This window comes from Limanda limanda, chromosome 22 (genome assembly GCF_963576545.1).
Source record: "Limanda limanda chromosome 22, fLimLim1.1, whole genome shotgun sequence".
NCBI lineage: Eukaryota > Metazoa > Chordata > Actinopteri > Pleuronectiformes > Pleuronectidae > Limanda > Limanda limanda.
Genome location: NC_083657.1, coordinates 9,421,434 through 9,709,791, shown reverse-complemented (window position 1 = coordinate 9,709,791; position 288,358 = coordinate 9,421,434). Strand labels below are relative to the sequence as shown.

General features: G+C 43.6%; 1 protein-coding gene across 4 annotated transcripts; it reads right to left on the bottom strand.

The window, feature by feature from the left end:
- Positions 1 to 89,160: 89,160 nt before the first annotated feature.
- LOC132995867 (receptor-type tyrosine-protein phosphatase delta-like) lies at positions 89,161 to 215,111 on the bottom strand. 4 transcript variants are annotated; one of them, XM_061066096.1, is made up of 34 exons: positions 214,697 to 215,111; positions 179,692 to 179,877; positions 154,494 to 154,639; positions 151,949 to 152,090; positions 134,378 to 134,566; positions 130,317 to 130,427; positions 125,958 to 126,227; positions 124,225 to 124,806; positions 123,644 to 123,789; positions 123,062 to 123,206; positions 121,176 to 121,481; positions 120,125 to 120,318; positions 119,751 to 119,777; positions 119,254 to 119,371; positions 118,340 to 118,927; positions 117,786 to 117,886; positions 117,434 to 117,690; positions 116,446 to 116,539; positions 114,652 to 114,861; positions 113,546 to 113,706; positions 110,455 to 110,567; positions 108,328 to 108,369; positions 107,667 to 107,764; positions 104,791 to 104,914; positions 101,623 to 101,798; positions 99,882 to 100,001; positions 99,639 to 99,793; positions 93,719 to 94,004; positions 92,721 to 92,899; positions 92,217 to 92,343; positions 91,875 to 92,000; positions 90,668 to 90,822; positions 90,299 to 90,434; positions 89,161 to 89,936 (listed from the first exon to the last, which is right to left on the bottom strand). In XM_061066096.1, the coding sequence occupies exons 2-34, from the start codon at positions 179,792 to 179,794 to the stop codon at positions 89,868 to 89,870; spliced, it is 5,796 nt and encodes a 1,931-aa protein (XP_060922079.1). In that variant the 5' UTR covers positions 179,795 to 179,877; positions 214,697 to 215,111; the 3' UTR covers positions 89,161 to 89,867. The 4 variants fall into 4 exon arrangements, with proteins under 4 accessions (XP_060922079.1, XP_060922080.1, XP_060922081.1 ...); XM_061066097.1 differs by having other exon boundaries at positions 117,786 to 117,883; XM_061066098.1 differs by lacking the exon at positions 108,328 to 108,369.
- Positions 215,112 to 288,358: the final 73,247 nt, after the last annotated feature.

Below are 288,358 nucleotides of genomic sequence, written 5' to 3'. Positions count from 1 at the left end.
ACATGCTTGAAAAAGAGGAAATGTGCATCGTACATCATCAAATCCCATTTGCGTAAAATAGTGGAAATGTTTCATTATTACATTTCTTTTATCAATAATTCAGCCAAGCTACATATTACACATGTGTAGCAATATGCTGGTTGGTTTGGTTCAGTGAAAACAAGCTGAGGTGCACCCCCGTTATTGTCATAGATTGTATGAAGTCCGTGGGAAAGTTTGAAAACTCGTCATCAAAATATTTCTTCCAAATGTAGCTAAGTTTATAGATAATACAGCAGTAACACCTGTTTTTGTGTCACTGCTTTGTTGTATCTGTATTTATATGGTTTCAGTATCGCATTATAAGCATAAAGCACAAGACAAGACTAAATATTAATACAAAGAACATATCCACCAACAACTGTCACCAAACCATGATTATTACTCACCATGGCTTAAGTTATTTGACTTTAACTTAATTGTGACCAGGTAATGATTTTGTTTGAAAGCAAGGATCCAATTACTCACCTTATATCTATATATATGTTGTTTTTAAAAAGTTTTGAAATATCATCCTGTTACATTATGAACGACCAACTTTTCATGCTGAGATAGCACATGTGCTATTCACCAGTAAAAGTAGCCGACTGTTAAAACTGTTTAAAGCTTTATTTAATCTCCACTGACCTGATGTTCCTTCATAGGTACATTCAGATATTCCTCTTTATACGTCCCTGCACTGTTTCAATTATAGCCCCCTATTTTCCACTTCACCTCGGGAGCAGGGGACGACTCCATTATGCGTCCCCTCACACAAAGGAACCTCCATCTTCCTCCAGACTTTCAATATGTCTTAAGCCATGATGGCCTACACATCCTATTTCCTTTCTGCTCAGAAAATGAGGATGATAAAAGTGCGGAGGAAATCCTTTGCCTTTTTTCCATTATTTATTTTTCACAATACGCACTCATTACTTATTATCTCCGGTACTGGCAGTTATTATATATATTTTTGAATAAACAAGAGATAACTGAAATCCCCCATCTCTGCCTGCAACCTTGGCCCAGACCTGGAGCTTTAGATAATGAATGCAATTAAGGGCTTGCTGCATTAAACCTGCTGGTAAACAGTGGGTTTATAGAGCTGGACTTATTTTCTGTTTTTTAGGGGCAGAGGAAGGGGGAGATAGGAGACTCTATCCAATAGGGAGAAGATACGTTGACAGAGTTCCCACACACAACAGTTAAAGGAAGTTTTAGTAAAGGGAAGTTACTTTCAAAATAAAAGACAAATGCATTGTATTTCTTTATTTCTACCCACGTTTATTCGCTTTAAAACCATCTGTTTCTCTTTTTTTCTGCATTTCCTGTACTATATTATACTTGAGTGTTATGAAATATCCAAATAAGTTTTTTAGAAATGCTGAGAAACTATGAATACTCCTTAAATCGGCACAGACTGTGTGCCTGAAATCTTATTCTAGGAAAGTTGGGAACAGTTCACTGGTTTGCACCTACAGTGGAGAAAGTATTGCATTAAATTTTGATGTGGCCTGTATCGGGATTGAGGCCGAACTGTCAGCGTGAAGCCCCCCCGAAGGGATCTATTCCCTCTCCAACACTGTGCGGCCACTGACGGTGCGCCACAAATCTTTAGTGTGTGACATGCCTCCTGCATTCTTGACAGCAAATAACTTAACTTCTGTGTGAACATTTTCAGAGGAAGACAAACAACACACCGGTTTAAGCCTCGGGCGAGACAGACCAAGCTAAACCAACACAGTCTGAGAGCAGCGGGAGAGCAAAGTTTGTGTTTCTGAGATTGCAGCGCCGCTTTTCGGAAAGGTGCGTGAAGTAGATACGGTTGACATGTGACGGCGGCGGCACACTGCGAGTATTTTATCTGCCCTGGATAGAAGCAGTCCTGTAGCGATTTTCTAATCTGTTTCCATTCTATAATTTCCTGAGTGCATCAACAAGGTCTCAGAGGAGTTTGCACTTGTAAATCACAGGATGGAAATATTCCAGAAGAGTCCAGCAGTGATGCAACAGTACGTTCACATGCATGACAGATATAGAGGCTACTTCTTTTGTCTTCATTCCTGCAAGATACTGGAGATGATTTACACCATAACACAACCCTTAAGCAATACTTTGTTTTGCTGTATTTGGGATTTTCACAACTTATTTGCATAGTAACGTTGTCTGTGAATCAATAATAGTAAATGGTAAAAATGGTCTAGAAAGTTAAAAGAACTGTCCTGTAAGGGATAATTAGTCAGCGCTACATTATGACTTTACTCGGAAGCCAATCCCCTGAGCAGTCCGACATTCTTAAATCAAGAGCTGGTACATATGAATTTAAAGGTTCAGTGTGTAAGATATATAATAGATATAAAATAATCACAGTGATGTTTTCACTCGTTTGTTTTGTTTAAATTGTAGGAATTGTGGATTTTCAGACCCCAGAATTGGCCCTTTATATTTAAATACTTTATATTTACATCAAGAGAGGGTCCTTTCTACAGAAGCAGCCATGTTTTTGACAGCTGAACATCACCTGGGAGCCGTTTGCTCGACACTGATGCAGAGAAGGATAGAGGAGAAGTTTTACAGGAACTATAATAGTTGTTGAGAATTGTTGGACCCATAAACTCCAGTGGAGGAGGGAACTCTGCCCTCGCACATTTGTCTGAAGGAACGATACGAAGTGCTTGTATAAAATGGATTTGATGTAGACATTTTTTTATGTGCCCCGCAGCACAAGACGTCAACATTGAGGCTTTGCAGTTTTTCAAACGAGGCCAATAGAGTTGGCAGTCAGGGTAAAAAGTCTCTTCAAAGTTCACTTTATACATTTTGGTGTGTGCATTGATATATTTATTGATATGTGATATTTATGAATTCAACTCCAGTATACCCGTATTTTGGGAAATGATCAGACAGGATCTGGAAATGATATTACTACAGTTTCCACTCTGTAAGGTGACGTACAAAACAAAGAAGCGAAACCGAGCTACGATGGTATATGTGTACATAATCTAAAATCCACACGCATCCTCGCATGGAAGCTAATGTTCCTAATAGTCGCGATAGCTCTGAAAACCTTGTAAATAAATCCAGCGCTCTCAAACATCCCTGAATGGTAAACTGTGTGAAAGCATCTGCATGCGAGCGCACACACACACACACAAGCCTGTTTGCCGAAGGGCAGCCTGACAAAGATCCGCAGGTGGGCCAAATGAAAGCCATATTATTGGCGGCCGAAAAAAACACAATCAAATTAAAGCAAATGACACCTTTTCAGAAAGCCAGTGAGGGGTCTGTCAGCCTGATGGAATCCTCATTTCTCTGGACCATTTGGCAGCGAGTCGCACCCCTCTCTCTCCGTCGTTCTGCCTTAATGGCCGAGCTGACAGTGACATGATATTCCACATAAAAGGAGCCGAGAGGAGCGAGACGGAGCGCAGAGAACTTGCATTAGCGTGATCAGAAGTTGTGTTGCTTCAAGGCCTTGACAGGGTTGCCCATTACCGCTCATCTGTTTCCCCCCACAGTTTATATTGTGCTAATGCCGTGTGCTGCTGGTTGGCCTGGTTTGAGTGTGTTAAAGAGTTTTTGTGTCATAACAATTGAAGCTAGGGACACCGCGCTAAAGATTATCAAATGCAAGCAGAAGAATGTGTGTGACTCCCTAAAACATTCATAGGCAAACCCACTTATAGTGTTATTTTTTGTCCAGGCGTAGCTCATTGAAATGCAGAGTTGCATATTTCGATGCCCATACGTTGTGATGTATAAAAACATGCAAATTTGTGTGTATCCAAGTGTACTAGATGCTCCGTCAACACCCTGGCTCCTCCCCTCGGCCTTGTTCCGTGGGCACAACTTCAGTGGGCTGATTATAGCCGTCAATCACCGCTGTCTCCCAACTGTTTTTTAAAAATTTTTTTTACCCAGCAGCCCCTTTGTGCCCTTGCCCGCCGCCGCCCACGCTGCTCCGAGCCAGATTAGCTACAGCCAGGCGCAACGAGTCGAGCTGCATATGAGATACAGAGGGGGAAGAAATAGGAGAGAGGGGGGGTTCAAGAGCTGTTGATCAAGTCCCTGCTCGCTCTGATGGAGATGGTTGTCTCGCTCCCGCTGATGATGTTCTGTTGAGCAAATGAACGCGAGGTGCAGAGCAGCCTCAGCTGTAAAGACACAGACCTGGAAAAATGCTTTTATGATATAAGAACAAACAATTCTCCCTCTCATCATTCACCTGGATCAGTTTCAATCACACACGCTGGAAGGATCTTTTTCTGCCACAGCTTTAATTTCACTGGCTTATCTGTCAAAAATTAAAAAGTTAAAGTGAAAGAAGATCTGTTGTTCAGTTAGGTAAAGACCACAATAACTTAAAATCAGCATTAATTAAACTCTTGGACCACCTCTGATTGATTGAACATCCTATGCACTCGCAGTGTATAGGTTTCTTCAGGTATGAGACTATGTTTTCCAGCTCAAATGGCTTCTCCTCCTCCTCCTCCTCCTCCTCCTCACTCTGCTGCACTGGCTGGTTATTGCATTTTCTACACCTGGGGGGCAGTGTTGTCTTTCCTTGTCTCAAATCCCAACTGCTGCTGGAGCTATATATACAGTACAAGCATGTGGCTGTATTTCCTTTTCCCTGTTACCAGCTCTGGTTGCCGCTCGCTGTTAGGGTGAGAGGGGAAACGGTCACCCCCCCGATGGATTTTTGAAGAGGTGGGAGGACGGGCTTCACACCCCACTGCGGTGAGACGGGACAGGTGAAGAGGAAAGGGCAAAATACATGCGTGTAGAGGATGTTCACCCAATTTGTGCTCCTGTCTCAAAGCATTAGAATGACGTCATTTCTTTAAAGGCTGAGATGAGCCTTGAGCAGATGGAGCTCTTGTTAAATTTTAACTTAAAAACAACCTGTAAAAACTTTAGAAAGGAATTGTAAAAATAGGACCTTGAAGTTGGGGGAATAAGGGGTCGCCATAATTATACACAACTTCCCGAAAAGTTAAAAAACAAAGACCATATTTTTGTGCATTTGTGATTTTAACACGCCGTAGAGAGAGCGAGAGAGAGAGTGAGGCGAAGTTTGGAGAACTCTTCGCCATCTTTAATCATAGCAGCAAACCATTAAGACTGCTGGAACAGAACTGATCTGAAAACAGCAGCTTGCTATCTGCGCCCTGCAGTGGCTCCACTGTGGATACCACCACACGATAAACACCTTTCACTATCGGAGCTCAGCACAGTGCGGCACTCAGAGAAAGTTGGACTCTGGACGAAAGTTGTTGGACGTATTCAGTAACTAACTCAAATGTGGACTGTGTATTCATAAATGTATTCATGCAACCTAGATACGTTCTTTTTACTATCTAGTAGGATTACGCCCCTATGTTATTGGCCTAAGTACACCCAGCATTATCCAAGTAGGGTTTTTATGTGATCACGGGTGTTTCATTAGAGAGAAGACAGCGCAAATGCAATTGGTTTTACTTTCCCCACCAAGGAGACGTTTTACTCTTTGACCCTTGTAGCTCACAGCAGGCATCTGGGCCGTGTGCAAATGAATAGAGGCGAATGTCTGTGATGTGTTGGTTACCTGCTGGGCGAACAACTTCCACCATCAGCATTTCTACGCTGCTCCACTTGTACCCACTGTGAAATTAACTATGCATTCAATTTCTATCACAAGAAAACGATCCCCGGAGTCCAGGTTCTTTTTTCTTTCTTCCAAGCGCAGAAACCTGCAAAGGTGTGCAAAGAAGAAGCAAGTATATAAATTGGAAGGTGTTTTTACAATATATCAGACGCTTTTGTTGGATTTTATTTTATTATGAACATTTTAAACACACAGCCAACTTGTGCTTTCCCTCCTCGGGGTGGCATCAAACTTTTTAATCCTTGCCTGTGTTGCCTCCAACCAAGTCAACTAGGTCTCCTGCACCGTGCATGGTTCAAAGCTTTTTATACATACGGTTACACACAAGTGTAGGATTGTGTCAGAAAACGTGTCAACTATACCATAACACACATAGAGGAGGGATAATCTGTTTTACACATGAAAACCAGAATTAGTTCACGTGCTTTTACCTAAATCAAACAAATTAAATAATCTGACATGTTTCCTTACGATTTGAAATAAAGTTAAAACACCAGGAAACTGTAATGCTCAAATAACAAATTACAAATTGACCTTTAGTAATGGAAAATTCAAATTAAAATATATACATTTTGGATCTGCTACAAATGCTTCCTGTAGGACCTTAGAATTAGCTTCTTTGCCTACATTTTTAATACAGTTTTAATATAGTATTCAACCATCTTCTCCGGTCTTGATACAGTTGTGTGCATGACTGCAAATGCATTGCAATGATCAAAACTCGTGTTTACGCCGTTTATGCTCCTTTAATGCATCTGCAGGGTAATGAAGAATCCAGGGTCGAGCCCCTTAATGGTGAAACATTAGATTTTCCCAGATGCACCTACAGAAGTTTAGCTGTGAGCTATGTGCTGTTGCAATAAGTGCCATCGCTTTGTTCTCCAGCTTTTCTTACATTTCTCTCCGTCTTTATGCCGGTGCATGTGTGTTTGTGTGTGTGTGTTTTTCTTTCTTTCTCTCCGTCCCTCTCCCAGGCTCTGGTGAACACAAACAGCTTTTGCCAAGGGATTTGTGGATGTGTATGAATCGAGACTGAGACTTTGGAGCACTGGGCGTGCCTTTTGTTAATAGAATACGCATGGCTGGGTCTCCCTGGGGCTGTTAGTGATGAGAGGAGAATGAAAATGTTAATGTTTGTGGAGCTGTCGCGGATTCTAAAAGACCTCTTCACTTTACTTGTACGCGGCCCACAAAGAGACCTTAAGAGGAGGACTGAATGGCGTTGATGACAGAAGACCTATATTTCATGGCGCGTTTAATTGGTCAAACGGCAAATCTCAAACACAAAGTGAAGTCCCGACCAGAAGTTGAAAAACCCTCTAAATGAACATTACGCGTCTCATTTTCTACAAATGCAGGATGACCACTTTGCTCCGTGGAGCCAAAGGATTGGTCGGTGCAGATGCTCCTTTTCAGCGGCGCCATTTCACACTCAGTTACCCACAACTTGGAGCCGGCCGGGCTTCACTGGAGCAGCTGAGGCATGAGCGCGCTTGGTTTTGGGAATTTCCCCAGTTGTTTCTGAGCAAAGAGACCACATATCCCGGTTAATCTTTTTTTCACCAAGTTACTCACGGTGGTCAACCGTCCCCTCTTTCCTTGTCTTTAGCTCCTAATTGAGCTTGCAAGCACACACAGTGGACTTTCAGAAACCTTCTCTCTGTGTTTATGGTGCAAATAAGCTTCAATAATCAAAAGCGGCTTGTGTAGATACGCAAGCAGAGTTGGGTTCCTCAATATTTGTTACCGCCTGTAAATAAACATGTCGCCAGGCAGATATTATTACCTTTGACCTCCATCGCTGTGTAGTGTGGTGAACAGAGTGCCCACTGTTGAATGACCACATCAAACTGTCAGAAACCCAAAATAAGAACAAGGCCAAAGCCGAGGGTTGTTTTTACTGGGATGGATGTGACCACTTTTACTTGTTTCTGGCAGAAATTATTGTACACTTCCCTTTATTGTATTTACTTGCTCGGGGTAGTAGAGACTGACAAGGGAGAGACACATGATACACACTTCAGGGGCCGCGTCCTTTCGGAGGACACGGTATATGCCCACCATGAAGAAGGGGGTCGTGCAGACCACAAGGCTCAAACTAAAATTCATCCTGTCTGGTCTATGGAGGGCTTCGGAGATTGGCGTCAACAGCTTGTCCTAGCCTATTGCCGTCGCCTAGCAACAGAGCTACAGTCGGACATCAACAAACATTTTCAATGACCCTCGTTTTAAAAAAAGATGGGTACCGTTAGCTGGACGGTTGAGTTGAAGCATGATGGTGTGAGAGCGTAAAGCATCAGACGTCTTTGAAAGAACTGTTTCTCACCAAAGCTTAATGACTGCTGTGTTAGGTTGGATCCACATGTTGGAGACTTTGTTTTTTTAGGGATAATAAGACACATTTATGGGCTTTTCAAGGAGCATCTGAAATGGGACAGTCTTAGTCGCTCTGTTGTGATGCAATCGGTCTTCGAATGCAGCCTCCAGAAGGATGGAGGCCCTTAATTGAGACCCGGCGTTAGAGAAAGCAGAGGATCCAATATGATTCCGGAGGCGGAAGCTAACCACTAGATAATCTCTTTATGTAGTCGACTGGAATAAATTGACAAACACGTAATATAATAACGTTGTATTCTGATGCTCCCCACACGTGTCCTTTCCAAAGGACAAGACACCTTCACTTAATCCTCCCTGTGAATAATCCCAGGCCCAAATTGGAGTCAAGAAGTACTCCGAACTCCCTCTTTCCTCCAGCGAGTGTCAGAGGCGGTTCATATCGGTGCGGCAGAAACAGGATAAAGTATTTCAGAAAATATCAATCTCGACAGTCTATAGATCAGAGAGGGAGGGGGGAGGGGGTGGACTTGGATGTGTGTTCGCCAGAGTAAACGGCGGTGTCACCGAGGACGTTTTTCCACGCTCCCTTCTCTTCTCACCTCAATCCATTACTGCCGGACAGGTTTTTCTATCAGCGAGTGTCCTGAGATGTGGCAGTATTGTTTTAAGCATTCTGATTTATTTGAAGCAGCTCTTGTTTTTCCTCTCTCCCAACAATCCGCTTGTTCCATGGTAGATCTGTCCGTTGTGCCTGCAGATAAAATCTATTTTTTTGTCGTGTAGATAGCAAGTTGACATTTTACCAAAGTTGAAATAACTTTCATGTTGTCTTTTCATTAATTTAAAGCCAAATCCGGACTATACTGGTTATGCATAACTAGTTACAAAAGGGCATAGTTTGAGATCTTATCCCCCTTAAAAATTGATGAACAAATAAACACAGCCCCAAGTTTGACCGCTGAAAAGTAAAATAACAAAAGGTAACAAAACCTCTCATAATCTCTCATATACACTTATGTGTAACATTATATTAGAAGAAAATGTCAATTATAGTGCAGTTTTAGTCATAAGGCGACCATTTGGCAAGAATATGACAAGAATAGAAAAGAACTCGGAGATGATGATGTGTTATTACTATTTCAGATATATTCTGTATATTCCTGTGTAAACCTATAATCCATATAACATAGTTTATATTTACATGTTTTATCTTGAACGTATGATTTGGCGTAAAATGTCGTAAGCAACCAAAAAAGTAGCTAAAATACGTGTTAAAGTTTGTAGTACAGATTAGCAGCCGTGGTCTGTGAGTGAAGTCACGCCAGTAAAAAAAAACGTGTCAGCCGGTAACTTCCCCCCTAACATTTTAAAAGGCCGCCCCGTGAAAGTGTTTTTGTTTCAGGAACACACTCTGTGTTTGTCTGCGGGCCACGGAGCAGCCGAGCCGTGAGCTGCCAGATAAATCTGACCTGCGACCACATGCGCCACGGCAGCTTCCAAACCCCAGAAGCTCGCTCGCCAAGCCGACCACAGGAACAGCTCAACTCCTCTCTAATGACGGGACTGACCTGTTATTTATCATACATGCGAGCGGTTCCCACGATCCAGACCAAGCGCTTGTACGTACATGTTCCATGTGTGGGGTACATGTGAGGCGTTTGGGTTTTAGGTTTCTATTTTTCTGCGTGCGCCTTTGTCCATGCTGCACTTTTGTCAAGTGGTTGGATGAATCCATAATTGCAGTCGCTCCCGAGCTCTGTGTTTTGACATGAAAGGCCGATTCACATGATGTGTGTTCTTTGTGTGAAGATCCCCCCCCCCCCCCCCCCCCCCACTGTTGATCTGGAGAAGAAGATGAGGTGGTATCACACAGGCCAACCACTCCGAGTGATCAATATGGGATGGTGCTGTATGATAACAAAAACTGTTATGAAGCATTTATTCAAGAGGATTAAAAAAATAACTGAAATACAATCATTTCAGTCATTTTTTTTTCCAGCTCTGGGCATTTTCCATGTTATTTTTAAAAGAGTAATAACATCGGAGAGAATAATGCCAAGTTCTAAACAATAGTCCCACTTCTGTAGAGTACATGAACTTTCATATTTGACGTTTACACACGAGCAACACATCAGGAGATTGCCCGGCTCAGAAGTGGTCACGAAACGGGAAACTTGTCTGCGGCTTTGTGTTTGTTTGATTCGCTCGATCTAAGTTTATGAGACTCATATTTTAACACATTGAAAAACATTTTGGGTGCACGCAGTTCACACAAACACGAGACGTGACACGCACAACCAGTCAACCAGTTCATCAGGGTCAACGTGACCTGAAGGATTCAGATTTACGCTCTGACATCATGGATTAATAACTAATTGAATGTGATCATCAGTTTGTGTGAAGAGCGACGAGGACACACACACACACACACACACACACACACACACACACACACACACACACACACACTCTAATAATCGTAATTGTGGTAAAAGTTAGAAATAATGATATTGATCTGTTGTCATATCGCCCAGCCCTATTCTACATGCACAACTTTTTTTCATCTTCAGATATTTGTAATCTTACAGTTTTGTACCCTCTAGTCTTCGAAACTTCGTCATCCTGCCCACTTGTTTTTCCATGAAACTTCTCACCAGTGGCAATAGGCGGGTCAGTGTCTTTCCCAACACGCAGATTGGCAGCAAAGCTGGAGATTGAACGCCCAAACTTTAAATCCAATGAACTTCTCCGATGATGATGGACTCCAGCTGAGTTTAAAACTTTCTGTGGACATTCTGGTCCATTTTTTCCGCCACAAAAATTTATAGCAAACCCAGAGAGAGACCCTCATCACTTTTAAGTGATGGAGTAAATCATAATTTTCCCTTTTCGTTGAGCTCACGCACTAAAGTAAATGTTTTCTTCACGTAGTTGCACAAACAATAAATCTGTAGTGGTGGCTGATTTTATGTTCCCTCTCTTTTCTCTCACTCACGCTCTCATATATTTACACACAAGCACACAGGCACACAAACACACACACAGACTGTAATCCTCTTAAACTGCATCTTAAGCAACCATTTGTCACCCTGCTGTTGCATCTTGGGTAGATTGCAGCCCTACAGGAGGAGGAGGACGGTGACAGAGAGATAGCAAACACAGTCACGTCGAGCCACCTTTCGCAAACGGCCACTGTTCAGAGTCATTAAAAAGGATCCAATAGTGCAGAGCTCATAACGTCTCCCCACGCATCCGTCTTACTAAGCATCCGTGTTTGCACTGTAGAATCTCTTTAAGGTATTGATATCTGCAGGGCTGAGGTGTACCTAGCCCCGGAATACAGTTATCATCATTGTTCCTCTAGTAAAGGACGTAATCATCGGTCCACAAGAATGATTAGTGTTAATAAAATCCTTATGCGATTGTCTGTTGTAGCAGCCGCGGCTGCTTGACCTTGGGCGCTGCTGGTTCACATAAATGGAAATCAGGACAGAACAGATTTCTGTGGCCACAACGAGCAGGAGTTGAGAATGATTAACCTCACAATTTTCACATTAAAACTTTCATAATAAATCAGGATCACTTGAAAAAATAATATAAAATACTGTATACTGAAGCATATCAACCATTGAATGCATCGTCATGGACTTTTGTGTCTACAAGGTGAATCCTTTTGTTGATCCCTGACTTTTCAACTTTAATGTCTTATTAATTATTTTCTCCCATTGTGGTATTTTTAATGTTTAATGTATTTTTGATGTTCCATTTTTCAAAATAAAAGACAAACCAAATGTATGCCTGTTATGGATTCTGAGAGCCTCACTGAAAACTTTGAATAGGTTCAAAGTTCAGGTGAAAAGTAAAATGGAAAGATGCACTTGTAGTCACACTGAGAAAGTGTTACACAGCAGAATAACTTCACTTGAAATGCATTCACCAAACTGACTTGGTTATCACCACTGTTGATGCTCTCCACAGAAAGAAAAGCGCTTTTTTCCCCGTTCAATGTCAAGTCTGTTTTTTATTTAATCATCTAACAACTTTCCTGATAAGAGCGAATATTCTTAAGCAACAGCAGACCGAGTTGTGACTTCACTCAATTTATATGTAAATGCAATATTTCCTGTGTAATGAGCTTATTGTATTATGTCAGCATTGGCTGCTTTTGTTTTGTGACATTCAGAATGGCAACTACAATCAGTATCATTACCTTGTTTTCATTTTCTCGAGATTTGCATCGTGCACACTGCGTCGGCCTGAAAACCGTGACGAGAACGTTAAGACGCTAAACAGCAGAACGTATGTGAGCATGAAGAAGGACACGTTTGTCAGCGAGAATGTCAGGTTTAAACATTTATTCACACATGTGTAGTTTAATAAACGGGACTGATTGAATGTTGTTTTTGTAATAAGTAGATGACAATTGGTAAAGTAAGACCTTTGTCTTTTTGTATTTCGGCAACTATAATACATAGGCTGTGAATTAAGATGGACGACATGACAGTATACATCCATATTAGTGGATGGGACATGGACTAAACTAACAGAGTACACATTAAATACATATTTCATTCATTTTAGGTCGTTCTTATCACACAGATGTTTGTTCAAGTGCACGTTTTTCCAGTGAAATTGGATTACATTTTTTAGTTGATGTTATAAAAAGGGGATGAAACGACACGATGGACAATTGACTCGTGATTGGACGAGCTTGTGTGTCGGTTAGACCTCGATAATGGGGCAAAATCCCAGTATGTGTTAAAGTACATACAGGTTTATATGTGAGTTTTATTATATTTTTCTCTCAGTCTATCGGTTGATATGTTAGGAGCATAAGTCCTGTGATACATTTACTGTAAGTGGTGCTGTATCCTCTGGTATTTAATTATACATTATGTCGTGTTAACTGAGGCAATAGTGGAAATGTTTTTAAACCAGCAGCCTGGTAACAGCTTTATGTTACCATCGCTGTGTCTGCGTTCTGCTTGCCAACACAGAAAGTGCACGGATAATTCCACCGAGCTGCTGTCATTTCATGTGGTTGTTTTCTCACTTTGCACCAAAGTTAAAATGGGGATTGGGCCGTGTCAGCAAAATGCCCCCTAAACATTGGCTATTCAACGACTTGGTAAATAACACCGATGCAACTGAAATCCTCAAGTAGTGTTTTGTTTCGGTCCAGAAAGCATTCAGGGGTCAGATTCAATTTCAGTGGACAGCTCAGGTTTTTGCTTTTCAAATTCACTTTGGTTCTGTCTCTGAAGGCACCAAAGGCCTTTATATGTTTTGTGCTGCCAGTGGGACGTGCAGTGACGAGGTAAGAGCGATTGAGTCGTCCGTGTCCGTTCAGCTTGCATTCATTCATTTTCAAATCATAGTCAATCAAGTTAATCAAGTGTGCATTGTCAAAAGCAACTGTTATTTTGGTTGCTGTGGCTCAGGAGGTAGAGAGGGTCGTCCACCAACCAGACGGCCGGCGGTTCGATCCCAGTCTCTCCCATTCTGCGTGCCGAAAGTGTCCTTGGGCGAGATACTGAATCCCACATTGCCCCTCACGGCTGTGCTGGCACCGTGTGATGTAGGGATGTCGGGATTAACCGGTTTTACAAGAACCGTAGTTTCATAGCGCCAAAGTTTCATCACCGTAATAATTGTAAAAACTATGATATATAACTATGGTGTCCTGCATCTCTCTTTCTCTCTCCCTCTCCTATTAGATAGAGAGAGAGCAGGAGGAATCACTTAGAGATTCACGGCAGACACATCACGCATAAAGAGAGAGAGAGACTCTCTGTGTAAATATACACAAGTACATTTAATTTCAAACTTGTCAGTATGGATCAAATTTAGTTTGCATTGACACCGATGCCGGTCCACACTTGGGTCTTAGATCATTTCAGTCGCTCTTGATACTGTGTGCAGAATATCTTTCCAGGTAGGATGAGCTGGTGAAAGCAAGAGGTGGCTGACAAGTGGTGCACAGAAAGCCATACCCGTGAAAGCCCAGATGTGTATGTATGATGTGTCTGCCGTGAATCTCAAAATGATTCCTCCTGCTCTGATCTTCACTTTTGCCGACCTGGCCCCTTCATCCAATGATAAATTACCAGAAACAAAGCAGCTTTCCCCATCCACTTCGTGAGAGATGCTTGGGAGCCGTGCACAACTCGTGTGAGCGAATCCGGAGCATTCTGTCAGAGCCGAGCTCCATTTCCACCCCAAAAACCACTTTGTGAAACTTTGAACCCAACCACTCCAGAAGCTGTGATTCACTCCTTCCCCGAGCTGTTGCTGTTGTAACTCCAGTCACGAAAAACAATAAACATCCCCGACAGAACCTGGCATGTTGGGTTACACAATGCAAACAAGACCGGTTTACAGAGAGTCATTTAGTTTGTTTTCAGCAGCAGTCACTCAGAGGTCCGCTTCTATTCCTGCCAACATTAGTGTCAACAATTGGTCCTGGTTTGAGAAGGGCATTTAGAGATTTATCTCGTGGAAACTTTGGTGTGGCATTTAAGAGAGCATCGCCAAGAGAGAGAGAGGGGGGGGGGAAATAGCACTTGAGAGTGAGGCAGGGAGGGAGGTGGACCGACAGACCTGGTCAACAAACCCTTCGTTGCCTCCTCACCTGACACAATGTCAAGATACCGACAAAATAGGGGGAAGGCGGGTGGATGGGAGGGGCTGGAGGGATGGCAGTCGGAGGGGAAGGAGAGGAAGCCCGGACCAGGCCCTGATAACGCAGAGCTGTCGGGCTCAGGAGAGGAGTGGGAGACATTAGCCAAATCCGGACGGATCACAAGCCTCTGGATGCAATCCAGTTTTGCGGGGCTGCGATAAGGAGGCTGATTATGTGTCACCCATCAGTTCGCCCGCCTCCCGCCGCCGTCTCCCCGGCCATAAATCCACTCATGACAAGCTCGGCTCTTTTGGCAATCACCCCCCCCCTCTCTCTACCTCCTCCGCCTCTCGCCTCCCCTCCGCTCACTTCTGTCTGCACTCTCCTCTCCGTGGTTCTGCCGCAGAGAGAGAGGGAGAGGAAGTGAAGAAGGGGATTAAGCAAGTCTGTAAGGGACTGCAAGGATTGGGTGCCGAGTAATAGAGATTTAATTGATAGATCCTTTCTGGGAGAGTCAGTCTTCTTGATGGGTTCGAGTGGAGCGCGGTGCGTTGATAAGGATTTATTCAAGGCGACTTAAAAGTGAAGCAATTTGAAGAAAAAAAAAATGTCGGGATCAGTTAAATTACCTACTGTCAGATTTACTGACAGATTATGGATTATCAGGTCAAAAATGAAATATTGGCATGCTTATATTTTATATAATTTTCCATCTCTAATGATAACTCTTGACTTAGTTAGCATTATCTTATTAATGTTTCCCGGGAAATGACTTGGAAAGTGTTGGGCTTGTGCTATTGCCTGCACCGTCTTGCAAAGCTTCCAGTGGCACCATAATATTTTTCTTACACATGCACGCTACGTTTTCCTTTTAATAGTCACTTCAAAGTGGCATCCTCAAATTATGGCCAGTTAAATGCCTTTAGCACTTATTAATTACATTAGGCAAGTAAATTGGGCAGCCGAGGTTTGATTTATTGCCCAGCTAACTGGTTTTGTCACTCTGGGAATATGCAGATGGGGGCGGAAGGGAGGATGTTCACCAAGAGGAAGATGGAGAGAGACAGCGTGGCCAAACTCGGCCTGACCCTTACACACATCACCAACCTGCATCTGAAGTACCAGAGTCTGCTTGACCCGCTCGTGATGAAGATGATGATCACGGTGTCGAGATGAATATAAGAGGAGACTAAAGAATAACATGTAATTTGACACTCATGGGTCGGTCACTTAATGGCTCCTCTTAAATAATTTTCAAAGGTCTCTCAATGCTGAGTTCTGGACAGCTTGGGACGTCTAATGACAAATATTTGCAGGAAATTAGCTCAAGAGCTTTATAATATTAGTTTGTACCACAGATTAGCAGCAAACTACATGCAATCAATAAAAAAAATCGAAAGCCAGTTAAAATCAGGGGCACAAATCGGTGATGACGCCGTAAAAATAGTATCAGCATTAGCATTTAATCAGAAATAACTTTTTCATTAATAGTTCTGCTCATTTAAATGCAAAGTGAAGTGTTTCAACAATAACTTAGGAGCTTGCATCCACCAGGTAGTGTGGTTTGAGGTAATAACTACAATTTTTGCACTTCAGTATTTGTATTAATACGTAAACACCAGCTTAAAATTCATTATTAGACTGGGTGACACATTTGTGCAGTTTATATATTATCAAAGAGCAGGATTCACCCAACTTTTACAACTTTTCTGTCGTAGCTGCTCCTTCCAGCACGTAGCTGACGGATGAGCTGGTGCTGTCGGCAGTAAAGTTGTCCGAGGTGTCCCTGAAGTCACAGCCCTGTCTGTACAGGGCTCATTCTGTCCTTCACTCAAGCAGAGTTATACCTCATTGATTGCATTTGATTAACCTGTTGATTCAGCAGACAAGGTTCACCAACAGGAGAATGAGTTTAGATCACTCAGGCTTTTGATCACAGAGTTTGGTATTTAGCTGCAACATGCTTCTTCACCACTAGATGCCACTAAATTCTCCACCCTGCATCTTTAACTGGTGCCGTGTGCTGTATGTAAAACATGCCGACTGTGGACAACACAGTAGAAAATAAAACGTATCTACATGTTTGTAGAACAGGTGGTTTAATAAAGTCCTTATTGACCTTTACTGTTTATTGCACTTAAACTTGAGTGTAGTTGTCGTCAACTTGATTAATCGTCACTTCTTTTGGTTTACTGCCTCCGCACTCTGCTTTTACTGTGTTAGAGAGAGAGTGTGTGTGTGTGTGTGCATTTAGCAGTGGGCGTACAAGGCTTTGTATTAAAATATGACCAATTATACTTAAAGACCACAGGGAATTAAAAAAATAAAGGTCTCTCTGATATACAAACCTGCCTAAAAAAAAACACCAATATACTTCCTGCAGTCGAGGTAAATGCAGGCCTCGGATCACTATTTGTGGAAATACAGTAATAAAGAAGCCTCCTGGATTTTAATGAGCAGTCAGCTGTGTTACCTGCTGCCGGCCGCTTATGGAGAGCTCTGAAAATGCTTCACACATTCAGTCAATTTGTCGAGTTATCAGGTGGTCGTTCCTTGCCGGTGGCGCTCAGAAAGTCAGAGCACGTTTATAGTCACTAAAGACTGAGAAAAGGAAGCTGATGTGATTAGGTGCTGCCTGTCCGACTGCTGACCCATTCATCCTGTGTTTGTGGGGAGTAGTTCAACGTGAATCCAGCTTCGGACAAAACTGTGCTAAACATTTCAAATTAAAAAGCGGAGGAATTGGCCTCTACAGTCATGGGTAACAATCTCCAACCTCATTATAAGAGGATTGCAGCTCTGGAGTGTCGATATATCAATTTATCCGTTGATCTATTTTGCAGTCTTTCAAATAACAAAGTCTTTAAAATGGTAATAGTGAAAAATGCTTCTCCCGGAGCCCTCCTGGTCAAAAACCTGAATAAACACTGCAAGCTGCCCCTTTAAATTTGCCATACTATCGTGTTCGATGGATTCTCGCAGCCGTTCTCAAATTTCCTTTGATAAATAGCCATCAAGCCCTGCTCGTACCCATTTCTCTCTTCAAATGCTGCCTTATGTGCAGCCTCGAGTCATTGCTGCCCCGTCTAATAACTCTTCCCATGTTTAAGCAAAGCGTGTGCCTAATAGACTGCTCTCAAATCACACATTGGGGGATGCTGGAGTGAGCTGAATGTCACAGCGCATTTATCTCCTTCTTGCCCCCCGACTACACTGGGACCATTATTTAACCTAAGAGAGGTCAAATCCTCCCTGTAAGGCTGGAACAGACCATGAATTAAGTTAAATAATGTATTCATCCATTAAAGTAGCCATTGGCCGCTCTAAAAGCTCTTGAAGCTCTCCCATCCGACATTTCTCTACGGGTGTCACAGACCAAATCGGCTGATGGTGGGAGTGCCTGACTGCATGTGACTTCCTCACCTGCCGGGGGAGGGGATTGAAGGGCAAGAGGAGGATAGGGGGCTGGGACGCTGCTCGGTCAGCACTTGGCGTGCGATGAGGGGAGTAATGAGCCTTGGAGAGAGATCTTCCTCTCCTTCCCTCTGGAGTTTGTGCCTCCATTTTTATGTTTGAGAGAGTTCATCCACTTATGCTGTATCTCTTGATTTCTTCTGCACTGTTTGTGTTCCACTCGCTGTCAGTTGTAATAACTGTGGATTATACGTAGACCAAACCAAAAAGAATAAAACAGGACAAACACTACTCTGAACATTAAAAAGCTCTCAGCATTTTCCAATAACCCTAAAATGAGTATCATTTCAGAAAGACACTCTTTGGCAGGAAGCCTGAACCTGAAAAAAAGGAGCGTGACTTTAATAATATATATTCCATGAGACTACAGATATTGTGAGTGGTGACGGCAACAGGAAAACAAGTTGACCGGAGTTGAGTTCAAACAGCACGAGTTGATGTGACAAGGAGAAACGAAAGCAGCCTGAAAAAGTGAGGAGTCACAAAGTGAGGCTTGTCTCATTGTTCCTTTATCAACGTTTAACTGAATTCGGTCGTTAGAAATTCAACAGGAGTCCAACATAATCTATGTCAAACATACTTTTGCATTTTGGCTTCTCAGTGGAAGAATTATGCTGCAGGCTATAGCTGTTTGCAGCCAACTGGACAGCTAAATTTGGATTTACCCAACAATGGGAACCGCGATCCACAGCTGTGTGACCATATTGCATAGAAGACACGGCAAGACATGGCTTATTTTATATTCCTCCAACCATCTGTGATGTATAAATACAGCTCGAGTTCTCTATCAGACAATCAGACAACCTAGAACTTGTTTATAAAGACAAATGAAAACATGGCCCAGTATGTAGTGACTTTAAAAACTACAAGTAGGAGCCTATGCAGGGAGTTTAAATTGATTAACAGTTGCTTTTTTTGTGAGAGTTGAGTTAATGTATTGAAAATGTGGTATTATTTGCTATATTTTTCTATTGATAGTTAATAATTAACAAAGTTGCACCTGAGTTGCACTCTTCCTTACAAGTAAAGAAACATTGAATTCTTCTTGGTTGGATTACAAGCAGGAATTGAACCATTGTATTAAAGCTTTGTCAATTCTGACCTTACACGATAGGTGTTGCTGCTGTTAAACATATAGCAACGCTGCTGGAAAAAGGCAAAGAAGAAGAAACACAAACATAACAGTTTTGGCACTAGCTTGTTTACGTGAGAATTTTTTTCTGTAGTTTACTGCAGAACACCTCCTCTGGGCAATCTCCCTCCATGAGCCACCTGGGAACCTCTCTGCTCCCTTATTAATGAGGGGTCATATATGTACATATGTCTGTAGGGATGGACCTGTTCAGACTTGCTCCACCTCGATCCATGTTGCGCTATGGATGTGCATAAACTAAGCTTAAGCATTCAGAATGAATCTTGGAGCTCCATCCACCACAAGCCCAAATTTGATTATGTCCGTCCATTCATCTCCAATTTGACACCAGGTCCTCAGAAAATCCTTTGTTCCAGCTTTGAGTGATTCCGAACATGACAGCCAGTGATTCATGGGATCTTCTTTGTCCCGTTTAGTGTGATGGATTGTATGAGCGTCCTATGCAGGGATATTATGAGTCAGTATCTTTATCAGTGACCTATGAAGGTCCAGCCTGATCTCTGCTTGTGCAACGATGATGTGTGCATGATTTGATTCACATGCAATTAGAGAGAGGTGCGTGTGTGTGTGTAGAGGTGGACGTGAATCGATAACATCTCCGGGAGAATCAATCATAAACGGTGGCTGAACAGAGGAGAATGTAAAGATTTATCGACGGCTTTGCGACAGCACTACTCTTTACACGCACAGTAAAAGAACCTGGTTATGTGCTTAGTGTCAACACTGCAAGCCGGAGTGGGAAGGAGGAAATAAAAAAATGCAGTAAATGCAATATTGGCATATGTACATCAGCGCCCCCAAATGCATTGTTGGCTCTGAATCTTCCGCGACAGAGCAAGATCTGGCAACCTTCCATCCCACAAATGGCCCTATTATTTTTTTGCTCTGCAGCCTCCGGTTACTCTGAATAAGCAGAATTTATCTACGTCAAGCAGCCTCGTCTGTGTTGTTCCCCATTTCACCTCTTCACTGGCTGTGACTCCAGCTCCACTGCCACCCACATGAACAGATATTCCACCAGCACCTCGACAGCTCAGTCTCTTTAAAACTTTACCTCCTTTTACCTCCACCCGAAGCTTTGTCTTACACTCAGTGTTAGACATTTATCTTGTTAAACATTTTGTTTTGTATAAACCTTGATGGGAAACACTGGGATATTTAACCCGGGGCTTTTTATTCTTGGCTTTATTTTAAACATGAATCTTTGCCTCAGCGGTATAATGTCATTACAAATATGTCTGCCTTACTAGTGTTGTGACAGTATGGCTGTGTTTTATTAGTCCTGAAAAACAGTTTTAGATAGGTATTGACTGTGCACATCATTATAACAAAATCCACATTGCAATCACATCATTGGAAAGGTGCCTGTGACACATCTTAGTACAGCCATATACAGATCAATAATCTTAGAGATAATCCTCAATATAAACTGCAGGTCTTGGAAAATGTCATTGAATGATATAGTTAAACATTTGTAAGTTATCAAGACATTAGACTTTTCGTCTTTGTGAAAATAGCATACCAGCTTATTATAGAGGATATACACTGTCAAAACCTACATGGAAAATTTTGAATTGACTGGGAAAATACTGGGAAACAGATATATTATCATAATAGGCAACGGCTGGATTTTCCTGTGGCTAACACGCACGTCCGTCAAAGGACACGTGTTCAGTAGCGAGGCAACACAGCTTGTTTTGCTGGACTTGAAGCCATTACTTTGATTTCAGAGACAAAACAGAGCTTCCCCACTGTAACGAAGTAATGAAGCAGAGCACCGCAAGAGAAATGTTAAAGCGCTGTGGATTCGAAGCAGACCAAACAACAAGAAGCAGCCTCCGTTCAAGCACAGTTTCAAAATAAGTGCTAAATGGCGTTATTTGGTCTTCATCGCTGTCTTTTAACCACCGCAGCACCGTAAAAGTGCAATTACAGTCGCCATTTGTGTGAATGTGCTATCTGGCTGCGTTTTTTTCCTGCATGGCTCAGTAGTTTCTCTGTGCAGACTGACCCAAAAGAAGCACCATTGCTGGGTAATCACAAAGCTTTTATATCGTTATCCTTTGTTAGGGCATGTACGCCTTGAGTTGAGTGCCCCCCCCCCTCCCCAGTTTTTTTTACCAATGCAGTGTTTGTGACAGAATAGGCGGATCGAAGCTAATGTCTCTGCCAGAAGCACAATCTGAGTGATGTTCCACTCAAAATGTTTATATTTTTCAAAGCAAGAAAAGTATTTTCCCCTGGCCCCGGTTGGGTTCATATCTAACCATTATATGAAGAAGAGGGAAAAACCAGTCGGCGTGGCCAGCCACCGATCGCAACTATCATGCATTTGTGAGTCATTCGTTCTTCCTCCCACAGAGTTGAGCCGAGGTGAAGACGAGTGAGGTCAGATGAGTCCGGTTGTGCGCTCAAAAAAAGGGAAAGAAACAAACAAATTAAACATGAGATCTGTTCTCTCTGTTCTACTGTCTTTGAATTTCCCTTTCATCTCTCTTCAAATATCTGCACTAACAAACACACACAACCACACACACACGACTTTCACTCATATATATTGAGATGATAAGAATAGAGACTTGGGGATCGTTAATTTTTCACAAATCCGGATGCATGTTCAAATGCATTTCAATGCCTGTATCAAAGTCTTCTAGTTAAACTTTCATTACATTTAAAACAAGGTTTATTTTCCCCTCTGCTCTAGAGGGCTGGCTCTCACTCAGACATTTGTACTGCATTTGCAGCTGTACATTTGCAGCAGTTGTTCCAGTATCTAGAAAACAGACACTGAAAATCACTCAAGTCCCCTCCGCACTTTGAAACTTTAATAACTCTGAAATATGACTATTACAGCTTTCATATTTTATTGTGTTTTTCATCCTTTTTGTGAGGCACTTTGTAACTAATGAGCTTACCATTGTAAAATCGAGTGTAGGAGAAAGCTCTTGACGTTAGACTGAAATACAGGACAGTGCATCAACTTTTGTGTAGTCTCCACAAGATGACATCTGCTCCTAACAAATTTAATATGGGTCCTTGAGCTATGCAAATAAATCGGAGCTCCTTGTGAACCCATAGGAACTCAGACGGAAAAATAAATGAAAGCAAAACAAGAAACAGGACAAGGAGCTGAATTGCTGATGGAACCCAGGGCAGCCTCTCAAAGAGGCCAGAGTGTTCACGACTTCTCAGCCTTTTAAAAACCAGGGTTATAACTTAAAAAACACAATTTTCTTGCTGTGAGACAAGACGAGTCACTTTTTGACACTTTTCAAATTATCTGTTTCATTAGACCTTCAAAACTTTTTTAAAACTAATCTCCTAACAGTGAATCTGTGTAACTTTAAGTCTGGTGCATCTTCCCTGGTTGCTGTGCTCATTCGGTGGAAGCGTGGATGGCTCCATTTGTCACGAGCGGTGAGGGAATGGAGCCCGATGAGGAGTCAGGGTGCTTCTCTCGGAGCACAGATCCCTGGGGTGTCGGCGGTGGTATTGATGTCTCCCAGCTCCACCTTTCTGCTGCACCTGTGGCCGACTGTCATCAGTGCCATCATCTCAACCGCCTTTCTCATCAGGCCTGGGAATTTCCCTCAGCCCCTTTCACTTTCCAGTTCATTCCGCTCCTCCGTACTCCTCCTCACTCCTTTTGTCACTTTAAGAGTGAGATAAAACCTGCGAGACAACAAGGAAGCTTGACAGGAAATGCAGGGGAGTCTGCCTTGGGGGGCGGCTATTAAAGCTTAAAGACGGGCTAGAGACCGAGGAGACAAGCGGGCATCAACATCAAACTTGTACAATTATCTCTCTTTCTCATCAGAAGTGCTGCTTTATTTCACATTTGGCCAAAGGTGATGGACGCAAATAAAGTAAAACCCTCCAACTTTTTTTTATGACTCCTTTTTTTTATGACCACTCTCCGCAGGTCATTGTGATGTTAAAGAACCACAGTGTATACATTCTGGTCCCTCCAGGTTAAAGAAACACTTTATTTCACCTTTATCTACAGCAGGGCCGCAGTCTGGAATGTCTGGCCTCAAAGCAACCTCAGCTCAGAGCAGTTGAAAAGATGGAAAGGAGCCATTTGTCCCTGTTTGACTGAACCAGAAACTATTTGGTCTGTATTTCTATGCTTAAAGGCTCCATTATCCACATTAAGAAGTGCTTGTCAGATCGTCAGGCTCCCAGTTTAAGGTATAATGACCAATAAAAGAGCAGATGCTTGTGATATTTCAATGAACCAATTGTGCTCTTACATCTGTAATAACTTAATGTTGGTTCCACTCTATTCCAGGAGGAATTGGCTCATTGTGTGTTGTTTGTTTTAGACTCTGAGGGTTTTCCCTTGGCTTCTCACAGACTTTTGTATCATTGTCATCACAATATTTTTGAAAGGCAACACAAGATGTTGTTTTTCACGGCACACACAGACATTGCCAAGAGGAAAAGTGAAACAAATGAGCGATATGTACTGAAGTTAGTCAAATAACATTATATAACACAATTTGTTTGCTTGGTTGTCTTGTCACACACATCTCATTTTTCCACTGGCCTGTAGTCATCCAACTGCTTTACTGTTTCAACTCTATTCTTCTATCGCTCTTCTTACATTGTTGTGTTCCTTATGAAGACCCGTTTGTCACCATGACATCAATGTCTCTCTTTCCTCCGCACCACCTGTCCTTGAATATTGACGGCCAATACCAAAATCTAACTTTCTCAGGACTCCTCTCTTTCTTTGCCAAGTTCTCACTGAGCGAGTTAAGAAGGATTTTTTTCAAAAGACTTTAGGAAAACTGACAATTAGCGTCCCGCGGAGCAGACCATAAATAATCTGAGAATTCCTCTCTTTCTCCCTTTCCTCAAACCCCAGCCTCATACGGTATTACTTGACCCTAGCGGCCATGGGACCGGGAATTCCATATGGCTGCACTTGCCATAATGAATAGCTCTTGTTTACGTTGGAACATTTCACAACTTGGAACAGCCTTTCTCGTCGAACCCACTCATTGCACCCTCGGGCTGTGGGCTTATGCTAAATCTGCGAACTTTATTGGAATCAGAAATATGATTCACCGGGAGATTCTACAAATGCCTCGATAACAGTGGGAAAGGACGATGTGATCTTGGCCACAAGTGCAAGTCAGGTCTGCGATCCGTTCACATTACATTAGTTAGCACCGTCTCCATCTGAAACGTAAGGTCCTGAATAAAACATGCAGCTCTGCAAGGGAGCGAAGTGCAATATTGAGGTGGATGTGCATTTGGCAAGTGCAGGGTGAAATTTCCCGTAGCCCCACACATGTCAAGAGAGGGTAAGAGTTCACATGATTTGAGTTGGCAGTCATGATGGGATATGGGCAGGAGCTCTGCTGGTTTTTCCTCTTGACGAACTGAGCCATATGCTGCAATATCGGTAGCAATACATCCCAGACACTCCTGCTAGATGCAAACATATACGACAGCATTCTGCAGGGAGGGTGAATAGAATAGTAGGATAGAGAGGGTCTTTAAATGCCACTGGCAAATGTGGCTGAATCCACGCACCTATATAAAGACTGCAGTGAATTCTGTGTGGATTATTAGCTGGAGGATCCTGCTGCGGCAGCCCACCTCCATAGGGTGAGTTTGAGGCCTATCTTTGGATGCCACCCCGGAGACTACATTGTTTCTGTTTTCCTGAGAGCTAATGATATGCCTAAGCTATGCAAATTTCCCTCGCTGTTTTTAATTGTGGCGTTCGGAAAGAAGCCCACCTGATGTTCCTCCTCCACTTAGCTATAAAAAGATAAAAATTCACTACAATAAGCATGACTCACTTTCATAAGAGCAAATCATTATTTCTCAACTCAATAGGATGTGGAACTTTTATTGGCCTTTATTTTCTTGACTCTTTTTGTGCTTTAATGCTAACACAAGCGTTCAAAGGTTTCAGAAAATGGACGCTGACATTAAAGCACAATTAGTCCAAAGTTTGTCCAAAAACTGTTGCAGAAGTTACCACAAATGTGGGGAACTGCAAGGTTGCTTGGGCTTCAATTGTTTGTGTTCTTTGTTGAGATTTACAGGATATTTCCCGTTCTGGTGACTCCCCTTTGTAACATAGGAGGTTATTTAGCAGATTTAAACTGCTTAATGTAAATAGTAGTGTAAAAACGGGACACTCTGAAACTTTAAACCTTAAGTATACATCTAAACTATTTGTTTGTAACTGGCTCTGAGTACTACGTCTATTGTTGATAACGTCTTTGCATGCTGATCTCTTCTTTATTGGCCCCGTGGAAAGTATCATCTTCCAGAAGCAATGTAACCTTTTATTGTGGAGCTCCACAGTATCAGACAGTTATCGTAAAAATTCAGAAATCTTTATAGTCGTAGCGCACCTTGGTGAAATAATGGCTCGGAGAACAGGTTGAAATAACACAGTACGGTTTAAAAGCAAGTGGCAACCAAAACTGCCACCACGTAAAGAAAACAACATTGTAATAAACTTGTACTGCGAAAACTTTCCAACTACCTTTCGCATAACTTTTGACATCTAACCGATAGATGCAGTACTTAAGGTAAGCACTCTTGCCACGGTTTGAAAGTGGTGTGGATGTGTACAGTCACACAATGTGAGAATAAAAGCAATCTGATGTGAAGCCGGCAGCCTGCTGCCAGAGCAACGTACTCGGGCTGTCACCTTTTATTCCAAATGTGAACATTCATTCCAACATGGGGCGAGAGGGAGTTCATATTTGTACTGCAATAATCCCAGTCTGAAGTAGTTTGCCACGTGATCCAGCAGAGGGAGCTTTTTATAAGCTTGACCGAGTGACCTTTGTCCTCTTGACCTGTGGTTTAACAAAAAAATATTCAATAGGATTCATTGCATCTCAAGTCAGATTCCCTTGAACTTAATGTTTGGAAAATATCTATCTAAACCACTAACTTTTCTGCTGTGCTTTGATAAATAGAGACTTGGCAATGTAACAAATAGCAAATGAGAAAACAAATTTAACCATAAATGCAAATTATCCTATTGATTCACAATTTACAGAGAGACTTCTATTGCATATTTAAGATATACAAGTCCACAGCTGTAGGTTTGGTTGGCTGAATTAGGAAATAATTTCAATTGTGACTGTAAAATAGAAGAAATTGGTATGAAAATGACTATTAAAAAGACAGGGTTTCATCTCTGCAGCATTTTACAGGTTCACCTGGTCTTAAAAGTTCTGCTTTCGTGGTTCAAAACTGTGTTTGAATGTCAGTATGTTAAATAATGCCGAGGTTGAGAGGAGGCTGTCAGGAACCTGTCTAAAAGTTCTCTCCACACAGTAGCACTTTCCCCCTCCACATCCAAACTACTTTAAAACAGTATTCATAATTCAAGTGTTATAGGAAACCATTGAAGCACTGTTGTGACCCAGGTTATATATATATATTTTAAAGTGGGTTTAAAGTGTCAGAGACTCTCTTCCTAGGAAAAATAAAAAATGTACCGAGTAGGTTGGCAGTGTCCGAAATGCCAGCAATGTTTAACAAGCTATTGTCATCTTTTGTTGTGAGGTTGCCTCTAGTGGCTGTAGTTGTTATGGCCTGAGAGATCAAGGAAGTTGTCCTCCGATTGATACTTTTTCAATACTTGGGTACTGATTAGATACCTATTTTTCAATCCTTAATTGTTTAATCAATTTAACAACGACATCGGAAAAACCTGAATCATAGACACGATATCCTGGATGTTGTAATTAAGGTTGTTGGCCAATAGCAATACAGCAAACTCCAAATATACTTTGTTTTCAACACACACTCCAATTGTTTGTGGTGACAACAAATTCTTTCTACATTAACAATGCTACAAAACATCAAATTTCCACTTGTACTTTTCCCCTTTACAGGTCACACCGCCATAAACTCCTCCCCGCCCTCTGATTCACTGTTGTTCTGGATGTCATGGATTCTCTATCTATATCCTATAATTACCGTTTCTATGGAGAAAATGTTTGAATGTTAGTTTTTGTGTATATGTAATTTAAGTGGCTGTCATGGATCATTTGTGGCAGTTTGGGGCTTTCCACAATAACCACAACAGTTTATATGAGTTTATTCATGTTGAATTCTTGGAAGAATCATAACAAATCTGTCAGCAGTGGCCAGAATGTTGACGTGAGTCACTGGTGTCTGCAAGATGCAGTACATACAGTTACACACACAGACACACAAACACACGTGTACGGATAAAGTAATGTTGCGTGCTGAAATCTCGGGTCTGCACAGCTTTTCCCCCCCAAATTTGAATTTTCTCAACTCAAAACAGATCATTCATTGCTTGATTCCGCACCATTTGTAACAACATGCTACTTTAAGATGACCTTCTCTCCAGTCCTCTGAACTGATGCTTTAATGATGCATGAAATGTGCAGATTAGCAGTGTTAGTTTTATTTCAATGCTCCGTGCCCCCCCACAGACATTCAAAATTGGTCATAGGCGCCTCAATGTCATATTCATGAGACTGGAGCTGTCTATTCAAAGAGGACCTTTTATCCTCTTCACATGGGAACAGGTCAGCAAATGTCAACTCCAGCGATTCATATTTCATGTCAGAATTGAAATGTCCCAGCCGTCCATCACACCAGCTCTAATAAGGTGTCACAGAGAAAAAAAAAATATATATATATATATATATATATATATATATATTTGACAAAATTGAAATCATTTGTGTCGGTTAAATTTGTGTCATTTAATTGTCTAAGGAAATATGTGTCTCCACACCTGACCTCCTAGGGGTGGGCACAGACGCGCACATAATTTTTGCTCATTTACGTAATTAATAATTCAACAATGAAAAGTGCCTTCAGGCAAATATCAACAATTACAAAGAGAAAATGAATTCTGAGTTGAGCCAGAAATAATATTTTCCTTAGGATTAAAACGAGGTGAGCTGTTACGCGGAAGCCGCCTGTGATCGTATCTTTAACATTTCATTGGGGCCACAAGGGATCATTTTGTTAGGGTCTCCTGCTCTTCTTGGGAATTTTAATTTTTTTTTATACTTTACGTGTTATGCTATTGGTGTGTTTTGATTGGACTTTTTAATGAGCTTTAACTCGAGCCCTGAGCGAGAGCTTTGAAAAGGATTTGGAGCCTGTGATCTTTCTTTTGCGTCCTCCATAGAAAACCCTGTGTGAGGCTGCCCCTAAAAGGTCTCCCTGGGCCTTCTGACAAAGAGCAAACATGTGGCCTGTTGGTTTTATCAATGTCTAATGTGGGAGGGAAACATCACAAAGCTTGTAAGTCGCCCTGGGAGGCAGAGATGTTTTAATTTCAGTAGTGATGAATGGATAGATAGATGAAACCAAACCAGACCTCTGTTATTTAGATGACTGATATTCATATTAAAGGTCCAGTGTGTCAGATTAGGGTGAAAGGGATCTATTGGCAACCACAGAGTTCTCTTTATTGTTTGAAAGGGAAGGGTGAGGTGTCGGGATATTCAGCTGCAACATTCAACTTCACCACTAGGTGTCACTTAATTCTACACACTGGACCTTTAAGTGCTTTGCCTGTTAATATTTGTCAATATGTAAATTTCCATAAACTCAACTTCCACTGTGGGCAGCTGGATGCGGACGTGACCCTGTGAGAGTGAGAGACGTGTCTCCTGCTGCCGGTGTATTGGCACCTGCTTAATGGATGTGTAGTAAATGACCCTCCAGTGTTTGTCAGCATTAACAGCGTTCCTCTCTGCTGAGAGTAATGCCAGCGAACTGCCCGGGTGACAGCCTGCAGTGATTTGTCGCATTGCAAACACACAGCGTCATGACACTCCAATAATGGACCTGTGTGTTTTACTCAACAAATGGCACAATGACTGCCAAGGTGGAAGAAATTGACTTCATTTTTATTCAAGCGGGGGCTGTCCGGGGCCGCGCAACAGGGCCGGGAGAGTGCAAGTGTGCCACCATCAACAAAAGATGGATCCATATTGATGACGAATTAATGGAGAGGAATGGAACAGTGCTGGAGTGTGTGCACCTGAAGGGCCTTACTCCTCTGAGCAGCTGCCAATACCGGCTCAATAAGACGCAGAGAGGACACGGGCCTGGAAGTTGAGTTATTGCTCATAGTTTTAGAAGTTCTGCGATGGCCTCAGGTCCCCTGACAGATTTGTTTTAAGCTTTTAGACGTGGCACAGTATGATAAAGCAATTTTACAGTCGTTATTACAGCAGTGCGGGCAGAGCAATAGCAGATGAATGCTTTGAGGGATAGTCTGGGTTTCAGCTTTTACCTTGCATCCTTATGCAGAATTAGGTGCATTGACGCGTGTTGTTTGTTTCCCTCCAAGCACGTGCAGCCACACCAACGGAACCGGCAGCATTATTAACAAGCTAATCACGTTTGTTTTGATGAGAGCCGCCTGACCTAACCAATTGTGAGCCCTGGAAACGATGCCCGTGCGTCTATAAAGCCTGATAATCGTGCCGCAGATGGACTCGTAAAAGATGGCAGGGGGCCCGTGTTGTTCTCACAGCGAAGCTTCATCAGTGAAACAGAGTGGAAACTTTGTCGACATCAGCGGGTCTCCGTCATGTGAATCTAACGGATCGTCAGGAAGGGCACGCGGGCCGTCCTTGGTGCCACTCTCGCCGACGTCTGCTCCTGTCATCATGTCACACATCCTCCTTTTGCACAGGCACGGTTGCCTGTGGCAACAGGGCCGTCTTTGTAGACTTGGGGGGGGGGGGGGGCACTGAAAACCGCAAAGTTATTTAATTAAATAATCACAGCGATGATTAACAGCCTGTGAAATGAACAAGTAAGAGGGTGAGTCGCAGAAAGGAAAGGTGCCTTTCACATGTCGCTCCGCTCTTTAACAGAATCAGATGTAGGAGCAGATTTTAACGCGTGCAAATCCAAGACGGGTCGCAAACATTGGGCCGGTTTCAATTTTCATCCTTTATTTGTTTTTCCGATTACAAATCATTTCAATCATAGTTGTGTTCAAACCAAACCAAAACGCATATTAACCTTTATTCTGAAGTACAGCCTTTGAAGAGCGACTGCTTGAAGGCACACAGCTTATCTATAAATAATTAAGGCAACACAAGTTATCGCACATACATAAGGCGTCTGTATTTTCAGCTCGCGTTGTAATAACTAAGACTTTGTGCACAGTAAAAGCTTCACACAGCTGTGAATGACTCAAAAAACCCTGTTCATTGAAGGGTAGTTGACCATGAGAGCTCCCATTTAGTAATCTGCTTTTTTTCCTCAAGGGCACCTTTTATTCTGGCACAAGCCAAATATATGAAATATGTGACTGCAAGTCTGCAGTTTTCATGTTCTCATGTAAATTCTCTACCTGTGTTTTACAAGATGTTCCCACTCACACAACCTCAGCATCAAACAGTGTTTGAGGTTTAGCAAAACTTGGATTCGGGGAAAAGAAACAAACGCCACAGCTGAAGGAGAAAAAGCCAAAAAAACTAAAACAGATGTGAACTGATGTAATTTTTAAATACCAGTGCCTGGCAACACAAAACATACACTGGTACTAATGTTTTTTAAACCACAAAGGTTTGTTAGCCAGGACAATTAATTCCACTCTATCTAAACTAATGTGTTTGGTTTCCTTCAATAAGTGTTTCCCCCTCATCTCCAGTGATGCAGGATTTTTAGGTTAGTGATATAACTTTAGATTCATTCCTGGATTCTCAGGGTTACGGCCCTTGGTTGACTTCTTATATCGCCATGGTAACTGGCAGTGTGTTATTATTCAGGAAAACAGATCACATGGATTAAAGCCCTGTCCACTGACCAGTACGTTCTCTTGAACACTGGCATCAGGATTTGAAGAAGATCTTGTGGAGCTTGGATCTTGGGGAGGGTCTCTTACACCTGCACGGATCAGCAAACCCCCATTTAACTTCCTGTATCATGTTTAATTGAAAAGCGAGATGTATATTCTCCAAGGAGGGAGTGACCTGCACTGTATGTTGACAGTGAGACAAGTCAGATTTGTATGCATTGCCTCGCAGTTAATCTTATATATGATGTGGGAGGAGGCCAGTACTCTGTACACTCTGCATCAGAACTGGTTATCCTCAGCACACAAGCCTGAACCCACAGCATGTTGCTTTTTTTTAATAGAAACCAGCAGCTGTCGGCCATGTTGAGGACTGAGGTGAGCCTGGCAAACCTACAAGTTTCCAATTTTATTACACTATTATCTGGCCATGATTTGCTATTTATTTAAATATCTAGTTAAAGTTGTTCTCATGTCAGTTTTAATCTGTTTTGCTCCGCTCACAGCCGTGTAGCGGTAACGATGTGAACCCTCATGATGTATTGGTGATGTTGCTATTTGCACATTCATGAAATAAAAGGCAAATGGCTAAATAGATGTCAACATCTGTGGTGTTCTTCCAAAAAGAGCTGCAGAGTTTAAAGTGTTTGCACAAGCAGTTCAAGACACCCTTTCCTTATCTTTGAATTCCCTTAAAAAATCTAAACCCTTTTCGGTGTCGTCAGCTCTTACTGACAACATATTGTACAGTTTGGGCTCCGCGGTCCAACTGTTTCTCGTAAACAAATAAAGCCACAGAAACGAGGCTTTCTGGGACTGCAGTGAAGCTCGGGGGTTCTCGCCCGGCCAGTAATTTGTATTTGACAACTCAAGCAGGCAGTCACTAGTGTACTTTGTGTACACACATTGTCGGAGGGAAACTATTGGTCGGCTGAATGCTTGGTCTCGGAAGCCAGATGGTTTGCGAGCGCCGAGAACATTGTGCTTATGTGCCCTCTGCGGAGGCGAGATAGCGAAAGTGCGGGGAAAACGAAGGACAGGAGGAAAAGGGTAAGACGAGGGAAAGAGAGTGAATTAAATGAGGTCGTGGAGCAACATACGAACTGTGGCGGAGGCATAAAAGAAGGATCAGGCAGGAGAACAAAAGTCAAGTTAACAAGGTGGGAGGAAAAGAAAATGATAAAAAACCAAGGACCAATAGCTCACATTATCAGCCATTTAAAAAATCTATAGTACTTATTACCGCTGAAAGGCAAAAGTTCTCTTGTGCAACTCAACTACTTACTATGCAAATGTATTGTGTGAAGTAAATTAAATCTAAAAGCATATAAAGCCTCTATTATCCACAAAAAGTAGATACTATATTACAGCCATGTCATTTAAATCCTATGATGAGGTGTTTTGTACGCTAGAAATAAATATAGTATGTTTTTTACTTTACCTGATCATAGGACTATGACCCAAAGTATACAGTATATAAAATGCCCGGTGCAGCTTTGTAACAAGTCTCTGAATGACCTTGGAGAATCCCACGTTAAAGCCCTGACATAAACCCCACAGACGACTGTGGAGAGACCTGATCAGAGAGGGTTACTGATGTTCCACATCCAAATGTGATGGAGCTCGGAGGATCTTCCTGGAAGATTGGGATCAACTTCCCAAATCCAAGGCTGTATATCTTGCAGAGGCCTGTACAAGAGGACTTGAAGCTGTTATTGCTGTCAAAAGGGGCAGAGTACTTTTGTAAATATGAGATTTCAGTCATAAAAGGTTGTAAATACCGAGAAGAGTAATAACGCATCAACCAAAAATACGATCGTGCCATCCTTTGATTGTGGAGAACCAAATAAAAGTAATAAAGCTTTAGTTTAAGCTGTGCTAAAAAAGACAACATTTTTCACCACTAACTGGAATGTACTGTTATCAGTTTATCAGCTTAGCAGTGAGAGTCTTTTTTGGACATTAATTTCACCTATAAATAAACACCTTAGCGTGCAGGCAATTAGACCTGTTTCTTGTTATTCGCCCAAAGATACAGATATTAATTTCACATTTCAGAGGGCATCGACAATGTCTCTGAGCAAGCCGGTCCACTTTAACAAGCTCTGAGAGGGGGAGACAGTGCAGTATCTGATGTTCTTTAGTGCCTTAAATTAGTTTTATTTTATGAAGCTTTTTTAACAAACTATTCCTCCTCATTCCTTTTTTTACTCAAATGTTTTTACGGCTGCTTCTTTTCAAGGATGCATTCTGGAAACATAGTTTTTCATAGAAAACTATTTTGTCGGTGGCCCTTGTGCCTTTGATTGGCTTCATTCAGAAACTTTTACACACATCCAGATAGGATGATTATAGAGGTCATAAAATGATACCGCTTTAAAAGAAGTGCAAATTTTGCCAAACGGGAATATGATTCACTCTGGGTCCTATTGCAAAAGGTAATTCAACAGTAATAATTCCTTTTTTCCAGGCATTTAAATCTCATGTCCTTCCTGTCAAATCCTCACCGACTCATTATTCTTCCGGCTCTCATACCTGGCTGCCGCCCGTCCCATCATCATCTCTTTTCTTTAATAGCAATCCACATGATTAATTGGATCTATTTTTGTTTTACATCGCCGGTGACACGGCATGGCCGCTTATCAGTCGCCCGTCATTAGGTGGTGGGGTTTGACAATGGGTCCGCTGGCTTAGGTCGACGTGACTTATCAAGATAATATATGGCCTCCGGGTTTGAGGTTCAGAATCTTTCCCCGCCGGTGATATTTCTTCATTTTTGCAGTCGCTGTCGGTCTATCAGTTTTGTGGGTTTCTGCTCGTTACTATCACGCCATCCCGCTAGCTGGAACAAAGCTTTCAAAACCTTATCATGACATGTTTGACTGCATTAAGTTTGGTTATATGTACACGTTTGACTATTCAAATACTTATACAGGCCTAGTTTAGACTAAAAGGCTTTGGAAAAACTTGCTTTACATTAACTTCCCCTTTTAACAGGCGAGCCATTTTCATCGTATTTGAAGGATTAAAGCCGGGACACTTGAGCCTTGAGCTTTTTCACCTGCGATGAATAAACCTGACGGCAGGTTTCAGGTTCCACCCTCCCTGTGAACCGATTGGCAGAGAAGTCGTCCCCACACGAGCTCGAAGACCTCACGACGAGCCAAGGTACAAACTGTCTGCGAGATAAGCCAGACGTGACATGCCAGGGAAGGTGGGGAAGCTGGTGATAATGCCGTCGGCAGCAGCCTGGGTCAGCTCGGTGCCAGGGTGGAGGTCTGCAGGACTGGCATCCCTCACGCTCGGCGGAGAGATGCCAGGCTCCTGTGAGACGAGCGGCGCGTGCCCAGTGTCACTTTCCCACTTTCAGCGAGGGCTGGCTGATGTCACGCAACCTAACAAAGTCGGAGGCAGCAATTGGTTAAAGATCATTTCTTGCCATCCCACCTGTTTTCCATTTAGCTCTGCGCTGAGGGCGTGAGATTAGAGAGGGTGCAGCTGCATCAGGCTCCCTTATGTTTCCCTGCAAATCGGAGTCCTCCAGCCTCACAGGAGCCATCAAATCCAAACAAACTTTCCCTATTTATTTCCCCGGCGCTTCCCTCGAACAACCTGCACACGTGACGGCGTGAGACCTGTCGTGTAACGGGTGAAAAATGACTGAGTATTCACCTCGCACTTGCCAGATCGCATAATGCGGCGAGGGTTTTTTTTTTTCCTCCGAGAGCTTTCACACGAGGGTTGTGCGCCGCACAAGGTGTGTTTACCAGACCGCGAGTAATTCGAATGGATGGTGTGCTGCATGGCGGAGCTCAAGTGAGCAGGACTTCATTTTGTGAGCCATTTCACCACATCACTCACCATTATTCTTTACATCGCCCGCATGCGTGCTCACGTGACGGGTGCCTTTCAAGAAGCCGGGCTGTGCACACACGCTGAGTTGCTCCTGATGACAATACAACCATCCATTTTTCTTCTGTTTGATTTTAAGTCCTTCTTTTTCTTCTCTTCCCCACAAACATAATAACACAGATCCCGATTTGAAGCCTCATTACTGTAATAATATGATTCCATGTCACGTTTGATGAGACTTCAATTATGATTTTTTTTTTTTTTCTTCCTGTATCACGTTGAATGTGGCGCTTTCTACTGCTAGAGGCTGCTAGTCAAAATTAAACTGCAGGGAACAGTTCCATAATGAATCTGATCTGAATATTGGGGGGGTGTTTTGTATTAAAGGGTCATATGATACATACTGGTCTCCATCTACAGCGCCCCCTCCTCTGTTCCATGTAAAGATTGAGCCACAAACAAGATACAAGCTGGAGGGTCAGGAAGTGGGGGCAGGAAACCACACAGATTATACATTATGCATTGAGATCTTCCAGGCGTCTCGCTGTGAGCAGCCGAAAAAAACATCGGAGCAGAATTTCATTCACAGGCGCGTTTCTGCCGGATCCAGGATCTGCTTCTCTCTCGGTGGCGGTCGGTTGGGTAATGAGACAGATGGGCAACACAGATTGCTGACATTAGCCTGCTCTTGCTCTAGATCATGATTCCTCATCAAGCTAATCATTTATCAGAAGAGTCCATCTTGTTGTTGTTTTTTTTCGGAGGGGGTTAGAAGGCAAGCTGTTGGAGCCTTGGCGGCTTCAAGTGTCGACCGTGTGGTGGAATGACAAAACATTTGAGGTGTTTCACAAATACTGCATTGACTGAACATAGAGGGGATAGAGAAAGGTGACTTTTTATGAAATGTCTGCTCCTGCTTGTTATCTATGAATAAGTGCACTGTTGCAGGTCTTTACTTGACTTGACAAACACCATTCTTCCCAGAGTCCACAGATGACAATGCTTACATGAACCCTACTTGCCAAGCGTATAAGCTCTACCTTAAATATTTGCAGCCACATTAAGCTTGAACAATTTTTCAGTCATATCAGAAGGGACTTGGTTATTGGAGCTCGAGTAACTCGGGCAAGTGTAGGCGATTGGCTATTTACTGTTTGGAGTATGGATTATATGGCAAGATATCACAAAGTTACTTAAAGTTATTATTATTATTATTATATTTAAATATTCAGGTGTCTCCTTGGACTCAAAGTAGGTTATGTGTTTCCATCACCTACACTTGATGCTGCACAGCCAGTCAAAGCACATTTTGTCATTCATGACATGTCACAATGGCATAAGCACAGGATACATTTTAATCAGTAGGAGAGTGAATATATCAATTATAAAATAAAGCCACATATGGTGGATTCTGGGTCCAAGTCCTTTTTGCGATCAGCTCAATTTGCCTAAATTAAAACAAAGATCAGCAACGAGCAGGTTCCAGACTTCACAGTGATTCGCAAAGTCACTTCAGCGAGTTTGATTCAGTATAAAGAGGATATGAGACCAATCAGACACTTCATCAACACAAACCGGCTGCATTTCGATATTGGCGTATTTAGAGTTATGCACATGATTGGGGACAGTGATTTAAATCCGGATTGCTCAAGGGCATCTTGCAAATATATGATTGACCATGTTAATCAATATACCCCTTCCCCAGCATCCACACCTGACTGGGTTAAATTATGTCCACTTGGTTTGGCAGGACATGATTTTAGTATATGTGTAGTGCACCCTTAAAAAATGTGTAAAAATGTCAATCATCAAACACGTTTATGGTCCATTAGGCTTTTTCGTGGAGTATTTTGATTTGTATTTGGGAGTCACATTTTAATTTGCCTATTTACCATCTGGTCGATCGGGCTCATATATCTCGGGAAGCACACGCATATCATTTTGTTGCTGGTCCAAGTTCGGTGTTTGTAGCTCATTCCAGCAATTGGTGCCAAATAGGCAGGAAAAAAAACTACAATATTCATGACCTCAAACCCTTTAAAAAACAGGTGTATGATTTTTGTCATTAACGAAGCCGTGATACTGAACAATCTATTTTCCGAGTGCTTTGACTTCTCCTAGCTAGACGCTTGCACACATCTGATCTCTTTACTGCATCCACTGAATCCGAACTGAATACACCACAGAGCAAAATCTTCATATTTCTTGCGATACACCATTAGGCCTGACATATTGGCCTGCGCCGTGCCACCCATCTGTTCACAGCTGGGCACGGTGGCTACAGCCAGCGCCGGCCATAATCAGTGCCACAGGGGTAGAGGACTGGGAAAGAAGGGCACCGCTTTAATGAGAGGCATCCACACAGCCTCCGCTCCTCTGCAGAAATATAACCGGAACCAGACCAGCGTTTCCCCCTCTGAGTTTCCCATCTCCTTTCATGACCTAGTGGGAGATGAATGGCTTCATTTTCTTTCGCCCCTCGGTGGAAAGGGGGCATCTTGTCCACTCATTGCCCCTCTCGCCGACTGATGTTGGGTGAATAGGGAGAAACGCTCGCCGGTCACATGCCAGCGAGTAGAAAGAGATGGCTTTTTCATGTGTCAACAGAAAGACACACGAGCAAAGCGGGCGCAGCAGAAAGGCCTCGCAGGCAAATTGGATTTGAGTAATGACTCACCCTGTCACGGCGGACAGAGACTTGAAACGAGCGCCGGGGCCAAGACTGTGCCGCGCCGTGGCAAACTACAGCAGAGTAGTCAGGGGAGTCAAAACAAAGCTTTGGCTATTTAGGTTGGTAATAGTCTGAATGTCTGGAGCGACAGGGTTGGCGGTAAATGGCTTTTCGGGGATTAATTAGTCAATGGAATGATGCAATTGCTCCGTGATTCCATGAATGTTCAAAAGCAAGTGTTTGGAGGTAATGTGGTCAAAAGTAACGCCAGTGCACGGAAACTCAACGTGTGCTTCTGTGTTTCTGAACAAATAATCACTTCTACATGATGGCAAACTAAACATAGACTTGTTTTGGTTGTTCAAAGCTTTTCCGTCGATTTTAAATATCAATCGATGTCATCGGGGCCTCGGGGGGGAGCGAGCAGCGGATCCTGGCGGCGTGAGAACGAAAAACAAACAGAATATAGGATTAAAGAGACTCGCCGGCTTAATGTCACGCTGAATAGACTGACTTGTGCATCACAGGAGAAGATAACTGGGAGCAAACAAAGATGAACCGCAGATCATTGTGTCGGCTCAGAGATGTATTGTCAAAGCTTAGTCGTGGTTAAATGAATGTAGAGTCTATGAAATGCAATTGTGTGTGTGTGTGGTTTTTCTCTGAGTTTTGACTGTGAAAACCATATTTGTTTGGCGTCAACGCTCCTAACAGTTGAACCCCCGACAACCAAATTGCATTTATTCCATTGCCGCGACTTCTCTTGACATCGGATCATCCGGAGCGACACTCTGATTGGTGGTTCGGCGCTGGAGCAGGCGACTGACAGTGTAATAGACCAATCACAGATGCCCACTCCCTTCAGCTGATCCAATTTATTACAAACCGTGAAGTTTGATATCAAATCAATGTGAATTCAGCCCCGAGTTGTGTGCCGGTAAACGTGGGTGCTTGGCATTCTCAGCGAGTGCCTCAGCCCCGGAGCGCCCGCGGAACTGGAGCCTGTGAATCTGTGTATAACCATGTCGCCGTTTTTAACCACCACCGTGGGTTACCCAACACGAGACAGGCCGATTACTGGCACTGTTCTTTATCGACCTTGTTTACAAAAAAGCACTTTTAACACAAACACAACACAGGCTTTTTTCTGCTCAGCTTCCCCAGACACTATTTCATTCTCTCTTAACATAAAACCGTGACCGTCTCCTCATTGTGTGTGTGTGTGTCTCAGGTCCAGCACATTACTGCATTTAAAAGAGAGGGAGTGATTGGCCGACAGGTAACTGCTGCACTAATCAACTCACCTCGCACCGGTCTCGTCAGCCACCCTCTGAAACCACATTAAACCAAATTAGTTTAGCCTGGACGTCGGCCAAGGTGATTCCATGAAATCACTACCTCGATTTCGTGGGAAGCTCCAAGCCTGCAGGGGGGCTGAGTATACGCCAGAATGTAAATTACGTCATTTTATCACAAAAGGAATCCTGAAATACACTGAAAAGCAACTGACTGATGCTAAAGCAGCCGTTTTTAATGAGAAAACCAGCTCCTGTCAGATTTTCCTTAGCCAAGGGTTTATTATCTGAAACATGCCAGCTTGCAGTTTCCGATGATTACCAACACTTCACCAGGGGGCCCCCGCAGTAAACATTTCACCCTCTAAACAGGTCTAAGGGCAGAACTCTCCACATTTGCATGATCTCCCATTGTTCACTCAAATTAAAGACCCTGACCTAACCTCCACCCCGACCCTGTTTCTCTCAAGTAGCAGCGGCTGAGAGCTGATGAAGTGGTGGCTATTTTCACCTAGCGGAGAGAAAATGGGGAAACCTCCTCAGATGCTATCACCGACTGTGTTATTAAGTGCACTGGCTCTCCAGAGGAAAGATTAATTTTCAGAGGAGTCAGGGACTTGTATAACTAATAGGAATTCAGACATGCCCTGGAATGATGTTGTGGCATTTAAAGACATGAGGAGAGCTACCAGTCCTCTCACCTCTGTCATGAAAACAAATACTGTGCAGCTTGATCTTTAATTCTTTTTAGATATTGTGAGCATGGCCTCTTGTTAGCACATTCCAGACAGGAACCGCAGAAAAAATATTCAGAAATTTGGGTCTGGACATTTTCTGAAATGTCCCTTTCACACGTTAGGAACGTCGTCTCATCCCAAAACTCGTAATCTCTCCAAATTTACATATTTGTCGATGAATTTAACATCATCACCATGCTCACTTTGAATTTTTCGGCCATTTCCATATTTTAGTGTCACATTTTTGTCGGGGGGCTGGCAGGTAACGCTATGGAAAATGTCCAGATTAACTGACTCACTTGCAGCCCCTCTGGGAAATTCCAGGAATGTGTCCGGACTTCAGTGCATTCCTGAAAGCAGTACACGGAATACACACGAGTACTTTGCTTTTAGGAAATTAGGAAATTGTGAGCCAACGATGAAAGGGAGTCACACTGAGCTTCCTCCCGTTTTAGAGTAAATACAGAGCTGGTGACTCAGGAATATGCTTCATTCTCAGCATTGATAAGTCATAATCGCCACCGACAACACAAAGGAGAAAGCCCCTTACTCCATCTCTCCTCTTCTGTCTCTTGCAACCAGGCTTCTAATCCACTTATGGTCACACTATGCTTAAGGAATCTGGCCTGAAAAACGGCCTTTGTTATTGTTTTGTGCTCTTTTGGAACAAAGTTGGCTCCGAATGTCTTTAATACACAGTTGGATGAATCATTTTTGTCCTGTAATGTGAACATTATCAGTCTAGTATTCAATCAAACATATGTTTACCAGTTTTTAAAATCCTCTGCACTAAAAACCCAAGTCACGTTTCCTGTTAACATATGTTTGAGATAAATAAGACCAGAAACACCTCTATAGTGAGTTTGCATAATTCATGTTCCAGATGTTATGATGTATTTCTAGATACTTAGGCCACAGTCAGAATCAATAACTCAATATATACATGTGTAACAGTTAAATACGCTACTCAAAGCACCTTTACACATTATGATAGTATAAGTTTGACTAAAAAAATCTAAATATTATGAATACATCAATAAAACAATGTAGAGTTGCAGACCAGTTGGAGGCAGCATTTCCTGGTGATGACAGTGTTTTCTTTCATACATCGCTTGTTTGTGGTTTATGATATTTGTGGAATCGAATGTTGCCTTTAAGTACTTCCCTGAGGTGATGCAGCACCATATGGTCCAACATTTCACCAGAGGATTGTGAATTATCTTAGCTTGAAGCAGGCACAGGGGGGGGTGGAGGCTGTTGGAACACGGCATGTCACACACACGCGCCAACACCAAAGGGCATTGTAGCACAAGACAGAAAAAAAGAATTACCTGGAAAGATTGATATTTTGTTTTATTTCATGCTGAAGTTAGGCTGGACGCGGCTGTGAAATCCATGTGGCCGCATCCAGGACAGTTTAAAAAAATCAATAAAATAGATTTGTCTTTACATGAAAACCTCCGATCTGACAAACTTTATAACTGCTACCTGCATCCGGTGCTGGTTGATATGAATTTCAACATCTGGGCCATTTCCCTTCACTTATTATTTTAAGAGGGATGTCTTATCGCCCTGTTCCCACTGGGTAATTGCAGCTCTTTATCTGAGAATAAAAATCCACCTGCCTCTCTTTTTTTAGCACTTGATTCCCCTTCATAGAAAGTGTGTTTATGGGTAATAATCATATATAAATAGACACAACGCTATAACTTTGAAGTATGCAGGGATTTTGCTCGAGTAGGTGGATTTCCTCTTCACAGGATGCAGGTAGAGTTAATAATAAGGAGAGAGGGTACAATGGTGCACTAGTAAAGATGCTGTCATACTATTTTTCTCCCTACTGAACGTGTGATGGTGTTATTTTAACCTCAAGTAGAATTACTCTGTGGTTTCTTTGACACAGAATGAAGTGTGACGACCTCATGTTTCCATTGGATTTGATGATTTATCAAACTGTCATTACTGGCAAATCAAATCTGGCCAGTTTGTTGTAAATTATGTAGTGTAATAATATTAAGGCCTGTTGGGATCCGATATGCTTCCCCTTTTGGTGCCTTATAGAGAAAGATGAGACATTTCATCCATAGGACTCTGCCTGTGTTTTAAATTCAAGAGAAGGCCATTTCAAACAATTATAAATTATGAGCTGTGTGGCTGGTCACATTTAACCACTTTCTATAAAAATATGCAATAACAAAATGACTCTGATCTGATTTGCAATTTCTCAAAAGATTAACCATTATACTTTGCCGACAGAAAAATACATGTGTAGAATATATAATTTTTAATAATGAATGGGACAAAAGGAGCTGCTTATTGGACCAGTGCTAACTGAGTGAATACAAGTGGCCAGTTTCATTTTTAATAGCCATTAAGTAATTTTTGGTAGATTTAACTTATATAGTGGGGGCTCTGAAATGATACGTTACTGTTCTTAATATAAGGCAGTGTAATTAATCAATTCTGTGATTGTAGTTTTAAAATAATTAAAAAGGTTTTGAATATTTTCTGAAGACGAGAGTTGCAAGTTTTTTTTGCGTTTGTGTAACTTGAAGTGATTGCGTGCACATGTCAAGGAGAGTGAGTCATTTTTCAAAAAAGCACACACACAGATAACAAGAAGCGTTTAACGTGGGAATAAACTGTAAGTAAAAACTTACTGCGCCTCTTCCTATCTGTATTTTCTTTTCCTTTAGTATAAAATGTCTGTCTGCTCAAAGCCGAATGTTAGCTAATTATTTTTGTTATCTTCCACTATGGCTAGCGGCCCTATCAGACTTATATGCATGCAGTGCAGATAAGGGCTTATTGGCAGAGAGGAGCGGACGATTTTTAATCATAAATACAGACGGCGCTGCTCATCAAAGTAGCACTGTCTGTAGTCTGTCTAATCTGGTCTGTCCAAACTCACCCCACTTCCTGTGTTTCACCAACATGATTTGATTTCTTCCACACCCCCACCCTCGCTCTCTCTCTCCTCTCTGCTGCGCTATTTACATGTTTGTGTGTCATTAACTGGCCCAGGCGCTTGTAACATGGTAACTCCCCAGTAAGAAATATCATAATGTGTAATCTGGTTCCAGTTTAAGGACACACTCACAAATGCTTTGTATGTGGCTGCTATTTAATCTTGGCAAGCACAGCAAAAACAAATGGCCTCGTACCTCGTGGATAGTGAAAGGAATCTAGCGGTTAATTATTTCTCAAGGGCTTTCAAGCCGAAGTTTAAAAAATAATTCCGATTTGTTTAATCCAGGCTTTCTTGTTGTGTCTGAGGTCAGAGTAGCAGAAGATGCAAAAAAGGAAACTTAGGATAATAACAAGAAAGTTTTAACTCTCTCTGAATAATACAGTAATCACACTAACAGAACAGGACACTTCAATACCAGCTAAAGACCTATTTGTTTTTTACAAGGCTCGATGGTATTTGTCATAAAAATATTTACAGACACTCAACAATTCATTTCAGAGCTAAAACATGGGCTGGTCAACTTCCTGTTTGCCTTCACCAGCTGGAGGATGGAAAACGTAGCACAATCCCAGTTCCATATAGAGCTGTAAAGTATTTTTAACGATAAGAATTATAGTTAAAGTAATACTAATGATAATTGTGGCCGTTGAAATTCTCATTGATTTCACAAAATTTCAGTTTTTGGTGTTTTAAATGATACAAAACCCCCCTGATGCACTTTAAAATTGATTGTTGATTCTTAGGCTTACATTTCACGTTTGTTCAGAAAGCTAAATAATCACTATAATTCCAACATATTTCCTAAGTAACTTAATCAAAGTCATAAATTAAGAGTTAATATCACCTCTCTAAAGAATCAAATATGCGACATATAGTTTATAATAAACACAAATAATGGTTCTAACAACCTGAATGTTATCAACAGGAGGGAAAGCTCCCTCTTCATTATTGGACTTCTTAGCTCAAATTTACATTGTCGACAGAACATTGACTCTGGTTCAAAGATATTATTTCTCAGTTGAGCCATTAAAAATGAATTTACCCTATTTTATTCCATTTCTCTTCATTTCTCTTATGTTTATAGCTGCTTTGTCCTGTCCCTGCAGGGCACGGGGCTGCAAACTTAATGAGCGTTTCATATTGAAATATCTGCTCAACGCAGGCAGTGTTCAGAGTCGGGTCTTTTGAGTCGGTCACATGCAGGAGTTGTTATGTTGCTCTTGTTTGTGCAAAACCACCATAACATGTAAACACAGTGGTTTACTGCTGTTTCTGTAAATTACTGATGTACAGAAAAATGGGAGTAGGCTTTAAGATCTATTATAATGTTTGTTTGTTAGCTCATGTTTGAGGTGGAAATGCAAATACTTGTGTATACTTTATATAACTTCTCACAACATACTGTTACAGTTCTTAATGTGATACGCCTGTATTTGGGAAGGGTTAAAGGAGCATGCAGAACAATTTTAATGTAGCTTTGGCTCAGTTCATCCACAGATGTACTTTAACCCCTTATTATAAGTATAGATACAATCAAGACAGTGAATTTGTATTGTTTATTAAAATGTTATGGATGTGTTGTGTAGTTTGGGATCATGTTGTGTACAGTAAACACATATTGGATATGTGAAGTTTTGGATTATTTGTAGTTTTTTAAATATATTTAATTCTTTCTTGCATATTTGTTTGGTGGATCTCCGGTTCTATGATCTTTCTGTGCCGGACGTCAAACCATATAACAGCCGGCTGGAATCTGCTTTGTCTATGGGCGCTGATGGTTAACACATTGTAAGCTTAAACATCTCAGAGTCAGAATGTGTCTGTGTGCCGACGCCAACGTTAGAAAGAACAGCGCTGAGGATGCAGTCGCCACGTAATTGTTGTCTCCGCAGCTGTCATCGCTGCTCTTCACCGTGGTTCTCGCAGCACGCCGCCTTTTATAGTCGGGCTCCCGTCTCGTTTCCATCACGGTTCTGAGCCGACTCTTCTTATTGGCAATTAGTTTGTTGGCAAGCGAGAGCGATGTAAAGAAATCGTCCGTGATGACATTCCTCCCGTCGCCTGTGAAACGTGACGCATCACGGCGCCGTCTTTGATGAGCAGAGCAGGATCTTTGTTTTTAAGGAAAATGTTTTTCAGAGTGGCGTCCAACAATTTGATGGCAAATTGGTTTTCTGCTCAAGGTACAGTGAGTGGATTGACATCAACATGTCATTTGGCAAAACTGTTCAACGGCTGCTGTGTTTCTTTTTGGACTTGAAACATCCAATGGACCTCTGAACAGTTTGTTCCTATTGATTCTCCTGTCGTTTCAACAATGTGATTTAACTGTCATCACCATGTGACGTTGTCAACATGTTTTGAGCAGTGGCTTTTTTTTTCATACCGCCATTATGACAGGCTGCAAATGAACACAATACAGACCCATGAAATTCACACACAAGTTTGTTTTAATAAAGTGTAGTGGTGGAGTGTTTGGCTTTAACATTAAAACTGCTGCTTCTCCAGGTCAGATAACCCACAAATACTATTTTTGTATTTTTTAATATTGAAATCCACATTTATGTCCCTGATACACACGTATTCAACTGAGAGAATGCAATTCTGGCTCTACAGTAGCAAAATGTACCATTTTCTATTTGTATACATTACATATATTACAATCATCAAACATAAAACTATTTCATAACCTAGTCCTTATTTGGTTTTAATTACATACTACATATGACTCCCCTAAATATGCCATCTTTTTACATTCACAAATTTACATTCTCCCTATTTCACAATGTTGAAGAAAGAGATAAAGGATCCGCCCCTTTGTCCGTATCCGCAGCAAAATGTTATGGATTATTCTTTCCATCCTTTCTCTAGGTTTCAAGAAAAACTGTACAGTAGTATTTTTGCTTAATGTTCCTCAGACAAACTAGCAATGAAAACACAACTATAGCCGTTGCAGTTTAAGGTCAGGTCACTCGTTCATTGTTCACATCTTCCTTATCAGTTTATGTGTCACACAGGTTTCGCACCTCGCTACGTTTTCCTCTTGGACGGAGCTCCTGTTCTTTAACTTTGACCCGAGTCCTGACCCAGGTGGTTTCCAGGTTCCCCCCCGCTGATAAAGCAGAATGATTGAGGAGGAAGAATAACATTTGAAAGGATCCTCTCACAGCAGCTGGGAATTGGATGTATGACCTGCGATTTTTTTTGTTCATATCAATTATGTATCAATAATGTTCAATAATTGACGCTGCCTAGGGGGAGAAGCCATTATCTATTCCAAAAACCACATGTCTTGGTTTTTATTATGTCTACTTAGAGAATTATCTTTGTGCTGGCGAGTCAAATATTTGGCAAATGGGGGATTATGGAGGCACAGTGAGCAGATTTGATAAAGAAATAGGATTGCATTTTTTAGAAATAATTGTAATTTCCTGGGCTTGAATGCATTGTTATGTTTATGAGGGTCAACTTGGGCATGTGTTGGATAATTATTCACTTCACCAATGATTTTAAAAAATAGCTTAACAGGGAGAAAATTATCATACATTGAATGTGCTGTTGTCAGAAGAAGAATAATCTCTGTGTGGATCAGCACTGTCACACATTCCCCCCCTTGACTGAAGCCTGATTTGACTTGCAGGAATTTTAACGACAATCTTATATATTAAAGCACTTTGACAAAAAAGGAGTTTTACTGTTGTTCACGCTCAAATTAAAGAGATGTGTTTTTTTGTTTTTTTAGGGAACCTGTTGTAGCTCTGCATCTTCAGGCAGAAAGTATGAACTATGATGGTAGTGATAGCGCATGAACTCCTGCTCACCTTTCTGCTTGTCACTAAAAACCTATTCATTGGCAGTGGCTGCAGATAGCACACACACACAAACACACACACAGACCCACACACACTCATCTGTGGCTCCCGCGGATCCGCTGGAATTGGTAATGACGCGATCCATCTCTAACCCATTTCCAATTCAGCTCTGGGAAATGAGATAGGATGGTAATGGAATCTCATTGATCTGAGTTTGCTCTCATGTTTATGGTCCATAAGTGTGGAAGTCATTTCTAATGTTCTTTCTCACATTGGAGCTTTGTGCCCGCTGCCACATTTGTGGCATGTCGGCCCCGTTCGGGCTTTGGAATTTGTGGCAAACTGGATTCATATAAATAATAGTTTTCTAATTAACATTCAGCCACAGGTAAAATGCAAATTGTGTCCTCAAGCGCAGGAGTTGACTCACAAATAACAGGTAATTCTGTGGTGTGATACCAATGATGTGTTATATTTTGTGTTATACATGTAAAAAGTGAGGAAGTCCATTGTTAAACCCTAATAGATACATTTTGAGCAGTGCATAGTGTTGACTTTTGAAAGTTTTCAAAAAATAATGAGAGAGCTGCATTTATAGAAAAAAGCCCAAAGTGAACTTTTGGATCCCTGTGATTTGTCAGTCTGTCTGTTTGGCCACGAGCAGTCAGTCAAGGGGATGACACTGGTGACTGATGCTTCCTCTGACGAGCAGTAACTCCGTCTGAAAGCATTGACCGACTTACCAAGACGACAATTTCCTGCATTTTTCCTCCACATCTCTCGGACACAGGCCCCTGCACCAGTATGCAGATTATTTTTTACCCAAGTTTTTGTACTTTTTAACTTGAGCAGATGGGACAGATGTGTGTCTTCTTACTTGTTTTGATTAATTGGGCAGATGGAAAGCACTGATTAGCATTTTTAGCATTATTTAGCATTGACATGTATTTGATATCAGATACGTACACCATGTAAACACACATTTCTGCAAACTGCATACTATTTCACCCATTCACAGGTATAGGCACTCTACATTTTCAAATGTATATCATTATTCGTTGCAAAATTACCCAACTTATTTCAAAATGCAATCTCAGAATTGAATTTAGTTTTTCTCGGATAGTTCCTTTTCAAATATCAATGCTTTTCTTCCACCAAGATTCAGGAAAATTGGTCAAGTCGTTTTTTCCTGTAATCCTGCAAACGGACACACATTTGCTGAAAACCTAACCACCTTGTAAGAAATTAGCTACACACATTTATACAGTGCCCTTACCTCATCTACCTTAACCTCTACTTCGCTGCAAAATGATGACAGAATGAAACGCGACGGCACGTTGAGTAATCCCAGCGACTCCTTTGCATACTCCTCGTCTTCATTTCCTCGGCGAGCGATTGGGCTGACTGTGCAGGACCCCGGCAATATGGCTTCCCCATTACATCACAAAGTATCAAGTCAAGTGTGAAATTAACTGATGCAGTGATACGTCCAGATTTGCGTGAAAGCAGCCGGTCCATGCGTGGACAGTATGGACGGCATAGTCTATTGTTTGAATCCAATTAAGCGGAAAAAAAGGTGTAGGTGATGTAAAACGACCATGGAAACAATGTTGGTTTAAAGGCAGGACTCTGACAGTGGAAATGTGTGTGCACCAAAGTCCCTGTCTCATTTGTCTTTTGTACAGTTTATGGAAAATGCCAGTTGGAAGCGTGTCCCGTTCTCTATTGTGGAACCGGGAGCTGGAGTCGGCGTGTTTGTACACAGATTTCATTGTTTACTCCACTGTGGCCACCTTTTGGCTGTTTAGTTTGGTAATGTTTGGCCGAGAGCGTTATATATTCTTTCCAAACCCGGCGCAGCAATAACAGCATGGCGACACTTTGCAAAAACCTGCATCGAAGCAGCTCTTTCTCCAGAGAGCTGCTTTAAACACGGCAAAGCCTGAATGGTTGACAATTGGTTTGTTACGACAAATCAGCTCTGCAAGTCGCAGTGTGTTAAAATAGACGTAATCTGCCTGGCTGTGTGTGCCTGCCACACGCACACACACACACACACACACACACACACACACACACACACACACACACACACACACACACACACACACACAGACACACAGACACACACACAGGGGCACAGCATCCTTTGATCCTTTGCCTGTACTTTTCTTTTTACAAATTTTGTGTTGTTGCTGCCAGCCAGTCAACTTTAGATGAGCGGTTCTAACAAAACATTAAAAAGAGGAAACCAGAGTCTTTTTAAGATGGCTGCACAAGGTCAAGGTACAGATTCCCCCCCGGAAAACGAGCTGCATCCCTCAAAACCTCGGCTGCAGGATCGTCTCAAGCATTTTTTGGACGGAGACCCGGGTTCTGCAAATTAGAAATTGCTTATCACAGCGGTACAACAGCTCTGCTCGGTCACTTGAAGCGAGAGCATCCCGGCGAGCGCTTTCAGACGACGAGACAGCGGTGTTTTCTTTTCTTATTTCATCCTCATTCAAGCCTGATGTATGAGGATTATTAACAGGTGGAGGAAGTGATGTGTGCACCGCTGCTGTTATGGCAACGCAACGGAAAAATGTATTTTACCTTCATCACATTACATTCCTTGCTAATGCATCAGTGATGAAATGAATCCACGTTATATCAATTACAATTCAAAACTCTGCAGTGACAATACAGGTTCTTTAGTTCAATAAAGGGGTCGCTGTGACAGTGTTTAAATTAATCTCCACCCTTTTGGCCATTTCTTATATAATTACACCTGGATGGAGCATGGAGGTTTATGCAGTAAATCCTCCCTCCGTCAGGATCACGGTGTTCAGATCTGTTTAATCTGTTAAGGAGGATGCAGATTTATTTCAGTGGTCATTTAGGAGGCTGTAATTTGGGGGTTTTTGTACTGGGAGACAAGATATAAGGAGCACCATTCTATATTATTAATACCACAAATTACAGCCTCCACAATGACCATTAGAATGGATCCACACCTGTGCAATCCTCATGAAGGAGGCTTTATTGCAGGCCTGTTGTGTTGTTCTGCAATAGTCAAGGTGTGGGTTACTTAATAAATTGGCAATAATACTAATTTAACAGCAGTTATCATAAATTAAACTGTTGGTTCCAATCTGTGTATCATCACTGTTTGAACATATTCTGCATATTTCACCAATATGTGATATTGCCATGCCATTTTACTCACTTTATTTGTGCATTAAAAAATGAACCACTCATTCATACTCATTGATAAGCTCTGTGTTTTGTATAGACAATAGTTGAAGCAATGCAAGTCTAACCTGTGCTTTGTACGAACCCTAACCCAATGCCATGCGCCTTCTGGTTGGTGACCCACATCAGTGCATAATCAGAATCAATATAAACACGCGGGCAACAATAACACATTGAAATCAACACCACCGACCCCCCTCCGCCCCCTCGTCGTTTATTTAGACCTAATTTATTAAACCACTAAGACGCCCAGATTGTTCATATCTAAGCAGCGTTGCCCCAGTCCCGTGGAGTGAGTTAACTGTGTGAGCGTATTGATCCCGTTGTGTTGAGGAGCTAAAGGTTAATGTGTTGTCTATCGATCAGAATAAAGCCTTTTACTTAACTCCACAGACACTGGGTTCGATAAAGCCCCGCGGCCGCTGTTTGCACCTTTGGCTCGTTTAAGCTTTAACTGCCTTTTTGGATCCAGTACATGGCCCGGGGGGGGGCTACTGCTAACTTCATACATCACATTCATGCATCACATTTCTAGGTACAAATGTATTCAGATACTTTACATAAAAAGCGGTGCTTTTATAGATTGATGCCCATCTATTGCAATTTAATTAAAAAACATGTGAAAAGAAATGGAAATCGTGAAGCTGCAGATTTTCATTAGGTCTCTTTCTTTGTGCCATGAGTTAATTTGTTTTACCCAGTGGCAAAGACCTTGACATTGAGACTAATCATTGTTGAAGTCAGCCGTCACCAGCCGTCTTTTTTATTTGAGTCAGGATGCTTGGATGTTATTATTATTGATGTATTCAGAGATGTATCTTTCCTCATAGTTCCTCAGCAAAGGCACACACACCACTGCTAGGTTGCCTGAGGACACGACACAAGCACTATCAGCTGTAAATACACAACAATGCACTACATCTGATATTGCGCTGATGTGTGATGCTCAACCTGATCCTTGAATCACCCAAGTTGCATATTGCATTTCTAATATTCCCTCAGTGTTGCGTTAGAGGATATATAATGTCAATAATATGTAAAGTGATTTCCTAGCTGTTGTGAAATATGAAATTGACCAAACCAAAACATGAAGCTGCAAGTTAATCAGTACAAAAAAATAAAAGTCACAGAAAACCGTCATGAATCCTACATTCAGATTGAGTTCTGTGTGGGCCTCTCTTCCCTATTACAGAAATGAATAGTTTCAATATCTGTGCAATGGCGTGTTAAGAACGAGGAATATCATTAACAGGGGAAAAAAAGGCTATTAAAACATTTTATTTCTCCGAAGGCTCGGAAGTGAATCCCGCCGCCGAGCAGAACTACTTTTGTTTACAGACGTCATGGCGTATTCACACAACAACAATTGATCGTAATTGAGATTATCATATTAAGTACTTGCAGATATGATTTCATTAGGAAGTGTCTTGGATGAAAGAACAATTAAATCTCTGTTGAATACGGAAACGGAAATGCATATTTGATGCCAGTCCCCCCCCGACCTGCATGGTAAAGAGTGAACATTGAAGACTCACAACAACCAACAGCTACTTCCCACTGCACCATTTTAATAAATACCCTAATAACCAGAAAGATAGAGAAGCTTATTTAAATATAGCTGCCGAACCAAATATGTAACATTTCTCCTTTCAGAAACGGTACGACAATTCAAGATTGTGATGGTTAACTTTGGATGACCTTAGAAAAGTTTGTTGTGGTAAATTATGATGAAAAGAGTGAAGCATAACACACATAACGGACTATTTTATTCTATAGTTACATTCTATTTGTGGCAAAGAATGGAATGAAAGGTTAAATGGATAACTGTGAACTCAGCTAATGCTCATATGCACCTTCCAGTCCAATGGATCAATAGCAAATCACAAATCGTCTTTCCACATTCTGGTATCTGATTTATCATCCTTGACAATGCATAGGATCTGTTTTCTGTCTCATACTAGCATGTGTACAGGTCAAATATAAAATAAAAACACATTCAAATTGTTTTAGCAATTTACAAGAAGCTCTAAATAATTTTTTCCAAACAGATATAGTCAGACTTGGAAAGATTTAAATTCCGACAAGCGATGTTGTTACCTTGCATTGTACCTCGGTGTAATTCCTACCAGGGGCAGTGTCTGGTCTGACATGAAGGGGGTTCAATAAAGAGAATTATGAAGGAACCCTTCTAATTTCCTGACCTGTTTCCAGACAAAAAAACATAATACTTCCAAAAATCTTCAGCTAAGGCTGTGGGGATATGTAAAGGAGATATCCATCTCAGCTTTAAGTCATGCGGCTCTAATTCAGATCATGTTCCCCTCTTCATTTAGATGATAGAGATATTGGCATGCCGTGTAGTACATATACCTTTGCTGCATCCCATAATACCCCCTGATTAACCTCTGGTGCTCCGTTTCCTGAGAGTTTCTCTTTAAGGAATTCTCTAAATTTAGTGTCACAGGTCAGTTAGCAGTCATATCAATAATTCTTTGGGGTTAAACGTGCAGATTCTATCTATAAAGACAGTTACAGCGGAAGTCTCTCTGCAGCCATGCCTCAACATTAAATCAGTTCTGTAACTTGACTCGTGAACTGTTGAGGAGAAAGCTAAACTCTTTCTTTTGGATGCAATCCCCTCCATGGATCAGGGCCAAATCCAAATTCACTGCCAGTATCTGATATTGCCGTGACTCTGCTTGACACAGTGTCTTAAATGGAGGGAACTTATCTTACTGGGAAGAGACATCGCTGTGAAAGTCTCTGCTCTTCTCTCTTCGTAGGAAGTGAGTGAAAGGAAAATAATTTGACTGTATAACCTCAGATAAATATTTATGAAGGACTCGCTGTTGTTGCAGGGTTTCTTTCAACTGCAGGGATAAAGACCATATCTGAAAAAGTGGCAAAATGTTTATGAATTAAAATAACCGCCGCTCCACTCCCTCTACCTGTCGGTTTAAGACCTAAATAAGATAATATACTTTGAATATGAAGTAATCGAGTATTCTGATCTTAATCATAATATGTAGGCTTGTATACGTCTTAATTGCATGTACAACTACTATTGTAAAGAAGTAGTGGGACATAATTATGTTTATTTGAAACTCATGTAAACATCGTAGTTAGATTTATGTAGCGGGGGGGCATAGCGAAGTTTGTCACCTTGTTGATTTGAAGGTGAGCAACCCGTCGCCTGCGGTTCTTTATCCAGCTCTTCTGTGTGGCTGCTCCTTTAATGGGAGGCAGCAGCAGGTATTGTTGCATTGTCACTAATTTAATACAGCACTGATGTGGTTGAACAGTAAACAGTGAGGCTGAGATACAATCTGGATTACATGTAGTTTCCTGTGTATCCTTCCACAACCTGAATCCTGCGTGGAAACATCTGCACATTAATGGAAAGTGTGATTTTTTTTTTGTTTTACTTCCTGACAATCTTAGGGATTATGACCTCAAAGATCACATAGAATAAATCTCTAAAATCTGTTGTGAGTGAAGTGCAAGTGTTTTATCTCCTCAACGCTTTGTTTTGGCGTAAGCAGATTATCGGGTCATATGAAGAACGTAATTGGTTGAATCTTTAAATCGCTCTCTGTTATTTTGCCGGGCGTGGGAGTGGAATGGTAAACCGAGAGCATCGGTAAACCAGAATACATTATCGCCCCGAGTAGGTGGTGAAAACCCCTCGTCTCTCATGTTATTATGAGACAGAGGAGAAAAAAAAAAACACCTGTTGCTGAAATCAGCCAGGCTTGCAATTTAATTTTATCAGCCCACAAACAATCACTCATTAGGCTGCCGGAATGACGATGAGAGCCAGTCGGCTGTGAAGCTCCGCGTTCTCGGGCCCAACGCAGAACAAGAGAGCTCTTTCTGCATGTGGGGGGTGGGGTGGGGGGGGACCTGCTCAGCTGAATCATCCTTGGCAGGGGGACCCTTGTGGCGGCAACACTGCTTATTCACAGCTAATGTCATGGTTCCTAATCTTTTTAATACTTAGTGGGGGGAGAGAAAAAAAAAAAAATGAAGCAAATGTATGTCCAACACCGGAAATTTCCAAATTAATTAAGTAAGCACTTACCATTTAATCAAATAAACAAGCATTTGAAATTAACTCGGCGGGCCAGCGGCTTTGCAGAGGGATACCATATAAATGCTGGGCTCACCATTATAAAGCCCCTCCCTCGCCACAGTTGGGATTTGCCTCTGGCTGATTGGCAGATGTTTAACAACTGGGGACCGGAGTTCTAATCTAATATAGTCGAGCTCAAGACAGTGTGAATAACAAAGAGGAGAGCTGTTTAGCGCTGTGGCGTCACATTCACGCGTTCATCCGACAATCATCCATCCATCACCGCTGACGTCACAACCGCCTGTTTGATGAGCTCTCAAGGTCTCGTAAGCTTTCTCCTGTGTTCATCTTCCCAAAAAGAAACGAGAAAACATCCGGACAAACTTAACAGCGCAGCATGTCTTTCCTGGAGGGACTTTAAATTACAGCACGACTAATAAGCATGTTAGAGAACGAGTAGGTTGTGTTTCCTGCTGGAAGCACAGCAGGGGGTGTGGCCACCCATTTTTTCTAGTATCCACACAGGCCAGTGGTGAATATCAATAGGTATAGTCTATCAAAAAAACGATGATGTTAATATCAAATCAAATATACTTTATTGTCCCCATGGGGAAATATTTATTGGGCCCAAGTGTTACAACAGCTGCAATAAAAAAAAATATGGTGTAAGATAATATAAAAATATTGCACCTGCCTTGAAAACCCTTAAAAAGATAGAACACTAAAAGGATAGAATGCATTAAAGAGGCAAAACTAAAACTGGCATTAAAACCAAAAAAACAGATTGTGAAATGTGCAAAGGTTATTGGGATACATGGCCGAATCAACATTAGCTTAATTCTGCATTTCTCTTGCCTCTTTCCCTTTCGTCTTTATTTTTACGTCTGTATTCGCAAATACTTGTTTGCTTTTATCCAAATCTTCTTCCTGTGTCTATTGTTTCAAATTAAAAGCATTCTGCACAGTTGTGCAACTGTAGCCCCTGACACTGCTGGGGCTGTCCTCGTTTTTGCAGTGGTGGTTCATCAATATAAAATGTAAATAGTGGGTAATTGGAGTGTTATTAATTCTCGGATAAGTGAAGAAATATAACCTGTGTTTCCAATTTGGTTAGAATTACTGATCAGTGCGTGCAATATTAAAACCATCAAACTTCCGCCACACAAATAAATCCCTTCTGAATGGGGATTTATTGTCATCCACAGTTTGACAGCGTCGCCCTGTCTCCGAGTCCTATCTTCCTGCTCTAGTCTCACAAAAAGGCAGCTGCAAGTCCTTTGATTCCCCCGAGAAACACGGGCGCACACAAACACTAAAGATGCGCCTGTCACTTCCCTTTTAGTAACTTGTGGCAGCAGAAATAAATACACGGGGCGCTCTGTAATCTCAGCAAGTTATCTGTCTCCCACACACACATAGACACACACAGACACACAACCCCGTCCTGAAATCAGTCTGAGCTACTTTGTCAGCAGAGACTGGAGCCACTGCCTGGGATTAGATTGAGCAACAGAATGTAAACTCAATATTATGGTTGAATTTAGATAAAAGCGATAGGTCATGTCAGCAGCAGCAGCTATGAAAAGCACATTTGCTCAACAGTGCTACGTCAGATTTTTCCGATGGTGGTAAGAATCTTTAGAATTCCAGATAGTCGTATTCGAAAATATCTGTATACATGAATTTAGAAATTGTAAGATATTTATGTTCTCCTAAATTTGAATCAGTATCATTTATTGAGTTTAAAATGTGTTATGTTAAGACAAATTATGTTTGGTTGTGAATACCTTTTAAGTTGGTGATTATTTCTAGTGTTAATGTTTAAAAAGAAAAAAATATTTATATAAAAATATAAGATTAAAGTTAAGGTTAGTGGTTGTTTTTTGTCCTTTCATAAAAAATATTTGAAAAGGGCAAATTTCTGTAACCACGTTTTTCCCGATATGGATTCAGTAGTAATAATCTTTTAACGATTCACACAATTATTATATCTTGATCAGAAAAACATCATCTGGATGGATTTTTGTTTTTCTTTCTGCTTATTGACATTTCTCCTCAGAAGCAAGATAATATTATTATAACAATAAGTACAAGTTCAGGGTTTAATGTCCCTATTTTGCAGTCATGAACCTCTGAATTCAAGAACCTCCATCAAATCCAGCCTGTGAAGCACACCAGTCCCAACAATCACCGTCCGTCTTCCAAAAATCCATTGTGTTTTCAATCGTCCCGGCCGATCATCACAAAAGAGCCCGGCTACACTTCGGCTGTGTGGTGGTAAATTGAAAGTGTAATTTCTAACAATACGGGGGCCCGGCAGTAGAGATGCAATTGCCTTGCGTGGATTTCTGAGCAAATGTGAAATAAAAATGGATGTTCCATTCCAAAAATAAATAATACGGGAATAATAGTGGGCAAACAACATTGGCCTGAGGTTAGGGGAGGCCTCATTGGGCACAGCCATTTGGAGAAGGGGACACTCAAACTATTTGCTGTGTTGTGGCTGGTCCCTACTTTTGACAGCTATCTCATCTTAAAATTAATTGGAAAATAATGTACAGTTGAGTCAGTGAAGTTATTAAGTTATTTTTTACTTGACAGCTTTGGATTATATCACACCTAGAAATGAATTCTGTTTAAAGAACTGAGAGTTGCTTCATGTTAAAAACAAAACTCTTTCTAAACTTGAGCAGTGATGTCATTTACCTCTCGAGCAAAGGAATATACTTATTTGCTATACACAGACATATCTTGTATATCTTGTTTTTGTACGTTTACACAGCATTATTTTATTTCTTGAATCTAAATACCGTTTTCTTAGTTTCACCACCAAACACCATGGGTTATGAAGATTTTCTGGGCAAAATCATATAGAATATTCACCAGTCATTAACACACAAAATGTGGTCTTTGCTGATTTCTCCACCGAATGCTTTTGTCAAAACCTAATGGCTTCCTAATTAATAAATAGCAGTCACATTCTCCCTAAAATGACGCTTTGTTTCTTTGTGCCACATTCTCTCACAGTAGTATTTGCCAGATTAAATGCGGTGTGTGTTTGTGTATATACATGCATTATTGATCATCTATATGCTGTGATTTATAACATACTAACTGAGCCTAATGCAATAAAAATGTAGTGAGAACCATTGAGCACAACAGGATAAGTAATGGGGAGCGGAACTGATGAGGCTCTTGCGGATTCTGCAGCGTTTTCTCCAACAGGCCAAACATCCATCTTTACAATTCCCCTTCGACCTGTTTTACATTTGTTACTTTAAGACGAAATCTCTGCCGTACACTGGTTTCTGCAACTGGCTCCACACAAACTGCATGTGCACATGTACACATATGTTGGTGTGCATATGTATGTATATATAGGAAATCAATAAGCTTGGCAGGAGGCAAAGACTATTAATATATATATATATATAATAGGTCAAAAGCAAAACTATTGAGAGCTGTATTACCAAAACATCATATTTTAAAAGAAAAACACCTCTAAGTATTAGTTGCTGGCATTTGTTGCATCCATTCAATTGTATCATGTTTAAAACGTGCATATGCAAAGCTCATGAAAATATATGTTGTGACTCATAAAGTGCGTTAATACTCTATTCAATTGACCTTATAGTTTCCCTGTGGTTAAGTGGCACTTAAAAGTGATTTATGCAAAATATTATGTAAAATGTGTATCATTCCATGTTCATGCATGTTGTTGCCCTTTGAATAAGCACATATGCTTGACTAACAAACGAAATGATCATCAAAATATTATCACATCTCACAGACCAGACCTGACCCATGGACATGAGTGGAACACTGTCAAGTCTTTGATTATAGTGGCTGTATTGTACATGTAATGATATGTAGAGACATATACACTCTGGTGCAATTTCCTGCTTTTCCTTCCTGGAGATCAAGACATTGTGGGAGAGAAACATACGAATGAAACCTCAGGCTTAGTCTCCAGCCACTCGGGGCCATAATAATAACACAGCACTATATGTATGTAATCTTTAATATTCTCATCATAAGATCTTAATGTAATAATAAACCTCCGGGGAATTCCACTGTTCATATAAAGACACCGGCAGGTAAAGCGTTTTAATGCACAGTGTGGGAAACAGGAAGTGAACCCCTGCAATGACCTGAAGTCATATGTTTGGATTTATCCCACAGATTGAAATCTCTGTGCGAGAAGCGAGGGGCGAACCATGTTACAGGAAATGGAGCATGTATACAATTATTGTCGAGAATCACCAGATAGCAATAACATTATAATAGTGCTTAAGTGCTTGAAGCCTCCGTCATAGCCTGGATTCATGTTAAAGTGCTTTTATTATTATTTTTCGATGGTGCTTGACAGACACAGGCTTCTTTGTATATGTGGGTATATGTGACCGATCTATTTATCAGCTTATACTCTTATTTCAACATCTCTATATTTGGTTGTTTTTGTGGTATTTATATTTATATATCAATTCCATATATATTTCGGCATTGGCACCCAAAAATTCAAATCCTCATTTATTGTATTTTTTTTTTTATTTAAGAGATAGACTCCTTCCTATGGGTAGCATGTAGGATCTGAAATCCTGTACATTAATGTAAGTGCATGCAGAATGATGTACGGAGGGTGTGACATTCTGTTGCTGTAATCTCCCTTCAATGCAAAGCCACAGTAGATCGAAGGACGGTGACATTAAGGCAAAACCCGACGTGTTTAGATCGCCTCGTTAAACCTACCTCGATAAAACAGTGAATTCTCTTCCCCCCCTCCCGTAACAAAGCGGCTCGATACATTCCAGGGAGTTTCCCTGCGAGCGCTTTTCCTTCAGCTGCCAAAAACCCTGAGTCGGTAGATTGAAAAACATTTTGAAGATTGATAAAGTGCAGTTATTTCCCGGCGCGATGACCCTTCTCAAAAGAACATCTCGGGGTGTCACTCTCAATTAACATTTGTCCTCCTGACGCCGGGGACAACTTGTCACCCCGGGGAGAAAAAGTTGGTAAAGAAAGAAAATGGCTCTGTCCTCACTTACCCCCCCACCACCCCCCAAGGATCAAAAACTCCACAGACAATTTTTATTTTTTCCCAGAGCAAACATGCAACGCTTCCCTCTCTCTCTCTCTCTCTCTCTCTCTGTCCTTTGCCAGCTTCGCCCTGAGGCTGCCAGGAGGGGAGCCATTGATTATTTAGCTCGCTGGATGGACTTTGTGATGTTCGGAGTGAACACGTAGCACCGGGAAGACTCCGACGAGAAAGATACATGTTTACCTCTCGGGCGTGATCCATTAAATATGGTGCTTTGATGGTGTCTGCTCCCCCTCCAGTCAATCACAGCACTCCAGAGGATGATTTAGAAAGCTTTACATTTGGCTTTATTAATATCTCAACGCGGTTAGGAAGACATTTGTTTTCCTGATGTTTGTGTACAACACTGCCCGACACGCCGTATTACGAGCCGCGAGTCTGACAAGCGCCGAGAGCTTCAGTGCTTTGCCGCCGAGGAGCGGGTGGAAACCCTGTTATTACTCTGGAGAAAGTGTATGTTTTTGAGCTCTTTCTGCTCTCAGCTTGTTGCGCGAGGAAGACTAATTGATCTCCGCAGATGGCAGACAAGGCAATTGGTCATAAAGCCCGGCCACTTTGCTGTTTTCTCACAACCCCGCTATCGCTTTCCTCGCAAAAGTGTCATCAGCAACAGCCAGGGAGAGAGAAACCCGGGACATAATTTGAGGCCATACATCTTGGCGGACGGCTACTTTTGTCATCTTAAGTGCATGGACTTCCAAGAAGAAAAGCGCCCGATAGCCGGTTGTGAAGTTCTGACTGTGAACATCCCTCTTAGAGCCCGGGTGAAAATGCGAAAGTGAAGAAGACGAGGGTGCGTGCGCGGGGATTCAGAAATCGTTTCGACCCCTCAAGGAATCGACGCGGCACACTTTTTTAGAATTGACCCATCGCTTAAATCGCAAGAACATAATGTCGCCCCTTTGTGTTTGTTGAAGAGCCGCGGTGCAGCAGCAGGCATTTGTTGTTTGAAGCAGAGGGAAGAAGAGTACCGAGCAAGAATTTTGTTTAATTAGTATTTTCTCTCCGATAGCATCAGCAGCGTGTGTCGGGGAGTCAGCTGACATGTTATCAACGTTTCCCACGAGAACTTCATTTCATACCTTCATACTGCTGATAAGAGTTTGAGTTTCAAAGATGATTGAATGATGAATGGGAGCATATCACATACACATGCTCCCAGTATTCATATTAGTATGCATTGCTCAAGTGCAGAGGAATTAACAACACTCGCCGCCCCAGCACCGACACTTCACATGCGTGTTGTTCACTGCTGCCTTGCTCTAAGGGCTCCGGGTTATCACTCACAGACATGTAATTGAGATGATGACCAGGTGGAGACGTCTTGTTTACAACATGTTTCACTTGCCTCATCATGTCCATGTGGAAAGACGTCAATCTGCTGTCACACAAAATACTCCTGAAAAACTGAAAGGATGCCTGAGAACGTTCTTGTACCTTAGTTTTAAACAGTCTTTGAGCGTACCCTGTTAGTGGAGGATTGATGAAGGGCTTTCCCCTCATTATTATCCTATCAAATGGGATCGTAGACGTCCACATTTAGTGGAAAATCCACATTTTGACTGTTCTGTCCTGCGTTCATTCTGTCCGACCTTGCAATGCAATCATATCTCTCATTACTCTTTCATGAAAGCGTTTCCAAGAACCGAATTCCTTCCGCACAGACCTCTGGAACAATATGACTTAAGGCCATAATTTGTAGGTTGTGGTTTCTAACTGCTCTGGCGCTGTGTGAGACTGTTCAAATGAAATCTGTTTGCCGTCTGAGGTAAGGACTTGGCTTTTTAACAGGGGGGAAAAAAGATACTACATGTTTTATCGATCCATTCGCCGAGAGACGTGTTTGGGTTCCCAGCTTTTCTTTCCTCAAACATTTCATCTAGAAATATTAAAGAACCCCACCACAAAATATCCTCTGTTAAAACTGTCTTTATTTATATAAACAGTGGATGACATAGCTTTATACGGTATATTTGAAAGAAGTTGCTCTTAGGAGTTGCCTGCAGAGACTTATATCTTTCTGCAGCCTGTTTTTTAAGACCTGTGCTGAAATGTTTGGGCTCAGTCTCGCCGCTCTCATCAACCCATGTTTCCAGCAGCACCAGGCAGCAGTTTCCAGAATATAAGAATGTACTCCACCGCCTGGGCTACGACTGCTCTGCTGCTAAAGAGACACTTATTTTCTCAAAGAGTTGTTGAGACCTAGAAAGAGAGTAAATGTGGGATGTGGATTTGTATGGTTGGTAAAAACACAGCTCCAAACAAAACCCGTTGTTGCTTCGGCTTGATGTACGCCGTCCTTCGGAGGACACGGTATCTGCAGTCAACTATGGAGGCAGATGAAGGTCTGGTCTACAGAAGATTTTGTGTCTCTCTGAGCTCTTGCTGTCACATAACTAGCTTGCTTGCTTTGCCACAGATGCCCAATGAATCCTGGGTTAGGTCGGCCTGAGAAAGAGCTGTTACAACCCTTGTTGCTCGTTGTCGGAAAGTCACATTTATCGGCCCAATTCGAAAGGGCCTTCAAAATTGGACATCGCTGCTGTGATGCTCATCAAATGCAGCCTCCGACATACGCGACCCCTTATACGTCAATGTTTGGTTTACAAATTGTTATGCTGCCCTCAAGCGGCGGGAAAATCAATGAATGCAGTTTTAAGTAATGTTTTTTGTGCATGGAGAGAGGGACTGGATTTTTCTTTTGATTGCGGCGGATGCAGTCGGCCCCACTGAGAAAATAAAAAGCATCAGTCGGTGCATTATTAGAGATATTCATGACAGGAACAAAACCCCGGTGTTTCACTACGACAATATTCTATTAAAGAGAGGAGCCCGTGTTTCGCAAATTCATCTTCCGCTCTCTGTGAGGGAAAGAAGTAATACAGCATTTGCATTTCTTTCTTTCTCCTTCCATATGTTCAAAGCCCACTTTCAAGCCCGAGCTCTGAAAAGGCGCTCAGCTGTTGAAACGTCGGCTACAATTCCGAGCGGCGGTCCCCTGTGCTGTTGAACTCAGATAATTCAGTCATTGCATTCTGCTCTCTCTCATCCTTTCCCCCTCTCTCCATCCCTCTCTCCCCCTCACCCTTGCCATCTCTCCCTTTCTTCCAGCGCGGCCTCAGAGGGTTCTGCAATTACGTTTCGGGGGCGCTCGGCGAAAAAAGGGATCCAGTGGAATAAATCGCTCCACAACAGCTGCAGTGAAATGGCGCTAATTGCCGATTGATTTGAAACAGAGGCGGCAGATATCTGCAATGCAGAGCCGCATCTGCCGCCGCTCCTCATCATTCCCCTCGCTGATTACCTATTGTTCAGGCTGTTTACTTTGTGGCGATGAGTGGTAAATGGCAGGTTAAGGAAGCTAAAGGGGGCCAGACACCAAATTGGGTCCCCATCAGAAAGAGACGGAGTGTTAAAATTAGACGTAATTAGCGCACCCTTTAGGCAGATTCTCCCAAAAGCTCATTGGAAGTGGCAGAGATGAAAATTAGCCACAGAGATACACACTTTATATACAAAAACAGTGATTAAGCCGCCGGTGGTGCACAGAGAGGCTGCAGCCTGTCCTGATTGAGAGCAAATCAATCGCTGAACAACTTATCGCACTTTAGAGGAGGCTAGCGTTTATCGGGGGGGTTTGCATCGAGCACTGAAAAAAGAAAACACTGCAAAGTTGAAAGTTTTGCCAGTGAAATCAGATCGAGGAGCATTACTTCCTTTTGAATGACATTTTTTTTCTGTCTTTAAAAGTACCACACTCTAGTGTATAACACAACAGGGGAACCGACTACGACAGGTGACAGATCCATCCAGTTCTGTATCTGAAACAAACAGCCTTTGACATGGATGCGAGCCCACCCCCCCCCCCCCCTCTGATTAATAGTATACGACGATCACGTGATGCTTCAGGCTTGTCGGGCGTCACTCTGCATGCTGAGCAGCTGTTTGCTGTTTGCTCGTCTACTCGACAAACATCGCTGTCAAATAATTTATTTAAATGTGCGTTTTTCAGTAAGTGCGTTTTGACAACACGGATGTCACTTCTCCCCCACCCCCCGTAGTTTTATAATGAAGTGTCCCAGGCACAGGCTAAATTGCAGACGTCGGAATCTGTCAAATCATATAAATATGGTCGGTGTTATCCAAACCAGTATATATTTCAAGTTCTACCTATAACCGTAAAAAGCAGCTTCAAATGCTAAAATATATATAACACTAAAATGTTGTCGAGATGAAATAGAAAAAACTTTCTTGGAGCATAGCTGATTATAATTTGGCTTTTTTTTAAAGTACCCTGAAAACAGGTTTATAAGCTTTTGCAGTTATGACATCCCATAATAAACCTGCAACAGCTTCACAACGAAAGACAGGAACATTTACCTTAAAACATAAAGCTCACTGTAATGAGCGTTTTCCTTATTGTTTCACGCTGCTGCAGCCCTATTGTCCAATATTCTCTTTCCAGAACAAAATAAAGAAACTTTTTACTTATGGGATCTTATGGATTATGCTCTACTTGTAGTTGAGCATTTAGCTTTGTGTTTGTAACCCTAACCAACTGTTAAAGAGAATAAAAAGCCCAGTTTAATCATGATTTCAACTTATGCATTAACGCATTTACGACGAGCGTGCACATTTTCAAGTCTGCCCAGTTTCCCGTCTCATGTGAAATTGAGTGTGGAGGAGAAAACCCCCCCCCCCCAACGAGTGTAATGTGGGTTTAGCCGTAGAAATAATGTGAGTCGAAATATACACGTTTCCCTTTTGGATCACTGACAGCACGCGCGTCCTCCACTTGATTTATTTTAAACATATGAAGCATGAAGCGCCGACGGAGCACGATCAGTAACTACTGACGCTCCGCACAATGTTTTTCTGCGTGACATTGAATAGATTAGATCTCGTGCTTAACAGTCGGGGCTGAGACAACACCGGTAATAGATTCGGTTCATCTGCAGCTGATTGGCAAACGCCATCAGTCTCAGAGTGTTGATTATACATTACCATTTATTATATTGAACTTCCATCACGACAAATGTGCTTTATTAAGTGAGCTCATAACGGAGTGTGTTGTGGATCCCGGCCCCCCCGCTGCGCAGATTGTCTTTTCGCAGCAGGTGGACTTCCATTTGCCGCAAACTCGTGGAATTGACATCATTATACCTCGATTTAGTGATTCATGTTCGTTTGGAGGCGGCGAGATATCCCATTTCCAGAGAATTGGGTACAGTCTCCCCCGAAAGGTTTTTAGTAATCTTTTTATGATTCACATTCTCGTCAGAATCTAAAGTGTAATGTTGCCTCTGCTGGGATTTAGACGAGGGAGGATTTCAAGTTATGTCTGCTTGGAATAGAAAAAAAAACAACAACTAGTTTATCCCTTAAGTAAATGCAAAGCAACAAAAAAAACCTGCGTTGGCGCTCGTCAACTTGACAGACTGTAGGTACACAGCCCACACCGGCTTCAAAAATAACACAACTCGTGCAACTGAGGTAGACAATTAGCTGAAATTATGATCATTATAACCCAGGGTGTTCCCTCTTTCTCCTGGTGAGCGGTTTCATGTTGTGGGCAGTGGCGATTAACCTTTAAACCAAAGTGCCTGCCACAATATCCAAAGACATAAACATAGAAGATACTAACACTACTTTATCACCAGTATCAGCCGACACCCGTGGCATGATACTGATGATATGAAAAACAGTCAAATTAAATTTATAAGAATAATTCAACAATTGAGTTGAGGTCCAATTATCCATGTGGAAATGGCGAGTTTGGATTTTATGACAGCAAATCTTTTTTATTCTAGGACCTTCTGAATGTTACTATGACAAGTAATAATCTACCAATATAATTATTAATACATTTTTATTTTATTTTACATTTTTGTGCAGATAATAAACAAGGTTAGCTGTAGAAGTGCTTTTAAGCTGGCAGAATTACAGAATGGAGCTAGTGAGTTTATAGTCTTTCTGCTAAGCTAACTTCATGTTTCTCAATCCTCTAGTTTCACTTTAAGCAAGAAAACAAATGAGCATATATTCTTTAATGATATCTTCTCTATTCCTAAAGTTTTAAAATATTGTATTGACTGTTGCTGTGGCAACCTCGTGACGATGATGAGTCAGAGATCAAGAAATAATCCAACACTTAACCTCCTGTTAAAGCCACAATTTTAACACTAAACGTTTTATTAAACGATCACTAGTCACATTTTGATTGGCAGGTTCCTTCTTTTCAACTCCGCATCCTCAACAGTATCTTCAGTGTTTTCGATAACCCAGAGTAGCAGCGTCTTTGTTTCAATGTGCCACCCTGGCACGCAATGATTCATTTCATCCCTGTTGCCAAAGCAGTTCCGGATCCAAGTTTGATCCCACACTGCTTCTCCCATTACGTAAGTGTGTCCCCACCACTGGCCAAGTCCGAGGACATTGTGGTCAGCCGGTAATAGCTCCTCATATAACCAAAGTGCTATGATGTCAACGTAATGACATTGTTTGTACAGTAACCACGATTTGGAAAGCTGCACTGTTAGGTCAGTCCTTCCTATTTATGGGCTTTTCTATGTGAGAAAATGAACGATGGCACGCTATTTCCTTTATTCTGCCAAATGTGTCCTGCTGCTGTGGATTCAATAGCTTTACCCACACACCCTCAACCTGTCATCGTGAATGACCTCACAGTGAATTTCTTCCAAAGTTCATCTCTCACAAATCCACTAATTTTAGACCACCCACCAAGCGTACAAACAGGCACCCACAAAACCCCTGAAATGTTCACAAGACGTGATGCAACACAACTGCAGAGCCGAACACAAGAAATGTGGGAATTTATTCACACAATAGGCCCAAGGCCTAAGTTTCACCCTTTACAATCTCGAGTCTGACACTCTTATGGCTCACGAGAGGCAGAGCCACTGAACTGGCGCACTGCTTATGAGAAAAAGACAAACGTCCTGTGGAGAGCATTGAGACTGGAGCTCCTGTTTTCATTACTTTGGTTTATCGGCTCAATAGTCACCTCCATTCTCACAGTGCTAAATGTCCCCTTGATTTGCTCTTCTTGTGCCTGCACCTGAAACAATTCATTAAAAATGAATGAGAAGGAAGCAAAACACTGAGGGGCTGGGAGATGAGAGGGAGCAGTCGGCAGGAAAGAGACCAACAACTGCCGCGTAGATATAAGTAAAGATTATATGACGAAGCAAATGAAAATCATTTTTGAAGATCATACATCTAAATCTATCATTTTGCGATATATACATTTACTTAGTTATTCTTTTGTGTCATTATTCCCTGTGTCACCACCTTCTCCCACGATGCAGAAATGAAGCCAAAAGATCCCGGATCTATTTAATATGTATTTTGAGTTTTTATGGTAGCTGCTTTTAGACATGCACTGAACTCCGAAGATTCTCTGAAGAAGGTGCATGTCACACAAATGTCCGCGTAAAATGCTTCTGATTATCTGCCAACTTTCAGCATGTGGCCCCAGAGTATAAAGTCCGCAGAAAATCGGGAGAATCCGATGTGGGAGTGTTGATGACGCTTCTAACAACAGACAGGCCGATATCTCCCGGTAAAAATGCGGTATCATACACGAAGAAGAGATATAAGAGTCGACACCAGTGTCTGTGTGCATCTGAATGGATTTACACAGGAGTTATACCTCAAGCAGTGTTGAGTTGGTTCAAATCGGTGGATTCAAAAAGTCATACATCCCCGTTTGAGTTTCCGTGTGGAACCGAAGTGTGTCTCACATGAGGGCACATGCTAGTTTTCAATCTCGCAGCTGTTTCTTTCACTCAATGACTAATTTTCTCTGAAAAGTGAATAAAGCGTGACATCATTTCTCCAGTTCGTTCACAGCTTCCTCTTTGGTCAAAGGACCCTATACTTAATAGTTCCGTAATGAGCGTTTGATTCTGAGGTACCATTAAAACATCACTGTGGGTGTTTTGAGAATTAGCTGTCACACACCGTGTAAGTGCTATACCACACTGCTGGAATATTGAGTTTTACGAGCGTTATTCCAGAACAGCTATGATTCATGGAAGAAAATCATACAATTATGAGTGTTTTCTTACTTTGAAGTCGGCTTTTCCGTGTTGTTGTGCTTCTGAACCCGATGCAGCGGAACGACTTTAGTTCTGAGACAGCCTCTTGTTGATTTTGAGTAATGCTTTCCTCTCGATGCCCTTTGACTCGGTTCCCATGGAGAAACCTTGCAAATACCGCCAGAGCAAGCACGCAACGACCACGAGCGCAAAGGGATGAAGCATATTCATCGTGGGTTAACTTTAAATATGCAGCATGAGAAACCCCACGGCCATTTTAGTGTCAATAAGTCAGCTGGAGCCAAACAAGCTCGACAGGAATACGCCTGAAATGTCGTTTTTATCAACAATGCGTTCCCGGCTCCATTAGATCTATTTTCGTTTTGTTTATCTTTCCCCATTTGCATCATTATGAGAGGGGGGGGGGGATCTATAGTAGAGTTTGAATAGCTCCATAATGAGGTGGAGGAATCAATCATCCCTTCAGAGTAGGCCCGCTGCAGCAGCGAGAGTATAAATTCACCCTCGTAATTTCCACACTTTTAGGTCCCCACGTCCTTCTGAGCGTCTCTGGAGTTTGCAGCAGCCCCATGTGTGATACTCCGCTGTGAGTTGGCCCCCGGTTGATTTAGGGCCCGCTTTATTCCCTCCCGGGTTGGTAGGTAATGGTAGAGATATCCAACTTCCTCCCTTCCTCGCCTGTGCTATAAAAACGCTGTAATTGCCGTGTTAATTTTGGGCCCAAACACAAAGGGATGTTCCGCCAATCCGTCCAGCCATCAATCTACCTATCATCTCCACGCTCGGTGTTTGGCGTGTGTGGACCGTGATTACATATGCCACATAATTGGGCGTAATTAAAAGGAAGCATAAGTACTGTAATTAATGTCAGTTGTCAGGCGCTAAAAGGCGGGCAGAGGAGACTATTTCCCCGTGGCTTGAGAAAAGAAGACCTTTGGAATCAGGCGGCATCTGATTGATGCGACCCGACGACGCTGCACACACTAATGATGCATTGAAAATCATTTTTCACATCAGCTGTAGATAGGCGGCCATGATGAATTATTTACTGCTGGGTGTTGATTGTGGGTGAAACCGGCGGAATGACTGTGTTTTTGTCCAAATCATAGCTTTGCGACTGTAATTAAGCACTCACAGCTCTGGTTTGCTCCCCGTGATGAGGCAGTGTGCACGGCGCTGGAGTAGGAACGATACTTTATTCAGTATACAGCAGAGAGAGCGGGGGGGATGGTGTATTTGTTGTTAGATTATCCAAAAGACCCAAAATTCAAGGAATGGATAGAACAAATCTCTTCCTTCTGTCATAAACAGGAAATCTTTGCATGTACAGCTAACTATCTCACAATTTGGTGCATATCCAAGTAAAAAGGTTGATTCAATGAATCTAAATATAATGTTTGGACCTTGGTGGATTTATGCATCTGTATTTCGTATATTTACTTTTTATTCTAAGCATCCTAAAAGATTTGGATGATTTAGAAGAATATGTGTTACCTTATCAAACTCAACTGTTTCCCAGGCTTTACTGGTTCTCCAGGGAAAGTGAAGTCAAACTGTTTAAATGTTCATTTTTCCAGTATGTTTGCTTTTGAGTTATTTATGTGATGTTGTAAAAATGCGGTGAAACGTTTTGATTGTCACCTGAGACCGACTCGCCCACGGTCATGTCTGTGTTTTCAGCACAGCTTCACGATCGCCCCGGCACAGACTCCAAGTCCAGATGACATCACCAGGGCAAGATGGCAGCAGCTGCATCTGGTAGGTCGTGGCTGCTTTCGTGCACGGTGGGAGGAAGTGGAGCTCAGTCTTCCATATACAGTCTATGAATCATGTATCATTTTTTGGAGACGCTGCTGAAAGATTTGCTTTGGTTTTACAGTGGTAGATATTTACTTTTAAAATCATCACTCTCCTGATTGTTGACGTTATCAACGTCTACTTTGGCAAGGTTTACAAGGAAAGGTTATAAAAGGTGATGAAATGAACCCTACACATTGCAGATGTTCTACTATATCAACAATGGCTTGTTAAGTCACTCAAATATTGAAATTGTGTATATTCAATGCCGCAGAAATATAATGTACTGGTCGTTTTTGTAATCATGACCTGCAGGAAATAAGAATAGGAAAGGATGACAATAAAAAGTAGGGAACAGGCAGCAGGGAATATTTGTAATGCTTTCATCACTTCAAAACTCTGTTTGACCTTTTTTCATATGAGGTGTGAATCAGCATTGATGATTCTGGGATAACCGAGAATCCGAAGGCCCTAGATCTCCTCGCAGCTATGAATGAGATAATATTATTGATGTGTGCTTCCCAGCTTACCAGATTTAACGTCGGCAATAATATTTTGATACTTCAGGCCAGTCGAGATTAAACCAAATACAGGATTCAAAGTTGAACAACATGACTTTAGTTTCAACTTCACCTCTTGACGGGTGTTGTTGTGCTCAGATGGAGAGTAGGAGAGAAAGAGCAGAACCCTCCAGTGCAGACATACCTCTGTGGAAGAGCCCGGTTTTATGGCTTCACGTATGAAATGTACAGCTCCTCGCATGCGGCACCAGCTCCCTGAGGAGCCGAAGCTGCACCAGAAGAATATTTGGAACACACATCAGAATGATACTTTGAGTGACCTCTCCCACACTCGGGTTTATTTCCCCAAGCCACCTGCCTCCTCCAGTGTGGGAACACAATGCTGCACGGTGCTTTCCGCCGTCCCACGAACCGACCACAGCAGTAAATCACTTGATGACCTAATGCTCGATGAGAAGAGGCAACATCCCCTTTTTCAACGATACCACATGGGATCTATTTCCTCTCAACATTAATAATACTCCGGAGCATTAAGGCATGCAGCAAAAGTAGATGTATTCTTCCCGAGGCTGATTCAACTTGTAAGCATTTCCTCTCCCGAGCCTCCCCCCCCCACCTCCCCAGTCCTGAGGCAAAGCATGATTACCCGATTTTAATGAGATTTTTAATGTGATTTTTTTTTTTTTTCTTTCTATCCCTGCAAGACAATACAGCTCCCTCTCCCTCTCTCTTGTGTTCATACAGTGGTTAATGTTTGCAGTCCGGCCATATGTAAAGACAACACATGTCGATGTGCTTGCTTCCACGCTTCTTGCATTTTGATTGGGCGGGCCGCCGAGCTGCTGCTTCACTTTACGTTTGAACCACGTCGATGCGTTTCGCTCATATTGGGTTCCTACAGCACATCATAGTCCAAAACACATGTGGGCTGAGCTGGTTTCACACCATACAGACTACGTTTGTCAGTTTTTCCATAAATCAAGGTTGTAACAAATTTGACATGACACACAATTTGTCTGGAACATGCTAGCGTCCTCCATTTCTGTGCGCTACGGCGTAGCTTCAACGCAGAAGCATGAATTGGCCTAAAGGATAAACATGTCATCATTAATATTTGGTACAATTAATGTATTCATTTTCTACTTTAGAGTGTAAAGCAGGTGATGCACTGGAAGATTTTCCTTTCCTCCGTGCACACTCACTATTAGTCTCTCTGCTGTTTATCTTGATTCCGGTGATTTCCAACAACCCAGTAATCCTCACTCCTGCAAATTGGAACTCCACAAACTACTTATTTCAACGTTCGAATCCACCTGATTATGCCAGAAATGAGACGTTATCTTCACTCCCTCGGCCTGAGGTTGCAAAGGAAGAATGCCAACGCAACACCAAGGTCGTGTAGCCCTGTCCTCGTGTTTCACCCTCAGGAGTCTGCTCGGTGGGAAAGATTCTCTCCGGTGCAGCTAAAGTGGAGAAGCCTGCTTGTATTAGACATAATAAAATGTACACACTGAGGGATAAACGTCTCAGGTTTATTGATCGCACCTAATGAAGGTGAAAATAAAGACATTTTGTTGCAAACTATCCAACAATCCTCTTTTGTTGTAGTCATGCAAAGTACTGAAGTCTTGTTTGGTCTCTCAGGCCAAGGATTCAGGTTTGCTTCTTGCAAATCATACGACATATTTTTTTTTCTGTTTTAGTTTTTGTTTGAAAAGGATTCAAACAAATCTACTTTCTTTCATGCACTTGAAAGCTGTGACCAAGCCTGTGGCACCACTCTGGAAACCAAGACCTTTGTAATCCACGGGCTGCCACGTCTGTTAGGACAGTGGTCTTTGAACCGGACCACCATGTTTCTGTGATTCTCAGCCCTGTGCGGCGGTGTCTGTTGGGCTGCCAGGAATTTGTTTGCTTTGCTCCGTCCTGGGTTCGCACTTGCCCCCCACTTTTCGCTTCCCTCTTTTCTTCCCCCGGCCCTCATTCCTGGACGGTGGGGTCACGGTGTTCTTAAGCATGTCATCCCAAATAACCGTGAGAGATGACAGACCCTTGGCTTCCTGCGCGCATGCTTTCTTTTATATTTGGACAATATCTTGACATCATAGGGCAAACTGCCTGGTTTCCACTCTGAAATGATTCTCCCTTTCACTTCACCTTTACTAGTTCCCACTGCGGAGGCGCCAGCTGTTCTCTGCCCCTTTTATTTTATTTTGTTGTTGAATGAAACCCAGGACTTCCTGTATTCCTTTTCAGAATGATGGTGACCATATGCTTGGACAAACAACCAGTGCAATAAAAGTCACGGGATTTGAATTTATTCTCTCGAGATACTTCATCAATCAACTCTAAAGTGGTTGTGTAGAGCAGGTGCTAAAATTACGCCACAGCAGACCACGTCATGGTGAGCCTGAATAAACAAACACGGAATTCACTGTGGGCTCATCGGGAGGAAATTCAATGTTTATGACAAAAGCTCTGAGCATAAAAAAACTCCCATTTCAAGATCAGTTTTATCTCATCTAATTTATATTCATCTGAATTGAGGAGCCGGGTTGAGAATGCCTTCACAAAAATCAATACAGAGTCGTTGAGCCAAAAAGAAAAACACCGTTCAACGCAGGATCAATTCTTCTCAAATACAAATGTGGGGACAGTAATTAGGATTTCTAAAAATAAGCAAGTAAAAATAAGTTGCCGGACGGACTCAAAGCTAAAAATAACATTAATTTAATCCACATTTAGTTGAAACAAGTTTTACCTGGGGACTTCGTGTGACGCAGGATTCGGGCCTTCATGTCTGTGTTTGTATGACGGGATATTTCTTTATATATATATATATCTTAAGCTTATTGATGATCAGAACGTAACATGATATGAAACACAGTGATTTCCAAGAAGTTACACCGAGCTCTTTCTGGTAACTACGCTTTTCTCGGCCCGTTCTTCGGAGTGTAATGTTCCCGAAACCTAAACCCAAGCTGTGATACAAAAGACCGTCATTATAGAACAGGGGTCATGTCTTCTATTGCTTTTTTTCTTTAAGGGTGGACTTAAGCAAAAAAACAAATTGCTGCCAAGAAAGAGAAAAGAGAAGATAATGCAGCCGGGAGAAAATGGGATGAGTGAGGAGATGGTGGAGAGAGATTTGAGCAGCACAGGCAGTGACGAGGATGCCCATTAGGTCCGCTGGTGCAACGGAAGCCAGCGTCCGTGCTTGCGTGCTCACGTGCACGTCAGCGTTTTAAATGATCACGACACTTTTAGCGAGCCGGCCCTTTGTTACAGTTTTCTGTGACTTCACTCAACTCGCTGCAAGAGCTGAGGCCATTGTAACAGAACAAAATTTTGCAGAGTAGACATTTTAAAACGGATACAATAGGATAGAGTGAGACTGAATTATAATATTTTAAAAAAGATCCTCAGCAAAGTTATTTCTTTTTGGAGATGTTTCTAAAAGTTTGAGAAAGTCAGGGAAGAAGGGAACGGACTGGGAAGACAGCTGACATGTCACACAGAGGACGGGTTTCCTTCTCTGGGGCTATAGGAAGACACCAGAGCAAATGAACAAAGAAATATCCATTTTATTCTTCAAAACTAAAGATCTCCCTCTCACTGTTTCTAGTCCCTTTACCTCCACTCTTCGCTCCTATAGAAGAAACGGCCTTGTGTTAGTGCAGTAAGCTGTTTAGCAGATGATTATTGAATATCAGAAAGCTTCACAGAAAGCAGGTTTAGGTGCATGTGGGTTTTTTCAGCGCTGTCCCATAGAGACGGTGAGGCGAGGAGAGGTTTCTCCGCCACGGAGGATTTCCGGGAGCTGTCATTGTCGCTCTGAGACAGCTCTGGATTTATCAGCGGGCTGTCAGTGGAATTAATACAGATAAGGTGGAAAAATATGACAAAAGTTTGAAAGTCTGCAGTCGAAAGGGAGCCCTCTCTCTCTCCCCCCTCCGCCTCGTTATATTAAAGAATAAGGCCAAAATGGGGAAAATATATCTCTAATGGGCTGCATTTGGAGGCTTAGAGAGCTTGGACGACACCCAAAGCCAATTATATCTCAGCTCAGTCCAAACCTAATCGGCACCCCGAGGTCTTTTGGCTTTTTTTTCTTTTTACACTTAATATTATAACACAGTGGTAAAACTGTTTGTCCTGACACATTCCCCCCCCCCTGTTTCCCTCCTTCCCTCGTGAAGGAAGGGGGCCACTCGAACGTCGGACTATTTTGTCTTTGTTTCTGTCATGTTAACAACTCCAGGCTCTTCAGGGTTTAATGGCCGCAATAAAGCGACTGTCAAGTTAAGGGGCGAAAGCGTTTCCATTCACACACTAAAGCCGGTGTCTCGTTTCCCCAAGATTATTGCTCGGGCCATAATTTGCAGTCTGAAATTACACTCGCAATTCCAATATTTGCCAGGCGCCCTTTGAAACATTTATTTCCGACTTCCTAGAAAGAGGAAATATGTTCGACGTATTAAGATTTTATTTTAATTGGGAGTCGTCCAATTGCTGCCTGATCGCCGCGCGGATGATTAGTGCAATATTTGAACACAGCTTACAGCTAAGAGAGCAGACTGTCAGTATTTCTCCTGGGGGGAGTTTTGGTGTTTTTGCTAAGCACATAATCCAAACATCCATTTTTAAGTTCCTTGGTTGTTCTAGCTTAATGAGATTGTTGTCTATAACCTCAAGCCTTTTTTTGCCTTCACTATTTACATTCGAGCATATGAAAAGACCACATCCCTTCTATGTTAAATTGTGAATTATTTTCTATATAAACCCATCCCATTTTGATATTTAAAACATGCTAAGACTTAATCATCTTCTTTCTTGAGGCTAGTCTCCGATAAATATAGAGGGAGACATGTTGTGTACTTTTTAAGGGCAGCTACACTGCACTGCAGAGGAGCAGCTTATTTAAAAATGAAATAGTCACCCTGTACTCCAGATGTGACACATGTCATCGGGTATCCACTAAAAAACGTTTTTACAGCCCGGGCATTACGCACTCTGACTGTTCCTGCGCTTCTTTGCATACTCCTGGAAACATTTAACCGCCTCGTCTGCTCTGGGAGGAACATAATCCAATATTTGGCTGCACTTGCTACTGTAATCTTCACAGTGTTGCGCTAAGAAGACATGACATCACTTTCAAGTTCACATTGTTGGCAATAATTCAGCTCCCATGCGAGGCCATCTGATAGCTCGCCGGGCGTCTGCATGTTGACACAAAGACACGCGTTGCTCCTTCTTTTGGCACAAACACACATAACTTTAATATACATCTACTTATAAATACTTTTAAAGGCAGGATAATGTCTTTCTTAAGCAAAGCAACGGACACATTTTCCTCAAAGAAAGCATTCCTTAATCCATATTATATATCTCTCAGCCCTCGGATGGCGTGTTCCGAGGAGGAGGAACTGCCCCCAAAAAAAAAAAAAATCTATAAAATCAAATCCTATTAAAGTGCAATAAACAAGAAGACAGTAATCCGTCCCACGCGCGCCTCTGCCAACTCTTAGCCGGGCTCTCTCCCTAAGACACTGGCTCCAGTTGCACGGAGTATTTACCAGTTACTCGCCCACGCGTCCTCATCAGTGTAAATTAACTGTAATGTAGGTGTGAAGTGAGCTTGAGGCTCTCAGACAGGCCGAGTGCTCGGTTTTAAATACGTCATAATCGGGGGTTTTCATTTGCTTTATCATGAACTTTTCCTATGGAGCCTGAAATTTGATGAAAAACTTATTTCTCCATTTTTGACAAGTATGTTTTGATATTTTAAATGATTATTGAAAGGTTTTGGAAATATACATTAAGCCGCCCATGCTTGTGTTCATCATAAACTTGAGCATAAGGTGATATATAAGTAAGTGCTGGATTTTCTCTGACAGGAGGGTGAGCTGCTGGCGTGAGGTGCACAAAGACCCACAGAGGTCTTTACCTTGACAGCCGCCCTTCTCCGTGAAATCACCGTCGCTGCGGCAACACTACGGCAGCGTTTCCCGCTGACCTCATCGCCAGGATCGAGTGACTCAGCACTATTTAGCTGCAAGGTGATCCTCCAGCGGGATAACCCCGGAGTGGACATGAGGAACGCTACCAATCCCATCTCATGTGCATTAGGTTAATTGACTTCATGAAGAGAAACCATTACTGAGTGTATACCCACCATTCAGTTAAAGGTTCTATTCTGCTTCGTAGGGACAAACAACTAAATATGTCATTTCCAAATGATTATGAAAGATAAATAAGCTCTAGATCATACATCTAATGTTATTGGTGCCAAAGCTAATACACTATATGATGTAATTCTCCGAATTCATAGTGATTTCATGATGACATCATTTCTAGTAATATCAAATTTGAAGCCAACCATGTTCTGATTTGTCCTGCCACTGTTTCCTAATGCCCCAAAGTATATATATATTAAGGTCAACATATTTTTGTAGACCTTGACCTTTGACCTTCTCAAGTTGAATGAAAAATACTTCCATGCAAGTTATTTTGCATCCGCAGAAACAACACCCTATATCATAAAATGATATAAAGAGCTGGATTTCTATATTTTGCTGCGCTACCTGTTTCTTCCTACATATTTAGTTTTATATTCTGGCCACTTATCTATACAAGCACAGATGATACAAGAAATGCTTCACATTCCAGAGCCCGTCTGCAGGTGTCAGATAATTGCATCTGTCATCTTCTCGTCCACTGCTTCACACACACCATCTTCTCTTGGCACTTAGATTGCTGTTATTGGTGATGGCGTTCACTCACCTCATTGAATGTAAAGGCACGACGCCACGACTCCATTAAGACGCCCCCCCCCCTGAGATGTGACAATCGACAACTATTCAGCTCCAAACTCTGACTGCAGCAAATTGACATGTTGTTAGTGCCCAGCCGGCGACCGGGGTAAAACGCCTCGTATTAATTTGTCACCGCTAAGTGCACACATGCGAAATGAACCATTAGCGTTGTCCACTTTGGTTTCCTTTCGGACTGGAGCTGCTTGGCCGGCGTGTGGTGGCTTTTAATTTGTCGGCGCTCTGTGTATAAATAGTTTTTTCCGGACACGCTGTGAACACGTTGAGTGAAACCTGTCCAGAGCAGTTGTTTCTTGTTCCATGCCTTGACGAGGGAATAATAGCTTTTATGTGTATTCTCAAAATGGGGGAAATGTTCTCTTGCAGCGTTGTGGCCCGAGCGCCGCTTGCATCATTTGATTTCTCCTCTCTTAGGTTCGCTCACGTTAATTCCCGGTTACCACTGTCACAGTGACACATTTCAATTACACTGACAACTGCACTGATGGAAACAGGAAGAGGGAGAGAGAGCCAGAAATATGGGAGCTGTCCAACTCAACCCACACTGACGTAACGTCAAGTGCGGAGACGACTAACGTTTGTTCAGAAGTGTGCACGTAAATTAAATCAATCAAAGCTACCGCTGATTTTAATTGTGAATTCTTAATGTGAGGGCCCAATGTAAAGTGATTATGTCGCCAACAGCCTCCACCTTGCTGGCTCAGCATCATAAATATACAGGATGGTGGGTTTTACAATTAGCATTACCACGGGGTCATCGGGGGGCACACACACACACACGCACACACACACACACACACACACACACACACACACACACACTCAAACAAGGCCTGCAATGAAAGCCACATTCCTCATCACCACTGAGATGAGTGAAGTTTCTGCTCTACCCAGACATTAACCCGCATGCATCTACAATTTTCTCAGGCTGACACTTCAATTAGGCTAATCCCGGCTGCACACAGAACGCTCCGCTCCCCCCCCCCCCTCTATGAACCGACGTTGCTGGAGACGTGCCATGTTCCTCTGCGCCTCTTAGCTCGCTCCGCATCACAAGCGGAGGAGCTTTCCTGGCTGACGGAGGAGAGAGTCCAGAACGATCGGTTCCACTCGCGGGCGGAAACACAGAAGAGAAAAAAACGCAGGGAGGCAGAGAGATAAAGCGTGAGAGGGAGGAAGAGAAGATGATGGGGGCGCTCAAAAGAGGCACAAAAAAAGGAGAGAGAGAGAAAGTGGTCCTGCTGTGTGTTTCCTGCGTTCATATATTCCACAGGCACACAGAAGACATGGGAGAAGCTGCTGATGTAATAAACAACACAGTGGTGTTCCTGCAGAGGTGTCCACTGTCTTTGTCGGGGGTCTTAATTGCTTCGGTTGTGGTGAGACACTTGAGAGGGGGCTGAGACGGAAAGACGGGCAAACTTTTCAGAATGTTATCAAATGCGCTGCTTGAAATTTACGTTGATTGTGGAGTTAAAGTTGATAAACATAGAAATAAAAATTGTGAAATTTGTTATTTTTGAAAGAGACAAAACATTAACTACTATTATTGATGAAAATAGCTTAATTTATTTTGATACAAGGGAGAAATAGAGTTATACATCTGATTTTCGTCCAAAAACCAGCAGCACTTGCACTTACTTACAGAATTAACGTATAGTCAGCTTAGTGTTGGAAAGTGAGCATTTTTTTCCTATGACAGCTGATTGCATGACAATCAAACTCAACTCAGCGTCTGGATTTTTCTGTGAACTTTCTCTGATTTGACTGATATGCAACATACAGTATTCAGGTGGTTACGGGTGTGATGTTACGGATGCTAACAAGCGATGGCCTGAGAAAATGTCACGGCGGGACTCGCAAAAAAACAAATAAAACGTCCGTCCGATTTAGGCTGATTTCTGTCACGTCTAGGTACGGTATATATTTTAAGACAGCGGGAAAATGAGGGACAGTTTTCAGGAGGGAACAAATTGGCGAGCAGTGCTGTGCCATCGTCTTGAGCGTTTGTGTCGAAAAATAGAATTTAGGTCAAGTTGCAGAAGTTCAGGAGAAGTCAATATATTCCACCATTTTTTCCCTTTTGCCACAACACAGCCTCTGTATGGAGCCGTGGTTTGTGTGATGCTCAACACGACACAGTAATCACAACCTCACACTGATTCTCAAATGTTTAAAACAATGGAGGGCTGTTCTGGTTTTCTTTCACATGTCACTGCAAACTCTCAAGTGACCGAACCTGTCAGCGCTACACGGACACTCCGCCCCCTTCCTCTCTTTTCCTCTCACCCTCTCAGACGGTCCCCCCCCCCTTGGCGGTACACTAGGACATCTCGTCCACCTGTGGGAATTCCGTGGTTAATCTCTGCTGGTTAAATGCTCTTGTACGGCCCTGAGCAGTGGCAGTCAACCATCCACTGGTTTCTGCTCCCCCTGCTCTCCGGGGGAATCCGCTCGGCTCTGTTTTAATGTATTAATAAAAAAAAAAAAAAGAATGGCTTATTTCAACGTAACACAGCCAGTTTAATATTCCTCATCTGAATTGATAGTGTGATGGGAAGTGATTGTATCGGAAGAAGAGAGATGTAGCTGGAGGAAGAGAGAATACGTGATTTTCTTTCCAGTGTAACTCCATTCTCCTTGTTTCATTTCATTAAACAGGACATTTTCACGTCGCTCAAAACAATCCAGCAGGATTCCTCTCACTCATTATCATGCGCTCAATACGATCCCACTTCTCAGGTCGCAATACATTGATCATCCCCCCTGTCCACACACACAAAAACCACAGGCTTTGTAGATGAAGGTCCCAGCTAAATGTTTTTTAAATGATAACACTTTCTGCGCTCGAGTGGCCTCAGGTGGGAATCCCCGCCTGGCAGAGAAAATGGAATCTGCCACCTGCTGCGCTGAAGGCCGGCAACCCTCCGCCGCGGCCTTCAGCGGAGGACACGCTTCAACAACCTCCCTGGTGCAGCGGCAAAATAACTATTACCACTGGGATAACACTCGCAACCGATGAAAAGGTTTACCTAGCGCTGCTCTGGAATCAGCGTGTCGGATTCGGTGCTTTTATCTCCACATTTAGGAGCTCAATTGGAAAATATATTAGTATGTTCTGATCAAAGATTTAATCAAATTCACCTAAAAACTGTTGAATATTTCTCTCATCACAGTTTTTCTACCTTTTCAACCTTCAGATTATTCCTGATAAAGTTTTAGGAGCTGTGCATTCACTTAAGGTTTGCATTTTTAATGGAAACTGTTTAGTTGGAAGGGATCAATCGGAAGAAATTGAATAATATAATCCTAGTGATGTTTCCAATAGTGTTTCATTTAAATTGTACGAATTGTTTTCTTTTTTTACCCTAGAATGGGCCCTTTATATTTAAATACTCTATATTTGAGTCCGCCATGTTTTTTTTACAGTAGCACAGGCTGGACAAACTAAATACCTTTTGAGTTTTTATGTTCTGGAATCAGCGCTTCCGATTCGATGCTCAATCGGAAAATATATTAGTATGTTCTGATCAAAGATTTAATCAAATACACCAAAAAACTGTTGATTATTCCTCTTATCACATTTGTTCAACCTTTTCAAGCTTCAGATTATTCCTGATAAAGTTTTGTCTCGTGTCAAAAAAGCGAATTTATCGTGAAAAAGACACCGTGAAGAAGACACACGACGTGAAAGGCTCGCTCTGTACGAGGATCCCCCTATATGGAAAAAAAATAAATATATATATAGTTAATTTGAGCAGAACTGTCTTCGCTATCTGCTGAAATTATACACACCCTGACAGTGAGATGACTCCCAGCTGGCGGGGGAGAAAAGAAAAAGGGGGTTGAAAAAAAAAAAAGAAAAGAAAGAAAACACATTTAATTTCATGACAGCTCCTTTTAATTACACCCCCCCTTCCCCTCCTTCTCACCGGCCACCCCCACAACCCCTTCTACAGCGTCGCATTAAAGTTTGAACTCACACTTCCACCACGTCCCCCCCCCCCCATTATATGCAGGAAGCTGAAATTTTTCCCATTACAGTGAGTTAGTCACAGCCACTTTCAGTTAGCGGAGCTGCCATACGCGGACGAGTTTTATCATCAGAATGTATTATGTAAGATTGACTGCAGGGCGGAGTGCAAGAGAAGAGAGAGAAGGGAGGGGGAAGAAAAAAAGAAGAAGAAGAAGAAACTCCTGCTATCAGCTCCTGCGTCTAAAATGGAAGAATCCTGGTGCGGGGGGGGTGGGTGGAGGTTGGTCAGGGGGGCCGGAGCCATTCAAATGGGCCAAGAGTGCTGATGCATCCGATTGGTAATGGGTAATGGGTTTGTTTGTGGCCCGAGCCCCCCCCCTCTCTCCTGTCTCGGAGGAATATCGGGGGGGCTTAGCTCCATTCACTTTCTGCTGCCCTGGCCATTTATTTTGATTAGGGGAATGAAGTCCTCCACAGAGCCAGACCCGGAATAATTGACACCGTGTCCTCTGAGGTCACAAAAAAAATATACCCTTAGTACTTATCCACCCCCCACCCTCACCCCCCCCCCCCCCCCCCCGGTGAAGTGGCAGCATATGAAAAGATTGCGGCTGAGCACTGGACTGAAGGTGCGTTATTGCTTTAGGTTGCAACAAAAAACCTGTCGGGGAGCTTTTACATTAAATTTCCTGTTTCTTTTTCTTTTTCTCCCTCTCTCAGCCTTGACAGGATAATTGATGTGTGCTGTGAACTTCCAATTGGCTTCAACTCGCACATTTATTGTATATTTTTTTTCTTTTGGTGTCAGTCAGGTCTGAAAGGTCACCGGAAGGGGTGTCGTTTGTTATTTCTTCTTAGGTCGTATTAGGAAATGGATTCACTCGGAGTTCATTGACATTTAAGAGCCGTGCATTCACTTAAGGTTTGCAGTTTTAATGGAAAACATTTTAAATCAATTGGAAAGCGATGAATACTTTGTTTCTGACCGTGTCCATGTTGAGATGTGTCCGAGGTTCAGTGTGATTAGTTGGAAGGGATCAATTGGAAGAAATTGAATCCGATTGATGTTTCCACTTTCGTGTTTCATTTAATTTGTACGAATTGTTTTCTTTTTTACCCTAGAATGGGCCCCTTTATATTGAAATGCTTTATATCTGAATGGGGAGTCTCTACAAAGGCCGCCATGTTTTTTTTACAGTAGCCCAGACTGGACAAACTTAACACCTTTTGAGTTTTTATGACAACTGAAGCTTTACTGGCTATACTATCACATCATTCCATTCCTGTATCTGTAAATATATTCTCCGTATGTGATTTATGTATATATGTCAGTGAGGTGTTTAAGTGTTAACTGTGTAAACTACTGGATGATCTGAATTTCCCTCGGGATTAATAAAGTATCTATCTATCTATCTATCTATCTATCTATCTATCTATCTATCTATCTATCTATCTATCTATCTATCTATCTATCTATCTATCTATCTATCTATCTATCTATCTATCTATCTATCTATCTATCTATCTATCTATCTATCTATCTATCTATCTATCTATCTATCTATCTATCTATCTATCTATCTATCTATCTATCTATCTATCTATCTATCTATCTATCTATCTATCTATCTATCTATCTATCTATCTATCTATCTATCTATCTATCTATCTATCTATCTATCTATCTATCTATCTATCTATCTATCTATCTATCTATCTATCTATCTATCTATCTATCTATCTATCTATCTATCTATCTATCTATCTATCTATCTATCTATCTATCTATCTATCTATCTATCTATCTATCTATCTATCTATCTATCTATCTATCTATCTATCTATCTATCACAGGTTCTTTCATGTTTGTGGGAAATTGGCCAGATGCTGATTCGCAAAAATTAACCTTCAGCGGTTTCTCCATCGGCGAATGTCGACTAACGCTGGATTCCTCGCTCGCCCGCCCCGACTCTCCCTTTCGTCTCTCCAGTCAACCTTTTCGCTGAAGTCGTCTCCGTCCCATCCCTCTCTATTTTCACCAATTATTATCTTTCCCCGGTTTTCTTTAGCGCTCACTTGACGAAAGCCTCTCTTAACCTGTTTTTCACAGAGCCGTCGGTAATGGGCCCTTCAGAGACCAAATATATAATCACGCCGCTCACCGCCTTCTTTTGAGAGGCGGCCGTGTTTGTCTCCGTCTCCCTCGCCGCGCAACTTAAGGTCAAACCTTTTTCCTCTCGCTTCTGAAGGAGCTCTAACGCGATGTGCAGCGTCGGCCGCGGTGTCGGCTCTTATCTGGGTTCGTCATCTTTGAACTGCGAGTCAGCTCGATAGAGGATCCCCGTGCGCATCATCATCATCGGCCTGCTTCGGGGGGGGAGGCGCCGTCTTCCTGCTGCACAACAGCCTTCGCACATATTCTGCCGGTATAAGACCCTAGGGTTGTGGTTGCTCGCAGGACCATAGCTGTCCATTTAATTTGCTGCACACAGTCGCTCCACTTGTTCTGCGCCGAGCCTTTAGTGCAGTCAAGCCGAGATTCCAGGAAGTGCAATGTCTCTTTACACAGCTGCACAGCTCTCAGGTTTAATATTAGCTTTGCCGGCAGCCAGCTGTGACTGTGAATTGGTGACAGGGGGGTGAGCTCTGGCCTGAGCAAGTGTATGAAATCACTGCTAAGGTCTTTCCACTTGACATTGTAAACTCCGGACTGCCTCAATATGGTATATGTTCACGATCGAAATGAATTGGCTTCAGTTTACTCAGCAATTGAGGTATTTTCTTTTGCGCTGCACCTGGAAATGTCAGTGTGAGGCAAGCGTTTGAATCTCGGTCCAAATTACAGGTCACAGACGGAAACTGTGTTTCTTTTTATATTCAATGTCATCGTTCTGTGGAGTTATTTCTGAGGTCTGGAAGGAGCTTGGTTTAAAATGCAGTGGAAAAGCGTAAAGAAGAAACCAGGCCCTCTGCTCTTATCTTACAAATTGAAAACAAGTTGCATCAAAGGACGGTAAACAGGAAACAACATCGTTTAAAGTGCACATGTGGTTAATGAAATGTTTGTCTTGAAAGTGTTTGAGTCGGAAAGGAGCTGCAGCAAACTAGCAATACAAAAATAATCAAATCATGATTCTGATCTTAGTTATTTCAGATTCAAAAAATAAATTGATCATTTTGTATTATAAGCGGAAAAACCTTCAGCGTGCACCTCTTGAGTCAGTTCGCTGTGGCTTTCAAGGTGTTGTTGTGAAATGCGTCAACTTTTCACCTTCACATTTTTTACAATCTTTTCTTCCAGTATTCATATTTAAGTGAGTTTTTCTCTGGACCAGTAAAACCTTGGTCGTGCCATTGGCTGCAACACAAGCCCAAAGAATGATTGATCCACCCCTGTGCTGAGCAGTTGAAGAAATCCTGCACCTTTCTCCTCCAGACATTCCTTTGCTCTTACAGCCAAAAAAGTTATATTTTGACTTGTTTCCAAAATGCATCAAGCTTGCTTAAAAGTTCCTTTGCGACCTTTTGAATTTTGTTGCAAAGACGCCAATAACTTTTCCCTCTGATGTCTCTTCCATGAAGGTTATTTGTTCAGGTGACACTGTAGCACGACTCCAGAGTCTACTAACGTCTCCTTTTTTCATCCAGACCTTAACTTTCATTTCTCAATTCCATCGTGAACTAAGAATCCACTTCCTGAACAGGCCTTGCACAAGCTTAACTTCTACATACATAATAGATTAGTCTTTCTTCAAGTGTTGAAAATAATGTTTCAGCTTAAACTTCATTCAGAGTTCTGGAGATCAGTTCATCTTCAGTTATATATTATTTACCTGTTCATGTAATTATGGAGATAGGTGCATGCCTAAGAGTTTCATTAGTAAATTTGTCACAACCTAATCCATGAGTTGCTAATGAGCTACATGATGGTCAATGCAAGAATGTGGCAATAAAACCCCAGTGAGAGGTGGAGGCTGTGAGGGTCGGGCTCCTGGATCAAAGTAACCTGCCACCGTAATTAAATCCTTTGAATACACAGTCATGTAATCATTTTGTTTTTTCTCCTGGAGAATTAGGTAGAGAAGGTTTTTCTACTTTGTAAATTAAGCGAATAAAAATGAGCGTTTCATTCTTGAATCCCACTAATGACAGCAAAGCCACACAGCTCAAGAAAGAAGAAGAAGAAGAAGACTCTTCTTCTCCTTTTGCCAAGTAATTCCTGTGTTTTCACACACAAATGGAGCAGAGGGCTGCCGCAGCTGCAGCGCCCTGGGTCGGGAGCCTTGCTCAAGGGCATCTCAGCTGTGCATGTATTGTGACATGTCTTTCCTTGCCAGGGAATCAAACCTGTCTCTCTAACCTCGAGGCCACTGGGCCTCCCTGGCTGTCATCTGGACACATTTTTATCAAATTTATACAAAGTAGCAGAGTCGAGGAGCGGAGGAAGTTGCTGCTGTTAAAGGGCGGAACAAGGATAAATGAGAAATGACTCGTGCACAGTGTTGTGACAGGCTGGATGGTTTCATAACACGGCGAAAAAACTGCTGAGAGAAGAAGACAGAACATCTGCTCGACACGTCTGAACCTCGGTCTCCGGTCAAAAATAAAATCTGATGACAGTGGGAGTTCTTTTATTTTGTTGCGTTCTTGAGCAGGCGCGAAAGCTAACGTCCGCACTGGCACTCGAGACAGTTCCAGATTTGTTTTGGCCGACTTCTGTCAAATTGTCACATCCGGTATGAAGCAGTAATTGCTCTTGCTCCGCAGCAAGCTGTATGGGTTCTACATGTCACATACGATTCTGAGAAAACGTCCAACTACAGTATAACATACACAGCTTGTTTTGCAGATACTCAACATTTGAGCGAGCTTGCATGTTCACTTCGAGGTGCAATACGAGAACAACACAAAACTCCCCCCATAAATGCTGCCTGCATCCCCTCTTCAGATCCCGCAGCGTGTCATTGCTTTTGACATATTGTCTCTACTACAGCGTTTTGTATCTTATATTTATTACATTTCAACACCTCTGTGTGATCTGCCGTTGTGCGCCGACATTTTGCGAAACGCTCCCTGGCAGACTCGGGAATAATGTCTCTCCAGCTCCGTGTCATACCTGGCTACATCTGTCATTTGTTATCGTGTGGAGTAATGTTTTCGCATCGGCTGCGCGGATGGCTTCCTGAATTTTGAATAACTTCTCCAGGCATTCGGTTATTGACTTCCAACGTGGTCCCCAGCTGCCGTGCAGTTTAATACTGTTTACAAAAACATTTTTTTTCCCTTCATGCACTCCCCTTTGCTTTGGGTTAGTGCCACAGTGCTGTACTTGGAATATGGAATTATGGGCTGTTGTTGTCGGAGTAACACACAGCCAGATTTTGAGTAGACCAACAGTGTGGTAGCATTTCTTACATCAGCATTGACCTCGGAAAAGGACTCAGAATGAATATATCATGCCAGCTAAAGTAATATGAATAATTAAGACTATTTAGCCCTGTCCCACAGTAAAGGTCAAACAGTCTTTCGAGTTCCTTGCAAGTAGCTTTAATATTTATGTAAAGGAATTAGTCATGCAAGGCCTTTAATTCATTTATTTGTGCTGATCATTTGACATATTTGTTCAGACACTGTTTTCTAAATGTATTATTATGTAAACTACTGTTTGCCAATGTTACTTGAGTGTTGAAAGTCCTTCAGCAGCAAAATCTCAAGTGTCAGCAATATTTAATATGCATATCACATGCATGTAAACTGGTTGTAGAATATGAATCAGGCAACAGCTACACACCCAAAGTGCAAGTGGCGCTAAAGACCTTTGCAGCCTTTGCCGTGCTGCCTTAAAGAAAAGCATATGTCTTCCTGCAGACGCATGTTGGATGAGCTAATAAACTGGAAGTGACACTTTTGGCACATTTTGAATTTGTATCACATTGCTTCAAAGCTAATAAGTGTTATTTAGCAGAACTAAGGATTTGTACACAACCAGAGAAGATGGATCTATCCTCTGGTTTTTATCCGAACCAGTGCAATGTCTCTCATTTGATTTAATACTCTATGAGTCGCCCTGTATGGACACCATGCTTAAGGTCAATAGTTGTACACATCTCACTCTCTGACCTTAAGAGCAGGAGTGTGACTGCATGTGGTAAAGCTGAACTGTGGTTTTCATCTTGAGACACAGCCCCTCACAACCTTGTCGCTAAGAACACAACACGGCTTTCGAAAAAACATCGCACTTCATCCGTCAGAGGTTTTTCCCGATGATTCATCGCAGCCGACACCAGTGACAGAAAAAACCAGAGCAATGGAAATCTATTTAAATGCGGCAAGGCTCAACCCCCCCCCCACCCCTCCCTCCCTCCTTTCACGAGAGCGCTGGGGATAATGTGTTGGACCCAGACCAGTAGGGGGTAAAATAGCTTCATCAGTCTTTTCCAGTCAAAGTGAGGTGGAGGGAAACAAGTGAAACGCCGATGCATAACACTGACATTTTTTAATAGAATTCATTTATAACAAATGGAACTTGTGTCAGCAAAGAACTGATTTTTCATACACTTCTTTCTCCACCAATGTAACCTAAGTAAGAAAATAAAAAGCACTCCTTTCATTCAGAAAAAGAAACATTTTACGCTTACAACTAATCAGAGGTAATTGTATGATCTTTTTAACAAGCCATTTTTTTTTTTTTTTTTTCTTTACAATTTCAGTATTGAATTTTTCCAGTCTATGCATCCAGACGAGAGATAGATAGAGAGAGAGCAGAGAACACAACGTTTATTTCTGTTAATGACACTCCAAGCTTGGATGGCGAAGCCACAAGAACAGATGGTTGTGGGACAGATTCTTCTGAGATCATCTGCTGGAGTAACCATGGCATCAGGACGGATGCTCTTTTTCGCCACAAACTTTTATTATTATCTTTTTTTTTTGTCTTTTTCAAGAGTTTGATGACCTTTTTTGTGTTATTTACATACACACAAAGTGAACGTTTAAGGAGACTTTTTTTTATAGATGGGTTCAAGTAATATATTATTGGGTTTCAGAATCAATAGGGCGGTGCATAGTACAAAGATAGAGAAAGTGCAAATCTTCCTACCAGGCCAGCTTTGGCCATTCTGCAATGTTTCACCATGCATACGAAAAGAAAGAAAAAAACTGAGATGAGAAAAATAAACATGTTTTACGAGACTTGAACGTAATGTAACATTAGTCGGCGTGAGGTTAAATAATAGAACTTTTATATGGCAAAATCAGGACAGAAATAATCGGTTAAGCAGTCGACGGACATAACGCAGCTGCTCGAGTTAACAAGGGAAAGAAAGCACCTGGAATGCACATCCACAAAGCCATCAAAGAGGTTACAGAGAAGTTAACATGGAAACAAACCTAAAACCCTTCGTCTCTGACTGTGTCAACAAAAAGAAAACTAACACGACACCTCGGATTGTCAGAATAACAGAACCGATACTTTGCAGTTTGTATTTCTCTATAAATGCTCTTTGTAGTGACACACACACATGAAAGTCTACAATTCAAACCTAAGGCATGACGAAGAAACCCTTCAGTGATGACCTGTGCATTAGGCATTCTTTTGTTTAACTTCTACATATTATGAACGACTTTAGTGTTGTAGAATCTGATCCTCACCACAACAGGTAGAAAGCTTGTTAATTCGAAGCAGGGCCTTGATACGCGCGTACTGACGGACGTCGTCCTGTTCAGATCTGAGACCAGTTTCCTGTCAGCTGCATGTTAGAACATTTGAATAACATGTAGCTATTGTGTGTTCTTGACCGTTTTTCTGTCGAGGTCAGCGATATATATATATGTATATATATAAACTCTTTTATTCTAATTCACACAGCCACAATAAGGCCACTGAAAATGAAAAATATGAGCTTTGAAATGTTCTTATTTGCATATATAATCTCATCGTGTGACAAATGAATACTAAAGGTAAATAAACTATACAGTTTTACATTTACACTAAATGCCTAGATTAGTCAAAGGATACATTTAACATGTTAAATGAAACATTATAAAAAACAGGCATAAATATAAGGCACTCTAAATGCAAAATGAAAAACCAAAAAAAATGTCGTTGCGGTCGAGAGATGTGTTGAAAGAACCACGAGAAAAGTGACGTCTTTGTACTTTGCCCTATTGTGTGGTGCGAGCGGCCACGTGACACCTCTGTCTCCTAATCTACAGACCGCATGTGAGAGTTTGAACAGTTGCACCAGCGATGCTCTGACTGGCACCGGACATTCCCGCTCCCGGACTTTCACTTTGCAGGGGGCGGTGGTGGCGGGGGGGGAGGAGGACAACAATGTCATGAGTGAAAAACATATCCACATAAAAACCCCTATCTAAAAAACACACAAATTTATTGCACAAGAAAAGATGCACTGAATCAGAATACAATTTTTGTCCTACTGATGTGCATTCCAGTGAAAAAATCTCTTCATTTCCCCCTTAGCACTCTGTTTGACTCGTTCATAGACTTTCCATATTTCATATACTTTTTTTTTTTAACTCTTTATCCATATATTTAGAATGTTATATTTATAATGTAATACATATCTCACATATATTTGGCAATCTGTAGCATATATCTATATATATATCTTCTTGTCCAATTCCAATCAGGCTCTCTCTTATCATCCTTCGAACATGGAAGAACTGAGATAATCGGTAGCAGCAAACTTCATACTTTGCTCATCCCTGTTGATTCCACAAAGCCCCAATTTATCTGATGGGAGTAATTTAGTTACCATGTCATGTGATCGTGGATAATAACAAAAAAAAAGAAAAGCAAACAGAAAATCCAGGACCAAAAAATAACTCTCGAACAAAGTTATATTTTGGCGGAGTGAATTCCGTTCTGTGCACTCAGTGCAACGAAATGAGGGGAGAAGAAAAACAAAAGAACATAGAAAGCAAAAATAAAACAAAAAAATAGCACATACGTCAGAACAGTTCTACGGCTTAAAAAAAAGAACATCCGAACGTTTTAACGTGAATAAATTTGTGTAAAAAAAAAGGAAATTCACACAGTTCCAAAAAAAAGAGCACATCAGCTGTATAATAAAGTACTAAAAAACTAAATCAATAATAATTTTCCTTTATTTCATAGATCATTCAAGGTCCGCCCCCCCACCCCCCCTTCCAGAATTTAGACGATGAACATTGTGACAGGAGAAGGAGTATTAATTCATTATTACTTTAAGTGTGTCCCGCTGTCGTGGACCAAGCATTGTCTTCTTTTTCGATGGGTTGTCTTTGTGTGTACTTGATTGTGAAACAGATTTTTTTGTATTTTTACAATGTGCATCGAGTTTTATCCCCCCCCCCCACCGTGATTCTGTGTGCCTCCAGTGCCTCTCGTTATCGGTTCATAATCACTGATGCATTTCTGACGATGTCATTATTGTTCATATACTTTTTTTTTGTTGTGTTGGTTTTCATTCAGTTTTTATGAGCTCCCCCCTCCCGCCCCACGCCTCCGTCCCAAAAATATGAATCCTTGAAGCAAAAGAAAGAAAGAAAGAAAAAAAAAAAAGGTAATTCCGTATGAAGCTTCATCAGTCAGGATTCCCTCCCTTTGTCTCAAGGTGAGGTCTTTCGTGGGGGGGGCTTTGGGGGGGTGGGGGAAATACTTGGTCCTCCAGGAATCATCTTTTTCATTTTTTGACGAGTCATGTCGCACATCCAACACGTAATGAGTTGTTAGCAAGGAGTTAAGGAGTTCTTTCTCAAGCAGGAATTTATGGCTCAGAAGAGAGGCTCGCTGGGTTTTTTCGTTCCAAAGGGCCCTCTGCTTTTTTTTTTCATTAATTTTTTTCTTCCTCCGATAACTGGGTCTTTTACGTTGCATAGTGATCAAAGCTCCCCAGGTACTCCAAGCCAGCTCTGTAGCAGAACTGGTATTGATCCTGAAAACCGAAAAAAAAAGAGAAAGGGAGAAGTCTTTAATACGCAGGCTGCACAATCTTGATTCTGGATCTCATCATTCTGGTGCTTTAATCATGACTTTTACAAAAGATACTCGAGCCCCATGAATCTTCTTAGCAGCTTCTTTCATCGATCCGAGGCAGTATTTTACTTTGAAGTAGCAAATAAGTTATTTTAAGCACTTTCGTACAAAAACAAAGAAAGAATAAGTAGTTACCAGTTGTTATAAAACAGTTAGTGTAGATTGTCTTCGCTTTCAAATTAGTCACAAACCAAACGAATCATAGGTCTTAACAGATGCTCTGCATGTGTAGTAGAAAAAGGGAGAAAGAACACGTCTCACCTCTGTCTGCACCATCGCTGGTCTCTGTGTCCGCAACATTTTCACTGTCTGAAAAATATCTACTACGCCCTCGTATCTCATTCTTTCCAAGACGATGCTGAGGGTGATGAAAACTCCGGTTCTGCCAACACCCGCGCTGTGCAGGAGACAAGCACGATACAGCAAAGGTCAAGTTGAGGCCAGAGAAACAGACTCAGATGTTTCACTTACTTAAAATAGCCTGTTCAATGTAAAAACTGTACATCTGTGAGTGAATGTGACGCATGACGTCTGTTGTAATCTATGTTTCTAATGCTGGGGAAAGAAAGTTCGGTTTTTAAACATTTTATTTATTTAATACAAAATGTGTTTACCGGTTTGATCACTCACCTACAGTGGACCGAAATAGGCCCGTCTTGGCCGAACTGCTCTTTTGTTTTATGTACTTGGCCGATGAAATCGATGAAGCCCTCTCCTGATTTTGGCACTCCTTGTTCGGGCCAGTCCGTGAACTGGAACTGCCTTACCGTCCGAGACTGTCCGTCCTGAGCAAAGAGAAAAACACAAATTCTTGCGTCACTTAAAAAACACAGGAAAATTAGCGTCAAAGAAACGGATCAAGCGAAACTCGGAAGTTATTAACTCGCAGGCAGCCAAACGAGGATTCACACCATTGTCGTTTTTATAACACCAGGCTGCATTCTTGAAATCTGGTGCCGAGCTTAAAGCATTAGAGGGAATCTTTTGATATTAGAGATGCCTGTCACTTTACCTGAATATATTTAACACAAACGCTAAAGATGCTATTTGCTTTGATGTGCTCCCCTCGACAGGGTGCTTGGAGAATCGACTTTGAGGGTGTGCATTACTTAAGTGATATTGTATCCCCTTGATAAGGAAAGCAATCCCATTGACGAGACACTGTAACACGCACTACAAAGGGAGCCGGCGCTATTTATCTGTGTAAGCCTTTGATGGAATTAAGAACTCTCTGGCAGCTCCCTGCTGCCGGCGTCACGTTTGTGTTCTTTGCACATTGACATGTGTCGCAAGTTCTACAAATATATACTTATGCTGATGTTACACTTAAGGCCACAGCTCGGTGTAAACAAATATTTGATACAAAGCCAAATTTGTCATCGACTGCTGCAGCTAAATCGAGTGTAATGTTAAATCCAAAGTGTTTCACATCACGGGGAGGTGTCAATATATATTTAAAATTTGATTATATAAGCAGATTGTAGAAAATATATATACTTTAATGTTTGCTGGTGTTATTAATTGTAATGAATTAAAAGGAACTGAGCAAAGAAGGAATGCGCAAATAATTCGACAACACTAACGGCAGAGAGTTCACAAACCAACTCGGGTGCAGAGAGAGCGATTTTCGGTTTGAGAAATCTAAAAAGTCCCGTTTGGAAACGTTAAATTGTGGAACCTTGCTATGAATTTGTATATAAGCTGCTGTTGGCAAATGGTAAATCTTTTAAAATACATGTTTATGCCTCTACTACACATTATACGTAAAACAAAGGAAAGTGTGATCAAATGTAAAATTGTTGTATATTTGTTTTCCAATTTTAACACCGCCACTTACCCTGGCATCAGTCACTTTGAACTCTCTCAGGATGTACTGGGGCATGTTGTACTCGGCCATGGGGTCCACCACAAAGTACTGGTATCTGGCCGACCTTTCCGCTGGCCAGTACTGGTGGCACTTTTCCTGCGGGGATTTAAAAAAAAAAAAATGGAATACTACAATGAGCCAAAACATTCTCTTCACACACACACTCTTCATTGTGTTCATTCCCAGAAATGTTGTCACTGTCTTGTCATGACTGAATGACTGTGTGGTGTTTCACACATAAGGCTTGTTTGGTAACGTTTGCCTCTGTGTTCTGTCGCCCGACAAAGCAGGATAAAAAAAGTGTTTGCCTACCCTGCCCATTTCTCGAAGCTTGGTTAGCATTACGACGATAGTGGAGTTGTGTTCCCAGAGCATTCTCCAGAAGTCCTCTGTGGTCTCTGCCAATGGTCCTTGCGTGGCAATGTAGGCTTTCTGTTGCCTGAGGAGGAGCATCCATCACAAGAGCAGAAAGTGAGATGACGCAGCGTTGGGGTACAGATGCAATACAGGATCACATTAACCATGTTAGAAATTAAAGAAATCCACTGATAAATAGATAGATATATAGATAGATGGATGGATGGATACTTTATTAATCCCGAGCACAAAATACAATATATTAAGTAAAATGTGATTGAAAGACACAAGTAACCAAGGCAAAGTATTGAAGCCAAATATAAAGATGGAAAGATAAATAAATGTATAATGTATACAAAGTTGTACATTAGACTAAAGATAAACATATAGGCAGTAATGGGTGACAGCCTGGTTATTGCGTTGAAGTCCAATGGGTGTCAAGAGTATCTGAGCACTTACCGGTACCCATCAATGAAACTGGCATTGATGTAGTCGGAGCCCTCGACTCCCCGGATGGGCTGGAGACACACCCGCGTGGACTCGTATGGCATTATGTTGACAAGGCGGTTCTTGAACTTGTTGCACGGGAGGTTGGCACTGATGAATCGTGACGTGTGGGCTTTCGTGTTGGCTAAACGCTGCGTGGGAGGGAGAGAAACAGGGAAGTCACTCTGAGTGTTCCGGAGCCAGGGGAAGGAAGAACCGGCAGTCCTCTGTGACCGACCGCCCTGATACCAAAGATAGGTTGTACACGATAAAGATCTGAAGAATACAAGGTGTAATAAGCTGTGCCTAGCGTGCGATGGGATCTCCACTCTTAATAGCTCACGGTGCACTGTGGATAATTGCTATTTCACGTAACTATACAGCTTGCCTTCCCCCCTCAACTAAAGAAAGAAGATGCATGTTGCGATGAAAAGACAGGGAAATGGATACCCCAGAGAGCCAGGAGTGGACAGCAGTGCCGTTTAATCTAACCTGCTTATCATCTCTTCATGGAATCAACATCTATCACGGAGCAAGGGAGAATGTGCGTGACGAGAAAGGGAATGCAGCGCCACAGCCTGCGGAGGGCTGGACCGGGCTGAGCCTCTCATTGTAAATGCAGAAAATATTGCTCGAGTCCCTCTGGAAACTGTTCTGCGGTGGGGGGGAAACCTGTGTTTGGCGTTTTTCATGTAAGCCGAGAGCCCGGTTGCTCAAGGAGAGGGGGGAAACAGAAAGGGGGAATTCACCCTACGTTGCGTTATACAAGTGACTCAACCGAAGGGAGCAAAGCGGAAACCACAGGCCCCATGCTGTCTACTGGGGCCTAATGGGAAGTGGAAACGAGTTCAGGAGCTGCACCAAAGTGTGACATCAGGGGCCTGTGTGTGACTTTGGCCACAGGAGGCCAGCTTCTCATGGAAAGTTACACATTTACATCAGGTGTTCGGTGTCGAAACAGATTCTTGTACCTTGAACTCCAGTTCCATGCCGGTGACATTCTCCCCTCCCTCTATCTGCGTCAGTTTCTGGATGTACGCGTAGAGGTTTCTGGCGGGCACCTCGGTGGTGCCGCAGTTGACGGCCTCCTGGAGGGCGTCGTGTATGAAGACGTACTGGTCCTCCGTCTGCACCATGTAGTTGCGCTGGGCACGCATTAGCGTTACGTGTCCGTAGATGTCCACGGTCTTCTCGTGCTTGATGCGCTCCATCATGGCGTCGATCACGATGAAGCAACCCGTGCGTCCCACCCCAGCGCTGTAATGAAAAACAAGATCGAGTCAGTTCATTCGATGTAGCAACACAAATGGTTATTGAACTGCGTGTATATGGCGCCTTTCTAGTCTTAGAGCGCTTTACTCTGCAAGTCAAATTCTCCCATTCAACTTTTCTATCACACATCATTCACATTCTACTGGTACAGCCATTAGGGGCAATTTGGGGTTGACTGTCTGCCCGAGGACACATGCGGACTGGATTAGCCGGCCCGACCGCAGAGAGGGGATCAAACCACCGACCGTCTGGTTTGTGGACAACCCATTCCACCACCTAAGCCAAAGCCGACAGCCCAGCGGATGGAAAGGTGTCCTTTCAGTGAAAAATGTCCAGGGCTGTTCTAATTTCTCATAGTGATGAGGCAGAATGGTAAACGCTCCTTGCCAAGTTCGCCGCCATAGGATGGGCCATTTGGCCGGGGGTGTAATTAAATCTGAAGTGGCTCTGTGTGGAGGAGAGGGCTTGGCAGTCACAGCGTTCAGCCGGCTCACTGCTGGCTTTGCAATCTCGCCTCTTCCCCCTCTGGACCCCACCTGTGCTCTCCAGCCCATCAGGACTAATCACTTACGCAACGGCAACATTTAACCTTTATCTCATCATGTCCTGAAAAGTGCCACTGCAACAAATGCGGGCACAGTCGCAATTTTGAGAGTAGGAGTTTTTTTCCGAGGGCTTTGTGAACTTCTGAGAAGTGAAGCCGACTTCAATTAACGCCATTATATCAGCGCTGGGCGCCTAAATGACATAAGAGCTTTAGAAGAGGCTGCTGAAAGGCAGGTCCCCTTCATTAGGATTCACATCGGCACATTTTTACATTAGTGAGAAAAATGCACAAGTGAAAAAGCACTCTGACAAAGAGGGAGAGGGGGTGGGGGGGGTGTTTTACTGTTTCTCTTTGACCTCTCCTTGCAGGCCAGCTTGAGACATGCTGTATGAATGTAACCCTCCTTCGCAGACTGCTGACAATTCAAAAACGCTGCACATTACACGTTCTAATAGCACGAGCCTCGGCACAGATGTTTCCCGATTTATTAACCGGGGGGGCGACAGGGCGGCGTTAAATCTTTGTCCGTTAACTCTCCTCCCGCAAAACAAGGCTTCGACAAGACTACTCCTTGCACCCGGCACTTCAAAGTAAATAGGTTATTCAATCCATTAAGCTGACATGCCTACGAGGTGTGAGCCGTGCTTTCGTGCCTTCCTCCTTCTGATGAAGCATTTGTTTTTCATTTGCACCGAGGCAGTTGGGAAAGGAAGTTGAGAAGGGAAAACTCAAGAGGGAGCAAAGTTAGTCCCTCGGGGCCAAGTCTGGTTAATGAACCATGCTGCACTGGAACTGTGCTGCAGATGGAATAAAGACACGTACGGGAGCCATTGGCTTTAACAAATGGTTTGATGATCGTGTTCAAAATGGCTGACATTGGCTGAATGAAGCTCGGGCTCTTTTTTGTTATTCTTTATCTGCAAGCGGCTCCTCACGTCTCCGGGTTCAATTACAAAATGTGCATGTGAGTGAAAGACGGAATCGGGCTGCAAAGAAATGCGAAAATTGTCCCGGGGACGTTTGAAAGAATGAATCACTTCCAGGTCTGAGAACACCGCAGCCCCTGGGCGGGGATGCAGAAAAGTAGAAGAGATTTCTCCCTTTACCCCAGCTGCTTTCAATCTGAAAACATTTTATGGTACAGACCTGAACGTGGGGAGAGTGATGACCTGTGAGAGAGTAAGTGACAGGGTGACAGCGCTGAGCTCGAGAGACGGAGACGGAGGGAAGATGAGGAATGGGTGAGAGAGGTGAGGAGGAGGAAGGTCGAATTGTGCACATAAAGAGAGAGAGAGATGCGGCGAGTTGTCTGGAAATTGTGTGTTTCCGAAAGAGTGAGATGCAGGAGCGTGTATTGACCAGAATTTGTTCCTAAGCATGAAACCGGGGAAATGGTAGAAACGTGTCATATTCCTTTATGGACATGTGATGTGATGTGTGTGTGTGTGTGTGTGTGTGTCTGTGTGTGTCTGTGTGTGTGTGAGGTGGTGCAGAAAGCCGCCGGTGCATTTGGCAGTTGAAGGGGAGCTGGCGGACTGACTGCACTAATGACCTGACACTGCCTTTTCAGCCAGTCAGGACCAGCTGCTTTGGACATCGGCACACATTAAGTGTCAGACTAATATGCTTTCCAGGAGTTTGGGGAATAGGGGGGGGCGACAGAAGGGGGGGGTAAAAGGGGCAGCGTTAAAAAATACAGCTGCAACGAGTCCCGCGAAGATAAAGCACGAGCAGCAGTGAAAGCAATTACATGTGTATTGTTACCAAAATCGCTTGCTGTCAGCCGAGCCGTCACCGTTTCCCCACTCTGCTCATTGAGCACAGACGTGACCTCAAACTCGCCAGGATCCCTCGCCGAGCCAATAGTCTCTCTGCGTGCGTGAGTACGTCTCGAAACGTTGAAAGTAAATCAAAACAGCGTGAGGAGGAGGAGGAGGTTTGGTTTGGTTTGGTTTTCAAACGTGCTTTTTCTTGCATTCGCACACCGAGTGAACTCTGCAGCTTCGGCCAGTTTTCCTCACAAAGCGGTGAGCGGTGTCGTCTGATGACAGAGAGGTGGGGTTTAAAATGCAAATTACATAGTTATAGGTCTAGGATAAGTTATAGTATAATAATAATAATAATAATATATAGATTAGTCATAGGTATAGTTCGGTTGTGCTTATATTTTTTCCCGGGAAAGAGAAAACGTGATGGATGCATTTTCTATGTAGGCTGCTTTAACCAAGGCACATGTTAACGAGGAGAGATTGCATCGATGATGTAATGATAATACAAGGCAGCATGTGTGCATAGTTTACTGAAGTTGGCAAATACACACCAGCCAAAGGGCAAATATGTACAGTGCAAAGGAAATGACGTGAATAAAACATGCGCCAGAGTTGTGATTTAGATTATAGCAATTTTAAGTTACAGCAGGGGACACTGACATTGCAATGACCTTTTTTTTTCTCATATCTGTCATCAAAGGGTTGTAGATTTAAAAATGTATTATGAAACGCCAGTATTTTGCTGTAGTTTAAGTCACTTTTGCAGTTTCTCGATAAGTATTTGATTTTTCTCATTTGAATGTGATAAATGAAATAAGATATGGCTCTATCTAAGTATCTGATTATCCCGTTTTAGTCAGGAAACAATAAAAAGAAGCATGATGAATTAACACGTTTCTATTTAGTAGCTTTCTCATTTAATTCTGCCAGTTAAAACTAACAGTAAGCCCATAAGCCACCACAGAATACAAAACACATCCAGAGATCTTGATTGCTTATTTCTATGTCTTTATGGTTTTTACATAAGACGTGTAGATATGTGGTAAGCAAATTTGTTGCACCAACTAATTTATCATCGTTCCAGAGACTGCACCATGATTTTAATTATATTTTTCTTCCTTTTAGCTTTTGTTTAGTTCTTTCTGCATGTGCGTAAACAGCTAGAGCAAAGTAAAGTAGATTTCTTCCATACAAAATATATTTATCTCCGAAATATCTGCTCGTCGTTTAACATTCACAACATTCTTTCGCAAAAGGAAGTGCATTTAAAAAAGACGGCTCTATTTTAAAATCGTGGTCGGACATGAAGAGAGGAAACTGCCTCTTTGAGGATTTGCAGCTTGGAAGCGACGCTATCTGATAGCGAGCCAGAGGAATTAAAACCTCCCATCTGCAGAGTGACATTAATTCCTGCATTCTGCTTCATTGTAAAAGTCGGGATTTTCAATTTGAAGCCATTCGGCAACTAGCTCTAATTAACTTCAGCATGTGGTAATTCTAATTCTCCAGTAATCCCCCCCCCCCCCCTCCCTTCCCTTTCCCTTTTTTGTCACTTTCTTACACAAGTTTGTATCTGTTACACTCGCTATCACTGTTTCTTCGTTTCTGCTGTCTTTTCTTTTTTCTTCCTTCGCCCTTTCAGTCACTTGCTTTCTCTGGGCCGACTCTCTGAAGCCGTCCTGACTTGTGAGCAGCCAGAAGTCTGCCTCATATCTTTGTGCCGTCTCTGTAGGGAGGCTGGCCGCTTATGTCGCGGAGGGAAGCGGGGGCTGGCATGAAAGTGAAAGTTGTGTGTTTCAGATTCAGTCGCCCGAAGGGATAAAACCTCGGACTTGTGGGGCCTCTGATGTGCGACATGTTAGCCGATGGAGAGGGGGGGCGGCGACGGGTCGGCGTGTGTTTCTGTGTCAGCGTGTGAAAGGAGATGTTTAAGGTTTTTGCCGGGGGCGGTGACACCGGCGCTCGTTGAGCTGTGATGTTGGAAACACTGCTTCAGATTTATGGGGCCTTTTGCTGATAGTGAGCTGAATTGTTTTTCGGGCGTCAGTGAACGATAGTTTACTTCCTATTGAATTCAGGGTATGTGAGCGTGTGGCAATCTTTTTAATACACACTAATGATCCACAATTTGAATTGTACACACACACTGACTCAGCTCCCTCTCTTCCTCTCTCTCTCTCTCCCAGACGTCAAAAACAAACAGAACTTTTAAACTTCCACTAATGGAGAGCCGGAGGATCCAGAGAGAAGCAGTAAATTACTGACAGAGCTGGTAAAAATAAATAATATAATTTTTTTTATTTATGCCCAAACATGTATAAGAAGACCCGGACTGTTTGATACTTTGTCTTTTGGATTTATTGATCACCCCTGGACCTTGAATTTGGGTAATTGTTCAATGTTTTGTATTTGTCTTTTGTTTTACCTCCCTGTACTAAAAGATGGAAATGATCTATAAATAAAGAGTTAAAAAAAAAAAAAAAAAAAGAAGACCCGGACTGGGTGTCTTATGTGCGCTCTGGCCCGGGCAGTGGAGTTGTCCGTGGTCCCAGTCTCTGTGGAGCAGTCTTATGCTCTCCTGTAACTTTCACCAGCCCCCAAAACCATTTGCGGTGATGCCAGTAATGAGCTCAATCAAGCGGTAGGCATCACATGACCACAGCCCTCCTTCAAAGTACAGTTTTCACCCATTCACACACAGCATCTATGTGCAGTACACATATACATCACTCATACACGACCAGCACAGCCATTAATCTGGGGTTCAGTATCTTCGTGGAGTGGGGAGACGGGGATCGAACCGCTAACGGAAGACATTGCATCAAAACATATTGCATCAAAACCAAAATAGGTTTTTCAAATCGGAGTTAAACTCTGGCACCAGCTCCTCATCCACCAGGCAGCTGGCCCACGTTGAATTGTTTCTCGAATCCGTCACACATTAAAAATGCCTTATGATGGAGGCGTGATGCAATTCTGTCGATCAGCAGCTTGGACAGAGTGTAATTTTCTGAAATGCCAAACACTCCATTATTTGTTTGAAAGTTTAAACACACACACAAAAAAAAACAGTAGACCGCCCACTGTTCTATCGAATACTCTCTTAATACACTTAACTCTGAATCATATCTCATCTCATCCCAGAATTCTTCATTATCACACAGATGACTCAGACATCAACCTCTAAATAGCCCGGAATATATTCTGCTTTTCATATGTATTCATATATTCATTACAGCAAATGGGGAGAAAAAAATCAATTTCATGCTTCAGGATGTTTTCACGGAACCGCGTTTTTCTTACCTGCAGTGAACCACCATGGGCCCTGCATCTGGAGGATTGCAGGCTTTCACCCGTCTCAGGAAGGCCAGGAACGGGGTGGGGTGCTCCGGTACCCCGTGGTCCGGCCAAGCTGTGAACTGGAACTGCCTCACCTCTCTCTTCTCACTGGAGCCATTCTGAATGTGGACACGGGAAGAGAAGGTTAGTAACCGCAGGGTTGCCCGTGTGGCTTCGGAGGATAACGGCATTCGAACGCCCGCTTACTTTAAAAAGTGCAAGTGTCCTGACACAGTACGTAGCCAGCTCTACTGTGTCTAACAGGGTCACTTGGATGAGGCCGTAGGTTTCCGTCGCTCGTGTGGGCCAGTACTGGTCACACTTCACCTGTAACAGACAGAAACATCCCATCAAACAAGGGCCAGTCGGAATAAACCAGGTCTCTATCCACTGTGGTTCCAACAAATTAGCCCAGATGCATTTCTGTAATTTTTTTTAAAACCTCTTTACATTGTACAAATAATCTTTGAACTTCCAGTATTCACAATCCAATATAGGCAAATAATGGTGAAATTAACGCACAAATCCCCTCATTGCTGCCGACTGATTTCATAATCAATGAAATGGCCGGAGATATTTGTACAAAGGCGACGGCGCAATCAATTGTCCTGACACATTATGCAATTACAAAGGTAACCGCAGTTTCCAATCATATTACCGCCTCGGCTTTATTGCTACTCGCGTGCGCGGCTTTGTTTCCCATTGAGCGACCAATAAAACACGCTTCCATTACGGCTTTACTGCTTCGCCGACAAAGGGAAGTACTGTTGGTGTTGGAGGGGAAGTAAGTGTTTCAGGTCGATTGTTATTCTTTATTTTGTCATTTGAACTGATGGGGTTAAAGCAGAATGTTTAACACTGCTCAACCGGACAGTAGGGTACTACTGAGTGTAGCATTCTGTATATTTTACACTGATTTAGTTTCCATAGTAACAGTTAAAAAACTGATGCAATAATTTGGACACCATGATTAATTACAGTTATAACTTTCTGATAAATCTGAAAACGCTGTAGATGATGTGTCGCTTGAAGCCTTTAGGGCAGAGCCAAGAATCTCCACTCTCACAAAGCACCTACGGCGTGGCCCCCCCCCCCGTTTTTAATTGAGGCCGCATTCATTTTATAGTTCCTGTAAAATTGTACTACAGCCAAAGGAGCTTATTTGCTTTGCATATTGTATGGATACACGGAGTGAAAGCCCGCTCCCTGAATTGAGTCAGCACTCCAGTTAACACTGTGCCAAGCTCTTAGAAAAAGGCATACAAGTGTGAAGGTCAGTAGCTTATGACGCCTATGAAAGCTTTCATGTGCTCAGTGAAACGGTTTTAAGATGTGCCGGGGAGGGAGGAAGTGTCTTTTGACCGTGCAAGCCGTAAAAAAACCAGAGTAGTGAATGCGGGCGACTGGACAAGGTAGCTTTTCAGATTCTTCCAGTCTCTTTTGTCGTTGACGGTAGACCGGGCTCTCAGGGAGGCTTGGCTAATGAAGTAAGTCACGATTCTGTCTCGACTGTGCGGCTCGGCGTGTGATAGTGTGCGGTTGTAAAGAGACGATTGAGGAATTTAAGTGGGGAGCAGAGAGCAACCTGGCTCCTCCTGGAGAGTAAATATGAAGAGGAGGAGTACAACACGCTGCACGGTTTAAATGGAAAATAGCAGATAAGGAGGGACAGGGGTGTCAAGCAGATTGTGCGACCGATAAAGGTTGAGAGGGAGTTGGACGACTGCATTGCAAAAATTTCAATGTCAAACGAGGAATGGAAAAACTATTAAATTGGCCTTAAAAACTGCATATTTGAAAGAAATAGCTTGACTTTGCTCTCATGGCCAAAATATTAATAAATCAATTCCTTCTGAGTTGAGACCTGTCTTTTCAGTTGAATACAACTCGTTTAATTTAGTGCAGTGCACCACGGAATACCACGCCTTTCTGTATATCCATCTCTTACCCTGGACCTCTCCTCCAGTTTGGTCATCATTACGATGATGGCGCTCCGCTGCTCCCAGATCATCCTCCAGAAGTCCCCGAATGTCTCCGGCAGAGACCCCTGGGTGGCGATGTAGGCGTTCTGCTTCCTGTAGCCGTCGATGTAGTTGGCGTTGATGTAGTCACTTCCTGGGATCCCTAGGAAGAAGAGTACAGTTAATTATTACGGGTAAAAAATAGATTATACATGAGATTTCAGTGTCTTAAAGAAAATGGTAAATAGTGGCATTTGTTGCTTCCTAAATCAGTTCCTATTCTTGATTTTCCCTTTTTCGGTAACATCAGATAAAACCATTTCTGTTTCCTGTCAGCAGAGCCACGTTTTCCGCTCGGTACGAAATCGGAAAAAAGCAACACAAAGCAGTGGAGTCGGGCCCCAGAGTTTCCAGTCCACAAGGATTTGTATTATTCTATCAACAACACATTTAAATCCACCGTTTTTGTGTCCCTCTGCCGTATCTGCAAGCGACTTACAGATAAAGCTTTGGCCCGTTCAAGTCTCTCACCTCACACGGAGAAAAACAGACCAACAAAAAAAATCTAGCAAAACAATCCCCCCCCACAACCCACCCTCCTCATGCCCGCTCACTCCTCCTTCCCTTTGCGTTTATTAAATGAAAGGCGCAGCAGCCTTTTTTCGAATCCCGGGGAAAGAGACAGAGCTGACAGCTAGTCAATGCTTTAGGACTGGCAGTTTAGGGGCTCCGTGCACACATGGTCGACCAAGATAAGTCTCATCTGCATGGACGCCACGTCCCAGAGAATCCCCTCACTCCAACTGCTCCCCCCCTCCCTCCTTCCCCACACTGCCTTTTACTCGCAGGTAACTTATTCAGCATAAAAAAAAAGGCAAAGGAAATGGAATGTGAACACATTCAAAAACCCACCCACATCATTTCATTTTTCTCTGCTCTTCCCCCACCCGCTCTTTTTTGCAGTTGAAGACGTCCACACAGCCAGGCGGCGGCTGTACATGTCCATGATGGACAAGGGATAAATACAATTAAACCCAGTGTGTTTTTGGAATTGAAAAGGGGAAAAGCAAAAAGAGACATTACTGCGGTTTAATGAGAACGAGGCAAGTTGCATTTGCAAATGGCTTTTTGCCTTTTTATGCTTTCTGTCACTCAGGATTTGTATGAATTCTTCCATTTTCTCCGTCAGTACGCTCATCAAGAAATAAACAGGGCGACATTGTTTTTCGGTACACAGTCATCAGCCTGAAAAGCAAAGGACTCTCAAAGGAATTACAGAGAGAATTTAGGATTGCAATATTGTAGTTGTGACTGGGATGAGTCGCAGTCGTAGCGGCACCAGTGTTCGCACATTCATTTACATTTGCAAGCAGATGATCACACACATTTTTCACATTCCTTCACCGTCTCCCTCCCGAACAGATTAATAAAGTTGTCACATTAGATCTTGATTAGGTTTCTTTAAAATAAAGTGACCTCTTTGTTAAACAGGGTGTAAGTGACTCAAGCGCAGCTCTTGTCATTGGATAGGATCAGACTTGTAAATTTGGATTGTAATTGAACTCGTGACAGCTTCCGCACTAAATATAGAACAATGGAGAGAACGGGTCGCTTTAATCTTCCAAAAATAACATGGACGATTTTGATGGGGAACATGGAATTTTTGCGGAAACAATGCTGACACAAACTAATATATACTAATTGATAGTACAAAGTGAACACTTTAGCCACATGAAGGGTAGACCAACTTTGCAGGATTAACTTTAGATACCAGTTTAATCCCGCTAAGCCCGTGTTGTGTGTGGTCAGGCAACTTGGCGAGAGGTTCCTCGTCAGTCGTCTAAAGTGCAGCGATATCGCCGCCATTAAAGTCCGCGAACGTCCCTCCGGCATCCGGGCGCACTGTATCCCGAAGATCCCGCTGATCCGTCCCCTTGCATCAATAAAATTTCCGAAAGTAGCCTCCTTCAAATTCCGATGTCAAATCCCAAATCCCTTTTTTATTCAAAGAACTCAATCAAAGTAAACAATGGACGCGTCGCTTGCCAAAAGGCTTTGTTTAAGCTCAGAAGGAGAAGAGGAAGTCCCTCATGTCCCCTTGGCTGAGAACTACTCACTTGCTGCGGCACAAAGGCTCCAATGTGGTTGTGCAGATGTGTGTATGCGCCCCGGCTGGTGACGTTCCGTCAACACTCGAGCAGTGTGTTGTTTCCCAGACACTTCAAAAAACAGGGCTCTCTAAGTCCAACTATCTGTTTTTTGTCACACCATCCACATGCGAATCCCTTTATTTCCCCGTGTCCTCAGTGGGAGCGGCTCAACGCAAATGGTTAATTAGTAGCTGTTTGTGTGTGTGTGCCATTGTGTTGCTGTGTAATTGCGTTAATTTAATAAACTGGTGGAGGAGCCAGTGCTTAACTGGCCATTTTAAAAAGGTTGTTAATTCCTTAGAAGCTGTCCTGAATGAGCCCAAGACTCCAAGTGGACGAGTTGAAGTCAGGTTCAGGAGGAGTTTATGTGAAATTCTGAAAATAGAAACGTGTTTCTAGATGTACAGTCGGGCCCTGATGTCCGAGGACTGCAACCCTATCTTAAATACATCTTATCAATATGATGCTATTATCAACGCCTTTGTCAATTGGGCCAGTTTGGGTTTTTCTATCTTTATTTTCTATATATTTATATTTACAGATTTTTTTAACAAATACACACCCGCACCAGTAATATCTAGAGCGAATAATAATACGCTACACTGGGTTCTGTATTCCTTGTGCGCTCGCTCCTCTGGTTTCCATGAATACATTTGCTCAAGTAACAAACCGTGGCTTTACACAAACTGTAAGCACAGGGTATTGAAAAAAGATTCACCTGACATGAAGTTAAAGAAATGGAAGCTGCTAAAACTTATTTCCATCTCCCACTGTAGGCGACGGGTTTATCTGATTGCTTGGCTCAGCATTTCAAAAGGGAATTGTCATATATTTCTCAAGTCTTTCTTTTCCGAGCACCTTAGGCACGAGAGAAAAGTAGAAATCTGACGTGCTTGTGTAGGCATATAGTTTAAAAGGGCATTGTGGTTGTGCTCCTGAGGTCTTGTCTTGTCTGTGGGATCGATGCAGAGGCTGGGAGGGAAGGTGTGCAGGTGGGTGGCATACCGTCGATAGCGGAGAGCAGGACTCGGGAATGGTCGTACGCGATCACGTTGGCATATCTGTTCTTTGGCTTGTTCACCTCCAGGTTGGAGTGCTCCCACGTGAACTGCTGACCGGGGTCGATGGACTGCAAGGCAAGAAAAAGTGTTGTTATGACACAAACATAGTGGAATGGACGAACGCTTCACAATAAAGTTTCATCTCAACCGTCTCAGAGGGAGTCAGTTCTTAAAAGTGAAAGATCTAATGATTCAAGTCTTCTTCTGTCGCACAATCTACTTTTACAGGTATTTGCACTGATCGCACTTGTGCTAGAGAGTGCAAGCGATGAATACAAATTCCATGTTAATGCAATGCATAATATTGATTTTTAGTGCTGCCGTTAAACCCCCCCATGTGTACAAAACAGTGATAAAGAAAGGTTGAGAAATATTGACAAAATGGCTTTGTCTCTAGCCCTTCAACTGAGATTTTTACCTTGCATGCATAGAAGGTTCCCCTCAAGGTTAAGTATGTAAAGTTAAAGACCTTTTCAAAGCTTAATGTGTTTTCAGAATATGAGAAGAATAAATTCACATAGAATCACATAATCATCCTCGGCTTAGACGCAGTTTTCCAATATCAAGCTTTTTAATGCTCCATTTTTTAAAGAGAATTGTTTATCGTCAATGCAATCACATATTTCATAAAACATCGATATAAGAAATCAAGAAATTACTGCACTTCAGGCTAAATACTCAGATGCAATTAAATAATCAAAGGGGTCCACTCCCTACTTAATGTAGAGGCTTTTTAAATCCTTGTTATCATGAAATATGTCATGTTGTTGACATGGAAGTCAAAAGGAAATCCTAATTGCTTGACCTCTGACCTATAAGCTTCTCTAAAGTTTGCTCTTTTATCATCAAATCTTTAACTTTAGTTTTTTGAGTTTTTTCGCTGGATGAATGATGTAAACTGTGTTTTTTGCCTCGTGAATAACTGGTGCATGTAACTGATTGGATTTACAAAAAGATACATCTGAATGGGTCGCGGAGGAAAAGCTTGCGTTCCATCAGCTTTGCACATTTGATTAGTAGAACTTTATGGCCAATACCAGAATACCCCACTTGAGACTAGTTTAACAGAACTCGCACCCCGAGTCCTCCCTCATCTTTGTAAAGCAGAGATTGTTAACAGCCCCTCATCACCAATAAATGAGCGATCAAATATAATGTCACAAAGGGACAATATAAAAACATATAAGAAATAATTCCATTTCATATTGTAGGGGAAACATTATGATTGCCTTTTAAATTACGCTAAGATACTTTCATGTTTTAATCTCTATACTTAAAGCAGAAGAAACCAAAGTGAAATTAACAGACACATTAGGACTCATCTCAATATGGAAATTATCTTATATGAACAAGAAATGCATGGAGATTAGCTTCATGTTTTGCTTTCAGAACGATTTACTGATGGCAAACTTTAGACCACCACAACAGCCGCGGCAGAGAAAGACTTTGTTTATCTGCAGAAAGCCCACGAGCAGAGGCCTGATATTTTATCAAAATCTGTTGAAACAGTCGGCTGCGACGTCGCCCGTAATCAAAATCGTCATTTTTATTGTGCTTGCAAAATTGCTTTCCACTGCTCTCGAATGAGCAAGATGAAATTGGAAGTCAGTGTATTTAAGCCGCAGTAATGATGGGGCCGGCTTGGCAGGCAGCCACATGGTGACCTCATAGATCCTGGAGCCGTTGCCGGGGCCCGCGGAGAGGAGCGGGCAAAGAAAGGGAGACTGTTCCCATGCATGTCCCCCAACGCCACAGAAAGGACCTCTTGTTTGCAAAAGGTGTTTCAGGCTCCGCACGTTAATATTTGCCGATTTCTCCATCAGACTTTTAGATTTTGCGAGCTCTATTTACACGATGCACATCTATCACATTTTCAAAATTCCCTGCAGTGCCCGTACTTCGCAGAGTGAGACTTCAGCTAAAGTGTAGATATAAATGATCCGGTCGTGTCGGTAATCCGGAGCCCTTTGAAACATCCAGGTCTCGGAGTGCATGAGTCACATCTCTCAACTTAGCAGTAAAGCGTGAGGGTTCTCAAGGATAAACACCCTGAATATCCGTCTGTATATAGTGCACTGCTCGTGTGTTGTTGACTTTATCCCGACACCCTCATACTGCAAGGTGTAGGGTTGCCTCTGGGTACCGATCACAGACTTTTTAGTGCGATTATTCAAGGTTATTGCACATGCTAAAAATGTAACAGCACAGGTAACATTAACAGGAATGGTACAATTTGCAGAAGTGATGGATTTAGACGGAATGAGCACTTTGCAAACCTCAAAAGAGATCACAGCTGATAAATAAAGATTCTTGTTTTTAAATAGTAAAAATGGCCTCATTCAGAAATGCTATCTTTGTGTTGGTTTAGTGTAGCTAATAACATAAATGATATTCTGTCGTCCTTTTGACTGTCTTAGCAAGTTAGCAGGGACCTAGTGATGGAAGTGGACACATTATTAACGTTATTAATTAAACCTACTTCATGCTGAGACACATCAAATCGTTACCGGCCAAATTTAAACCTGTGAGCTATTCTGATGCCGATATTTTCCTCATGAATATAGCTCCTAATCCCCCGACCGGGCGCCCGTCCACCAAACCCAGTTGTCACATTGTTGTCATGATTGAACTGCTGTGCGGTTGGCATGGCTATGCACTGGTAGGATTAAGCCCTCCAGGAAAATATCGTTAAATGCGAGACTGTGGTCTTTGCCCACCACACGATTTGAAATCGGCGTTCATGTGAGCACCTGGGGCTTGATGATGTATATGACTGTACCGGTGTTTTGTCGTCTTCATGCCGCAACGCTTTATGCTCACCTCATACTCCTGTGAAAACTTGAGGTTGTCGTTGGCTTTCAGGCGCTCCTGATGATCCACCAGGTCCATTACAGGGATCGGAGGGTGGCACGCCATGCCTGTCAATAAGATGGACAGAGGGTCAGTCACGGGCCTTGTAAGAGGCCATTACCCAAGCACCAGCCAACAGGGAATCATTAGATAAGCAGCATGTGTGTTTAACAGGGGGGGCGGGGGGGTGGGAGAGTGGGTATTGTTAGGCTAGGTTGTTCACTCAAAGCAGTGGCCATGCTCATAAAGAGTGTATGGACACAGAAGCCAATGGGAGTCATCGAGCACACTTTCCCCCACTGGGACTCTCCCTACTGGGAGAGAAGGAGGTTATTGGCACAGAAAGCTGGTGTTTGGTTAGCGTGGCAGGAAGATGGAAAAAAACAACATCCCCAAAAAAACAAAACGAAAAAGACATTCAAAATGTTAAGAGCCAGATGACGTCTGCTTTGAGTGATGAGATGTGTTCAGGCTGTCATTTCAAACTCCTCCTCCTCCTGTGATGACGTAGCATTGCACCAGATGGATTAGATGAGGATGGGAAAACAAGACTAGGATGGAAAAGATAGGGAATTAAAGCTAAAAAAGAAAAACCCAAATCATGTCAAATGCATAATCGAGACCAACTAACTTGACAAATGGAGGTTACTGGGGTGACTGGGCGCACCTGAACCTGCGGAGGAAACGGCGGTGTGATCAAATATATTACAGACCTCAGGGCAACATGATTCAAATGTGGAAATTTAAAACGTGACAAGATGAAGCTGGGTGATTGTGCGCGGTACTCTAAACGGGACATTTATTAGTAACACAAACATGATCATGCTTGAAGCTTGACAAAAGCCACGAGCGTATTTCATAGACACGAGAAAGCAAACAGGGGATAAATATCTCAGCAGCACAAACCAAAGTCGAGCACCAGTAGGATATTATTTGATATACGTTATAGCCTCAGGGTGCTGACCGGGTGATATACTACTTGCACAGTCTGCATCATAGTGTTTCTCAGCCTGCAGTTAACTTGACTTTGACGATGTAAACTTGACATTTGATATTTAATAATGTCAAGTTTAAATAAAGTCAGGTAAAGCCACATGTTATTTATAGGAACTACACACATTTATAGATTAACTAAATGCTACAACATAATCACAACTCATTTGTGTTGGGTAAATTCAATGTACTTTATGTATGATGTATCATTTAATTAAGTCAGTTTCATATGTAGCATATAGTAATAATTCCATCTGTAGTCTTTTTCCCTATGTATTCAACCTAGTTTTGTGGGACCGGTTCAAACAACTAATTTAAGTCAAAATGATTGTTTCATTTCTTTAAGTGTAGATGAGGGAAAAGTTCCAAAGTGCAAAAGATGCCTTTTCGTGCACGTTGTTGGAATCGAGCCCACGGCTAAAGATCTGCGACTCCAGAATCCAGGTGCCATTTCGACACACAACAGTCGGTCGATGGTCTCCCTCTCTCCGACAATGAGGTGCTGTTTCATTTTGGATGCACACACACAAGTGGGCATTAGCTAATGGAAGCCGTTCGTCACTCTCCCTCCCACTCTCGCATCTCTATCTGAAAAGACTGCAGAGGGTGTCGCCATCCCCAGCCCTCTACTCAAAATCCATTTCCACCACGGGGGGACAATGAAAGGACCATTTCCAACACGCCGTCGCATCAAGCATCCTTAAGATGGAAACGCCATCGAGGGGTAAAGAGGTGCAAGGAAGGGCAGAGAGAGAGAGAGAGAGGTGTTCTAAATGTAGACGTGCTTCAGGACTTGAGAGGAATTTGTCACGTGGCGGTGAGAAAAAAAATGTTTGGTTCTTTTTTTCCGTTCCACGCAGATAGCCGAGCTCTCAGAGAAGCTGTTGGGGGAACAAAATGATGGCTTGAGAGGCGAGTGCAATAGTGGGAGGATGGTTGAGATCACTCTGAGCCAAAAGGAAAAACACCCCTCTGCCAGGATGAAACAGCCAGTAATGGTCCTGACATCGCTGAAGAGCTTTCATAAATATGCATAATCTTTTTTTTTTTCAAACATGAGCCTGCGGAGATAATTCATCCTCCTTTCATACGAGCTGACCTGAAAAATATGGCTTTGATTTTTACAACATTATTGGCAGTCCCCGGAACACCTGTCCCGACGCCGCCGGTGCCAGAGGAACTCAAACGGCCGAGATGCTCGCCACCTTTCCAGGTGATAAATGGACTGTGGCTCCCCGGTCGAGGAACGACAACGGGAAATAGCCGAGGCGTGACCGCTGACCGCCACTCACCTCAGCACTAAAGGTCAGAGCGAGTAAACACCAGCGTTTTTCAGCCCGTCTCCACTTTCTTTACAACCGCCCCCAATGCTGCAGCGCGGGACGTCCAGCAGCAGGACGTTCCTCTGACTAAGCATGACATGTCTGGATGACCTGGATAACCCCGGTGCAGGGGGAGATGACAGGTGTCACCGAACTGTCAGGCTTGCATTCCTGCCTCTTCATTTTCCCCCACTGATAAGGGCCTCCGGGGAGGACACTGTCAGTTTTGACCCTCCGTGCCTTCTCTAAGCACCTGTCCGCTCTCTGCAAATTGCTTGCTTGTATACCGCCCATCTCACAGCAAAGATGACATGGGACCCTGCGAGAACGTTATTGTATTAAGGGGACAAGGGACGCTATGTGGCTAAATGTGAAAACAAACCTCAAAAGCAGGCAGGGCAGTAGCATCGGCAACAGTCTCCGGACGGTTTGAATCTACTCACCGGGTGTTTGGAAGTTGAGACGCCGCAGCTCCACGGGATCAGTGGGATGATGCAGCGGCATTTCCTTGCTGTTGGGGAGACTTCCTTTCCTAGCTTCCGATTCTGCTCTTTTTCTGCAGGAGAAACAGCAAATTGTCATTATTTTTGGTATTTTCTTTTCCTGCTTAGCGCACAAAACACAGAATAACCGCAAAGCGTGCCTTGTGGTCTCACTGGATGATGAAGGCAGATGTATAATTAGGATGGTGAAAGGACTACATCCTTACAGCTACGTGGGGGGGTTGGACTAAATAGCATCATTACTGTGCAGTATAACACAATCCACTATAGTAGCTATTAACTCCTTCCTGTGTGAAGCCTGTATTGTTCACTTTTCATTGTAGGTGTCAGCCTCTGCAGTAATTCTGAAGCTGTAGTTATAGTTATTATAACATTATAATGTAAACGGCTCCCGTTTTATTATTAAAAAAAATACTTTACATGTAGCACAGGAACCTAATTCATTTAAGTGCCATTGTACTTGTATTATATTGTTGAGTATTCTTCTTATTTTTCAGTATTTGTCTGCATTATTTTTGTTTCTGTGATTGTTTGTCTCTCCTACACTTATTTCAATTTCATGAACTGTGAAAATTCATAAGAATCAATACAGCACTGGTAGTTGTACTGGTAATTACAGCATATAAATAGTATACATGTTAGAGGAATTTAAAGTTTATTAGTAGGAAAAGTCAACCCGTTTGAACTTTGCCATTGCCATAGAAACAATGTTGATGCCAATCGTGAGCAGCGTGTTTGAACATATGTTCATTTTGAATAAGAACATCTCCGATTTCACAAATAATCTAAACTCCAGTGGACGACCAATTTCCATATGTTTAGATATGATATGTACAAGTCTAGGAATAAAGGGAAAAGGGGGGTTTAAAAAGGGATTAGCTCTCCTGCTTCTTTCTCACTCTTACCTGTCTGGTTTGCTGCTCCGTTGGTCAGCAAGGAAAGAAATATCGACACAACATTAGGCGGTAAGACCTTAAGCTTTAATGGAGAAATTCCAGAAACTTTCTTTAGAAAAACAAAACGATACCAATCATATCTCAGCTTTGCTTTGTGTACAAGATTAGTGACGCTTCACTTCTCCAGATTATACTCAATTATGCAGCCTTGGGGCGCTTTGTTTCAAACACTCCAGTTTCCCAGGTGCATCCAAGATTTGTACATTGTATCTCCGCTATTTCAAGCAGTTTCAGCTGATTGCTTCTTGTTCAAGCATAAAAAGTCATCTCTTGACTTCTAATTGCTGTGTCGGCCTTTTCCTGCAAATAAGCCTCTTGCGTTCTGACTTTTATTAAAATCAAGAATTACGCATATTTAGGATTTATGCATGTTAGTACAAAAGCATAACTTTAAATGAACATGTAAATATATAAGGAATTAAAATGTATGTTACCATTAATTTACCTTTATTTTTTAGTCTGGTGACTAAATTATCTTGATTTATATTTGTGACTTATGAATTTGCCCCTTTTTTATCCCCACGTCTTATCCCAGAGCTCAAATTCACATGCTAGTTGCCCTTTGTTTAGCACATGAGCTTTATGCCACATAAAAATTGATCTTGCCAAGAGAAACGTCTCCTACTTATGCACTCAATGTTCCCTAACGTGGAGGTGGCCCGGTAATCGATGTGTAAATCTACCAGACACAAATGGAAACACTGAAACCTTCACAAACAATCTTTGCTCAGTTTTCATCCACCTGTTCTCTTTTTTTTCCAAAACTTGATATGAATGGCTCCCAAGGACAATGAGGTGAGAGAAAGGAGAATAAAGCACTTCGCATAAACCTCCCACATTATCCTGATGTCATAGATGGATCTATTTCTTTTAGCTGACTCTACATTTACTAATCTTACCCCTCTAAAGTTACTTCTTAAGAACTACTGAGAATTTCTGCGTAAGACCGGACATTTAATTGCAGAACATGTTCAAACAATGGAGAAAAGACCAAATAGCAAAGGATGGGAACTAAATCTATGTGTAGAACAGTTGCATGTTTGTGTCCTGGCAAAACAGGAGGGCAGCATAAGGTCAGCGTCGGGATCTGGAGCAGAGCCCCCTTGTGGGATGGGGGTCCGCTCCAGAGCTGCACACACATGCAACAACATGCAGCAGATAGTGAACTCGTCCCCCTTCTACGCTTGAGTGATGAGCAGTGGCAGCTCGAGGTCTGGCTGCCACAATGGGGTTTCAGACACACACACAGAAAAAAAAGGCTGCTTTGATTCAGTGTGAAAGTGCACAAGTGTTTTCCCCGGTTTAACATGTGTTTTTTGTGTGTGTGTGTGATAGTGCAAGTGGGCTGGAAGAATGTGTCTGATTAACTTTCAGTCAGCACACGTGTCCGCGTGAAGGACTGTGGGCGTCTGCATTTGATGGCTTGACAGTTTGGGTTTGCTGTGCGCCTGGATTTGCTCATCGGAGATTTAGTGTTTGCGCTACTGCGGGCGAGGGTCACGGATAGTCTGGGGATCGATGCGCCTCAGGCTTTAAGTTGAAATCGTACATTTAGTGTCTGCATTTAAACATGCACTTTGACGTTTAAAACCTTGTGTTGGTTTCAGGAACTAAAATTACAACTAAACTAAAATATTGAAGGTTGAGTGGCTCCTCATGACGTAAATTCTAAATGCATGTACAGTAATAATGTATGAGAACCTTCCCCTTGGCATGAATGTGTCATGACTCATCATGGTTCGATTCCTGCTCATTTCTTAGGCTGTATTTGTACTAAAATAATCTCTACCCACACAAGGCTTTTGGCTCCGTGTCGGGTTGCAGCCCGTCCACGCCCACGTGCACGCTTGGAAACCGGTGTAAATACAATTTCCTTAATAATAGTTCGTAGACCCAATTAGCAAGAGGTTGTGCGTCTCTACTTTATTGTCTCCAAGCTCTAAAACTCTGGAGTAGTGTGGACACCAAGAGTGTGGACGCAGGGTTTTCAAACGAGAAAGTAGTCGTATGAATGTGGCCTTAGACAAATTGGGGGAAAAAAAACTTTAGTCTGGACTTTACTGTCACGTCCTTACCTCTTGTAGAGGAGGATGGCGATGACGATGCATATGATGAAGACGACTGCGAGCACCGGGCCCACCACCCAGATGAGGCCCTCCTCCTCATCGATGATTGGCTGGGGGTCCGTGTCGGCCGAAACAACCGGGTCAGAGTACGGGCTGGTGGCATACATGATCTGTGGCAGGGGAAAGAAGGTTTTTGGAAATGTGCATCAGGTATTTTAATTTCAATTCAATTATGCTACTTTTACATATTATATATTAAGCCACACCTTTAAAAACATTTCTACATGGTACCTTTGACATTGACATATAAAACATTATCTCAAACGTAACATCCAGAGGCGAATGTAAGTAGATTGCTTCCAATTTGTGATATTCAAAGCATTACTAAAGACTACTGAGCGTAACAAGAGCAAAACAAGACTCTTACAAAGACAGCATGACCATCATTACCAATTAAAAGCCAATTCCACGTTTTTTCGGTCTGTAATTTCTGCTGAGCTGCAATCACAATTATCTACAATATCTCGCCTATGCAGGAGCCATGATTGGACCTATTCACATTCTAAGGGCAGATAAAAAAAAAAGGTCTTGTGGGAAGGAAATAAATGCTTCAGTGGGCAAATTAGAGATTTCCCTCCGTCCATCATTATTGTTTTGGCTCTGCCTGAACTCGGGGGCCGATGGAGAGTGTGTGATTCAGCGCTGTAGACCCCGGCAGCTCATCAAATCCATCATCTCACCTGCAGCGGCCTAATCATGCAGCTCTCAGGTCTTCGGTCCAGACAGATACATGCACTAACACACACTAGCTGCAGCGGGTGGAGATAAGGGGCGCTGCACGTAGGACGCAATTAAAGAGGAGCTCCGTTATCACTGTCTCCTCGCACTCGGCCGAGGTCTTCAGGGGTTTCTCTCCCCGGAGCAGGAAGGGTCAGCGGCTGCTTCAAGTTTCTGAGTCAAAGTCTCACAAGGGCTGCGAGTAACACACCTGACCAGAAGTAAACTCCGACCCTCCGTAGAGGTGTGGTGAATTTAACCCTTCATGCTCATTAGCATCCGCAGACAGAGAATATATCACTATGGGTAAAAATGCGAGAGGGAGAGAGCAGACTTACGTTTTCCGACATCTCCAGGACAGCGAGCACGAAGAAGATGTACTCCTGACCGTTCTGGAGTTGCTTGTTCTCAAAGTCCCCGTAGGTCTTGGCATCTCCCAGGGTGAAGTCTTTGGGCAGGTCTTTGAAGTAGGCGGCGATATAGGCTTTGGGTTCGGCCTGCCTCTGGAACCGGAGGCCTCTGCTCGTTCGGTTTATCTCCTTCAGCAGCTACAGCGGCGGAGGGAGAGCAGACGGGCTGATAAAACACATCGGCACAAACCAAATCTGTCTATCTGGATCGTCTCTCTTTTTTTTTCCTTCTTCCCTGACTGCTAAGCTGAAAATGCTGATGCAAAAAGCGCAACATTACAGAAAAGATCAATGACTTATTTCATCTGTTTTTGGACTACAAAAGATGGCGAGATTAAAAGATCGCGTGGCTTTCCAGCATATAAAACAGCTGAGGATTATCCAGCAGCTTCAAACAGTGCAGAAGACTAAATTCATTTAAAACCTACGCAGCTCATTTAGTTTTCCGTCTCGATACAATCGGGAATATATTTTGCTGAAACTTCTAGACAAATAGTGTGCGGCTCATTTTTGTCGTAGTACATCTGCCTCAAACTATATTTTTCCAAAATTAAGTTCACAAGAATCACCAAAAACACACAATAATAATAACAATAATGATAGTATCAGGCCAAAGGTAACATAAGGTTGTGTATCATCTGACTTTAACGTTCAATTACAGAGTGTGGATCATAATTATTCTCATCAAGCCTGCTAGTTGTACGGGCATCTGATTTCCTGTCTCTGCACGAATGAGTGTGTGTGTGTGTGTGTGAGAGAGTGAGTGCCCGGGCATGTGCATGTGCCCGCTGTTCGCGCCTGTCATTCACATCAAAGTGTGTGCGTTCTCATGTGTGCTCTGTTTGGGCTGCTGGGCTGTTGGTGCGGCCCCGATAATGTCTTCAATCATCTCTCCTGTCAGCGCCGCTAAATCTAGCTGCCCTTGGGAAAAGTTGTGAAAAGGTGAGTGCCAATATTGACAAACAAATAAATTCTGACGGAGGGGCGACTTTTGGGCAATCGGTCAAGGCTACAGACAACCGGGCCTGAAGGCACCGGCTGTAAACTCAATGGCAGATGAGACAGGGTGTGTTTTGTTTCAGCCTCCTGGACAAGTCATAGTGTGATGTTTGTCCAATACAGCTAAATATGTTAAATATTTTTGATTTAGAAATCTAGCCCGAAGAGTGACCTGAATGAGAAAAGCTTTCTAGAGGTTTGTGAGATCACTGCACTAGCGTTAAAACCTTGATGCACAGGCGCTTCGGGAAAATTTGTCTCAAACTGGTTTAATGCAAAAGTTGTCAAGTGTTTTGTGCACACGCAGTAGCCCGGCTCTGCGTGGAATGAGAAGAGACGTGAAGGCCTGATGCAGCTCTTCAGGTAATTACCACAGACACAAAGAGGAGGAGGAGTAGGAGGGGGAGGAGGTGGGCACGGGGGGGTTGAGTTTGCAGTGCACTCGATGGCTACTTCATGTTCTCATTTCCATATGAACAGTGTTCTCTGCAGCTATTTGTGTCAATCAGCGAGACTCATCTCCCGTTCCCTCTCAACCGCCTCAACCCGATTTCTTTTCTGGTTTTTCGAGAAGAGATGGTTGATATTGGAACGCTGGGTACGCTGTTAAGAAGCTGGGTTTCAACAACCGGATTACTTAAAAGTAATGTCTGGAATTCTACTTTTACTCTTTCTTTCCGAATAACCCTGACCCATCATACCCAGCTCATGCGTTAAACCCACCTCCTCCAGATTCATCTCGTCAGGATTGTCCCAGGGCTTGAAGAATTTCCCTGTGCGTTGTTTCTTCAGAGGCACCACCACGATGAAATATCCCCTGCAAAATAAAGTGACAGGATATTAACATTCAGGGGCAAGATGGAATGTCTCTGCCACTTTCCAGGAGACAAACGCTATATAAAAGAGAGAAAAGTCTTTGTTTACCAGAAGCATAAATGTAATTGTGCTATTACCATGACATGTGGCTCTTTATCCCCCGATTAGGACTATTTTCTTCTGTTTTAACATATGCAGAGAAGCTAGGCAACATGGTTACACCTCACTGAAGCCCCCTGTGGGTTAATTAGGAGAGTCTCTGTGTATGCGGACGAGATAGAGCATTAGAGGGATTTTCATCCCTTCATCTGGGTGGCAAGAGAGATAACGGCCTCTGCCAGAGTCGGGCTTCCTGGTCGGGCACTGCACTGGCAGGCGTTGGCCGGGAAGGCAGTGTGGCAGGCTAATGGGAAACTAATTAGCTTAAGCCCTGGCATGGGAGACACTGGGCCAAATGCATCCAGCAAGATCAGGAAAAAAAAAAAACAAGATGGGTTTGAAGCATCCGTCTACAATCCGAAACACTCCTTGGCCTTTTGACAACCCTGGGCTCTGTCGAAAGGCTATAAGAGACTTTATAGGGCTTAGAGGAATGTGCTTTAAATGAGTTGCTCTGCTTCAGAGTGTAATGACTGAGGTGAAGTGGATATTACACTGAATCGTAGGGATGAATATAAATGACAAGGTCAGCTATCAAGCTAACTTGTTTATTTCCATAATCGGTAATGTGGCAAATGGTAAAGAAATAGAGGAGGTTCCATTGCACTGGAGGGATTTATTTACATGTCAAATCATAAAATGCAAGATTACTGTTGCTGTTACTTGCAATCCTGTTTACAGTGCAACATTTAAGAAGCCATGTTAAAACCCCTTTACTCCGATCGTCAGCACTCACCTCACTCTCTCGGACGTCTGCACCGACGGCAGCTCCACAGTCACCATGCCGTCCGAGTTGGTCTTGCCGATCAGATACGGCTTTGTGCGCAGGATGTCCGGGGCCGTCATGGTGGACACGCGGTGCTGCAGACCCCCGGCACTGTTGCCGCGGTTGGTCAGGAGGAAGGAGTACTGCGTCTCAGGTTGAAGGCCGGTGATCAGCTTTTGCGACAGCTTGCCGTCCACCTCCACGCTCTGGCCGTTGTCGTAAAGAATCTGAACGGGAACGAGTTGATGTTTCACGGTGAGATTGAAGTCTCACTAGAGGATGTAAGCTGAATCATTTGTGAAAAAACATGTCAGGTGCTCACAGTGAAAGGCTGAGCCGGGTTGTAGGTGTCTGGGATTTCCCAGGTCAGCCACACTGACGTCTTCATGGCAGCTTTCACGTGGAAGTTTTTTGCAAACACTGCTAAAGGAAAGGGGGAGCATGTGATTTAGACACAAAACAATCCTCTTTTTTTATCAGATTCCACCAATGGTCCCACTCCAGTGCTTACCTGAGAAACTCTCTGAAAACCAGGCTTAAAATCATTGCTACACTGAACTCAACACCCTCCTCTTACCTTCTTACAAACTCCAACTCTTATGTGAATGACTGAGCTGTGCTGGACTGACGAGACACGAAGAGACATACATACTTACTGGATGTGAGTTAAAAAAAAAAAAACCATGATTAGATTGTGGAGTCTAAGGGTATGAAATTTGTTAATATGAAGTTCCCTGATTGACTCCAAACTCTCTCAACTTCTGCCATTTGAGCCTTTTGTGTGGGAAGCTGCTGTGGTTGGAAAAGGCGGCTGCGCAGGGAAAGGTTGACTTTAAAGAGGAAAAGGACTGAAAGTGTTCGTGGGCTGCGTCCTACCTTGATCCAAAGGCTGTGTCCTGAATTGGACACTTGGGCTATAGGGACCAGCGCCCTTGCTGGTGAAGGCACACATTTTAATATCATAAGTGGTATCTGCCTTAAGGCCATCCAGGATGACTGTAGATTCCGGGGCGGTGATGAACAGCTCTGAGGGACTGCGCGGGCTGTTGATGTCCTTGTACTGCAGAGCGTATTTCACGATTTGGCCGTTTTGCTCCGCAAGCAAAACCAGATGCCAGCTAACCTGAATGGTGGAGGTGGTGGCACCTTCGGCCGTGATGCTCTGAGGGTAGCCGCTCGGGACATCCTCGTTTGTGGTGACCTCTTTGACTGTCTCTTCGCCAAAGCCCACCTTGTTGCGCGCGGAAAGGCGGAAAGTGTACGAGGCTCCCTTGTGGATCTCTTTGGTAGTGTAGTGGTTCTCGCGCTCGGGGAACTCGATGACGGTCAGCGGGTCCACGTCTTTGCGACCGAAACGGAGGCGGTAGCCTTGGAGGGGCCCGTGGGTTAACGCCGGGGGATGCCACTGGAGGAGAGCCGTGCCCATGTTGGTGGTGCTGACCATTAGCCGAGGTTTTTCAGGAACTAATAGAGAAATAGAAAGCTTGTTAGGGATACTCTGTTTTGGATGAATTACTGCTGAAGACAATAGCTGAGCTCTTTATTTCTCTCTCTCTCTCGCTACATTTTCCATTACTGTAAATGTGCCATCAGCATCGCTGTGTCACACCAGTGGGTTCGAGTTATTGCACTAATTGAGACGGCAATTAGCTGTTTCACACTTTTCACACTCTGTGACAGGAAAATTGCCTGGTGCTCTTTTTTTCCCCCTCATTAGATGAAGCTTCACTGCCTTACAAGGTAGAAAATGCACTGTTTGACAAACATATACATAGTGTGTTGGCCGTTACCTGCGCCAGTGGTTGTGATCAGCTTGGGCTTGCTGCGTGCACCGTCACCCTTTGTGGTGTAGGCTGCCACGGTGACTGAGTACGTGGTCTCAGCCTGCAGCTCAGCGATGATCATTTCCTGTGAAAAAGCTAGACTTCAGTTGCAGGACACACACTCGCTGATTGACAGATGTTTGCAAGCAGGAGAGGTAGCAGTGGACTGTGGTGTCAGCAGAATCATCACAAAGGACACAGCAGACACGTTCTCTCAGCACATACTGATTTGTGAGGGATAAATAACTTGACTTCTCCGTGCAACATTAACTTAATCCTGAGGCAATAATATAATTGAATTATTTAAAGCCAGCGTTTGCTGTTTGGTCAGTTTTATTTGAATTCCAACTGTTAGGCCAAGCTATTGTTAAAATTAAAGAAATCAGGCCACACACTCCTGTTGCACAAAGAGACACATGCCATTCATGCACAGGACAAGGATTCTTTCAGGTTTAGCTACTCACATGTTCAGTTGAATCATCATATTCCCACTGATAATGATATCAGAGTGTGGAGAGAAAAGAGACAAGAAATAAGGGCAGGTAGACACTAACAGTTCGTCTGCTTCCACCAAATACTTGTGATGGCTGATACACAATTATAGAAAAGCAGCAATAACTCTATGTAGATACATTCATTTTCTGCTTCAAGTGTTTTTTAGTAACACAACAGTTGAATAGTTGCTATTTTATTCAGTTCATTTATAGATATGACATTGTGAAGATTAGCTTATTTCAAATGACAGTGTGTGTTGTGTTGCATGTAAAGGTTGAGAGAGAGAGAGAAGGAGAGATTGTGTCTGAGAGAAAGCACAGGCTGGCTGAGGAGGGTGTTTTACCTGGGCATCATCAATCAGGATGTCCTTGATGACTGGCTGTCCTGTGGGCTCCCCATTAACCATCCTGACATAGTGCACCTGGTACCCTCGGATCTGACCGTGCTGCTTGGTGGGCATCGGTGAGCGCCAGATCACTTTAATTGATGAGGAGTTGACAGCCTCAACCTCAACTTTACGAGGTGGCCCGCTAGGAACTGGAGGAACACCATGGGATAGAAGAAGAAAGGTCAAAATTATAGAGAAACCCCTTCATCTCTCCCCTTTTTGTCTTAAAATCTTGGCCAAAGTCGTGGCGCAAAACGCTGCAGTGACGGGGGAAAAAAAATCACAAAAGTGCAGCGAACTGCCACAAGCACTGCATGACATCAATATTTCAACAATGGTAAGGGGGGAAAAACCAACAGCAAAAACAGGTCTGACAACTGACCTAATCTTTACACAGTAAAAATGGGTAGAGTGGATTTTAAAAACATGGAATAAAAATGTGTTTTGCCAAAATAGAAAAGTGGAGCCAAAGTTGGGGGAGCTTCAAGTGATTGAAATGCTTGAAGCGCTGCAAGAAATTTTGGCTATGGAGCAAGGAAAAAATAAATAAAAAATGATTACATCACATGAGGGGAGAAAAAGTAAAAAATTTATAAAAAATGGCCTTTAAAAAAAAAAAATCTTCCACCTTTTGTCATTCCCACTGTCCAGAAAAAAAACAACTGCTGCCTTTCAAAAAAACTGCAGAGAATACTTCAAAGTTTCAAAAAATGACAGTAGGGACTGGAAGTTGGAGGCCAGCGGTTGAAAATGCCATACCATGTGTTGAAATTGAGCAGCTTTGAGGCGGAAAAAGGCCAAAAATATTTTTTAAAAGTGCTTTGGTCAAAAAAGCGTAGTGTCCAAAACGGGGGGGCAACAAGTATCAAGTGGCGAAAAAGTCAGAAGCAGGTAGAGAAGGGTAGAAAAGAGGGAGTTGTAGATACAGGCGAAGGTTGTTAGTATTTGGCAGGGTAGGTTAAGAGGGGTTTTCAGTTGTGGGGCTTTGTTTTGAGCGAACACATACCATCCTCCTCCGTGCGGACCAGCTGTGGCAGACTCTCCGGCCCGGCTCCCACGTCCGTGTGCGCTACGACCGTCACGCGGTACTCTGTCCATTTTTCCAAGTTTTCCAAAAGGTACTGGGAGCTTTCCGCCGGGATGCTGGGGATCCGACGTGAAGGCGTGTCCTCCCCTTCTGTCTCGGCGTAGTGGACACTGTATTCGGTTATGATCCCGTTTTGTAATTCCACTGGGGGTGGCCGCCAACTTACCAGAACGCTGGTTGAGCTGGGGCTGTGGCATGTGACGTCCTGAGGTGGGCCCGAGGGTTCTGGATGGCGGGTTGGGGGTTTTTGCAACAGTTTTTTTTGTTGTTGTTGTTTGTTAGATTGGTTCAGGACGTTCATGGAGTTGGATATTTGGTTCAAAGGAGTTTCAGGGTTTGGGTTTTCGATCAGGGTGATGATGGTAGAATCGACCAAACAAAGGACAAAAGAAAAGGGAAATAAAATGACACCAAATGAGGAAAAATGAACACAAGGGACTCATGGAGAAATGAAAATACTTTAAATCAATGACACATCACAAAGACAAAAAAGGTCAACACAAAAGTGTAAACACCAATGATGAATGGAGGATGTCGGTTTGGAAAATGGACAGCTTTACCATCTATAACCTACCTTTGTGATGACTAAACAATATATAAAAGCAGAAGGAAACAAAAATAAAATACCCTAATATATTACTTCTCAGTTTGGTTCTTTCTCAATGAAAACCTACAGATTACAGATAAACCATTCCAAAAATAAATGTAGTAATAACTGAGAGAAATTTGGCAAGCAGTTTACCATCAATCCAAAAACATAAAGGTTGATGCTTTAACTAGTTTGAAATGTCACCAACCTTTCCGAAGCCTGTTGGTTTGTGGTAAAAGCCTGATTGTACAACAGAGAACTTCCCAAGGAGACACGACTGGTTCATTAGAGTCTGATAACATTGGCATGCACTTCTTTTTTTTTTAATTAAGTCCATCATTTACCTGCGAACAAACATCTGGGCAGAACTTCACCGCTTTAATTAATACCCACCTGATCTCTGCCCTTGTCTTTCCGGAGACCTGAGATTTATGTTTAGATTTGCTAAAGTCAACTGTAGCGGACTGTTTTCGAACAGTGTTTATCTGACACTGAGCAAACTGCAGTGAGTTTAGTTCAATTTCATAAGTGACAGATTTTAATTCCAACCTGTTTCATAAATCTGAGGTCTCCCTAGCTACAGTCAATACTTCACTTGAGCTTTCTATGATAGAGTTACTCCACAGCGTTATCTAATCGAATTTGAATGAAGTGTGAACATCAGTGTCCATCGGTGAAGAAATCCCCTTGACCTCTGGAGAGGTGGTTTCTGGCAGCATAGCTACATAGAAAGCTCAGTCGCTCTTTTTTTCGGTGCAGAAATGCAAAGTCAAGAGACAAGTCTTCCTAAAGGCCGCCTGTGTGGGTGATGCAGATGTGGGCATTCATATAAATAATTCAAGGTTTTACCATTCATTTGAGATGCGCTGTTTTTGCACAACAAAGAAGAACGGAGAAGGGGGGGGTGCGGTCTCTTTACATAACCTTGTCTCCGGACTTCACAGGAAAGCCTGGGTCCACTGTCCATGCAGCCTCTTCAAGGTGAACGCTGCACGGCCAGGTGGACTCCATGACACTTATTTACTGTTTCAAATCTTTACACCTTTTGGCTATTTTCAAATGCATTAACCCTTTTTCGAGTTCAAGACTTTTTTTGTTGTTTTGGGAGGGGTGGTGGTGGTTTTTTGCAGCACATATAAAATTGAGTGGAATGCATTTGAAAATGGGTTCCGTCCCAAACTGCGGGATGTGGGGCGAGAGAAGGAAAGAGACCTACGTGTCTGTGGAGTTTCTGCCGAGATCTCGTTGGTGTAAGCTCCGACCCCGTGTTTACTACGGGCAGCCAAGCGGAAAGTATAAGTAGTGAAGGGCTTCAAGTCCTTCAGTAGGTATGTGGTTGTCGGCTCATAACTGATACGTTTCTGTGGGGGGGGAGAAAAATGTATAGTCAGTTTTCTTTGAAAAGCAGGGAGTTACAGGAATAATATGCTCTTTCAGATATATAAAAGAAATTGACCATGCAAAGGATATTATTAAACTATCTGAGATGAGATGTAAATCCACATCAACATACTTATGAAAAATTTATTTTGAAAAGTTACATGTTAAAATGCATTAAACATTTACTTTTAACCCTTTATATTACAAAACCCTTTACATTTTGGTTTTTATTTAATTAAAAACTAAACATATTCAATGTACTGTTCATATGTTATTGCCATTAAATGACACTACCTATATTACAAATTCGGAAACTGTTGAGTATAGAGCAACTTATTACGCAAGAAAAAGATGATTGTTGTTCCTGTGTAATTCAGACTTTTAAAAGACTAACGTGTTAAACTCTGAGATTTCTCACCTCCTCTTTGTCGTCCCTCTTCCTGTACATGAGTTCATATCCCGTGATCTGATTTTCCTGTCCGGTCTGGGCCGGGGCGACCCACGACAGCAAAATGCTCGTCTCCGACTTGGCTTCTCCCTTGAAGTCGGTCGGTTGGGAGGGAACTGGAATAAGAGCGGAGAGATAAATTCACACACTTTGTGGCGATGGGTTTATTGCCACAGGAGCCAGGTTTTCATTTCAGCCTCATTAGCACAATGCTGGCACACAGTAACTTCACGCTGAAAACCATATCTGACTTTTTCACAAGAAGTAAACAAGAGGACCTTTGAGTTTCTCGCTCTCAGTTAACTGTTCTCATAAAAGGAAACATTCTCCCTCTTGAGAAAGCCGGTTGAAGTGTTTGTCGACAGCCTGAAGATGTTTGTGTGTGGTAGCTCTGGTTAGCAATTGCAACCCACAAATGAGGATCTAAAAAATGTCTTTGACACTCCAAGTTTGATTGTGGGGTGAGAACATTTTTGAAACTTTGAGTTCCCTCACTTTGTTTACTGTTTTTTTGTATTCTTGTCTTCTACAATTCCACCAAATAAACTGACCTCCTGTCTTGGCGATGATTTGAAGGTCTGTGGAAAGGGGCCCGTCGCCCACTGAGGTGTAGGCCAGCACCTTGATGTTGTAGGTCTTGTTGGGGATGAGACCCTGGATGGTGACAAAGTTAGACCCCCGGACAATCTGCTTCTCCCAGAGGTTGACATGCTGGCTGGAGTCCATGGTGTAGTAGACCCTGTAGCCCATGATCTGCCCATTGGCCTCCTCCGGCTCGTCCCAGTGGATCACAGCTGTGGTGGTGCTCAGCATGTGGCCCCTGACCTGCCGCGGTGCCGTGCTGGGTGCCTGCTCAGCTGTTTTGGCCTCGATGCTCTCGCTAGGCGGCCCCCGCCCGATGTTGTTCACCGCCACCACGCGGAACTCGTAGTCCGAGTACGGGCTGAGCCCCCCCACGCTGTAGCGGGTGGTGGCCACGCCGTCGATCTCCTTGTACGAGTCCTCCGAGTACTTGGACTTGTACTGGATGATGTAGTAGGACACCGGCTCTGGATTGCCGGAGTCCCAAGTCAGCGTGATGCTGGTGGCGGTGCGCTCCGTCACCACGGGGATGCCGGGAGCCTTGGGCAACGCTGCGATGATAATTATTGCATAAATATTAATAAAAATGCAAATTATTCCTGCAAACATTAGAAAGTTTTACCTCTGTAGAGTAATTTATGTCACAGTCCACAGAGACCTTTCTTTTAATTTGTTGATGGTTGAATAATATTGATTGCATTCATTTACCAGCCCACTGCACTCGATCCTGATGATCTACCGTATATCTGGAGTCATAAGAGACTCGTATATTCTGTGTGTTGTATTAGGTGGATAGTGTTGTTAGTAATACATTTTTTTTTTAAATGAGAAAAATTGTTTAAAAAATAAACATGTGAGATTAAAAACTTGCATTCCCCCCACCCTTCATGTTCAGCAGCTGGTAATGCTGTTGTCTTTGATCTCAGATTTTCCCCGTGTTTATCACTTTAATAATTTAACAGGTAAATTTATTGCTTTAATCCCCCGCGCCGTGGCACATGGCAAAAAATATCAGGGCAATAAATAGTCTTTATATGCCGTCTGAGGTCTGCTTCTGGGGGAGCTTGCTGCCAGACTGTTATATTGTGACTAATATCTCTGTGTTATGTCTCGGATAAACAAAACTGAGTGTGTGTGTGGGTGGGTGGGGGTGCGTGGGAGGGTGTGTGTGCACATGAACACGGTGACGGCAGTGTGGGATATCTTTGTGGTATGCTGCAGTGTAGATATGATTACACTCCGATAAGTAGCGTGCCTACAAAAGACACCAAACAGTGCTCTATGTTTCACACATCCCACCCCCCCAGTTATGGCCCCTTCTCCCCCATCTCCCGCGAAACTGAAATCGGGCGCTTTCTGGCTCCGCAGCTTTCCAGCTGTGCGATAAGCACTTCACTATATTCTTAATCTGGCATCTAATGCACTGAGGCTGGTGCCGGGGCTTGTCTGAGGCATCAAGGAATCCTCTGCCGATGACTTATCGCGGCAGTGAGAAGTAAATATCTTTCTTTTAAGCGCTGCCAGTGGTCCCTGCTTGGATAGTTTACCCCTGACGCATACCAGCTGCAAACTGAAGTATATATTTTTAACTACATGCAAAATTGACATAGTGCAAAGTCCTTCCCATGGCTCGCCTATCTATTATATAAGCCAGAGATGTCAGGTTTGCATTATAGATGAGCAGAATAAGAAGCGGCCCTACCCTTGACTGTTATCTGGGCCACGGCCTCTATCACCCCCAGAGTCGACATGGCCACACACGTGTAGTTGGCCGACTGCCGCACGTCTGTGAGCTCCAGGACGTTCCGGCCGATCGGCATGTCGTCCTCGGGCGTGAGGTCCTCGGCGCCCAGCATCCACTTCACATAAGGCATGGGGGAGCCCACTGCGACGCACGTGATGTTGACGCTGCCGCCCGGCATGATCTCATTGTCTGTGGGCGGAATGGAGAAGCGTGGTGGCACCCGGCGCACTGAAGAAACAAACACAGACACAGTATCAGAAACAAGCAGGAAGTGGAACGACTGCAGATCTGTTTATAGAGAATTATAGGAAAAACATTGGTAATTTAACATTTATAATAAGAATAGGAACAGAATGTTAAAGGTTTACTCGTAGCTGAGATATATTGTGTTTCTAGATAAAATACGATCGTTTGATGAAGGTCAAGAAAACACAATTTAACACATTTGATCCAAAACTCGGAGATGCCAATGGCGAATGGATCAACACGTAAACATGAGCTCCATGCACAAAACACTGTGTCACCACCGGTACAGATGTGCAGGACTCCACAGAGTGCTGGAGAGCCGGACAGCACTTCCATAGAGACACAACTCTCAGGCTGTGCACTTCCAGCCGATGTGAAGTAATGTGCCGCGTCACATTCTCACATCACACAGACACGGATGACATTATTGAGAAGCCGTAGACGCAATAAAGAGGGGGTTGGGATGTGTTTCTTTTCTGATTTGACTTAGTGAAAAGTAGAAAGTAGGGCTGTCACATGTTGTGCATTAAAATATAGATTTATAACAGTAAATTAAGACAACAATGTGTTATTATTTACTTGTATATGCGGTAATGCAAGATTACAACTGTGCATTGCTTTGTGATGTAAAGTAAAACCATCCTAAGTAGCTTAAGACGTCTTTAGATCTCTGTGAGGCTCCTCGCAGGACAACAGTTAAGTTTTATCCACTGATGCTGGTGAATTCAATTGTGAATGAAAAGTCTCCGGCTTATCTCAAGAGGAACAATTCTTCTCGAAGCATTAACGTGCCACGCTACATTTGGGATCGTACAAATCGATCCATGCCTGTGAATAAATCAAAATCCAGAGCATTGACTGTGGCTAATTCAAATTATTATTACAACAGGACTGGATGATTTTGAGTGCAGTTCAAGATAAAGTGCTGAGAGAGGTCTTTTCAAGAAAGAGTTGTGAAATGAACGTTTACAAAGAATTTCCAGGAACGCCGTGTGTCTTTTACAAAATAAGAGAGGGTGCTGTGATCGTATGCAGCAAAAATCACTGATAAAAGCTTTTCCGTACTTAAAACTGCTACTGGAGCAATTGCTGTAGAAATGTGCGACACTTCTTTTTCATTGCTGAGTCTTAGTTTGACAAAGACTTTTCTTAAATTACTTGTTTACTGAAGTGTTGTTTTTATCAATGGAGTTGAAATGCATATCACGTGACAGCTCTAGTGGATTCACTTTCACAATAAAAGTTCTCAAAACCAAAAAAGTAAAAGTTTAACTTAAATGGAAAATACCCATAATGCACATGAATGACCTTTAATAGGAGAGCAACAGTCCATCATGCAACAGTATGTGACTTTGTGAAATATGTATGGGAGCCGGGGGGGGAAGAGGGTGGGGGGCTGCAGGGATCAAAAGTAACAGTAATAGTGTCAAAAGGAAGATGTGGTGCTGCACAGTTTAAATGGAGTCTGAATGTTACAGTGCTGTGAATGTGGCAAAGCACGAGCTAAAGGTGAGGAGAACATAAAACTTTGGACAAAAGGTAAAGGTCTGAAAGGAAAAAATATTAAAGTGTCAGGTTTTAAAGATTAGGTTTTATAAATGTGAATATGTGAACACAAACAAGGACTTACATTGAAATTGCAGTCAGTGTTACTGCTCATGCTTATTGAGTAGATTACTTTAGACTGGGGTTGAATTTATTTTATTGACACTTGAGGAATATGTAACTTTTTAAGTCCTTAGTATTTACAGCCCTATAATTGTCCCTGCTTTGTAAATGGCCCTGTGACTCTACCTCAGTCGGTGATTTGCTGTATTTGACTGCGTCACAGGCCCATGGTTACTGTTGCCTACCACTAACTCACAAAGCCCATTCTGTTGAGCAGGCTGCTGCTCTCCAGAGAGGGAATCTGGGGGAACTGCTTGCATTATTAAATACAACGTTTCTCTCACTCAATATTTAATTAATAACCAATTGGATCACGCTCCCCACAGACATAATATTATCCCGCTCATTTGAATATCATTACATTTGTCAAGTCTCGTGGATAACGCACTAAATACATAATTCCTTCATGACTTCCTTGCACGGAAAGATCCCCGTCAGAGGAAGTGTATAATCTCTGAGGGCAAGGTTGTTTTTACAGCTTGGTGCTTGACTTTAGTGCCAATTACAACAAAGGACGGTTTTTGCTTGAACATACTTTATCTGTGAGAAACTTCAACTCGAGAGAGAGAAAGAGCTAATTTGAGCGTCTTAATCCTCAAATGGCTTTGTGGAGAAAAAAGATGCAGTTATGTGGAGCTGCTGCAGCTATTAGTCGCAGGAGCCAATAGACAATCAAGTATATTGTTCTGGCCGATTTGTTTTTTTCCACGTTACTTTTATTTTTGTTTCTTGAAAAGGAAATATCTTCTAACTCCCATTTTATGTTTGTTATTTTTATCCAAATGACCTGTTTTTGTTGGTCAGAAATCATTTGAGAAAACGAGCAGGAGCACTGACAGGGTAAAGGGTTCCGGGGAGTGGGGGGGAAACTGGCGCAGGCATTAAGAAGTGACCATGCAAATAAGACTCTCAGACAGATGCAAATATCGACCCAGCCTGCTCCTCCGCCCCATAGATGCAAACATGCACCACCTGTTGGACAATGAAGCATTCGGACATGGACCAGTGGCGTACGGTACTTCAGAAGAACACGGACATTGAATGTGACAGAAATGAAATCGGTGGAGACAACAATGGCGAGAAGATACATAAAGGCCACAGCGATGCATTAGTGAATTCGAACGTCTGCAGGAGTTTGACATTTTCGTTGTGTGGAAGACAAGTGAACTCGTTTTTTGTGTGTTGTGTTCAAAGAGTAAAGACACACCAACCTTCTCGCAGCTCTGAGGGACGTAGGGAAATTGATGCAGAACAAAATGAAATAAGGGGAAGGAGAAAAAACAGGGGAAACACAGAGAGTAAAAAGGCCATGTTGTAGGTCTTCAGATGCTACGTAAACAATTCGTAGGACCTTATTTCTCCTAGCGTGCTGGGAGCCCCGTGTGTTGCCACGGCAACCAGGTTACAAAGTATAATAAGCAGTTATATTTACTTTACACATATTCTGCCCAAGCCGTGTGGTTAGCTTATTGTGATAATTAAAATGTATGCTTTTTACATTTGTTTAGGTTACGTATGGTATTATTTGGGAACTGAATTGTAATTATGACTAGAAAAACTAACCACAGGACTGAAAAGCATAGTCAAATTTCTAATAGAATAAATATAGCAAATTTCTATGTGCTGTTTATAATTATAGAGAATTGAGACAATACTGGAACAGTTAAAAAAAAGAAAAAAGCCTGGATTGATGTATTTGAGTCAAAGTGAGCATCAAAAACAACAGTTGCACCAACGCACTAGATATTTTTACATTAAAAGAATAAAAGACCTGTGAGAAAAGATTAGAGAATTGAAATGTTCTGCTTCTGCCTGAAGGATATTCAGTTTACTAAAAAACATTCAGCTTCGACAGCGTAGGAATTAAAAACTGTCGGTTCTTACAAGCTAAATTGACCATTTTATGATAGTTATTTATAACATTTTTAATTCTTGTTTTATTCATTTAATTTTAATTTAGTATTGTCAATAACAGTAGCGAGATTAAATGTGCCCTTCCGATGTTGATCAATGTGTGAGGATAAAGGGCCAGAGAGGACCTGTTCAGTGCTTGGGAAAGAGCTGGGGCTGATGGAGGAGGCCTGTCCACATGTTACTCCGACAGTCGGGTTTGAGAGGCAATTAGTAGATAAACACGGGCAAGCAAGTCTAGACATTGGTGCTGGACTCGGGGTAATCAACAGGAAGGACCAGAGACACATAACAGAGCAGATTCTGTAGGTTCAAATCAGTGCAGGTAAGTCAAGTGCAAAGTAAAAAAACAAACAAAGCTTACTTACAATGACCTCACAGGCTACGGCCCCTGCTGACCCTTACCGGCTGATTTAAAGGTTTCTCAAAAACTTTAGAGATGGTTAATAAAATGATTGACAGATGCAGGCGCCGTTAACACGCGTTTCCTACCTCTGACGTATAGATTTGCCGGCGCAGAGTACCGGGTTCCATCGTTGTTGGTCGCCACACATTCATACTTCCCCTGGTCCGACTCTTCGCTCTGCTCTATCTGGAGGGCTCCTGGTTGGGGAATAGCAAATGGTGCAGCAGGAATGCGTTTGGTTAAAATGGCGTCGCTCGCATCGAGTTCACAAGCAAAAATCAAAAAGACCACGTTGGGCCTCAAGGAGGCCAACTTCAGCCACCTTCAATTCTAGTTTGGCTTTGTCCTGTCAAGCTTCAGTAGTCGTGCCGTTTCAGAGAAATCATAATCAAACAATATCCAATGAGATACTACACGTATCCGCTACTATAAACTCTGTCTTTTAAAGTTTATCCCACGTCATTGTAGCAGCCGGATCCACTGGCTGAGGTAAAATGGAGGCTGTGTTATCCGATTACATACGAGGGATAGTTTCAAATGGTTTATCATGCAAGACCCTGCGATTCATATGTTGTTCCCTTTTAACGTAACAACAAGTGAACGGAAAATAAGACGTTAACCAAAAGAAAAGAAAAGAAAAAGACAAAATGCCTGTTTCATTTGCTCTATTCTACATATATAACTTTGATGGCGTCTTAAGTAAAAAAAGGCTGATCAGATTTAAAGCTACAGGGTCTAAAGAGACACTCATCCTAGCGCCAATGTAAAAAAATAGCCATTTTGAAGATTAGGGGCAAGCCCTTCAATATACAACATGTCACTGGACTGGTCAATATGGGGATGAGTGATAACTGCTTCAGGGAAACATGGATCAAACAAAAAAAGGTTTACAGTATAAGAAAGCAGCATAACAAGGGAGGACAATCGAAAGAAAGAAATTTAGGTATGAATTTTAGCATATTCAATCACAGATCAAGTGTAAAATTCACCTAAGAGAATAATTTTGGATTTCGGGTGAAGTTACTTTAAAAAAAAAAATTGCAGCTCCTACAAAAAATTTAAAAAATGCTGCTCATATACGTGGAAAAATTTAAATTGAAGTATTATGCAAGGCAAGAGCAACATATAACCCTCGGGAACAAAAGTTTGACATGCAAATCTTGGCAAGAAATGTATGTCGGCACAACTTACAACCTTCTGACAACCCTTAGCTGAAAAATAAAATGCAGTTGTATTAGAAGACAAAATTCAAAATATCGACCTGAGCCGACAAGAATGGAACCAACCACTGCTTTAGCTTGTGAAAGCTACAAAAGACACCCATAAAAATCCACCAATGGGATCAGCAGTGTGGTGTCACATGACCCAGGGAAAAATGGCTTTAAGCATCAACAACTCTCCAACTCCTTTGTCACACGGCAAAAATGAGCCAATCAGGTCCGCGCCGGACTCTACAGTTTGCCTTTCCCAACCCTGAAGAAAAAAAAGTCAAAAAGTAAAATATTCTCCAAACCCAAGAAAAGTAAGAAAAATAGGTGAAAGAGAAAAAAAGCACCGTAGAAACTTTATCAAAAAAGTGGTTGTTTGGGCTTTTTTGTAGAGGTACAGGAGAGGAAAGCAAATAGAAGAAATGGGAAAAAAATAGTTTGCAAAGATAGGAAGAATTCTTTGGGAGAAAAAAGCAGAGTAGAGGCAATGTTGTCTTCAGCATGCCTGCGTGACTCCACAGCATCTGTGCATGTTTTAGTGCTGAACAAGAACAGCTAAGGGGGGAAAAAATGCTTGGTTGTTTTAGTTGGACAAAAAGAGGGACACATGGTTCGCTATGGCCAAAAAGAAAACAAAAATGAACGGAAAAAAAATAGAGTTTGAAAAAATAATTGTCATTGGATATGCTTATTTGAGCCAGGGCAAGCATATCGCAACTGAGCTAATCAGGCTCTTGAAAAACCAGAATACAAAGGAGTAAATAAAGCATAGACAAAAAAAAAAGATGGAAGACAAATTTTGTCAACAAAACAGGACAAATAAGGAGGAAGGTCCGTATGAACGAAATGGGATTTGGTCTCGGTCAACAGGACAAAAATGGCGGTGATGTCAAGTGGAGATGAATGGGTTGACAGCAAGAATGAATTTGTATTATTTTCATTCTGTGAACGTCAGTTCAGCACTCTTACCTCTTATTGGTGTACCACCTGGGTGGATAATATGAATGCAAATAAGATTAGAAAGAAGAAGCATTAGTACGAGTAGATAGAGTCTGGGGGGCTTTGGAAGAAGAATCAAATTAGATTTAACAGTAAATATAGGTACTAGAGGAAAGAGAAAGGAGAGAATCAGAGAGAGAAGAAGAACTTTTCTCTACTGGGCAAAGAAAGACAGGATTCATCATAGAAAAAGCATTGGTCAGAGAGAAGAACTTGTACATTGGTGTACCACGGGGAGGTGGCATTTATTTGTTTTTGGCAGAAGGCTTCTGAGGACCATCTAGTGAAGGGAAAGACTGTTGAGGACTTGGTGTATGTGCTTGAAAGCAGAAATGTGACATCCCTTCGCTTGACCTGAGCTGATCACCTCCCTACAAAATACTTGAAATTCCCAAACCTACGGTGCTGGTGTTAAGAAGATTAAGTGAGTGAGTGAGTGAGTAAGTGGTGGTGTCAGTGAGTCAGCAACAAACATGTGAGGACAGGTCATTACCCCGGTCAGTCTAGGACAGTGCTACGCTGATGTTGTGTAATCCCTGGGTTCAAGGTGAGGCTGGAGCTGGCAGTGGTGGGACACTTAAACAACGTGGGGTGAGGGAAGAGTGTGTGTGTGCCTCAAAGTAGTAGCCCTGCACTTAACCTATCTGTTAGTAAAATGCATGCCATGCATTTTAATATTTGTTGGAAACATGAAGAAATTAGTGGGGGGTGATGTGTGCTTTAGAGCTAAGCACTTACCAAAGGATTCTGTAGATTTAAAAATATAGAGAGAAGAAAGACAGCATAAGAATATGAGTATATCTTTTTTGAGTACGTTTAGTTCACAAGGTTTGTCGTTAGTGCTCTACGTGAATCAGAGAATCGCACATTAGAAAAACGGGTTAATTCTACACAGTTCTGTTGGAAACAAGTCAGCAAGGGGAAGGAAGGTTAACAAGACGGTTTAACAGAGGACAGCTGTGGAATCTGCGATGACAGGTGGTCGAACATACAAGACTTTGACAGAGTAGTCGTGCTAATGCGTTGACGTTAGCTGGCACATAAAGCTGGATACTAGTTATTGATTCTAATAAATATAATATAAAAAATAGAGAAATCTCTGTGTTTTGAAAATATTTCAATCAAACTTTCAGGTTAATATGTATTAAGGTGTGTCACAGGCAGATAAACACAAAGATGGCGTTTACACATTAAAGCGGGGGGGCTGTAAGTTGAAAGAATCAGGGGGGGGTAAGGGAAAGCCTTATGAGGTTTTACGCACTACTGTGGCTAATTAGAAATAAAAGGTTGTTATATAAAGCAAATATTTACTCAAATGAGTTTTAAGGATTAGTCTTTTCAATAGTGAAATTTCATCAAATCCACAAGATCCATAACTTTTCTGCACGTCACCTACTTTAAAGTCACGTACACTCCTGTCAGATTTCTGAATGAAGCCAAATGTTGAGTATTAATTGTTAGGAAAAGAAAGAAAACAAAAAAACGCAATACAGAAATGAAGAGAATGGATCCAAAATAGCTGCACCAATGCAGTGGCAAGAAAAACCAACAGAAAAAAAGGGCAAAGGAAGTCATTGTAAAAAGTCACAGCAGTGGGCAATGAGGGCAGAGGTTAGGGCAGAAGCCAGCAAACACAGATGGGGGGGGGGGGAGGGGGGGCACAGTCCCAACAGCCCATGACAACACTGGAAGACAAAGGGAGACACGCGTACGGACAACACACACACTGGGACGTACAGAGAGGAAGAGGACAGTAGAAACAATGTCATTACCTACAAAATCGAAAGCCAAATGAGAAGTTAAGTCATGGGGGAGGAAGAAGAGGATGAGAGAACAGAGGAGACGACAGGGGGGGGGAGCAGGTCAGGTAGAGGGGAAAACAAGAGAGAGGACTCCCGGTTTCGGTTTTTGGAATCACGCTTTCAGCCGAGGGAACCTACCTGATCTGAGCTGTTTAATGCGGCCGTTGTTGCTGGTGGTGTTGACGGGCAGGAAGTCTTTGAACCAGGAGATGTCGGGGTCGGGGTTGCCGCTGGCGGCACAGAGCATGGTGGCGGTGCGCGTTCGCTCCACCACTTTCAACTGGGGGCCCATGTCTATGGTGGGGAACCCAGGGGGCAGCTGGTCCTCTGGAAAATGGATGAGAGAGGTTGGAGCAGAGGTGAGACTGAGCGAGTAAGTGTTGGACATGAAAACCATAAGAAGAAGAATATCAAAAAGAGAGAGGAAGCTAAAGCAAACAGGACATATTATTTGCATATTATTTGCATATGATCAAAAAATAGACGTCAAAATTAAAGTGGCTTCAGAGAGAATTAAGACCCCTTCACGTTTTTTAATTCACATAATGTTGAAATACAGTTTTAGAAATAATTGACATTAAAACCAATATAAATTGTAAGTATTGCAATTCCTTTCATTAACTATATAACAATCAAGTTAATCGTACTTTCCATATGGTAAAGACATAATCACGCAGTACCTGACAGCGCAATTGTATTGTGCGACACTTAAAAAATGTAATATTCTTTTTTCTGGTAATATATCCACACAGCAGGGAAGCGGCTCGCTTAAACAATCAAGATATAAGAGGCTCACAAGTGGCTTTAAGAGGTGCTGCTAATAGCTGTAGTCCTCCGTTTGACGTCTTTATGCTCTGCCACTCTAACCAACTCCGTACTGAGAGCAGCATTGATATTCAATTATCAGTAAGAAGACAAATGCATATATTCTAGCAAATGTCAAACTCTAACGTTTATAACAGAAATGAAGGGCCAGCGGCTTCACAGGCTACATCTGAATTCAGGTGAGGTCGTGCTCTGATGTGCTGTGATGAGAGCAGGTGTCTTGTAAAAGCTGTCGTGTCCCCCCCCCGCCTGTGTCTTAACTCTCTGACTGAACAAGGCCGGGCTTCATCTCGCTGTCGTTGGAGATGGGAAAGAAGATAACTCAGGTTGCAAGTGGAGCGATGGTATCCCTGTTATATTGTTAGAGCAAAGTTGAGTATTTTTATACCCCCTAAAATGTTTCATCAAATAAGTCTATCAATCAACAATCAGGTCGTTAGATATTTAAACAACCTTTTACCAATGATTATTTGACTATTTTCTGCAACTGACAATAAGTTATCAGTACTTTAATTATTTGAATGAACAAACAAGTGCCTTATTTAAACCTACAGGTGTCTTTTGTACTTGTTTCAGTTTTTCTCGGACTTTGCATGGAATTCATTTTAACTACAAGGACGAATCTCTCGGCGCAGTGACCTCTCCTTTCATCCAGCTGCTCTGCTTTCAATTGCTTGTCGCGATTATTCTCTCATTTTCCTGAAAGGTATCACGGAAGGCGTTAGTTTAAAAGTTTTGAAAGGGTGGTTTTAGTCCTCGATTAAAAGTCACCTTCAGAGTTGTGCATTCAAATTTCGGTTACAATTATATGATAAAATTATCATCTTTGACAGTTTTTATTCCTGTATTAATACATCAGCTAGTGGAGCTATGAGAATAATAATTAGAACCTGTATATAAAATCATAAGATGTGAAGCAACTTTCCAAATTTGTTTTACATTGTCAAATATTAGTGGTTACTGAGAATAGCAGCCCTCAGGTTTTGTGCTTATGTTTAATTAATGATGTTGTAAGGCTATTTCATTAATATATTGTTTGTACTTGTCTAACCTTGATCACACTTAACGTATAATACTATTGTTATATCACACATCAAAAAGCCATTCTTCAGATAATCCTTTCCTGTCCCGCTCCACCCATTTCTACATTCTTGGTTTTACTAACACCCTCATTGTTACTAATCTACAAGAGTACAGGTGCCCCCCCACCCCACCAGTTATGTATATCTTTTTAAGTTTGCTTTAAAACACAACCAGGCACCCATGTCTCCAATCGTGTTCTCTTGGCATGACACAGAACTTCAAAGCCGAGGGCAGCTTTGTGCCGGAGCTGTCTCCTCCGAACAGGAAGTATTTTTGACTCGCGCTAAGTCATGATCTTGGAGAAGGTGCAGAGTGGAGCCTCCCATCCACCGCAGGATCCCCACGTGCAAAATGTCTGTGCAGTGCTCGCGTTAATCTCCCGAAAACAAGACCCTGCTTATTCCTGAATGCCAATGAGGTTCATGTGCACCTTTAAGTTTTCCCTTCCCCTGCTGTGATATGGCTAATTAGAGTCTTCCGTCGCTCTCGTAAACGGGAACCTTTTTTTGGAAACGCTCTCTTCATTAAACTTTCATGAGGCGACATCAGACTGGAAACAGCTTTGAGATGCCACGAGCGCGCGCACAGCCAAGACGACAATCATGGCCGCCGTCCAACAATGCTTTTGGGTATCTGGCATGAGGAACCACCTCAATGGATAAATCTTCTCAGAAAATAAACTGTTTTACAAATGAGTGACTTCAGCCTGAACTGCAAAACTTTCCCCTGCCGCAACTAAGCGTCCCTGCCTGAACTGAGGTGTTATGACAGTGATGGAGGTGTGTTGTTTTTGCAACGTTTTCAAGTCGTACAGAAACATTCTCAAATTACTTCAATGGATTCCAGTGCTCTCTAATGCAAACTTCCCTCACTGGGCTTAGTTATCACAGAGCCTCTTGGCCCCTTGCATCTGCATGTAGAACATCACAGTGAGACCTTGACATTCTGTGCACCAGATTACGTTTGATCAGCTTGTAACATTTTGTCGGAGTCTGGCAGTATGTTTTTCAAATTAAATTAATTGGTGTTGATAAAAACGATTTACTCATATCACCTCAGTCAACATCAGAGTTACATGAGGGAAGTTCAGCTGAAGGACAGAACTAATACTTGGATGAAAAAATGTTATTCTGATGTTTCTGTACACACTGTATTCCCTTATTTACTTTTTTTATGAATAGCAGTGAAAGAAAAATAAAATGTTGATCACATATTTCCCCTTAAAGCACCACTTTAACACCCATCAAGACATGAATGAACTGTCTAATATAAGAAACCTCACGTTCAAGGGTGCTCATTCAAATGGAGACGGACAGGATTTGTTTTGTACGAGGTAGCTCCTGTCCGAGCTCCCCTCAGTCCGCTCAAGGTCGAGGCGACAATTAGTCGATTCTACACCGAGTCAAAAGTGTAGCTGATCTGACACAATAGCCAGAAGCCAGCCCGAGAGCAGGGATGTGTGTGGAATGGAGTAATTGGATGTGGCAGGAAAAAGCAGCTCCTATGAAATTGCGATGTATTCCTAAAAACAAAGTGCGCAAACATCATAATTTAGCCGTCTGTCAAGAAGTCGGGAATTGTGCTTGTGCCGCAATAAGAAAAGCTCCTGATTATTTAGCCCAAAGGGGAAAAGAAGAGGGTGTGGGAGAACGTTTATCTTAATTCGTAAATTGTGTTACCTTAGTCAACATGATGAGTTTGTCAAAATCAGGATTCTAATGTTCGGGCTGTAAAACCGTACATATATAATTTTAAATAAACTACAAAAATATACGATACCAGAACTAAACCAAATCTTCCACCTCCTTTTTAAAAACACGTGTGTGTTACATGATGAGGATTGGTGTCGGCGACTGATATGACTCCAGGCGTCGCATTTAAAATTAATGATCTGTTACAAAGGTTTCTGGCATTTTCCAATGCGTTGTTGCTTAGTCAAGAAATGTTATATACAGATGAGCACTCGTGCTCGTCAAGAATGACCATCAAGCGTGAGGTACCTCAAAACTTCTCGTGCGTGGAACGCACCTTGAGATTAAAATGCAAAAAAATAAACAGTACTTTGACGTGTTCAATCTTCTTGAAACCATCAGTTCATCACCACTGTGATAATAAGCCGAGGAGGGGAGATGAACACATTCTGTTGCTTGTGCTTGTGATTAACAGCTCATGTCAACAAAGCTGCCGCGGCCAAAAGACCAACGTTAAATCAGATTAATCACTCTTTAATTTGAGCCAGAATATGTTTTTGCAGAAGCTGGGTTATTGAAAAACGTCCAGAATGAAATAATAATTCTCCGAGTGTTTCCCAATTCCCCAAAACAGTCACGAGTTGTGTGTTGTCGTTACATAAATTATCAGCACCGGGCTAATTCATAACGACTTCAGGAACCCTGAGCCGCAAACTAATAGGATTGGAAATTGGAAAAGTTTGTGGTGCGGTTTGTTTGTTTTGAAATGTGTGTATCAGGGTTAATATGCCGAGTGTTGCGTGCCAGGCAACATTGCAAATGTATAAAAAGTCGAAGCTAAGAAGTAAAATATAAAGGAAAAAAGTGATTTTCCAGATTTCCCCCCCCCCTTGCAGTCTCAAGGACGGTCTAAGACAAGGGCGGTCCCGGCTTTACAGACCCATATTGTATATTCAACAATGGATCTACACACTAAATGAGATGGAAGGGAGAGAAATGCTGAAGTCACCTAGAGAAGTGCTGAGCACTGGTGCTTGGTATAAAAGACTCCCAATGACAATTTGCACACATTAGCCGCTACCAGGCCATCAGGCTGCATGAGCGGGCGGTGCCAAGTGTGAGACGAGCATAAAAAGGACATTGGCTCCAAAAGTACCTCGGTGAGCAGATTTTTGTCCGCCGAAGACATAAGGCCTGTGGACGTAAACCCGACCCATTAGTAGATTGTATCTATTGATCATTCATACAAAATACGAGCAGGAGTGAGATCACATTTACCGCGTGTGACACCGGCGGCCATTTCGGTTTCTAAAATGTCGCTCGGACGCAGCATGAACTCAGCAGTATTTGTCATCACGCCGCAGGGGCAGTGCTGTCACACACACACCCACACACACACACACACACACACACACACACACACACACACACACACACACACACACACACACACACACACACACACACACACTCACCGCCTGTTTTCAAACGTGTCACCTGCTGTGATGTAAGGATTCGAGCAACGCGCCCAAGTAATGTTCTCCTCGTTTGCGCTCTTAATTAAATGAGCCCTAATTGAGTCTCGACAGATAAATGCCCCGTTCAGCTGTCACCAGTCACTCTGTACATTTTGCTCGGCTACTGCTGCAGTGCATATGCATCCTGAGGTGACACAGGACTAATGCAGGTACATCGACGGAGTGGGTTTCATTCGGTGAAACCAGACGGTGAAACTAAGACGTGTTTTTAAACGTACACGTGACATTGGAGCTCCTGACATCCAAAATAACATCCCGTTGGTTTTCTCCTGCAGTGCACCTACACGGGGTCGACAGGGACGTGAGCCTGCCTCTGCTGCCACTCTCTCTCTTTTGTTTGGCGAATGCTACACTGCGCAGACGGCGCCCAATTCCAGCAAAGCGTTCTGCAGCGAGGTGTTGTTGGCAGATGCTGATACTCTGCTAACGCCGTGTGTACTTAAGCTAATGGCTTCACGGCTTTAAAGTAGAGCGGGGTTGACAGTTTATTCGTCACATATACATTCATATTCACAAGGTGGGCTCTTGAGATGTAGAATCCTATGGAATATTCTAGAAAGTGAAAGTCTTATTGAGGGAGTAAACCCACAAAAGCAACATAAGGAGTTTTCAGACATGACCGGTGGAGGATGTCCACAAAACTGGATCTGGGGTTTGCCTTTTCCCACAATGCAGCAGGACACAGAAATCTCCGGGGTGTTCCAGCAAGGTGTCTGTGGTGTTTTTTTAATAACTTCATCAACACACACATCTTCTCTGGAGTGAAGTACATGTCTGAACGCAGCCATCAGGTCGGAAAGAGTGTGAGTTAATCCCTGATTGATTGAGGTGCAGATGCTGTTTTATCTCAATGAGATTTTCCTCCTGTTTTATTCAATAAACACAAAAGAGGTTAAAGGAAAAAATCAAAACAATTCTTGCGACATACTTCAAGAGTAAAGCAATAAAAATATAAACCTTCATGGTCTCATTCCGGCTCAAATTCTGTGGTTGCTTCACAAGGATTGGATTTGCTCTGACCCTTTTCTTGCCAAGCGGAACAAGGCTTTTCACCCGGCGGTCGAGGTTATTCTTCAGGGGAAAATCCCCGAAGGCCATAATAAGATATATTTGTCAAAAGTATTTGAGTGGATACAATCTGTTCAGAGAGGCTGTCACGGGTCACTCGCTGGTGGCGGCCTAGTGTGCGGCAGCGGCGGCAGGGGGGGAGGAAGTGTGTGTCAAGAGGTAAGGTTGTTTGGGAATCCCAACTCAGCCAAAGATGCTGGATTATGGAAGTGTGAGAAATTCGTGGGGTGTGTCTGTTATTTGTACCCAGTTTATGAATCAACCAGTTTCTGGCTCTACTCCTTCCTCAGAAAAACTCTCTTCCAAAAACAGAAAACATTACATGACAGCATGTGCTCAGCTACTCTGCAACCACACAATAGCGTGTGATTTTGAAGTTGAGGGACACTGATTAAAAGCTCTTTCCTCACTCAAAAAACATCAACTCGAGTGAGGAAGAAACAAGGTTAGGGTGCTAATCACGTTAATCACACAGCACTCTTACTGCTCACAAGGACGTGATTTGGAACCGACTTGTTTAATGGCTCGCTAATGCATTCCCTGGCCTAGACCGAACTACGATTTGGCGTTTGATGAAGGAGTGAGAGGTGTTGAGAAAGAAAAAATATTTCCATGGCGCCCTAATTTGACTTGAAGGATGAAAGACTTGAAGGAGGAATATGTACAGTGTACAACCCTAACCCTTTTTTCCATTAAATGTGTTTTTTGGTCCAAAAACCAGTGTGTTGATTCGGAGGACATTAGCACGGAAACACTGTCCATTACAATTTGTTTACAGTTCTGTTAAAGTTGTCGCGAGCTCTGTTATTACATCGGTTCAGAGACGACCTCGACTAAACGTTCCGTTCGGCTCCTGCTCAACTGACGTATTTCCCCCCCCCCCCAAACCCCCCCTTTGGCACGGGCAAGGGAACTGTTAATTATGCTTTTGTTGACACACAAACAAAATTACTCAAGCAAATGTAAAAGCTTTTGATTAACAAAAAGGCAGGCAGCTATTATGTGTTTGTGCCAATTCCATGACGGCATCTGTTCTGTTTTTCTCTTCCCTCCCTGCTCGTCTATTACGTTTTTTTGCCGACTTCACCCGCACCACTTTTTTTTTTTTACAATCTAGCGCCCGGTGATTGACGGGGTTTTACATCTGAGCCCACCCTTTGGCTTTATCAGCTTCCACCAGCTCGGTTAAACTATCTGAAAACTTTGGACTCGGACGGAGTTGATTTTCTCAACACGGCACCATCCATCATTCTGCCCATAACCTGTTGCAGAGGTGAAACTTTACAAACATTCCTTTTTGACCGAGGGCCCTGGACATTTTAATATTTTGTTTTAGCATGCCTTCTTTCTTTCTAATCTACTTATTTGAGTAGAAATGCTAGGCTCCATTTACTTTTTTCTCGAACTTAAGATACTCGGGACATGCCTGGACATCGTTGTCAGCATATAGATGTCGCAGCACTGCCTGAGGTGGAATACTTGAAATAGTTAAGACGCTAGTCAAAGTAACAACCCTCGCCATTAACCGTGCAAAGTCTCATTCATGAGTGGCAGATAAAGCCATTAAGCGAGACAAGCATGCAGACTGTAAAAAGCACATGTTGCATCAGCGCCGAGCGGAAAAAAAGGAGAAACGACACATTGAGAGGAATACGTTTTCCCTTTAATGCCCCTCGGCGAATCCGAAACCGTGTATTTATCTCACTGATACATCCCGCCGCTGTCTGGCACATGTGTTGTCCAGTCTAAATGAGATTAGGTTTTCCCCCTGGAGCTTCCTGTGAGCCAGATTTCCCCAAATAAGCCTCCTGGCACCCGCCAAGTGTAGATATTGCTCAAGTAATCCAATAATGGAAAACAAAATGCTCAGCACTTCCGTTTAATAAAGCCCGTGGTGAGGGACAATTCTGAATATGGCTTCCCTGAGACGGGTTTGAAGGGTTCACGGGTCGGTGAACTCTGAGTCAACCCCTCCGACGCTTTTCAAAACAAGGCACGTATCAGGATGGAGAGCCAGGTGTTTTCTTGTGATTTGTTGAAAAGGACTGAAATGTGGGAGTGCATCCTGGTTTTTAATGCCTAAGGCCGCAGTTCTTTGTGTTCCCAACCCATTTGTAGAAAATGTTAAGTGGCAAGGCATGACTGGTTTCCAGTTTAGGTTTACAAACGTGTCTGTGTAGGATGTGCGGGCCAGAACGAATCCCGTTGTATCTAGCGGAGTGCTGGGGCGGTCACATTCACCACGGAAGGCCCGTGATCCATTTATCTCCACCGGGGTTACAAATGCGTGTTTCAATCTTCATAGTAAAATCAATGAAGTGGGAAAGTTAGAGAGAGGAGTCTGTCAGCGAATCTCCTTCATTTTGCAGGTCTGCGTTTGCAAAGTCAAACATTTACAAAGTGTCTTGTAGATTTGGGATATAAGGTGAAAAATAACAGGAAAAACAAATGGGCACGGCCGTTAAAATGACTACATCATGGTTTACCCACAGTAGAAAACTACAAAATTAGTCACTTTCTCTTTTTCTTTTACATAATCTCTCTCTCTAGTGCAGTGAAAAATAACCCACTCCGGCAAAGCGAAGCGTAAAAGCTTTGCTGGGCCGAGGAAAAAAATATGCTCCAGTTTAGTTCATTAGTCGATTCCACAGGTATGGGCGCTTGCTAATGAATATTACTGCAGTTGGCTCAAACAGCTAATTCCAATTTACTGTAATAGAGTTCTAAGAGGAGCGGGCACACACTCGGCACAAAGTGGCATTAAGTCGTCGTCTCCCCCACCCCATCGCCTCATACCTCTAAAAGGTAGTTCAGTAATTCACTGATCAAATACAGTCTCTTTGAGAAAAACGGCCCAAAACCTGAGGGCAAAAATTGTATTTCGCCCTCTCTGCCCTGGAGGAGCGGAGCAGGAACGGATGGTGAAATACTATCCATTGTGTTGCTCTCTTCCGCGATGATGAACGTGGGGGGACGAATGTGGGAGGAGGGGGGGGGTGAAGGTGCAGAAAAGTCTCTTAACCCGGGGTTCACGGCACTCTGTCTCGGTGACTAACGGCCTCCTCTCCCCCCTTTGGCCCGCGCTGATTGTTTCTTCCATAAATCCCCCCCCTTTGAGATGGTGTAATTAATTGAATGCTGCTTATTTGTCGTTAAAAAAGCCTCACCTAATGCCTGAGATTATGAGCGAGCCATTGAGAGAGTCGATCTATTAATCACCACCTCCCTCCTCCTCCGAAAACCCTTCACAGATGAACAATCCGAGCCATTTCTCATTTTGAGCGATACTGTAGAACCAGCTGTAAAAGTCAACATCCTGGTGGAGTGGTCGCATATTTTATCAAATGGTTTCTGTTTTACTTTTTCTCAAAACGCATAGTTTTTCACTGTTTCAAGTCTCGACGTGACAGACACACACCTGCAGTTTGCATGCGTTGCCACAGAGCGAGTGGCCATGGTGTTGATATTCTCCGGATGCTTTCGGGATTGATTATTTTGCCGAGTTCACTACTTCTCCAGTTGGACTCTATCGGAAAAGCCTCTCGCTGTGTGTGTCGGGAGTTTCCATCTGGTTGGAGTTTGGCGGGGGGGTGGGGGTCTGGAAAACCGTATCCCGGTCAGAAACGGCAGGAGTTACGCTTCATGATGTTCCTCCGAGCCCTCTGTCTTTTACGGCCGTTGCTGCCGGGGTTAGATTGGATCAGCCGAGCAGAGGGCGTGCGACAGAGACGTACGCCACGCCACGTCTGGCAGGGCAACCTCCACCCCACCCCCCCCTAACTCTCCCCTCGGCCCGATGTCATTCATAAACATGACGGATTAGCTGTGATATCCCTCCATTTACAACATAAGCGAAGGGAGTGGGAGGACGCGAGTGAGAGCAGAGAGAGAGTGTTAGTGTCGGATGGCCCTCGGGGGCGGTCCTAAAATGGATGGGTAGAGAGGGAGATGAAAAGGAGAGATGAAGCAGGAAGGGCGGAGAGTGGAGATTGTGCCTTTCTCTACAGGCCTGACTGGGCAGGCGGGAAGCCAGGCACAAAGCGGCGTCTATGCTCAGATGCCCCCCCACACACACACACACATGTCAACCCAGCCAGATGTGGTGTTCTGAGTAAAGATCAACTAGGGGAAAACGCAGAGAGAGGGCAAATTTCTAGACCTCTTCTACCCACGATCGTGTCTTTCTCCCCAGCGCCGCCATCGTCTTTCTCGCCTCGCTTGCCGACTTCCCCCCCCGCCTCGCTGCACCCGCCAGAGACTTTAAAAGATGCTGGATGTCGAGGACTCTCCCTCCATCGCTCTCTGTCTGTCTCCCGCTGTCTTCCCCTTCTGTCCCTCGCCCTCCCTCGTCAGGGTTTCACTTTGCATATTCCATTTGGTGGTTGTTACCTTGAGCAATGATTCCATTTACTTCCCGAAAACAGCGCCCCATTTATTTAGAGTTGGAGAGGGAGAAAAAAAGATAGAAAATGCAACAAACAAACAGAAAAACTCCAGCTCTTGTCTCCTTATCTGCCATCAGCACTTTTAGTCAGTTATTATTAGGAATATTCAAAGGAGGAGGAGAGAAAACTGTTTGACAGCGCTTTGAGCTATTTGCCAAACACAAAGCTAAAATGGATGTCGCTTATTCCCTCTCGGCTCCACAGAAATCCTCCCTAAACGCCACAAAAAAAAACGCACCTCAGGAACCTCTATCTCTTTTATTCTATATATCTTTTATTTCCTTTTCCCTTAACAGTCCATCAAATCTCATTCGATCCCCTCGAGTGCGCTAAGCATCCGCAAATAAAGGGGACGTGGCGAGGAATCCGTAAAACAACCAAACCCGGCCTTTCTCCTCAGAGACGCCTCCATTCTCACCGATGCTCCTGTCACTTTGAAGCATCCGCTGCCAGACATCTGTTCGGGTTTTTATGTCGCAGGCTTATTCATTGTCTATTTAGCCTCTTACCGCCCACCTGGGATGACTATATGATGCTTGATGTTTAGTCTAATAAACTATACGTCTGTGTTTAACGGCGCATTATCTTGTCTTTCAGACTTTTCTTCTTTCCAATGAAATTAAACTGTTGATTAATTTGCTTTTGTGCGTGTAAGGGTAACGCCAGAAGCAGGCGCTCAGACGGTGGTAAGTTAGCGTTCTTCTGGGGCGCCTTTTACATACGATATCTAATGTGTGTGGATAGTCACGTGACGAAATAAATCAGCGTCTTTATCGGAATCCGTCTTTGAGAAAAGTTGAACGTGGCCCTCTCCTCCTCAGCTGACTGAATCCTCACATAAATCCATCTGAACTTTTAGCATCTTGGTCATGACAGTGGCAGATATCTTTCGGGTTCACGGCTCGGGACGCCTGCATCCGATCATGCTATCATCCGACTCAGACGAGCACTCAGGCAGGAGGCGCTCGGTATGAATGTCGGGAAGGAAACCGACTTCACGCGAGTTTGCTTCCTTCCGGTGAAAAGGGAAAAACCTAGCACCAGCCATTTCAATAATTTATATTGCTAAGAGCCTGCTACAGGAGAGGGGAGTATGGGGATTATTCATGCTTGCTAACATCCTGCGGAGAGGACCTCATGCTTCTCAAAGAGCTCTAATGGAAAATGGGGGTTATGTCAGGCTCCCTCAAATTTTAGCAGACAGCCATTCTTCCTGGAAGTGACTGTGGGAGACGATGGGGTGTCACAGCAGGCAGTGGGTGGCATTATTTTATTATGGAAATTACTATATTGAGACCACATGGTTTGAGATGTGACAGCTGGGTTTAGAGCTGACGAAATCTGCAATGAGAACATGTAAGGTTTTTGTCGTCCCCCCCGATTCCCAGCCTGCCTTAATACAACGTCTAATTAGTCGCCGCACTAGTCTTCTCGACGTATTTATGTATAGACAACTAATTACACCCGAAAATCAATTCTTGCCACTTCTTTTTTTTTTTTCCCCCTTTCCATTCCAGAGATGTTTGGTCGGCCGTGATTAGCCAGCAGCCTTATCCCGCTTGAAAAAAGTTTCTCAAGATCATTAGATGCATTAAGGATGACCCTGCAGTAGCCAATTAATCTAGTAGAAAATGACTTCTGAGTGCAGCTACGATCAAAGCTAGCAGCATTAGCACCCCTCGACTACCTGGCTCAGACTTGCAACCGCTCCGTGGTTAACGACCTTGTGCCCCATCAAGTTCAGCCAATGGAATATTCCCCCATAAAAAAAATGTGTCATGCTCTGCTATGTGGCGTGGCATGTACCGGGCACGAAAATCAGATAGAAGACAGCAGTTTATTTCCAGTTAATATTTGATAAAATTATAAAAAGCAGATGCTTCGATGCTGAATATAAATACTTTCCTTTTTCACACCACACAACAACAAACTACTAGTTTATTTCCAGTAAATATTGGTTAAATGATAAAAAGAATAGAATATAATTAGTAAAATGTTTTATCTTGTGGTCATCAGGCATATCTATTATTTTTCGAGGATGCAGCAGATGATTAGATGCTGAATATAAATACTTTACTTTTAAATACCACACAACAACAAACTACTAGTTTATTTCGAGTAAATATTGGATAAAATGATAAAAAGAATAGAATATAATTAGTAAAATGTTTTATCTTGTGGTCATCAGGCATATCTATTATTTTTCGAGGATGCAGCAGATGATTAGATGCTGAATATAAAGACTTTACTTTTACATACCACACAACAACAAACTACTGAATTGTATTTTCTGTATATGCATGAAAACCCGATTTTAAAGATTTTGATTTGCAAAGAACCGTTTTTTCAAAGTGCACTGTTCCCTAAGATTAATAGAAATAAAACAATTAGCATATTTTAACAACCACCGAGCAGCTAATTACTCTGCCAGTCCTGTGAGGTCACCGGGGGGGAGCAGCGGCATCTCAGGCCAGTGAAGGGGAGAAAAAAACACACACACCTCATTTGTCTGAATCAATAATTATTAATGCAAGAGGCCGTGTTTACTTTGATTAAAACAAATACGGAGTCGCGGCACGTGAAGTGTTATCGATCATCTCCCGCAGCGCAGTCCAAGTGTGTCTGTGGCGGCTGCAGATGTTTTTCCCACACAGCACGCCGGCGCCAAAGTCCGACATCCATCTTGTTGGCAGCGCTTTTTGTCTTAAATCATCCTGCGTGCTGCACACACACCAATTGGCTCCTGTGATTAAGCGTAGAGAAGATATTAAGTGGGTGTGGGGTTGATTCGGTTTTTTTCAAATTGGGTCTTCTTTAATTTATTTATTTCTGGAGAAGAGATCTATTTCCGTGGGGGGGGACAGTCGACTCAATCTTATTAATTACATTACATTACTTCATTTTTGTGACGTATGGGAAAGTTGAGGACGTGAGGAGAGCGCAGCATCAGGCCAAACAATATGGATTTAATGGACGTGAGGAGAAAGTGGCTGCTGTCAGTCACGATTTGCCTCGACATCTTCACTTGAGAAAAACATTCTGCAAATAAATCTTTAACGACTGCTTATTCCTGGAAAACCCATAGAACTGCTAGAGGGGCACCGAGGGAATTCAAGTTTCATAGATATATTTTAAGAGTATAAATCAATATCAATTTGGCCTCATGGAGGATTCACTATTTTGGTCGTACAATTCCCTCAGTGATAAAAAAGGCTGTTGGAAGACATTGACAGTATCTGTTTCATGCTTAAGAAAAGATTTAGGCTCCGACAGTGACTCAGCGTGTTTTCACATAAACATTGAATGAATTCTTCTTTACAAAACTGGGCGTTCTGTGTGGCAGCCCAGGTCCAGCGCCCACCAGCAAGTCCAGGGAAGTGTAGTGGATCTGCCGGACCCCGACTCTCACTCGCTTCATCCCCATTACAGTACATCCCTTGCTCCGACACTCCGAGGCAGCTGACACAGCATTTATCTTCCTACGTAATGTGGCCATGCACACCAGCCTTGGTTCCATTGCTCACCCTGTTCTTCTTAAAAGAAAAGGCATCACACTTTTTCTGTGCCAGGGAAACACGATGCTATTTCCATCACGGCTTTCTACAGGTTTTTGCTATGTGCACAGTATTTTGCATTGACTAGCATCATGTGGGTACCAGTGATCCCAGCTTAGAATATAAATTAAGCGGCTTCTGGCGTCTTTTATGTGCGGAAACAATTTTTCTCATAACGGTGACAAAGAGCCGAGTGCGTACATTGTCTATGAATAATCGGCGATCATGTAGCAGCCCCTTTTCATTGTGTGCGGAGAGATCTGTCTCAGCTCCGCGGCTTTGACCGCGCCGTCGCACCGTTCCATACAAATGGAAATGATGCATTCTGTTTTTTCCGTCACAGGAGAGTGGCTTCCCATTTTCCACTCCCACTGTCAAGTTGTGCACAGCTGCATAAGTTTGCCGGCGTGTGTGCGGGGCACAGGAAATGGCTGTTGACAGCGTAATGGAGGTATGAGGATGCAATATAAATCCTTAATCATGCCTGAATCATGAACTGCAGCACTCAAACGCACACATCATCCCGCTGCAAATGCTCGCTCGCACACAGTCTAGACTCTGTGAGATGTGTGGGACGCATTTTTTCCCGTTTTTTATTGATCGTTCACGGTTAAAATTAAGATTTCTAACAGCTTGTTGTGACAGATATTCTTGTCGGAGGCTCTCTGAGCACATGCAGATATCTAACAGGCGCTTATTCATAAATCAGATGAAATACCACTTCACTGAAATCATACTCCAGCCGCGACGCCCCCAAAATGTTCAGTTTCTTCATTTCAGAAATCCATTTTCCGTCTTTCTCCATTACCGAGCAAATAGAGACGACCTTAATTCTAAGACATGAGTGGCATATGAGTCGGGTCATCTCATAGTTAATCAAAACAGAGGGCGCCGACGAGAAAGAGAAGAGAAAAAAAAGGCAATGAGAGATCCCATACCTCATGTCGTGGCCTGGCAGATTTGACTTGGAACATCATTACGTTTCTGGGATTCGCCTTTCATGCAAATCGCTTCTCTAAGCCTGGAAGTTCATTACTAATGGTGCTTCCCATCAAGTCGGGCGGCCCATCCGAATACTAATATCCACCCCACTACTCTGGATTTTTGGATTCTCCTCGAGTCCTCATGGCACGGCAATTACAACAATGTGCTTTTCCTTCATGGAATTAGGCATCGCCCCCCTGTGGCGAGCTTCCCACAACAGATGCTTTGGAGCCGTTGCCACGGACCATTGGAGCCCAAATGAACTAAACGAACAGACACTCTATATGGATTAGTCCTGGTGTAGTGGCACTTATCTTACTTTTTCCCATTTGTTTATCCCGTGCGCCGCTCACTTGTGTGGAAGTTCAGTCTTCCTCCAATTTGTGGAGAGAAATAACTTTTTTTTTTAGACCGGCCGTGATGACAGAAAAAAAGTGTGTAGTTGCATTTTTCAAACTGCAGTTTATGTCGTGTGAAATGATAAGTAGTGAACCAGCAGTGTATTTATTGTACTGTATGGAGTATTTTTGGAAGGAGGAAGCTTTTTGGTTCCCCTTAAATTATATATAATGCATCCTGAGATAACCTGGTGCTGCCTCAAAGTAGCTCACACAGCGCCCGGCTCTCGGTGCAGTGTGTCGACTTGCCCCCCCGCTTCCTGCGAGTCGGTCGTCCTTGTGTCTTTGGACAAGTAGGGGGAATTGGTTTGGCTGTTTTATGGATTTCTACAACTTACTTACTTACTTATAACTGTTCGAGAAAAGGGTAGAACTCAAATTACAGATTGGCAGTTTATATCATCACAGCAATCCTTGAGATCCTCCATACATCATTTTCCTTTCTGTTTATGTTTGAGTCTCATCTTACTTCCTATTGCTATAACTGCATATATTAATTATTTTGCCATTCATACGGTTTTATAAGCATCACTACCGAACTGCATAACATTATATTTCCATAGTATGATGTCAGATGTGTAGCAAATGTTAATGCTCGAACAGGATATAGGTTAAATCCCCTGTTGTGAATGGGAATACATATTCATATACAAATCTTGCAGATTACTGAATAAATCATTCATTCCCTGTTTATATGTATCTACAGAAAGCAGTGCGGTGACAGGGAGCACCAATTTTGTATTCGCACCAAAGCCGAGAAAGAAAAAGCATTTTCTTGTTATTCTTTCTTTTCTTTTTTTTTGGTTTTGTTCCGCGATAGGCCGTTACTCACCTTCAATACACTGATGGGAAAGGAGAGCGAGCAGAAGTGCAAAATGGAAATGGTAATAAACATGCTAATGCTAGACCGCGGAGCCTGGGAAGAGCAGCTTCTACCCGTCTCTCGGCTATCTGTTGGTGTGTGTGTGTGTTTGTGAGTGTGTGTCTAGGGAAAAACAGAGATAGACGGCGCCAGAGTGAAAGAGGAAATGCACGGAATTGCATGTGAGCGAGTGCACGCACATACACACCCACACTGTGCTCCAGAGTAAACAGGAGGGAGCTGCCTGCGAAACGTGCCACCTTTCTCTTTCAATCGGCCCCTGGAGACGGTGCAAAGGGCCTTTTGTTGGCTCATTGGTGAGATAAGAACCAGGGGATGGGGGGGGGGGGAGACTCGCAGAGCCAGCTTTTTTTCTATAGGGTGGAGGGACCCCCTCTCAATAGGAACTCATTTGCCATGTTGTGTAATTGTGGCCCATAATGGAGCACACCTCATTCAGGCAGCCCAAGGCTTTTTTTTCTAAAGCCATTTTCTCTATTCACAGCCAAACAAGTCGTGTTTTAGAGAGATACGCAGCCTTTTGAGCTCAGGGCCACCGCACACTTGTCTTTGAATGGAATGTTGTGTGTAATCAAGATACAATTTTGCTCAGTGCTTATTTTAAAAGGGGCCGCTGTCAACCCGAGTCAACCAACTTCACAATTGGTCCCATGATTTATTAACCGCGCTCACCGGAAGTAAGCGAAGCGGCAGCGCCTTCCCAGGCCTGGATTATACAACATAAGTACACAGGAGTGCTGGGTATTTATAGCCACTGGCGTTGATGCAACCTGTGACTAGATGACGACTGCCATCAACAATATCTTTAATCACATAGGAATACACCACTTTACTTTCTGCACGGTCAAAGGAATATCAAAGCCGAACGGCAGAGATGAGAAATGACTGATTTGAAAATGATTGCCGAGCTTCTCCATTAAACCGCCGCAGGCTAGGGATGGATTTCTATTTGCATAATTTAACTGGCATCTTAATTATTGTGTCAGGGATGTGTATGCAAATGTCTTAAGTCACTTAGAAACGGAAACTTGCGCGGCTAAATGCCTAATGGACTAAATCTTATCAAGTTAGAATACACAACTCAAACCTCTAATTGGTTTTGACTGTGCGGTGCGCACTTTGAGAAAGAAAGGAAGGAGGACAGGACAGACACAAAATAACACAATACACAAGCTTACCTGAGTTAGCTGGGAGTTGTGTGTGTGTGTGTGTGTTGTTGGGGAAGTTGAGGACCACCTACCACGTAAGACAGTGAGTTTGGTGGTAGCGCTCGTCTCTCCAACACTGTTGGAGGCGACGCATTCGTATATGGCTTCGTCTCGGGGCGTGCGCAATGGCTGAATTCTGAGCACGGAACCAGAGCCGTCATCAAACTCGATCACCTGCAGGTGCGAGAGATTAGATATGTTATAGGTGATTTTTGGGCACCCAACGGGGGGGGATGGACCTTCCGCAGCGAGAGAAACAACAAACAACACACACTGTCCAACAGGACATTTGGCATTGGACACTGATGGAGACTGACACACGGTGCTTCCTATGACAGAAACTAAGTTGCTTTGTACCTTACATTGACCCCTAGTGGTTTTGTGTGAACATTAATGTGCAATGTAAATGTGCATCAGGTAACTTGAGGATCTGTGCAGTGTTGGAATTCATACAGAGATAGATAGTGTGTAAGTGCTGAGCATATGTCACTCTCATAGTTTGTAGCTCTTTTACTATAGATATGACCTAGATCCATTCCTTATGTGCTTCTTATTGTATTGCTAATGCAGCTGACTAACTTTAAGAATGGGTAGAAATTAATCTTGGTCACAATTTTTTTGGGCTTGCGGAATTGAAATTTTAAACCTGAACGTGTCCCATTCTTAAAGTTAACACTATCGCTTGAGACAATGCATCACACTGGATTGTGTCGATGGGACAGAAACAAGCACACACAGTTAAGAGGTGATCAACGGCTTGATAAACGGTAACGGACAGTTGTACCATGGGGTGAGAGAGTGGTACATAAGACAGGACCGACTGTATTGGACGGACGACACATAAAATGCTCACAAACAGGTGTTTGTTGTAGCTTATTCAGCTATTTTTTTGCATGCTACATGTTGTATACTCACTGAGTCTAGAAAGCCCTGTGTCATAACTTAATCTCTTTTAAGCATAGAGTTAGATTTCAATAAAGAGAGGCCTGAGACCTCTGATACACGCACACACTCTCTCTCTCTCTCTCACACACACACACACACACACGCACACAGAGGCCTACAACATTTCCAAAAATCACAATATTTCTGTGCACGCGTTAGTTAACAACATTTCATCGGCCAGGCTGCAGCTGTGTGGGCATTCAAGCTGACGGCAGGGGATGGTAAAGAGCAGCCGGGCCCCTCTTAGTTAAAGCTGAAGAGCAAATTAGGAAAAGGATGCAGCGAGACTACTTCTGAAAGGAAATGGGTTTTTGTTAGATGATGAGGCGGCCAGTACGTGATTGAATGGGTGCGGGATGGCAGCGGCCAGGAAGCCCCGGCGAGAGGCAGCGAGGTAATGAAAATGTGCGTGTTAGCATTCAGCACAACATGCCATGCAAACGCGATGAACTCTGATAAGATTAGATTTCTGCGGGCATGAGGCGCCAAAGAAGAGGTCTCCGAGCTCTGTTAAGCCCTCGCTGCTGTGCACGAGCAAGCAAATAGGGGCTCGGGAGCAGAGGAGGGCGGGCGGGGGGGGAGCGACACCCTGATAGTCCTGAGAACTGACACAGAAATTAATAGAAATCTTATCAGTGTTCTGCGGAGATGTGTTATTTCTCATGGGTGTTGAGCCCAAGTGCAGATTAAAGCTGACCAGAAATCAAAGCTTCAGCCCAAATAGGGGAGGGTAGGACATGCATTTAGATGAACATGCCACGAAGCAAAAGGATATTCCTTAAAGCGAAAGCACTACTTTTCGCTTTTAGTAAAGCCGGAAAATGTGGCGTGATCCTAACGTAGGTAACTGGGTCGCACCTAGGGTTGCAAATCTGTTCATCTAGCCTATTTCCATTCATTTATCTATCAACTGTAAAATATGTTTACAGACGATTCCAATTGTTTGGCTAACTATTTATATCTCTGGCATTGCATTAGTGTTTTTTTACAAACTTTTTTCTCATCTTATTCTACAGAACAATGCCACGTGCACTATCTCATGTGTGGAGGCATTTCACCCCATCCAATGTAGAAGGAAAGGCTGTGTACATTAGCAAATACTGTGCAAAGACCTATGTTAAGAATGACACAAAGATGCAGAAGCATATAGTCAAGTGCCCAAAGTTTCCTCAAGGCTCAAATCAGCCTATGACAAAACAAAATGTTTATATTCATGTCTGTATATGACAAGGTAAATACAGTTAGTATAAATTACCCACAACATTTCCAGTTTATTCCCGTTAATTCCCGTATATTCCTGTTAATTCCCATGGAAAGCTTCCAACTTTGAATATTCCAGGAATTTTTAAACCCTAGTCGCACCACAAGTTGTTATTTTCTGTCCAATTGCTCTTTTCATGTCTCTCGTTTGATTACAAATCTGCCCCCTGATCTGCGGTGCACTCGCTCATTAAAACTCCTGCATGTTCAAAAGGCTGGCCGGCATGATTATTAGAGCCTGCTAATGCGTGGTGGCAAGTCGGGCAAAAGGAAAGCAATGGCGCGATGGATTATGTGCAAGCGGAGCCAGAAGCAGTGCGGAGGCATTCCATTTTTGTCGAGCATTTTACATCAGAACAATAGACCTAATACCTCGAATCTCTGGTTGCTGACTTTCTTCCCCTTCTTGTTCCACACGATCTTGGGCCGTGGGTCTCCCGAGGCTTGGCAGATGAAGGACGCCACGCCTCCCTGCACGCCTATTTGGTCATTGGGGGTTCTTAAAAACTTTGGTGGTGCTGGGGAGAGACAGGACAGAAGATAACAGAAACAAAAAAAGAGTTAGCGAGCAAGCTAAACATTGCAGACAGAGCAATTAATCTCTCTTATCAAGCCACACACACACCGGAAAGCACCAAAGTTGCAGATTTCAGCATGTGGCCGTTAAGAGGATTGTCTGTGGAGGTCGAGACAGGACATTGTACCGACTTTATTGTGCAAGTGGAAACAGATGATCAGTGGCTGGGATCAGAAGGAAAGGACAGGGGTCCCGGGAGCAGAATGTGCAAAGTGTTTTATCCTGACCCTGGAAGTCCTTCGAAGTAACTCTGAAATCTCCTGGGAAGGATTTTCACTTTGATAAACAGGCCGACTTTTAGGGTGGAATTCTTGGATTAAGGGACAAAAACGAAAAACTACCATCATATGTTGCACTTGATGTTTGATTTGTTTCTGAAATATGAAAGAAATTTGGTGTTTTGGGATGTCGGTTGTTTTTCGTGCTGCATTGTAATTTGTAATCAGCGGTGACACTAATTTGAAATTCCAGTAAAGATTGAAAACGTTCTTAAAAAGAGGAAAAACACAAGTGTAGATCATTCGGCGCGTTGTAAGATTTTGTGTGAAAGGATAATTGTCTGTGAACTGCTTGTTTCAGTGTCAGTCAGCACACGAGTCTTCCATCCTAACAAGCTGTCACCCGGCCCATTGTCCGCATTCTGCTCCACTGGATCCAAATGAAGGGGACACATTTTTCCCTTTTTTGTTCCTCTTGATAACAGACGTTCACATTTTCCAAACGGTCCTGGAGAAACAGGCGTTGGTTGTTTGGTTTCGGCAGCAAACAACACTAATCTCTCGAAAATCCGCCCACGGTGGTTGTGCCCCATGCAAATGAGACACGCACCTGATAAGGCCCTGGCGATGCTCTGATTGGCGACGCGAGCATTCGCCTGCTCCTAATTGCTGCCTCGATTCAGCGCGACGAGTCAAGTGTAAAGGCAGCGAGGATAAAAAATGCAAAAAATGCCGGGGGACTGGAGGTGAGAGGGGAACAATGTTTGCTTTGTGTGGATGGCATGGCCGGTTCCCTTCTGCTGCGGTGGTCGGACAAACACTGTACAATGGTTCAGATCTCCACGTCACTGAAGAGTTGCAACCCATGTCCCTGCAACTACAATTGTTTCAGTATAATTCAAAATAATCCTCTGAACATTTAAATTTGATTCCAAGCGTAAAGTTATGTTTTGCTGTTTTTTATTTTTTTTCCCTCGTGGGACAATCAGCGTCTGCTCGGGCTGACGTTTCTATTACAACCGTCTGGAAATCAAAAACACATGAAAGTGATTGGTAATCAAAGGACGCCCGTCTCCCCTTGATGAGACTTTGATTGTGAGTTTTTACATTCCAGCTTTATCACGTCGATCACCGGGCGACATCATTTCAAATGGAAATTATGTCATAATACCAAGTCAGACCCCCGAGTATCCCGCGAAGCTCGAGAGCCAGCTTCCAGTGGGAGGTGTGGCCCCGTCTGCCCCCCCCCCTGCGGAGCCACCGTTTGCCTTTTATCAATCACATCAGCCATTAGCGGCTACACAGCTGCGGTAATGCCAACCATCCGAAATCACCTAATTTGTGTGTGTGTGTGTGTGTGTGTGTAGGGGAACACGTGATTGGCTTGTTTGCCTGCCCGCTTGTGTGTGTCGACTGATTTCCTCCTCCCAGATCGTACAGCGCCCAGCAGCTGCAGTTACGCCGCTGTGAGCGGGGGGTGGGGGGGGACAAATTAACCTGCGGGTTTGGCGGCGAGGTGACATAAGATGTGTGGTCAGCAATCAAAAAGGGCGAGCGGAGAAACAGCCGAGCAGCTGGGCTTCCACCGGGCAAATGAGTCCGGGGAAAATCACCTGATTGCCTCACGACAGGCACATAGTCTTTTCGTGCATACACATATTAACAAGCTCCCCCCCTCCCTCTCCCTCTCTCTCTCTCTCCACCTCTCTCTCTCTCTCTCACACGCACACACTCCCAGAATCCCTCACTCCGCCGGCTGACAGCTCCGACAGGTGGGCTGCGGAGTTGACACTGTGTAATTTGTACATGACAAAAAGCGCCATTATATCTGCTTTTGCACCTTATCTCGTTCACTTGGCCGGGGCGTGGCGCACGTTGGCACGGCGCCGAGAGGGGGCTGATGGGTAATTGATATGCTATTGGGGGCTGTTTTCCCGCTCCGGGCCCATCCATTACGGCTCAGCGCGTCTCCCCACGCCGGCTGTGATAGACTGCGGCGACATGTACAGGAGATCAGCACTGGAGGTGAGGGGAAGAGGGTGGATCGGGGGGTTGGTGAGTCGTCGCACAATGTGGAGCTATTGAGGCGTGACGTGGAGGTAATGGTGTTTTCACAGACATGGCCGCTGATACCGCCATCATACCCCCATTTTAGGTCTGCCGCCGACAAACATCCATTTTGCGGGACTCTGTGTATGGCTCCAGGTAGACACAGGCTGATTGAAACCTCGGGTTTGTCTGAATAAGAAAACAAACGGCACCTTGACAGCCACAAAGATGATCTATGAGCAGACATTGTGCAAACTCAAGCCGTGAAGAAACCCTTTACCGTGAAGTACTGTTGCCCTATGATGAGAATAATTGATCTGTTAATAGTTTGTGACCATAGTTTTTAGAGGTGCAAAAATATGGTTTAAACTTTTTTTTAACGAGTTTAAAAGCGAAATGTTATCCTATTGCCTGACAAACGTCTTTTTTGAATCACAATTATTTAGTCAGTAGAAGACTGTAGTTTGGTTTGTTGATGTTTTTATTAATGTTATTTTCCCTGTCCTTTTTTGTTAACACGAAAAATGGATACTTGATTTTTAATTTATTTTTAGTATCAGCACTTGGCCGGTTCTTAGTTGACAGTAAAAAGGGAAACTTGAATTTAAATTTATAACTTTTTTTATTAGCACTTTGCCTGTCCTTGGTTTTAAATGGACAAAAACTTGATTTTTCTTTGCTTTTGTGTCAACAGTACCCTTATATGCAACAATGTTTATTAAAAGACATTTTTTTTAATGAAGTAGCGACCTTTATTGTCTTTATTTTCAGTCATCACATGCATCGAACAACCTCAAGCTAAATTTAAAAGCTGCTTGCTAAATAATAACAATTGAGAATTTGTGGCATTCATTATCCGATTAGTCGATTAATTATTCAATAATCAGTGACTAATCGACTCGATCAGAATAGTCGTTAGTTGCAGCCCTAATTGTTTTATCTTAAATCCTGCAACATGATTCTAAAGTGATGAAGTGGCCATAATCTACACAGAATAATATCATAGCCGGGCACCTCTTAATCCAGTGCTAAACTATTGCCTGCAAACAGATGAGAGGTGTAAACCCTGTCACTCGCTCAAAGGCTAGCGTCGTGTGCCCTGCTCTCCCTCGAGATCATTGTGTCACCTTGTTCCAATTCACTGGAAAAGGAAGAAGCTCCTCCCAGCTTCCCACAGGCTGTATTTTTCACGGATCAATGCCATGTTAATAATTTAGCGGCCGACCGAAAGCCTTTTGCCGTCCTTAAGAACACCCATGTCCACGGGGCTGAGGGGGCCGACCGTTGCATGATTGGAACTATATATTTTTTAATGGATGGACATAAATGGAAATTGGAAGCCTTCAACGGTGTGGGTGCTGCGAAGCCAGATCATGAAATTTATTACTGTTGCTGCTACTGTATACCACCCTCATCATTTTTTTGTCCTTTTTCGAGGGGCTTTTTAAGTATTTGAGCCTTCGGATGAAGCGGCGTCGTTAATCAACCAAATGACGTCACCTCACCGGGGCGGTTAGCTCGCACCTGACCTTATTTCACCTCCGAGTAGAAATGGTGCTGTTCAATATGGCGCCGGTAATGCAATCATCCTCTTGCACACTCAGCATCTTTGTCAGTTAAATTGACGAGAGGAAGATCACACGTTCAGGATCAGATCTGTGAGAGGGGGACGCCATCCTTTGACTAGAAGGTGTCTCTCAAATACATATAGATGTAATGATATTCCAAATGGTTGAGCCTATGTAATCATTGGTCTGTAAAGTCAGAAATGGTTCGACACACTATGTGGCGTTATCGGCATTAAGGAATTGTATCAAAGAACAGTCAGATAATTTAGTTTACAGCTCAAAAAACATGTCTGTATATATTTTTAAGTTCTGGTAGTTGTGTTTGACCCAATGAATGTCCAAGTATGCCTATATTAGAGAGATGCTCTCCTATGCATGTTGTATTTATTCCGTTTTTATGTTTCTATGTTCATTGTTTGCACCAATAACCAGAGCAAATTCCTTGTATGTGTGAACGTACTTGGCAATAAAATACTTCTGATTCTGATCTGATTCTGATTCTGATGCATGGATAGATAGATAGATAGATAGATAGATAGATAGATAGATAGATAGATAGATAGATAGATAGATAGATAGATAGATAGATAGATAGATAGATAGATAGATAGATAGATAGATAGATAGATAGATAGATAGATAGATAGATAGATAGATAGATAGATAGATAGATAGATAGATAGATAGATAGATAGATAGATAGATAGATAGATAGATAGAGAGAAAGATATGTATTTTATTGATCCCAAATTGGGAAAGTATATAATGTCTAACACATAAGGCAATGATATGTTCCCCGTCCCTTACAGGCTGCTGTGGTTATTGTCTGCTTGGTGAGGCAGCATTGCATCATATACCTAATTAGCAATGTCAGACGTGAGGTAGAGAACTGCGATGCTTGACCTACTATCAAAACGCTCATTATTGTGTCCCAGCTCACCCTCACTTCCCGATTAAGACCAAACAGAATCTTTCTAAACACAAAACTACTTATTAAAACAGTCATGAAACACAGACCCTAAAAATAGCAGATGATTTTAAAAGTAAAATTCAAACTGCACGTTTTTTGTCCTTGACCTTGCAAACCCTGGCTTCCTGCACGTGTTGAGTTGAACTTGCAGTGAATTAAAAGCCGCTGCTCCACAGAGCACAGGGAGAACCTGTCGCTGGGCCAGACTCCACGTCAAGTGCAAGGCGGCCTGTAACCGGTTGCTGGGGCTAATGATAACATCATGCTGAACTCAAAGGAGACTCGGGTTCGCAGCATCCCGCGGATCTGCATTCATTACAAGTTTGTTTGATATTGGCTTGAACTCACAGCCAAACATTGGATTTAAAAACTGCCCTCAAAGAGATGAGAGTCTGGGTTTCATTCAGAACGGCCAAAACATTTAAAGTCATCAGGACTCTCGCCTTAGACTAAAGTTTGATCTGCCAAGCCATTAAAGAGCATGAATCAAAGACTGGGGAGGGAAACATTAATAAACCGACTTTCTGTTGGAGCCTCTATTCGGCACAGAGACACCAGTCCAAGTCAGCTCGGTTTTCACAATTATACTGACTGACATATTCAATTTCATTTGCATGAAAGGGGCCATTTCCTCTCTGAATCTTTAACTCGCAGGGTGAGGTGGGGTTGTGAAGGGCGATAATTAATCCTAACACATTGGGTGTCACTCGGCAAATGCTCTGCTCCATTTCGGACATTGGGGTGGAAGAAAGAGGCATTTAAAGATGCCATTAACTTCATTCAGCTGCTTTAAGCCCCCCCCCGGCGTAACAGTTCTGCGATATTGATGAATCGCCACAATGGCGGCAAGTGCAGCGAATCGGACTGAGATGGGAGAGGGCTGAAGCCACGCATGTAGTACGTGTGCCTCGGACTGTAAATAATCCTTTAACTTTTTTTCGAAAGTCCTTTGCAGAAAAATATCATTATCACTGTATTCAGATAAAGAGCAGATGGGTTTTTGTTTTTGCGAATGCAGCTGAATATGTTTGGTTTTCTAAAACAACATCCCCTCTGTGGATTAATTAACTGTCTGTACTCTGCTCACAAACATCTGACCCAATGCCAGAAAAGAAAAAAAAGGACGACTTTTGTACGCACACAAACACAGAGATAAACAATGCACACAAATATGAGGGGGGGGGGGAAAGAGAGAGGGAAGATAAACCACACATACCAATCAATGGAACAAACAACGAGCACAGAGCGTTTTCTTGGGGGCACGACGCGGCTCTCTATCTGCGGCATTATGATAAAAAAATGTGTCTTTTGTAATGCAGAGGAAACAAACTCCACATTGTGCCGGGGACACAAAAGGGTCTCGGCGAGGAAGGAGAGAAAAAGGAACCGGAGCTTAATTAGAACTGTTGGCTGATTTGCATTACATGCTCATCGGTAATCTCGCCTTAAATGGAAACCGAAATTCTTATTGCAATTAGGGACGACTTGAAAAGGGATATGGCCCCAGAATGATTGTTAATTACTGGATCAGGAATAGAACATTAATTCACTGCAGAGGTTTTAATGCAGTGCGAATGATGGGGACCCGCTCTTCCATCAATGTTGCGCCGCTTGTCACACGTAATGAAGTTCATAATACGAGCCTTCTCCCCCCCCATCCCAACTGCCTAAATGTGCTCTATAAGCAAAATTCATAACAGTCATTATGTAAAACTAATTCAATAGAATATACAAGAATGCAGCTTAATGGCACATTAATATTGAGACTGCATATGAGTAGTAGGGGGTTCCAGGTCTGCTTTAGTGATAGGGTCAGGGTCTCCTGTGTGGCTCATAAGCCGCCCAGGAGTCTCCAGGGTGGATAAATAAATGTATATCATCACTTAAAGCGTCGCTTCAAAGGCAAGACGACCACACCAAGCATTATAATACACAACTCACCGGTGTATTCTCCTCTCCAGAATACTCAGCCCAATGACTAACGCTGCAGAGAGTCCTATTCCATTGGGCCTGTCTTAACCCCAGTCAGTGGGTGTTACTCATGCTCGGTGGCACCACACCACAGTACTCTGGGCTTCTGCCTGTGGCTCTGCAGGAGTCGGGCACTTTCCGCGCAGACAACGGCAACAGCTTCAAAAAGAATGGTTAATGCTCCTGTCCCACATTCGGCGCGCTGACAGATTCCCTGGCTCCAGAGGTGCATGAGCTATCAAGAGCAAGCACAGACGCACGCTCTCACCGGTGTTAGAATATTCTCGCAGGAATGGAGGGGAACATCGCGAATGGGAGAACAACATTAATAAATTGGAGGGTGTGGGACAATAGAAAATTCTGGAAGGTTCTTTTAAATAAATCAAAAAGGGGGGTTATTTGCGGAACGGCGCTCGGCTTCTTGTGTTTCACGGGATGAGATGGAAGCTGAAAGGCGCCGCTGTTCAATTATCATTGTAGATTCATAAAGGCAAAAAAGTTTCCGCTACCCGCACACACGGCTACGTCACGGATGTGGTGTCGTCTGCTGAGTAGCAGTGTTTGCAGAGGAAAAGTTGTACTTCCTGTACACCTCTCTCTCTCTCTCTCTCTCTCTCTCTCTCTCTCTCTCTCTCTCTCTCTCTCTCTCTCTCTACCTGCATCTGTCGCTCTACCACCAGAACCCAACACACAGAGCGGCCGCCGCCTCCCACGGGACGCATTAGCGAGGTAGAGGGATTCAGTTTGTCACTTAATAAAACGGCCCACTCAAACAGATGGCTTTGTTCAAACGGCCTTCGACGTTTTAAAAAGCTGGAACTGAATCAGCCACACGAAAAGCCCACCTCACTTTGTGGTCGGAAACCAAACAGAAGGAAAAACGAATAAATATTGAATCGCACCACTGTCGGAGCGAGACCATCCGCCCGAGGTAAAAACAAGCTGACAATATTAAATTTATAAAAAAATAAAATAAAAGCCAGAAAAAGGAAAAAGGGAGGGAGGTGGGAAAGAAACGCTTAGAACCTTCTGTCGGGAAATTCTGAACATCTGGGCTGAGGTTGTCGAACGCAGATGCAAAATAATACAGAGGCTTTCACTTTCAATAAGACTTCATTTTCATCTCCCTTCATTCATTACTTGTTCATTTATGTGCGAACACACAAATCTGGAGCCAATTCGTGTGTGACCATTTGAGGGGCAGGAAGAAAAGAAAAAAAAACAAAAAACACAGTCAAGCAAGAAGTATGAAATTTGGATTTGTTTGTCTTGTTTGTTTTTCCTCCGACGTCTGGGAAAAAGAAAGGAACACAGATAAGTAATTCTAATTGTGCAGGCTTCCTCTCTTTGGTAGTCGGCGCAGTCTATTTGCAAAAAGTTAATTATCTGATAGGATAGGCAGTGGCAGCCACTAACACAGAAAGCCCATTCGCTCACTCTGTTATCCACCAGGCAATGGAACGATTTATTAAATGGCAGAGCCGCAGCAAAATGGCCAAGAGTTATCATGCCGGGGCTGCACAGACTTGAAAAGATGTTTTAAAAGAAAATGGCAGAAGTGATAAACAGTGTTTGGCCATGTCAGCTTACTGCCAATGTAATGACATGTGAAGATACTAAGAACATGATTTTGTGTGATTTTTAATGCTTCCATACTGCGAGTAGTAAATGAGGTTGATAAGGAAAATATCACCATGAAGGCGCGTTGCAGATGACAATCTCCAAAGCTGCTTGCTTTCCACATCATGTAGCAGAAATCCAAAGATATGGACGTGCAAAGCGGAATGGGAAAAATCAAATAAGCAAACATATTCCATCGGCTCGTTTCAAGAGAGAACCACGCTACGCTCGGGCCTGTCCTATTTCTTTACAGCATAAACTTCACATAATTGTCTTTGCCGTCAACCATGGCGCGGAAAAAAGCTTGCCTCATATTTGTCTCCGTAGAAGCGGAGATGGATTATGTCGCGAACCATTCCAGGGATTCGGCATTGTATATTTAAACAGAGTGTAATTTTATGGATAAGTAGTGCCAAGCCATTTCCGATGGCTGCCAGTTGTCGGGGCCGTAAGAAGTGACACATTCCCCCCCGAACTGTGTTTTCTCAGGCGCTTACGGGCAAACTAGCTCATGCTCCAGCAATCCGGCCCAGATGACAACTGGCTTCCTCTCACCAGCTCAGATATCCTGCAAATGTTCCTTAGTTCAGCAAAACCAGGTCACCCCTAAATTTTTTCTTTCTTTTTGAGGTAAAATAAATAGGCCTTTAATTCTTTTTTCCCCGTTTAGCGTCTGCAAGCAAACATTCCACCGGGGTTTTCACATTCTGGAGTCAAGGGAATATTTGGGTAGGGAGTTAATATGATGAAAAATGGGAATAGTGCAATTAGTTGTTAGAGGAGGAGGAGGAATCTCTTTGCACGCAAAAAAAACAGCTGCAGTCCCAGCTATCCTCCGAAAACCAAAAGCTATCCCAGGGACAAAGGATATGCAGGGGAGGCTCCACAAACAGTCACTCAAGGACCAAAGTGACCTTTCACAGGCCACTAATTTTATGCAGCAGTGAGGGAAGGGACTGCATATAAAAGAGAGGAAGAGAAACGGTCGTAATTGAAACATTTTTTGAGGTTAAAGAAAAATCACCTTTTTCCCCTTTTTAAGCCAACAGCAAGGGGGTGTGGGGGGGGGGGGGGGATTAGCATAGAAACAACCTCATTGATACTATCTGGTGGAGGTGATTAGCTGTGGAAACAGTTCAGATACTTAACCTTAAGCTGCTAACTTCAAATAGGAGTTTGAAAACAGATACTAATACGGTGGTTTATTCAGTTTATTGACTTACTGCAGCTTGGGCGTATACAGTATTCTCACAGCGTTGTCAATTCACAGTTTGTCACTTCTCTGGATCCCTGTCCGATACTATTTTTGTCATCAAAGCTTTTTATGACATCATTATTGTCTCTAAGCTACAACGTGATACATGTCAAAATGCCACATAATCGTCCCAATTGATTACGCTTGAGCAATTATTCTCATTGTCGGCGGTTTTAATCACATTTTAATTAGTTGGTTTTACATTAAATAAGTGACACGCAAATACTGCAGCATGGCACGTAAGCCGCGCGTTAGCGCCTTGTTTTCGTCACCTCTCGCTTTATTAATGCGTCTCCAGCTAAACCTAAGATGAGGTCTTTGAATTCCTAATTGCAAAGCCCTGAAGGAAACAGTTCAGTTTGTGTGTGTGTGTGTGTGTGTGTGTGTGTGTGTGTGTGTGGTTGTGTCTTTGAAGAGCTACAGATACAGAAACAAATGAGGGCAGGTGGTATCAGGGTCAGACGTGCGGATTGTGTGTGTCTGTGTGTGTGGGGGGGGGGTGGGGGGGGTTCACTTGGAACCAAACAAAGTGCGGTGTCACCCCAGGAGCGAGAAAAACATCAACCCCCGGGGGACGTAATTAAAATAATCCAGTGAAATTAAAGTGCTTCAGATCACTTCTGAGAGGCTCTGTCTTAAACGTGTGTGGACGTGAGGATGATTCACCGAGTGATGAGTAGAAGAGTAGAGGATGACTGTGTGTGTGTGTGTGTGTGTGTGTCTGTTTACAGTGTGGGTGATACTAGACACTTTGGCTTTTGAGTCAGAATTTTCCAAAGGTGTGTTCGTATATTTTGTTATATTCATTAAGTCGTTAGAAACGGGAGCGTTTCATCGCCCCAGCCAGCGGGTTCAGTACAAACCTTTTCTTTTTTTTTTTTTTTTTTAAACTCTTTTGAAAATGGTCTCAGTTTTCCGGTGAAATACCCGGCCGTGTTCAGGCGGGGAAGTCTGTCACAACAAGTCAAGAAAACCCACAGATGGCTGTTAGAAGAGCTGTGGGAGAAGCAACTGCCAGAAAGATAAACCAAACCAAGGGGAGTTACATGCTCACAACTGGAGATAGCTTCATGAAAATCTTAGGCGCGATGAAATATATATTCAAAAAAGTACTTGTGTACTTCCCGTGAATAATGTGTTATGTGTTTTTCTCAGAAGCTTGATTGGGTGGGGGTAGGTTTCTAAAGACAAGGGTCCTCCGTCGGGTACAAGACTGTCGGGGACCGGAGACGTGGCCTTTGGACTGACGCAGTTGATTACGCTTCTCTTCCTCAGTTCTTTTCACCCGTCGCCAAACGGAGCTGCAGTTGACAGAGCGATGGCGGCCGGCCCTCCAGCGCAAATGTTTGCCAGCAGTAATGAGCTTGAGTAAGTGTGTGTGGCCTCTTATGCGCTAAGTGTTTGAAAACGTGAATAGAAACACTCTCCGACGTTTAATTGTGGGTCCAGATGATGTGATTGTGCGTTTGTGAAGGGAGGGGCGTCACAAAATGCAAAAGACCTATATATCGATATTCCCCTCTTTTTCCCCAGTTGCCTTGATTATTCTCAAAGCACAAGCGTGACTAACGGCCGGGGCTATCGGCTTTTAATGTGGAGTCGTGAAACCGTGAGTGAGAGAGTAAAAAGAGACTGTCGCCGGCCCCAAAATGCCAGAAGGTGCCGGCGCTCCCCGGTGACTTACGACTCCGTCCGCTCTCTCACATAGATTAAAGGTGAAGCAGAGAGCCGACGCGTTGGCTCGGGCGCGAGCGGCGACTTCATGAATATTCCCGGGAAGCCGCGTGCGCTCGAGCACATCGAGTGAACTCACCGCTCGTAAACGGATTTTTCAACTTGAGGAGGGTCAAACCGACGGAGAGGCGGTTTATTAGCGTGCCGACGCCGACAGATAAATGTGAATGGAAATGTCAGTTGTTTGAAACCACGAATATAAAGTTCAGATACATCCTGAGAAGGTTATAAATATATATATAGTGTCCTTGATGACTGTTATTAACAGTTCAGGTTATAAACTACTTATTCATAAATTACCTCTATTATGAGATATGTAGTTCTTCTCTCGTGCTCCTTTTTTCTGTCTATTATCTATAAAATAAACGTACATTACAATATTGTACCTTTAAATCCATTTGGAGATTTAATACACTACAGACAAAGTGCTGTTATTTACTTCTGTGAAAACAAAAACGTCCACAGTGATTATTCCTTAACTTTCCCTCAAACCTACATCAGCGCAATGCACCGGCAAATAGCAGAAGAATTATATTTATGGCGGACTTCTCCTTGGTGGTGTGTTTTCTGGGAGCCGGTATTTTCACTCTGCAGCATGAAAGGCGAGTCCGCCGTCATTAATCATTCCACAGGTGCTGGAGCATTGTCAGAACCCATATGTCCCTTTGCCATTTCGACCCGGGAGGAAAATGGAACGGTGGGGAGGAAACAGGGAGGCTGGCTGAGCACGTCCCTAAAAAACAATTTCCCTTCCTCTTCCTCTTCTTCTTCTTCCGCGCTGAATTTGTCAGGAAAAGGGGGGGAACCAAGTCCAGATTAATTATATTCCATTTTGTGGTCATCTTCCTTTTTTTCCCCCCCTTCCTTCCATGACTCTTTTCTTTGTGTTGCCTACAGTCCTTACAGCCGTCCCGGCACCATTTATCACGTTGCCATCTCGACACTGCCTCCCCCCCCCCCCCTTCCTTGCAGGGGAAGCCATTAGAGCATCTCTGCATCGGAGCAGCCAGATTGCATTCCGGTCGGCGCCCGCGACATTTATCATCTTTTGTCCCAACTTTTTTATCTGCCCCTGCCCCGTGTGAAGCCCCCTATCTGCGGCGGCCGCTGTAATGAAACACCAGGAGGTGAGGCTGAAGTAAATAACCTAATTAAACATCGCGGGGAAAAAAGGGACAAAGGTTGAAAAACCGCACAAAGCCCTTTGTGCGGGTGCCAGTGGAGGAACACACTCGCAGATGGCAGAGAGGAAGTCGGAGCGGTGATGTGGCCCGGTGCCCGTGCCACCTTCTCATCTCAGTATTTATAGAGTTCCTCGTGGTGCTGCTGCTTTGTCCAACAATCTCTCCTCCATACCTGGCACGGCGGTTTATCTCTATTTTGACTGATTGTGCATCGAGAAATGAGCGACGTCGGAAAAATAAATACTCTCGTGTGGCAGGGGAAACATCGCCGCGATAATGCCCCAAACATTGAATAACGGATCCCAAGAAAGGAATCCAAATGCAAAAGTTGAGCCGGCTTTGATCGGCGTCATTAGGGGCTGAATGAGGAATGCCGAGCGTCACGATTATCGGCGGCGGCGCTGCAAACAGTATCGCGTCGATACGGGAGAAATGTCAGGAGGGCATTAGCGACCAATTATTAATCCATATCAAGCTAGGGTGGACAATTTAATTATCACCTGATCGATACTTCCAGATCTTGAACAGATGTAGAGCAGTGGCCGTGTGGATAAATCTACTTTCTGAGAAGCAAGAGTGGGGGGTGGGTTAAAACGTGAAGGCGGCTTTCTGCACGCGTGACCAAGGGCGAGCTCGACGGCTTCCTGATGTGATGGACGCTCCGGCTCCACTGCAGCTGTATACATTAGGGAGATGATAAAAAAAGCTAGTATTTTCTAAGGAGGAAAACTTTCCTTTCTCCCGGAGTTGTAAAATTTTTCCGGGGACCCAGGAGTGCCTTAGATGTTGTACATGTTTTAGTGCCAGCGTGAGGCCACTTTGATTTTTGCTCATTAAGTGACTCAGACCCGAATGTTTTTCTCTTGTTGTTTCCACAGGCGACCTTGACCAAACATCGAGGCTCTGCGGCGCTACTCCAACTTTGTCATTTACTAGCGAGCCTCAAAAAATCGACTGGTGCACTTACGAAATGAGTCAACGAATGATACAAAAAGAAAAGATTCTGTTGTTTGTGTAGCTCTTATTAACAATTTGCTGCAATATTCTATCATCGGCAGCAATATTGCTTTCTTCCATTCGGTCTCGGCGCAGCACGAATAATTACTCTCATTGTACCTGAAACAAACTATCTCAAATAATGTCGGTCGGACCTTTTGTTGGGAGCAAATGAAAGCTGTGTAACAAGCCCTTGTGGATTTCAAAGATGCGGCACAATGAGGCCCCGGCAAAACAAAAGTGGCCGTCTTCCACGAGATAGCAGTCATCCCGAGATAAGAACAGCCTCTCATGGTTCTGTGTTGTTTTTTTTTGGAGTGTGTGTTTGCTTTTATTGTGACTCTCCGTCTGCCATCCCTGAATCGCTTTAGTCACTATGCAACCGAATGATTACTGCTAAGTTGGGCCTGGACCTGGGTTATTTTCGTTTGAGGAGAAAATATTTATTTTCTTTTTTTCTTTTCTGCATACAAACTTATATTATTTCCATTTGTTCTACAGCTTGCATTTTCCAATAATATTAATGACACCTGCAGCAAAAAGCACAACAATCTAAATCACGTTGCTTCTCCGAGCTCTGATGGAAGTCGCCCTCATTACGTTGTCTGAGTGATACTTTCCAGATAAATGTTGACTTTGTTTGTCTCGTGTGCGACAAGGGACTTGAAACGAGATCAAAACGTGAAACACAATCCAAACCGCAGCACCTTTCATCTGTTTACCTTTTCACTTTAATCATAAACATTTCAGATCCTGTTTCTCTGATTCATTTTTTTCTCGACAACCACTCGCACAATGAACTTCGAACATGGTGGCTGTGTTTCTGAGGGAAGTGCAGTGTTGACTGAAGTGTTTTTGGATGAGCGCTTCTCGGGACCCCTGACCCTAACCCCTTAACCCCTGACCCCCACCCCTACACTTGCTGTGATGTGACTTATGATGTTTCAACTCTGACATCACCAGTGGCAACTACAACTCCATTACCCCCATCAGGCTTCTTTTTGCACTGACTGGCACGTTTTTAAACAGGCACAGGTTTTCGTTAGATGTCAGGAGCCAAATCATATCTGTGGGATTTAAGTTGTACGCTCCAGGATTACTTTTTTGGATTTATCTCTGAGCAGTGAAATAAAACATAAAAAGAAATCCATGTAACACGATATTAGCTTTCCTTCATTAGTATCACCTCATCTGGGTTTGGACGCCTTTGAAAGTCAATCAGTCCTTTTAAGCTCCGTCTCTGATATTCTCTCTTCCTCGTGCGTCAATTGTCGCTTTTAGATCCAAGGCATTCAGTCACTCATTTGACCACAGTTGTATTATTCCTACATATCACTGAGGGCAGACTTCACAGAATGTGGTTATTTATAGCGAGAGGGGGGTCAAAGTGGATTTTCCAGACCATCTGATCAGCGGTGCTCTTTGGCAGTAATGGAGAATGAAAGCATATTATTACAGAAATGCCATACTGTCCCTCTCTTGGTTCCATTAGGTGTTGTGGAGAAGATGCTTCTATTTTTATACATATTTCCCCTCAGACCATGATTGTGGGTATATCCGTGCGCTGCTTTTACTGCCAGCAGATTACATATACATACTGTTTGCCTGGGGAATTTTCCGCATGTCGGATACTGTATGTGGGCGTGAATTAAAATGGATGAATTTGCATCTGTATAAGGATTTTTTTCACACTATACCACGAATGCGAAATCGCGTTAAATTGCCTCGTAAGAATCTGTCATATCATGATCATTTTAAATAAATCTCGTTATTTCATGTTTTCAGTGAGTTGCTGGATAATGAGATTTGAAACAAACTCTGTATTTGATGCAGAATGAAAGCAATTTGCAGAAAATGGGGCTCAACCGAGTATCTGACCCGATCATAATAAGCCAGACCACACAGTGGCCCTCTGCTACATGTCAACTGATTCATATCTCCTGGGCGTTTTTTCATTCCCCCCCGCTTACTGGAGTCGGCATAATTTGACCAAAGACACAAATCCGGCTGTCCCCGTGGGGACGTAATGGCAAAACTACAGCTTATCCTTTTCTGTGGACATCTCTCCTTGAATAATCACAACGGGGGGAAAGTGCAGCCAATTAAATGGAGCTGTGTAATGAGAGGCAACACATCATGCGGTGTGAAATTTCTGCTTTACCCATGCGGGCAGTGGAAGGAGAGGGAGTGAGGGAGTGGAAGAGGAATCTCTCCCAGCCTCCCCCCCTGATAATGTGTTATTTTTTTTCCCTCTGTCCGAGGGGCTCGGATGACGAGAGGAGGAAAAGCGTTTTTTTTTTAGGAATTTGTTCTTAAAGAAATCCACGTAGGCATAAATCCTGACGTGATCAAGCGAGTGAGGGGGGGTAAAAGTGGTGGGATGACTGGAATAACAAATTACTGCATAAGGAGGGAATTAGATTAAACGGAGTTCTGTGATAAAATATGTTGGACTGTTCCTAATATGAAGGGAGAGGGAGGGAGGTCTTTGACCACTCCGATTTCATCTGTCCAAGTACCTCTCTGTTGTAAATAAACGATCCTCACTTAAGTTGAAATACCCCACATCACGACTCAAGTGATGGAAAGGATTGCGGCAATTAATTAGTTGATGAGAGAATGATGAATGACGCGAGTGGCGGCGCCGAGGGAATATTAAACCTAAGGAGAAACAGGCTGCTCGTGGATGCCATGATGGATGCTATATAAACACCTCGTAAATGTCCGGGGACCCTTCAGTAATTGTGTGCGTGTGTGTGTGTGCATGTGCGTGAGAGAGAGGATGAATATTACATGTTCCGTGGTGTGATGGAATGAGGAGTGCACCATTAGAAACAAAGAGCTTGGCTCGGTTTCAACGGGAAGAGCCCGTGGGTCTGCAGGCTGTGGTGTGAGAGAGCGTCCCCACCTCTCAATGGAGCCTTTCATTCTCATTTGCCATAACTAATAAACCACACCAAAGCCGTGTGTCACAATAAATCTCAGCTCCTCAAACGGCATGACTCACTTGATGGCGCAGCGACGCCAAAGAGGGAGCGAGCGCAAGTCGCACAATGTGTGTGTGTGTGAGAGTGAGTGAGTTAATGAGTGAGCAAGCGAACAAATAAAGTGAGAGGGCAGACTGACAGAGAAGAGTGACAGATATAGTGTGCGAGAGAGCATTAGGTGAGAGAGACGGCCCTCCGAAGACGGACTTTGAGCACTCACTCCATCACTCTGCCGAATGTAAATCATCTGTGACAAGAGGAGCTTAGGGCGTAAAGATTCCCAATCGGCATCGAGCATTGCAGAGTGCCGAGGCCATGAAGGTGGGGATATGAGCTTTTCTAGCCGGGACTGAGAGATTGGCCTGAGGCGCTCCGTGCAGATGAATGGTTTAGACCATTAACCCCACTGCAGAATCTCAACATACCCCACAGGCACACAAATGTGCCGCGCTGAGATCACTCCGATGAGTCGCACTCTTAAGACCCCTGGTGTGGGACCAGAAAGCTCCGGCCGAGGGCCAGGTGTTAACCACAAGAGCACAGAGATGCACGCAACTCAGAGGCAGAGAGAATTTTCGAAAACACTTTCATGATCAAACAGTTGTGGGCGTTAAAAGAGTATATAACAGGTTCCCTCCTTCCAAACACACAGAGCAGGGAGGCAGGATTTTCGGTCCTTAGAACAAAGTGCGATATATTTTCGGGGCGGTAATTGAATGTATCTTAGTGACAAGGTGGTAATACTCGCTGAAACTGTAATCACAGGTCTGTTTTACAAGCACGAAATCATAAAAAAGTCAAACGCTGAAGCTGCATTTAATGAGCGTTTATTCCGGGATACCTGTGTGCAGAACATACTTAATGGAGTCGGCAGATAAATCAAAGCACCGCCACAAGAGAACACTGACGCATTAAAGAGCCACAGACAATCTCCACCAGTATATTTAGTGGTTGTAAATATCATGGAAGTGCCTGGTGCCATTTGGACTTGTATTTCTGTATTTAAAAAGGTTTAAATCAGATTTTTGAGGCTTAACTTTGGGAGTATACAAACATTTTAGGCTACTTCAATGCTCCTGTGTTTTCATTTGGCAACGCACCAACTCAGCTAGAGACACATTCACACCACCGAGTGTTAGAGCTGCTAAAACAAAATAGTTTGGAGACGCTGCTGGATCCATCTTCTTTTTTTTAATGCCATTGATGGTCTTTTACAAGCATTGCTGACCCTGTTGTCTTTGCTAGCCGCCGTTGTGCTGTTACATTTTCTGCATTTAACAACTGTGCACCTGCCTATATGTGTAGGTGAGGATTCTATTATTATTCTCATGTCGAGCGGATGGAGTATGCCTTCCTGTGTAAACACGAGTGGTCATGTGTTTGGGATTTAAACTGATTCAGGACCAAAACGCTTTCGTGGACAGAGATCAATTTAGTTTGAAAATGCCGTTGTTAAATGAAAAGAATAGATCTGTGGCTTTAGCCTTAAATCAATCAGTTTTTGTTTGACTGTCTTCTCAGGCTACATGATTTACACTCTCGCTCTTCCTTGCACGCTGCAGTAAAACGTAATCTGTGCAGCCAACGCTGATGTATTTCAAACTTGACTGGTCCAGTAATCCCATCGCCGCAGCCCCGGCATTAATCCATTAATTGCACTGTCACTGTGGCAATGTCACGAAACACCTGCACCGCCACACAGTTCACCGACGGTCGCGTTTGAGGCGGCACACGCGCCGGCGAGGGCCAGCGTCCTGCCAAGTGTAAGCCGAGGCAGATGCAAAACAGCGGCCATTATGCTCCGCTCACTGCCGGATGATCCCAGCTTCAAAGGGCCAGCTACAAGGTTCCCTTTGTGTGGGTCTGAGCATGTCTGAGAGACGGAGAGACGGTGCAAGTTTAGAAACCTCATCTTGTGCAAACATGACCCTCTGTTGTTTTGTGATGGGGTTTTGTTTGGGGGGGGTGGGAATGTAAATACTCAGAGGACAGATAAGGCGGTGCCAGACTGGTTGAAATCCATACCGTTTCACAGGACCCGCTCGTTTGGTGCCGAGGTATTCAAAAAGTATGGATTTATTGTGCGAGATTGTTGATTGCCACTCCAATGGATTTACAATTTAGCTCATACGGTGCTTTTGTCTTGTCAATATTTCCACTCTGAGACATGAACGCTTGAGCGTGGTTGAATTACCCCACCATTTTCAAGTCAATGTGTCTTGGAGACATAAGTGCACTTAGGCACAGCATTAGTGGCTCGCGGCTCGCCTTTAATTACCTGCATCTGGGCATGTACAACATATTCTCCATATTGTATGGAACTATTCTATAGCGGGTGGGTGAGGAGTCTGGTGAAAATTGCTTTTTCTTTTGTGTGCGACGCCGCGGTCTGAGTGCAACGCGAAATCACTGCAATCCATAGATGAAGCTAATGACCTCAAATAATACACTTGAGTGTAGCTGCCAGAGGAATCGGCATTCATGGAGTTAATCACGGGGGCCTGATGCAACCTTTGAACATAATTGCACGGCACACTGTTGACAAGCAGTCGGTTCTGGCTTTTCTACCCAAAGCAGGAAAAATAAATAAAAGACAAAACCAACTTAGTGCTGATTTAGTTCGACCTGCGAGCGAGAAGCGTCTTGCCTGGCGCTGATAACATTCTCCCATCTCCGATTCCTCTTCCTGTCACCGGGTCTTCATCCAAACATCTCGATGCTAATTAAGTGCTGGCACACTCAGCCGTAAGGTGCTTTCATCACACATATCTGAAGTGTGAACATGATGCATATGCTCTCTCCTCTCCTTCGAGGCTGCTTTTTAAAAAAAAAAAAAAAAAAAAAAAAAAGAGATTGCACTGTACAAAGGCAGCTTTTTGAAATGAACGAGTGGAGCCAACAATGAGATTTCCACTTGAGCAGTGTCCGGCAGGATGATGAACGAGGCGGCAGACTCGGGGATTGCAGTGATTTAAAGTTGGATCAGAGCAGCGACGGGTACTGTGCACCTCTTTTCCTTAATGCCGGTGTTTCTGCAGATACACACGCAATGCAGAGCTCCGCGTGTTTATCCTGTGTGTCTAATTCGGCACGTGACCAGGCAGTGTGTGGGGTGGTGGAATGTGGGCTGCAGCTCTTAAGAGTACATAGTGTGCGTTCATACGTGTGCATGTACTTGAATCCGCGTGTGTGTGGTTTTTATGATAGCACTGTGTGGGTATACGAGTGTAAAAGGGAACGGAATAGACTCAATTTAAATCAAATTAGCATGCAGGCAAATTAAGCAGAGGGATTTAATTTGAGCTGTTGTAAAAATGCTAATTCCAGTACAGCCCGCAAGCTCATATGCAAATACAACACTATTTTACAATAATTCATATTAGGTCGGGCATGCATAAAACACACATATTACAGCCCCGATGTCATCTGGGGAGCTGAGTATCATTAGCTCTCGGACTTGCTGCAAGGTGATCGTGTTTAGGGGGCGGACATGCGTGCATTCTTTTGGGACTTGTTCATTCATCTTCCTTCTTCCTTATTGCAGACTACGAGGACGTTGTGTTAATTGAATGGCCGTGTGTGTGGGATACTTGTCCATCTCAACATGAGTCCTCCTGTTTTAAATGTATTGTAGTAATATCATAACACCACGAGAAAGTGCAGTCACGAACATCCGCATTCAGATCACATCACCGGTTATAGAGCCAAACATTGGAGTCCAATTTTAGCCGAGTAAAAGAGGAGAGACAAACTTCTCTGATTACTGAGCAAATATTAAATCGGCACAATTTGTAAGTTGAATTGAGAGTAATTTGACCCCCTCCTAACAATCCTACGACTTTCTATTTGAAACAGCAAAAAAGGAAAATACAATTTGTTGCTTTCCTCCCATGTGGCTAAAGAGCATCACACATACAGTATATTCGATGCCTTTTAATGTGTGTGTGTGCTCCTGTACACACAGCCGCCTGTAAATAAGCGCAAGTGAGAGAAACTGGGTTCGGGTGTGAACGTCTTAATGTTCCGAGAGGCTGGCGGATCCCTGTCGATACCCATTTGACGTGTCAAAGCGACGCGTGCTGGCTCGGACCCCCCCCCATGACACCCACCAGTAATGGGAGGAATCAGTTAAAAGCTATTCAGCCCGGGGGTTTGACAGGGTCCAACACAGCAAGAGGTGTGAAAGGCTAAAGAGTGTTTTTCTCCCTACAGATGTTACTCAGCATATTGTCAATCAGAGTGTTTTTTAAAAACTGATTTTTTTTTTTCCCGTCTAGTTTGTTCATTGAGGACAGAAATGTCCCACAGCAGTCAGCAGTTTTCACTTTTGCAGATCAGCCTGTTCTGGTAATGTAGCTCAATCATTAAGGGCTGATGTGTGCAAACTGGAGCTCACTGTGTAATGACAAAATCATTTTTTTTTTTTATTTCTAACACCAGGTTTGTTTTTGCTCCATGGAACAGTCTATCACCTGAGTTATTTAGTCTCGCTATCCACACCAAAGCCGGATTCATCCCTGCCCAGGTGGAAATGTTAAATGCTTCCTGCTCTCCTCTCATCCGCTGACGTTTTCCTTTTTTCTCTCCCTTTTTTGCATTACTGTTTAGCAAAAGACACAGAGGAATTGTTTGTCGCCTCCCTGCTCTTCCTCTCTCGCGCCTCTGTCCCCTTGGCTCACCGGGGACAATTATGCCCCTCTTTCAAACGATTGCCAAGCCCAATTTGCCACGCAAATTAAATGGGCTGCATTTGAAGAGTGAGGGGGACAGGGTGAAGGAGAAAACGAGAGAGAAAGAGAGAGAGAGAGCTACAGAGCGAGAGAGGGCCAAACACAAAACAGATTGAAAACACACCAACGGACCAAAAACAGAAATATAGCTCCACAATCCTCTACAAGGCCTTTTGAGTCCATTATATCTCTCCAAGCTACATACAGGTCTCAAGTGGTTGCAGCCCAGTTGACGAATCAACAAAAAATCTGTGTTTATTCTGGGGCCTGATTGGCACTTTCCCTGAGAGAGGGAGCCATAGTGTCCACTGTATGGGGGAGCGAGCAGGACTGGCATCTGAGCATCGTGCCATCTGTTGAACAGGCCGACTCAGCCATTTTCTGCTCTCGCATGTCTCATATCCTCCACCATGTCCACAGCCGGAGGCCTGCTCACACCCAAATGGATCCCGAGCACCAACAGAGGGCAGCTTTCTCTTTTCGGAAATGTATCTTTTTTTTTGGTGCCGAGGGGTTCGTCTGGAGCGGACTCAACCGAGGGTCTTTTTGGTCCGGAGTGCAAATCACAGATGGGGAGAGAACCCTCAGAGTTTCTGGGCTGCCGATGAATATGCAGCGGCACAGTAGAGGAAATTAAAGTTAATACTGTAATATTCCATATATATTTCTTACTGTACAGATCTTATTTATTTACATTTTCCCTTTAATATGCACAATACTTATATACTTCCCCCCTCCACCCTGGCTTGGACTGCCACACACCCTCCTCCAACCACTGATCATTTGAACATTTGCACTAACTGTTACTTTTTTTACTACTGTATTATCCCGCCTATAGTGTATTCATATTTATATTTATTTATATTTTTATCCTGCTCATAGTGTATTCATTGTCCTTATATCTTACAATTCCTGTTAATACTGTAATATTCCATATATATTTCTTACTGTACAGATCTTATTTATTTACATTTTCACTTTAATATGACAGTACTCTGCACTTTTAATGCCTTTTTTTGGCACTTCTGGTTAGATGCTAAACTGCATTTCGTCGTATAAGTACTTGTACTGTGCAATGACAATAAAGTTGAATCTAATCTAAAGACCTTCTTGAGAGTTGCTGGATGGGGGGGGGGGGGGGTGCTGCACTGCTTTCCCAGCAGCAAGGGAGGAGAAGGTGGGGAGAGGAACACAAACACAGGCGGAAAAAAATAAAACCCCAACTAAGAAACGAGGGGAAAATTGGCAATTAGCGGGAAAAACAATAGAAGGGAGTCGGGGGGGAGGGGGAGGAGCAACACGTGCGTGTGGGCGATCAAGGAGAGAACGAGGCGTGGATAAATCCCAGGTTCTCATGTGTGAGGCCTCAAGTGGTCCCGGCTCTGAACAGCCACTTGCTGTCAAACCTCAGACCCACAGACTGAGACACACGCGCGTCTCATCCCCAGGAGCTCTCTGGCTCCCGAAACCCCCCCTCACCCCCCCAATCATTAACACACAGCCACTGTGGCTACCTCACGATAAGTTTGTTTTGGCTTTGAAACGATGACCCGGCACAGCTGTCCAAGTAGGGTACAGGGGGCGGGCATCAGCAGCTGCTAACAGGCACACGGCTACAGGGAGGAAGTTAATGGGGGGTTTATGGGGGGGGATGGTGGGCACAGAGGCGTCAAGATTCGGGGGGGGGCTGCTGACTGCACTTGCGCAGGTCTCTGTTACACTTATGCCGACTGTGGAATGTCTGGACACGCGAGAGTGGAGGTTTTGTTAAGCCAGTTGTCTCAAGGAAGATTTGGGGAATAGTGTTTGTCTTCCTCTGGTTGAATGCTGTTATGTAAATTCACGCTAGACTGTAGAGGGTGAGCGTCTCTGAGAGGATAGCTACTAAACAGCCCCCCCCCCTTCCTCAATGCTAACGTTTATCGGCCGTTAATGCCGTTTTTTTGGGGAAGGTCCCGTAATTGAATTGTGTCAATAAATTCTGGAGCTGCACATAAAACCCGGGGAATAAACGGGAGAGAGTACATTTCTCCATTTGCCGCTCACCCCCTGCTGTGAGACATATGTGGCGGGAGCCCGGGGAAGAAAAACGAAAGCACATTGGAACAGATTGCTGGGGAGAACATCTCTCAAGCACAAAGTTGAAGATCTCAGCCCATCAATTTCACTTTGCTGCGTGTGACCTTGGGTGAGCGATCCCTTCATTCAGAGACAGTCAGCTGAACTGAGGGGCTTCAGTCGGAGCAAAGGGAGCAATAAAACTTTTTATTCCTCCCGCTGTGACTCCGGAGGCTAATGATTCATGGATCTTAGTGTAAAAAAAAAAGAAAAAGAGGAGAGGACGGCAAAAAACGGTGGTGCAGGACCATGAGCTCAATGAGGTTTGAAAACTGTTGTCACACATCAACGGGCAGGTGTGTCTGGTGTCAAGTAACTCAATTCCAATGACTCCTCATCATGAGATTCTTGGCGGAGGCCCACGAGCATTTCTGGTTCACGGGACAGTTTTTGGGGGCGAGAGAAGGAGCCGGAAAATAGAGACTTGAACAGATTGTGATGTTTTTTTTGTGAGATGAAGAGATGGATGACGGCAGAATATTGGTGTGTGTTAGTGTGTGTGTGTGTGTGTGTGTGTGTGAGGGAGGGAGACGCACAAAATGTCATAAGATTACGACCTCCCAATAGCCTTGCTAGATTCTGATCCTGGATTTTACATAAAAAACATTAAAAATATATCTTATCTACATCAAATGAATCTGAAATGATCAAAAAATATGTAAAAATATAATTCAACTATGGTTTTAAGTTCAGTTTGTGACACTGACAGCAAATTCACACAACATCCATTCAGTGACATTGTTCCCACTATGAATGACTGGATATTCATTAATTTCTCTCAAATGTAAGATGGACCAACATCAATTCTTAGATATCAACCGAGTTTCGTGATGACAGGACAAACAAATTGTGGCTGGACTCTATTTTGAGTGAGTATAATACAGTTTTACTCCCTTGGTTTTACATTGTTGAATACAACCCCTATACTTTTATAATATTTGGACACAATATTTCTGAATAAACAAGTCTTATTTGTGTTTTGACATTATGTAATGTTCAGGGTTTGGTTTTGGTATTCATGTAGACACATCCTGTCAGGTTCCACATCCCCCTCTAAAGTATAAATACCTTGTTAATATCTACTTCTGTGACTCCTTTATTGAGCATACGGCTTTAATATCAAAGTCTGCTCAAACAAAATCAAATATTATTATGATTTTTGAGTAGAGGGGGAATTTGATATTTTTTTCATACCTTTATTAATACAGATTGGGTTCATCCTCCCTTAATTTGAATTCCTCAAAAAGCAGCTATTCAGGGAAGTAATGGTATAACATTTTAAATCTATATTTGAATTTGTTATAGTTAAATAAACTTATAAGAATTTGGTATGAGATGAGGATTCTGTATGAGTGGTGGTAATGTGCCCCCCAGAGGTCAGCAGTCTCACGACAGAGGTACCAGTGTGTGTGTGTTTTTGTGTGATACATGAACAACTTTACTGTATTTGTTGCATGAGGTACTTGAATCTTTTGCGTCCGGTTATCAATGAAAAAGCAGCAACACAACACAGTCCCACCCCTCCCCATCCCAGCAGGACACACCCCTTGAGGCCCCCCTCCCCCCCCACGTGAAAGCCGACGGTCCACTTACTTTGAGCGTCGGCGAGGTGGAGGAGCAGACCCAGGAGCAGCAGCAGCGGCAGCAGCAGCGTGGGTCTGGCTCTGTGCATGGTGGGACAGCTTGGCACCAGCATGCTTTGGCAGCCTCGGTGGCACTGGCTCACAGAGCCCTGTGAGTCAGTCTGGTCTGATTTCTCAGATGCAGGGTATTCACAGCCTAGGCAAAGGCAAGGAGGGAGAAGGGAGAAGGGAAGGAGGAGGGAGGGAGAGAGAGAGAGAGAGAGAGAGAGAGAAAAAAAAAAGAAAATGAGTGAATGAAACAAAGCTGTTTGGCTCCACGGGTTTTATCTATCCCTGCACATTTTTGACATACCCCCACACAGCCTCGGCTCGAGCTGACAGAGGATAGGAAGAGGCTGATGTGCTCACGGGGTACGTTCTGACAGTTCTCTAAATGGAATAGTCACTTCACACAATGTGGGTGCATTTGTGCATGAGAGGGAGAGAGATAGTGAGAGCGTGCGCGCGAGACAGAGAGAGAGAGAGACGGAAACCACACTGATGAAAGGGTGAAGTAATAAGATTTTGTCTTCACAGCTTTGGTCGCGAGCACCAATTAAACAGCGGTGCACAAAAAGACATTGTTAAGACGCCGGACGTCCTCCTCAGATCAGTGTGGAGATGGGTTTCACATGAGGAGCCTCTCATCACATGTTACATGTCAGAACAGGCAGGAAATATTCATGAATCCGGAACGCTATTTCATACCTCCTCAGTTGGGAGTTAAAGTAAATTTGACAACTTAAGGGATGGCTGAGAATTTCTTGAGTCTTTTTCTTTAAAAGCAAAATATAGGATATAAATGCTGTGATATGGGCAACACGTTAAATAAACCAATTCAGCTCATATTCATGCTTTGACACCACATTGAATCCTCAGTAGCTGCTTGATTAGCTGAAGGTGAACACACAAAGTGATGTGACACACACACACACACACACACATTTTGTCTTTTATCCAGCGATGCTCCATCAACAAACACAAACACAGTGTTCGAGTGCAGCCATTCATGTTTTCAGCCTTTTACCAACAAGGCCACGACACGGCTGTGGAAATCAATGTGATGCAGTGAGCTAGTATTAGCCGCCGCCCGGCTCTATCCCTTGTCATCCATTTGCTTAAGCCCGGGCTTGATCCCCGGTGATGGATGCTCTGCGGTCGTCTTCGGCGCGTAACGCGCCTCCCGGCTAATCCCAGTGTGTGTGAGCCTTGATGACATACTGTACTGCTGGTTAGTGTGCTTGTGCGTTTTTTTTCCTGCGCGTCCCGTGACATCGAACGCACACAAACCAACACAGATCTCTGGAAGTTTGGGAATTCTGCAGTTTTTGGTAACCGCCTTTTGAGGAGTCAGCAAATGTGCACGAAAATGCTTTTGCCAAAAAATACTGTTATTGGTCTGTTTATCTGCAGATTTGACCGCCTCCCAATAAAAGAAAAAAAAACAAAAAGGGAGCAACAAGCCCCCCTAAGCCCAATCAGTGGGCCCGATGATGACAAAGCCTCATTTCCCTGCGACCAATCATCCTCTTTCTTGCCCCTGGCGCTCCTTCTTTGATTTCTTGTGGGCTGTAAATGGCAGGAAAGACGGGAAGATAGCACACCTGTCACACTGGATTTGTGTCGGGGGGGAGATAGACACGACTACCTGTCTCCGGGCGCCGCAGGGCAAGCAGTGGGGGGGCGGGGGGGGAACACATGGCGAAGGGAATCAATTTGAGACAATCTCTTTCCCCCTCTGCTCACGCCAATTCCGACACACACGCACCTCTTACGAACACAGACCCCCCCCCCCGTACATATACATACATCTGAGCCTCATGTTATATATTTTCATTTCACATGGGTTGAGTTTGTAGCGACTCTGGATTTGATTAGAATCAACTGGACTGAAGAAGGCCGCTGGGATCTGCAGGTACGGCCGAATTTCCATAATGACGTGACATTAGGCGACACACAAGGAGAATTTCTCCCTCCCTCCCTCCTACTTGGTTTTACATATTTGAATATAACCCAGATACTTTTCTAATATCTGGACACAACATTTCTGAATTAACAAGTCTTATTTGTGTTTTGACATCCTGTCAGGTTCCACATCCCCCTCTGGAGTATAAATACATTGTTCATATCTATACTTCTGTGACTCCTTCATTGAACAGAAGGCTTTAATATCAAAGTCTGCTCAAACAATTTTTGAGTAGAGGGGGAAATTTGATATTTTTTTTGTATACATTTATTAATACAGATTGGGTTTTTCCACCCTTAATTTGAATTCCTCAAAAAGCAAGTCTCCCTCCCTCCCTCCCTGCCTCCCTTCTCTGTCCACGGCCAACGTGGACACACACACACGCGAGCTGACGGAGGCAAACAAAAACCATCTGCGTGTTGTGTAACCAGCAGTGGAGGCCGGCCACCAGGAGGCTGTGCCCTGGGAATAAACACAAGGAGAAGCTAATGCAACCACAGGTAAACCCCCCCACCCCACTCCCCCCCCTGAAGTCCAAAGAATAGTTCGATTTAGTGTTGATTTGTGGTGTTCAATCTGTGGCTGGACTCTATTTTGAGTGATTATAATCTAGTTTTACTCACTTGGTTTTACATATGTAAATATAACTAAATACTTTTCTAATATTTGGACACAATATTTCTGAATAAACAGGTATTAATTTAGACACATCCTGTCAGGTTCCACTTCCCCTCTGGAGTATAAATACATTGTTCATATCTACTTTCGTGACTACTTCATTAAACATACGGCTTTTAAAATCAAATTCTGCTCAAAATCAAATATTATTATGATTTTTGAGTATTTTTTTCATACATTTATTAATACATATAGGGTTTTTCCTCCCGTAATTTGAATTCCTCAAAAAGCAGCTATTACAGGGACGTAATGGTATTACATTTTAAATCTATATTTGAAGTTTTTATAGTTAAATAAACTTACTATAAGATATTGGTAAGAGATGAAGATTCTTTATGAGTGGTGGTAATGTTCCCCCCACAGGTCAGCTGGTCAGCTGGTAACCAGCAGTGGAGGCCGGCCACCAGGAGGCTGTGCCATGGGAATAAACACAAGGAGAAGCTAATGGAAGCCCAGGTAAACCCCCCCACCCCACTCCCCCTGAAGTCCAAAGAATAGTTAGATTTAGTGTTGATTTGTGGTGTTCATTTCAGGAATAAATTGCCCTCACAGATTAGGCTCTAATGTGCTGAGGGACCTGGCAGAAAACGTTGCAGATTCCCCGGTGCATTGTTTTCCCCACAATGGATTTAGCCTAAATAGTGCAGCTTTTTTTGTCTGAGGAGCTTGTGCGTATGAATACGTTTGTAATTGCATGTGCTGCATGTGCACAGGGGGTTTAAATGATCCTTTTCCATTCCCATTAGTCCGAGTGAAAAGACTCCCTCAAAGGCTGCGGCACCTTTGCCCGTTTCATCCTCAACATGGCCGCCCGGCGTCTTCACACCCTCCACGCGCTCGGTGGCACCGATGCCTCCCATCGAACGCTCGTCACAATGGGAAGAAAAAACAATCTCGCCCTTTCTTCCTGAGCCCCCCGGTTGGTATTATTGTGTTCCCATTCACTGGTGCTTCATTCAAAGGATTTTCGCTGCTGATAGCAATCATGCATTATTAAACAAAGCCTGACAACATGCACAATGTTAATTAGAAAAGGAGGGAGTGTGTGGCAAGGCAAAGAAAGGCGGCTGTTGAGCTGTCTACTCTCTCTCTTTCCCCATGATCCTTATCAGATATGTGAAAGAGAAGGAGGGATGGGGAGGGGTGTTTATATTCTCCATAATGGCCGGTCTCCACTCTCGTTTGAGCGTGCGTGTGCTTTGTATTCCGCTCTATTTGGAGGAGAAATATCATCAAGGCGAGGGGAAAACAAAAGAATCATTCATATTTATCTTATATTCCAGCCGTGGCGCGTGAAGTAAACTGGTTATGGGAGAGAAAGCGTGCAGAAGCTCTCCAGAGCAGCAGGTTCACCACGTCAGCTTCGCACCAGTTCTGTCTTTCCGTATTCCTCTCGCACGCCGTCACATTTCGGGAAAAGGCCAGAACGAACCAGTGGGAAACGAAGGCTGACATGAGAGCGCTACCGATTGGGCCATTTTTAACAAATTCAACATGGGGCTTGAGCGCAAGCGGTTGCACCACATTATGCTCGTCCCTTCGTGCAAGTTGACTAATTTCTCTGCGGCCAGCTCCAGGGAATCTTTCAGAACGGGGGTGTTTTTAATTTCAGACTCATGCACAAACTGAATTGGACTTCAAGGAAAACAGTGGAGTTACGGCATGTTTGTCCCAACAGACCAGAGCAGCCACAGCAATGCCACTAAATCTATTAAGGCCAGTCCCCTCTGTAATTAGCCCGACACATGCGATGACAAAGCACGGCAACGCAAGTCAGGATGTGATCCACGTCAAGCGTTGCACAACAAAAGTTGCAGAGTGTCGTGCCGGGCCAGGAAGAGCCAAGAAGAACAATTGCTTCATTTTTGTGAGGCTGGACTTCTGGAGCAGCAGAGTTAAAGAAAGCAGTTACAGGTTCTCTGTGATCCCACTTTCTGATTTTGCATTGATGCCGAAGCCTGGCTCTCTTTTGTGACACAAGGTGGAAGGAGCCGATTCAAATTCCACCACCTTCCATTAGCTGTTGACATAATAGGTTATTAATGTGTTCTTTAACATAACATCCCTGCTAAAGGGGTTAGAGTTGACATTTGTATATGAATATCAATGTAGCATGAGAGAAGAGTTATCTGACCTTGTAAATCTGAATGAACCATGAGTAGAAATATAGCAAAGCACTGATTCCTCATTGTCGGCCTTACATTTTCTCTTCATACAATATAGTTGAAACACTTGAGGCTACGTAACTCTATTGATCTTGTTTTATTGTAATTTTTCGTCACTCGTTGATGTTTTAAATGCATCTTAAACAGTATTTTATGACTAATCAGGGATTTAATGCAAAATGCTACATTGTAAAATATACATTTACTTTTAATATATTTATTTGACGTTAACTAGAAAAGAAAGAAATACCAAGATGCCATTAATGTATTCAAATGAATGCCAACTCGGGTAAATTGCATTATTTAGCATATTTGTTAAGAGCTAATTGGTCTTTTGAAAATACCGTCTGATGTTTTTTACTTACTTTAAATTCTAGATACTTTAAATAAGGAGTGGAGCAATAAAATATTTATTAAAAAAACACATTTCTTTCTTTCCGCCGACCTGCAGCTGTCGTTGACCTGCCCTCTTTTTTTTATTTCACGCCAAGAACCTGTTCAGCTTTTGTCGTGGCATCGATCTGTCATTCTGAAACAGGGACGGGAATAAGATTCTGATGCTCTAGGACCAAATATCACTTAAATAATACACTAAAGCGCCGCAGGGCAAATCCACCCCCGTTGTATTAAAGTCAAGGTCAAAGGGCATATTAAAGGAACCCGGGTTGCTCGGCGCTGTTTCTCCTCATTCTACAGAATTGAAGATAGTGGAACATGGCTGCGTGTTACATGCACCCACTTGTGGCGCCCCAGGGGTTTCTTCAAACACATCATATGACCAGATTTATAAAAATAAGCTCATCAAAGGCACCGAGCACATCCACATACATCGCCCGCCCGCCCACTTCCTTTTTAAATCCCCGCTTCCCCATCAAGCGAGGTGAGGGTTGGGTTAAGTCACAACGTGTTTTACATGCTAGCTGCAGACGTCTTTTATCTCCTTTCCGTCGCCACAGCGTAAAGTCTCTCCCTCGCTTCATCAAGCCCCATATTTATGCACAATTCTTTTTTCTTTTCTTTTCCTAACCACCCTTCCCTTGTGTTTTCCCCCTGTTTTTCTTTTCTTTTCCTCCCCTCCCTCCACGGCTATACTTTCTTCTTCTGGTGTGATTTAAGAGCGAGTGACAAGGCCGTTTCTCACACATCGCTCCCGATCAGCCGGCATGTGTAACACCATCCCTCAAGCTAAGCTAAGCTATGCCCCCGAGTGCAGCCTCCACATGAAAGACCCTGACAACCGCACATCAGAGGAGTTTATTTGCTATACTTATTTATTTACTCTTTCCCCCCCTCCACTCCTCCCCTCTCGCCCGCCCCCCTGACCTCCCTCAAAACAAGCCTCCCACGGTCGTAAACCATGCTTTGGGTGGTGCTGCCTGACTTTCTGCTCCGAGGAGAAGTCAGGGTTTATGGTCGCGCCGCCAAGCCCGACTAATTTCCGACAAGCAAACACTGCTGATGTTTTTTTTTGGGGGGGGGTTATATCTTATTTTCTGAATGAATCACCCCACATGAAACACACAGCAGGGAACTAATTGGGTCTGGTGACATTTGTCTGTTTAATAATTGATTTGAAAGCACCTGCTGCGGCTTTAGGACACGGGAAACTATAACCGTTCCATCTCAATTGTGTGAAAATTAACACCGGGAGATTTCATCGCCAAATTGTACTGGACTTTGAAATGTCACACCGCAAATAGACCTGGAATAACATTTATTCATCGGCGAGTGGAATAATATTGTCGTCGTAAATTCTCCCGGAAATACTGGCCTCGGCAGATAACACTTTTTTAAAGAGCACAAACTTGAGTAAACAACTTTGTATTGGAAAGGCGTGCGGGTCAAGGGGGGATGTGCTTCAATTTGAAAACGGTTACCTTGTTTGAGTGCAAAGAGCAAGGTTGTGTCCTCATGAGAATGCAGCCCACCCGATCTGACCTTGTGCGACTGAAATGACCACGAAGCACCGGCTCGCAAATCCTCCTCCTCCTCCTCCTCTCACTCATCCAGCGTGTGCTCTCTTTTTTTTTTTGTTTTCAACAGCCTCTCCTTGACTTTTCTCTCTACCTGGTGTACCTCACCTCTCTCTCTCTCTCTCTCTCGCTCTTTCTTTCCTTCTCCCCCATCTTTTTCTTTCTCATCTATCCTCCATCCCCCCCGCCACGTTTCCCAGCAGCTGTTGGGTTCAGATGGATGGTCCCCACAGTGCAAGACCCTGACCTGCAGTCTAGTGACTGATTATCCCTGTGCCCTGTTGTGCTGCTCCCTGAACGCATACCAACACACAGCGCACACACACACACACAGGCGCTCGCAAAACAAGCACACACACTTGCGGACACACACACACACTCTCACGTACGCACACGCGCGCAAGGTTACGGAGCGTAGGGACTCTGGGGAGAAAGAAAAAAGAAACACTGAAGCAACACTTTTCATCTTTGTCTGCACGTTGGAATCACCTCCTCTGACCTTGGTGACACTGGTACACACGTTTCCTATTGGACTCTAATCGACACGACTAATGGCTTTTCAATGGGCACCGGGTAAAACCGCAAGAGAGTACAATCAGCCTTTTGGTTAAGCGTGTGTAAACTATTCAAATGATGGCTGGCTTATTGGGAAGGCCTTCTGTTGGGCTGTATGTTTGCTCATCACCGTGTGGGCGGCTGCTTATATTCAGCATGTGCCACTTGGGTCGTGCTTGACCTTGCACATCACTATTTAGTGTCGGGGGAAAAAAGGCAACTTGTTATCACACAAACAGGCTGAATCTTGAGGAGTCTATTGTGTCGGGTGCAGAGAGTGTGGCAGGATCGGGGGGGGGGTGGGGGGGGAGAAAAATGGTAGACGCAGCAGCAGCAGCCAACCTGGAATGGCTGGGATTAAATTTACGCCGCATGAACAGGGGAGGGCTAAATCATGTTACATATTATGAACCAGGAAAAAAGGAAGAGAGGGAGCGCGAGAGGAGGGGGGGGGTGGAGCAGAGGGGCGGAAATATAGTGGATAAGGGGAGCAACGAGGCAGAGTGGGAGCGAGGTGGTGAGAGAAAAGAGAGGAGGACAGGGGGGAAAAGAGCTGCGGAGGGGGAAAGAGAGAGAGAGGGAGGGAGGGAGGGAGAGAGGAGCGCACTGTTTGGTGGAGAGCAGGAGAGGTGGAGGCAGAGGGAGGGGAAGCAAGGGAATGCGTCTCTCTGCCAGCTTTTCTCACGCTCCGTCTGTGCTCGTACGCCTCACACAGGCACCGTGAGAGGGATTGAAGGGAGGAATGAGGGAGAGAGAGAGAGAGAGAAGAGGCAGGCGCCGCTGAACAGGAGATGAAAGTTGCGAGGACAACTCGGGCAGTCGAGGGGTTTTTGTTTTCCTGAAGGGGAGGAAACGGGAAGATGACAGCGAGTGGGAAAAACAAATAAATAAATAAAAGAACATGTAAACTCTGCTGTATCAGGTCTGCATTTAATCAAATACCCGCAGCCCTAAAACCAATAACTCCTACACATGCATGCTCACAAATGTAAACTCGGGAGCTCGTGTGCACAAATAGACCCGAGCAGAGCACAGGCACGCATGTACCCCCCCCCCCCCTTGCACCACATGCTCTTGGCACTTTGACATCTACCCCCAGCGCTGCAGCGGTCCGTGGGAGGAGGAGGAATAATCTCACTTCCGCGAGGCACCGAAAAATTAGAGAGAGAGAGAGAGGGAGCCGGTTCCCAGCCGGAGCCCATGTCGTTTTATGGAAAGGCACGGAAGCCTTCGAACAGTCACAACAGCATTCCACGGTTGAAAATAACTGAATAATACAGCGCTGGGACTCGCGCTGCCCCCCTAATACATATGGCATAAGTCAATAACAATACGCCTCCTTATCTTTTTGGAAACAATTGAACACCGAGGTGCATTGTGCGCTGGTGACATTCTGGTGGCTTTTGTACACAAGCCAAGCGGCTCGGTGTGTAAATGCACTACTTAGTGCGTACATGACGGACGGAAGGAGGCGCCCTGGGCATACACGCCACACTCGTAGGGCAGCAAAATAATTAAAATGCCAAGTGTCTCCCCTTATCGGAATGCTAATTTGCCTCAATATACCCTGAGCTAAAATGTAATGCCACATTATGGCTGCTGTCGTGCACTAAGGCATCGGCGGGAGAATTTGCCTTCAATTAGCCTAGCACGCACTATGCTATCTTTTACCTAAGGTGGTCGGAGGATGTTTTTATAAGCGCACTCCTCATAAGGCATAAGTGTCAATAGATTTCTTATAGTTTTGAGAATCGTCATATCACCTTAAAAACATCTCTGCTCGTTCTAGTCCAAGCGTTTGCAGAAACTACTTCTGATCAGAAACAGTGTCCATGGCCGCTCTTGTTTTTCATTGGATCATGGCCACTGATGTTTTCACCATGACTCAGATTTGTCAAAAACAAAAAAAACTGCCTGAGTCAACAACTGACAGAACATCAGAACCAGCATCTCATCAAAGTGCCAAACGGGACAAAAAATATTATCACAGCTACAAGATGTTTTTGCTGAGTACACAGATAAAGGTGCAGTTGTGTTGTATCTGCTTCTCCATCTCCATCCTGATAAGACTGTCTCAATATTTCACAGGTTCAAGTCTCCTTACCGAAGTTTACCGAGCACTTTGAAGTGGGTGCCACTGATTAATAGATTTTAAAAGCTTAACTTTTTTTTGTTCTTGGACGCCCTTGAAAGGTGTTTTATCCGAAGCTAAGCTATTGTTCTCATGAAAGGCGCCGAGCGGCTGCTTGTGCAATTTTGGCGAGGGAAAGCAATGGGTCACCCTCAGGCAAAAGCAACAATTCCCCCCTTTGTCGTTTCACTAAGACAAATGCTCGCCATTGCCGCGTTAGCAACCAAACACGAGCAGTTCCCCCGTCAGTGATGCTATATCGTCGACGTTTTAATATGCCGGTGGAAATGAATGAGCGGGTCCTTCTCTCCCCCTTGCCACAGTTGGGAGATTGAAATTCAAATCAAATGCCACCTTCAAACAAATGTCAGGACAGGAAATCAGAACTGTTCCTGTCAACGTCTGGCATCGAGCAAAACGCACAGTTTGACATTTGGAAGTGATTTTCTCTCCCTCCGTCCTCGTGTCGTATAGAAGAAGTAACTCGGTAATCGTAACGCACACAAACTTTCATCGTGCAAAACAGCCTCAGCTGCTCCCGCTCTACATCCAAGACCTTTATTCAAGCTCCCCCAACCCGACGCTCACACTCCACCCCCGAACACTCACAAACATGATTAAGACACTGTCAAGCTTGACATTGCCGTCTCCCATGCTGTCAGTGGCCCTCACTGGGAGTCGCTGTTGACTGACTGCCTGGATGTGCCTTATCATTAACAGGGCCGCCTGTGCCACCGCGGAGGGGCTTTGATGACAGCAAACCAAGGCCCCGGTGCCGGCCCCTCCCACTTTGCCTGCCCAAGTGTCATCTAAATGAGATAGGGCCCAGGAGCTGGGGGATTAGGCACTGCATAATTACCTATTTAAAGACCCTAATTGAGCATTTCATTAAGAGACTGGCACTGAGATTTTGCCAAGGAGGGCACTACAGGGAGAGACACATATTTGTGAATGTGTCTGAGAGTTTGTGTGTGTGTGGGTGTGTGTGTGTGTGACGATACGGATGTGTGGGTGTGCATATGCCTGTGTGTGCATTTCGGGAACTGCAGCAGACTGTAACCTTGAATCCAAGGGTTACCTTGTTAGCCTGGATGTCTCCGGCTCGTCGTTTTGTTTACATAGCACTTACACCGTTTGACACATGATCGTGAAATGAAAATCCAATAGAAAATCACCTTTTTAGAAACCGTCCGATGCTCCGTAAGTAAAGTTTACACTCTTTCACATGCCCGACCCTGTAATAATCTAAATTGAGTCACATTTTCAGATAAAGGAGGTGGTTCTTAGACTGTCTGTGAATTTATGGCAGTTGATGGTCCAGCTGCCCTTGACTGCACTCAGTGAGCTAAAAATATATGTGACCCAACCAGATTGAGATGCCATTTCCGCTATTAAATCAAAACAAAGCTGTTATCGCATTCCCTAACTTACTGATGATAAACTTTCTTTATCTACAGTAGGAGTGAGCTGAGTGGACGGTTGTTTCCCTGCTCGAAAAGGAAATGCAAAAATGCAGTTTTTCACTCTTTAGTGCTTATGTCTGATATTCCAATGCAGGCTTTTATCAACCGTGTTTATTTACTCGATAAAAAGCAGTCGTTACAGGTGGTTGACTGAGGCGATCGCACTTTTTTTTTCGCCAATGAAAACATGTCGTGCGAATTTGGCTCCGATCGTTCCAACTTCTATTTTCGGGTTACACTCTCGCTGCAAAAAAAAAAAATTAAAAAGCTACAAACCAAATGAGAACATCAGAAAAGCGATGGGCTCTGGTACACATGATAAAAGCAGAACACTACAAAGCTATAACATTTCCCATCTGCCAAGCTAATTGAATCCAATATAGAAAGGGAAATTTGTGTGCGCACTGTTCTGTTTCCTTTAGCCCACGACAGAAGACATCGAGTGAGTTAAAGCCACAAACGTTTTTCCGCCATCACACTTACACTGTCATAACACATGAGTGTCAGAAATTTGGTTTCCAGCACTACGTCTGAAGCGTATTTGTCAGACTAGGATAGGTATCTTTGTGTCTGCCTGACAGAACCTGGGATAATACAATTATTCACTGTGATGTTTACCACTAAAATTGGATTTCCTGCATGGAGGTTGGACGGAGCAACAAAAGAGGTTTTTTTACATCTTCAAAGCCATTGTGACAAGAAGTGCAACCGGTGCAGTGCGGTGAGAGAACGCTTTTCATTTGCCTTAACAACATTTTACAGTTTTGGGTCGTCCACAAACTCCTTTGTAATTTCGCATCCTGTCGGAGCGGTTATTTTTCTCATTTACTCGCCGTTTCATCGCTGGGACATTTGCATCTTCGCTCAAATCATAACTCTGGACCTGGTTTTTGAGATCCGCGGACCTCATCTGGCTCATGAGAGCGGCTGTAAATCAGTGGAACCAGTTGGACTCCAGATGACACCGGGGGGGGGGGGCTGTTATCTTTTGTCATTACAAACAATTTCAACAGTAATTCAGCAGCATTAGAGGCGACTGCCAGACCCAGATAATCTGCTGATGACCAATTTGACCTGATTTTTATGACCCAGCAGGCCAGGGCTCTGCTTTGCCCCCCCCCCATCTCTATATCTGAGATCACTGGGGACGTTGGCAAGTCAGTGCCAGTTGCCTTGCACATGATTGACTTGTTTGCTAAATGACTAGAATCTGAAGTGGCCACGCTAGCTAGGGGCTATTGGGCTCTTTGGGGAAGACACCAGCTGCTAACTGTTAGAGATAAACTGTCGTCCCCCCCCTCTAGGGATTCATACGAGTGTGATGGTGGGGACGGTCTGGCCAAACACGCTCGGGGCTGTAGTGACACTGAGCCGTCATGAGTCAGTCAGCGCTGTACTGCCACACGACCTATTCTTCTTCTTTGACATGAGACTGAGGTTGAAATGTTCCTGTGCCGGCTGGGAAATGAACCAGGGACTTGAAAATGTCACGAGAGAAATCGTTGAAATCAAACCACCAATGATGACAAACTCAAGAGTTAATCCGAAATGGTTTTCTATATTAATTCGCAGGACATTTATCAAATTGTAAGCAGCCTTCAGTATCGATACTAAAGATGAATCCATTGAAACCTGTTTGTGTTCATGATTTTGGAGAATTAGCAGCATCCATGTAATCCCACCAAATGAACATATTTCAGTTCAAGATAACCTGAAGCTTTACTTCAAATAATCTTTTTTTGTGTACAAAAAGCAAAACAAACGCATATATAGCTTAGTTACTGGTTCATGTGTAAAAATGCCTCATCCAAATCTCTCACTGAGACAAAATCATTGACTAACTCCCTCTCTCCCTCTGTTGCCTCACAATGAACAGTGAAGTGCACAATAGGCCGAGTCCAAAATATATTCTCTGGCATAAATGGCAGATTGGCAAATGGTCCACAACAAAGGGCGTCACACAATCTCAAAGAGAGAGAGCCTCTTTGTGCTCGGTGGTGCGCCCGTGTGCTCCCCTCCGGCGCAATATTTTCAAGGCCTTGTCACTGCTGTGATTGTTGAGAAGAACATAAGCTTGTACGGTGGCCTCTGTAAACGCTGAAGATGGGGATTCCTGATAGCACTCCAGTACACCAGACTCGTAGGATTGTGGCCGCACCTTGTGACTGATCCGATTGGCTATGGACTTTAATAATTGATGCAACCTGCAGGGTTCATTGAAATGGTCTGTGTTGCCACTGAATTTTGCAAATCTGTTGATTCCCACAGCTGGTTATTCATCCCAATGCTTATTCTACCTTGCGACTAATGGACTGGAAGAGCAAACATGCGTGTGAATAGATTAGTTGGTAGCACTAGTGTAAAAAAGCCATAAGCTTGAATCATTTCCCTTATGTGTGGTCTTGGTCCCAAGTGTGGACAAACTACTCAGCTACTCTACTCAGCGTGTGAGTTCCCCATCTGAAAGCACCCATGACAGAACTCTCTAAACCCAGGCACTTTCTATTCCCAACTTTCCTCAGCAGTTGGCAGCCTTGGTGACAGCGGAGCCAATCTAACAGGAGGCCCGGTGCGGGTCCTATCAGGCCACATCTCGGGCCCTGCGTGCTCCCTATCTCCCCATCGCTGGTGAGAAGACATCCATCTTGATTTCTTGCTGAGTGCCAAAAAGCAGTAGTAGGAGAATGGGAGGGAGAGACGGAGAGTCGGATGGGGGGAGTAGTGTGTTCGCTTGATAAGGCGGCGAGAGGATCAGGAGAGAGGATCTCGGGGAGCACTGGAAAGAGGAACTTCATCTTTACCTAATTACCTCAAGGCTGTTTTGCCAGGGTAGATAGTGCGAGCGATCGCGGCAGCTGGTTTGTATCTCGGCGCTCTCGTGCCGAGATACAAACCACAAGCTCACGGATTCTCACGCACAAACTCTCGCCGACATGATTAACATTCAAATACACTCCCAGTGACGCACTCGGGCACAAGCACACGGGCGCACACGCACACATGCATGGGGTTCAGGGCTGAGTGCCATAACAGCCCAATGAAATATATTCAGATTAGAAAGGTGTCGCATTACTCTCCAGCTGGATGATAAATACGCGGTTAGCGCCGTCATTAATCTTGTACCCCTCCCCACCTTCCGCCCATAGACGCGGTGATATAAGGGGAGGGGAGCCGGCGTGCACTGGATGGAGCTTGTACCTCGGCGGCAGCGGCAGCAGCATGGTGGCACGGTCTCGTTCTGCCAGGTCACACTAGCACGAGAGGTCAGGGCGGTCTGACTCACTGGGCCTACTCGTAATGACAGTGCTGGGAAAGACAGGTTGTTCGGTTGACCTGAGGCGAAGCTCGCTCTTTATTCTGGTATTGTTGCGGCGGGAAACATCCAGGCGCTCTCTTCGCTCGTCAGACACATTGTCCCTTTTGTTCTCGAGTCAGTCACGGACTCTCCCTGTCATTCCCTTTACCTTCCCCTGTCCTTTTGCTCCAGTCTCGTCTTTTCTCTCTAAGCACAGCGCTTTCCGCTGCCACCGTGCCTTCTTGCATCCCAAAGGGTTCCCTGACATATTGCCCCTGAACGACATTTCATGGTAAGTGGCCATTGTCTGGCTAATGAGCAGCAGGCGTAAAACTCCAGAGGCCCGAGAAGACAATGATAGACGTCCACACACCGACAGGAACACGTGCCGGGCACAAGGGTGGATTCACCACCGGTGTGGCGTAAGCACCGTATTCCTCTTGCTTACGCTGGTGAGCTTCAGATGGACAGTTGAGAAAGTGGCACGTCGCCCCTCAATACAAACACAGCCCTCGGGAGGGGTCAAAGGTCAAGAGCTGAGGAAATTACTTGTGATAAATCGGCGATGGGGCCAGTGGTGTTGTGTATATGTGAGTGGGGTCATCCTCCCCTTCGCTGGTGGATTTGATGAAGTGTAGAGTCTTTGAAAGTACAGACTGCGGCGTGCTGAAAGCCTTTGAGTTTGAGCAGTATCATACACAGGCTGCCTCTTGGGAAAAATGAGGGGGAGCACTTTGTTGGATTTGGTTCTACACGATGACTAAAAATTTGAACGCTCAACGTGGACTGAGTCAGCAACTGGGAAAGTAGCACTATGTAATTTTATTTAAAAAATTTTTTAAATCACCTCCTGTTACATCTGCTTTGAGATTGATATATGTAAAAGTCTGTTGTGCATATTGTAAATCCCCATTATGTCGCTGACTATATTAATAATCCACTTATAAGTGTATTCACATCTGAGCAAAAGTGCATCGCATGCAGTTTAAAATGAAGCTCAAGAAAAAGTACCGGGCGCAGACTTGTGTATTCATCATAGTTTCTCATCAGAAAACAGATACAAGCCAATGGCGCGTTGAAAACCGCGTCCCTGAAAACTGGTTAGACGTCATATTTACAAGATGTTTTGCTGATTCAGGAGTTTTGCAGGAGGAAAGTCGGGTTGATTGAAAATTCACGGCTGATCTCACAGTCCAAGGACTTTTTTTTTTAGGGACCTTTTCTCATTGTTGTGAAAAACTTCTGTCCAAAGTCCTTAAAAATACTTTGGGCCTAATTTCTGCCCTCTCAGATTTATGGCCTGTTTTCCCCCCTGTATTCGCCAAGACAGCAACAGGATGAGCTTTTTTATTCCTGCCAAGACCTTTGAGATTAACAAACAAGCGTGCATTGGGATTGTTGTGTGCGAAGGGCCAATATAAACTTGAGTGTTTCACTGCGAGATGGCTGATTAGCTCTTGGGGGAGTTGTAAAGAATTTGGTGCCTTGCTTCGGGGCTTTACTCACGAGGCGCTTTTTTAAAATTAGGGTGATGAAAATCATTCCGCACACACTACACGACACTATAACAGAGCACACATTCCACACAAAAAAAAAGTGTCTCGCTCACGCAGTTACCTCGTGTCCGGCCAATTGTGTTACCACATTTTTATTGAATCTCTGTCGCCCCCAATCACGCTGCGCTCTATAAAACGTGGGCGAGTGGATTGGGGCTCCTATAATGGTGGCTCGATGCAGAAATAAAGTTGTTTTACTGCTGCAAACAAAGTGATGTGACCTGGAAAGGTTGTGTTTTCTGCTGGGATAATGACTGTATTTCAGAGTCAGGCCTCAGTGTGAACTCTAATTACTTGTCTGGGGCGACAGAGCTGCATTGGTCTGAGGCACTTAGTAATAAAGTCCGTATTGGTTCCATGTTTGTTCAACACAACGTGAGTGTCTGGTGGAAATATCTTTCCGAGCACTCACGCTCTGGGTTTATTGACGCCTCGGGTCGTTCCATTGTGCAGGAGGTCTTGTCATCCTGTAGGTTTTCATCGTGGAGCTAAATAAAACACCCCTGAAGCATCCAGTTCAAGTGCTTGTCCTCCACATAACCACGTTCTGACGTGAATCACCGAATGTACAGTATGTTTTCATCAAACTGCTGAATTCAGGGTTTATCAACGCTGGCAAAAGGCTGTCGGAGATGGGTTTTTTTTAAGAAAATGTCCTCAGACTTTCACATTTTATATGATTTCATTAACCACACTCTGCCGAAGTGGCTCCCAGTTAACTTAATCACTGTGACACCCATTTCTCATAAATATGCAAATACAATACAGACGTCTTTCGGTGCTTTGGGAGTGAAAAGCGACTTTGGGCAAAGACACGCTGGAGACTCTTGTTCAAATCTCACCTCTATGTGAAGGCACTCTTCCTCAGGAGTTAAAGTTGCAGGGTTCCTAGTGCAACATGTTTTGCCAAACACAGCGTGCTTGCTTGTCACAGTAAATTTAATCACACGAAATGGGAGCACTCTGCGCTGCTCTCATCACTGCCACTTTTTGGAGCGGTTTTTATTTCCACTGTGGCTAGAATCGAATCAGACGGAGCAGACGCACAACAAAGGCGGAGAATCATCCCTGTGATCTTAATGAAAATGATCTCGTAAAAATAGCACAAAAGAGGTCTGCTTATATAGCTAGGAATATAATTTTACACTCAGGTCCTTCGGGGCCCCCCCAAAGTCCACTGGCTCACTAGTAAAACACTGCTCCACAGACTGAGAGGCGGCATGGGTTTGTGAGATCGTGGGGGAAAATAAAAGGGACGAGAGGCAGGAGAAGGGGATTTGTTGGGGTATTAAGGCATTGCACGCCTGCTGGCTTGTGCCTTATCCCACTGTACATTCCAGTGGTGCAGTGTGCAAAACTTCACGCTCCTCGGCCCAACAGGAAATTTGAAGGGCTCCTGTCGGCCGTGTGCAACTATCCTCCTTCCTAAAGAGACGACCATCTCAGCCCATTTTCTGTCAGCTGTCTCGTCTTTCCTTTTTGCATATGTGCTCGTGTCCCTGCTGATCTACTTAATCTCTGACAGGTCTGTGGAGCTTGTGGACTAACAGCTGGGAAATCGGTGCCCCCCCCTCTGCCCCTGTGCACCTCCTCCTCCTCCTCCTCCTCCTCTCGCCACCCACTCTTTCCGCCTCTCGCCGCCCCGACCAGGTCGGCCTACTGACGGCTAATAAAAGAAGCGGCCCTTGACTGTGAACAGCTGGGCTCCTGTGATCTCACTCGGCAAGCGGCTTGCAGGGACTTTTCCTGTGCGAGCCAAACAGTGAAACGCATAAGAATAGCGGCGGCGACGCGCGGACGACACAAGAGAGGATTACGAATGGGGGGGGGGGGGGGGGGTGTCGAACGGGAGAAAAGTGAGAGAACAGACACACCAGCGTGCGCTGATAAGCCAGAGGAAAGGGGCTCAGTGGCTGTCTTGTCCCTGGTTTTTCACGGCCTAACCAGCTAATCAATAGCACATAGAAACAGTCCTTCAGCCGGCTCGCTGAGTGCCAACTCACTGTTTTTCTTTCCTCCGCTGTGAGCAACGGCAGTATTTATTTTCATACACAGGAAGTGATGTATCCAGCGCGATGGCGAGTGGGCGCCCATGCAGGCGGGTTTCAGGGATCGCAGCGCGGGCTGAGTGTCGTTGACATTAACAAGAGAGTTGACGTAGCATGGTGAACAGAAGAGGTGCTTTCAAACGGGTGAAATCATCGAAAAAACGGATGGAAATAGTCGGCTCATTTATCATTAAACTCTTAAAACAAACAAACTCCAGAGTGCAGAGTGTTTTCGAGAGGCTGTGAGGATTAGTTTGGATACAGAGCTCCACTTTGATTTGAAATTTGTTTGCTCCTGCGGGACAGCTTTGATGCATCTCTCGGAAGCCGAGGAGCAGCTGGAGTCGGATGAAATCCCCGCTCCGTCTTCTGTTGGCATTCCGGTCCAGAGAGGGAGACGTGAGGGTGGCACCGCTAAAACAAAGACGGGGGGGGGCACGATGCGGGGGCGGTTTTAAAAAATGCGGCGGGACTTAAATAGCTGTGCGTTTGACCCCATCAGGCCTGCCCCTCCACTCTCTTATCACACTGCCGTTCCATAGATATCTTTTCTAATTTTGTGCATGTGTGTGTGTGTGTGTGTGTGTGTGTGCAGCGGGGGGGGCTGGCAAGTATGAAAGACGACTCCAGATGCTCCCAGCTGGCTGTTGCCCAGTGAGGCTAATACACTCCTGCCTGGCTAATTAGAGCACACACTCACACACACACACATGCCCCTCCTCACCACTCACGTCCCACTGTTCCAATGGGTTTATGGTAGGAATAACATATGCAACCCCCCCACCCCCCCCCCTCTGTTTTATACAGGACACACACATGCAGACAGCTAAACAAACAACCAGGGGCTTAATTACCTCGTGAGGGAGGGCCAGGGGTGAGAGCTGCTGATGAGTCACGGGAGCATAATGTAAAAAATCTGGTGCAACACAACACAGAGGGGGAAAAGCAACACGATGCCGTAAATATAACCGATGCGAACCATACGGATACGGAGTGTAAGCGGTGTGGGAGTCTGTTGACTTGACAGAAAGGAGCATGCAATGATTAGCTTTTAATCTTGCAGGACCCCCCCGAATGTGTGTGTAGCAAAACAAAAAAAACTGCGAACATATTTCTCTTGTCAGCCGCAACACAAATGTATTCATGCTGCCATGTGGACATATGTGTGTCGGGATGTGCCTGCCACGCTGACCCTTTCTGTAGGCTGTCAGGCAGCGGCAGCGGCAGCAACACTCCCTCACTACACATCATGTCAGACATGTTCCTGCCAGCCTGTCAACGCTGGGCTGTGTGTGGCAGCTCCCCCCCCCCCTCCCTCTCACCCCCATTCTTTTCTCTGTGGTCTTGTTCGTGCAAACACATAACAGCAAGTTGTACGAACTCATATCTACAGACAGAAATCAGTTTCAAGTAAGAGCACTAAGTGAAATTAATTGAACTGAGATATCTATTTTGGTTAACAAAGTCATACTATTGTTTTTGTTGTTGAGAGAAATACAACTTATATTTAAAAGCACCCTTTGTCTCTGTGTGTTGGTATTCACACTAAGGGCTCCAATCGAACCTTATAGTCCACACATGTTACAAATTTAATTTTACACTTGCGAAACATTTCTGTTATCCCTATTATGAGACGTGTTTCTCCTGTAATCAATACAAATTTTCTTATTACACAAGACGAGATTACTCCACAGCCGCTGACTACATCTGCTCAATATTGCATTGAAGCAGAAATCCAAATAAGGCATTGCTGTTTTTTGTCAATCATTGAACATCAGTTTGCAAGTCATGTCTGACCACAGAGCCAGGTCTCAAAGGGTAAACGATGGCCTCGGAACAACACACACACACGGACACGGAGCCAAATGAGGACGTAGATGGAGAGGGGGTGGGTTTTGGGCAGCGTGGGTGAGAGAGAAAGAGATCCCAAGGTCAGTGTTGAGGGGTGTGGACAGATGTCAAAAGTGATAAACGTCAGCCTGACAAGCTCCAGCTTGGCTATCAGTTACTACTCCGGGCCTGAGGTCGGGCCGATGCCAAGACAATGCCAACGCCTCTCTGTGACGATCAGTGCCTCCGGAGCTTGTGCAAAATGGCTGCCGCCGTGCCAACGCATTATTACGAGTCACTGGCTTTGCTTTTTTTTTCTTTTTTTCTCTTCTCAAAGGAAGTGCCATCTGTGAGTGACAGCGGGGGCCTCAGCCATTTATTTTGAATGCCGTAAACAAAGCTGCCATTTTAGCATTCTGAGGGCCGAGGTGCTCGCATGTTACCACCGGCGAAGGCTGTGTGTTGTCACGAGAGATATTAAGAGCAGTTTGATATATGTCCTCGGCTCCGTCTCTATTTGTCCAGTTGAATCCAGGCTCTGTAATAAGCATCACTCAGGCAGCAGGACAAAATAAATCCTAATTCTCACGTTTGATAGCAGGCGAGACAAAAATCCAATACTCAGGAGAGTGCTTGGTCTTGCTTTAAAAAGCATAACAGCTCACGAGAAGAAGGGAGGGGAGGGGGAGGCATTGGGAAATTAATCCATATCAGGCCATTTACTACCATATTCTGTGGTCATTGACGATCTGTCAAACCATTTATTTTCGGAGTCTGAAGAGTCAGAGTCCTTTTTTTTCCTCAAAGAACTTTCTCTACATCCAAAACAAATAATGAATAACTCACAGATCGATGCGGTGTGCTTTATTGAGCTCGCATGCTTGACTTGAGTCTGGCACCTGGCCTAATTGTATTTTATCTGCCAGATATCCCCTTCTCTCCCTCCCTTTGTTCTGCTCTGGATCGGGCTAAGTAACAAAAAGGCAAAGATCCCTGGTGTACGTATACAGCGTGTTTGACTTGAGCCATAGTAGGAAGACGATATCCTTGCATCCTGCACCCTGCCAGTTTTATTGAATGACACATTTCCAGAAAGAAAGAAAAGGAAAAACAAACCCGGTTTCATCAGACGGATTTGAATATTGAATATACAGAAGCTCAGCAGTGTGAATCAAAAACATCCGGAGCCCTTGGTCAGTGGCTCTTAATGGGCCTCGGGTTTCCCAATGGAAGCTCTGGCAACGCCACATCGACCCGGGTCACACCCTGCTGTTCTACTGAGTGGGGCTGAATAAAATCATTGCACGCAAACTGCAAGCTCGCCAGAGTCGGGTCAACCGCTCTGACCTCCACCGGGGGGGCCGGGCCTATTTTTCCTTGAAAATGACATAAAAAAACACAACCGAGAAAAGCGTCTGTGTCAGCAGGACGCCGACGGAGTCACTGGACAAGGGGTTCCGCTAAGAAGCTTTGACTGACAGTCGGAACAGGCGTTTTGTGCAGTGCTTGACAGGGACGCATACCAAGCTCTAAGAGGAGGTCTGCTCTCAAAGAGGACGTCAAGGCGAGAGCACCAGAGATGTAAAGACGTTAACGATATGCGAAAAGACAAAATTGGAAAGCCAACTCCCTCAATCTACGTTAGAGAAACATTATGTCTCCCAAACGTGATTGAAAAAAGCGATGGCAGTGAGCTAAGGCCAAAGATGGAGCTTCTTTCTCTTCCTTGCCTTCCTCTCACCTAGGTGAGACTGGGGCATTCCTGTCTGTCTAAGCACGAGCCAAACGACCACCGATCCTCGCTGACCCGCTCAACTCCACCGTCAGAGGGTCCCTCCTGGGTCACGGCCCCCCGGTGTCACATGCCAGTGCATGAGAAAAGGGATATCGATTACCAATAAACTCATTAAGAACTGAGAGAAGGACTTTCCGTGCAGACACAACAATTTGTTTCTGTCAAAACGAGAGCTTAGCAGTCGGATTGCTTTCAATGATTCGGTATACTCCTTTGCCCTTTTGAACTCGTCCATGTGCCATATCATTGATTTTTGATATCTACTGCCCCTGACGATATTTATAGTCTTGGTTAGACCACTAAGAGAATGTGCATGATGTAATAGCACGTGGAGAATTAAGTGAACATAATTATTATAATGCGGAAAAATCTTGTGGTTTCTTGCTTTGGGACACGGGCCTTTATTTGAAGGAATATTATATTTTTGGTTTTGTGCATCAGTTACACCTTATGTTAGATGGCAGCTGATCATATCTGTTAATATGATGTGGAGCTTTAAAGGATGAATGTAGTGCCTGTGTTTATATGATAATACAGTGTCTGTAAATTTGAATCTTTTCAAAATCAAAATATTTCTTAGGAGGTTTATAAAATCACACCAACTGTCCTCAACAAGCTGATTCTTATATTTCATAATGAATTTCAAATAGTATTTACGATCAAAGATGGCCATTTTGTGTGGTTTCCGTAGAAGCACTAGTCGGGGAATCCTGTTTGCTGTATTTGTGATGCAGGGAAATTAGAAACTTTCCCAGCATATCGGTGATAAACTGCCAAGTCGTCGCCCTTTTGCACCCGCCATGACACCTCTACTCTTCAGGCCCTGGAAAGTATGTGCCTGAAGATCAAGATACCAACTGAGGGGGCAGACAACTGCGGTTATCGCCGCTCTGCCATTAATAAGATTGCCCAGTGGCTTGTGTCCCGAGGTTTGCTGGTCTGTGTTATCGTGCGCCGCGACAATCTAAAATGAAACATCGCTGGAAATATGGCGCCACTGTGACAGGGGGTAAAAATGGGAAGAAATGTGATGGGCCGCGGTGTCAGCGTGGTTAATCGAAAATAATGGCCGGCAATTTATAGTTGCCGTCCTGAACCAGCACTGGATGTACTGATGCAGGAGATCGAATTTTAATGTGTACAGTCCATCACTTTATACAGGCTACTGATGTTTAGGGCCTCAGCCAAACTGCACATGAATCTATGGACTGAGGTTATCATACAGCAGTAATAAACTGGGCAACACTCTAAGAACAGCAGTGCGTGTGTGTGTGTGATCATCTGATTTCCATCTGCGGCCATTGTGATAAACAAATGGTAAAGGGATAACAAAGAGGTGAAACTCATTGAAGATGCAAATGAAGGCCACCTGCTGTGTTGTTGAGACCACAGGGAACTGAGCAAACCCGTCGCCATTTATCCTCATTTGATAAGAGTCCATCTAATCTTGCCTCTTCACTCGATTCCTCTGAAATGAAAATTAAGTGTGGGGAAAATTAAGAAGTTGGCTTTCCCAATATGCAAATGTATTCTCTACGGCACTTGCGTGGCTCTTGCAAATTTCTGCAAACAGTCAGAACTATCGTCAAGCAAATGAGCATCAAGTGAGTCTAAATGGGTCAAACTCAACAACAGCTCTAAAACAGAAAAGGTGTGAAAATGTAAAATCAGGCATTTGTGGTAATTATACAGTTAATTACTTTTCATCTTCATGACTCTGCTTACCACACAATAAACCAACAATGACCATTTCCTGTTATTTGCTCACATATTGCAAAACAAAGCTCCACAAATCCATCCGTGCACTGCAGGGACGGTCTGTGTGATGACTACATGATTGACTGACCTGAATTGGCTTCTAATGAAAAGGCTTTTAACCATGAAGAAAAAAGTTGTTTATACTTTCCGTTACCTGACTACGAGCATCAATTAACCAAAACATGACAGAGCTTTAAAAGTGGCGGAAGAGGATTTGCTGGAGGGAAACTACAGAGTTGTAGGCCACAGTGTGAGTCTATGTGATCTGGTTTATTTTATGTGTGTGTGTGTTTTATAGGAGACAGCTCAGCTCGACTAATTTTGTGATGAATGTTATCCAAAATCTTTCTGATCAGCCGGCCGACATCCAAATGCATAATTTATAGATCAGCCGTGACTCATGCTCCTCGTCGTTTGGGTTTTTTTTTTTTATTGAACTCACTCATTAAGCTCAGACTGTACTGTCGGTTCTCCTCGGGCTCGGAGCACAAACACCCGAGCACAAATCAGCTGCGTGCACCGAGTCGCTCCCTGCACTTCATTCCTGACGTCAGAGCTTTTAATGAAGACAGCGTAGCTCACGCCGCCCGAGTTCTGCACAGCCAGTTTAAAGATTTTATTTCACTGCCTCCACAGCCTACCTTATTTCACTATGGCTTAATGAGAGTCGTTTGGAATAATAGTCTTCCATTGAACGGAGGCATCTGCATCCACACAGCTCTAAATGAGTGAGCTAATTTCCAAAGATAATCACCTCTCCTGCTGTGTTTTTATGCCGAGATGCTGTAGATTTTTAGCCTCGGATTTAATGAAGTCAAAAATTACCTCCACTCCTCCTGCTAAGGGCTGCGGAAGCTGGAATGTGTCGGGAATATTTGACGTTGTAAAAAGTCAAGGTGTCGCAAACGTGGCACTTTATGAAATGACTATTATTAAAAATAGAATATTTTAAAATCTGAAACACCTCATTGCAATGTCCTATGAATAAAGAAAAAAATAAGTTTTTATTAGCACTTTACAACCTAACATCTGGTTGTTGATTTTTTTATAGTACTGATGAAAGTAGCTCCGGTCACAAGTGAACAAGTCAATATCTCATTTAATGTACATTAACGTCATTAAAATATGGTCAAATTTAGATAATGTGGGTAAAATTTTAATTGTAGGAGCATGTCCGTCAGTTCTGCTCCTTCAGGGCCTGCTGAGGACAGCCACCAGATCCATCAGCTCACCACAGAATCATCAAAACCTTCCTTCTGCAAGGAAAAACCCTTTCCCTCACTCACGAAATACGTCTCAGCCTGTGCTACAGACATTGGGACCAGCCTGACTCGAGCGCTTCAGACATTAAAGTGACTACGAACGCTCACATGCTTCCAAGAGCAAACAACAGAGACTTCTTCGGGGTGCCTGGGTAATGACGTCCGCCGGGACATTACGCAAGGTCTCTTTTTCACTGTGTCTTCTGCCCCCCCCCTCCAACCCACCCCCTCTTTCTCCCTTTCCGCTCTCTCTTGTCTAGTCCCAGTGTGTGTGTGCGATTGTTGTCACCGATGACACAGAAGCTGCGGCGTCACGCAGTCACTGCAGATGGCAGATATTCTAAAAAATGAAAAAAAACAAGGGACAGGACAGGAAGGGAGGAATCACTTACAAACGGCGTAGGCCATTTTGACAGAGAGAAGCCCCGGCTTGTCAGAACAAATGGGAAAAGGTCACAAACTGTGACAGTGTAGTTTTGTCCCGTTCACTGAACTACAGTATCCTTTATTCAACTTCATACTTTCACGTCAAATAACTTGCCATGCCCTTTCGTTCCTTTAAAGGTTGCACCAGAGGCAGCCACAAGCAAGGAGGGACCGAGCCGCTGATCATATTCACTGGGTATTTACACAGAAGGGCTGGAGACAAGCTGTCAGTAGTTTGGCAACATCTCGAGTTCCCTTTTCCCATGTGGCTCTCTTGGAGTGGCCGTCGCAGAGATGCACACAATATGAAAGAAGCGGCGGCGGAGGTTAAATCCCCGGCGCCGTGTTATGAAGCCTGGCAGTCCAAGCGGAGGAGCAAGACAACAATATGGCTAGCAGCTATGGCGACAGCTTTGTGTTTAGCTTATCACAATAGACGGTCGGGAAGGTTTCCAAATAACGACAGAGGGTGGGAAGATGGGGAAAACGAGCAGGAGGAAGGGATGGATTGTAATGTGTTTTCATGGCTAACAAATGAAGCTTTGTATAGAGTGTGACAGAAAGAGCCGGGTACTGTAAGAAACGCTCACACTCCCTCCTCTTGGAGTGTCACAGGAATGGCAATCAGCTACGGTTAAAAGGAAAATCCATTTGCAGTATTAAAAGCTGGAGGAGTAATGGGCAGCATCAACAGCTAAATTGTCATCCATCCAGTTTTTCTTTATGACTTAATGTTTTTAAAATACAACCTGCTCTAATTGACACCTTTTTCCTCGTCAAGACCAGAGGCAAGCCATCAAATATGGATGACCTTAAAGTTAATAAGCCATTTCGCAGACTAAATCTTTATTTCACTTACAGTCAGCATGGTTTGGCTTCTAGATCTTTTTCCGCCTGATTTTTCTCCAATTTGTGCATCTATGTTACTTTATGAATCTTTTCTTGTAGTTAAATCCAAGGTCAGATTGCAGTGGCAGCAGGTTAATCCAGTCCAATAATCTCTGTCAACACACCTCGTCCCACTTGTCATGTGCACATGCATGTGTGTATCTGTCCCGTTTCCAGTGTTGGGAAGGATACTTTCAAAACGTATTCCGTTACAGAATACAGAATACATGCACAAAAATGTAATCTGTAACGTATTCCAATACATTAACTAATCTGAGTAACGTATTCTGAATACTTGGAATACTTCCGGTTTGTATTGCATTTTTTAAGTGTATGATTGCGGCGTTGTTATAGTCAGGGGAGCAGCAGCAGTTTAAACTCTCTCTCCACCGATGCTGCGGGCCAGCTGGATGTCCGGCTCCCATCCACTCCCATCTCTGTGCCGGTCCCACCGGAGGCTGAACCCCCCCTGCGCCAAGGCTGCCTCGCGCCTTGCAGCGATCGTTTCGGCGTCGGGTCTATTTTTTGCGCTTGACCCGAGCGTATCGCTCCAGGAAACACACTGAAAAATGATTTTAAACGATATTGATGACATATTTTATATGATATAAATGATAAAGCATGCATCCCATAGTTTGTATTCCCCTTCTGTTGTCCTGGAGTTTTAAATTTACCAATTTGACCGATCACATTATTAAATGCCCCCCTCCATACAGACACACAAGCAGTCATAAAGATAAAAAGAGAGGGGGGGGGGGGCGGAGAACACGTAATTTACCCTCGACACCCGACATTGAACGGAGCAAACAGCGGAGAAGTTCTTGAAGATGGATGACATTAAATTGGGACGCTGTTGCAGTTAATGTTGGAGCAACAAGTGACTATATGCTTTTATACTTCTGGGTCAACGGGTGATATTATTTTAGCGGCGCTTCAGCGTCCGGTGTGAACACGGCGTGCCTCGCTGTCCTCCTGCAGAGCCATGACAGCGGAGCTCTGGAAGCGCAGGTCGGTCTTCTCTCACCAGGTGCTGGAAGGGCAGCTTGCGGATCAGCAGCTCCGTAGATTTCTGGTAGCGACGGAACTCTCTCAGAGCCACGGTCCCGGGCCTGTAACGGTCCCGAGCCGGTCGCGGTGAGGCTTCTTCACGCCGCCGGGGTCCGGGCGCTCTTACGGCAGCCCTGGTCTCCAGCTGCTTCCTGGGGGCTTTGCCTCCGGTGGATTTACGAGACAGTGATTAAACTCGTGAAACAGAGAAGTACCGTCATGTAATCCACTGATTTCAACAATGTAACTGTATTCTGAATACCATCTATTTAATTTGTAACTGTAACGGAATACAGTTACTCATAATTTGTATTCTAAATACGTAACGCCGTTACATGTATTCCGTTACTCCCCAACACTGCCCGTTTCCTCTCATCTCAATCTTCTCGGTGAAACATACCTGCGCTCGTCCACACAGGTCCACAGTGTCGTCATCCTAAACCAAACCTCATATTAACCTTTGCTCTTTAGCGAATCAATCAGAGGCTTATCTGTTTTCTTACATCATGTAACCCAAGAAGCATGTCGTGTTAAACCTGGGGAATTGGGGGAAAAAAAGAAGAAGGCCGTTCTCAAACATTCCAACTCCCACCTCCAAACTCTCCCTTTCTTAGTGTCAAGCGCTCACACGGGGCCTGGCGGTGTCCCGTTACAGAGATAGGCTCCTCAAACTCTCCTGGAATGTTTCTTTAGGGTTGATCGATGGGAGAACACACGCAAGGACAAGGCAGTGGTAGGTGGAGGAGTAAGAGTGGCAGTTAGGGTTACACTGCCCGACACCTGACATGGACTTCCTTGAACGGCACAAGAAATTCAGTGGAAAACCTTTTGTATGAGAGGTCACAGGGATTCTAGTTTACTGGACTGGATGATAGTGTTTTCCAAGTATGTACCTGTTGTTGCGCCACTAACAATACTAAAAATGTGTAAGCGATAGTATCGTATGGCTCGTTAACACCTTCTCTCTTGCTCACATAAGCGATTCTATGTTGATGCGACTCTCACCATTAAATGATCATGATGTAGATCCGTGTGGCATGTGGGGCTCATGAATAAGTTGGTGACTTCATGGGGTTTGGTATGTCTTAGTTTATTTACGCTATCTATAAATACGAGCTATGTATTGCATCTGAAGCCATTCTGCACGAACTTCATTAAAGAGTAACCCAAGTCTGCAAAACAGCTCGGGCTAAAAGTGCCTTTCTAAGTTTAACTGTTGCTATCTCATCTCCCGGTCGATTTGCATGTACATATAGCACCAAATATAGATAAATAGGTTCACAGGCTGTAAAAGATGCTGCAATCTGATGTCTCACCAAGTCATTTTCTGATTTTGGGATTGATACAAGGCCACTATGCTTCCTAATGTCTGCTTGCTCCAATAAAAATGACTTTGACAGACTTTGCGGAAATGCACGGTTCGAAAAACCTGCCTCAGCAGCCCCTGGTACCTTAAACACTGGTATTATTCTATTAATACATTGGCGGGGGTCATGTGTGCCTGAGTTTTGTAGCCTTGCTAAATATAAACAAGGCCCGTCTGTGCACTGTTATCTATAACGGTGTGATGCAACTCCTAGAAACCCCTCTGAAATAGTTCCTAAAATATACATGAAAAGGGAACGGAAAGATATACCCGTTCTTCTGTGTCGGGCTGTTTGAAGACACAAGCCCAACCTTTGTCTGTCATCCTTAAAATATCAGGAGGAAAGACATGAACGAAAGGAAGGAAGGAAAAGAAGGAAGAAGGGGAAGAAACACTGAATGAACACGACAAAGAAAAGTCGTGCATTGAATGGAGTTGTCATCTCTGCAAAGCCCCACCGAGGCCGATCTCTATGAGCAACATATCTATTCTAGTATGATGACAAAAAAACTAAATACCACAGAAGTTTCCTCTCAGGTCTTGGCAGGTTTGAAATAGGCAGGTCAAGGAGAAGCTGAAACTCGCACTAATGTCTCATGCCTCACTCCTTTCTTTCCCACACAGAGCTCAGTATCCCCCCCGGGTAACATTTGCTTTGCAAAATGCATGCATGAAATTCTTGAGACCAGCCTCCCCACGAGTCTAAATAATAGATTACCAACACAGCATCCAGCCCGCGCCATAACTTCAGCCCCAACTGTCTGGCCTCATTAGCGAGGGGAGTGTAAAAGATAGCCAGCTGCTAGCCCAGGTGACGGCTCCCGGCTCTGGCCTTTGGCAGCAGTGGCCCACCCTAAAGAGAATATACGGCGTCTCTCCGCGCAATTCATCTTGTAATCCGTCTTAAAGCTGCTAAGCTTCTGTTGATGGCAACTGAATGGAGACCGAAAAGGCAGGGGAAGACGGAGACAGAGGGAGAAGAAGGTGAAAGTTTCAAAAAGTGAGCCCCCGCAAGGGAGCGAGGAAAAAGGAAGAGAAATGTGGTGGATTCGTCCGCGAGGAACGACAAAGGGAAAAGAGGGCTGGTTGGTCAGAACCAGAGGTGACCTAAACCATTTCCCTCCACTGATTGTCCCCTTTTTCTCCCTCCTTCTGCCCCTCCCTCCATCTCTTTTCACTCTCTGACTCTTCTGTGGCTCTATCTCTCTCTCATCCTCTCTCTCTCTCTCCATGTCAGCTTCCAAATGGCAGTCATTATACCGGACATGAAAAGTCATTTTAGTTCCGCCTGGCTTCTTCAAAGCAGCTAGCTATAATTGCGGATTGAGTAGAGGGAGAATGCCGGGGTTACGCAGAATTTCAACATTGACTCCTAACCTTGTAGCGAGGCAGGGATTTAAATCTGACTTCAGAGGAGGAAAAGGATGTATGGGGGATAATAAAGAACAAATATTGACACAAAGCTGCTGCCGTCTTTGTGCTACATGTCTTACTTAGCTTGTGCAATATCCCTCCAGGTTTAAAGATAGCTCTTTGGACATGTGGGTGCCAGACTCAGAGAGTGGACTGGGAGCACTGGATCCCATTCCAACACATGTCCCTTCAAGAGTTATGGCACAAATTAGGGAAACACTGCCAAATCATGACAAAATCCATCCACCATTAAATGCATTCCTCATTTGTGAAATTGCTCTGTGCCGATTGTTAATGGATTGTTTCCCTGCTTGCCAATGCAGCCGGACATCAAATCAATCACTCTTTTTTATAAGCTTAATTTAAGAGGAGACTCTTTTACTTTACATTTGTTTTTATGGAAATGATTATCTGCAGAGCTGCTGCGGCAACAGACACTACATTTCGTCTATTCTTAGGGTTGGTGCTATCGTGGTTCTCCCGTCCACGTGTGTGTCTGCACACACTTGGCATCTGTGCATGTCTACGAGCGCTTGTGAGCTTGCGTGTGTTACAAATTCGGCCTCCGAAAGCTTTTACGGCCCCAGAGGGTCATATACGTGTCGCTCTTTCCCCGGGTTTACGAGCTCGCCACCGGTCTGAGCCGAGCAACCCCTCCCTTGCACTTATCTCCCGCACCCTTCTATTTGGCACAGCAGGTCGCGTAATTGTTCTTGGAGAGAGCCTATCAACCAAACGCTGCGTTTTTTGACTTCTTGTCACAAAGACCTTTATCATAACACCCCCATTTTTGCCCGACTCCAGGCTCTGACCGCAGAGTGCCTCCAAACAAAAGTGCTTCAGCGACATCGTTCTCCTTTTGATGGAGTGGGGGTGAGTTAGGAGGGAGGCTGGTGAATAGGGAATTGAGACTGGAAAATACGTCTTCTGTAAAAGACCCTCCCTGCTGTCCACTACCAACCCTAAGAAACGCAGGGCTCCTACAAACTCTCTCGCGAGCAGAAACAAATTCTAAAACTGTCACACTTTAATTGAAATTCCATCATTCCTCGTGTGGCTGCTATTGTGGAATAATTTGATAACGCCGTGTGACATGAATGCACAGAGCCGTCCGCCACTTCCATTTCTTCCCCCAGCTTTTATTTCCTCATTCCGCTGGTTATTCAAATGAACCTCGGGCGGATTCTGCTCTCAGCCTTTTTCAAAAATTAAGATAAGGGAAAATGACACAATGGGAAAGGGCATTAAAAATAAATAACGTTTTGGGTTGGATTGGGTTGCAGTGGAACAAAAATGACGACTCACTTACCAAAATATTGCCGGGCCACCTTTCGCTACCTCTTTATTTTTTAAAACGTAGCAAGGCAGAAATATTATGTTTCACATGCAGACTTTCATCTTCTTCTAATTGGTCCTAATTCTCCCAAATTGCTTATAGCGCCAGGCTGTTAGCTGCTAGACGCTGGATGATCCAAAATGGAGGTCAAGGGCAGAATTCCAATCCTTTGCCCGTGCCAGTGACCGACCCCCCCAATCCAAATTCATACCAGCACAGCCCCCAATGTCTTCACAACTGGCTACAGGCGTTTGACATCCATCATTTCTTTCTGAAACCCAATATGCAAGCAAAAGACAGCTGCGGTGGAAAAAGCAGTGCTCCCTTTAACTGACACGTAGGTCCCGTCCCCCCCTGTACACAAAGCCTGGAGGCAGAGCCTTGAGGCGACGCGTTCTGCGCCGTGTCCAATACGGAACCGTGTTGGAAGTGACATATGCTCCGTGTGTTCCCATTACATACAAGTAAATTACACTGAGGGGTGGACGTGAAGTGGAATCAGGAGGAAAGTATGGCGGAAGACGGGACTTCCATGATGACAAAGGAAGAGGAATACATGAAAGGAAAGACAGGAAACAAGGGTAAAAGAAATGAGAGAATAAGAGTTAATGGGGAAACGAGAGACTCTACTAGATAATATTTAGGCCTCAGCTCTCTCTCCTGACAGGGTGATGGACAGTAGAGGTGATTTTGCCTGGGCGTGAAAATAGCCTTCTTATTATTCCGACCCAGTGGCAACTTGAATATCAATAAAAAACTGCTAGCGTTCCCCGATGTGTAAAACCAATGCCCCGTGGCGGTGGTTTTTATCAAGCAACCCACCCTTGACGCTAGTTATGCAGTACTAGAGGTTACGGGAGGAAATGCTTGCCAAGTAAATAAGTGAGTGAAGCGATTGAATAGAGGGGGGGAAAAACACAGCGGGACCGGGGCCAAAGTGAACCAAGGGTAAAGTCATGATCACTTCATTATGCCGTGGTGCGGCTCAGTGTTGTGCGAAATCAAACTGCTCTCTCGTTTGTCACAATGCATCAGGCCGGGCCCCGGTGAGGTGGGTTGGTAGTTGTCCTGGAGGCCCCGGCGCTCGCACACGGGTCGAAACATGAGGAAGCCGAGCTGCAGGATATACGAAATGTATACACACGAGCACATATGTTCACGTATAACACACACGCATGCTCCCCTCCTGCCCTCTTTCCCTCCTGCGTGACCTCTACCAGTCAAACTCCTCTCGCATCCGCCAGCCACCCACCCTGCCAGCTCGCCAGCCAGTGGGTAGTTATGGGCCATTGCTGGCACAAAACAAGCTAGAATACACCCACTGAATTACAGAGGGCAGGCAGTGAAAGGGGGGGGGGGGTGATTGCTAACAGACCTATTTGCACTCCATCTCCTCCAGCTCCAGCACCACGGCGCCTGATAATTGTGGCCTCTGCGTTTTCGTATCCATTTTTTGTAATGCAAGTGTTGATTTCTCATTCCGCACGCGTAATAGGGTCCCCGGCCTTGGAATTCCTGAAGTAGTGCTCACACACAGGGATAAGCACACAGTGATAGAAAGCTAAACTTTTTTTTTTTTTTTTTTTTCTCCTTCCTCTTGAAAAATAAACTCGTGAGTCAGAGCTCCATGGCCGTGCCGCCACAATGGGACCGTGAGATGCAGGCACACTTGTTCGTAAGAGGGCTTGGCTTTGTGCCTAAGAGGGACTTGGATAAGGAAATCTTCAAAGCCTCCACGGTCCTTCATCAAGCCTCTGTTACATTAAATGCACACGCTGTCAATGAGCTTATATCTGTGAGTTTGACATTTGACCAGCGTGTGTCGCAGTGGCCGGATCAGAAATATAAAACCCAAAGCCAGGTAAATATGCATTGAAAAAGAAGGGAAATAAAAGAAAAGGAGGACATCTGAAAGACGTTGTTGACTTCTCCCTAACGTTCAGTCTCGGAAATACCCAGCTGTCGCTCCCAGACACTGTCAGAAATGAGGGAAATGATTTCAGAAATGTGCTTCGGGCTCAGAAAGCTGGAGAAAGAGGGAGATCGGCAGACACGCAAAAATGGCCTAACTCCCTCATAGGCACTTTTCCAAGGCCTTATATCATTTTTCAATTTAATGGCTTGCATGCCTGTTTGTGTCCTTTGCACACCAACACACACACACACACACACCCACAGGTAACTGACTAACAAAAGCTTGACTCCTGCACGCTAATACACAATTACCCCTTCACGATTTGCATTAAGATTTTTCTCAAGAGCCCTTTCTATTATTTTTGAGGATTCATCGCCGCACAAGGTGAAGGATGAGGGTTTGAGAGAAGATGGCCGTGTCGATGCCGATTTTCCATGACTGAGACACTTTGCTCCCCTTCAACGACTTTGGATAGCAGCACTTAAATCGAGCACCACCTCGGTTGCATAGCCATTTTGCCTGCTCTTCTGAGCGCTGCTGTCGCAACAGCAAAATTGGAAATCGAACGTGTGGTGGCAGCGTTAATTGTGCTGTGTCAAAATTGGGGCGAGTGCTATTTGTTTGAGCCGGGAACTGTAAAACACGTAAGACAGTGGAGGTGCTGGGCTGTGCTGTCCTGGAGTGCTTACTGGCTCTAAAAGGGGGAATTGCTCGAGCAAACACACACGTGCACACTAATGTGAATGCTTACATGCACACACACACACACACACACACACGCCTCCATTTCAAACACCTCTCCAGACTAGTCCACTAGGGATACTCAACCAGTGCCTTTTCATTTCCCGCAGACAGCAACAAATTACAATGCATAGTGAGAACAATACGTTTTCAAAAGGCGACACAACCAAAACTACATTGAATGTGTCCTATTCTCCATAGGGCCTCCTCACATTAATTACATTTTACACATTATTAATTTTCAACCAGCTGACGGACACATTGCTTTATAGACTTATTTGAAAGTTGTTTTTTTTCCAGTACATGAGCAGGTATTTGATGGTATCCCTTCTACATGGCTTGTGGCCCCTCTATTTACTGCATTCCCCTCAGTGGCTGGAGAGAACGAGTCCCCTAGTGGCACAACTGGCACACTGAGCACAGGTGGTGCATGTGTGCGCCGCTCCACTGGAAAGAAAGGGTTCACTCTCAGCTGATTGGCATATGCCTGACTGACAGTCTCTCTCTCTCTCTTTTTTGCCTCACTTGATATTTGTGATGCCTAAATATGTGAGCACTTCAAAAATAAAGAAAGAAGAAGCAACTTAAAACCCCGCGCAAATAAAAAATCGTGTTGCTAAAAATAAAACGGGATGAGACGAGGGAGCTCTGGAGAGTTGCAAGTATGCACTTTGAAAAAAATTCCTCTCTCAATCGACTCTTTTGATTTAAAGGCTTCCACAACTCAAACGAGAATACAAAATATGATGTCGCCTGAAATAACCTGTGTTTACATGACAGAGCCACCACAGCTTAAACGGCATGAATCATATTTGTTTTTGACAGGCTATAGCGAACTGGAGTGTGTGTTATTTTATAATTAAAGCAATACAATTACGTGTGGTGATAATTCATTGACAATTAAACAGCTTTTGGCACCGGTCGCGTCTCCAATCCGTTGCGCCAAGCACGCACCCAGACAAAAACACACACCACCTGCACATCCACACATGTAGTTCATGTCCTGTTAACACACTAAATAGATTTAAATAGAAATAAAGATATATAGTGAAGGTAGAACACCGTTTCTTCCACTGTAACGTGGCTCTGAACGCGCCGCTGTGCGTAATCACGGTTGCGCGCTTCCATAATCCCAAATTGTGTCATTTAACAGCTCCTGACACACGTATCAACACAACCTGATCCCAGGTCAGCTTATCATCGATGTGTGTACCAAGGATAACCCCGGTCCAGATGTGTGTAGCCGTTTGAGGCAACTTCACGGGGCTTTTTACGCACACCTGAAATCACTGCGGCAGCGGCTCCAGTCCCCCCCCAGTCCCCCCAGTCACCTCCTCCAAACTCCCACTGCCTCGTCCCACTCTCTTACCTTATCACCATGGTGCGGCCAGTTTGAAACTGAGCGTCTCCTCTGTGTCTTCTTTCCGAGGAGAAGTCTGGAGTTTGCTTCTTTTTGATGTTGTTGTCTTTTTTTTTTACATCCAGTAATGACGATCGGGTCCGAAATCAAAACAGAAATCCGTCTTCTTCTCCTTCTTCCTTTCTCCCCCCTCTCCTCTTCCAAGTGCACGCGTTTATTTCGTCTCTTTCCGCGAGTTGTCCGTCGCCAGTGCGCGCACGGGGATCGGGACCATGGCAGGAGGCACACACGCACGCGTGGGGAGCGCGTAGAATGTGTCCTCCGGTCGGAGTCTGTGTGCGCGCAGCTCGTCAGCTCCTCATTGGAATGAACGTGGCGAGACGGCGGTGGTGTTTGGGGAGAGTGCGGTGTGGCTGGAGCGCACAGCCTCTCTCTCTCTCTCCCCCTCTCTCTCTCTCTCTCTCTCTCTCTCTCTCTCTCTACCTATCTCTCTCTCCCCCTCCCTCTCTCTCTGTGTGCTCTCTCTCCCCCTCTCTCTCTCTCTCTCTCTCTCTCTCTCTCTCTCTACCTATCTCTCTCTCCCCCTCCCTCTCTCTCTGTGTGCTCTCTCTCCTTCTCTCACTCCATGTCTCTCTCTCTACCTCTCTCCCTCCCTCTCTCCCCACCCTCTCTCTCTCTGTGTGCTCTCTCTCCTTCTCTCACTCCATGTCTCTCTCTCTCTACCTCTCTCCCTCCCTCTCTCCCCCACCCTCTCTCTCTCTGTGTGCTCTCTCTCCTTCTCTCACTCCATGTCTCTCACTCTCCCTCTCTCTCTCTCTCTCTCTCTCTCTCTCTCTCTCTCTCTCTCTCTCTCTCTCTCGCTCTCTACCTCTCTCTCCCCCTCCCTCTCTCTCTCTCTCTCTCTGTGTGCTCTCTCTCCTTCTCTCACTCCATGTCTCTCTCTCTCCCTCTCTCTCCCTCCCTCTCTCTCTGTGTGTGATCTCTCTCCTTCTCTCACTCTATGTGTCAGTCTCTCTCTCTCTCTTTATCTCTCTCTCCTTCTCTCACTCCATGTGTCAGCCTCTCTCTCTCTATCTCTCCCTCTCTCTCTCTATGTGTGCTCTCTCTCCTTCTCTCACTACATGTCTCTCTCTCTCTCTCTCTCTCCCTCTCTGTGTGCTCTCTCTCCTCTCATTCCATGTCTCTCTCTCTCTCTCTCTCTCTCTCTCTCTCTCTCTCTCTCTCTCTCTCTCTCTCTCTCTCTCTCTCTCTGTGCTCTCTCTCCTTCTCTCACTCCATGTGTCAGCCTCTTTCTCTCTCTCTCTCCCTCTCTCTCTGTGTTCTCTCTCCTTCTCTCACTCCTTGTGTCAGTGTCTCTCTCTCTCTCTCTCGCTCTCTCTCTCTGCGACCATACTAAAACCCCTGGTGGAGAAAAAGACTGTAGAATGACAGTGGGAGAGAGAGAGAGAGAGAGAAATGGAGAGAGAGAGGCAGGGAGGAGAGTTGGGTGTTGACGTCACTCAGCGAGGTCCCACTGTCTTGTATCAACCCCCCCCCCAAGTCCACTACAGGAATGTACACTTGGACATGACTATTTTGGAGAAACATGTGTTAAAGAGGGACGTGCGTGTGTACGTGCACAGCCTCGGTAATTACTCTCAGATGGGGGATCATGAGAATATGAGTGCACACATGAGTGTTTGTGTATGTTAGTTATGCTACAGCTGCAGACACCCAGTGTGTAATGGGCTATTATCAGACAACCTCAATTGGTGTCATGCACACAAAATTATCTTAATATCAAAACAACTATACGCAGATGTATGGCATGTATTTGCTTGTTATGTCATTATTATAATCTATGCTATAGTATTTAGGCTTTGTTTAATGTTGCAGGTGGTTTTGAGTAAAGCTAATATTAACCACTTAGTGTCATTTGAATGAGTAGAGTAAAAACAATAAAATAACAAGGTGAATCTTTAATACTTTCTATGTTTTAAGTAATCTATAACAATGCATCATACTCTATTCTGTAAAGTGATCATTTGTTTTGTATAACTTCTCAATGTGACAGAGGAAATACTTAAAAATAGTTTCAAAAAATAGAAGCATATGTATATATAACCTAAAAAATGGAAATACTTAAGTATTTCATAATCGTACATAAGTAATGCATTCACTGAGTTTATTACTTAGTTTATTACTAAGTGAATGCTAGTAATATAGTAACCATGGCTGTTAAATATATGCTGTTAAATACTTATCTTTAAAATGTTGTGTAAAATACGTTGTGTAGAGTTATCAAATTAAAGCTCAAATTCAAGTTCAATTGTCCCACCAGTGGACAGTACTCGAGTAAAACTGCCAAGTTACTGTCCTCCACCGATCCCCATGCAGATGAGAGCTGAGGCCTGCTGACATGCATACATGCATCACGCTTACCGTAACGTCAGCGCGAACTCTATAAAAATGCCATCATGTACAATAAGGTCACCATAAACTCATCACCAGGAGCCACAGACACACCATAAATCCCCGGCGGGAGATTATATTGATTTTGTTGTCAGACCGGGCTTGAACGTGTGCGCCTGCGTCTGCAGGGACGGCACAGTCTCGGCCATTTGTTTGTTTTCCTTCTCAAACGCATTGTTGTGTATGTAAAGACGCTGCCATACTGCTTCCTGTCCAAGGTCAGCCGGCTACAGGAGCCAAGTTGATCGGTAACCTCCATAATCCATGTGTAATGATCTCACACTTTGTGTAATGATTCCAAGACGTGATGCGTCCGTATGAAGGGATAATGTTGCTCCGGATAACGCAGGCAAGTGCACGGCCACCCGATGAAGGACTACACAAAAAATAACAGCAGTGGCCCGGGGAGACAGAGGACTATGACCAATTGTGTTTTGAGAAAAGTTGCTTCTGTGGCAGCAACCCAACTCCTCCTGATGAACAGCCCAGGCCCTGCAGACACGAGCATCCAACAGAAGAACTGTGAGAGACAGCCAGGCCAGACTCCCGCAGTCAGCAGATCTGTTTCCTCACCTGCACTCACACACGTCATGTATCTGACTGAGTATCTGTGATTGTGATTTATACCTGCAAATCACACCCGCTTCCATTTTTTCCGGGGGCAGAATTTGATACGGCCTCCGCACGCAGATTAATAGGGCGAAAGAAAGTGTTGGGTGTTTTTGTGACAATGAACAATGGAGAAACTTGATGAAATTACTGTTAGGTGAACTATTGCCCTTGCCTGCGGGCTACGAGAAAGTGTTGTGGGAGTGATGGTTGTGTCAAGAGGCACAAAGTGGTGCAGATAACAAACGTCTGCATATCTGACTTTCACCAACCATTTGGGAAATCTCCGTATCCATCAGGAGGAAAGACTGACAGTTGAATGCTGTTTTGGTTGTGAGGAACATTTGTCGTTCTCGCCACATCAAGCAAATATGTAGTTTGATGAATCTCACTCCTCATTAAGAAAAATTATTTCAACCCCTGTATTTGAAGCCCGGCTGACATTCGTCTCAAATGCACAAATACAGGAGGCTTTTAATGTCAAATCCTTTATTCAGGATCTCTGAAAATAATTGCATGATACTCGTCATCCGCCCCTCTGTGCTTTCATGTCCTTGGCACCTGCTACGGCAATAGTACAGCAGCATTTCCTTATGAATGGGGGGGGCGAGGGTTAGATTCACGGAGAGCACGCCTCTCTGGCCTATCACAGCTGAACTTTGTCCCTCAGCAGTAGTCTATAAACCACTGGGAAAACCTGAGTGCTGCTGGGTGGGAAATCCAGCAGCAACACATGCTACAAGTTTGCCTATTATGACAGTAAAAAAAAAAGTCTCACTTGGCAAATGTGTTCTTTGTTGTTGGATAATGACAATTCGCTCTGCTGTTGTGAGTCAACGCCGTGTTCCCTGCACTGCCAAGGGCGTGTTTACATTCGTACACACGTGGGGTCATGCAAAGTGTAGCACTAGCTGACATTTACTATGTAAATACCATGCAAATGGGGCTAAGGATGCAAAAGGTTATACGATATCAATATGCATTTGCTTTGGATGAATAATGTAGGCAAATCCTCTGATGTATGTGTTCCTCTGTCTCTACCTGCCCACACAGGGAATCTGTGGGGACTAATCTGACTTTACAAACCCAATTAGCATTGGATACTCTCATTTATTTGGAAATTCTGGGAAATTATCTTGTTTTATTTATTTATTTATTGTCTTTTTAATACTGAACAATGGCAGTGGGTTGCCTCACAGGCTACGGAGAGTAATTTGAATGCCGTATTCAATAATGGGTTTCACTAAATATCCCTGTGAGCTTGGATATTTACATATCCTGCTGTTTTATTATCATGCAAAGCATCACAACTGGACTGAAATATATTGGCAACTGCTGGATTGATTGTTCTGTACTGACATTCATGGTCCACACGGGATAGATCCTTTATGATCTATGACTTTTCTAAGCAATACAGAATGTAACAAATGTTCTTTTAGTGAAATATAATAACAGTTTTTGGAGGAATTTGCCATTCAATTTAATCTAGCTACTTATGTCCACCGTTAAGATAAATTAAAATGTCTTTTATGATAACCTGATGTTTCATCTATCGCTATCATTAGGTCAAAGAGGTTTTAAAATGTCAATTTGTACCTACCCATGAATTACATTCCCATGAGCTTTACTTGGACTCGAATGAACACGCTTAACTAAAGTGTTGATCAGAGTCATAAGCTCTGATTTATGTTGGACGCCCTAATGCTCCAGCCCCACCCTCAAAATTAACCTTATGCAAAAGTCATAGCTTACAAAAACAACAACAACAACCCATTCAATAACAGAATTACATTTGATTACAACAGAGACAATGGCAACACAGGTATAAATTCCCTCATAATGTTCTTAGTTGCGAGAAAATATATTTGCTTTGGTTTCTGCAAAGAGAAGTTCCTAAGTAAAGCTTGTCAGATGAATTAACACAGGACTATGGGCTCAGACTGGACTTTGTTGTTTGATCGGCTGAGGTCAGCTGCATTGCAACACACACTTTGCTTTATTGGTTTAACACGTGAAGTCTGAGTCTGACAGACAGTTTGGAATAGAGCGAGCATTTCATTTCAGGACATGTTGTTCTGTACTTCCTGTTGCACACTGATTATTCTATTGTTATGTTTCTAATTTTGCAGTTTGTGGTCAGTGCCTGTTTTTCCATTTTCTTCTGCTGCAGCTTCACATTAAAATCCGTCCAATCGCAAGTGTTTTATTTTGAAGTAGCCACAGGAAACGCATTTGCCAGTGAGCCCAGCACACACCGGCGCCGGTCATCAAAAATAGGTCCAACAAAAACAAGACGAGGGGTGTTCTCGGCATCTTCTGACACCGGGTCAATTTGAGATATCGCAGGGAGTAATGGAACAAGAAGGAGCCGCCACAGTGAGCTGTTAGATGAAGAACTACAGGCGACAGGCTGCACACCTCCAACTTCTCAACTCTCTCTCTGTGTCCTGCTGTGTGCAGCTTGAAATCAGATCACAGCTGCTCACACACTGAGGGGAAAATAAAAGCCAGTTATTGTCCGACTTCTTTTTTTTTTTTTTTTAACAATAGTTTATTCCCATGCCCCTAGAGTTCTGGGACCAGTGGTATTAAACCACCTTTCCTGTTACCACCAGCAATTACAGGGGTTGCTAAATCAACCAGCGGTGAAATCTTCCATCTTGCCACATTTATATCAGAAAGACAGATGTGAAAATACAATATCGTTCACTGTCAATCTCCCGGCAGCCCGAGGTGCAGGCCGGGTCACCCCTGACAACTCGCTGGCGCTTTACAAATGACTGTCAGTCAAGTCATTACTCTCGTCTCCTGCGATTCCAACGACAACAGCGTGCATAACACCGAGGAGGAGAGAAGCAACCCGTCCGAATCTAAACACAAGGACCGCTGTTTTCAGCCCCTCGCGGCCCCCCCGGACTGAGTTGATACATTTAAAGCCCCCCCACCCGCCGCCGCCGCCCTCCCACAACCTCGATCAAGTAAACCAGTCATCGTAAAATTAATTTCCCCATCAAGCGAGACCCGCGCTCTTTTGGATAACAATCTATTTTAAGCGGATAAATCTAATCCAATGTTTTGAGACGGATGGAAATTGACTTGTTTGTGGCCGCTGCCCAAGCAGTCAAGAGAGCGAGCGGCGGGAGGCGGGTGGTTAGGCTAAGAACGAGGAAAATGCCAAGGTGGTATTACACACATCTCCCAGGCACACACACACACAAAAAAATATGTAAACCAACACCGAAAGTCTAGGCCTTGGCCGGGACATCTAATATTCCTCTCCTCCTTGGAATCTGTCAAACTTGATGGACGGCCAAGCACGCAGTCACGCTTTCATGAGCAATTAACATTTCGTTAAAATTGGAAGACTTAATAGTCGCAGACTTCATCGCAGACAAAACATAAGATTTTATGGCGTGGTTGAAATGACTGTAAAGTTTTAGCGGGAGATTGATTGCCGCAATTATGCACATGATGGCGGAGAAGTGGTAAATTTCCCGGTTGAGCTGCGTGTGAGGCCTTTCACAGGCAGTGATAACATCCATAAATTCAGATTTTAATCTCCGTATTGTAACTTGGAAACAATGGCAGCCACATTATGTCCATAGGGATGTTGGTGCTATTCTCTGGGAGAGGGTGTTTACGACCTCACTCAGAGACTTTACCCCTTTCAACAATATCTCTTCTTCCATGGTGACCCGCACCCTGGATTAAGCTGTCAATGAGCCCAACCCCCCTCCAGATTTAATTACAAATATCAGATCCTTTGATAAGTATGCAGCTAATAAACAAACAAGACCGTGAGATATAGATGTAATACGCAGGCTTATCTTATTCATGAAGGCTTTATAAAATCCCCCAATAAAAAGTAATTAGGCCGATCATAGGTCCATTAAGATACAAGTATTTGTGCCACGCACGCATGGATGGTATCCAAAATAATAATAAGTATAAACTGCATAAAATGAAAGAGGCCCTACAAATAAAAAATACGTGAAGATAGAAGAACAAGTATCTGTAGATATTTGGACAATTAACAGAACCCTCCTTTTACTAAATTTGAGCCTTTTACTATTCTACATTTGCCATAACGCCACTTATATGTTGCCACTATTGTATGTAGGCCAAGGAGACAGGCGTATAATCTGCCAACAACAGTGTCTGCAAAATAATATAATACTTATGATATAAAAGAGAGAAATTAAAGTAGGAGGAATTTAAGACGCAGTGAAAGGGACGTTGTTGATGTGGAAATCACATCCACCACACCCATACTTTCCATCGTCTATACATGTCGCCCACAGCAAAACAGTCTGTGGCCACATTATTAAATGAGCCCTCTTTATGTTCCCTCATTATTCCTGTGGAGGCTGATCCGGGGCCTGGGATGGTTTTGTAGGCAACAATCAAATTTTGAAATGTGGGGAAAAACATCCGTAGTTATTATTTATTGAAACGCATCATTCAGCTCATCCGCTTAGATCAAGACTGGGTCGGCGTGGTTTGATACACTTTGATTGACAGTGCAGGCAGCCCACAGCTGTCAGCACATCCTGATTCAAATGGAGCTTTGGTGCGGGAGAAAGACATGACAGACTTTTTATGTAATATAAACCAACAACGTTCTAGCTTTGGCAGAAGATGCTGTGTTGATGTAGGACCCCGGAGAAAATAGTTTTTCGGGGGCCTTGAAATCCTGGAGAAAGTCACAAGATCTACGGAGCAGGATGCACGTGGTCTTAAATTCTGTCGAGGGCCGACTCCATGTTTCATGAAGTAAAACATTGCCTCACTTTAAAGGAGCTGACTCCAGGCTTATGCTAAATGTTGGGTTGGCTTTGATCGGCTTTCATGTTGCTTTTCGACTAGCGTTCCCAACATGCCACCACCGTGGAAAGTAAAGGCCACAGTGGTTGGGGCGGTGAGGCCCAAGGAGCTGACGTTAATTCAGGCCGAAGTGTCGGGATGCAGCATTTATTCCTAGTGCATTCTGACGGAGAGCAACTTGAACCCGGACGTGACCCGAACATCTGTCTGTCACGGCGGCGCGCTCATCTGTCCTGACACTGCCCAGTCACAAGGAGTCGATATCACCTTATTATGATGTTAAAGCAGAATGGGTTTTTTCGCAATGAGGCTTGCGGATGGGACCTCCGGTTTGATTTAGTTTAGTGTTGGCATGCGGTGCAATGAGCCGAGAAGCAATTAGGCCCATTAAGAGATCAACTGGGCTGTTGTGAGCAGCAGCCAGAGCACGGAGACGGAGGGGGGGGAGACGGAGGTGGCAAGGGACTGAGTCAACTCGTGGCTGGTGGAGTCGCTCTGTGGAACCGAGCTCGGGACATCTGTCCACTGGCCCCGGGGAGAGCTAGTGTCTGAACCCGGGTGTGTCGTCTGTGGAAGTTTAAGCATGTGAGAGGACATTACTTTGTTTGTGATCAATAAATTGAGATGTGGAAAAAGCAGATCAATGTGTTAAGGCATCGCAAGAGTGCGTCATATGAGGGAGGGTTTACCATAAGCATGTGAACTATGAGAAACCCTCACCACTCTCTTCCATAAGTAGCATCTCCATGGATACTGGAAAATGCATCAGCCTCTCTGCTTTTGAGTCGTGCTGTGTTTGCCTCCATCTAAATGCAAAACTTGCGTTTTTTTCTGTGTATTAATACAATATGTTATAAGTTTGCACTGGAACATTTAGTTGATTTAAATGTTTTTTATACGATTACAAATTGAATATTTGGCCTTTTTGACCCTTGGACAGCAAAATGTATTATCTTAGGCTCTTTGTTTGTTTGAATTCAATTGACTCTTATTTGCTAAGTATAGTATCTAAATGATGAATTTATAAGGTGAAGCAATAGACAAACAGATTGAAGAATAGAATAAGATGTTGGTTGTCGTGTATTTGGATCAAGTTAAGCAATATTTATCCAGAAGTGTCTAAATGTATTTAAATGAGTTAGTGGACTTTAACTTGGCGGTAGAAAAGGAGTTCTTCTGTGTAGAATTTTTGTAGTTTTAAAACGTTTCTGCTTTCTATTCACTCTCCTTTCTCTTTGGTTTATCAATATCTCTTCCTCCTCTAAAAGCCTTTTACTCTCTCCCTCCATCACCTTTCCCTGTCGCTTATTTATTTGCCCGTTCTCTTCCCTGACTCCCCACATCCACTCCCCCTGCTCTCTCTACCTCTCCCTCCCAAATGACAAGTGACACATACCTCATCTCTGTTTGTGTCTCTCTTTCTCCCTCATCTCTGTCCCTCGCTCTTCCAGCAGGTGTGTGTTGCCACGGGGCATTTACCACAAGCCTCTCACCACAGTCGATTGATCGCGGCTATTGTTCGCGCCGGGTCCTCCATTTTACAGTTCAGTGTTCACGAAAAGGAGCGTTCGCCTCTCCTATCTGTCAGCATCCCCAAAATATTCTCCCTCTCTTTCTCTCTCTCTCTGTGTCCGGCCTGTGGTCCCCTCTCCCCCTCACTGACATTTTCACAAGCACACCTTCATCAATTTCACACCTCCGATGCCCTTCTGTGCCATGTGGAACGTAGGTGAATTGATGGGCGGGTGCTGACAAAGCTTGCTTAACTTCAAAGTCAGGGGTGGTGACAAAGTTCTTTGAGTGTAGGACAGAGAGGGCACGGAGGGCCATCAATAAGTGTGTCATCACAGCCCAGAAAACTGCACCACACGAGGCACTAGGCTATGAAAAGCCCGGGTTCCACACTATCCACCACAATGTACAGTAGGGATGGGGGAAAAAATCAATTCTGTTACAAATCGCGATTCTTGTGAATGACGATTTAAAATGGCCATGCTGCCTCCCAAATCGATTTAAAAAAAAATAAAAATTTAATTTTTAAATTTTTTAAAAACATATTTATTGGTTTATACCGGGGGGATATATGGGGGGAGCAACATCACCCCAGAGCATGTTGACCAGCTCTTGTTTTTGCACAAGAATCTAAACATACCCAAGCACTAGCATTGCATCGCCTACATGCAAACAACAATAGCCTACTTTATGTTTATTTCAAAGTTTATATTTTAAGAAAACTTTTATTCATTCTATTTAATTTACCTTTTATTTATTGTTTAAAAGTAGCCTAAGTGGCATACATTTCTTAATCTGTCAGTTTGTGTGCAGTTGACAGGGGCTATACAATAATAGGGCACATCTTATTTATTTTCTCTATTGGCTGCGCGGCAGTCATTAAGTTAATGTTAATATTTGAAATAAAACTGGTAAAGCTCTAATTGAATTTGACTGTGTTGTATTTGAAGGTATGATTCAACATTTTTCCATGGTCCAGTATTTAAAAAAAAAAATAACCAAAAGAAATCCCAGGAAATCTTAATATCGAATCGCAATACTTACAGAATCGCAATACCCACAGAAATAGCAATACATATCGTATCGCCACCTAAGTATCGTGATAGCATCGTATCGGGAGGTCCCTGCTGATTCCCGTCCCTAATGTACAGTGCAACTATCTCCACCTCAGCGAACCCAGTGCTGCCCCCCCGTTTGTTGGCGTCTTCCTCATTAATGCTTCCGCAGATGAGTCATGCAACTTAAGCTATAAATCATACAAATCATGGAAAAAGCCAACCAGAAGGTAAACATCCTCTATGCTCGCTTCCTCCCTTTAGTCTCTGGGAATGTGTTTTCTATACCGTAATCAGCCAACTGGTGCATTTATGAGCTGCTAAAGCAATTGGCGGCGGCGGCAGCGAGATCTCAGTTCAGGCAAAGGTGGCACATTCACCTCGACGCAGCCGAAAGCTAAACGCTCCATTGAAATAACAGAGGAGGAGGTGGAGGAGGAGGTGGAGAGCGAGCGGAGCAACAGAGAGTAGCAAGGTGCCTCGTTCACTGGCTCAGGGGTTTATGGGATTGCTCCCAGCTGTCACTCTGTGTAGTGAATCCGCGGCACCGTAATATCTTAATTGTTTCAAATTAAATGCTCGTAAAATGGCAAAGGAAATGAGTTTTCCTCTCTGGCTAATCCAAAGCAGCCCCTCGACTTGCATCTGGGCCCGCTCTAAATGAGAGGGGGTTTAAAAAGTGGAATGGCTCCCACGTGAGATGGCTACGGATAGGCTGGCGTGGAATTAGCTTTTACAGGTTGCGAACTCCGAGCCTATCACTGTGCACGTATGAATCACATGTCAGAGCATCTCTTCTTCTTTACCTATACACCTTGACCTTCCCCTTCTTTTATTCTTCCTTCACATGTGAGAACATGACTTCAGGTGTGTGTGTGTGTATGTGTGTGTGTAGTTCCTGTGTGTATGTGGAGGTCGTGTGCATGCAGGGGCTTATCATAATGAATAGTCTAAATATCCTGCAGGGATTCACACATTTAGTCTCTTGCCATCTCCCTCTGGCGCTTCCGAGACTCGGCTCATTCCGCATCACACTCAAATCACTCAACCAGCTAAAGCGTCCTGAGTGACATCAGCCTTGATGTCTAACATGCACACACATGCGCTCATGCAAGCACACACACACACACACCCACACACACATATCTTGGTATGCATGCAAACACACACTCCTTCCAACCTCAGTCAACGAGAATAATCTGTGAATATACGCTGTGCACCCATAGCGGGAACTATACATGCAATTCACACAGTAAACATATGCTGTCTGCTTGAACGCCGTATGATACGTCTCTCATGGCTGTTTCTCAACACAATGCCCATCAGAATTTCCCATTAGCCCCTGTTAGCTTGACATCTTCCCTTCCATTCTTACATAAATACCAGCTCCAAATGAGTCCCCGAGCAGGAGAATCCAGCAGACAATCATGTGTCATTATGTCTGCAAAGTGGTTTTGTTGTGGGGGCTGAAGCCGGATGGTGACGGCCGGGGCCAGTGAAGTCGATTATCGTGAAATGAAACGCCAACTGAAAAGGCCTGACATCTCCCCACTTGGAATCAGAGAGTGATTTGAAAAAAAAAAAGGAGAATAAGAAGAAGGAGGAAAAAAATAGAAGAGAAGCCCAGAGCGTCATTACCGGCTCGCCTGATGGTGTTAGGAGAGCGTCGTGGTAAAAGTGACATGACAAGTGCTTGAAAAGTTTCTGACTGCCGCCATCAATAGTGCCATCTGCTGTGGAAGCTGCTTGTCGGCATTTGACAGTTACAGTGCATGCGTGTCTTTGTGTGTGTCATTAATATCCAAAACATGTTCGCTGTCCTATTGAATAGCCAGTCCTTGTATTATTCATATTTTTATGATGTGGATCAGTGATCGTAGCAGTAATGTTTCCATTGTATTGTACCAATTCTATCCAAATATACTTGAGGTTTAAAGCTCATCAAATATCATAAAAACATCACATGATCTTTATCAATACATAGAGTTTGTCAGTTACCTCAGAATAAAGGAAGTTAATTGATTTTGATGATGGAAGTTTAAAAATAACAGGGATTTGAACATGTGCAATTCTGTGATTTCAAATCAAAAGAATTTAAACAGATGGAACCTTAATCCAATAAACAAGGATAAACTGATTGCTATTTCTTGGACTAGGTTTTTTAGGGCCCGAGCACTGATCAAAGGTCAGGTGAGGCCCTATTGAAATTGTAATTATTATTATTGATTATTATTATTATTCAGGCAAATTAATTGGCTTTTTGAGGGCTTTACCATGCTCAAAGTCTTAACAAAATTTGCAGAAAGTTAGAAAGTGGTGAAAATGTACGTATTCTGAAGGAATTTTCAATGGGCGTTGCAAAATGGCTCAACGGTGCCCCCTGAGACCCCTGGAACATGTTCACATGGACCGGTTTTCACAAAAATGAATATACAGGTGTATTATGACCAGACAAACAAAAAAGTATTAGGTGCAATTGGAAAAACACAACAGGAAGCCTGCTATTTTGCATTATGTGGCCATTTTGGCCATATTCCAAATTTTTACTTTGATGTACTTGTACCAGGGCTTTCATCGGATCAACTTCAAATTGAGATGAGTGTCATCACAACAAGATGGAGATAAAAACTGACTGAGGGATTGATTTTTCTTTTTCTTGTAATTATAAAAGCCATCAACCTTCTCAGCGGTTTCTCTTAACTCTACAACACCAGCTAGAACATTCACGATCACAGCTTTGAAAGCTTTAATGTGAGGTGACCAAAACATGACAGAGCCGTACATTTGAGACTTGTCAAAATGTCTGTCTTGTAAAATAAAGTCCTATCAAGACGATTCTCTCTGGATTTAACAGAGTGTGGCAAAAAAAGAGTATCTCTGATCTTTCTTCAGGTTAAACAAAGGTTCACTGAGGTCGATTGTGTAACGCTCGTCGATAACATACTAAAGTCCATCTTCCCCTTCTCACCGTATATTTTGTATGACGTGTTTACTGTGTTGTGTTAAATGTACAGCAGTGTCCTCTCCACCCTTTCCTCTGATGCCTCACATCCCATCTCTCCCCTCTAATCTCCATCCATGGTTCTTTAATTTCCATCCCTTTTCCGCTCCGCCCCCCCCGGCCCTCTCTTCCCCTCTCGTTCTGCTTTTCAAGCCTCCTCCTTTTCTCTCTTTCTCCCCCTCGTCATGTCTCTCATCACCTCCACGTCTTTTCTTTTTTTCACCTGCACACTGTAAAACTTCTCCTCCTCTATGCTTCTCCCTCGCTGAATCCTCTCCCTCTCTTTTTGTCTCTCCCTTTTTACTGTTGTTATTACATCCCTATCCCTGTCTGTCTGATCATCCCGTAACCACCGCTTAACCATCAAATTCCCTTGACCCAATCCTCCTGCTCTTATTCTTCCACTTCCCTTTCAACTTCTCCTCTTCTGCCACTCTGACTTCTGTCCTTCCTCGCACCACTTAACCAGCTTGCATTTGCCTTCTGTCCTCACCCCTCTCCTCTCCGTTAACTTATCCCCCATTGGTCGTCCCTATAAGCGTTATGCCGGAATATGCCCTATCACTGCCACTCGTGCGCCGGCTCCCTCTCGCCTTCCTCCTCTCTCTCTCTCTCTCTCTGCCATGTTTGTGGCCTTTCGCTCTGTGCACATCTAATGGCTGGGGTGTAATCCACTGGCTAATCTGCTGACAGCCTGTGTGACAAGGCATTAGCTTTGTGTCACTGCTTACCATGCTGCTTCACAGCGTGTGTGTGTCAGAGAGAGAGAGAGCGAGAGAGAGAGAGAATGTCAGAAGAGAGAGAGAGATGAGGAAGAGTCTGGATATTAGTGTCCGTATAAATCTGAGATGTGTTTGTGGAACTTGGCGCACATGCTGTGTGACGGGGGGGGAGTATGGTAACTGTAGCGCTTTACGTTTGACCTTTGACCTTTCCCGAATTTGTCCCAGTCTTTATAGCTGCTCTTTTATTTTCTCTCTATCCCTCTCCTCTTGCTCTCTGTCTCTGTCTCTCTCTCTTTATCTCTCTGTCTCTTTCTCTATCTCTCTCCTCTCTGTCTCTCTCTCCCTCTCTCGGGTGAAACCAAGTCAGAGTGCGGGTGGATGCAGGAAGAGGTAAACTAGCCAAGACAGTCCAAAATAGCCTTGTCAGTGTTCCATGCTGCTCCGTCAGGCACCCGGCCAACACAGTTTGTAACCAAATATTGGATTTCCGACTATTTCCCCATAATAGTCGGGACATAATTGACTTTCTTTCAGCAGAGGCTTTTTTTTTATATTTAGCACTGCTCACAATGTATGAAAATTCAAATCCAAAGCAATTTTGCAAACGACTCGGACAGTTAATTGATTACTGTCATTGTCGCCGATTGACTGATGATTCCATCTTGAAATAAGAAGAAGGGTGTGCTCTTGCATCCGAGCATGATCCTGTGTGGGCGAGTCACTCCCAGCGATCTCAGGAATCTCCCTCCCTCATCTCGACCCGCCTGCATCCCTCTCCCTTTAGCTTCTGTCCCTTTTCTCTAGTGGCCCCATCTCCTGTCTCCACCTGAGTGATCCTGTTATCACAGCTGACCCCTCACTGGATCTGTCCACAGCCAAAGAGATTACACCAAAGACCGCGGAACACATTGGGCTCCCCGTATGAAAAGGGGGGGTGGGGAGGAGGGCCGTAGATTGCCTGATCCCCTGATGCTGATAAACTGGCCGGAGGCTTTGGGGATTCGAGAAGGTCCCGTCGGGAATGGGGTAGTGCAGGGCACGGTTGGGTTGAATGGGGGGGCTCCAGTCGACTTTAAGTCTTCTTCTAATCACTGGGCCTTTCAGAAGGGATAAGGGAAAGGAGAATGGGTTGGCTTGGTTTGAAATGGAATTAGGCCGTGATGGAGGTGGGGATAAGGTTGTTGGGCTTTGATTTGATCGCTGTGTTTGCTTGGAAGCTTGTGAGCGGCATGTCTGATCACATCTGCACTGTGCATGGAACATGCTCGAAAGCCTGAGTGAAATACACTGGTGATAAATAAGAAAAAAATATATACTTCTCAAAAGGGAATTTTCCATTCACCGAACCCTAACGCTATAGATCAGGCCCAGCTACAACCTCCATCATGCTTGCTTGCTGAGCTGCTTATAGGTTATATTTTATCGCTTGTATTGGCACCGTTGCTACTCATGCCTTCTGCACTGCACATTTTCCAGCTAATGAATCATAATCCCTGGGGAACTGTGATTCATTTCATTCATGCTAATTTCGGGGTATTTCCTTGATCCATCCACCAAAAACTCCCATTTTCTTTTTTTTTTTTGACTGATGCCACATGGGGCAACACTTGTGCCATTCAAGTGAGAACACGGCGCAATTATCATTGATTCACGCGCCATAAAAGCCGAGCGCGATGAGACGCGGCTCCTTGTGAAACGCGGCTTGCCAAAATCCTGTCAGAGGCGGAGGTTTGATGGCTCACTCGTCCGTGGCCTCCGCATCATGTTGTCTTCACCAGCTGTTGTTTGACAGGAAGGGATTCTTCCCCGCAGTGTGCGAAGACACAGCCATCAACTCAAGAGGCTTGACAGCAACACACAGCGGGACCGCTCTTTCCTACTGTATCTTAATAGGTAGTACTCGTCGAGCAGCTGCAGATGGCGCAAGAAAAAAAACAACAACAAATCACGAAGAATGGAAACAAATAGAAGAGCCCTGGTGGATTCTTATAGGGTTCTATTCCTTCTATTTCGGATTGATACAGTAAAACGTGGTTTGTGTGTGTGTGTGTGTGTGTGTGTGTGTGTGTGTGTGTGTTTGTAAGTCGCGAACGAGACTACCTCTTATCGATCTGTCCTAATTACAAGAGTCGATAGAATGTATTTATTATTTCAGGCTCGCCAGAAGCCACTTATATGGCGTACTGAGTTGAGCAATCATTTCTAATCGCAAGTGATCAAGTGATATTCGGCTCTCCCAAACAAAAACAGTAATTGACAAACGTGGGGTATGAAATCAAGACCGGTTGCCGCGTTGCCAAACAAAGCTTTCAGAGCTGGGGTGTTGCTTTTATGCTCCGTCTAAAAAACAATATAGATAGCAAACAGTGCAATAAAACCACTATCTTGTGCTTCGCTTTCCAAATGTCAAAACAGAGGCCAAAAATATGAAAATAACAGGAATGCTTTTAAGATGTTTTTTACCAATTTCCCATTGTTCTTCCACTATTTTGTCCACTTCAACCATGGCAACGAAAAGGAGACACATCTCTGCAGCTGCATTCTCCTCCGTCCACGTCTTTGAGGCTCGGGGGAGTTCGGTCAAATGCATTGAAAACCTCCGTCTGCCCAATGTCGACTGTAAAAATCCAATGTACAATGCGACGTACGGCCGCCGAGCTTGTTGATGCTGATCGTGAGACCCGGGCTCAGCTCCCAACACTTAGTAGATCATCGTAATTAAAACATAAATTGGAGGGTATTGAGCTGCACGCGGTCGCCGGCGCGGGCTCCAGGGAAGCATTGATTCACGCGTGCACTTTGCAACAACTGGTCTGCTTTGCACATAGTAAAATATAGAAGCCTTGTAAATAGAATCAATACTAAACAAGCTCCTCAAATAGGAGACAGTGAATTACAATCGGGGATGATAGATGGATGAGAACGGGCGCATGGGAGGGATGAAAGCTTTACCGGGAATGCAGAATAAGATACAGTACATTTATGGTATGGACCTGAGGAGAGATATATCTCAAGAATATGGATTTATTGATTCATTGTGATGGCGCAGTGAGTATTTCTAAAGTATTGGAGTTGCAGAAGTGTCATGCTCGTCTATTATGAGTCAGTTGCACAAATATATATTTTACTCTTCAGGCTTAAAATCTTAGCCCAAATCTCACCATCTAAAAATACCTTCAACAAACAAACCCAAAAGAGGAAAACATGAAAACCATTATTTGTAATTTACTCACAAATTTGTGGAGCTGACATGAAAAGAGTTTTCAGACACCACTAACCTCATGAAAAGGTGAATTGTGTCTTTCGTTGATTCACTTAATGTTAAATTTAAAACATCCTTGTAACTGTCAGATTCCTTCTTGCCACAAACACGTTGTTGTTTAGCTGAAGTGAACAGAGCTGAGCAGCTTCATCTCATGTCAGCCATGTTTGTAGGTCTGAAAGCCGTTCTCATTTACCCCAAATACATAGAAAATTTGTTGTGCTTGAGATAGTCAACAACAAGAAAAAGCCCTGTGCAACCAGTGGACTCTTCTGCGTGTCTGAAGTCTGGATATAAACCACTATAATGATAATTTAATGATTGGTAATGGATATAGTTTCAGGATTAACAACACAATTCTGAGGTAATCTTTATTACTTAAGGTGTCGTGTTTATACTCCGTGATAACACGTATCCTGATGACGTTAGGATCATATCATAGTTTACACACCTGTAGACGTGTGAGATGTGCAAGATAACCCATGTAGTGCTTTTTAGTTTGAGCATTATCATTAGCTTGGGATTGCATTCAAGAAATCTTTATTATTTTTCCTTTCCTGCTTTTCCCAAGTTACTTTATCTTGAATGGAAGTGTCAGATCGGGTTCGTACGATGGAGGATTAGCCATATTGGGGGAATAAAGTCTTAATTGAGAAGATTAAGAGAATAAAGTTGCAATTTAATTAGAAAAAATACAGGATATTACAACCTTATTCTCAAAATCTAATATCTTTCTACCTTTTTTCCTCTTTAAGTGGCCCTAAACTGAGGATTAATCCAATAAAGCAGTGTCGCATAAATCTGGATATCCACCGACTTGAATTGAACTTCGAGGTTCACTTCCAAACACACTGCAGTCGTGTTATTCCCGGTGCGGCTAATATAGCGTGATGAGAGAACAGAAGCACCAGGGTCGCTATCTGCAGAGGTGCCATGTGCTGTGGCTGAAGGAGTATTACCTAAAACGGCTCATGGGCACGCACCTGAGCCCTTGTGCTCCACATTCACAAATTTGCATCTTGGATAATAAGTTGTTGAATTAAGTTGCCAACTCTGTGGAACAACTACAGCTTTCTAGTCGAGTCAAATGATCGGAGAGTGGATTTTTTTTTTTTAATCCAGGCCTACATAGCTGATTCCTAGGAACGTTTCTGGGGGCAGTGACCTTCACTAGTGCCAGCCTCACATCGGGAAAAGAGAGGGGTCAGGAGTGAATGGGGGGGAATAAAAGAGGGGACACACAAAGAGAAGAGCAGAGCCGATGAGCGCATGGCCGGTTGTATTCAGCGAACGTGGGAGAAAATTGGGGAGAGGCAGGCGACGGGAGATAGCGAGGGGCAGAGCGGAGGCGGAATGAGAGACGGAGTGGGAAAAGGAAGGGAGATGAAGGAGGGAGGGGAAAATTGGAGAACAGCAGAGCAAGGTGGCAGAGGAAGAGCTGTTTCCTCCCGGTCGTCTACTGTATATCCTCAAAGCTGCTTTCATCCACCCTCACATCGAACGGCCTTAGGATGAGAAACCCCTCACACACACACTTTACACACAGACACACACTCATCATGCCAAAAAGCGTGCCTTAACAGTAATTACCAGTGTGTGGTTTGGCATCATACAAAACCTTTTTGTGTGTGTGTTGTTGCTACAGGGAACTGCTGCAAAAAGGAATATGAGGAACCTAAAGAGGTTTCTGCTAATTGTAGTCAAAACCAGCCCTCGCAAACCAGCGGGAACATGGAAGCTACTCTGCTTTTTACGAATTAAAGCCAAAATGATTTGTTTTTCTTTGGCTGTGCAGGAAAATCAAAGGGGGCCACTTGCTCCGGTATCCTAACGACAGGAAAAAGACAAACGTGAGCATGAAAAGAAAAACATATATACGGTCTCGCCTGCATTACCATAATGGCATCGCATAGAGCGAAGTACAAAAATGTTAGCAGATACATTAAGTATGCGCACGCACAGTGACGCCTGAGTAAAGATACACAATTACATACCCACAGCCTGAATAAATGCTCGGAGCAGAGCAGGAGACAAAGGAATTAAATGCAGGCTGACTAACAAAGTATGACATGTCCAAGGCCTATCACTAATTATGCCCCCACTGCTACAAACTGTTCCCTTCCCATGATCCATTGGAGCAGGAGGCAGTGGGAGAATGGCTGCACATATTATTCCTGATGGAGCATTAGTTAGTTGGACATGAAAATGTTTCAGGATAAGGGGAAAGAAAATCTTAATATAAATTTGAATATGAATCTAAATAGCAAAGACGACCCTATTTGTATTATGTTCTTTAAATCTGGGATTCGGATTTCAACACGACAATGGAAACCTCTAAAATGAGTTGCAGAGTGAATGTGTTGTTGTGAAGATCAAATTCAACAGGCTTCTCTCATGAGAATAAACAAGTAGGACAAGGTAATCATTTACTTTATGCGAGATCTTTACAAGTACTATTCACCTGATGCTGCGATAACACTATGTCTCGTAAATTCCATCATTTAACGAGGAGAGAAGATTACATTTATCACATCTTATCGATTATACGGAACATTTTGTGTGACCAGCTGATAATCCGGGAAGTTGCAAAACAATCCAAATTGTAAACTGAAGGGTTTATAACACCTTCATTATGTTCGTGTTTGTAATGGAGTGTTCACTTTCTTCTGGTAGAACTGGGAAAGTTGGCTATTCGCAAGACTGAATGTTTAAAAATAGCTTTTACTCAGTCACATAAAACAGATCCATGCACGGGATATTAAACTGTCTACGAATCCAACTTTCAAATATATTTCATGTTGCTTTCAGCATCAGTTAGTTTAATTGTCTCTGTTATGATGATGGTTTTATTCATGCACACATTCTGTCCGTCTCTCTGTGTGGAAAAAAAAACGTCTGGATCGAATCTGAGCCCGGATGACGTCGTGAATCTGGACCGATTCAGAAATGCTTGGACACGATGCAGCATCGGCCTCAAAAGACACGGTGATGCCAGATGTTTCCCGTAATGTATTCAGTGGAAGCGCTGAGTTAATCGCGCCTCTTCCAGGGATGAAGAACAGTTTCAAAGATGGGCCGAGACAAGAAAATACTCTTTTAATTGAATTTCCAGATCCTGAATCCTTTCAAGTCGCAATAAGAAATGCAACACCCGTCGTCTGTGATCGACTCGGGGTCGTTCGGGTGAAATAGAGCAAATTCTATTTCCTTAAGCTCTTGATTTTCCAAAACACAGCTAGTGCGCCGCGTGATGATGATGATGCGCTCGTGCTCGGCAAACACACAACCATTCGTACAACACAAACCCCAGGCAGCTGTGGTTCGTACACACAAACACAAACACATTGGAAAAAAACCCCCACATGTACTCGTGTAGTTATCAGATGACCCACATGCCCACTTTAGATTAGTGGCACGGCTCTGGTCTTCCCCACAATGCACAATCGCATCGGGGTGAAGGAGATGATGGGTGAGGGCGGGATGTTGTGGCACGCCATTTGTCTTTGTGGGGCGGTTGTTGAACACAAGTTCTTATTGGCTGGGCAGGAGTCTACGATACCGTGATAATTAAACAGTGGGGAGGAAAGGAAGTGAGACCTTCTCGCTCAATCCTCTGAGGCTCCATTCCTGCTTCAGCCAGCAGCAACACGTACATACTGTTGATTGTACCATAATTATAGCATCTGGAATAATGGTGATTTCTTACCTTTCAGCACTCAAGCAACCGTCCCAATAGTTCAAGAGCTGCAGGGAGAGAGAAAACAAACAACACGTTAGAGGCTGTTAAGATAAGAAGTCGATGTCGTGTGGGAAAGAGTTAAAAAAACACACGTGAAGACAACAGCTGTTGTTTTTTTTTAGGGGATTTCCTTTCACTGGGTGAATATTTTTATTCGCAGCCACACCAGCATCGTGATCCGCTGCCCAGAGCCGAGCATTAATTCAGCGCTGCCATTGCTTTTTTTATAGTGTAAAGGGCAAACATTTATTACCCGCTGATTACAGTTGGCAGGCACATGTGTCTGACACTTAAGTCCTTGTAATTTTCCAAGCCGTTACAAAAGAAAGAAAAAAAATCCCTTCTTCGCCACTGATATTCAATCAGTGCTCCAACGTGGTCTATCTCCTCCATGGATTTCATCGGGAGACACGAGCAAAGGAGTTGCAGGAACAAAGGGGGGAAATGGCGAAAGCTTTTTAGTTTAGTACTAATTAAAATATGTGTGTGTGTGGGGGGTGGGACACTTAAAAGGTCAGAGATTGACCCCTGAGAAAGAAGGGAAAGAGGGATGTTGCCGCCGATTGTGTGCAGGAGGCGCTCAAGGTCTCGTAGATTAACTCCAAGTTCACTTTCAGAAGGGGGGGGGGGGTGGAGAGAGATGGGAGGGTGAATTAGTCGTGTGACTGATAAACAGCCGAGCTCCGTTCTCTATTCCCTTCCTATACCCGTTTCTTCTTTTTTTTTTTCCAGCTGGGAGATAAAATTCAGGCTCGGCAGTTGGTTGCCAGCACAATCGATTCTGGCAGAGGAATATGGCTGCAGTCAGTACGAGAGCTAAGTATCTGAATAGCTGCTGTCAAAATGCTGAAGGGGAATTTATTTTTCTAGTTCATATGCAAGCTATATCATGGAGTTACGGAGACTAAATGGCTCTGGCTTGATGTACAGTACGCCGCCGTTTCCACCGGCGTGTAATCGCAGGGCCGCTCAGGCGCAGGCTTACCGTGGCCGTGCCCGGTTTCAATAAAAGCAAAGAAAGCATAGAGTCCATTGGAATATGACAAATCCCCCTTTTTTCACGTTTTGAAATCATTTTTCAAACCATTGTTGTAATCGCTGTGAACTTATTCCTGCAGTGATTTCTCCCTCCACCCTGGCTTGGACTGCCACACACCCTCCTCCAACCACTGAACATTTGAACATTTGTACATTTGCACTGACTGTTACTTTTTTTTTACTACTGTATATCCTGCCTATAGTGTATTCATATTTATATTTATTTATATTTGTATCCTGCTCATAGTGTATTCATTGTTCTTATATCATACAATTCCTGTTATATACTATATATACTGTGCTATTTTTATAAACTGTGTAACAATAATATTACCATCATATCATCAGTACTAATACCATCATCTTGCCACTGCACCTTATCTACCTATTTATCTTGTGTTTCTGTTTTTATTCTTTCTACCTCAATATTTTTTTATTTTATTCTATTGTATTGTAATTATTGTATTCAAATATACCAGCTGCTATGACGACTTAATTTCTCTTTGGGAATGAATAAAGTAATCTATCTATCTATCTATCTGTTAATACTGTAATATTCCATATATATATTTCTTACTGTACAGATCTTATCTATTTACATTTTCACTTTAATATGCACAATACTCTGCACTTTTACTACCTTTTCTGCACTTCTGGTTAGATGCTAAACTGCATTTCGTTGTATAAGTACTTGTACTGTGCAATGAAAATAAAGTTGAATCTAATCTAAATTAAAAAAACTTATTCCTGCTCTGAGTGTCAACTTTGTAGAAAAACTTTTTTTGCAAAATCTGATGTACTCGAGCTTTAAGAAAAGAAACATTCTAAATTGATGCAGGCAGGGAGCAAATGACAGAGAGCAACAATACAGAGGGAATTACAGCGAGCTCAGGAAGGAGGGGAATTGGTTTCCCCATTGTATCCGATCCAGCCCTCCACTAATAAGGCTTCTTGACCGGTGGGGAATACGGAGAAAAAGATTAATAGATCCACTCAAGCAATCAGCACGCAATGAGGGAGCCACCTGTCAGAGGTCCTGCCGCTCTTTGTAGATTTATGGCTAATAATTGGACATGAATGTAGCCGCCGCGGTGCTATCAGAGCCTGGCAGGGTCAGCCGGCAGGAGGAAATCAATCTGTTTGGTTTACGCTGAAGACTGCGAAAGACTGCAGAGATGGGGGAAATAAATCTAAATAGATTTGAAGTGAGAATACTAAGAATAGACTCAGACTGGATTTTGACTTCTGTCTCCTGAAAAAAATCACATTTAAAGGTCCAGTGTGTAAGATTTAGATTTTTATTGGCAGAAAATGCTTATAAAATAACCCTACTGATGTTTTCACTAGTTTGTTTCATTTAAATTGGACAAATTGTTGTTTTCCTAACCCTAGCATTGGCCGTTCATATTAAAATACTTGATATTTACATCAGGAGCAGGTCATCTCTACGGAGGCCGCCATGTTTTTTTACAGTAGCCCAGACTGGACAAACTATAAAAAGCTTTTGAGTTGTTTATGAAAACTAAAGGCGACAACAGGTTCTCTGTCATGATTGGAAGGGGAGGGTAAAGTGAGTGGTATTCAGCTGCAACATGCATCTTTATTACATTACATTACATGTCATTTAGCTGACGCTTTTGTCCAAAGCGACTTACATTTTTAGTACACTCAACATATTATGAGGGGCCATCTTCACCACTAGATTCTAAATACACTGAACCATTAATGTTGCCCAAGCCCTGTCTTATTAGAAGAAGAAGAAGAAGAATAAGAAGAAGGAAATAAATATATTTGTTTATATTTATTATAGTGTTTAAGATGTTAGCATGTCTGTCTTTCCACATATTATACTAACGGCTTCTTATTAGGTGGTTTATGAAAATAATGCTCTACTCATTTGTAAACACTCCACAGAGAGCTCCTCAGAGTGTTCACCTGCAGTTTGACACTGTATCAGGAGCTAGATTAAGTCTTAAATATCCCTAAATATAGTGAAACTACAGCACATATAACAAATGGGGGAATTCTGCATAACGACCTTCTTTAAAAAACACCATCTGTTGCGCAGCACAACCGCAGCAAAGTGAGATTAGCCAGCGAGGCTGAAAGAGTGGCTTTACTCGACACCCACAGTGTTCCACTTCAATGTTTGTGGCAAGACACATTTCCTCCACGTGGCTAAGTTTGAAACTGTGTTTTATACGTTCACAGCAACTTCATTCGGATAGTTATTAATAGAATGGTCAGACTTGATGGGCACAAACTAGATCAACTAGAACAAAGAAAGGGATATAATCCTGTTGTAGGTAAACCAAGTGTGGGAATATTGAATCTGATGAACGGTGAGGATGTGCTGAACACCTGAAGAACCTTCAGGCGTTGGAACTCCATTCACTCCAACACCGGTGTCCCTCTCCCTCTCCTCCCCCCTTTACCTCGCCAGCGCACCTCCTCCCATCCGACCCCTACGTTTATACACTTCCATTTTCTGAAACATTTATTTTGCTGCCCGCTGCGGTGTCAGGGTCACTGTCCTGTCAAGCCCACCCACCCCTCTCCACCATCACCCCCACCATCCTGCACATCCCCTTCCTGGTCTCTCTCTCTGTCTGTCTTTTTTCTACCCTCTTTTCCAAATTCTCTGTCCATTGCTCTCCTGACAGCAACACATCAACCTGGGTGCAATTTAAAAAGCCCTTCAACAGCTGCCATTCCACAGGGTTGGCTATCAGTCCAGCTGCCAAAGCCCAGACAGGGACTCTGCTTCAGCAAGCAACTTTCAACGTCAGGTTGGTTTCCCCCCCCCCTCGCCCCCTCCCCACTTCCAAATGGAACGGAGGTGAAAGACTCTATTTCTCAAAGATTGGCTCAGCTGAAGACAGGGGGGGGGGGGGGGGGCATCGCTACTTCCTTTCCCTGACATGTCGCCGCCGCCAACATCTGGCACGCAGCGTTGTGGCATGGGGAGAAATGGTTGAATTTTTACGAGGGCTGATGAATATGATTTTAATGACACCAGCATGAAGTGGCGTCTCGGATTATACTTGTAAACACTATGAGGCTTTGGGGAGGGGGGAAATAAAAGGCTCTTGGGAGAGTTGTGTTGGAATATTTGAGGCTCTGTTGAGATTTATTACTTGCCTCTGTGTCTGTGTTCTGGAGCTAGAGCAGTGTGTGTGTGAGAGTGTGTGTGTGTGTGTGTGTGTGTGTGTGTGTGTGTGTGTGTGTGTGTGTGTGTGTGTGTCTGTGTGTGTGAGTGCGCTCGCCCGGCTGCATGTGGACACTGCATACATTGCTTGCCCGTGTTGCCTGAAACAATGAAGTGAAAACAGCTCAGGCTGGAGGCTGGGCAGCCTGCTGCTGTGCACTTCTCTCCACCATATGTCTTTGTCAGAAATATTTGCCGTGCGCCGAATGAGGGATGAAATCAGTCCAAGTGCTCCCCACCCCCCCACACCCCTCCCAGTTGCTTCTTCTTGAAGGAGGCAAGACAAAAAAAATGTATACTGATACTTGCCAGATCAGCCCACATTGTCAAATTTAACAACTGGCCACCAGTGACATCCGCGGACAGACCATCTGGTCTCCAGTGTCCAGTAGTCGTTTAGGGGAAGAATGGGATTGGCCGCAGCCTTTCTCTTGTGTCAATTAGCAACTGGAAGAGATGGATGTGAGGACTGCTGTGGCGTTATGGACCAATCAAAGATGTGTGCTATATGCCAGGAGGGAAATGTGTCGAGGTGGACCGCAGGCACCGGTGCAGTAAAAAATGTTTCATTTCGAATGGCTGAACAGATGCACATGCTGGCCTTGGCTTTCCTCACTTTCACCCACTCAGCTGGACTTGTGCTTCTCTCTATCTGCACTGCCTGGAGATGAAATCAACAGCGCAGGCAGGTTGTGTCAGGGCGCCTGGTAACAGCCTTTACTCTCCGGTAATAAAAACTCTTCTAAAGTTGTGCTTTGGCTTTTTCAAAATGCTACACATCCACTTTACATTTGGATATTGGTCATATGCAAATATCCAGCAGTCGTCCAAATAGCGGATGCTGAGGTCTTTTCAGTAAAAGGCGATCTCAGCTGAATTATGTAAGTGCTGCATAGCTGACGGAGCGATGCTGTTTTCAACTGCAGCTTCTGGACCGGCTACAGCCATTGTGTCGGGGACTCACGCTGTCCGCCGAAGCTTTTAGTGCGTTGTGTAGCAGCATCACTTCTGCCCAAAGCCATAAGACCACATGAACAAAAAGCTCCAGTTGGCTGGGTCACGCTGCGATGTACCTGGGGGATGTCTCGCGTGTTTTGCATGGGCCGAGGTATAAGGGAATCGCTGGGTCCATTAACCTGAGAGAGGGCTGCAGCTTCCAAGGCTGAAGAATGGCCCTGAGCAAGCCGGCATTGCGGGGGGGGGGGGGCATCTTCCCCGACTCCCATTCACCAAAGAAAGTTAATGGAGTTGAAGTGGGTTGTCTCGACTGAAATCAAACCGGATGCTAAAGGAAAAGCTCTCGATATGGCAGAGATTAAGCACTTTGTTGTAATCACATGTGCAAATCCAGACTAGTATCCCTCTTAGAGGGAGAAACCTTTTTTTTCTAGATTTCTTAGTCTATCAGTGGTGGATTTGAAAAGTATGGTTTCTGTTCTGCAGGTGAGAGTGAAGTGATCTACAGAAAAGCAAGTTAAATTAATAAAGAAGACGGGATGAACTCTATGTTCTTCAGAGTTTTTCTATTTGCAGCAAATAGGTCACCATACCTTTCGAAATCATCTTTTTCAGGAATACTTTTAGCATAGTCATGTGTGTCTAGCCCCCCCCCCCCTACTCTGTAGCTCTAACAGCTCCTCTTTAGCCGACGTGGTGGGAGAAGTCATGGATCTCTGGTGGGATTTATCAGCTAATGGTCGACGTGTCCTTCCTGTGCCCTTCTGTAATAGCCAAGCGTCATTAGCAAGAGGGTTAAGAGAGGGCCCCGGCCATCCATATGTTTCAATAATTACCTTGCACTTTCTGTCAGGGCACATACAGAAACCCTGGGCTTCCATCGCAGCATTGCAGACCAAAAATAAATGACGAGGGAAGGCGTTTTTTTGGGCGGTTGTTTCATCCTGTGGGGACATTTAAAGCAGCTGAAGGTGAAAATGTTCAGCTTTTATCACAAAGGGAGAGGAAGCTGTGGGGCAAGCCTCAGCCTTGCAGAGGCAGCAGTCTCTGCACTGTGAGTGACACGTTATTTCTCCGTCACCCCCCCCCCCCGCCCGCCCGCCACTCCCGTCCTAACTCCCCCCCAAATCTCAGACCTCAATCTATTTTCTGCCTGGCTAGTCTTATGAAACTGCATATATTCTGTCAGATTACTCCCAGCGCATTCCCAGACTGTTTAGTTCTCGGCTGTTTGAGGAGCAGATTTGAAAAACGTTGGGCTGAAACAACACGGAATGTGCGAGCTGGTCAGACGCACACACACACACACACACACACACATACAAGCAGCACCTCGGAGATTCAACCGCACACCTTTGTGTTTTAAATTCAAATTCGTGGTTTCCTGATCCTGTGATGTGGTGAATACATTAGGAATCATGTGTAAGGTCTCAGTGGAACATTTTTACATGTGTATTATATTATCATGTTAATTTGCACTCCTACCAGATATTCCTTATGCGCATATAGTGGGACTGAACAGCCTCTGTGGTTCATTTACATGTTTATGGAAGCTCACATTTTATAACTGCACTGTTTGTATTAACAGGCATTGACATGAAAATTACCTATAGTTCAATATTTGTCTTGTGTAGGCAAATAGATTTTTGTCTTATATTGATATATCCTTAGTTAGATATTTTCTGTGAGTATCTTTCACAAGATGAAAATTTTTTTTCAAAGGGTTCATTGACTATATGTAATCTGCCGGGAATTTACCTTAATGCCGCACTTCATTCTGGGCCTGAGCCGGTGCATGAGAGACAACAGCTAATAAAAGTGCAGGAGAAACTGATGTTCTGTTATTGCAACAACTCAGAACTAACGGGGAAAGAATATTTTTATGTGCCACTTGGAGAAAATCACCTCGCAGAAGGGGCCACCACTCCACTTGGACCATGTGAAGAAAATATACAAGTACGTGTGGTTTAATCATATTTGCCACTTAAGGGACGGAGAGAAATCAAGCTGTGAGTGGAGAATTCACACAGTGTGACCTTAAAGAATTGTTAGACAAAATAACAGTCACAATCAAGTGTTTGTTCACTCTGCTGATTGGTGTTAGTGGGTTTTGTTGGGTGAAAACATCTGCCTGTTGCTAACAGTGTAAAGAAGTGTTTAAAATGTGTCGACTGAAAAATGCCAAAACGCTTTTTTAGAGCTGAGAACACAGAAGAGGAGATTCCTGTAGAACTTAACAATGATAGGAAAAGCAAATAATTTAAAAAAAGTATCCAGAGTGAATTTAGGAAATTAACGTCTATATTATAGCCTCAATATAATCTTGTATGCAACTCCATTTTCGTTTTAGATCGGTCATCTGGCTCTGTGCCACCAGAGGGACCCTGCCTTGGCCTTTATCGTGTTATGAAACTATTTAATCAATAGCTGGAGAAATCACAGCTTATTTACACAATGAACAGGAGACTTACTTAAGCACAGTTATTCTTTTTTTTTTTTTTTTTTTTTATCTGACACTACAATAAGCTTTTTACATTCAGGTCATGCTGACAATTCCGGACCTTTACATAAAGCCCACTGGAGCATAAAAGGGAAAATGGCAAATGCATCGGTTCACAAAGTCAGAATTCCTCTCATTGTCTACAATGCAGCTGCAGTGTTTGCAGCCAGATGACTAAAGTGTCCTTGGTCACTGCAGCAACATACAATTCCTTCAACGCAGTGATATTAAAAATGAAGGCATTAGCTTAACGGCCATTTGATAATGTAAATCTGAATGAGCTTTCCTGCCGCATGGGTTAACTCAGATTGATGAACTTACCGTCTCTCCGCTGATAAACCCTGAGGCGATTTATTGATGTGTTTTGAAATGACACCTCGTTCAAAATCAGAGCGAACGGAAAGAGGATATGGTTTGTTACATTTGATTTAAAAGCGCGATGTGTTAGTTACACTATATCGTTATCTGATAGTTATCCAGTTACTCCTCTATCCTGGATTATTGTATTGTGCAACCAGGTCAAAGACCTTTCTTGAAAGGTTGGAATTTAATCTTCAAACAGTTTTTTATATACTTGTATTCCACTTTATTTATTCCACTGCAATATCCCTGTCTTGCATTGATAATGTCATTGGTTATCTCCATCGTTATACTCCAAATCTAAACAATACTTGCTACATTACCACAAAAATCTGTCTTTACTCTTAAAGTAGTACAAACTTGTTTCTTGATGCCCATCTACCCTCCCAAGAATGAAAATCTCCGAACATCAGAACCCACAAAAGAAGTTGCTAAGCCATTTGGATCAAGAATGTCCCCAGGCAAATCAGCAATTAGAGCCTAAGCTGCCTTGTAAAATCAATTAGGAATTGGTACATATACCGCAGGTACAACAGTGGCTGGCACTTCTCTGGAAGGACCCAGGAAAAGGTGGTTTTAAAACTGCCGTGCGGGAGACTGTAATCTGCAGTGCTTGGTCATAAAATGTCTATAAACCGTATTCTTCTGTTGGGTAAGGCTCCATATTGTGGGATTACTCTAGTTTGCTAAGGAACACAAAGTTTTGAAAGCAGTGAGTCGATGCAACATTGTAAATTATTTATCTTAAAAAAATCTATATTTAGTCTGTATTTGTAATGTAGACTAAAGTAGACTGAACATGAAGATGGATCAACAAGTCTCTATGGAGCTAAAACAAATATGTAGGATAGATAGATAGATAGATAGATAGATAGATAGATAGATAGATAGATAGATAGATAGATAGATAGATAGATAGATAGATAGATAGATAGATAGATAGATAGATAGATAGATAGATAGATAGATAGATAGATAGATAGATAGATAGATAGATAGATAGATAGATAGACAGACAGACAATTTACACTTGGCCGTACATCTGTGTGAGGAGAACGGCCTTAAATCACAGAAACCATCTCTTGAAATAATTAATTTAACTTCATAGTTTGGCCAGTGTCCCGTCTTTTAACGTAAGGGAAGTGAGATGTATGGGCTATACTGCAGCCAGCCTGTTAATCGAGATGCCTTGGCTTCACTTTTCTGTAGAAGGCATGTCTTCATATACATATCTAGGATTTTAATTTATTTCCCTAAACTTGAGACCTTCAATCTAAGTTAAACCTTCGATACTGACATTTTACCCCAGTCACATTGGCCCTGAAATCAAAACAATGGGCTGAAAGAGGCTGTGATGCTCCATGAAGCTGAGGGGAAGTGCAGAGTCAGGTGATCATTCTCTGTGGGGGCGATTCTGTATAAGTGAATACGTCTCTCACTACACATGGTCATTTTACCCTTTGTTACAATATTGACTGTAGGTGCTTCTGGCTTCACTTTAAGGATTGGGGGAATAAAAGGGGGTTTTGTCATGGAATATGATTTTGCTTTGTAAGCACTCAGGTGTGAAACCATCAGAGTGAGCCATTTATTCCCCCCCCCCACCCCCACGAAAGCCGCTCCTTCAGTTATAGGCGCGATTATTAATGAGATCGACATTTTCAATTATCCGTTTCCTGCCTTTACCCGGCTCTCGGAGAGCAGGGCGAACGAACAGCTGTTAGCTTTGACAGGGTGGGGAGACGTGTGATAGCGAACAAAGAGGGCAGCATCTGCCTCTTTGAGGGATGGTGCGTTGCTTCCCATAAATATCTCCGCGAAGGCGTACCACCGCCGCAGCACTTTTCCTCCAGGCGTACCTAATACAGTCGGACGCGACACGATGTACCGGTGTCGGCTAAGTTATGCAGACAGACGTGTGGTGTGTGTAAAGCTTCATCCTGGAACCCGAGCACTCTGCGTTACCCGAAATAACTCGGCTGTTTGATGCTCTTCAACGCCTCTATCCTTAGAAACAGGGCCATATATAAACATCGCTGGAGAACTTTTTACTGTATAGCAGCTCTCTCCCTGGGGTAATGTGGCAGATGTTAACTTCTTCCTCAACGTACTACACAAACCGCTTTCCTGACATTTCCTGCCTGTGTAGTGACTGCTGGCACATACACAACAGCCTTTCAGGGTTGTTCAACGTCTGGCAAAGATTTTTCGGCGACAATATGGGTCATGTGGAGGCATGGGGGCCTCTTTGTATTTATTTTTGTTACTTTCACCAAGGTCAGTAGGTCTCTTTTGGCTTATGGCCTATTCAGCTGGGAGCTGCAATTAGGCCGTGAAACCATGTATCATACCGAGTTAGTCACCAGCCCCAGTCGCTCACCGGTACTATACATCACCCTTGGTAGCACGGCGTAGAGTATTTGGAAGGCCGCAGTCAGCCCACAGGGGAATCATTAGTTCATATGTAAATATGAGAAATGGATGCTGGTTTCACCTTGCCTGCCTGGATTGGAGGTGTAGCACCTCGGGAATGACAAAGAAGGGTTACGTAGCCTAGCCACCGCTAACGCCTTTGGTTATGGGCGAGTCATGATCTTGCATGCTAACTGGGGAATAGTAGCTAGGATACCTGCCACGCAAAGTTATATAAAACAAATGATGCTCTGTTTACTCAAAATAAATGTAAGTAGAATTAGACGGCCGATTGCTTTGCAGGACTATGTTGCTGATTTCGTCTTGGTACAGTTGTTCTGTGTCGTCCAACGAAGGCCTTCGCATTCCTATAGTGTTTGTGAGAGCATGCATGCCACGCAGCGGTGAAATAGCTTCACGCTGAGAGCAGTGGAGCGCACGTAGTTCGGCAAGCGCTGTTGTACATTCTCACTTTTGCACATCACAGGACATGCAACAGCTCATTCTTCCTCGCTGGGCCACAGTGAGTCAAAGATGCAAATGCGGGCATTCATGCATGGTACCCCTGACCTCGGTCGGCAAGTCTGAAATTATAGAGCAGCCAGCATTTTCCACTCTACTAAAAGAACGTGAAACATGCAGTGACTGATTTGTATTCTAATTATTTATATTATTTATTTATTGGTGTGTGTGTGGGTCTGTGCAGGAAAAGAAACATCCACAGGGCTGACTTTTTATTGTCTAGCTTGTAGGAGCAAAAAAAAAAAGAAAGATGATGAGAAAAACATCAGAGAGTGACAGATTTAGTCTGAATTTCCATGCTGGCATTTCAGACAAGATTATATCTGGTGCGCTGAAGTCAGGGGATTTCACAGTCGGGTCAAACCGCAGTAAATACTCCGTGAAGAAAAATACGAGTTCAGAGTCTCGACTGTAACATCGGTGTACAGGTGTGTGCGCACAAAGCCAAAGACGCGTTTCACATCATGCCAGAAAGCAGAAAGGCTCCAGACGGCAGCGTGTTGGAGTGTTTGAGGGGAAAGTGAAATATGTATCGCCGGAAAATTCGGTATGACAAGCAGCACAATGACACACTTCTTTTTTCACTGCATTGCTGCGCCGCCTTCATATCCGTGTACGCTGCTGTCTGCGGCGATTACTCGTGGCATCAACGTGCACTTTGTTGGGGGGGGAGTGATGTACTTTGTTCATATGCCGTGAGCCTTCGAGCATCGTGCCAGGCGGGCGTACGTACAGTGGAATACAAATCACCCTAAACAGGCAATATAAACAATGATGTGTGTGTTTGTTTTTTTTCTTCCCTTTAATATAAATATCTATCTCAAGTTACCTGAATGTCAACACTGCAGCTCTGCAGGAAATTTGCTCTGCACAAATCATATTTGGCCGCGAAAGCGAAGAGCAAGAACAAAGAAAACGCTCCATCAGCTCCCATAAGCGTTTCAAAAAACCGTCAATAGTGTTGAGGAACCAATGTGTCACACAGCTGGGCAGATTTCCAGCGGTCCTTGTGTGTCGGGTGCTTCTGGGGTAAGGAGAAGTGGGGGGGAGGGGGGACCAACAACAACAACAACAACTGGGCTGAGCTTGCGTCGTCCAAGCCGCGAGCCGCTCGAGTGGAACGTGCCGAAAAATAATTAGCACAATAACGTGGTAGGAGAAAGGAGAAAAAATGCAACATGAGGAATTCAACTGTTAAGGAACATCTGAGGCCGAGACAAGCCGTGCCTACAAGCATATGCTCCTCCGGTGTTTTCAACAATGTTCAATTTTCCGTCCCTGCAGAAAAAAAGAAAAAAAAAAAACAGCCTCTATTTATAGAACGAACCCAGTTATCTAACTTCAAGGATTCCTCAAGCCAGACGTTGGCTTTGCTCTTGTCATGAGGGCTGATTTAATAGACATATATATAACATACTCTCACCAATCAAACACAACTTTAACTGCAGCCTTTATGGTTTGTTTTACACACCAACAAAACTCCTCTCACGGAACAGTTTACATACCAACCACTAGGGGGGAAAACCTAGCGCCTCCTTGCTCCATTATATTCATGTTTATTCATATCAAAGGGACAAAGCACCCTGATTACCATGCATACTTTACTGTAACATGTAAATTTGCCAGATTTAGCCACGAAGGCTAGTTTTTCTCTGCAGATGTTAAAAATAAATTATACAATAAAACAATATATAACCAATAACACGGATTTTATGAACTCCTGATGTTACATGGGAATGGCTGAGCTCAATCTACCAGCCTAAAACGACTGTGTCCTCACGCGGCGCCGCCACCACTTCACTCTCTCCCTCAGTTGAAGTTCATTCAGTGGCGTTTGTCGACAGCCCGTTGGCCACCGCTTCATATAATCAGGAGTCCTTAACTGTGAGGTGTAATTATCTGTACCTATATGGTCCTCCCACTCCGTCTATTCTGCCGGCGCTTACAGCAGCAGCTCGCCTGAATGGGGGGGTATTTATACATGAAATTAAGGTGTAATTAAAATTGGTCCGGTGCTGAAGGGGCTGAAGGTGATTACGCTCATTTGCATAGTACACTGATTTCTTTAGTTTTTTCACATTTTTATGCTGCCTCCACTTTTACGACTGGTGCGAACACATTTTAGACAGCCATAGTTTTTTTAATAATTCAAAGAAAAACCCAAACTTGGGGATGTTTATAAGAAGTGTTTATGCGTGATAACAGTTTGAATTCTCACTGTAACTCCAGGGTAAGACAAGGTGATTGACTCGCCAACGGTTTAAGTTAGTAAAAAGACTCAAGTCTAATTTTACTGCTTTATATTGAAGGCGTGTAGCAGATGTTTGTTTTCTGCTTCTACTTCTTCTCCTGAGTGAATTACCACCACATTGTTCAAGATAAGATTAGAATAGAAAACGGTGAGCAGGGAAACCGAGATTCTTTGCGAGAATCTGATGAGCAATTACTGGAAGTGGACCCCAGAAAATAAACATGAGCATCCAGCTCATTTTTCACGGGCACAACGTTATCTAATTTGCTCCATCGGGCTTGTTTTGAAGCAAATGGGGGGCTATTATATGGGCTGCGGACCAAGGAGAAAGTCATTACTTCTCACATTATCACTGGAAATGTGAGGGGGGGTGGGAGAGGGTACTGATGCTCTGTCGCTTCATCCTGGTGGCAGGCTGAAGCCTCGGCGTCTCGTCCAGGTTGTAAATGGACCCCTCTCGGCTGATGCGCCACCGCGTCCTAAGCCATCCCTGATATTTGGTGAAGGGATGTCATGGCTGCTCCAGCTGTCACCGGCACAGCTGTTCGCTTTCCCCTCGAGTGAGCAGAGCTGCCTTCGCCCCGCGGCCTGATGGCGCCCGCACATGTACGGGCGCGAGTGTGTCCGAGCACAACGCTTGCAGGGACACTGGCAAGGTGTGCTAGCAAAAACAGCTCATTCCAAGATGCAGGAACAAAAACAGCCGTGCACGAGTAAACTGGCAGACAGAGGCTAGGAGGCGGTACCGCTACGTGTTTCCCAACCGAGGACTGAAATGATTCTTCTACCGAGGAAGATTTCACTGAGGACTTATGTGATTGTTATGAAGCGACGTGTTTTTGTGAATCTTGTGCTGTACTGTCGTATATACGTAGAGTAGATACTTTTGGTATGTGTTCAAAACATAATGACAGGCTTATGTTTATGATACCTGCCTTCTGGACTCTCAGACATTCTCAGAGAGTCCTCCAGATGTTTACCTTAGAAGTTCTCTACCTTTTTGAAATGATCCTTGACTTTGGGAATGACCTCTGACTAGCTAATGGATGGGTGTAGAAGGAATGTTCTTGACCAATGAGTCTTCATGTTCGGACACAAAAACATGTCCCTCTTTAGTCAGAAATCCCATGGGGGACGGCATTTACCTGAAGTCATGGGCGGAACCAAACTCTCTATATAAATGTGTGTAAGACCACGGCTGGTCAGATTTCACTATTTCGCCTGGGTGATTTCTCCGAGTTCTAGAGCTCGTCTTGACCTGTACTACTTTGTGTAATAAACATTATTATACCTCTAAGTACTGGGTCTGCGTTCCTTTCCTTCACCATCACCTTCTACAACACACATCAACATCTCGGCTGACAAGAAATATACTTCAGTACCTTTGCTTCTCGTTCCAGAAAAAGTGCCGCTGATGTATGCAAACGGGATTGATCCGTTTCCCCTTTGGCATGGACAAGCGTTTACTTCATCAAAAGCCTCTTCACACCCCGCCTGTGTACCTCTTGAGGTCTAGGTGTCCAAAGCGCTGAAAGGGACCATATTGATTGCAAACTGAAACAGTCAGTTATGATGAATGGACACTCGCTAAATCAAATTCAGAGATTAATCGGCCGGCGGCAGCCATTAGGGCTTTGTGATGGGTGAATTAATATGGTGATTAAATAAGAGGTTGCTACTATGTCACAATGTCACTTCTGACAAGCTGACCCCAGATCAGCGGGCAATGGACTAAAAGACACTTAATCATCTTCCACCTATATAGTGTCTCTGACCTTTGGCATTTACATGTATCATCTGTGGGTTTTCCTCACACTTGCTTGAGTCCGTCAGTTGAATGAGGAGAAACTACTCGCTCAGGCTCGCCAATTCTTTTATTTGTTTTTTATTAGGAATGAGGAATCCCTTGATAAACAGAGGAAAAAGAGCACAGCCATTGTGTTAGCTCCAACACAGCAGAATGCAATACTGTGAACTGTTTTTCTGCATCTATATCGGTGGAGCTAATAAAAGTCTTCTTGGCTGGCAGGAAAATGCAAATGCTGACAAAAATCAATGCGTCCCGCTGCCAAATCCACAGACACCAGCAAGCAGATTTGGCTCGTTTTGCGAACACGCCATACATACACACACACGTGTACACACACACACGCACTCGCACACGGAGACAAATCTGTGATACACAGTGTCCCTGTGACCCTCATGCTCCATATGGTCAAGAAGGGGGCAGAGAAAATAAGCACACAGCTCTGTGGTTGACTGCAGCTTGGCAGCCAGCGAAGCCCCCAGGTCCGTGGTGTTGAAGCAACATAGCGTTGGCCGGTACAACCCTCTTTTCCGTACCAATGCTCCTGTCCTGCTTCATATACTGTAGTGTAGTGGATAAACATGGTGGTTGCGGGGGAAATAACAATGGCATTTTTCCTTTTTCTTTTTTTCTCTCTGGACTTAACCGTGCCTGATTTGATGCATCGTGAAAGAAGCAAAACAAAACATGGAGAAATCATGTGTGTACAAAGTGTGCGGCTACACACATAGAGATGCATGTTGAATATAAAACGAGGATGAACAAGAGGATGTTTAGAAATTAAAGAATTACAAATGGGCTTTGCAAAAATAAATTTAAAGCCACATAAGTACTCGCCTAAAAGGTTCAATTATATTTTCATTGTCATAAATGCAGTTAATGACTATGATCTAATTTGCTATAATCTCAGCATTGAAATTTGAGTCTTGAAAAAAAGAAGATGAAGAGCAGCGAGTAGAAGACCGTGTAGACAACAACAGCTTGTCCAAATCTAGAAATTAGTACATACAGCATTAAGTACCCAAAAGGCACTTCTGGCAAGAATGAGTGTAACAATATGGGAAATATATTAAAGTGTGTATTTACAGACGTCAGTAATCACGATTGAAAATCAACAATTCCTATATTTTATATCACCTCAATATTAACAGCTATGTACCACTTCAGATTGTCCAAAACATGTCCTTGTTCAAATCCGACCTCAGCTTTTATCGGAGCTACTCTCCCCTAAAAGCTCTTTTGAAAACTGTGATCTGGGTGAACTGCCCGTTTTTGACCCGATCACAACTTAAGCTATTGCTGAAAATATACAATATGCTCTCAGGGATTGAATGCAGTGCGTTTTCAAAAAAGGACATCCTCTACAAGGACGAACAAAGTCACCGCTGATTCTCAGTGGAGCCGAAAACACCCTCTCTCCATCATCAATGGGGAGGAAGTGTGTTCACTTTTGTCAAAACACAGGCAGCCGGTAGCGAAAGCTTTTATGTCTTTGTGTACGAGTTGACAGTGGCCCAGAAACATTTCACAGTGTCACTGTTCGGTTCCGCCAGCGGAGTCCACACGGGCCACTTACCACAGACTACTTTAGGGGCCGGCCCTGACAAAAAAGATCATCACCCTCGAAGCGGGTCGCCGCGTGACCTCTAAAATGTTTTGATGTGTGAAGTGATGTTATTGTGGGGACAATATTCATAGAGTGGTCGTCTCTTCCAAATGGCTTCCTAATTTGGGTGGACAGGTCGGCCGCTGTGCCACCCGCAGCACCGTGATGCATTTGACCAGGGATAAAGCTGAAATCAATTTCCCCCTGGTCGCTCTGTGGGGTCTTTTCAATGGGCCCTGTGTTTGTGCCCCAGGGAGCACTTACTCCACTTCCGCTGACCTCTTTGTCCTTTCCCCTATGAGCATATTGCGCCCATTGAAATGATAACTGCTTTTCAATCGGTGGTCAAAACAACCAGGCACACTTTTGTCAAAACCCCACCGGCTCTGGAAGCACTTAATCACAGTTACCAGGGAAATAAATTCCAGGCAGTTATCAATTTGCGACCCGGAATGGGAATTTGTCAGAAAATCAAGCTAAATGCTGCCCGAGGACCATTTTGTTGTGACATCTCCGCTGGTGGACCACCCACGTCTTCCTGTGCCGTGACCTACAAAGTCAATGGGATGTGTATAGTGTCCACTTAAGATCTTAGAACAACTTTACTAACTATACCAGCTAAAGCGTTTCCATATATGTACAAAGTTGAGCTTGGCGTGTCACAAATACAATCCATTTCAAACTTTCTGTCGTACGCAATTGTAATTCAATTACTGTACCACCAAGGAGGCTCGGAATCTGTTGCAGAATGGCTTGCTACGACTCACTGCTTTGGGTAATGATGTTTTCCTTGCTCGGAAAATGAAATATAATATCATTAAATAGAGCTATGCAGAATGAAGTGCCGGCAGATCTATCTTGGGTGCCTGCTCAATCTGTCTGTGGGTGCTGAGAGGCTCCCCCGGTGACAGATCCAGCTCATCGTTGAAGACATCCTGCTCGTGGAAAATCTGGGAATTCGGCTCGACACTTTAAAAAGTTGTGTGCTTGTCGGTGCGTTTGTGTGTGGGAGCAAAGACCTTGAAGAATGCTGAGGAATTGTTTTTTAAGACGACAAGACTTTTCATAGATCCTCAGACCTGGCTGCACACCTTCCGCTTTAATCCATGTGCACGCAGGTTGTTCAATTTGCACCTGTCCAAGGATAAAATCACCTAGAACACAGCTATCAGCCGCGATTGAAACCACTGAAAGGAGACAGCCGGGATTTCCAGTATTTGCACTAACCCCCCCTAAGATAATATTTGCAAATGGCACCGCTGCTTTTAGCTCTAAATAGCAGTTAAGCGGGACTGAGGAGGGGGGGGGAAATGAAGGGGAGAGGCGGCGTGGAAAAGCTTTGATGTTGTCATGCATGATTGTGCGGAGAGGCGTCCTCGGGCTTGTGTCGAGTGTGTTGATTTAGCGGCTGCTGCAGAAACAAGGCTTCCGATGGCTACTTGGTGATTTGAGAAGGAGAAAACCTCCGTGACATCCTTTATCACCGGTGACACTTCAGATACTTCAGACACGAGCGTCGGTTTTTGTTCCACGATCGTGGCTCGACGCCCGTTTAATTAATTTGCTTTCGGTCGGTGGGCTGAGTGCCATTAGGAGGAGGACTATGGAAACTGGCTCGGAAGCAATTAAGAGCGTTAATGGCACTGACCACGCCAGCTCCATATGTTTGTTCAGAAATTAACAGATAGATAATTAAATACCATGATATAAATCAACTTTTTTTTTTCTCTGTGTGTAATTTTCTGTCCAATACACAGCCAGCTCAAACATTAAATATCCCAAAGTACCTCGAGTCCCTGCTGGTAAGAATTTACTCACCATTATTGTTAATTTAATTTCAAAAGGAAGCCAGGATGACAGGTAAACTCAAAGCGAAGCCATACGACGGTGATTTTTTTTTCCGGTGGCACACGTGAAGTCTCCAGGTGTTTGGGTCTCGCTGGCCTGTATCGCAACAGCAGGATGTTCCAAGCGTCTAACGGGACCGTGCACCTGAGCCCAGAACCCCCCGAGCCAAACACTGTGGGGGCGTTTTTTTTATTCTGAAACATAATCCATGGATCGTGCAAGAAGGGCACTTAGGCGAAGGTGACAGATGTTCCCCCAGTATCAGACCTGGGAAATAAATAAATAACCACGGAGCGCAACAAATGAGTTGTGTCCACTCCATGTGGTGGACATCTGTGCCGTGGACTGCCTCTGGTTGTGGCTCGGGTCCCTTTGTTTTAGTGTCAAGGGATGATTCTGTTCTTAAAAATAGCAAAAATCATCTTGCGTTTGAAAGAGCAAGATGTTAAGTTGGTAAAGTTAAAATCATTTCCATCTATGTGTGCCTGTTCAGGTGTGTTGGATTAAATAACAGGGGTATCTAATGTGTAATGGTAATAATCATTCATCTGTTTGACTGGGTTTAACCAGGTTACACAAAGAAATGGAAAACTATTTTACATCCTGAATAAAATGGTGAATTATGTCAAGGTAATGACTTTTATTTGAGCACTTTAATGACACCCGGTCACCCTGTGATCACCATAGTCACATGACCTTAGCAGAGATTTTCCAGTGATGGGGAAATTCAACTCGAATGATTCAATCTACATGCTCGGCCTTATTTCCATCGTCTTTTCGAGGACCGGCTCATGTTTATTTCACTTGCAAGTGCATGTGATGCACATTTGCCTAAACACTGGTCAGAGGCAGAATGTAATCACGGAATCCGGTCGCGACGCGCAGAACACCTCAACATTTTGGAAAATGGGATTCGGCGCATTCTCATCAAACCCCTGGAATGAAAAATGAGAAATTATAGCCGTGGTATTTGCTAGAATAATACGCTCGCCAGGTGAATAATCACTGTGGCTGGAAGTGACAAACCAGTGTGCTGTCCCATAAATAAGATGGGAATGGGAGGGCGTGAGAGGGAGAGGGGGGTATTTTTCCTCTAGAAGGATTCTGCAGTTACTGCTCTGAAACATAAGGTGCCTTGTACATATAGATCCAAACTGAGGTTGTTTGGCACTAACCAATGTTTTACCCAAAGGAAAAAGGGCTCGAGATAAATCACAACATGTATCCTCCAAACAGTTTCACCCCTGTGTGATAAACGTGATCCACTAAGTAGAGTGAATGTGGAATACAGTTGGCGGAGGTTTGCTGACAGAGGATTGGACCAGGCTGAGCCACAAATTACTCCCTTGTAATTCAGCTATTTTATTTTCTGCTAAAAGCTCAAAAACATGTGTCGCTGCCTCTGATCACAACTCTATCGATGGTATTCAAGACCTGCGTGTTAATGGCAAGGCTCAAGATTTGAAGGAGTATGCATTTGAGGACAAGGTGTATGTCGCTTGTTTTGCATGAATTTCATCAAAATGCTAAAAAATATTGACCTTATGGTGCAAAGGTAAAAATGAAGGGATCACTGGAGGTGTTAAGTAAGCTATCTCTTAGAATGGGCTACAATCTGAAAATGCACAATGCCTTTCCATCCTTAGATTTTATTAATCTTACAGATTTTTAAATCTACACCAATTTCCCCTAAATATATGATCTGAAATTGCAGCCACACTTGCAATGCAGATTTTCACTAAATGAGTCCCGTTGGTTCATGACATGGTCTGAAAAAATATTGTCATTAATGAGTCAGTGCTTGTTTATCATGCCGCTCATATATTAAATGTCTCTCCAGTAATTGGAGACTCCTCCATCCTCCCTAGGGTTGATGTCAAAACATTCACATCTCAACTTGCAAATCCGATAAGACCAGATTTACACAGATAGCAATCTCATCTTCCGCTGTTACTCGCAAGATATCGCCTGGCAGTCACGTTTTCGAAAGGGGTCGCGACCTTCAGCTCGCGATGGAGAGAAACCAGTTGAATCAGTGAACCGCATCGGAGGGTTCAATAAAGGACTTCCTCCAGCCTGTTACTTTGTCAGAACAACAGATTGATAGGAAAGCTATATTGGTTTCCGCGTCTTTGAAAAGCCACAAAGGGGGCAGCTTGAAAGGTGGGGGGGGGTAGGATTACGTCCTCTTGTGATTCCGCAGCGCTTACCCGAGTCTTAAACTGGTGGATGATTTTCTGATATCTCCCTTTTCACACCAAAGAGGTCAAAGGAATCCAGTGAATCCAAAAAAAAGAGCAGTAATGCTTTCGGTGGGGTCCGTTTCTTAAACTAGATAAAGTGTGTCGTCGGGGGGGGGGGGAAGAAAAGCCTTGTTTCTCATTTTCCGGGAGGTTTTCCTTTCAGCCACGTCGGCCTTATCTCCCGTCCGCAGCCAACTGTACGGTCCGACGTCGCCTTGATACGACGCGAGTCAGATAAACTTGACAGATCAACTCTCTCGATAGCGGCCGAGCCAATAAACAACCGGGGCCTCTAATCTGATAATCCACCGATGAAATATTAGGCGCTGGGAGTATTATTGTGTTGTCACTCTTGCTTACAGGGTCACATGGGCTTTCAGACGCCAGGGGTTAGACGCCCCCCCCCCCGGCAAATCCCGGGGAGGTGTCACATCTCAGCAGGTGAGGTGCGGAGATAAGACCGACTCTGGGACAAACTGCAATTATCACAGGGCGTTAATGAGAGAGAGAGCAACAACTCTACAGGAGGGCGGCTTTGGATCCGAATGGGCACCGATTGGATCCAAGAAATAGTCAGTGTCAATCAACAGAAAGACACTAGTTCTACTTGCATGCTCCTTTTTCATATTAAGGAAGTTTTCATTCGACTTTCTCCAACACAACGGTTTCCAAACTTAAATTATGGGGAAACGTTCAATATCTAAATCTCTCATTTACTCTATGAAAGACAAAAACAGAGCCCACATTGTCTCCCTCTCATTGCAGCGGAGGAGGCAATCCGCCGTCTTTGTACATTCCTGAACCTGATATTAACCACCCGGGCGGCTCTGTGCAACGCGCTCGCCACGCTATCTCGCCGAGGATAGCCGGGGAGTCGGAGTAATCCAAACATTCTTCAAACTGCAATTTATTTTCCCTGAGTTGTAATTATAGTCTATTAAAATGCAAATGATGTCAATGGCGGCGCGGTGCTAATCACTCACTGTCTGTTTACCGGGCAGTACAGCCACATTAAGAGAGGCTCGCACGGTGGAGACGGGGGGATGAGCAGAGCTGCTATCGGAGAGGAATCCAATGAATTTGCATTTTCTGAAGGGATATAAAGATGCTCGGCCCACGTGATTATAAATACGTTACATATGGTGCATGGTTTGAGATTTAAGGGACTTGCAACACAAAAAAATGACCAAATTTGCCAAATTTAGCAACACAGCTAATCATCTATACAAAGCACACGCTAAAAAACACATGCCTTACAGATTAAAGTACATGTAGATCATTTAAAATGAGTTTCATATCCGATTCCTAACAGTGACATGTTTATTTTGGCCTTAAACTCTTTCTCAGTGGGACATCCAGTCTCACGTTGCGTGGAGTCATCGGTGAGGTTTGAACGTACAGATTTTCTGCGGGGGGGGGTTTCAACATTTGAGGTCAATAATGATCCGGCTCCTCAGTGTTTTATTCATGACTGCGGAGCCACGGGAAGAATATGTTCACGCATGTTAAACTACACATGGGTCCTGTTGAATGAACGCCGCAAGAGCGCTGATCTCGTGGAATAATGAATGTGATGAGCGTTGAATTGGCTTTTGCGGCGCAAACAAAGCTACGACTCACGTGCGTCCCGGCGCCGCGTACGGGGGTCTCGGCCCGCCGCTGCTTCCTCCCGGAGTTTACACACGTGTGCGTTCCGTGCTTCCCGTCATTCCCGTGCTTTGCATTACGTCGAGCGGGGATTAGAGTTTATCTGTCGCACTGTTAACCGTGTGCCGTGACAAGTTCTGACAACAACCTCGTGCACCGCTTATCAGAGCTGCTGACAAGACATGGGGTGATTAATAATCCCCCCAAAATAAACTTTGAGATGCAGCCCAACAATGCAGAACTTTCACAGCAAAAACACGTGTTTTTTTAAAAATTTTGTGTGTTTATGTTTTAGCCGAGACGTTAATTTGACACTTAAGATATGAAGGGATCACTTTTTGACGAGCACCCTGATAGGAACGCTGCAAAAATGATCATTGCTTAGATAACGCTGCATGCATGTGAGTCAAACAAACTGTCGCCCCCCCCCCCCTACATTTAACAAATTGAGAGCAAGCCGGCCGCAACAGTGGAGTGCTTTCGTAATCACTGGCGAGAGGATTTGGGAGAATATAAATAGCACTTCCATCAGATCGATACTGTCATCCCTCCTCCGTCTGCTCACATTAAGAGCGCGAGCCGGGTAATAATGGACGACTAGCTGGACACACTCTGTAGCAGTCTGTCCGATGGTCCGGGCCGGTGTCCCCTCGGGGGGCCGCGGTCTCCGGCCCGCTGATGAATTCATCTTTTCCTCCCGTTGCCCCCATGGGAGCGCGCGCCAATGAGTGAGGGACATTGACTTTTCATTAAGGAGATCAGCGCGTCGGGGGAAAGTGAATTCATTTCGAAGCTTGAGAACACGAGAGCGAGTCAGCCCGAAGGTTCGCGGCGGCGAGGGAGGGAACACCGACGCGCCGAGAGCTGATGGAACGCTGACTTGACTAATGGCGCTCGACCACTCCCTCCGGTGGAACACACACAGGTGTCAAGATGCAACATGCAAAGTCGAGGACTCTGCTTTTGTTATTAGCTTGATGCTCTTTAAAAGTCGGAGTGCGTGGAAAACATTACGAGTTTTCGACACACCTACGAACCCGTCGCCGACAGCGTTTCTCTACGTGAGAGTTACTGCATGTGGCAGGTGCTTGAGGCAAAAACATCCGCAGTACTTTTTAATGTTTTTTTTAAATATGTATCGTCATAACTGTGGCTGCTGTGCTTATCTATTTATGTTTTATCATGTCACCATCCAAAGGAAAAACAGAGGCTCGGCATAGTTATCCCATTAAATGTGTTCCCTTTAATATGCCATGGAATACATATCAGTCTCCTGTCTAAGTGCTGGGGGAGATCAGTGTTGTTTACGGACCCAAATTCATGAGGGTCAGGGAAAAAAAACAACTCAAGGGGGTCACACTCCTTCCACCTTCCGCCCCCATGCAAAGCTCTTCCCGCTTCCTCGCTGTAAATTTCATCAAGGTGAGCTCAAGTGTTTACCCCATTAATTTATTTCTGCTAAAGCCAGGGCACTGACCCATCAAATGAGCTAAGATAATACTGACCTTAACATGGTCTTCTGCACATGGAGGTAATTGCTAAGGCTCCAGATCAATCAATATTGACTTGCCAGGTTTTTTTTTTCTCTCCACCCCCCCCCCCCCCCCTTCCAAACCACCCCACCACCACCCCCAACACACACACACACACACACACATCCCCACTCACTATTACTCGAGCTGAGTGTGTAAAATTGGCTTTAGACGGATGGGGAACATATCCATGATAGTTTAACCTTTATCTGGCTAACATGTTCACTTATCTGTACAATTATAGATTTTGCCAGTCAGGCTGTTTTCGCGAGGAAAATCTGTTGAGTGTTAAAAGACGGGAGAGTGTGTGTGTGTGTGTGTGTACCAATCAGCCGTGACATTAAAACTGGTAACTTGTGTTATTGTTATGGCTGATTGGTGTATTTTAGAGTGAGGCTAATTGAGGATTGTGTCCTTGTCTGTGTGTATGAGCACAGCCGTCATATGAGGCCTTGTGTCTTTTGACACACATCAAATCAGCAGAAATGTAAAAAGCAATAACATTTAAATAAAGAAATTACCGTGAAAACAAGTGTGTCAGACGCTCGCACACACACAAACGCACACACCTCTATACGCTATTTCTGTGTACTCCAAGGCATTTGATTTCTCTTTAATTTTTCAAGGTAGGGCCGCAGACTTAGCAGGCATTTCCACCTCGACTTGATAAATCTCACAATCTTCTTTTTCCTTGCCACACTGAAGTAATTTATTTTCCATCTCTCCGAGCTATATTTTCCAGTTAATATTTCTTCTTTTTCTTTTTTTTTTTCACGCAACCTGACAAAGGATGCCACAAGGGATGATAAGACTTCTGAAACCTTTGCACTCTCGCTGTAGATACAGGATTTACCTTGACAGTTTACCGAAGGAGTGCGGCTTCTTAAAACAACCATGACACACGTTAAATATTAGCCATACATTGTCCTGCTGTAGTTTATAGTAGTTTAAACCAAATGAGTGTTATTGCTATTTCATACGAGTTTTTGTTTTACCTGCAGTGGGAATCTGGTGAGAAACAACAAAGCAACACAACACATGCTACAAATCCGTTTGCCCTCTGGTAAAGATCACACCGACTTTCTGACTCGAATCTCTTTTTATAGCTTCCAAAACAGCAAATCCACGATTGTGTCACTCAGACCTATTTTCATGCCCAGCAGCCAAAATAAAATCATCATTCACATTCGACAAATGTGCTCTTGTTTTGTCTCCGGATTACGAGTGGGGGTGCAAAATCTAAGTATGAATGTGTGTGTGCGAGAAAACTATGATCTGGCTGATTTGCAAAAGCCCTGTGTTATTTTGCAGCAGAACCAAATTACATGTTTCTTGAGTGATGGGTAGCGGCATCCTTCTGGCTATTCAACTCAGGGCCTTAATTTGAATTTGATAAGATTTCATTCCCAGACATTGTTAGGCTAATGTAAATTTGGAGGGGGGGTGGGGGGGACGGGAGCCTAAAACTGGTTTAACTTTGATGAGGTGTTAATATCTAATATCAAAAGCAGATAAAAACCCTTATTAGCCCCAGTGGTCTTGCTGGAGTGGGAACTTATTATGCGGCGGAGATGAGACGAAGGCAGATGAAGTAATAACACGGCGGAGGAGCTTTGTTACGTGTCCTTAAGCTTTCCGACGGGGTCAACTTAATTTGGTGACTTGGACGCGGAGGGGTTTTACAAATGCAGACGCGCCGACATTGTTTGAGCGATCTAATTCAGACGCTGTTATTTCTCGGACCGCCACATCTGGGGGATTACAGCGTCTCCAGCCAGAGGCGGTTTGATAATCGCTTGTCATTTCAGGAGTCGTGTGCCCTTCCCAGCTTTGGCGGAGTTTTTTTCAGTGGGTCTTCTGGTTCAATGGAATGTGGGCGAGATTAGCTGGCTGTACTCCTTTCAAGAACTGTTTTCGTTTGGTTTCTGGTTTTTTAATGTTTCCCTTCACGCTGGAAGGAGTAATAATTCTTTTTTCTTTTTTTTATAACAATATGTTTATTAAGTTTTTTCAGATAATTCATTACAAACAGACAAGTACTACAGTAAGTAAGAAATTATGTCAAAATGAAAGGAAAAGAGAAAGAAAGGAAAAAGAGTCAATTGAAATAAAATAAAATAAAGGCATAGAAACAGAACAAAAAAACACAAAAAAAAAAAAAAACAAACAAAAAACAAACAAACAAACAGGGCATACAGCTCAAGACAATGGAATGTATTGATGCATCACTAGTATACAAAGTACATAAAAAAAATAAAAAAAAAGAGGTGAGTGACCTATTGTGAGTCTCATAGCTGCTCAAAATCTCCATCAAATTGAGCAAGGTGGTCTAAGAATGGCTGCCAGATCTTGTAGAATTGTTGAAGATTGTTTGTCGAACTGTATCGGATTTTCTCCATATGCAATAGAGAGGTAAGTTCTGATAGGCACGTCTTGAAGAGTGGCACTGCTTCTGACTTCCACAGCATTAGGATCAGTCTCTTTGCAATTAACATTCCATACATGATGTGTGTGCTGTACTGCGATACTTCGAGGCAAAAGAGACAGGGAGAAGCCAAACAGTGCCACCTCTGGCTCAGGCTTGAAAACACAGTTGTACATTTCAGAAAGAGTAATAATTCTTTAAATTTGGTTTTGACATGGGGGGAAAAAACAAGGTGACCACGCTTTGCCGACGTTTAATGGTCGCGAGGAATAACATGCATTCTGAACTCAAAGTAGCTGTGAAATGATAAACAGGATCATTGGGGCTGGATTTCAGATGCCAACATGTATTAAATTGTTTTAAAAAAAACAGTAAAAATGTATGGTCGCCTTATAATGGATGATGGTGTCTGTAGGTGCATCTCTTCAGATATAAATAAAGGTTTATGCACACTGCAGACTTGTGAGACGTTGTAAACCACCTCTCCGGAAAGCACCAAGTAAGCACACACGTTTGCATGCCAACAATCAATGCGTCCGGAGCGAGAGGAATGAGCCTCCGACTCGCCGACTGAGGGACGGCGTCAATACCAAACCGCTCGCTCCTAAACAAGTCGGGAAACACCTTGGGTTCCAGCACTATGTCCCATTGATTTCTATTCAGCTCAACACGGATTCTACACCATTTAGACATTTAATTCCCTTTCAAGCAAAGTCATTACACAGCCGAGGCATTTAATTAAGCAATCACAGCGGCGCAATCTGAATGATTCAGTGTCTAAACAAGGGGGCCAAGTTGGCAGCGGCGGAATGTGGGCCAAGGCGGTGTTATGGTTCGGGAATGAAGCTGCTTTTTGAGAATTTTAAGATCTTAAAGGGGGTAAATGAAAAATCAGGAGAGTGGCGCAACCCAGCCCCCCCACTCCTCCCCGAACAACACTTCCACCCGAATTCAAAGCCCCAAGAAAAATCCTCCACAGTTACACTTTTAATTAAGTGTGTTAAAGGAGTCTCTCAGGTGGAAAGAGCCAGGTATTCATGGCTGACCTATTTGCTCTGCGAGGGAAACATCATATTTTTTTTATTTTTTTTTTGGGGCACAGATGTGTCTGAGGATGTGCTGCGGAGGTGTTGTCACCTCTCCACGCCTCTGTGAGCAGGGCCACCGTTTATTATGTCCGGATGTGGTCTCTGTGTGCTTGGTTTGCCCCCCCCCCCCCCTCTCCAAATGAGCTCAGCTGTTGTGACATTGAATTTCCTAAAAAAGAAAAGTTCATTGTTGGGTCGGTCAGCGCTGCCTGCTGTGGATTTCATTGTTGACTTTGACTAAATGCAAATACAGGACTTTTCCCCGAGTCAATTTTTGCCCATTCGAATCATCACGCCTTTTCTTAAAAGTTGCTGATTGCCTTGCCACGGCGTATTAGCAGTGTTTATCGAAAAACAATTACCCGGCAAAATAGGAAAAGCAATATTTTTTGCACTTTGCGATTTCACTCATTAGACGGTGCCATTAACAAGCGGCAGAAACTCCTGCAAGCCGACAGAAAATGCACAATTAAATTCATGTCCCGTTGAAGTGGCGCGGACAAACAATGGGAATGAGTTTATGGTCTGAAATTACAAATTGCAACAAATTTAAGTCTCTGGTAAATGGAGAATTAATTTCATGGCAGGTTTGCTCAATCCACAGAAAGACACTGTGCTGGGTTCATGCTTTCTACCGCCTCCGCTGTTCTGTGTGATTCTGCATCACCCTCCATCTTGTCGCGGCAGGTGGCAGCGGCACCTGTGTGTCTGGTGCCGCAGTGTGTTGTCATCTTTAAACAATTTGTTCCCAGTCATGTTTGGCTGTTCACCACAACACATTGTTTTGATTTCTTGTTTTAATGTGAATCATGGAGCTCAGCCTGTGTTTTTTTTTGAAGGAAAAGTACTTTAACGCTTTCTCGGTGAGAGTTAGATGAAGTGATGGAAAGCAGCTGCTTCCCTCTCTCCTGGCTGTTTGACAATGTGTCTCCTTGGTGCTGCCCCGGGTCAAATCCCATTGAATCTGACTGTAATCACGCCACCACTCAAATTTGCCTTGGATTTTTTTTTTTCTGTCTCACAGTTTCATCTCAAGCTAGAAAAGGGAATCCTGAAAAATAAAACACATCCCACAAAGCTATGCGCATATGAAGTGGCAAGTGACAACTGCAGGGGAATTAAGAGACACTCATAAGCTTTATGCTGTAAGAACAGACGGTTCTGGGGGTGGCTCCAGTCTTATAAGTGTTACTATCTGTGGATCAGATTTATACAGAAATATAATAATAATACTGTGAATGTGGAATCAACATTACTTTTGATTCTGAAATATACATCTTGCTTGATAATGACACCTCGGTGCTTTTTGCATTTTGAATTAAAAAAACGATATTTTCCCCAGACGTGAACTCTGACATTCTAAACTCCGACTACAGATGTTAATCAAAGTCAGAACTTAATCCCGGGCCCTGATAAGATGCTCTATTTAACAAGCTGATTTTTTTATTTTTTTTATTTTTTTTTATAGCAGGGGGCTCGATCAGGTGAAATGAAGAGGAACTGATTGCTTGTGGTGATTGTGCTGATTACATTTTAAATTTAAAACTTTCGTCCTTTGCACATGGTTCTGAACAGTTTTCCAGACAATGACAGAGCAGGCTCAGTAAATGCCAAGGTCCCTGCAATCACTGACAGGGGGGGGAATACGACATTTTTCATTTCTCGCTTTAAGTTACATGTGACTGGGTGGACAGAATAATCCAAAGAAATCCTCTTTTCCAATGATTGTTATCACTTAAAAGTGCAATCAACAAATCCCTATTTGTATTTGTAGATATCAAAGTGCATACAATGATTCCCCTGCATTATTTTGTCAGAGGAAAAAGCACATTCCATATGATCCTGTTTACGTGGTCGTCACCGCAGCATTAATCTTTTCAAAGTTAAATAAAACAATCATGTCCTGTAGGAGGGAGAGTTCAGCCGGCCTGACCTTCTCTTATTCCGACTGTGGGCAGAATCTGCAGTGACTGAGATCCGTGTTGCAATTTTCCCCCCCTAGTCAAAACATTATGGATGCTTGTGCTACAGCTGTCATATAAATGACATTTGAAAATATACGATGAAAGGCATTTGCATGAAATACGGCACAGGATGAAGCATTAGCATAATGGGAGGGGGGGGTATTTTCAATTGTGTCCATTCGCCTTTTCTCGGGGATGACAGATCATGTTGTGTACTTACACTACAACGGACAAATCCCTGCATAAGCTACGAACCCACAATTTCAAAATCTAAATAATTTGTTTCTTTTCTAAAATAAGGAGAATGTGTTTGAGGCGCATGCACACGGCACTTAATGCAGATCCAGTAGGCGTTTGGTCCAATCACTTTTTTTAAAGCATGAATAACCTCGTGCTGTTAAAAAAGATCACAAGAGGACTGAGACTAATCTGCGATATCACACCGACGTGAAACCTCCTTCCACTGACGAGAAGAAAAAAAATTCAGGGCTCGCAAATCGCTTTTACAAAAAAGAAAAGAAAGAATCACATCAAGTTTTGTGAACTTTTGAGTCCCAGTGGGTTTAATATCATGGCAGAGATATCAATTTCAATGCGTAAAATCGCTCTTGATCTTTTCTTCCCATAATCTATCTGTTCCAAATTCGTTCTCCAAAAGATCTGCGTGTTGCTGTGACGACGCAGATTAAAGAGCTGACAGCAAACTCTGACTATTTGCCACTGTTGTACACGATTAAATACAAGCAGGGGGTTGTTTTACTGTGGGTGTGCACCGGAGACAATATCACCTGTGGCATCTGTCGGCGTAAATCCCGAGAACAGCAGTTTGGAAATCACTATGGCCTTAATATTAGAGAAGGAAATCAATGAAGTGCGTACTTCTGTGATAAAGCATCACATCTTACTGTGCTGTTTATACTGTAGGTTGTGTCTGTGATCACCTGCAATATAAAACGTTTAAACCTTATGCGCATGCAATGGTTTTGCTCCCTGGCTTTCTTGAAGTATTTCCACCGCTTTCCAAAACTGTTTCCTCTCTCATTTATTTTGCGGGAGGGGAAATAAGTGGAGTAAAGGAGTGTGAGATCAGAGGAGAGACTGTCTGAGCTCAATCACATCCAGTCTCCCAGTGAGTGAGAGAGAGGGAGAGAGAGGCCGCTGATTCACGTATCTCTCAGACAAAAAAAGGCCTCGTGTGTGTCATGTTGTCGAACGCGACCTTCCCGAGGTGAGGCCGACAGCTCGCGATGCTTTGTTTGATAAGAGAGCAGATGATCCAATTCACGTAATCAGCTTGACACACGTGAACTGGATTAGCCGGAGTGAGCGGTGCCGCGAAAACACGAGAGACAAGCGTTGTAGATGCGAGATTATTTGAGCAGGGTTCACGAAGCTGGTCCGTGAATATATTATTCTCCTACCTACAAGTGAGCCTGAATGCATGTTGGTATACGTTTGCATTTTAAGTAGTGAATAACACATATTGACACTTTGGTGTGTGGTGTTATGATATTAGCTGGAAAACATAGGGAGTTTTTACAGTAAGCAAATGTACTGCATGTCTATATCAACGAATTGCAGCTTTAACAAGAATAGAACAATTGCATGTGCTATAGAAGCAACCGCATACGCAGTACATGTACTCGCTGTAATACATGTTAAAGAAAACTGAGTACTGATGTCATTGGAGGCAATTTAAATATTCAAGATATTTTTCCCACATAGTCCATTTCCATTTCTCTGTCCTCATCACCTCTACCAGTATTTTCGATTGGATTTATAATCTCCCATCGTAAAACCATGGACCTGTAAAGACAATCCACAGAGAAAAGTAGAATCCTAGGAGAGGCCTACCTTGAGGTCGAAGGTGTGAAAGTCATGGAACATTCTCTCCCCTGAGACCTGGTGACAGAGCAGGGGGGGGAGAATGAGACGTCAGTCATGATTAGGCCACAGTGCAATTACAGAGCAGCTCCTGTGACAGTGATTGATCAATGAGGAACTCCCTTAATGAAGACAAGGACTCAGGGGCTCCCAGTAGCAAATTGGCAAAAGTAAGTAGTGGGAGAGTAGTGTCCCAGATTGCTAAAGCGCTGAGAGGATCAGTCTGTCGGTGGCAGCGGAAAAAGAGAATATGCAGGTGTGGGTCTGATTCCAGTCAGTTTGAAGAGATGCTGGACTGAAGCGATGTTAAGACAAAAGGAAGTTAGATTCTTCCACCGTGGCCAGAACTTCCTGTGATAGTTGCAGATCTCCTCATGATCCCTCAATCATTGATTCCAATCATTTGCCCATTTTTTGATATGTGTAAGTTAATATTCCTACTATATTTTTCATTGTCGTTTTTTTTTTTTAATGTTAGCAGGATTCTGCAAACATTACTGAACCTGTTTTTTATTGAAACTTGGCAGAATGGTGGGGTATGGGCCAAAGAAGAACCCATAAACTTTTAAAGTGGTTTTGAATCAGAGGGCGGATAGCTTATTGCTATGGAGCAATGTTTTCAAGAATTGGTTCCCATTTTGTTAGTGAAAATTACATTTTCCACAAGGAAGGAACTCAATTAAACGTTTGTATAAAATGCTTTTTGATGAAACAATCTAATAAATGAGTGTTGTTGACCTTTTGATAGGAAAATTGTAAATGTCTGGATTGGCACTGTGCCACAGGTTAAAATTAGGATGTTTACCTTTAGTTAACATGGGTCCTTGAGTTTCTTCATGAACTAGGGAAATCTAAAAAAAAGTTTAATCAAAGGATAAAACCCGAATCCTGTGGGAACAAGTGTTGATAAAGAAAACAATTCTGTGGCTTAGAGGCAAAGCTGCAGCTGCTGATTTAATAATGGAAAAGTTAACCATCCAATGCTTGGGTTTCACTGCTGTGGCAATAAAACTTTACAAATCTACACAAGCAAAGCAGGACGTCAGACACGTGTCTTATTACATGTACGTCTAATTGCAAACTAAGCGACAATTCAGTTGAAAAAAAAAAGGTCTTTAGTTTATAATGTGGTCGACTTCATGAGCCTGATGAGAACCGGTCGGCCTCAGCCTCACTCGACTGCCTGAGTCTGGACTGTTGAGGGCCGGCCTCATTGTTAAAACACCAGAGAACGATTAAATCAGGCCCTTGAGGCAGAAGCTTCATGTGCCACTGTGTTGATATTCCAGTGTTTGATTTGGACCCTGTACACTCCGAGAGGAATCTGACCTGCCATAAGGAGGGACACATTAGCTTTGTGTTCTATTCAAGCCATGTACGCGGGGGTGAGGAGGGTGCCTGCCAAAAACAACTGGCTGCTTTGAGGGAGGCATCTGACTCCTGCATTAACTTTTTCTTCTTCTTCGAACATCCCAGTGCACGCGGACGCACGCTCCCAACTCCCCCCCCATCGCTTGAGGGCCAAGCACTCATGCGCAGACAGATGAATAGAAAACACGGGGTTGAATGAAGAACAGACGTGCACTTTTGCGAAGGAAGAGAAGTCCTTACAGAAGGTTTACTCAGCGGAAAGCTGAACGGTGTGTAGACTGGCAAGCTGACACTGTTTCACTGGAGTTCCTAATTAATAGGCAGCGCACACGGTGCCACGGGCTCCTTATTATTAAGTGCAGGTGCAGTTTACATAACCTTTGAGTCAATCTGTGTTTGTAGACTACACTTTGACTGAGTCCATCAAATCCAGCCCTCTTAACCTTGTAATTATCCCTATATGAATGACCACTCAAAACACAACACAAACACAGATTCCGCAAACAATCCCTCAAAACGAGATATTTGCTCTTGTGTATTTAGGTGATTGATTCAGAAGTCGATTGCGGGTTAGGACGAGTGCGCTGAATACAAAAGGAGGCAAACTGTTTTTTTTAAAGATTCCCGTCGTCTTCCTGGAAGCTGTGGATTCAAACTGTACCCGAGCCGAGACGAGTGGAAACACCGCAGCCTCCGCCTGCTATCTCTCTCTTCTCGCCTTAAACATCAAGATTACAGAGCTCAGAGTAATGAAAGTGGGAAAGTCAAACAGCCCCAGAATGCACTGGGCCATGCAGTGCGATTCCCCCCCCCCCCCCCCGTCCGTCCGTCCCCAGCTGCAGAAACATGTCTGACGTGTATTAACTTTGAAAAACACAATTGCAACTGATTGTTTTCTCACTTTCTTTAAAAAAGGAGTGCGCTCTTCTTTCTTCTCCCGGCGTCTGACTCCTTGAGCGACTGATCATTCAGAGTCTCTCTCTCTCACTCTCTCAACTCCGTAATTAGTTTTAATAGATTTCAATTAATTTTGCTTCATAATGCTTATTCAGTGAGCGCGGCAGCTGCTTCCTCGTTTTACCGGCTCGTGTGGCACTTTGGTTCCCATGGAAACCAGGTCCAGTCAGCCAATGGGAGCGAGGGCAGACCACCTTATGTGCTTATCATCAAAAGGGTCCGGTTATAACACACGAGCAGTCCGACACTGACATAAAAAAAAATAAAGTACAGACAGAAGCGGATGCATGAAGATACAGGAAGTCTATATTCTTTCACTGTGTAATTAGAAACACGTGAGTCCTCGAGGAAATGCCACACCCCCGCCGCGATAAACATTTCCAATTACACACGAGAGGAAGTCATAAGTCGTTGCCTCGCAAAGAGATGAAGGGAGGGGGGGCAATCGTGGGACGGTTAGCTGTTGAATACCCTGAGGTGGCGTGCATCAGATGCAGGAGTTATCCCCCCCCCCCGAACGCCGAATGCACGCGGCGTACCGAGAGAAACGGCTGAAGACGGTAATAGCCGGAGGCTGGCGTGGAATAAGACGACGGCTGAACAAGGTGCTGAACACCTGGAAACGAGTTTACCTCCATCTTACATAGCTTTAATATACAAGTTGTAAACACACAAGCGTCGCCCTTTTTGCTGTGTCGCTGGTGGAGAATGAGCAGAACCTCTCGGAACTGTTTTTTTTATAGGTCGGTCTCATTTCCCATCGTATTTCTGAGTGTGTATTCACGCAGGTTCAAGGTGCGAGTTATCAGGAGGATTTTCAGACACCACTGAAGATTCAATAAATGTTTTAATACAGCAGAATAATCTCAACTCCTGCGCTTTTTGACAGTGGCACATTAGCTAAATCCTATTGTATTGATCCTCTTCCTTTATGAATTAAAATTGCACTGTGATTTGCATCTGACCAGACAGAATTAAGACCAGGGCGAACTGTCACTTTCCATTTGTATTTATTTCCCACCAAATAATGTTGCTTGTTTAGCCTCAATGGCCGACAGTGACCTTTTACTCCCTTCTTTTGACTTCACCCTGTGTTTTTCCGTCTATCTCGCTGTAGCTCTAAGTGACTGAGCACGAGGTGAGTTTAATGATTTGATGTTAACAGTGAAATGGGTCCTCGGGAGCTTCAACAGCTGAAAAGAGCCACCGTTTGGCCGGCGGACCTGCTTGCCTCAGCACTTAGAGGCGCACATTTAAATGTTCGGCTTTCACCCGGAAAGGCCTACGAGAGGGACATCTGAATGGGGGGGGGGGACTCGATGCCGAGCTCCCAGGAAACCGCACGGCTATTCATCACGTTAATGAATCGTGTCACTTTATTTACAAAAAGGGAGGACTTTTTTTTACCCCCAGTGGATGGTCCCCACTATCATGATGTGGCGTTCTGTTAATGTTGGCTGAAGTTAATTGAAAAAAAGCAACGTGATCTACAGTCGTCCAGGTAGCCGGACCAAGTTGGTCGGATTGAAGCTGAATATTGTCGCACTCCGTTCACACAAAGGTCTAAATTTGCTGGATTTCCGGGATCCAGCCGAGGGGCCGTTTGGGGTTTGGCATCTGCTCCGGTTATTAGCACTCGGGCAAACTCTGGGGCCAAAGGCTGCTCATTCATCATACCTGCAACATTAGACTGTGCAGCCAGCTGGGCCAGAACTGGGTCATGGTTGGGGCCCATGCGGCCATTTTGGCAAACTTGGGAAAGGACAAGTCTGTGTTGTGACTCTGCTGTTTAAAGATAATTGTTGTACGTTCAGAGACTCTGCTCTTTCAGGGGCCTCTCAGATAATAGTAATTGTTCTAATGCACTTATTTCTCTACATAGAAACAGATGAGTGATACATTTCCGTTGGATCAGCGACTACAACAAACACTACAACAATTGGAGGCTGATGTGTGGAAGGGAGCTGTTGCAGAAAACGACCCCACACTGTAAACCTTCATGACTATGACCGGGTGATGCCAGTGAGCTGACATCCACACAGCTGTGAGTGAGCCAATGATTGTGAAGCATGAATGAAACTGTTCATGCAAAGCGTAACGGTTGCTCTGAGTTAACGCCTGAACCACAGGGCCTGCGTGAGTGAGGGCGTCTGAGGGCGCCGGAGAGAGGCGGGTTCTCACTGCACATAGCAAATCGACGGCGGACATTATCTTTCGAATATGTCCCAAACATAAACATTCACAAAACCTTCTGTTCCCGTTTCAAAGTAAAAGCACCCACAAATTTTGTTCACTGAATCCAATAATTTGTTTTCAAGGTTTTTGTTGTTATTGTAGGACCGGAAGATGCACAACCTCATACCGAAAGAGTCATGGCACTTAGTTGTGTTTGTATTCCAACACCTGTAGCATAGCAAACCTCCCATATACCAGCTCTGCAGCAGACACTCTCCCTCACATGCTGCACACGCTCCCTGTGTGACCCACACGTTACAGTTGTCCAATTGTTATAGTTTTAAGGGATATTTTTAAAGTTCAGTGTGTAGAATTTAGTGACATCTAGTGGTAAAGTTGATTGTTGTAGTTGAATACCCCTCACCTCACCCTCCCCTTCCAAACATGAAAGAGATCCTGTGGTAGTCTTCAGTTGTTATGAAAACTCCAAAAGGTTTTTAGTTTGTCCAGTCAGGGCTACTGTAAAAAATAGTGCGTCTTCCGTTATAAATATAACATATTTAAATACAAAGGGCCCATTTAAGGGTAAATAAAACAATAATTTGTACAGTTTAGATGAAAGATCACTAGGATCATGATCCCTTTCACCTAAATCGTACACACTGAACCTTTTAAAGAATGGTTTTAAATATCTGTCTGTGCTGCTGTCACTTGAATTTTAAAATGCCCACATTAACCCATGAGACAAGTCTAATCCATTAACAGGTATTGCATGTTTATATTAATGTAGCGAAAAGTAGCTCAACTTTTAGTGCAGAGTAGCGGTTCAGAGAGTCACAGCCACACATGAAACAGTGGGTGGTTCAGGGGTTAGTGTTCGATCCTGTTCCTGTCTGATGTGAACTCCGACATTACCGCAACTTTTCTAATGATGCTGGTGTACTTATATCTCCGGCTTTCTCCAACACTCGCCTTGCCTCATGAAAGCTCCAACACAGACAGGGGAGGATGATTTAAATAGATTTAAATAGGAATATGAGGATATTGGAACTATATGACGTTTTTTCCCTACAATATCAAAATCTGTGATATTAACGTTTCAGGGGGCGAATGGATTTAAATCACGATGGACAGATAAATCTCGTGACAGGGCGAAATAGATGAATCTCAAGTTATTTACCCTTTTTAATTGGAAATGTCTGTCACGGGGCAGCAAGCCGAGTTCCCTTCCAAGCCATTATCTGTCTGCCTTGATCATTTGCAGGTATTTTATGGGGAGTGATGTGCCGGGGTGTCTGCGGCGGCTGTTGGATTTATTTCCTGTGGATTATAGGCCTGAAAACACGAATGCTGAGGAATTGAAAACTCCGGCTAAAGGTCGGCTTGTTAATCATGTTTCAGCATTTGCTGTTTCACTGATTCACAGACGGCGACTCTCCCGATTGTGCTGACGGAAAAAAAGCCAAATTGTTTCATTTGCTTTTAAGCTAAACTCTTCAGATCGACGGCCCAGTGGAGTTTTTATGATGAATCTGTCACCGATTGAGCTTCAAACTTCATTTTGTGACGAGTTAACTGGTAAGAGTTGTTATCCCTCAACAAGGGGCCTGAGCTGTATTATTTTTAATAGACTCAAACAAGCCGGAGGTTCCTTTGTGCAAACCCTGGGGCTTCACTCATAATTGTTCCCCAGTGTGCTGTCAATAGTTTCTACCTGCCTAGCCACCTTGAGCTCTCACTTCTGGGCTGTCATCCCTTCTGCACGGCCTGTCTGGGCCCTTGAGTGACGCAGCAGCATCACAGGACGAGCTCTGATGAAAGATCTCTCCGGCTCGGAAGGAGGACACCGCTGGGACACAGCCAGCCGAGCCAATGATGTCACACCGTGACAGCGGCGACTGCTCCGGCCCCTCGCTGTTGGATGTGCGCTGCCCTGGGACTGAGTGTTTATGTGGGGGGGTTGTGCACCTTTCGAGCTAAATGCATATCCAGGGAAACTGCCAAACCGAATATCCCTCACACGGACTGATTTGCTGTAAGCACGGACACATTCTTGGACCGCACTAGGACTCCACACCGAGAATCCTCTCTCAGAGAACTGAATGTGAATTCCATGGCTACAAACGAACAAATGATCTCATGTCTTATTCATACGGCTCTATGAGTCTTGACAACACAAGCCTCAGTATATGCTGCGAAATAAGGGAAAACAGCCAATTCACTCTAGTGTGCATCTGTCACAGCAGAACCCAAATGAAAAGCAACAAAACCCTGACTTAAGCACTCGTCGTGGCGCAAAACGTCCGGGGCAGCTGCTGATGTGTTTTGACTGCGAGCACTAAAAGCGACGCCGTTATTTCTTCCGACCCGTGCAAACATGCATCTCTTGTGATTGCACTTTGGCGCCACATCCTTGTTGTCGAGCCGCAGCACATAAAGGCTCATTTGCACCATCTGCCAGAGGAGGTGACAGGGGCGGCTCAAGTGCCGAGGGACTATTTTGGCGGGGGGGGGGGGGGGGGGGGGGGTTTGGGGGAGAACGGCTGCCGCAGTCTACCTGCTTTTCTCCATGGGATATTTCTTGTTTAAATTGGTCTTTTGGTGGCTTTTAACTGGGCGGTGGGGATGAAAGACGGAGACACTGTGTGCTTTCACAGCGTCACAGCAGGAATTTGCAGTTTTTTGGCAAATGTTGTGAGAGGTTTGAGTTGACAGGGGGTTGTGGGAAAGGTCTGCTTCACTCAGAGTGTGACTGCATCTGACTGCTACACTGATACATGGACACAAGTATCAAAAGGAACGGTTATTAGCCTTGTTGGAGTGTGGATGACATTCATTGCCCCGGCAGGTTGATTCCTCATAACTTTGTTTTTTCTCTAGCACCACCACGATGTTGATATTTAAAGGGATAGTTCACCCAACAATGAAAATTCACCTGTTATCTAGTCACCACTGTGCCGATTGAGGGGTGGGTGACGTGTTTGAGTCCACGAAACACAGAGTTACAAAGAGTGAACAGAGTTGCAGCCAAATACAACAAAGTTGGCAGTGGACTAGTGGCAGAAACTTGGACTATGGGCAGAAAAGGTCTCTGGTTTGACTCCACGGAGAAACAACAAAAAGACGAACCTGGATTGATCTGTCCAAAAATCCAAGAGGATTCTCCCTACCCTGTCTAGTGCCCCTGAGCAAGGCACCTTACTCCCCCAACATCTGCTCCCCGGGCGCCGTACACGGCTGCCCACTGCTCTGTGTGTCCTGCGCCAGATGGGTTAAAAGCAGAGGTTAAATTTCCCTCCTTGCATGAGTGTGCTTGTGCATGTCTGTGCATGTGTTTGGGACAAATAAATGTATCTTAATCTTAATCAAAGTTGAAGTAACTGGGAGCCACGTAGGCTACCATCGCTACCTGGTGTAAATTTCATTTTTTCCAATAGAATATGAATATCGGGGTTTATGGACACTTGGATGACCCCATCAGACTTCACCCAACCATCGATCGGCTTAGTGGTAAGAACATTATGAGTGAATTTCTGTTTGGATGTATTGTAATTACGTTGGGAATCTGACTTTTAATCGAGTACGATTATATATTAGCCCAATATTTAAGTTCTTGACCGAACGACACTCCCTTCATCACCATTGTGAACATTTTAGCGTTCTCACACAAAAACTTTGCTGAAGGCATAGCTTGAATACAGCCCTGCAGAGCGTATATTTGTATTCTTGTTGTTATACAATCTAGAGCAGAATATCACACATCTGACATATTTTTAGTCCATTCGAACTCTGATTGTCAGTGTCGAGGGCGAGAGGAGCATGTTTCCAAACCCGCAGAGACAGTTGTAGACAAATATTAGTATGTCAGCCCTCTTTGTAAACTACTAACGTGAGGGATTCCACTCTGATGGTAATTTGAGCGCCGACATTCTCAGACAGGGATATTTCACGAGGGTTGATTCTGTCCCTTCGCATCTCTCATCAGAGCTTCTCACTCCCAGAAACTTCCGTGCAAAGTCCGTGAGCGTTTGTGCAAAGTGACATGCGTCCGACGCTTTGATTGTTTCTGTGTTTTCACATGCAGAGGAGCGGAGAGAGAGAGAGAGAAAAAAAGAGGGCTTCATGTGTTGCTCAAGGTCCTTTTTAGATACTCCCCATCCCACATCTCCCTGCACAATTAATTTTATCTTTGGGGTATTATCAAGAGGGAGCCTGGCAGAGCAGCATGACAGAAAAACGGTCCAGAACCCCGAGGCCCAGGGTGGGAATTAATCTGTTTGACAAGATCTCTCACAAACGATTTGCCTGGCTTTCCTTCAGTTGGATATTGCCACTACCCTGCAGATCTGAAGGGGGTGAAGAAGAAGAAGCATGTTTCAAACACAACGTGGCCCCGAATCGACTCACAACACTGAAGTGAGCAGTGACAGGTTGTTGTCCGTGTGTCGGAAACGCGGCCCTGACGAGTGTTAAGTGAGCATTAGCATTATTCAAATCAATCATAAAGTCATAATAATACATTTCCATCACGCCCCGGCTGACATTGGCATTATTTTCCCCACAAAGCACAATTTAGCCCGAAATCCATCCAAAAAAGATGGTTAATTTTGCTCCAGTCGCTCTTTCAAGACTATTGACACCGAGCAGACGTCTGATGCATTATCTGGGATGCCGAAAATTAATCAAAGTAATGATTGAATAATTATCTCAAGTGCAATTAATTAAACATGCCAATGAACTCATCTTGAACAGCTGTCCCGGCCTCCCCACTTAATCACTTGTGAGAATTACCCAAACACAAACGGAGGACGCCGAGTGCATGCAATAATCTCTGCAAAGTGCATTGTTTACAAACAGTAATTAATATCACACCGTGTATTAGCGGGCTAAGTGACTGCGGTGCAATTCTGTAATTGTACCGGGGAGAGTTGGGTTTCTTCCCCCACTCCTGCCTCCGACGTGTCTTGTTAAGGCTGCAGACTGATTACAAGGCTGATGCTCGGAGACCACGTTTCCAAAAACGCTCCCAGATTTACAATGTTTTCGGGGATTCTGTGTTTTGTGGCGGCAGCTGTGCCTGCTAAAGTGTCAAAAACACATCATCCTTTATTGCAAAATCGATAGTTTAACCTACTGACTGTCCAGGACACCGTTAACCTGATAATTCATGCTCCAACCAATTTCAACCCACATACCGTCAAATGGATTTATTTTACGCTTCCACCCGAGGATGTGAAATAGTTCCCCTCTACATTTGTTGGCAGAGGAACGGCCTTAAAGTCCCAGTGAGCTCTCTTAGTGTCTCTTGAAGCGATGGCGGTGGCCGCCACCATTGTGGGAGTCTGTGGCATTCCACAATGAGGTAATTTCGGGCATCACATCCACGGCTTTCATGGTCCGCGGAGCCTGACAGTCACAGCGGACTCTGGGAAATGGTCTGTGTGGTTCTGACATATGAGGGATCTAGCCTCGACAGACTCGCGTCTGGAAGCCAGAATGAAGACTGACAACAGGCGGGAGATAGGAGCCTAAAAAAAGAACTGCACACTAACATCCTCTAACTCTTTATACGTGCAGCTTCATGAGTTAAAGTTACTGGTTTACGGTTATAATAATATAGGAGATCTGTAGCTGAGTTCAGCCCAATAGTCTACTATACTGTATAATGGCATACGCACACATTATTTTAATCAGTATTTACAAGCAGTTATTATAGTTCACACAAAAAGGGGCTATTGTCATTAGAACATAAAAACCATTGTAGGATTCTGAATATAAAAGAAAAGGGCTAATTAGCATATTCATTATGGTTTTAATATATTTCATGGTACTGTACATTTCAGTGAGCGCTGCAACATTGGAGCACAAGTGAGATAGCGCGGTAATTGAAATATGCTTTCGTGCAAACTGTGTCAGTCACTGCAGGTTTTTTTTTTTTTCTTTTCTTCTGAACTTCAAAAAACTCACATGTACAATGACAACATGGAGAATGAAACGCCTCAGAGGCCACGGCGAGATAGCAAAGCTGCGGAGGAGGTGGTTGACGACTGAGGTAACATATTAATTAATATAGAGTTCTATATTATCTGTATGTACTTTGTGGAAGGAATATGTACATGCATTTATAAAAAGGACAAAATTAGTGTCAAGGGATATTGCTGCACCAGTAATCACCTTTTTGCAAAACCTTTATTTTGTTGCATTCATTCCAATTCATGGTAGAGCACGGACTCGAATAATATCGGACAAATGATGTTACAAGAAAGCTGTTTTAATGTCGTTTGATTTCCACCGTGGCATTTTCTTTGCAAGAATATTCCATTTTCCCCGAAAATAATCTATTGATGAAAATAACTTACGATAATCTGCATCTTTTCAAATTAAATGTCAGAAACATATCAAGTAATGTGGGCAAAAAAAAGCAATTATCCTTGAATTTAGTCTTTGGTTTAGAACTCTGCGGAATTAAGTGGAAAAGACCATTTTTGCGAAAGAAAAGGATTGCGATAGTTTCATCTTTTGTTGCTTTTTTTCTTTTTCTCGCTTATTTCTCCGTCTGTCTTTGTGTCCATGTGTTTGTGTCACGGAGAAATACGGATTCCGACAGGGTTTAAAACTAACTTTAAAGCACGCAACTAATTTTACACATTCAGTCACTTTGATCATTGTATTGTTTTCCCCGGCAGACGCTTTGTTTGAATTGATTTCCCTCCAGTATAATTGGTGTCATGCCTGGTTTGGCTAAATAAGCCGTTACAACACGAGATACTCCGACGGACTCAAAGGGAAAAATGTTGACACTTAAATATATGTTGAGCAATTACACTCACAACAAAAAGAATAATTTTGGGTAGGAGGAGGCCGTGGTGTCGCACAAAGCTCTTACAAGTTGTCGCAACATTAATGGGGATTACTCACACTGAGTGGAGAAATGTCAATTATCTAATCAACAGTCTCTCTTGTGTGTAATTTGGAGGTCACCGAGTTCGCCGTGCACAACGTCGGCCATGTTAGTTTCTTTTTCCAGTTATCTTGTTTTTCTCTGCTCTCTTCTCTGCTCTTTTTCCAGCCAAAAGCTTAGATCGCGACCGGCGTTAACGTTTGCCGTTCGCAAAAACTCGGCAGTGTATCATCTCGGTTGTGTGTTTTTTATTTTGTATTTTTCATACTGTAATTGAAGCGCATTATCACAAAATGGGATCACCTCTGATCATCCTGTCATGCTCAGTGAAAGTCTATGAAAGCCCAATTCACTGTCTGCTATACCACGGGAGCTTAATGTATTTTTGTTGAACAGAAAAAAGTACAAGGTTAAAATGTTAATATCTGGCAGTGGCTACAATTCTCCACGCCATTGTTGCACACTCTCTCTCTCTCTCTCTCTCTCTCTCATTCTCTCTCTCTCTCCTTCCATTCGGGTGCACGCTCACAGATGCGGCGTGTGCACGCCACTCTCCCCCCCCACCCCCTATCCCTTCAGTGTACAAGTTCAGGCAGAGCCATCCATCCAAACCCGCAGACCATGAAATTAGGTTAAGACGTAAAGCTGTGAATGACACAGGTGTGGATACAAATGAGAACATCCGAATGAGGAAGTACAGATCCGAGGCGTGTGATACTGTAGTTTAGTTATAGGCATTCAGAATTGTATTTCACAGCTCCCTCCTTCATTTTTACTTAGCCCACTTTCCCCCCCATCCCCATCCCCCCCCCAGTTGTGTATTTCTGGTCGGGGACAGTGCTTTAGCTGTACACACGGATATTAGGAGCTCTGTCATTTTCTAAATCTCATTTCCCATTGAAAACTTTGAAGTCAGTCGAGCTAGTCTGCACCTCTCTGCTCCTCTCATATACAAATCATATCTTTTTTTTGCTTTTTCTGAATACATGCAGATATTCAACATTCAACACTTTCTCAGTTCTGTTATTCTTTTTTATTTAATAGTTTCCCTTCATGTCTGACTTAGAGTTCTAAGATGATAAGCACATAGCAAAATAATTGCCATGCATTAAATAACAATGATATTTTCCTTTTTCATCAACAACACAACAGCTTTGTAGTCCATTCAGTGCAAAATAAAAAATATATATATACGTGTGCATGTTGAGCATTTTCTATACCCCCTCGAAAGACAAAGGAAAATATTCAAAGCAATTGAAGAATAAACAAAATAAAGCAAAAGTAAAATCCAGAAATACACAAAGAAACAAAGCACAGACAAGATAAGTACAACAAATGATGATAAAATATATCGTAATATAAACTAAATGCGTGTAGAGTCACGTAAAAAGGTAGAGCTACACTAGTCTATAGGCAATCTATATCCTGATTGGGTCTGATTAAGAAGAGTACACAGTTTTAACGTTTTCATATATGTTAGAAATCGTTGCCTTGTTTTATAAACGTTGCCTCTTTTAGTTAAACGTCAACCGTATCACCAGACAAACCTTTGCTATTGGATAATTCCTCTTAACTGTGTTTCCTTGTGCACGGCCCTTTTGTCAAAGGAAGTATTTCTGCAACATGGATGGTAACACTTATTACAGTTAACACTCCCTCGAGGCTCAAGGGCATTGTTGAATATATATTTATTTCTGCTGGAGTGCAGGGTCCTTGTTAACTGATTGCAGCGCTGCCGTTCACACTGGAGACCCGATGTGTCATCATTTTCACGATCACCCCAGTTGGCCTTAGCAGAACCTAAGGTTTGACATATTTTTTAAACTTTGACGGCAAATACTCAAGTTGCACATCACACTCTGCTTTAATTTGAGGATAGTAACACACTTTATCTATTTAAAGAGGAAAATGTAAGGTTACAGGTGGATCTACTTTCTGTCCATGCATTTTGATCAAAGTAAACATTTTTTGTAATTGCTTCTGAATGTGTGGCGATTATGAAACATCTCACAGTTCAAATCTACATTTTCACCTTCATGAAGGTTTCATACTTCATTTTATGAAGTAGTTTTATTGAAAAAAACGATTAGCACAAGTGCTTAAAATCGCAGGCTGGTGACAGGAATAGAATTGCATTAAGACCTCTTAGAAATCAAGAACAATTATTTAAAGGTGATTACACGCAGGGAAGTTACTAAAGATTTCACGAGGGTCAGCTCTGCAAGGGGCTTTCTAAAGTGCCATTAGAGTCAACTAATCAGTATGAAACATAAAAGAGCTTCCCCTATGCAGAGTGGAGCTCCATCACTTCATATAGAGAAAGAAACAATCGCGGTCTTGTTAAACCGTTAAACTCTGACGTCAACGCTCTGCAGAAAGGTTCACAGCTTTTTGAAAAAGCAGCCGGTAACGTGAGAGGTATTGACTATTGCTTTTGCCATAATAGGAATCGACCTCTGCATCAGCCGGGGATCTGCTGAGATCCGCAGTCCTTCAAACCCCGCCGAGCTCCGACATGAAAAACTTTCGACTCCAATCACCGCAGGTCGGCGTTGATACAAAAGACCGCTGAGCGCTTAAAAGGGAATAAAATATGCACACGCCGGGCGGGGGGGGGGGGGGGGGGGGTGATGGCTGGATCTGATGTTGATTGATAGGGCCGTCGGGGCCATGTGGGGTGCATGAAAGAGAGAGTCAAGAACGAATTTGCCAACTAATGATCCTTTCCCTTATCGAATTATGTTTAACCCGGGCATTCAACATAGCATGACAGTGAGAACCAAGGTGTGGAAGCGAGAGCGGGGAATTGGAATGCCACTCACAGGAAACAAACGCTGCTCGGTTTTTTTTTACTAATCGCTTCGGAAAGCAGATAAATAATTAACGTCCGTATTCTCACGTACGTTATGAGATACAATACCCGTGTTTATTGCTGTTTCTACCCTCAGATGCAAGGTTAGTATGGAATGAATAGACTCAAGTGGGAAATGACCTCATTAAATGTGTCAATTGGAGCTGCTTACGTGCGCGCACACACACACACACACACACACACACATATACACACACACACACACAATACACAAGCACTTGTGGGATGCCGAGGGGTCAAGTGGTTTTCAATGCGGGCTGCGAAAAGTCCTGACGCCAGCTAATATTTCCTGATGTGTTTTCTTTTTTTCTCGCATTTGCATACCGGGTGCTGCCTCAGCCGGCTCCTATTGTCAGAGCTTCCCATTTGAATGTCAACACTATTATTAAAGCAGGTGATGCAACAGCAGGTGTCTCCCCCCCACCACTCCCACTACCACCACCACGTCCGTCCAGTATCCTCTGTGTGTACGCCTCTCTCTCTCTCTCTCTCTCTCTTCTGCTTCCCATCCCTCACTTTTGTTTAACAGCTGTCTTTAGCCACAGCTTCTCTCTGACTGTAATGGATGTTACGGGGGAAAGCTTTCTTGCCTCTATTTTCTTATTGTTTACAGCCGTAGCCCTGGCAGTGTTGCCTCTGACTGGCTCGGGGGTGGGTGGTGGGGGGGGGGGAATGGACACTTTGACGTTTCACACCCTGAAATGTGGCAGCGCCCCGGTATCACTAGTAAACATTGTTCATTACAGCCCTGACAGCTGATGAGACCGAGATCCGAGCCTCCTGCTGCACTGTGCAGAAAGAGGACGATCTGCCTTCAAAATAAGAGCGCGATGATGATAGACTTCCTTTTTTAAGAACAGCGGGAACGGGCTGAATAAATATTTGATGAGAGTCTGAATTGTAGCGGCGGAGTTTTGTAATAAGGGAGCTCGGCGAACAGTAACACTAAAGGTTAAATTCGATTGCCTGCCACATTTGTCATTAAAATTATATTACCTTCCATATAGTGTTAGAATCACCGAGTCTGAGTTTCCCTTGTCATTCATTTTTCTACGAGACAGAGTCGGTGAGATTCAGTAAATATAATTCAACAGGTCCTATTCCATTTGAATTTAAGAGGCCATTTTGCATCAACTTGTAGAATGTGGTATTAAAACTGTAAAAGTTAATCTCATACCTACACTGGAGGGTTTTTCTACCTCATGACTAAGAATATTGCCGCAATTATGAAATGACTGTAGACAAAGACGTAGCTCCGGGTCAAGTGCCTCTGTGCTTTCAAACCGGATGCCTAATTAATTGTTCGCTCATTAAGACAAGCCTCCCCCCCCCCTCTTTTGTTCAGTGTGTCATTTCAAGTCTCGAAAGCAGATTTCTAATGGCTCTGAAGTGCTCTGGATTGCTCAGAGACTCCAAACTCCTTCATGGTTTACAAGAGGGAGGGAGATGATTTCATTTTCTCACACATTCTAATCTCCTCCTCCACTGAGGTGCACAGCTGTTTGCTATGCTAACAGAGACGCCGCCGACTACAGCAGACGATCAGACGGTGATTTTTAAGAATGGTTTAGTGGAATTGGACAGAAATTCAAGGGAGCTTGAGACTTAATTGAGGCACTGGAGAGAAAGGGATGTAATCAAGATGTGTCAGGACATTCTGCTACTTTGAGAAATTGCAAAATACATTGGTTCAAGTTTATATTTAGATCAAGACATTGGATTTTACCTTATCAGTTAAGGGAGAAAAATAACTCTAAAATAACTGTGTCATAGGCATTATACAAGCACAAAAAAATGTATTGTGTATGTCAAAGAAAAAACATGAGGAACCAGTTCATTGCTTTGGGATTCTCCAGGTTGCAGTTACTGGAATGGATTGTGTTTGATCACATCCATCGGAAACAGCAAAATGAATGTTTATCGCATATTTGCTCTTGAAATTCAAAATTTGACTGATGAGGACTTTTTACTGTCGCACATATGAAACCAAAGTTCATTTGTGTGTCGTTGAAAACAGAAATTGTGTTCTAGAAGACACATCTCCCCCTGGCTTGCCCATTGATTTGCAACCTGATTTAATTTCACCATTAAGATGAGTCATTTGATATCTGGATATAGCAATTAGGTCGGCGACTCTCATCTGTTTTGGTCCACATTATTAACCTATAATCATAGTAGATTTATAGAGTATAGAGTGTACTAACCATGGCTCCCCTGCTAGAGCATACAATATACTGTATTAACGATATAAACTTTAATATAATACCACAACGTACAGTAGAATGATCACAATAAATTCAGACTGTAATAACTCAGTAGTTTAAACAAGGAGTAGAAGAGAAAACACTTCTTGCTGCTTTGTTGCTCAGAAATCTCCGACGTCTGGTTCACTGGAGTTTTATAAAAGTCATGATGTAATTATTCAAAGGGGGGGCAAAATGATGCGAGTTAATCATGCAAATGGCAGATTTATTGGTGAGTTTGGAGATTTGAATAATAGATCTGACCATGAATCACTTGGCATAACCACGAACCAATGATGTAACCGATAACCAATCAACCAAAGTGCATTGTTGAGATCTGGGGCCAAATGTGATTCAGGCTTTCTGAATATGACGAGAGAGTGTACGAGGAAATAGAGAGAAGGTTCTTGTGACTCTGTAATATTCAGAATTAGAGGATATACATATACATTTTTTTTAACATTTTATATGTGAAGATAGTGGAATAATTATGAAGGAAGTCAAATGCCCTTTGGCAGCTTCACCTCATTCATACACAGACTGTGAGCAACACAAAGCCCGGCACTGCCATACTAGCAACACACGCTACTGTACATAGCTTATCATAGACTTTAAAGGGGGGGCTGATTCTCAGAAAATTGTCATTGCCGTGGACTGATACAATCAGCTGCTCTCCGGGGCCTCCTCTTAGCCCGGGGCCCCATGCAATTTCCTGCTTTGCCTAATGTGCTGCAGCCCCCCCGCTGACGGGAGCACAGCCTGGTACGAGAGACGTGACTGATCCCTGCGACCGATCTGTAGAGCTGCTTTCAGTCGGCACATGTGGTTTACCTTCATTTCATTCATCTGCCTGTGTGTTTGCTACTCGGTGAATTTACAGTCAACATCTCGCTGAGAGCACAGAGGAAGAGAGGGGCTGTGTAGCCAGAGATGCTGGTCCTATAGCGTAAAATCATGTGTCTGTGAATAGCCTGTGTGTATATCTAACCTTGAGAGCTTGAAAGATCGGAAATTAGCATAGTTATAGGCCTTTTTTTAATACGAATGTGTCATAGTCTAGCATTATTAGTTATTGAGCGCAGAAAAAGTAATGGCCTACTCTGGTTATTGAACCTGAACGATTATCTAGTCGAGAATCACTTCAGATTATTCACAATTTATCTCCCAATCCGCCTTTAAAACCTGTATGTCCGACACTGCACGCACTATAAACGCCTGACGTATGACTCATCACCGCCAAGATATGGAATTCATTTTGTCAAGGCGAGGCATTTTTTAATATGACTGTCGCTAATATCATTCACATTGGCAAAATTTCCAGTTCAGTGGCTGACGATTCTCATATCCGGTGAGACAGGGAGCGGGCACTTTCTCTTCCCGATGAGGCAACTTTGGTTAAGGTTACATAAACATGCTGAACACTTGACTCGTTCAATATTTGACAAAGATGACAATCGTTTATTCACCAAGTGGATTCATGCAGGGAATTGGCCTCCATTTGGCTCTCAGTGGAGACAGACACTGGTCCAAAAAAAATTTCCAGGAGATGGAAATAGACACACAGATAAAACAAAGACTAACTATCTTTACATTTTAGACATTCAAATTATTATTAGACAATTTCGACTCCCTTTGTTTAATATGAATGTGTCATAGTCTAGCATTATTAGTTATTGAGCGCAGAAAAAGTAATGGCCTACTCTGGTTATTGAACCTGAACGATTATCTAGTCGAGAATCACTTCAGATTATTCACAATTTATCTCCCAATCCGCCTTTAAAACCTGTCCGACACCGCACGCACTATATACGCCTGACGTGTGACTCATCACCGCCGAGATATGGAATTAATTTTGTCACGGCCAGGCATTTTTTAATATGACTGTCGCTAATATCATTCACATTGGCAAAATTTCCAGTTCAGTGGCTGAAGATTCTCATATCCGGTGAGACAGGGAGCGGCACTTTCTCTCTCCCGATGAGGCAAGAGCAATATTGCGTGTCTTTTGAGTTTATGCAAAGCGTCTCCCCTGTTTCCCTGGAACAGCACTCACTCAGAGCGGCCGTGGCAAATATCATTAAATGCCCTGCTAACACTCTCCACACACACACACATACACAAGCAACACGCATAGGAAACCACTGGTCCCCTTCTCTCTCCCGCCCATAATCATTTCCCACCCCTTCCCTTTCTCCCTGGCTGTCGCCGTGGCAGCGCACGGGGGAGGCAGAGTGCATTGATCTGCCAAAGTGAGCAGCCATTTCACGGGGCGAGTCGCTGCGGCGCCCCCCTGTCCCTGAATGGGAATTGCTCATTTCACCTGGCTGCCTTGACTGCAGCCGTCTATAGTGGGAAGCCCCACTGGAGGAGGAGGGGAGGGAGGGGTGGGAGGGAAGGGAGGGAGGGAGGGGAGGCGGGAGTCAGGGCCCCGGTCAGGACTTGGCAGGCAGCAGATAAGAGAGCTTCTCATGCTGCTCCTGCCTGCACTCACCACTTCTGCCGGAGCCTCCCCCTCTGTCTTCCACACACTTCTCACACACACACACACACACACACACACACACACACACACACACACACACACACACACAGACACACACACACACACAGACAGCTCACCCTCCACATATGCGAGGCCCTAATAATAACTTTGGCGTTCTGGTGAGTCAGCCGTCTTTCCGCAGGCGAGGATAAAAGTAAAACAGCCGTTATTGAGTCTGAAATCACTAACTGTGGAATTCCCAGTCCAGGGCTTTAGCTCCGCCTCTTTCCCACTCACCGCCAAAGACGCCATGTGTGTCCAAACGAGATGTAATATCGTGGGAAGACCGATAAGCAAACCGGTAAACTCTTTATGACGTTCGCATGGGCAACGTGCAGGAAAAAGGGAAACGTGTTGCTTTGTAGATCAAAGAGTCGATCATTTGCATAGTGATGTGAACTATGTCGTTTTTCTAAATTGAACCATCAATCGGGCGCCAGATTCATTTAACGCGTGAGTGTGTGAGATTTCACGTGATCTCTGAGAAGTGGAGAAATAAAGTTGTGCTGTGGGTTCGGTGCAGGAGCGTGAAACTGGAGGTCACGGCTCGCATCTCGAGTGCTGCCTGGCGTTTTGGGCAGAGAGGCACTTGAGGATTACTAAGCACTTTGGTTAAGGTTACATAAACATGCAGAACATTTGACACGTTCGATATTTGACAAAGGTGACAATCGTTTATTGGCCAAGTGGCTGCATGCAGGGAGTTGGACTACATTTGGCTCTCAGTGGAGACACACACTGGTCCAAGAACAATTTCCAGGAGATGGAAATAGACACAAAGATAAAACACAGACTAACTAACTTTACATTTTAGACATTAAAATAAGTATTTGACAATTTTGACTCCCACATTTCTCTTTACTTCAGCATTTAACTAAATATTGCACTTCCCCTTACTCCTGCACTCTTATATATACTTTCTTATTACTTTCTATCTTTTCTTTATGCATTTTTATATATTTAAATGTTTTAAATGTAATCTATTTATTTTCTTTTCTTTTCATTAATTGTTTTGAACAAATAAGTGTGTTAGGAAAAACAAATGCTTCCATAAAGGCTGTATAGAAAATATTAACATAACTAGTGTTAGCATATAGTGCAAGGACTAATTTAAAACAATACTGCTCTAATACTATAATAGGTCAGTTTATACACGTACTAGAGATGTTGCAGGCCAACCCTCAGAATCAGGGCTCATCTGGATTCGCTTTGACAATTTGGACTCTCTCATTTTCTCATTTACCTCAGCATTTAACTTGATCTTGCACATTCCCGCACTCTTATTTATTTTTTTTTTCACTTTCTTTCTCTTCTGTTTTTACAAATTTCAATTTTACCATTTCTTAAGCAGGGAATAATGTAAAAAAATACTGCCTGAATAATATAATAGGTCAGTTTATACAAGTACTAGAGATGTTGCAGGCCAACCCTCAGAATCAGGGCTCATCTGGATTCGCTAACATCTGCATTCTGCTTTGTTTTGTCCACTTAGTTTTTTAAGACAGCTGGGCTTCACACGATGCAGCATCCCACTGCATCAGTGATATGTAGTGCGTGAGAAAGTGAAATATTTGGCTGCAGTGAAGCCTGTTGTGTGTTGTGTCCTTTCAGCTGCCACTGGTATACGTTCATTTTTGTAACTTGACAACTAAATTAAAGTTGGTGAAGGAAGAACTTCCAGTATGTGATGTCACCATATAAACACAAGTGATGTGTTTCTTTCCAGGAAGTGATGTCACTGTCGGAGATTTGGCATTCTCGCAGTTAAACTTTCATTTGTATCATATTATTAACTTAAAACACAGCATTTAAAACATTCTAGTGTTTCTTCAATGGAGAGGATTTCATAATTGTGAATGCTCAGAGTTGAGATAAGTAGTAAACGGTCAGTAGAGAATGGGATCGAACTGCCGACCTTCTGGTTAGTGGCCGACCCGATCTCATGGAATATGCCAGTGACAATTGAATCTACAATTTAGTTAAACAGACTCTTAAAGTGGTGCGGGACTGTGATAGGAGATTCGGTCAGTTGGCTCTTGTGCCGTCATCTCAAATACATCATGTCAACTATTCCACATTCCGTCTGTGCAGAACTTAACTGGCATAAAAATGGACACCTCCCTCCTCCAGTATCTCTCTC

Coding starts and splice junctions, on each gene's coding strand:
- LOC132995867 (XM_061066096.1), bottom strand. CDS start 179,794: ATGCTGGTGCCAAGCTGTCCCACCATGCACAGAGCCAGACCCACGCTG. Junction 116,540..117,433: donor CAGACGTCCGAGAGAGTGAG/GTGAGTGCTGAC, acceptor TTTATTTTGCAG/GGGATATTTCATCGTGGTGG. Junction 114,862..116,445: donor ACGAGATGAATCTGGAGGAG/GTGGGTTTAACG, acceptor CCGCCGCTGTAG/CTGCTGAAGGAGATAAACCG.